Source organism: Cervus elaphus, chromosome 17, assembly GCF_910594005.1.
Source record: "Cervus elaphus chromosome 17, mCerEla1.1, whole genome shotgun sequence".
Classification (NCBI taxonomy): Eukaryota; Metazoa; Chordata; class Mammalia; order Artiodactyla; family Cervidae; genus Cervus; species Cervus elaphus.
The window spans coordinates 56,898,588-57,127,005 of NC_057831.1; the positions used below are offsets into that span (position 1 = coordinate 56,898,588).

The following is a 228,418-nucleotide window of genomic DNA, read 5'->3' on the forward strand; positions in this document are numbered from 1 at the left end:
CTGGTTTGGGCACCTGGAGAGATGGTGGTTGTCCTTCACTGGATGGATTCATTTTTGTGCAAGTTATGTTTGAGCAGTCTCCCACAGGGCCCTGAACATGGTGTGTTCATTAATGAACCTTTTTTACGACTTTTCTCTTCCGTCCTGCATCTTTCACATCAAAGACACTCCCTACTTATGTGGAATAACGCTTTTTTCAGATAGACCTACTTCACTCTTCAGGTTTTCATCATTCTGAGTCCCTTGAGTGAAGCCTGTGTTTTTTGAGTCTCTACTATGAGCCAGGCATGGAAATGCAAAACAATTTCATTAGTCGTCACTAACGCTTTTTCAGCTAATACAAATCTAAGGCATCCGATCAGACATTTAATGATGTCAATAATCAATAAGCTGCGATTAGTAATTGACACAAATCCAACTTTTTCCCTTGCACTTGTCTTTATTCACCAACATAAGAAAAACCCTCATCCTTTTACATTTCAAAGATTAATTTTATGGGACAGTAGGATGGCACATTAACAGTGTCAGTTCTGGGTGTTTTCCACGTGGTCTGTTATGTATATGCATTTTTTTTTTTTTACAATAAGCAATTTCACTATTTGAGGTTTCCCGGTACTAATTTCATAATATTGTGTAGTTACACGCTGGAGTTCCGAATACATGGTATCTCTATGTTTTAAATAGTACCATGCCTGGATGAAGCATCAGAGTTAAAATGGTGAACTTAAAGGGCCTTTAAAACATCTTGAAGCAATAACAAGCCATAGACGGCAGCAGGGGCGTTTTTAAACAGCGCACAGGACTAAAACAATTGAACCAATTTGTCTTTTGTTCTTTTTATTGCATTCTTTATTACATTAATACTGTTTAAAAAGAAAACTCAAAAAGCATTAAACTTGGGTACCAAGCTCTGCAAAGTCCTCCCGGGGGCCTGGCTCCCGGGAAGGCCCCCGAGGACGCTCGCCCTCGGTCCTGGGGAGGCGACATGTAAGGAAATGTCGCCGCTCCTAGCCCTCGGCTCGCCCCAAGGTCTCCCTCCAAGCGGGAGGATCTGGCCCGAAGTTTGCCAAGTTTTCCGACAAGCCCGGCTGAGCAAACGCCGCTGCGCCCGGTCGCCGTTTCGCTCCAGCGGCAGGCCCGGCCGTGGGAAGTTTGCTCGGGGGTATCCGGGCCTTCAGAGAAAAGTCCCCGGGAGGCGGGGGCGCCAGCGGCCGGGCCGCACCTCCCCCCCGGGGCGGACGACACGGGGCGCCCGGCGCCCCGGGCACAAAGAGAGCGCGCTGGAGGCTGGGGAATGACCTTGGAGACGCGGGGCCGTGCTTGGGCGGCAGTCACCCCAACTGCCCTCCCTTTCCTCGCCTCTCCGTCTCTCCGGAATCTGCCTGGGTCCACCCGCTGCAACGGCAGCGGTGCCTTTTTCTGGTTTTCCTTTAAGAGAGTTGTCCGCGCTGGCCACTGGGCCCAGCCCTTCCCACCGCGCCCGGGGCCGCCCTTCCCGCCGGAGCCGTCTGATTGATGGCCCCGACCGCCCCGGGTCCCCCGCCTCGGCTCGCCCGCGAGCCCGGCTGTGTGTCTTGGAAGCGGCGCAGCGGGCTGCTGCTGCCCTGTGACGCCCGGAGCGGCCAGCGCCGCCCTTCCTTCCCCCCGGGCTCGGGCGGCGGCGCGGCGGCGGGGCCGGGCCGGGCGGGGCCGCGGGCTCCGGGGCCGAGGGCGGAGGGCGCCGGGAGGGGGCGCGGGCGGAGACTCCGGGGGGCGGGGGCGGCGCCCGCCCAGCCCCACGGCCGCGCCGCGCCTCGCGGGACAGGTTGGGCCGGCGGGGCGGCGCCCGGCTCCGGGGAATAATGAGTGTCTGTCAGGCCGTCCCCGGGTGACTGGGCGGGGCGGGGCGGAGGCGGCGCGGGAGGCGGGGGTGGCGGGGGAAGGGCGCAGGGCGGGGTGCGTGTTTGCGCGAGTGACTCGGCCGACCCCTCCGGCGGCTGCCTCCACCCAAGTGGGTGGGGACCCGCCCAGCCCGGGCGGCCGCGGCGGCTCCCTCTCCCCTCCCTGACCCTCCCACCCCGGGTCCCAGCCTCTACTTACCCCGCCAGCCCTGGGAGGCTCGCAGAGCGAGCGGCGCCGGCGTCATGTGACTGCCCGGAGTTGGTGCCAGGAGCTAGAGGGGAGCCAGGAGCGGAGCCGCGCGGAGCCCGGGCCCGAGCCGGAGCGCAGCGCGAGCGCCCGCCGAGCCGAGCCGCGCCCGCCGCACGCGCGCCTGTCCCCGTCCCCGTCCCCAGCGGCCGCCGCCCGTCCTGGAGCGCTGACACCGCTGCATCCGCGGGGTTCCAGGCAGCCCGGATCCGGGCCTTTATTTCTCGCCTGCAGCGCTCAGCACCGCGCCTCGAAAAGTAAGTCCCCTCTCTCTCACCTTTCCTTCTCGCCCCGACTCCCACTGCCCCCCTTTTCGGCTAGTCCAGCTTCCTTTTTTTTTCCCCCGGGGTGGGTGGGGGGGACGTGCGGTGAATGGGCTGGGGGTGCAACGCGGAGGTGGGGGCGCCCCCGGGCTTGGGAAAGTGCAACAGCTCCTCGCAGCCGGGGGCGGGGGTGGGAGAGGAGGCGAGGGGGAGGGGGCCCCCGGGTTCGGCGGTGCAAAGTGTGGGATTGGGGAGAACCGCCGTGCAGATCTGCGGGAGCGACGAGCGAGGCCAGCGGCGCCCGCCGCGGCCCGGGATAGGGCGCGGGCGGGGGCTCACCTGTGTGGTCCCCCGACCGCCTCCCGCCTGCCCGCTCGCGATTCCCTCCAAAGCCCCAGAAATCTCAGTGTTCTCCGCGTGTGGCGACGTTGTTTGGAGAAGGGTAGCGCCGAGGCCGCGCGCTCCTGCTCCTCCCCCTCCCCGGCCCCCACCCCCCGCGCCCGCCCCCAGCCTGCGCCCCCTGCCGCCCCCCTTCTCGGACCGGGCGCGCTGCCGCTCACCCGTCGCCGGAGCAAACTTGGAGCAGCCTGGCGGGCCCTCTGGGAAGAAACTTGGGGCGATCGGGAGTGGAGGGAGCATCCCGTTCTCGGTCCTGGAGTCCAGGAGCTGGCCAGGGCGTCTGGATCCCTGAGGGCAGGGGAGAAAGCTGGCCGGGTTTGGAGAGTCGTCCTCGGGTGCAAGGAGAGAACCTGCCGCAGTGTCTGGAGGAAGGATTGCAGCGTGGCTGGAGGCGGAGAACGCCTCAGGCGACTGCCTGCAGTGTTAGGGACCCGAGCCGGGTGGGGACCGAGGGAGGGAGCTCTGGACCTGGACGCTTGGGACCTTCCTTTGGAGATGGCAGACAATACCTGGAATTGTCATAGCTACTTCTTTGGCAGCTAAAAGCGAGAACAGAATTCTACTTTAAATTTTACTGCAATCTATAAAACTAGATGAAGACCGTGTGAATGGGACTTTTTTCCCTAAGCCAGGTTAAAGGGAAATTGGTAATGGCTCACCTTCTTATATTTCACTAAAATAAACATTGTACACTGAATTTGTTTTTTGCTAACTCAGAATGTATTTTTCGATAGGTCATCCAAGACATTTGAAACATATTGATTATATTCTCATAAGAGTCTGGTCTGTAGAGAAAAGTATGAAGTGGTATTCTGACTTCATTTAGATTTAGTGTCTACTTATTAAACACAATCAAGTAGGGTATAAGGCAGTTGTTCATTATAGGTTATTTCACAGAACAGTTTTGTGCTGTCCTTTTCTGAGTTCTCATATGTATGAATTTGAGGAGCATTTTTAAAAGAGAAATTCATCCGGATGATAATCTGCATAACCCAAGAGAAGATTTGCTTTTAGGAGAAAAACAATTTTATGACATCTTGAAAATTTTGCGAGTTAGTAGTATTTTTTAAAGAGTGGATGTGTTTCTTCCGTGGCTTGAAACATGGGGTATGGAAGTTGACTTTATTCTGTTCACAGAAACCTTAAATGGGATGTTTGATTAATTTCGTTCAGCTCCCTAAAGAAGCTAATATTTCAGTTTCTACAGTCAGTGGGGTTTGCTGCAGAACTGTTAGAAAAAAGCAGCCTAATGTACCATGGGTGAGGTCAATGAAAATAGACTATAAGAAGCATTCCTGCCTGCCTGAAGGAAAATGCAAGTATGAAAATCCTAACGTGAGAATAACAAAACTTAACTGCTTAGACCACAGAACCTTGTCAGATGTAAAAAACGGCAACATAGCTTTGGAGAAAGCTATTGTTTTTTTCACTGCAAAGTTTCTAAATTAAAACCCAACCTTCTGGTTGCTATGGACACAGTGATGCCTTTTTTTTTTTTTTTTCCCTTTTTTTTCTTTTTACCTGTAGTTATATCTACACACAGATTCTTAAATCTCTGCTAATGGGAACCTAAACAGTACTGGCTAACAAAATAAAAAGAAATAATGGGGAAAGGACTAGTGAATGGATTTTGCTACCTTACAAATACCTAAAGGAAACTAGACATTTTAGAACATCTTATAAAAATCGATACTCTTTTCTACAGATTGTATAACAATTTTTCAGTTGGATTAAATGAAATTTCAGGAACAGAATTGCATTATCAAAAGGTGGATTTCTGTAGATGTTTGTACATGTAGAACAGATGTGCAGCGGTGTGCAAATATCTCTGTAACTCTGCAGTTTAAAAAGACTGAAAATTTGGGATGACTCTAGACGTCTCCACACTGTGTCTTGGGATTTAGTTCTGTGGCTCAGGAACACTTAAAATTGGTCCCATTTCGGTTATGTGGGATGACCCCAGTGTCATCTGAATTCTCAGCTGCGGTGCCCTCTCCTCTTCCTCCTGATGCTCTGAGACTGCAGTAGGCATTACCCCAGCCCAGAATTTGACTGTAGCCAGAGACCAGCCACTGGGATGGGGGCGAAAGAGACAAAAGAAATTGGTAGGGAGGCTGGTGTTAATTAGGAAGGTTGCTGCTGCTTGAATATGATAAAATCACATGTTCACTTATGATGTTTACTGTATGTGGAAGCTCCTGTTTGTAAATAGGGCAGGTCTCCTGTATAAAGCTGGTGTTATTATTCACACCCATAGAACAAACACCTCCACCCCCCTGTTGTTGTCTTAAAAAACTCCAGCTGCTCATGAATCTAGGGTCAGGGAGGGCCGGCTAAATGTTTCTCTGTGCTTTCTCTCCAGCGCAGCCTGCAGAGCTGTTTCCTGTTCTTTGTTTCAAGGCTGGGGTTTGCGTCATACATTCCAAGTGGCATGTGTGTGCTCTTTCCTGTTTCAGGCTGTTTTCTGGTAGATCAGTAGCCCAGACCAGGCCACGGTCCCTGCCCTTAAACCCCCAGTCCCCACCCAGGGAGTTATCATGTCTCCACACACTTAGGATTGCCTAAGATGCCGGTGTTATGTCATAATGACAAAAGTCAGCTAACCTTTTTACGTACACCCTTTGCTCCCATATGTTTGTATGGGTGAATAAGTACTTTTATGTTTGTTTTTTTTTTTTTTTAGTTTATCAATTCGATTTCAAGAAGTGTGTGTGTGTGTGTGTTGGCTGGAAATCTAAAGGAGGTTGTTTTGTTTGTTTTTCCTTCTTGTTTTGAGTATTGATACGCATTTTCCCCCGGAGCTGTCAATTTTGGATGGGGTTACACCTCACAGTTCAGAAGATCTAGCAGGATCTGAAGGATGTGGCTCATATTGCCTTTACCACCCAACACTAGGCATCGGAGGCTTCACTGAACGGATAACTCAAGCAGTCTTGGACTGCTTGTACTGACTTTAAAGAAGTCTTGCTTATGTTTTAAGGGAGACATCATGTATTGAAACAAATTGTAAGATGTATTAAGAGCCCTACAGGATTATTTCTTTTTAAGGACAAAGATTTTACTGTATCCTACATCCGATTTCCAAACTGTTTTAAGAATAAAAAGCTCAAAGGAAAGGAAAAATGCAATACGTTCTTTTAATGATAGTTTGGAAATGTTTGACCTAATATTTTGAAAACAAGGAAAATGCTCTTTGGTTTTGTTTTACAACAGCAACTTTCTCATAATCTCCACCCCAGCCCCCCAACCCCCCTTTTTTTTCTTTGGTATATTCTGTCCGTTGTGAGTAAGGAGGTTTCTGGGTTAACTATTTAAAACCTGCTTTAACAAACTATTTTTCTCTTGGTTCTCCAGAAACAAAGTTTGCATAATATGGTTGGAAAAGAAAAGTTTTTTGGCAGATTTCTCCCTTAAACTTCTTATGTGGGGATTTTCTCTAAAATCTAGAGGAATTATCTACAGTGTTCTCTAATGGAATTAATGGAAAGTTTCTGAGGCAGCACATCAGGCCTTATTCTTTCCCCAAATTGGTGATCATAATAATAATAATAATGTTTTGGTTTTAGCATCTCAACCCATCACATTTTTCCTTGATGGATAAAAAGGAAAATACACAGTATGATATTAAGAAAGCTGCTAGGGTCAAATAGTAGGATATTGATAACCTTCCATGAAAAAAAGATGCAGTTTGGAAAATTTCAATAAGATTTTTCCTTTCTTCTTTGGAGGAAGCAGACTCGCGATATTAAGTTGCTTGTAGGACAGGAGATCTTTAAACTGAATTCATAAGTAACCCAAATTGAAGTAAGATTTTTTATTTTGGCTCCAAAGTTGTTAACAATCCAACTAGATTTGGTAGATGGAGTCTTTATTTGGCTTACTCTCAAGTCATTCTTCCCTATTTATGGGGAGAGGGAGGTGGTTAATAGAGATGATTAGAAACTAATATTATTCTATCAGGAAGTATTCTGCAAGCTTTTAAATGTAAGCTAAACAATTAGGGAAAATTGTACCAATCTGATAGTTGTTATAATCACTAAAAAAAAGTGGTGGGGTGGAGGTGGACGGTCTACATAGAAAAGGTAGTCTCTAAGCCATGTAAATCATCTCCCTCCATCCCCTTCTTTAGATATTCGCCTTCTTCATGTGTGCAAATCAACATTTTTGCTATAAAATGAACAGCTATCTTAAAGTGGCATTTCTTACTCTGTTTTCACATCCGGTTGTGTTTAAGAAAAATAAAGCAACCTGACCCTTTAAATACCAGGAATTACATTATTTTGAAAATTGGGTTTCTTTCTGAAGTGTTTCAGTTGGTGCTAACTTTAAAAAAGAAAATCCCTAGAGTTATAAAACAATTGATATCTGGTAGTATTCCAGCCAGAATTCATGTTGGAGTGAGTTGGAAGGGAAGGATTGTGGTAACTTCCAGCATTCTCATTTTCAAGCCTGATCTGTCCCCTTATTAGACCCGGTTTCTCATCTGAAACAGTAATGCCCGCGCTGGAGACAGGAAACCAGACGGCAGTCTGCCCTGATAAGGGAGGGCATTGTCTAAGGGAGGGAGCCTTGCTTCCCCCTCAACTCTCCTTCCTTGAAATTTAGTAGCAATAAAAGAGATACAATACTACAAACACAGTTTCTCAACCAGAACTAAAACTGTTTTCTCCCAAAGCAAAAACTGGCTCTGCTTTCTCTGCATTGTCACCATAGTTCAGTGGCACATTAGAAAAAACTATATTTTGTGTCTGTTGGTCAGAGTATTTAATAAATAGTAAGGTCCTTTCTCAAGCAAAGCAGGTTCCTAGAGCGGTTGGAAACTCATTCCATTGTGTTGGCAAGTCGAATACATTACCATTTCCCCATCTCATTATTAAGGGGAGCCAGAGACCAACTGGAGTCACTTACTTGGGCCTTCAGCTTCTGTGTAACCCTGGGTCTCGCTGCTACCCTCTCCTGGGAAGGGGGTGCTCCCTTGAGACGCAGCCCCCTTTCAGGAGGACCAGCTTAACCTGGGACATGTCCAAGATGGTGGCCAATCTCTGGAAGGCCTGGGGCTTTCCAGGGATGGCCTGGAGCTAGTCTCAGCCCAGATCAGTGGAGTTTGGCCAAATCTAGACAGAAGAGATCCAGCGGATACTGAGGTCAGTGCCTTCTACCCAGGAGAGCCACCAGTGGTCCCGTGTGGGGTTTTTCTCCTTTGGCGCGTATGCTCTAGTTCTCTTAACGACTGTTCTGAGTCTGATGGCTGAAATCCCCTCCTGTATCTGTTCTCGCACTGTACATCCTGGCCCCTTCCAAAGCTTTGAGCCCCAGAACCGCTTTCATTAGTAAGTTCAAGTTCCTATTCCAGTTCTCCAAGCAAGGGTGTTTTGTCTCCCAAGCGACGGTTTTCACATTTACTTTGTGTTTCAGAAGATGATTTTCAGGCTAGTTCCACTGGCCCCTGGGCAGATTCTCCTTGTGTGACACCTGATATACAGTCACTCTTAGGCCCTTGCCCTTCATTTTATCCTAGCATGTGAGAAAGGTAGTTTGACATCTATTCATGTATTCATCCCACAAGTATTTATTGAGCACCTACTCATTAGAGCTAATCTCAGATTGCGTGCAGTCATTATTCTCAGTTATGCCACAAGGATGGAGTAGGTCCCAAGTGATCTAACCTGAAAAGTCATTTTGAAATCATAATTGCCAGCCGGAACCTCCCTATGGCACTGCCTCCCATGGACCAGCGTGGCAGCACAGACATCCCGCTCCCCGGCGACCCTGGGGGAATGCCCAAGTGTATAAGATGGTTTGACTTCAAAGCGGGTCCTGCAGCGCAGAGTGGAGCGGAAGAACAGAGAGAGTCCTGGGTCTGCAGCAGACACGCTTCTGTTCTTGGCTGCAGCTCCCACCAGTTCGGCGAATTTGGGCGAGTCATTTCACCTCTGTTCCTTCATTTCCTCATTTCTAAAATGGGGATGAGGGCCTGACCCTTCCACCTTTGTACAGTTATTATGAGGATTTCCGTATTTACTTGGGTGAAGCTGCCAATTTTTTCTGAGCCGTTTTTATGGACCAATTGCAGGTGCATTGGTCAGGAAGAATAGTTTGCCTAGATCGGGGCCTTCAGACTGTGTCTTTTGATGTTGCATCCAAGCCTGCACTCAGAGGGGGAGGCAGCAGGGGCCAGCGGGCAGGAGTTGAGGTCACCCCTGCCATAAATCCTCTGCCCCTGGTTCCAGATCCACAGTGGACGGACCTGCCTGCAGAACCCTCCATTCCACTCTAGCTGTGCCCTGTTGTGGGAGGCAGTGGAAGTGAGAACCAAGTCACCACCAGCCTTGAAATCAGACTGCTTTGGGTTTGCATCCCAGCTCTCCACCTGTAATAGCTGTGTGACCTCGGGCAGATTACTTTACCTCTCTGTTTCCACGGTAAAATGAGAAGGTAGTACCTCCCCACATCGTGGGCATGAAACGACACAGTCCTTGTAAAGAATGGGACACGGAGAGTGCCAGTTATGAAGCTGGTGATAATCAGTAGGAAACCTGTGACATGACTGAGCTCCTGGTTTTCCTTGGTCAATAGAAGTAGCATTAAAACAAAACGAACCTAATGTTTGTTAGCACACATATGCACGCACGCACGCACGCGCACTTCAAGTTACCACATTCTTTTCTCTCTCACTGTCCTCCACCCCACCCCACCCCGCCCCCGCCCTTAATTTAGGTTTTAAAATAGAGACCCTGACACTGGGCTTGTTTAGAAGAGCTCTCTGGGTGAGTAATACAAAACAAAGGGTTAAGGTTAGGAGCAATAGGTTTTTTGAGGAAGTTTCATGTGATAGGTTTCCTTTAGGTTAGGCCCCCTCGCCCCCTCACTCCTGTTACTGTTTTAAGGGAGATTTTCAAGTGCATTTGAAAAGAAAGGGAAGTGATGGAGACTCCTATTGCTCAGGGCTTTTATATCCACTCTTTATGCCTGGCAGAACCTTGACTTAGCGGGTGTGCCTGATGTCCTTTGGGGAGCAGGAAGGGAACCCCTCTAAGGAGCTGTGAAGTAATGCCTGTGCTCAGGCGCTTCCAGGCCCGGTGGTGGTCTTGGACAGCCTATTTGGGAGGTAGAAAGGCCCACCTATCTAGGTAAGAGGAGGCGGCCTCAGATGGGCCCAGGAGCTGCGCTGAGCGGGGAGGGCCTCGAGCTGGTCTTTGAAGAATTAGGAGGATTTAGATAAGCCGGAAGGGGATGGGCATTCCACTCTGGTTGCCCAGCATCGGGGCCAAAAATGAACAAAGGCTTTGGGGAAGGGGGTGCGGGTGGAGGGGGAAGCAGGGCAGTCAGCATGGAGGGCTCCTGGGGGGCGGGGGGCAGCTGGTAGGAAAGGGGGCGCTGGGCATGATGCTTGAAACTGCTCTGCAAGCCCTAGGGGTGTCCCCGGAGGAAAGTTTGGGAGTTGGGGAAAGACTCCCAGGGAAGAGGGCTTTGTGACACATAGGTGGCAAGTGGCAGGTCGGGGTGGGGGGTGGGAATAGTCAGAATGGCTTGGAGGGTCCAAGGGGCAAGCATAGACCAATGGAGGGGAGTCCCAGTAACTCAGTCTTGAGGTTTGAGAGCCTGGCCACGGCAGTAGTAGAAATAGAAAAGCTGGTGAGGAAAGCTTGAAAGATGACCTGTAGCATTCTGAGGCGAGGGGCCAGAAGATAAGGCAGATGTGGGGCGCAGCCTTCTGGGGACAAGGAGGAGGGTTGGGGTTTGGGACACGTTGAATTCTCTTCCACAGCCGTGGTGCGGGGTGCCTTTCTGTTTGCTAGCTTCTGAAGGGAGAGGTCCGCAACAGCTCACGTTTCCACACCCAGAGGCTCCGTGGCTCTGAGAAGCTGGTGGTGAGCATCCTCAGGAGCTGGGGGAAGCCACCACTTTCTGGCTGTTTGCAAGGTTCCAGCCGCCGCTGCTCAGGCCGGCATTTCCAGGAACTGGCAGCTGGCTGAAGCCAACTGGTCCCTCCCAGCCTCCACTCCGAGGGTGGGGCCCCAAGGGTGGAGGCCCCTCGGGGCGGGGTGGGGTGGGTCTCCAGCGATAGGGCACCCGCCTGGAGAGGCCGTGGCCTCGCACAGCCCTTCTGGATTTGATTATATAACATCGCAGGAGAAAACAGGGCCAAGGCAGGCGGCGTCAGCCGTGTACACGGCAGGATTACGCATTAGGGGTGCTTTTCAACCGAGTTGGGGTCACTGGCCTTTAAAAAATGAAAATTGTCGGCATGGGGAGGAAAACTGAGTACATAACCTTAGTAGGGAAAATGACTAGTGTTCGCTAAAATTGCTTTAAGAAAGATGTGGTAGGCCACTCGCTGGGTGGCATCGAACTTGAGAGTTCACCTAAAGGGTATGGGTTTGCGCCTCCCCGCCTCCACCCTGCTCTGCTGGGCCCTCTGCAAAAGTGGAGGGACTTCGCTTGGTTCTTACCTTTGCACCTGTCCTTATTTACATGCAAAATCAATTGCTTCACTTGGTCTTTCCGAAGTACAGGGTGTGGGCAGAATCTTATCTGAAGCCATGTCCTGTTTGGACAAGTTGGACTGCCTTGGCAACTCTCCACAGGGTGGAGCAGATGGGTGGAGGCAGGAAAGTAAAATTGGGTGGCTTGTTAGCCCAGAGAGGAGAGAGGGCGGATTGTTTGCTCATGGATCATTATATTTAATCTGAAACTAAATAATTAACTTCTTTCCCATTTACAAAACATTTTGATGCAAACTAACTAATTTACAAGGGGCAAAGATTTAGAAGTGTTCCACGGGATTTTTTTTTTCCTTTCACACCAACAGTACAAGACTGAGGTAGGAGAAAAATCATCGAGTGACATGAAAACAAGACGCCTTTCCAGGTAGGTGCCAGCATTCAGCTGTTCTGGAAGGAGGCTCCGACTTAGAAATGTCTACTTCCATCTGTTGCCCGGCCCCTTGGATTTCTGGCCAGAGCAGCTGCCATTAAATACACAACTCCTTGGAGCTCTTGAAAGAGTTTGGGTACAAAAGTAAAGCAAGAAAAGTTTCTTTGGAGAGGAAGTTTAGGGATGTTACCTGTCCGCCCTGGTCCTCCTCCTGACCGAGAATCTCTCTCACGTACATCCACACACACTCACACTCACCCACGCACCTTTTTTTTTTTTTTTTGTCTTTTTTATTTTTTCCCTGAAGTTCCTTAAGGGAGTGAGAGGTGAGAGGAGGCAACAGGCTTCCTCCTTTAAAGCCCAGAGGCTGGGGTGGGTTGAAAGGGGCACTTGGAGATGGCGTGCTGGTTTCACCATCCTCCTTTTCTCCTTACGCCTGGCTGAGGTCGGCTAGGAAACAAAAGATGAGCTTTGAAGGAGGCAGGTAGCTCAGGGTCAGGCTGGGCTGGGGGAGAAGAATTCAGGCTCCCTTTGAGTGCATTAGACAGGAGAGGAAAAGGGAGAATGTCAGAGCAAATCCTGATAGATCGCCAAGAAGTTTCTTTCAGATACATTCTCTCCCCAGAACTCCCTCCATACCCTGCCCCACACCTCCCTCTCTCTCTTTCCCTTTCTTCCCCACCCCCCCCCATTCCTCTAAGGAAGGGGCAGTTATTTAAAAGGTGGTTTCTGTAATAAAATGTGCCATAGCTTCAAGACAAGCTATCTTCAAAGGAGGCTGGCAGCATAACCTCTTACATTAAGCCTGTGTGTGTTTCTAAGCTCTGCGGCTCATTTGTACCCTCATGAAGCAATTGTCGAGTAGGCCTCGTGGAGGGCTGAAAAGACCATGTGAGGGAACTAGATTGCCTGTGAAACTTCATGTAAGTGATTCACCAAAGCTTCTTCAAACATAAACACGCGGTTGTGCATCTTGACAAAAATCTGAGCCTTCTTATGACAGCTGAAAAGTCAGAAGTATACGTAGAGTGTGAAGGAAAATCTGTTTCTTCCTTTTGAAGGAAAATTATTCTCTATTGGCCCTTCCCAGTAAAATAACAGTTGGGGAAGAAGACGTTTGTTCCGTGATGGAAAATTATTTTCGCGATGGCGATGTTCCTATATTTTTGCTTTTAAGCACTTTGATAACTTAGACTTTTTTTTTTTTTTTCTTTAAACCTGTTTCGCCTGTTTTTCCTCTTGTAAATGCAGTGTTGTTATCCTGGGATTACTAGTTTAGAATGTATGTCTCCTAAGCTAGCTTAACTAAGATGTAAACCTGTTAATGTTTGGGAACTAGTTGTAAGAAAAACAGAACCACTTTGGGGGGCCTTCTAATCTCTGTGATAAGAACTCCTGAGCCTGGTTAAAATCCCCTAGATTTAAAGACCCTGACTTTGGCAAACTCAATTTACTGAATACTTGTTTTAGCGCGCCACCTAATGGTCATACTTGGAACTGCTGTCAGGGTTATGTGGTAATAGATTTTCTATAGCAGTTTAAGTTTACTTTCAATAGCCCCAGAGCTCAGAGTTGCCCACGCATAGCAAAAGCCACTAAGTTTAGAGACCCCACTTCTTCCAGTGCTGAATCATATGGAAGGCCCTTCAGTGACACTGCAGTCACTCTTTTCTTATTCTAGATCAGAACTCAAAGATAAGGTCAGTGCTAGTGGCAAAAGTGGTCCACTCAAGAAACAGTGGGTACAGAGTCTAGACTTGTGCAAATAAATAAACAAAAGTCTGATTTGCATTAATGTGTTTGAGTCTCTTCCTAAATTTGATTTCTTCTAGCTTAGCTTCCCTGTTACTTTTATTAGAAGTTTCGATTATAGAATTAATACATTTAAAAATAGGCACACAGGTATGTATAAATCTGCCCCCACCTCTCCCAAGAATTCCTTGTTAAAGGTTAGGGTGTGTCTTTTTCTTATTTTTTTTTTTACATGTCCTGCTTGTTTCATAGCCTTTGACTATCACTGAAAGTATAATCAGTCATTTTAGAAGCTACAAGATTGAGAGCAAAGTACTATTAAATATGTGAGTGGACAGTGAGTGTGGTTCTGTTCACAGTGACGTTTGAATTTTGCACAGACCTTTTATTGCCAAGTGATGCTTTATTTAGTTAGGAGTTTTAAAATGAGGTATTCTAACTTCTGTAATATCATTTCTTGTTTATTAGCTGAAATCCTTGTGTATGAGAAGTATCCCTTCATCAGTGATTGAGTTACTCTTTGAGGTACAGTTCTGAATAAACAACCCTTACAATTATTTTTTACTAAAAATGAGTCCAGTTTTGTTAGGAGGGATGCTTTATGCTAGATGAATTTTTCTCTTAAGATTACAAGTGTTTCAAAGCACTAATTTCCTTAAATTTAGATAAAACAGAAAAACTAACAAATTAACTTCACCAGTGTCTTAAAATGACACAAACTGTAGCAAGTTAATGTGTCATTCATTTCTAAATGGGTTCAGTAGTTACTGCTGTAGACATTTGAAAAAGTCAAATGTACTGTACATTGAAGGGCTTTATGAGCTAAATGATGGGGTTAGGATTTAAACCAAAATGAGCTCCAGACCCCATCATCTTTAATTCCGCTGTGCTGCTCCTACTGGTAGTAAAGGATTCCAGGTAAGGCAAGGCAAGAGATGATAGGAAACTATTGGGATGGTGCGATTTTCAAGTGACAAGGTCCTGTATGAGATCTCAGATAGGATGAAAGCAGCCATTACTTTTTAAACTGAATTTAGTCTGAGTTTTTTAAGGGTGTGTGTGTTGGGGAGGGGGTGGTGTTGACCACTAAGGCTAAATATTCTAGGAAAGAGGCAAGTACTTGACATTGTTCCAGAGATCAGAATCAACAAATTTAGTGCTGTGTGTATAGTATTATAGATTCAAAAACTGTGTGCATATTCAGATAAACAACTTGCAGGGCAAAAAGAGTTTTTCTTTTTTTGGATTTTATTATTTTTAATCTCATTTAATTTCCCCAAAACCTTGAAGGTAAATCTTTTAGGAAGTAGACAAAAGAGGTGCCCTCTGCATTTTGCATGTAAAAAACGGCCTCCCCCCATCTACTTCCCCACGGCGAGGGTCAAGTACTGATCTCTTGCTTGAGTTTCAAGATCAGAACTCTTCCACTACACTCCTGAGAATATGAGTGCTTCTATTTAGAAGGATTTGCAGCAAGATACTCTCTAGTGGAGTGGATGAATCTGTAAGAGTAAATTAAATCTGAAAAGCTTGGGGAAGGATGACCGGCCATGGGTCGAGGCTGCTGAATCATCTGACCTCATTGATACAAGCATGCGATCTCACATCTTTTGTGTATGGTCCGCTCTGGGGCCCTGGGCAGCAATTCTTAGCACCATATCCATCTGTACAGCTGCTAGGCTGGGAACTGGTTAATAATAGATCCCAAGACACAAAAGGGGTTTTCATCCTTCATTATGAAATCATCCATTTTTCACTGGCTATGGGGTTTGTTCTTACTGGGACACAGAAGAGGGTGGTAGCACCATTGATTTGAGCAGCCTGGTTTCAAATTGTGTTCGCAGATTATAATACGTCCTGTGATGTAGGAAAATATAATTTTGAAGTCAGGGCCTTATGTGGAGTTAATGATGATACTCACGTGTTGTCATGAGACCCAGGACAGTCTTTCTTCAGCACAGCAGTGAAGCACAAGAACTACACAGTATTACTTTTATAATTGTGCATGAAGATATCTTAGTTTAACCCATAGAGTGTGGACACCACTAACGACAGGATTGCTGTCAGGGAGGTGGGGATGGGGAGTTTAAATATTGAAATACAGGAAGTAATCTAAACAGGAGTTTCTATACCTTTTTCAGATGGAGCTCAATCTAGAACTTGCTCACCTTCCCACCCAAACAAAAGTGATATATAAAGACCTGGCTTTTAACCAAAGTGCTGAACATTTAAACTAAATTTGGATAAGAGGGGCCTGAGGCAAGTTGTCCATCCTCGTTGGGGAACAGATCCCACCAGTTGTTCAGCACGGTCAAAAAAAAAAAAATCTGATTGGTTCACATGGTGACACGCTGAACTTGATGGTGTGAAACCACACATACTGGAAAGGAAACGTTTTCCCAATAATTGTTACGTGAAATTCTGGGTACTACATAGTATGCATATTACGATCCATTTAAAAAGAGTTTGGAGGGATAAAAACAAAGATAGTCGTGATAACTGTTTCTAGGTTGTCTTTTTGCCTGCCTTATTTTTCCCTGATTTTTCTTTTATGACATAAGGTGGAAAGGAAAGTTTTTTTGTTTGTTTTTTAACATTTGTATATAATGTGAACTTCTGTTGAGCTGCACAGTAATCTTATTAAACAAGCTTGGCCGCTCAGGAGGGCTGTACCTATTGTTCCCAGAAACGTCAGGGTTTATGTTTTTGAGTTAGAAATTCCAGTTGACTCTCCTCTGGTCATGACCATGGAGTCTGGTCTTAATTATATCAAATGGCATTTTCATAGGTAAGAAAAACAAATTCCAGCCATTCTGGGGGCAGGGGAGAGGAAAGACCAGAGAAGCAGGGTGAGGAAATTTTTTTTTTTTTTTCAACAGTTTATATTGAAAGTAACCTCAGGATTTAGACAGGCACCTTGTTTTGTTTTCCAGGCTAAACACCAGAGCACCCTAGAAAGCATAACTAAAAGAATGCTCATGTTTGACCCAGTTCCTGTCAAGCAAGAGGCCATGGACCCTGTCTCGGTGGTAAGTTTTCCAAAACTAAACACCTCTTGTTTATTCCAACTGGTAATAACTTTACTGTGTGTTGTGTTATTCCCCAAAGTACTCCTTACCCGACAGGCATTTGATAGGCAAACTTGTAAACAGGGTCCATGTTTTCTTAAACGCTATGCCCCAGCCCCCCACCACCCCCAGGATGTCATCCGCACAGAGCTTGAGCCACAGGTACATCTGCTCACAACAGAAATAGTTTTTCAGAAACCCCTTAGTTGTCAGTTTTTTAGTCTGAGCTCTCAAGATTATTGATTTTGGCCAAAAGAGAAAAAAAATGGCCAGACTAGTTTTTAAAAATTAATGTGCATGTGGAATGTTGAAAAAAAAATAAAATTGTACACAATGTTTATCATGAGTAGGAAGCAGTTTCCAAATGTACTTACAAGAAATCTTCATCAAGAGTGAGTTTACTTAGAGGTATTTTTCACTCAAGATGACCACCCAGACTATATAGAGAAGTTTCTTAAACATGTTTGTGAATGTCAGTCTTTTTTTTTTTTTGATTGGCAGCAAAAAAAAGACTCCATTTTGCCTCACGTAGTGCTTAGGATGTCCTTCACAAAAATCATTAAAAAGATGAAAATTGGGAGAAGAAAATCCTTGATCATTTTGCATGTAAAAATATATTAAGAATAAAATGATTTGCTTAAACTCCAAGCAGGCAGCCTTGTGGAGCTGTGACTTGGGAGAAGCTAGGGAAAGAACTTGACCCTGAGGATGGAATTTTGTTTCACTCAGTCTGTGGTGGCTGGGAGGCAATTACACTCATCGTCTCTTTCAACACTTCAGTGCTAAGCTAGCCCGGTCTTCATGCCTGTCGACCACCAGGGAAGGAGTACCGAGTCCAGTTGTTTATAGAGGTGCAACACCAGCTCTCTGGAGGTTGGACAGGGCTGACAGCAGAAAGGTGTCCGACTGCAGAGCCGGGAGTGGTTGAGACTTGAGGGGCTCTGGTTTAGTGAATGTGAAATAACACGGCCACACTCCCAGCTCTGTCTCTCTTTTCTTCCTCGGGCTTGGAAAATACTCACAAGGGGGAAAACTTGGCCTGAGTTGTGGCTCTGAAGGTTGGTAATGACACGCTTGCAAAAATTAGATCATCCTTATGCGCTGGCTATGGAGTTCCTGCCAAAACTGTTTATACGAGACACGGGGGTCACTCCAAGGCCCTTGGAACTGAGTTGCCATGGAGATTTCTGCGCCAGTGTTTACCACTCCGTACGGTGAAAAGTTAAGTCGGAGTGGCTTTAAGGAAACAGCATTTACATTCTTGCCTGACAACTGTACAACCACATGATAATAACAGAGCAATAAGAATTTTATTAATCAAAGAGCTAAATTGGCTTCTAATGTTACTCATTTCGTCATCAACCCCTTCCCCCAACTATTGCATGATCATACTGGAGGAATATTAAGGTACAAAATGTCCTCATTAATTGTATCCTTGAAATATGAATAGGGTTTTAGTACCAGAGACTATGATTAATTTGGTAAATGATGTAGGCCCATCAGTGATGCATTTTACTATTCAGTATACTTTCAGAGCTTTTAATCAAGCATGAGAATGTGTCACAAGAGCCTAATTTAAAGCTAAAATGAACTTCACCATACAAGGAAATGCACTTAGCTGAAAAAAACTGGAAATAAAATGAATTTTGTTGTAATAGTTATAATGCTGTAACATATTAATGCATGGAGTTAAAATATGTGGAAGTATTTTTGCAATTAATGGTCTTTTTCTCCTTCATGCTCTAGTTTTCAAGTTCTGCTGATGCTTATAGAATTTAATCATATTGTTTCACCAAAAGAGAGTTCCAGTCCTTACAATGAAGTTTTCTTTGTTTCCACTCTTAAATCTTCAAATTTTATTTTTCCTACCTTCATAGGTGAAGTATATGAAATCTGATTTATCATTCCTTTATTCCTTTTCTCTCTTTCATTCTGCCTTTGACCTAAAGGTTGAGGTCTTTGTTTATTCAGGTCAGTGTTGTAAACATGAAGCGGTAACATGTAAGATTGGTTTTTGCTTCAATTCCACATATGAATAAAAATATTTTACTGTGATTTATTCCCCTCTCTCACCCCTTTTCCCTAAAAGTTAAGAAGAGTAAAAATAATCTGCCTAGTTGGTGTTTTGCTATAATTTAGAGAAAGTGAGGAAATGTCATTTTTCTCTTACTAAAGTATAAACCTTCATAATGCTCACTAAACCTTGTGCCTTCAGGCAGACTAGACTTTGGATTGTCGATCCCATTAAGATTTGCAAGAATGGGGAGCAGAGTACACCCCGCCCCCCATCCTATGCTGTAGATCTCTGCTGCTTACTGTCAATGCGTTGCTGGCAAAGCCATCAGCAGCTCCCTGAGTCTCCAATTTTTTTCTTATTTATAAAATTGGAGATACTTACATGTAAAACATGAAATGGCAGGTGTATATAAAATGCACATGTTTTTACCAATACTGCCAAAGAAGGTTGAAAACTAGAATTTAATTCAGGAAATGAGAAAAGAAAATTTTTAAAAAGTATTCCTTCATATTCTGTTCCTAAAGGAAGATTACTTCTGAAGAAAGTATATTTTTTTCTTTAATGAAAATTATCATCTAACAGACTCCTTACAGATGAAGAAGTACTTAAAATCAGTAGTCCCTCTGCTGTGTTCTAACAGAAACTTTTCATGACTTTTCTGAGCCTGGTAGAAAGAGAGCTTTCTACTTTTGTTTGCACAGAGGGGCATGACATTTGCTGTTTCCAAAGAGTTTGTTTATAAATGCACCGCGCCTTCCTGCACTTGGAACTCCACCCTTGGTATGAAGATTCCTTTGACTTGCCATCGCCCTGTCACGGACAGTCGCATTTTTTTTTCATATTAATGAATAGTGAAACAGACTCACCCACGTTTCATGCAGTCACTCTGTCCACTTAAACCATCTTGTAATGGAAAACTTCACCAAAACTATTTCCAATAAAATGAGAAACTATTCATTCTCACTTTCACAGGAAGTGATAACATTGGAAAATTATCCAAACCCTGTGCTTTTTTCCTCATCACACTTAAAAAAAAATTTTTTTTTTTTTTTTTGAGAATCAAAAAATTGTTATGCTGAGCCTGGTCAGTGGTAAAAACTTGCTCAGAGAGCATGTTGATTCATGTCATCCATTCATCCAGTGTTCTCTGAGCACTTGGGCTGGACCATCATCTCCCACTCCATTGACAAGAAGCCACCAACAAGTAAATAAGCCATGGCACGGAGGTGTGAACACTTGAATGAATGTTACCACAGAGGGAAAGAACCCTTCTTAATACCAGACTTTTGGGGAAAGTAACCCCCTTGCCACCCTTACTGGGGGTCAGGAGTGGAGGAGACCTATCCTTGAGTCAGGAGGGCCATGGATGCCCAGCAGTGGCCAGAGGACCTCTTTCTGCTTCATCACTACTTGGGGCTGATATGGATTTTGCTGGTGCAGTCACACTTATTTGCATTGCTTCATTAGAACACAGGAATGCTCTGAACAGAGAGGAAGCAACTATTACCAGTGTGTATCCACCCAAGGCACACACCCCATGCAAGCCCTGTGTCAGTCCTTACGCTGTGGAGAACCAGATTGTTGCAAGCTGATTGCAGTGGCTTATGTGCTCCACCCAAATGATTAAAGTAAACATGCCTCATAGAAGGTTCTGGTAAACATTGCTGTGAAGTTTGCTAGTGAGACAGTTTGAAGAACCACATTTCTTCACCCTCAGGCAAAGCAGTCAGACCAGAAATAGTTAACACTGGACTCAGTTGTATGCCCAGGTCAACGAAAACAGTCCCCCTGCTTTTAGCCCTGGAGCCTTCCAAAGACCACATGTCCAGTGTGGGGGACAGGGGGCATTCATGAGAGGGAAGACTCTCAGCAAAACTGTGCATAATGTTTATAAAATTCAGCTCTGTGTGGCTGTTTCTTTATGGCTCGAGAAACCTGAGACTGTTATTAAATTTGCAAATCCCCCAGGTTCTAAATTCCTGCTTTCCTTAAACTCACCCCACAGATAGAAAAATCCAGCCATGACAGCAAGAAAAGTTTGTCCTCATCCTGCTTCCTATGTAGTTGCCAATAACTTGGTATTAAAATCTAGGTCATAGGGATGTCTTTGAAGACTAGGGCTGAAAATAAGGGAGAAGCTACATTTCTGTGAGTAGAAACAATGAACACTGCCTCCCATTTCCTGGAGTTTTTATTTCTTGTACCAGAACTTTTGCCCTTTAGAAAATTATATCAAGCTGGCTAAACTTTAGAACTAGGAGAAATCTTTTTTCCTCCTGTAGTTAATTACTTCCTTAAGCCCTCATTGTACATAATGTGTAATTTCTGTTCGCAAACCTTGTGCCTCTTGCTTTTGCCTATTTTAATATTTCAATTTAAATCTATTGCATGTTAATATTACTGTATATTTTGAGCCTCTCACCTTGTGTTGCACCTCTGTGTGTCTCATTCTAAAGAAAGGTAGAAATAGCCTTTTCTTCATTTGATCTTTGATACATAATTCAAAACTATTTTTAAAAAACAATTTGTTTTGCATTTCCTGATTTTATATCCCCATGTCCTTGTTTTTAAGCAGTATTATTAGTGGAAATTCTCCCTCCCCACCTTTAAATTGCATTTAAATAATTTACCAAATGTTAGTAATAAAAATTAGTATTTTTATTCTGTATCTCATCAATTTAGAGCCATGCTAGTCCAAGGCTGATCTATGGCACTTTGAGTCATTCCCCCAGTAACTCAGAATCTGCCTTTTAACAAGATTCCCAGGTGAATCTGTGTGCTTAATGAAGTCTGAAGAATACCTGATAATATCAAAGCCCACTGAAGTCCTAACACCTGTGATATACAGCAGGCGGAAAAGGCTCCTCGACCCGTGTGTGTTAAGTTCATCTCACAGGCGTCTCATTGGGTCCAATTCTAATCTTAATGTCACAGCCTCCTAGAAGATGAGTATCCCGCACCACCTTGACAGGTTTTGACATAACCTCGTGACACTTGCCTGTCTAATATTTATTTAGTAATTTTTCTTGCCTTCTTTTCTAGAACTGCTTTTGAACATAATAAAGTTACTTTGAAAGTGCAGGACTGGGATTTCAAAGCAGCACTGATGAGTTGGGTGCATAGCCAGGTGGAGATTCACCCAGTGAGGCCCAGAGAGGAAAGGGTGTGATCTCAGTAGTAATCCCAGTCAAAACCACTGCTGTCCCACAGTTATTAATAACTCATATTAGTGGCCAGTGAAGGGGCCAGGGAGGTTCAGAAATTAATAGTGCATTTAAGCTGTTTAATTATAAGTTCCCATTAGTGGGTTTTCTCAGTTGCATTGTGAGCTAGTGTTGCTTCAGAATCACAAATGCATTGAATTTTAGGGCTGGAAGAGAGGCACAGTGTGTTATTTTCACCCTTACTATAAAACATTCAAATATAAGTAATCCTCTGCAGTTAGACTTGACATGTTACCACTGAAAATATGTTCCCCTAAAATGCATGCAAATAAAGGGTTTATGTTGAGTTTAATTTTTTTTTTAACATTCTAAAACAGACTTTAAATTTTACTTAAGGAGTAGAAGTAATTCTAATGAATTCCGTGGCCAAGGACAGTACCCATAGTGTGCAATTAGGATTGATTTATATTTCAACCTGGTAAATGAGAGTCACGTTATCTTGATATTATAAGAAAGGAATGTATTTGAAGACAAATTCAGTCAGTTACGAACAGATCTTAGATTTCTCAGGGGGCTGTTTATCTCACCTCCAGTATCTTGTTAGGTTGTCCCCCAGTCTCTTGATGAGGGGGTAGCAAGGTGGAAAGGAGAGAAGGCAAAGCCTCAGCTTGTATGTAGGTCCCTCCCAACATCACATGTCCTTATTTGAGTCCTGTTATATTTGCTCTTTCTTATAGTTTTGTGTCATCCTCAGATTTGGAGATTAAATCATCTTCTACAGTATCTCAAATTGTGGATAAATCTGTTGAACAAGTTGGGGCCAAGGACATAATCGCCTTCGTGTGGGTGGCCTTCTGTATATAAGTGTGTGGGGTGACTAGCCATCCTGAGTTGCATGATACTGAGGCATTTCCTCAGATGTCGGACATTTAGCACTAAAGCCAGGATTCGTGGTCACCTTAGCATGGATTGGTCAGTGGCTGGAGAGCATGCCAAGGCATACCACGCGGCCCGGTTTGTCCATGTTATCCACAAGCATGGGAAATATTCTGTGTCTTTATGCTTGGGTGGAGGACACTAAAGCCAGGGAGGGTATTTCCTGCCAATTAAGAAACCCCATCAGAAAAGCAATAAGGTTCCTTGGCTTGGCTGGTTCTTGGTGAATCCCAACTCCTAACGATAAAGGCCCATAAGCCTTTTGTAACCTGTTTGAGAATTTTTCCAGGCGTCGTCATCAATCTTAACATTGGATATGGCCATCACTGTAGAGTTAAACTTGAGATTTTTTGTGTGTGACATGGTTACCACGTTAACTTTAGTGCCTACATTTATTAGACCAACTCTTTAATGGTGTTTTTGTTTTTTTTTTAGTGGCAAGCATATATCTAAATCCAAACCCATTTATGAAAGTCCATGTAACTGAATGTGCCTTGTGTATTTTCATCTTATTTCGTGTTTCAAGCAAACACACCTGTCTGTTGACACATTTCTGTCTCCTAATAGTCATACCCGTCTAACTACATGGAGTCGATGAAGCCCAACAAGTACGGCGTCATCTACTCCACGCCGTTGTCGGATAAGTTCTTCCAGACGCCGGAAGGCCTGTCTCACGGGATGCAGATGGAGCCGGTGGACCTCACGGTCAACAAGCGGAGCTCGCCGCCCTCCGCCGGGAACTCGCCGTCCTCCCTGAAGTTTCAGCCCTCGCACAGGCGAGCCTCGCCCGGGCTGAGCCTGCCCTCGTCCAGCCCGCCCGGGAAGAAGTACTCGCCGCCGCCGCCCGGCGTGCAGCCCTTCAGCGTGCCGCTGTCCATGCCGCCGGTGATGGCCGCGGCCCTGTCCCGCCACGGCATCCGCAGCCCGGGCATCCTGCCGGTCATCCAGCCCGTCGTCGTGCAGCCCGTCCCCTTCATGTACACCAGCCACCTCCAGCAGCCGCTCATGGTCTCCTTGTCGGAGGAGATGGAAAATTCCAGTAGTAGCATGCAAGGTACCGTTCTGTTCTGCAGCTCACCCGCCCTGCTACCGCCCCCCGCCCTGTCCACCCCCGTTAATCCGGACTCGCAGCGCTTCGCTGCCAGGTAGTCTGGTCTGATTGAGGGAGCAGAGGAAGCAAGGGGCCAAGAGCCGCTCTACTCTGCAAAGGAAGCACTCGACTTAGAGGCTGCCTGAGGCGTTTCGTTTTTCTAACTGTTGATCCTGCAAGAACTCCCAAGAATCAGACTGTCTGTGTAATGCCATGAAACGATTAGTTTCACTATGTGCTTGTCAGCTTTGGGATAACAAGAATCTTGACTTTACATTTTGCTTTATTGAATGCCAGCATGGTTCTAGGTGCAAAAGGCTGGTAAGAACTATTTTTAGACCAGGGCTCCCCAGCCTCCAGGATCTAATGCCTGATGATCTGAGGTGGAGCTGACATAATCATAGAAATAAAGTGCATGATAAATGTAATGGGCTTGATTCACCCCCACCCCACACCCCCACCCCATTCCATGGAAAAACTGTCTTCCACAAAACCAGCCCCTGGTGCCACAAAGATTGGAGATGGCTGCTTTAGACCATGTGATAACTAATGGCTATCAAAAGCCAGCTTGTTTACTGATTGTTCAGAGGCTGCAGGTTGTTGTAAAAGGAGATAACCAAAAGTCATAAGGAAGAAATCCCCTGGGGGCTATGTCTTAAAAGTCCAACTTCCTACATAGTGTTTGCTAACAAAGTAAGAATTCCACCCCCGAGGCTTATTTCTGCTGTCATTTTGCCAAAGGTAGATACTCACACATCAGTGTGGTAGCTAGAAGCTGTGGGATAAGCTTTTAAAGGCTGGACATTGGTAAAGTGTACATAGAGTAACTTTTCTATTTTTATTTTTTAGTACCTGTAATTGAATCATATGAGAAGCCTATATTGCAGAAAAAAATTAAAATAGAACCTGGGATCGAACCACAGAGGACAGATTATTATCCCGAAGAAATGTCACCCCCTTTAATGAACTCAGTGTCCCCCCCGCAAGCCTTGTTGCAAGAGTAAGTATACTGAGGGCTGCCCGGCAGTTGCATAGCAGCGTGCATCTCAGAACTGGAATGGAAGCCCGAGCTTCCGATGAGGGATGTCTTGTGGATTGCTAGGACCACCTGGTGGTTCGGGGCAGCCCCTGGGCCAGATGGACTCTCTCCACAATCACTGTGCTCTGTTACACTCCTTGGGTCACTTTTCAGTGAGTCAGTCACCCTTCATTTTGCCACTTTACCCCTTAAATCATTTTTATCCTGTTTTTTTCTGTCCTTCCAGACTATGTGTATATAGTCCTCCCATCATCTTTATCCCAATGTGGATTGAATTTGGTGTTCTAGATATCCCACTTAAGGTTGGATCCTGAAAACTCTTTATGGGATCACTCATCGTCCTTCCTGTTGTCGGTTCTCATAAAGCACAGTGTTTCTGTGATGGGGTATGGCTTTGATCAGAATTTTCAGGCCAACCACAAAAGCCCAGGAAAGATTCTCCAAAACCAGTCCTATGGCAACAGAAAGTTGACGATACTGCTCAGAGAAGCTTGGCTTTGAAAGAGCTCTTTCTTCTCCGGTCTTTTTTATTGTGTGTGCCCTAGAATGTTCGGTCTGCTTTAGAAATGCCATCCAGTAGAAAGTTTACACTGTACCCATCAGCATCCTGGCACCTGAACAGTGGTTTAACTTGCTGTCATATGAGGGTGTCACACACAGGCTAAATAACATCATTATTGTGGTTTGCACCATCCTTGACTTCTCCCAGGGTTTACCCTGGGGGCTGTGCTTGCAGTAGGTACAGACATCGTCTTTGGCCCAACATCTTTGATCCCACCTCTGCTCTCCACCGTATGTGTGACCTTGGCCTAGCCACTTGCTCTTTTGCCCCTGCTTTCTCTTGATTTGCATTATTGGTTTTAATTATTTTTCTTATATTATGGTCCTTTCAACATTGGGTTTAAGGACCAGCTGTCTAGTACAGAGGAACTATAACAGTTATTGTCTCCTCAGACTCCCTTCTATCACTTTCCTCCCTATATCACTTTCCCTCCAGCTTTTCTGCTCCCCTTTCTACTTTATCTTCTGCATTCCTCTCTCCCTTACATAAAACATTCTGTAACAGAATATGAATTCTCTGGTTTTAGAACAGCTATTTTATGGAACTTCAAATAAATTCTGGTTGTATCTACATTCAGCCCAAGTAGGTGCATTCATAATAGCTCATGGGTTAATTATCATTTGAACCAAATCAGTTTTTTTTTTGGGAGGGAAGGAGGGGGAGTTCATCCATTCCCTGATACATGAGAAGAGAATGAATCTTCTGCCCCAGCCACACCAGTAGGGAGCCTATCTGATGGTCTTTTCATTGTTACCCTTCACAATTGCATAGCACTCCTTTCCCACAAAATTAAAAAAAAAAAAAAAAAAAAAAAGAGGAACTTTTCCAAGTGTTTTCGAAGGAGTTATTTCATTCTCCCAAAACAAGCATGTGGGAGTCAGAGCAAATAGAGAACTGATGAGCCAAGACATAGGTGAGTCTGCTGTAATCACACCATTAACAACAGCAGAGGGGACCTGGGCTGATCTCCTGCTTCCAGATGTGGGCTCTTCCTGCCATTTTTAGATCATGTCTAGCAAATTACATCTGCTCCTGTACTTGACTGAAAGGAAAAACAGGCCAACCAAAATGGGGGGCTTCCCTGATGGCTCAGTGGTAAAGAATCCACCTGCAATGTAGGAGACACGTTGGATCCCTGAGTCAGGAAGATCCCCTGGAGGAGGAAGTAGCAACCCACTTCTCTTGCCTGAACATCCCATGGACAGAGGAGCCTGGTGGGCTACAATTTAAGGGGTTACAAAGAGTCAGACACAACTTAGTGACCAAACAACAAACCAAAATGGACACAGCTGAATCGCCTCTTTTTTTAGAATGACAGATGTCTCCACAAAGTAACTGGTACCCTGGCTTAGCATTTGTAATTGTTCCTGAACAGATGATAAAAAAGATGCTCTAAAGCCAGCTACTCACAAAGGGAGGGATCCATTGACTATAAGGGGTATTCCAAAGTGGAGGTTATTGTGAATTACAATGTGACATATTTCAGAAGAAGAATATTTGAAGGCAATATTCTGTTCCCTGAATGCTGCTGAAAAGAAAACATCTCTTATTTTAAGTAATGTTCTTTTGATGATCTGACATTCAATGGCTTTTAATGATTAATGAGTAATGTGCTTCTTCTAATGCTGATCTAAGAATGCATTTTGCCTCTCAGAAAATTGAACAGAGTAGCCACAACTGGAACATGTACTTTTTAAGTAATTCTCTCACAGATGTGATTAAGTAATGTCTTGGAGTATGCCCAGTAGCAGCCCACATAGGAAACCAGCTAGCCAGGAAAGAATCACTGGAAACCAAATGCCTGGTACCATTTCAGTGAGGCAGCCCCAATGATATTTGCCTTAGGAAGCCATTCCTTTTCAGGGGAGGACTACAGCTTTGAAATCCATTTTGCTTAATCATAAAGTTGTAGCTTTAGAATTATTTATAAAGTCACTCAGATTCCTTTTGTTATTTATCTATATGTATGAAAGTGTATTTAGAACAAAATCTTGTAGATCAGATTTCCCCATTGAGTTGTGTACATGAAATTGTAGCAAACCTAACAGGGATCAGCTTGGACTTCCCTGATGGTCCAGTGGTTAAGAATCTGCCTCCCAATGCAGGGGACACAGGTTCAATCCCTGGTCCAGGAAGATTCCACATGCTTCATGGCAACTAAACCTGTGGGCCATAACTGCTGAGCCCATGAACCCTAGAGCCTGTGCTCCACAATAAGAAAAACCACCTCAATGAGAAGCTCTTGCACAACGAGAGAGCAGCCCCCATTCTGCTGTGACTAGAGAAAGCTTGTGAGCAGAATGAAGACCCAGTGCAGCCATAAGCAAACAGTTGAAAAATAAAAAAGAGGGATCAGCTTAATTCAAAACAATGACCAGGTCTCTGTTATTTACTAGGTATTCTAACTTCTTAGAAAGATCTCAAAACAACCTCCTTAAAAATGAGCCGTGAAGAGAGCAAGAAGGGTGAATGAAATCCCAAGATCCTGAGCCTCAACCTATACCAATGTCTGGCCCCTTTCAAGATGGACTGCTGACCCCTCTCAGAGTATTACTGCCTTCCGATGCTGCCAGCATCTCTTTATCCTGGAGTAGATTCATGATCTGGTGTTAGGACATGCCCCCAGAAATTCCTGAAGACTAGACAACTGTAAGGACGAAGTTTGCAAGTGGATTTCTGAACCTTGAAATATCAACAGCTGCCATTGAGCAGATTTTTCATCGTGTGCATCACTCACAGCAGCCTTCTGAGGTCCTATTCAGTTCAGTGCAGTCGCTCAGTCGTGTCCGACTCTTTGCGACCCCATGAACCGCAGCATGCCAGGCCTCCCTGTCCATCACCAACTCACGGAGTCCACCCAAACCCGTATCTGTTGAGTTGGTGATGCCATCCAACCATCTCATCCTCTGTCGTCTCCTGCTCCTCCTGCCCCCAATCCCTCCCAGCATCAGGGTCTTTTCCAATGAGTCAGCTCTTCGCATGAGGTGGCCACAGTATTGGAGTTTCAGCTTCAGCATCAGTCCTTCCAGTGAACACCCAGGACTGGTCTCCTTTAGGATGGACTGGTTGGATCTCCTTGCAGTCCAAGGGACTCTCAAGTGTCTTCTCCAACGGCGCAGTTCAAAAGCATCAATTCTTCCGCTCTCAGTTTTCTTTATAGTCCAGCTCTCACATCCATACATGACCACTGGAAAAACCATAACCTTGACTAGAAGGACCTTTGTTGCAAACTAATATCTCTGCTTTTTAACATGCTCTCTAGGTTGGTCCTACTTTCCTTCCAAGGAGTAAGCGTCTTTTAATTTCATGGCTGCAGTCACCATCTGCAGTGATTTTAGAGCCCAGAAAAATAAAGTCAGCCACTGTTTCCACTGTTTCCCCATCTATTTCCCATGAAGTGATGGGACCGGATGCCATGATCTTAGTTTTCTGAATGAGATCCTATTAATATACCCATTTTACAGAGAGGAAACTGAGGCATGGAGAATGTAACTACCTTGCCAGGGGTCACGGGGACCATCAGTGGTAGAGCTGGGATTTAGAGCTGAAGCCCACAGCCTTTTAGGGTTCCTTTTTTGAGGCTGACATTTTCACAAAGTGAGTAACTGAAGCAATGATCATCATTACTACCCAGAAACTATTAGATGCCCAACCTTTAAAATCTTAATAACTGGGAGAGACTTCTGAACTCATCTGGGATTCTCTCCGTGTCCCAGAAGCACATAAGATACATTTAACTGTTCATTTTTTTTCCCTTCAGCACTTTGTTTCCTGAAGTTCTTTTAAGATGAAAATTTTCAGTCAGTGACATTAAAGTTGAAATTTTAAAGTAAACTGATAAGCTTTTCTTTTTATTGAAGGATCTTCATAATGGGCTTTTATTAAAAAAAAAAAAAAAAAAACACACTCTGTCCATAAATCTCTTCACTTACCTACTTTCCCTGTTACTTTTACGTTTATATAACTGAAGTCCTTGTTCCCTGCCCCATCCCCACCCCCCACTAGTTCGTTTCCCTTTTCCATGTATCTAAACTGGCTAAACTTCATTCTTCCATATAGTCCCTCTAAGTATCAGGGTAGGAAGGTAACGTGATACTCAAAACTGACAGTTTAAAAAAAAAGAGGGAAATAAACACAGTTTTCTTTGCTCATAATTGAGAAGCAAGGTCACTCAAGGTAAAATGTACCTTTTTATTCTCTTCCTAGTCACTTCAGGTGCCTGAAAAAGTTGTTGATAAGAGATGTATTTATTAATATATTTTTACCAAGATAATAAGTTTTATTTCAGGAACTAAGTATTTATTTTCCTTTCCACCAGTCTTTCCCCCCATCCCACCCCCCACCCTGCGTATGTTCTTGTATAACATTTTAAGAAATTTAGATTCAGATTGAAAAGAAACAGGAGTCTTTTGTCACAGAGACCAACTACATAAACTTGTAATGTATCAAGTAATTAGTCATTAGGGAAGCAAATGGACGGATTAGGACTTGTTAATTACTTACATCAATCAGCAGGAGAAGCCTGAGAAAACTACAGATTTTTCCTGGCTCTTCCTCATCTGCCATTTCTACCAACTTCCTTTCTGAAAAAGAGGAAGTTCATAGTAATGACGTTCAACAGGATTTGATTTCAACCCCTCCCGCACCCCTGAAAGGTATGAAGGCCCAGGAAAAGGCGGGTGTGGGAGAGGAGCCAGGAAGGCAGGGAGGATGGCAGGCAGCTGCTCAGGGCCCCGGAAGGGCGCCCGGGTCCTGGGTGGGGCGCCCCCTCGCCTGACCACTAGCCCTGCTTCGGGTTCTCTCCCAAGGAGGAATAACAGTGACAGTAAAGGTCTGAGTTTGTTAAGACAGCATGCCAACAAACGGTTTGTTTTTTTTTTTTTGAAGATCAAAATCAAATGTAAGCCTCTTTAAGAGACTCAAACTAAATGCCAGTTACATAGGGGATAAAATATAGATTCATCCTACAGTGTGGTTGCCTGAGACTTAGGAATTTGACCTCTTAGGTTTTCCCCGAAAGAACAGTAAATGGAAACCAGAGCGGCCTGTGAGAAAACAGTACAGTGTTTAGCCTCCAACCACAAAATCCTGCAAAGCAAATTCCTGTTGAGGGAAAGACTCTCCCAGCACTTCGCACCTCCCTCTAGCATAGCACCTAAGCCTTCTCACTGTCGTTACTTATCTACATGTCTGTCTCCCCCTAGAGTGTGAGCTCCTCCAGGGCAGGATCCCTGTTTTTATTCATCTTTGTGCCCCGGTGCCAAGCACAGTGCCTGGCTCATGGTAGGTGCTCACTCCATGTTTGTTGAATGAATATAGCAGTGCTTCTTGGGTTGATCAGCTAATTTCTTTCTGTTTATTTTGTTGGGTTTTCTGTTTGTTTGTTTCTGCCCAGTGTTGTTAATGCTTTTGGTAGCCTGAAGGCAAGGATCTTGCAGCTCACCATCTTGCATTTGGCATTGCCTTTCCTAGGAATCACCCGTCCGTCATCGTGCAGCCCGGGAAGAGACCTTTACCTGTGGAATCTCCAGACACACAAAGGAAGCGGAGGATACACAGATGTGATTATGATGGATGCAACAAAGTGTACACTAAGAGCTCTCACTTGAAAGCGCACAGAAGGACACATACAGGTATTAAGAGACTCGCTTCGTTTACTTTCTTAGGAAGTACTAGAAGGGAGTGTTAAATGTTCTGTCCTGGAGAGATTACTACAGTGAAATTTTTTCAGGCGTCTTAAAAGTGGCCCTAGTCAGCTACAGCTGTCTCTCTGCAGTTGTGAAGAATGAAGTTGCTGATGATGATCTGTTTTTCTAATAGGACATAGTCAGGGTTCTCTGCGTAACAAGGTCTCTCACAAACACTTGCAGCTCTGCCTTCTCTGTAGTAAGAGGCAGAGAAGGGCAGGACACCTCCACTGCGAGCAGAGGGGAAAGTGCCCTTAACCACGGGCCTGTGTCATCAAAGATGTGGCCTTCTTGTAGACTGTCATTTAATAAATGTTGTACATTAAAAAACAGTTCTTCATGCAGAGCAAGTAAATGCAGCAGTGTATAGAAATGGAATTCAAATGGAAATGGAAGTCATTGAACGGAAGAAAAGTAAAGAGATATTGGTAATTATCATCTTCTAAAAGTGAGGGCGCTTGTATGCCATCGCCTGCCATATTTGTTCTAGGGTATTTTCCAGCTTGCCAGGTGTTGAATATAGAGCAGGCAGGCAGATCTTATAAAAACTGTTAAATAGGTGAAGAAAACATAAAGTTGTCCCCTGGGCTCCAGAACAAAACATCTTAAGGAATTCGTACAAAAGTATTTTAAACAAACCTGAGTAATTGCAGTTGGTAGTGGTGACTAATGTTTATGGGAGGCCTCATCTGGCGTGGCCTGAAGTCTTCGATGTGAAATTCTAGCGTAATAGTCATTTGCCTCTCTGTACATTTCCTTAACTCAGAATGTAGGGGTTTGGGAGCCTTGTGAGTCATTCTCACTAGGAATATTTACAAAGAGAACAATCTGGGATTCGGAAGAGGAAAGGAACTAAAGTGTCTGGCAGAGTGGAAGTGAAGTTTTTTAGCACATCCTGTAAGGAGGCAGAGGAATCCATCCCGCACACAGCTGTCCTTCGGCTTCCTCGCAGCGTTACCGTGGAGAGAGCTGAGGCCACAGCCTTGCGGTTAGGGGATCACCCAATGGGCAGTGCCAAGCAGATTCAGGAATGCCTCCCCAGGGGCATGAATGGGACCTGAGAGGTGGATGTTATCACATGCCAGCATAAGATTAAAAAGACATTGGGTATTTGGATAACAATTTAGATGTAGGAAAAATTACCTCTTACATGTATATTCTGTGCAATAAAGTAGGTAATATAAATTCTGAGTATGTCATTGAAATAAATGCCAAGGAATGGCAGTCCTTTAAGGTTTCTGGAAAACTGAGGAGATAGTAAATGGAAATGAATCTGTGATGCCCATTATCCATTATTACTAGTTTAAACAGGCAAAATTGCCATTAGCTGCCTGTTTATTAGTAAAAACCGTCATGCTGACTGTCCTTGTGACTTCCCCACAAGTAAGGAAGTAAATGAAAGGCGCTCAGTCATCCAAATCTTTGTGACCCCATGGACTATACTGTCCATGGAATTCTCCAGGCCAGAATACTGGAGTGGGTAGCCGTTCCCTTCTCCAGGGGATCGTCTCGACCCGGGGATCAAACCCAGGTCTCCCACATTGCAGGTGGATTCTTTACCAGCTGAGCCTGTGACTCCCCAGCAGCGGTCTTCTTTTTCTCACCTGTGGATTATCCTTGCCCAGGAGAGAGTTGCAGAAACCTGATGTCCCCTGACAGGGTGGGGAGAAATTACTCTGTTTTCATTAAAGCTTTATACTTAGGCATTGATGGTGTTGACTAACCAAAAAGCAAAATGTTGAAATCCCTGATAAATATTTCAGTTCATAGGGACTAAGGGACTTTACATTTTTAGAAAACTACTGAATAAGAAAATCCCCACAAGACTTTTGATTTGGGCTTCTCATTGGATAATGCCTCAGGTAGCTAAGTTCCTAAGTAGGTTTACAACTTGAAGGTTAGCAAATACGGATCACTGTGTATTAAGAACAGGTTCGTCACTACTATTGAGGGCAAACCCAAAATTATTTGGTAGCCCCTTGGAGTGGATTTCAGTGCCATAAATATGCTTTAAGAACTCTTAAAACCCACCCTTCCCCCCTTTTGGGGAGCAGAAAGCCAATTACACATTAACACAGTTTCTTTTTCTTGTCTGTCCCCCAGTGGTTCATATGGCAGTATTATTGAGGAACAAATGTATGATCATATATTGGAAATAATGTTTGTCAAGAGCTATTTTTCTTAACTTTTTACTTTATATTGGAGTATAGCCTGTTAAAATGGGCTTCCCTGGTGGCTCAGATGGTAAAGAATCTGTCTGCAATGCAGGAGACCCGAGTTCAATCCCCGGGTTGAGAAGATCCCCAGGAGAAGGGAATGATTACCCACTGCAGTATTCTTACCTGGAGAATCCCAAGAACAGAGGAGCTTAGTGGGCTGTGGTCCATGGGGTCAGGAAGAGTCAGACACAACTGAATGACTAAGCTCATAGCCTGTAAACAGTGTTGTAATAGTTTCAGATAGACAGCAAAGGGACTGAGCCTTACATATACACATATGCATTCTCCCCCAAACTCCCTTCCCATTGTCAAGAGCTTTAGCTCAAAAATATTTGCTGTCTTTAATTGTTAATATCGTTTTGCTATTAGAAAAAAAAAATAAGCTCCTTTCCCCCACCTCTCTGCAGGAGAAAAACCCTACAAATGTACGTGGGAAGGATGCACATGGAAATTTGCTCGGTCTGATGAACTCACAAGACATTTCCGAAAACACACTGGCATCAAACCTTTCCAGTGTCCAGACTGTGACCGCAGCTTCTCCCGCTCCGACCACCTTGCTCTTCACAGGAAACGCCACATGCTCGTGTGAACACCTCCACCGCCCGCCTCAGCGTGGCCCCCCACCCTCCAGCTCGCTCGCTATCCTCCTCCCCATCAGCTAACTCATTTTTTACATGTACATTTTAATTTCGATTCAGCTGGTCTGAATCTGAATTTATATCATTCAAACTTCCATATGGTCAGTAGTAAATATCCTCTAATCCTCCCTCTCCTTACCACGGGTCAGACCTAAAGAATGTGAACACTTTTTTTTTTTTCCGGGGATGCTAAGCAAACCCTTCTTAGAGATACGTTTAATGTAATGAAAACAAGGGAACATGTAAACGAACATAACCAATTGTCGGTTTCTCCATGTATTCCTCAAGAGAACATCAAAGTAAATGTATTACAAGTACAGTATCCAGCCTGCTAGTCCTTGCCAGAGACATCCAGACCTATGTGCCCTGTGATCATGTTTGGTGCTTCACAGCGAAAAGAAGGGCGTAAGCTCTCACAGATTAGCTAGACTTGCAGCCTGCTGTCGGGCTAGTACAGTCAGCTCTTCCTTTGTCCTTCACATATCTGGCTTGTCAACTTGGATTTGTCACTTCATCTAAATGTACATCCTTTAACCCCCTTTGTGCCTGTGGCTCCTTGGGAGGGCTTTGCCACCACTGGGAGGGGAGCCAGAGCTGCTGATTTAGGTGGGTGATGTCTGTCAGTTGAGGGGATGGATGCTCTATTTGCCTAGCATGGAGTTGGAGCAAAGGGGCATGGAACAGAAGCAGAGCGGGGTGGGCAGAGGAGGAAGCCATCCATCCTGCTGGGCAAGGGCTTTCTGGTGAGACGCCATCATTTTGTAGCTGGGCAGAGCATTCGCAGAGTTTCAGCCTCTATGCACGTTCAGCTGTGCAGAATCCTATTGCAAAGCCAGATAGAGTGGGCGTCTCCACACACCTGTCTCCATTTCTGCAGTGTCCTTCGTGTGCATCACCAAGCATTGATCATAGGAATGCCACAAAAATATCTGCCCAGACATGGTAAAAAAAAAAAAAAAAATCTCTTGGGTAAGGGTATGAATGGCCTTCTTTTACCCCACCTATTTAATAGCTTTTTTGCAAACAGGAAAACTTTGAGTGGTAATTGTATTCCCCTATCCAATTAATCATGGAAACTTCATACGGAAACTTTTCTGTTTGAGCTGCAGAGTGCCTAATTGGCTGTCATCTGTGTTCAAAACAAATATCTGCTAATGCTTTAGTAGATCCCTTCAATCTAAGACCTGAGTGACACTATTTGTAAATATAAATAGTTGTGAAGCACACATACCTTTCTTTGGGGGACAGATTTCTGAAAAATCTGGAAAACCACAGTTCAGGGATTCATAAATGTAGCTCAAATTCCCAAATGTTTACTGTGGGAGCTGGCAATCTCCTGTCATTATCACATATCCTACCAGAAAAGAACAAACTGAAAATGACTCGTGTTTATGTTGACGATTAATAGCACCATTATTTTAGGGGAAGTTTTTTCAAAAGCAGGCTTTTGAGCACCATAGTGTAAATGCCAATAAAAATAATCTACGCATAGAAATGCCATTGGTCCTAAATTTGAAGAAAGTGGGCGACGGTGGTCTAGTGTGGGTGCATGTAAGTAAATGCGCATTCATCCCTCGATAAAGGAAGGAGGAGCAGAGAGAAGAACGGAATCCTGAAGATTCATCCCAGCCACAACTCAGGATCCAACACAACCGTAACTGGGAGGAATGTACTGTTCAGTTGTTTTTAAAACATCAGTGCATGAGTGATTCTGGAGGCCTGCGATCGTGTGGGGAGCTTACTTTGATGGCGCCATGTTAATAAACGTGAGTTGTAGGGACTGTGCACCTAAGAGATCCCGCTTATCAGCCCTCGGGTCCAACTGAAAGGCGATGTAGTTGAGAAATGCAGAGTAATTTGTATGTGGCACTTGGTTTTTATTTTCTTTATTTTTTTCTTAAGCACTGCAAAAATTTGTTTAGAATATTAAACCATCCTTATGAGGCTTTTTTTTTTTTTTTTTTTGCAACTATGACATGAATTGAGGGATTTTTTTAAAAAATGGCTCTTGGAAAAGTAGGTATTGTCTATATTGTAGATGCTTAGTCACATTCATGCCAAAGTGTTTATAGCTTGAAATGGTTCTTCCACAACACACCGAAGAATGGAGTGCAAATAACTATTTTTTTTTATGAGCTAACCAATTTGTGCATGTTCTAACCCATCTTGAAGGTGGGAAAAGAGGCAAGAAAGGGTAGAAAATTGATCTTTGGATAATTAGCTTTGAGTCGAAGTCCAGCTGATAGAAAGCTTCATGGGTTCTCATGAAATTTAATTCGTATTTGCTATAGCATATTTAAATTTTTTTCAAAAAAGCAAGCAGGACCCTGCAAAGACTTACTACATTACTATTCAGCCTGCTTAGATATGGTAACATTAACAAGAATACACTTCAACTCTGAAAATAAAGCAACCCAGAAAGCTTTTTTCTGTTCCCATGCTGGCCTATATACTTCAGTTACCAATTGGCTGTTAACCAAATTTTCCTTCTTTATATATATTTGTATTTTAATATGATAGTTGAAAAATTTAGTATCTTAGTAATTTTTAGCTGTTATTGTGGAAGACCTCCAATACAAGATAAGGTACCCTTGAACGTGTGGTTTTAATGATATGCCATGTTACTATCAATGGTGATTTTAATTTTGAATATTTTAAATTGATGAGAATGATTTGTAAACATGAAGTTGGTGTTGTATAAATTCTGTTGGTTATAGAATTTCTTTGGTGATTATCCAAGTGTCATCCTGGGGCAGAAGTCAGAAAAATCACATCTGCAACCATCATTATTTTAGAGTTCTAAAATGTGAACCTACATCATAAATGGGCATTAACATTCTAAATCACCTGGTTTGGAGAATGTGTTAGCAGCATAGCTATGTTCAACTAAGGAAATGGCTAAATACCAGAAGTTTCAAGAGCCTTGGAACAGATTTACAGGGGAACTCTATATGTATGTGTATATTTTATTAAACACCCATCTGCACTATCAGTGTTGCACTAATGTGGAATTTGAAAAACTATATTGCTGATACTGTATATCTGCACATCATTCCTGATTAGATTGTTTAAAAGACAATCTCAAAGGTCTGAGGTTTTAAAATAATTTGGTTGGTTTGAAAATATACAGTCATCTTGAAGGAGTCACTGTCATGCATGAAGTTGCTCAGAGTGGTCTTTATTCTCTTCTTGGTCAAGGTTAACAATTTCTAAATGATTGCAAATTCACTTAAATAATACATTTACAAAGCCATTTTACATGCATTAAACGAGGGCTACAACAATATTATGTTTTACAAATACTAGCACTTTTTTTTTTTGCTGTTATGTACTTAGTGTTAGAGGGTCAAAATAATCTTTCTGCTTAGCATCTCTTAAACCATACCTGCAAATATAGCAGGATTATTACATTTACAGTACTTTAATACTTGTATAAACTATGCAGAAATTTTTAATAAAGTGTAATATATTTTATAAGCTAATAAGACTGAATGGGTAAAGGTTTTTAGCATGCATTAGTATACTTGCAAATACTGAAACATTTTGGTAATCTTTCTTACTAAAGATGTGAATGTTTAATGTTCCTTCTCTGTTTCTACTCTGTAGTCCAATGGGAATTCAGTAATGACATTTTGTCATGTCAAACTGTGAACATAAATTTGTACTGTACAGTCCTCATATACTATATACAGTATGCAATATATGTATTATATACTTGTTAATAAAACCATCAGAATATTAAATGTGATCATGTGATTACTATATATACAGTGATCACTAGGAACAGAACTTACTAGCAAAGTCACATGAAAGAGACCCTTACTTACAAATTTCAAAGTAAATCATCTTTTAATAGGCAATCATTAATGGAGGGAAAGAAAAGCAGATCTAACTGGGGGATGCACTATATGAGTTAACCTTAAAGCTGCGTCCCTGGTCTTCTGATAAGAAATTTTCTAAGTACAAACCATAAACGTAGACAAGCCAGCATGAACCTACAAACTCCCCTAGTGCATTCTTGGAATATTTTATTATGACCCTGCTGCTGCTGAGTCGCTTTAGTCGTGTCTGTCTCTGTCCGACCCCATAGACGGCAGCCCACCAGGCTCCTTTGTCCCAGGGATTCCCCAGGCAAGAATACTGGAGTGGGTTGCCATTTCCTTCTCCCTATTATGATCCTAACTACCTCCAAAAAGAATTTTCCGTTTCATGTGTGTAATAACTTTAAACTTTTTAATAAAAGATCAAAATTCATAACTTGGACAGTGGGGAGTCAGGAATTATATCTGGATGAACATGATTTCTTTAAACCTTCAATAAGCCATGTCCGTGGACACTGCTGTGTCTTTGTCATTTAGAGTTTCTAAGACAAAATGTCTTGCCCTCTCAGAATCCCTAAATTTAACTGAAGCTGGCTTTTTAGCTCTCTCAACAGCTTCCTCCAGCAAACTTCATCTTAGCATAACACAAAATAATGTCTGACTGGTGCTGGTCACAAGACAACTTCACCGGTTGGATGGGTGAAGGAAGATGGGGAGAGGCTGAATTCAGTCTTGGAGTACTCTCCATCAGCCTACTCCAGGGAACTTCTCTGCTTTTATATTGTGATAGTTGGCTGCAAGCTCTAAACGTATTGTATGTGTCTATTGCATTCTAATGGAATGTCACCTTGAATTAGTCCAAATGATTGGTTGCAGTCCTCCACTACGTATGGGTGACATGATGCTACCTGCTGAGTTGAAAATGCGACCTAGTCATCTAAGAAAATGCTTTGTTAAAGCTGGATTCTGCCTGAGTGAGTGATCAGAATGATGACAAATACAGGTTTTATGAGAAACCAAATTCCTTGAGGAATGGTTGAACAAATTAAGATGTTCAGCACACACACACCAAATACATAACCATTGCCCAATATTTTATATGCTGTAAGGTTGAAGACCAGGAGCTGACTGTGGCTCAGATCATGAACTCCTTATTTGCCAAATTCAGACTTAAACTGAAGAAAGTGGGGAAAACCACTAGGCCATTCGGGTATGACCTAAATCAAATCCCTTATGACTATACAGTGGAAGTGAGAAATAGATTTAAGGGACTAGATCTGATAGACAGCCTGATTAACTATGGACGGAGGTTCGTGACATTGTACAGGAGACAGGGATCAAGACCATCCCCAAGGAAAAGAAATGCGAAAAGGCAAAATGGCTGTCTGAGGAGGCCTTACAAATAGCTGTGAAAAGAAGAGAAGCAAAAAGCAAAGGAGAAAAGGAAAGATATTCCCATTTGAATGCACAGTTCCAAAGAATAGCCAGGAGAGATAAGAAAGCCTTCCTCAGCGATCAATGCAAAGAAATAGAGGAAAACAGCAGAATGGGAAAGACTAGAGATCTCTTCAAGAAAATTAGAGATATCAAGGGAACATTTCAGGCAAAGATGGGTTCGATAAAGGACCGAAATGGTATGGACCTAACAGAAGCAAAAGATATTAAGAAGAGGTGGCAAAAATACACAGAAGAACTGTACAAAGAGATCTTCATGACCCAAATAATCACAATGGTGTGATCACTGACCTAGAGCCAGACATCCTGGAATGTGAAGTCAAGTGGGACTTAGGAAGCATCACTATGAACAAAGCTAGTGGAGGTGATGGAATTCCAGTTGAGCTATTTAAAATCCTGAAAGATGATGCTGTGAAAGTGCTGCACTCAACATGCCGGCACATTTGGAAAACTCAGCAGTGGCCACAGGACTGGAAAAGGTCAGTTTTCATTCCAGTCCCAAAGGAAGGCAATGCCAAAGAATGCTCAAACTACCACACAATTGCACTCATCTCACACACTAGTAAAGTAATGCTCAAAATTCTCCAAGCCAGGCTTCAGCAATACGTGAACTGTGAACTTCCAGATGTTCAAGCTGGTTTTAGAAAAGGCCGAGGAACCAGAGATCAAATTGCTAATATCTGCTGGATCATCAAAAAAGCAAGAGAGTTCCAGAAAAACATCTATTTCTGCTTTATTGACTATGCCAAAGCCTTTGACTGCGTGGATCACCACAAACTGGAAAATTCTGAAAGAGATGGGGATATCAGACCACCTGACCTGCCTCTTGAGAAACCTGTATGCAGGTCAGGAAGCAACAGTTAGAACTGGACATGGAACAACAGACTAGTTCCAAATAGCAAAAGGAGTACATCAAGGCTGTATATTGTCACCCTGCTTATTTAACTTATATGCAGAGTACATCATGAGAAACGCCGGGCTGGAGGAAGCACAAGCTGGAATCAAGATTGCCGAGAGAAATATCAACAACCTCAGATATGCAGATGACACCACCCTTATGGCAGAGAGTGAAGAGGAACTAAAAAACCTCTTGATGAAAGTGAAAGAGGAGAGTGAAAAAGTTGGCTTAAAGCTTAACATTCAGAAAACGAAGATCATGGCATCTGGTCCCATCACCTCATGGGAAATAGATGGGGAGACAGTGGAAACAGACTTTATTTTTTTGGGCTCCAAAATCACTGCAGATGGTGACTGCAGCCATGAAATTAAAAGACGCTTACTCCTTGGAAGGAAAGTTATGACCAACCTGGATAGCATATTAAAAAGCAGAGACATTTCTTTGCCAACAAAGGTCCGTCTGGTCAAGGCTATGGTTTTTTCAGTGGTCATGTATGGATGTGAGAGTTGGACTGTGAAGAAAGCTGAGCACCGAAAAATTGATGCTTTTGAACTGTGGTGTTGGAGAAGACTCTTGAGAGTCCCTTGGACTGCAAGGAGATCCAACCAGTCCATCCTAAAGGAGATCAGTCCTGGGTGTTCATTGGAAGGACTGATGCTGAAGCTGAAACTCCAGTACTTTGGGCACCTCATGCGAAGAGTTGACTCATTGGAAAAGGCCCTGATGCTGGGAGGGATTGGGGGCAGGAGGAGAAGGGGACGACAGAGGATGAGATGGCTGGATGGCATCACCAACTCGATGGGCATGAGTTTGAGTAAACTGCGGGAGTTGGTGATGGACAGGGGGGCCTGGTGTGCTGCGATTCATGGGGTCGCAAAGAGTCCGACACAACTGAGCGACTGAACTGAACTGTAAGGTTGAAGAAGAGATTAGAAGGCTTGCTGGGGGCAAGTTATCAAGTCTAGTATGCCTTCAAGGAAAGAAGTGGCTCTGTTAAGGGAAGGATGGGTTCAGGAAAATAGACTAGGTGGCTCAGTGGGTAAAGAATCCGCCTGCAATGCAAGAGATGCAGGAGACGTGGGTTTGATCCCTGGGTTGGGAAGATCCCCTGGACAAGTAAATGACAAGCCATTCCAGTATTCTTACCTTGAACAGTATCCTCCCACAGAGGAGCTTGGCGGGCTACAGTCAAAGGATTGCAAAGAGTCGGACAAATCTGAAGCTGCTGAGCAGGCCCACATGCATAGGTGTCTGAGTTGAACGAACAGACCAAAGTACACACAAAACAATAAACTGCCTTTCAAGGGTACATTTATTTTCTTGTTATTCAGTGGCTCAGTCGTGTCCGACTCTTTACAACCCATGGACCGCGGCAACGAGGCTTCCCTGTCATTAATTGTCTCCCGGAGTTTGCTCAAACTCGTGTCCATTGACTCAGTGATGCCATCCAACCATCTAATCCTCTGTCGCCCTCTTCTGCCCTCCATCTTTCCCAGAATCAGCATCTTTTCCAGTGAGTTGGCTCTTTGCATCAAGTGGCCAAAGGTATTGAAGCTTCAACTTCAGCATCAGTCCTCCTAATGAATATTCAGGGTTGATTTCCTTTAGGTTTGACATTTGTTTTAAGATATATAAACTGTACCTGCTACCACTTCCTATTCTCTGAGCCGATAACAGACCTGGTGGCTGGGATGAGACTGCATGTGCAGAGTGTGATCCCCAAATTAAAATGATGCATGCGGTCATTAGAATTCTTTTTAAGCTTATTCCTTTCCTGTGGGGAATAAGTCCTCACCAAATAGTTCTCACCCAATCTAGACATACTTACTGCTTTGAGTTCTGTTTGCTCTGACCTGGTTTTGCATTCCCTGTGGGTGTCCTGAGTGATATGGGTTATGGATAGAAGACAGAAACTGGATCTGCAGGTTCCTAAACCGATATCTCTCTTTCACACTGAGCATATCCAGTGTTTCTTCCTTCTCAAGACTCAGTCATGGTTCTCTGGAGAAACAGAAACAATAAGACATATAGAAATGTAAGTGTAGATATAAAGAGATTGTCAGTGTTGAATTGGAGGCTGAGGAGTCCCATGATCTGTTATACACAAGCTGGAGACCCAGGGAAACCAATGATTAATTCTAGTCCAAAAGCCCCATAACCAGTTTAGCCAAAGGTGTAAATCCTAGTCCGGGGGCAGGAGAAGACCAGTGTCACAGCTCATAAAGCAAAAGAAGCAAATTCCTCCTTCATATACCTCTTTCTTTGCTGCAAGCCCTCAATTGGATGAAAGTGAAAGTGGAGTTACTCAGTCGTGTCCGCCTCTTTGCGACCCCACAGACTGACTATAGCCTACCAGGCTCCTCTGTCCATGGGATTTTCCAGGTCAGAATACTGGAGTGGGTTGCCATTTCCTTCTCCAGGAGATCTTCCCAACCCAGGGATTGAACCCAGGTCTCCCGCATTGTAGGCAGATGCCCACCCAAATTAGGGAGAAAATCTGATTTACTGAGTGCACCGATTCAAATGCTAATCTCATCAAAAAAACTCCCTCACAGACACACCCAGAAACACTGTCTAATCTAATCTCTCTACAGCCCAGTCGGGAAAAGACCCTGATGCTGGGAAAGATTGAGGGCAGGAGGAAAAGCGGGCAACAGAGGATGGGATGGTTGGATGGCATCACCGACTCAGTGCACATGAGTTTGAGCAAACTTCCAGAGATAGTGAAGGACAGGGAAGCCTGGCGTGCTGCAGTCCATGGGGTTGCAAAGAGACATGAGCGACTGAATGACAACTACAATCCCGTCAAGGTGACATAAAATTCACTGTCACACTCAGGAACTTCATCAGCCCAAGGACTGGGCTTCTAAAGAGCTCTGTGTGGTAGAGGAGGCCTTTGAAGACCTTTTGCTAATATTTTCTCCCAGCTTGTGGCTTGTCTTTCCATTCTCTCAACAGTATCTTTTGAATAGTGATGTGTTTAAAACTGATGAAGCTTAGTTGATCTGTTTTTTTCTTTTATGGGTTATATTTTTTATGTCCTAAAAAGTCTTTGCCTAAGCCAAGATTACAAAGTTTTTTTTTTTCTTATTTTTTCTTATAGAGGTTTTATAGTTTCAGGTTTTACATTTAGGTCTATGATCCATTTGGGGTTAATTTATGTATATAATGTATGATTCAAGATCAAAATTTTAATATACATGTCCAATTGTTCCAGCATTATTTTTTTAAAGACCATTTTTTCTTCATTAGATTGCCATTGCATCTTTGTCAAAAAGTCAATTAACTATATATATGCATGGGTCAATCTCTGGATTTTGTATTTCATTAATCTATGTGTCCATCCTTTCACCAATATCACACAATTTTGATTACAGTAGCTGAAACCAAGATCTATATAAATCCATGAACATGAGTAAATGCAAAATGCAAAACACTTTTTTAGAAGAACATACCCTTAACCCATGACACAGAGAAAGCCCTACTTATTTAAGTCCCTAAGTCAATCTAGCAAACACTACAAGCAAGAGTCAGCAGTCACTGCAAACAATACCACAGAAGAAAGTCATGTGGTGGAATTGTCAGAAAGAATATAAAAATAAGTACATTTACAGACTTAATAGGATTAATCAAAGCCCTGAGAAAAGAGTGTCTGGTTCAGGTCAATGTGAATAAATGCATCCCACTCTATTCCTCCTGCTAATTACAACCAAGAACTATAGAGTAAAACATAAAAGCGACTATAAGTAGACGCTAAAAGGTGATGAGAAGATGGTAAACCAGCTGGAGAACTTAGGACTTAAGGGACCACCCAGCAGTAAGTTTCTTGAGTAGTTTTTTGTTTATTTGTTTAATATCCTGTCATATATCCTGGGACCTAGAGCAACCCAGGACCTGGAACCACTCTCAGGTACCAACCAGAAAACAAAACAGAAAACAACTCTTTCTTAACCCAAGACCAAGAGGATGACTACAGGATGGAACATTTTTTACTCTAACAGACCTAATCCAGGCAAATACCGTACGTGGTGTAACCCCGCCCCGCCCCCCAACCCCGTTACCCACCATCACCATCCCTACTCTGCACAAAATGAAGGTCAAGCAAGATGTGGCTCCCCTTCGCTTTCTGAGAGACAGTGGGGAGCTGTCGAGGCTCCCTGCCCTGCATTAAATAAACACACACAGAAGCAGCACTTCTACCACCAAGCGCGCTGCTGAGAGGCTGTGGGGTATTGCCCTGTTGACAGTATTCACCCTGCACTAGGCCAGGAGGCAACATCCCCTCCCCCTCCCCGCCAGAGAGTCAGGAAAGGATTATGGAAAGGAGGGAGCAGAAGAAAGAGACCTTCTAATCTAAGCCCCAGGCTCATCGCTGAGTGGCTCAAGCATTAAACTGACCAGAATCAACACCTCAAAAGCTTTGCGAACTGAACCTCAGTGTGGAATACCACCCAGGTTTCAGGCTGGCCTCTCAGTAGTACAGAGTGGGGCAGACCAGAATAGTGCTGCAAAAGTTTAAAAGTTAAATTAACATTCAAACCACAGCCCACAAAAGTGGGCCAGGATGTGTGTTCTAAATCTAAATGGGTTGACTGCTTGCTAAAATAGAAAATTTAAAGAGGAACAAGAGTCTCATAACATAATACACAGAATTTCTAAAATACAGTCCAAAATTACTTGGTATAGTAAAAGCCAGGACACTCTCATCTTGTGTGAGAAAAGAAATCAACAGATACTAAGGCCCAAAGATGGAAGTGTTGGAATTGTCTGATGAAGATTTTTAAGGAAGTTTCATCAAAATTCTCAAAAAAGCAATTATGAACATTCTGGAAACAAGCAGAACACTAGAAAATCTCAGGAAAGAAAAAGAAGATATAAAAAAAAAATCAAATGGAAATTTAGAACCAAGAAATAAAATATCCAAAATAAAAATATTCACTGAATAAGCTCAATTACAAAGATCACAGAGCAAAGAGAAAATTTAACACGTGCATGTCAGTCACTCAGTCCTGTCTTTGCAACCCCATGGACTGTAGCCCGCCAGGTTCCTCTGTCCATGGAATTCTCCAGGCAAGAATACAGAATGGGTTGCCATTCCCTTCTTCAAGCGATCTTCCCAATCCAGGAATCAAACACAGGTTTCCTTTTAGTGTAAAAGCTCCCCCAATTTGTTGCAAGACAAAAAGAAATGAAAAAAAAAAAGCAAACTCCAGATTCAAGTAGCTGATTAAATTTGAAAAACAATAAACCCAAAGAAATCCCCACCTAGACACATCATAATCAGACTGCTGAGATAAAAGGGGGAAAACCAACAAAACAAAACAAAAAACCCAGGATTAGACATAACATGGATGAGACATGATACAGAATTTTTACATTGACAACTAGATAGATAATAAATACTAGAATTGTAAATGGTTTTCCTGATGAAAACATTTAATAATAGTTCGTGTAATTTCTAAAAATTAAATGAAACTTCTCCACCTGCCCGTCTGCCCAATCCTGTTTCCCACATTCTCATGCAGGGCCCATTCTCTATTACTATTGCAGGTTCTGTTCCCCTACTAAACCACCTACGTGCAGATCTCTATCTTGGAGTGTATTTCCCAGGAGCCTAACCTAGCTATGTGCAGCTATGGCCTGATGGCAGAAAGAAACATTGGTCTTCTGTCTTCACTTTCAGATGGTGATGTAGTGAGACAAGCAAATGGTGAGCTTGCTGGTAGATATCGTTAAATGTACTCCTGTCTTAAATGTAACTTAATTTAAATAGCTTTGTTTTTTTAGTATTTATTCATTTGTCTGCATCGGGGCTTGGTTATGGCACACCAGGTCTTCACATGGAATGTGTTGTTGTGGTGCGGAGACTCTAATTGTGGAACACTCGCTCAGTAGTTGTGGCCCCAAAGCTGTCTAGTTGTAACACATGCACTCTGGCGTGCGTGGGCTTCAGGAGTTGTGGTCTGCAGGCTTAGTTGCTTACTCCTCAGCATGGGATCTTTGCTCCCTCACCAGGAATTGAATCTGCACCCTCCTGAATTGCGGGGAGGATTCTTAACCACTGGACCACCAGGGATGTTCTAGCTTTGATTTTTAATTTTAGATATTTAAGTATTTGATGTCTCTTCATTTTGTATTCTTATCCCAGGTGCCACAAATATTTGGAGTAGGCCTTCTCATCCCTCTTTATTTCTGTTATATTTTTTAGTTTCTGTCCTAGAGGAACACCATTGGTTTTATTAAAAAATGATCTTGTATCTGGAAAACAAGGTGAATTTTCTTATTTTTCTATTCCTTTTCTGATGATACTACTGTTTTTTGTTTTTTTTTTAGTAAAGATAAGTATAATAACTGCAGTAATAACTATTAGTTTTCTCCTTCAATCCTCATAGCTCATATGCTTTTCTCCTTTTACAGTGTTGGCTAAATTTTGCGATATCATGGTAGGTAGTAGTGGCACCCTGTGGCATCCCATTTATTGTTCTCTTCAAGGAAATACATCAAAATTTGTTCAATAAGCATGATTTCTGTTGTAAGATTTTTAGTATACTCGCCTTTATCTAGGCACAGAGGGTCCTTTCTTCTTCTGGTTTTCTGAGCATTTTTTATGTAAATAGGTGTTAAACTTCAACAAATGTTCTTCCTTCATCTGTTTAGATACGCTTATGGATTTTCTCCTTTAGACGATTAACATGGTAACTTACAGTGAAGGATTTCTTTGATGTGAAACCATTTCTCATGTAAAGCTTGCTTGTGCACAGGATATACAAATATGCATATTTTAATAAAATGTAAAATGTGTTTACATCTGTGACAATAAGTGAAATGATCCTATAATTGCTTAAGGTTTCATTTGCTCCCTAAACTGTGTAGAAATAAACAAAGACCAATCAGATGAGAATAGACAGGGCTATTATTCAGAGCTTGCTGAAGCAAGAGAGTCAGTCACCATCACTTGCATTTGGGGAAAGACTCAAAGGCAGGCAGAAGAGGGGGAAAGCCTTAGTGAAAAAGATGAAAGGCTGAAGGTTTGCCCTGCTTGGAGGTCGTTGACATGGGGAGGCTGTAGGAGGGCTAACGAGTGGGCCCTTCTGTGTGATGGGTTAGGGGTACACATTTGGCTTTCTCCTATTGGTCCTAAATTGGAAATAGGGACAAAAATTAGAGAAGCTGTTAGTTATTAATCAAGTCCTGACTTATTCAGGGCTGATGACTGCAAAAGTTATTGTTGGTTTCCTGGACTGTTTGCTAGAGACAGTGGTCTAATTTTCTACAAGTCTGACTTGGAGATAGTTAGCTTCCTAGGCTGGTTACCGTAGATTGTGGACTAGCTTCCTGGGCCAATTATTGCCTATTTTGGGTCCGAGTTCTATTTTTATATATGATCTGGTCATCATCTGTTTGTATATTTAGACCCTTCACTGACTTTGGCAGCTTTCCCTCTTTTAAAATTTTCTGGAACAACTTATAGAAGACAGAGATTCTTGAAAGTTTGGGAAAATTCCTCTGAGAAACTACCCAGGCCAAATCCTGGACAGTGGAGGTCTTCGTTTTCAATAGTCATTAAATAACCAAATAACCATTACACTATTTAAATTATCTGTTCTTCCACCAATTTTTGCCTTTCTTACTTTCCCGAAAACATATCTGCTTCATCTAAGTTATCATATTTACATGAAACAGTTCATCATGGTAGCATTTCACAATCATTTTCATCTCCATAATCCTACTTTTTATGTATTTCTGTCTTTTTTTTTCTTTCCTTGATCAACCTTGCCAGAAGTCTATCATTCCAATTTTTCAAACAGCCAAATATGTTTAGCTAATTAATCTTCTGGGAGGCTTGTGTTAGTTTGGTTAGTATCTGATTCCATTAGTTTCTTTGTTACTTCCTTCCTTCTTGTTGGGTTTGCATTGTTGCTATTTTTTAACTTCTTGAGAAAATTGCCTAACATTTGTTTTCAACTTCCCTTGTTTATTTTTTCAATGTATTGTTAAAGTTACGAATTTCTTTCTGTTTGCTTTAAATGGGTTCCCTAAGTTTTGGCACAAAGACAGGGTAAGCCACAAAATGTAATGCATGCATCATCAGGCCCATCTGAGGGGTGGGTGGAGGCTCTGGGATGAAGATTGTTATCTTCCTTTTAAATATCTAGAAGACATGGACATGCCCTTGGGTACTAGTAGGTGTAAACACACAAAAAGTCAAGAGATCTGTGCCCCCAACTCTTTTGTGTGTGTTGGGGCAGGGTGGGGAGGTGGTTTATTGAATTTGTTACAATGTTGCTTCTATTTTATGTTTTGGTTTTTTGGCGGCAAGGGATACGGGTTTAGCTCCCCCACCAGGGATTGAATCCCCACCCCGTGCATTGGAAGGCAAAGTCTTAACCATTGGACCACCAGGGAAGTCCCTGTGTTTTAAGATTCTTGATATTGGTTTGTATTTTTCATGGTGGAAAATCTCCTTTAAAGAGCAGGACAAGCCTAATGTTACTGAAGGATTCTGGAGCCATTTTATATACATATGTGTGTGTGTGTGTGCTATTAATATACAATCTTCTACACACACACAAGTTCAATTCCAAGAGCACATTTGTAAGTCCAATTTGTTCATAAATCCAACAAAGTTAGCATAGTTACCCAACAGACATAACTGACTGCATAGTGACTTCGCACACATGTAGTATTATACTGTAATCAGTTTGTAATGCTTTTCACACAAATAATAGGTTAAAAACAAATATGAAAATAAAGAAAACATGCTTAATCACACAGTACAGTACCTTGAAAAGTACAGAGGTACAGTACAACCGCTGGCATACAGGGGCTAGCGTTGACTGAACAGCAAGAGGACTTACTCACTGGAGGAGGGAGAAGAGGTGGCCGGTGGCGGAGCTGAAGGATCGTCAGTAATAAGAGATGGAGGGGGCAAACTACAATTTCACTCACGCCTGACACTGATAACGCAGGTTCTCGTTCCTTGCTGGATTCAATTCTATCTACCCTTTGAAAAAACGATCCAGTGATGTCTGCCTAGTAGCTCTTTCTTTCTCATCATAGATGACACAGTAGCCCTGGGTTGCATTCTAAATGACTGCTGCAACCCTCATGTACCATTCTAGGTTTGGGTCTTGTGCCTCAAAAACTAGTAAGAGAAAGTGAAGTTGCTCAGTCGTGTCCAACTCTTTGCAACCCCATGGGCTATATAACCTGCCAGGCTCCTCTGTCCATGAGATTTTCCAGGCAAGAATACTGGAATGGGTTGCCATTTCCTTTTCCACAAAAACTAATAATGCCTCCTCAAGTAAAGAAAATCCCCTTGCCATTTCCTGCATCCCGAATCTCTTTGGTTCTCCAGTTACTCTTCTTCCTCTTGTTGCTCTTCATCCTTCCTCTGGACCTCCAATTCCATCAGGTCCTCATCAGTAAGCTCCACACAAGCACTTGTAGAGAACGCACACGCATGACGATGTACGCCAGTCACAGGAACTGACTTGCGTGATTGGACATGCAAACACCCATGCTCATCTTTGAAAGCTGGCAACTTGAAGGTTTATATGTAGGAGACTTACCTATAAACATTAGGAACATATGTATATATGAAGGCTGCTTTTGGTTCCCATTAGAATTCACCACTGGACCCATGCACCTGATACATAAGAAAGATAATAACCCACATAAGAAAGATAATAACACACATTAAGAGGTTTGTTTTTTGTTTGTTTGTTTCTGTTTATTTGTTTTGGCCATTTCACATGTCTTACGGGATCTCAGTTCCCTGACCACGGATTGGACCTAGGCCACAGCTGTGAAAACCTGGAATACCAACCACTAGGCCACCATGGACCTCTCGAGAGGTGAAAAGCTATTTAGAAAATGATTAGAAAAAACTGGAACACTAGTCAGAGAAAAATAAGCTAGATTTTCTACTTACATAAAAAAAAACAAATGTCTGATGTAAAAGAAAAAAGCTAAATGCTAACAGGAAAATGTAGGAGACCATCACTGTGAGCTCCAGGTAGGGAGAGAGTTTATGAACGAGACTGGAAATATATAAACCATATGGCAAAATTGTAGTGGATTTCACTGTACCAAAATTCATTTCTTTCAACAAAGTTAGCAATAGTTAACAGAACAGAAACAGATACTTCTAGTGTCTATATAAAAACTGTACAAAAAACATATAAACCATTATTGATAGACCTCAAAATCAGTGTTGAGTGAGAAAAGTAGGAAGCAATATTAATGTTGCATGCCATCCGTATGGGGCTTCCCAGTTGGCACTAGTGGTAAAGAAGTTGCCTGCTAATGCAGGAAACATAAAAGATTCAGGGTCAATCACTGGGGTCAGGAAGATCCCCTGGAGGAGGGCATGGCAGCCCACTCCAGTAGTCTTGTCTGGAGAATCCCATGGACAGAGGAGCCTGGCAGGCTACAATCCACAGGGCCGCAGAGTCAGACGCGACTGAAGCATATCAGCGTTCATGCATGCCATCCATAGAAACAGCTGCACATATGCACACAAAACAAAATGACATGTTTTATAAGAATATAGACATATTTAAAGTCAGGACTTAAAGTATGTATATTGGATGGAGATGAATGACAGTAGAAAGTAAGGGAGAAAAGGGAGGGAAGAAAGAAAGACAACCTACACTTCAGCTCAGAGCACTAGTCTAAACATGAGTACTCAATTCTATGCAAGAAAATATTAGACTAAAAAATGTTCGTCAAACGCTTAGTCTAGCAACTCATGGACCAGTCATTAGCTCCCTCCCCAGCACCACCTCAAAGACTCACATAAGTTTATGCCACCAAGACTAGGTTTACTGTACATATTTTTTTCAATGAGCAGAATCATTCAACCTTCCTAATCAGAACTTTCTTTTTATTACAAATAACAGTAAGGAAATAGTTGAACTGAGTGTTCGAAATGAGAGGAATCCTCTGGCTCATTTCTTTTAAAGGCTTCCCTTCCCTAATAAAATATGGAGTGAAACAATTGGTTGCATTTGAGCTTTTAATTAGACCAAACTTAATATGCCTACAAGTATTTTGCCTGCCAGGCATTGCAAAGATCTTTGCTGCTGATTTTACAAGAATTTAAGACATGGGAAGACACGTTGGCTGGGATTAAATAAGAGATTATCTTGGCAAGTGAGAATGACAAAAAAGTCAGGGAGAAATACAACCTTATTGGAAGGGGTGGGGAGAGAGGGATGGGCTGGCAGCCATATGGAAAATGAGTCTCAGAAATGCAGTGTAATTGACTCAAGAGTAGATATAGTTTTGTAGATGTATATATATATATCTTAAATATATATATTTGAGAGGGGAGAGGCTTAAAAAAATAAAACTATGAACACAAATACAAAATTTAAAAATATGATATCAGTTATGATTGTGAACATTTATTTCAAATGAGAAAAGAAATCTGAGTAAACTTTAAAGGCTCATAGATATGTTAAACATTACAAAATCTCTAACAATATCATACTGTGTCTTCACAAACCATCTTGGCCATTTCAGCAATGCTTGCTTTTCTACATTTTTTTGGCTGCATAGCTTTTTTCTATGATAATAATTTCATAGCTTTTTATATAGAGAGTGAGAACAGAAAGGCAAGTCAGTCTTTCCTCTAGTATGGTTGACTAAAATTAGATTTTTATTATTAATCATTGGATGTATGTATGACTTCACACACAAATATGTACGCTTTTGTAAGAATGTTACAGGTTTGTGCCTTATAAATACAGAAATTCTGAAAAACATCTATTTCACATGACGCCAGCAAAAAGAAAAGGTGTGTGATGCTTCACTTAGAACGATACTCATTGCATTACTGAGTAGATTCTTGACAGCAAAGAACTTTTGTTTGGCTCACGTATTGAGGAGAACTGAGTCCCGTGCCTGGGATTCTGCACGCCTGATGCTTGGGAGCATTTCCCCTGGGTTAGCGTCTGACCCTGTACATTTCAAACCTCACTTCTCTTCCACTGGCACATCTGGGCCAGACGCTGCAAGATCTTCTTATTGCTCCACAACCTCTGGCCCTGCAGCTGCATGCAGCCAACAGGTTGAGCCAGCCCTGTGGGCGATAAAAATATTCCTGGATGTTATTCCCACATTGGCAACAATGCAGCACAGAAGTAACAACAACAAAAAAACAGGAGTACATCCTTCTAAGCCCCAAAAATGAAATTCCTCAGTTAGTAGTCCTTTCAGCAAATCCCCAAAGTATCCAAAGCTGCTCTTATCCCACAACCCAAGTCGAAGTCATGAAGGAAGCAGACAGCTGTCTTCACCAACCTTAGTTGAAATATTATACTTCTGCAAATATCACAAGAGCAAATGTTGAGGGAGCAGGACACTGGTGCCCACTTTCCCCCATCACAACCCACCTCAGACTTGCAAAAGCCCATGCTAGTAAAGCCCTGGAAACTTCCTTGGCTTCTCAGCAAACCCACCTGGGACTCTATAGGGCTACAAACCTGGCTGACAGTCCCGCTCAGCTGCAGACCTGGTTAGAAAATACCAACTCGAAGGCCTCTCATGAGTGGAAAGGGAAGTGGTGTTTTTGTAAGCCAGGTGGGGCGGGGTGAAGTCAGCAAGGAGATGGGAGTGGGGAGAGGACAGAAGCCCTCCCTGCGCCCTCATTATCTCATCTTAAATAAATGAGAAAAAAAAAAAAATCACCTTGGGGCTGGTCCCAGCAACCAATGAGCCACTTATCATCTTTTAAAGTCTCCTGGTTTTTCAAGAAATGGTGACCAGGACCAGCGTCTTCAAACTGCTGTCACTGACTTTCTGCCACAAACCGACTTCTCCTTTTACTCTCTTTTTGACCCTTTTCATTTATTCATTTTCAAAAACGTATTTTATTGAAGTATAGTTGATTTACAATGGGTTAATTTCTATTGTACAGCAAAGTGATTCAGTTACACATATATATTCTTTTTCACATTCTTTTCCAGTATGATTTCTCACAGGGTACTGAATACAGTTCCCCGTGCTGTTCAGTAGAACCTTGCTGTTTACCTGTCCTATACATAACGGTTTGCATCTGCTAATCCCAGACTCCCAATCCATCCCTCTCTCACACTGGCAGCCACAAGTCCATCCTCCACATATTTAGACCATTTTTAAATAAGCCACTTACTCCTTGGAAGGAAAGTTATGACCAACCTGGATAGCATATTACAAAGCAGAGACATTACTTTGCCAACAAAGGTCCGTCTCGTCAAGGCTATGGTTTTTCCAGTAGTCATGTATGGATGTGAGAGTTGGACTGTGAAGAAAGCTGAGCGCCGAAAAACTGATGCTTTTGAACTGTGGTGTTGGAGAAGACTCTTGAGAGTCCCTTGGACTGCAAGGAGATCCACCCAGTCCATCCTAAAGGAGATCAGTCCTGGGTGTTCATTGGAAGGACTGATGCTGAAGATAAAACTCCAGTACTTTGGCCACCTCATGCGAAGAGCTGACTTATTGGAAAAGACCCTGATGCTGGGAGGGATTGGGGGCAGGAGGAGAAGGGGCCGACAGAGGATGAGATGACTGGATGGCATCACCAACTCGATGGGCATAAGTTTGAGTAAACTGTGGGAGTTGGTGATGGACAGGGAGGCTTGGTTGCTGCCATTCATGGGGTCGCAAAGAGTCGGACACGACTGAGCGACTGAACTGAACTGAACTGAACTGAACTGAAATAAGCCACAACACACACGTACACGCTTTGCATTTTCCTCTAAGTTCCTGCCACGCAGGCAAAGCATCAAGTCAGGAACTGAATCTATCGATTGGAATCTCGGACTGGCCACTTGGAAACTGGAAACCTTTTTCTCCTTCCTGTTATAAAACCTCCACACATCCCCCAGACAGTTGAGGAAGGAGAGCACGTCAATGCCAGCCACCTGCAGTGTATAGGAAGGAAGCTCCTTAAAACCTAAGGATGGTTTCCCTTCTTTAAAAAAAAAAGATGCCTTTATTTCTGCACTGCTGGAGGGTAAGAGACTTGATATGCATAACTATGACCTTGGATTCCCATTTAAATCATCAAAAAACAACTGAGAAAGGACATGACAGTTAAAGTCACTTCCATTTAGGACAGAGTAGCCTACAGGAGACCAAAGCTTCTGCCAGGAGAAACTGGAAAATCTAGCTATGATTTTTTTTTTTAAAAATCATTCAACAGTGTCAGAGGGCTGAATGAAGTAATAAGTCTTGGGCAGTGCTGATTCTGGAGACAGAATTGCAGGCTAATTGGCAGCCACTCGCCCCAGGGGCCCCTCATCCCATGAGCTTCAGAGAAAGAGTCACTTCCTCGGAGGAGGAGGACTCTGTCTTAAAAGCAGCTCTTCTCCACTTTATTCTCTGCCAAGGGGTCTCCCAGTGTTCACTGCAACTTGTAAGCAAATGTGGATTTAGTTGTGCTTTTATCTGTTTCTCCATTTAGACTATGAATTTCTTGCAGGCAGTTTTGCCTATCTTGAAAAAGTGAAGTCACTCAGTCATGTCCAACTCTTTGAGACCCCATGGACTATAGCCTACCAGGTTCCTCCGTCTGTGGGATTTTTCCAGGCAAGGGTACTGGAGTGGGTTGCCATTTCCTTCTCCAGAGGATCTTCCCGAACCAGGGATCGAACCCGGGTCTCCCGCATTGTAGGCAGACGCTTTACTGTCTGAGGCACCAGGGAAGCCTTGCCTATCTTGTTCCCTGAGGTATTCCTAGCTCCCAACACAGCGCCTGGTTGGTGGTGGTTTAGTTGCTAAGTCATGTCTGACTCTTGTGATCCCATGGACTGTCGCCCACCAGGCTCCTCTGTCCATGGGATTCTCCAGGTGAGAATCCTGGAGTGGGTTGCCATTTCCTTCTCTAGAGGATCTTCCCAACCAGGAAACAGACCCCAGTCTCCTGCATTGCAGGCAGATTCTTTACCAACTGAGCTATCAGGGAAGCCCCGGTACATGGTAAATGTTGAGTTGAATGTGTTGAATTCAACTGAGTAGAGCTGAGTTGAACTGAGTTGAACTGAAACAGTGAATACTTTCTGGCTCTTTCAGATCTTCTGGATTCCAGAGGGACTTTTCCCCAAAACCTGGAGGCCCTATTCTTATACGACTTCATCAATAGGGTCAAATCTAAGATCCTTTCTGACTAGACCTGCATCTTCTGGGTCCTGCTGTAATATCTCGAGGGCTTGGAAATGGGCAGGGTTGGGAGCCTTGCCATCATTTTTCTGTTAGTAAAATCCCAAGCCGGGTCCATGACAACACTGCTAAGACCCCAGGCCTTCTCTCCCTGACCACACTCAGTCCTCGAACCCTAACAAGAGACGTCTAACAGGAGACTTCTCTGGTGGCCCGGCAGGCATTTTCTGTTTAGCTCAACCCATTTCCAAATCGCTACAAAAGGCTGTAGGTTCCTCAAGTCCGCCTTCCGGGCTCAGCACTCACCTGGAGATTCTACACCAGGCTCCATCCTCACTGGGCTCTGGGCTTCCCCTCACTCTACAGGGGCCCCGAAGTCCCCACCCTGAGGGAGCAAGGATGCCGACAGGAAACACACTCTGTGACACATACTCAAGTCCCCAGCTGAGGGATACTTTAAGTTGGCTTAGACAGTCTCAGAACTTAATTTTGGTGCATTTTATGTCCTTTTTTAAATTCCTTTCCAAGAATAAAGAACTGTGACTGAAGCCAAGGCAACTGAGTTCTACCCCTGGTTCTGCTGCTGTGTGTCCTTGTATTGTTATCGAAAGAGTGTGTAGGATCTGGCTGCTCACTGATCAAAAGCCAATAAACAGCCAGGCTTGTGGAAAGGCAAGTTTGCTTTATTTCAGATGCCAACAACTCAGGGAGAAGGGCAGACATCTGTCCAAAAGCCAACTCCCCCCAACCGGCAACTAGGGGGGCAAAAGGCTTCATAGACAGAAGGAGGGGGCCATATCTCAGCTCTGACAGTCATCTTCAAATTGGTCATCAGTGGTCTGACTAGCATCATCTTGATTGTTTTAGGTACAGTTAATCTTCAGTTCCGGGGTCCACTTGTTCCCATTTCTCTGAGTCCAGTTCTCAGAACTGTAGCCGCTTATGTTGTGGGTACAGTGTGGTCATAATGTAGTTAACTTCTTCCACCTGGTGTTAGCCTCCATAAGACAGCTCCCAGGCTATGGCTCAGAGTATTATCTATAGCCCTTGAGAAAGAACCAAAGGTCCTTGACTAAGCTTAATGACTACGTTATTATTATGTGGTCTCCTTTGACTGTTTTCCTTTGTCTCCAAGTGTTCTCGTTTCTCTGATTAAACTTATTCTTTGACTAAAGTTTTCCCCAGACAAGAGGCGGGCAGAGGACACGGTGGGGACAGACCACAGGGTCCTGACCTGTTTCCTTATCATCAGTTCTTTGAGGGGACCCTGACCCATTCACTTTGGAGAGAATTTTATTTTCTTGGAGCACCTCGAGGCTTTCAGGCTCCAGGAAACGTGGGATGTACATTTACATGAGACTAGGCTATAAACCCAATGCCACATAATTAAATCCCAATGAGAGGCTTGCAGGCACTGTGTGCTACCCACCCAGGATCCAGTGACCGAGGAATCCAAACCACTCATGAGAGGACTATTTTGGTGCCTACAGAAGGACTAGTAGTGCTGTGGGTAAGAGCAGGGGCCCCGATGCCACGTGGCCCTTCTCTGCTACCTGACTGGCTGTATAGGATGGTCGCCTTCAGTAAGTTACTTAAACCTCTCAAGGCATCAAATTTTGAAATTGTTGGAGGGACAGTATACCTATTCCATAAGTTTATTGCGAGGATTAAATGGACCATCAGATGTCAAGGGCTAAAAACAGCCCAGGGTACAGAGAAAGCCTCTGTAAGTACTAATGTGACAGATTTACCCAAGTGTGGAGGGTCTTAAAAAGCTTTCGCTGACCCAGACAGCTCACACCTTTCCTGATGGGATCTTGCACCCTCCTGGGGGCTGGATAATGACTAAAAGAATGGGCTTGAATGCTTCCTTTCTAGGACACCATGCTGGCTCTGTATTTTTATTGTCACATCAAGGCTTTAACCACTCAGATTAATTCAGTTGATTAGGTTATACCTTTGTTGACATCTAGTTCCAGGTAGCACTCTGAGGCACCTGGGGGGCAGGGGTGGTGGTTTGCTTCATCTTTAAATCCCCACTGTCTTTGTTTGCAGATTGGCCGGTGAAGCTCCTTGTGGGCAAGTCCAAGGTTCTGCTCACAGAGACAGATCCAGGACCAAGCTCAGGCCCCAGCTGGATGAGTTCTGTATGCGCTTATGAACTGAGTTATTGGAACTTTCAGTGGATTAAAAAAGGTCACAGTAGCTTGGCTCATAGTAAGGCACTCAACCAGCGTCTCTTCACATGGAGTTGGTAAACAAAAAGCACTGAGGCACAGCTATTTGGACCCAGAGTTTGGGATTCAGAGTCAGATAATCCCAGAATCAAATCCCAGTTTTGCTTGCTTCTTTTTGCATGCCCTGGGCCTCTCCTCAGTAAAGGCCCTACCTCACAGGATTGCCGTGAGATGGCATGAAATCACACATGTGAAATCTACATTAGCAATTACTGATGCTTGCTCAAAATTACCTGGGGCCAGAGGCTGTTCTAGGGCTTTCCACTTGATCCTTATACAACCTGAAAAGGAAGGTGCCTTTTCCCCCCCCCATACTTTATTTACTTAGTTGAAAGCCTTCTATGGTCCATAAAATGTTTTATATAGTTGATCTCAAATTTGTTCACACTGATTTCAGTGAGTCAGATATTGGTTTTCTATGCTCGGGACTCTACTCAGGGTCTGCCGTTGCCAATTGATTTATTTCAAGATCAAGGTTGGCACTTTCATATCAAATCCTATTTTAAATCCCTCTCTGTCAATTCTTTCCTGGATTCTAACTTTGCATTCCTACATGGAACCAGCATCATAAAGTCACCAAGATAAATCCCTTTCCTCCGATATCATGTGATCTAATTCGACATGCCCCTTCCCGGGGCCACCAGGCTCCAGAGCCTTGGCTGTGATGCCAGCTGGGCACCTCCTGCTCTACCCTCAAGGAAAGGGCCTTTAACCACCCCCACCCCCCACCATACAGGTGAGGACGCGGTGGAAGAAAAAGGTAAGTCAAGTCTCCAGGGTCATTCAGCTAGTGGTAGTGATTCTGTGAGCCATACACAGCCCATAATCTTAATTAAGGGAGAGCTGCAGGTTGCCACATGTGGCTAGAAGTACCCATAAAAGGGATGCCATTATTATTGCTTCCCCGGTGGCTCACACGGTAAAAAAAAATCTACCTTTAATGCAAGAGACCCAGGTTCGATCCGTGAGTCAGGAAGATCCCCCTGTGAAGGGAATGGCTACCCACTCCGGTATTCTTGCCTGGAGAATCCCACAGACCGAGGAGCCTGGCAGGCTACAGTCCATGGGGTCACAAAGAGTAGGACGCGATTGAGCAACCCACGCAGGTATTATTAATGCAGCCGTCGTGTCTGAGGAGCAGAGAACCCGAGTCCCCACGGCTCCCCTGCAGAGCAGTCACCCCGGGCCTGCGCGCTCAGAGCTGGGCTGCCCTGGCTGGCGTCCCCGGCCGCCTTCCCCAAGGCCGGTCCCGGGCAGCCACACCCCGCACCCTCGCCACACCCTGCGCTGGGCTCTCACCACCCCAGAGGTTCTGGCCACACCCTGTCTGCTCCCGGAAGGTAAACAGGGCCACCGGAGAAGGGTGGCATTGTTGTGCCTGCGGTCTTGGCCCCGGAGGCCCAGGGCTCAGGCTTGCAAATGCCACAAATCAATAAGCAGTAAAAGTCAGCACGGAGGCCCTCTTGAACTTCAGCTGACCTCCGTTCCCGGCCAGTTAGTCACGAGAGCAAATGCTCGGAACCGATTCCAGGAGAGAAAACTTCCGCGTGGCCTCTAGTTCACTACCTTGAAGGAAGGGGTTTGCAGCCTGGAGGAGGTGAGGGGGCGTTAAGTTCTGGAGGAAAGGCAGGCAGTCTTCCAGTGTCACTGAGAGCAGGAAAAAACTGCCCCGGTCCCAGTGAAATTTGCGGTTGTGAAAGAGTGCAAGACCCTTTCTTTTCCGCAGCTGCTTGCATGACTAGGTTTCATTACAGCAGCTCAGATTGATTGATGGAGGGCTTCCTGGACGCCAAGCCCTGTGTTTAATCTTTACCTGCCTTAACTCACTGGAGGTGCTCAACGACCCTAGGAGGCGGATTTTATTATCTTCATTTCACAAATGAGAAAACCATGGTGCAGATAAAGGGTAAATAAACTGCCCCAGGGTTGCTCAGCCTCTATGAGGCAGATGCTAGAATCTGAACCCAGGCAATCTCCTGGGTTAGACAGTCACCTCCCTGGAGGCTGTCCTCGGGGATTTCTCTGTTTTCCCTCCTCATTCAATTTTGAATCGGAATTCTAATACCAAGATATACACAGAAAAGGATGACTTGGAGGGGCTGTTGAGGGTCCCCCTGAAACCTGCGAGGGCTCCTCAGGGGCAGCTGGGGAATGTGTTGGATGTTGGAGAAACATGCATCCCAGGGCCATCAACTTTGTTGCTGTCCCTAGATGAGAAGCTGCCAGTTAAGGTGAGGCCCCTCACCTGATCTTGCCTGCAGATTATTGCAAGGGTGGAGGGAGCATCTGGTTTGGGGACAGACCTCTCAGAGTTATTTCCCCAACACTGTGAAACATTACAAATTCTGCCAAATCTGGTCTCCTGGCATTTCTGTTTATGGTGCAGGTTGAAGTTTGGTTTTCTGTCGTTGCTCCTTGGAGCTAATTTCTTGCAGAGGAGGCAACAAAGGTCACTAGAGAGAAAGCACCCTGGTGCAGGTTTCACGAGGGCGAGGCAGCCTGCACCGCACGGCCCCTCAGCTCCGCCAACAGCCTGAGGCAGTGGGGGAGGATTCCCGTGGCCAAGGCCACCCTGAGAGCCGGGGCTCGTTTTCTGAGTGTGATCAGAAAAACCCCTGCCTCAAGTGTCTTTGTGGCTTATCTGCTTGGGGTTTCTGCAGATTTACTGGGTTTGTGGTTATCCATGTCCGTGGAGGAGAAAATGGCAACCCACTCCAGTATTCTTACCTGGAGGAGCCTGGTGGGCTACAGTCCATGGGGTCACAAAGAGTCAGACAGGACTGAGTACTAAACACACACACATGGCCATTGGTGGCTCAGTGGTAAAGACTCTGCCTGCCAGATGAATGGATAAGGAAGTTGCGATACGTATACACAATGGAATATTACTCAGCTGTAAAAAAGAACGCATTTGAGTCAGTTCTAATGAAGTGGATGAAACTGGAGCCTACCTGCCTTAGGCAGATTGAAGTAAGTCAGAGAGAGAAACACCAATATAGTATATTAAAGCACATATATGGAATTTAGAAAGACAGTAATGACAACCCTATATGCAAGACAACAGTAGAGACACAGATGTAAAAGAACAGACTTTTGGATTATGTGGGAGAAGGCGAGGGTGGGATGATTTGAGAGAATAGCATTGAAACATGTATATTACCATATGTAAAATAGGTGATCAGTGCAAATTCAATATATGAAGCAGGGTACTCAAAGCCGGGACTCTGGGACAACCCAGATGGATGGGGTGGGGAGAGAGGTGGGAGGGGGGTTCAGGATGGGGGGATACATGTACACCATGGGTGATTCATGTCGATGTGTGGCAAAAACCACCACAATATTGTAAAGAAATTACCCTCCAGTGAAAGTAATTTAAAAAAAGAATCTGCCTGCCAATGCAGAAGACATGGGTTTGTTTGATCGCTGGGTAGGGAAGGTCCACTACTTAGGCAGTGGTATTAGACAGTCACCTCCCTGGAGGGTGGCCTGGGGGATTTCTCTCTGTGTTTTCTCTCTCATTCAATTTGGAATCAGATTTCTAATCTCAAAGTATACACAGAAAAAGGATGACTTGCAGGAGCTGAGGAGGGTCCCCCTGAAACCTGCAAGGGCTCCTCCGGGCAGCTGGAGAATATGCAGGATGTTGGAGAAACTTGCATCCTCAGGGCCATCAACCCCGCTGTCCCTAGACTGAGAAACTTCCAGTATTCTTGCCTGGGAAATCCCCATGGATGGAGGAGCCTGGCAGGCTACAGTCCCTGGGGTCGCAAAGAGTCAGACTCGACTCAAGGACTAAGGAATAACAGTAATGCCCATAGCAGGTCCTCCAAGAAATACACTGGATCATTCCCTTGATTACTCCCACATATTGGGTCATTGCTTTGATTAATGCACTACAAATACTTCAAGAATGATACATAAAATTGAAGATCCGGGCTTCTACTGAAGGGTCTGGAGTTGTGGTTCTCAGTAGGGGAGGCATCAGGCTTTAAGAGGGAACCCAGAATATGTGGACTATGGGCGCCCCCTGCTGGAAAGGGGAAGCTAGACATCTGGGACCTTGCGTTCAGAGCCTGCGGTCTTCTGAGGGCTTTTGGAGCACCTCTTCTCCCCTCGGCTAGACGGCTCTTTTTCTTGTTTGACCGAGACTCAATTAATTGCAAGAGAGTAAAGAAAGGCAACATGGCTTAGTGGTAAAGAGTGTGGATTCTAGAGCCAGACCGTCTAGGTTCAAACCCTGTTCCACCATTGCTGTGTGACTTCGGCGAGATCATTAAACCTCTTTGTGCCTTACCTTCCTCATCTGTAAAGTCAGGATGATAATACTAGAACGCACCTCACAGAGCAGTTACAAGACATGAATGAAGTAATATCTCAAACACTGAGATAATAAGAAGTAAAATATGTGAATGAGCATTTGCTGTTGTCAGTCACTCAGTCATGTCCGACTCTTGCGACCCCGGGGACTGCAGCACACCGGCTTCCCTGTCCTTTACCGTCTCCCAGAGCTTTCTCAAACTCGTGTCTTTTGAGTCAGTGATGCCATCCAATCATCTCGTCCTCTGACGTCCCCTTCTCCTTCTGCCTTCAATCTTCCCCAGCATAGGTGTCTTTTCTAATGAGTCGGCTCTTTGCATCAGGTGCCCAAAGTACTGGAGCAAAGTATTGATCCAAAGTATTGGAGCTTCAGCTTCAGCATCAGTCCTTCCAAAGAATATTCAGGACTGATTTCCTTTAGGATTGACTGGTTGGATCTCCTTGCAGTCCAAGGGACTCTCAAAAGCCTTCTCCAACACCACAGTTCAAAGGTATCAGTTCTTCGGTGTTCAGCCTTTTTATTGTCCACTTCTCACATTAGTACATGACTACTGGAAAAACCATAGCTTTGACTAAACGGACCTTTGCTGGCAAAGTAATGTCTCTGCTTTTTAATACGTTGTGCAGGTTTGTCATAGTTTTCTTCCAAAGAGTAAGTGCCTTTTAATTTCATGGCTGCAGTCACCATCTGCAGTGATTTTGGAGCCCAAGAAAATAAAGTCTGTCACTGTTTCCATTGTTTCCCCAGCTATTTGCCATGAAATGATGGGACCAGATGCCAAGATTTTAGTTTTTTGAATGTTGAGTTTTAAGCCAACTTTTCCACTCTCCTTTTTCACCTTCATTGAGAGGTTCTTTAGTTCCTCTTCGCTTTCTGCCATAAGGGTGGTGCTGAAAATGAGTATTATAATAGTTAATTATACAAATATGAGGGCTTCCCTGTGGTTCAAACAGTAAAAAGTGTGCCTGCATTCTAGGAGACCAGGGTTCCGTCCCTGGGTCAGGAAGATTCCTTGGAGAAGGGAATGGCTACATACTCCAGTATTCTTGCCTAGAGAATTCCATGGACAGAGGAGCCTGGAAGAGTCAACTCTTTGGAAAAGGCTCTGATGCTGAGAAGGATTGAAAGCAAGAGGAAAAGGGGGCAGAAGAGGATGAGATGGTTGGATAGCATCACCTATTCAATGAACATGAGTTTAGCAAACTCTGGGAGATGGAACAGGGGAGTCTGGCATGCTGCAGTCCATGGAATTCCAAAGAGTCAGACAAGACTTAGCAACTAACGACAACAACAAAAACAATATATGTTGATTATTGCTCATAAATGCTGTCACCACTGTTTCGCCGTTATTATTGATAAAGTATAAAAGAAAGCTTCCACCCTCTCTCTCTCAGTCTTCGGGGTCATTCTCACGGTCATCAATAATTCTAACAATTTTGGGGGGGTGTTGCTATGCCACTCAATATGAGGAATCTTAGTTCCCCAACCAGGGATCAAACTCATGCTCTCCGCAGTGAAAATACAGATCCTTAATGACTGGACTACCAGAGAATTCCCAAGTTCTAACAGTTTAGGAGTTGTTAGCAGGGAGATAGCACAGACAGAGATATGATAATGATAAACCATATCTCCCATCCCACCCTTCAGTAAACATTCAACTACTGTCAGCGTCTAGTCATTCAAACCATGGCATGTGTCACGGGACACATCATTCTAGACACCAACAGAAGGGAAGACGTAATTAACACTCTACCAACAGGAAAGCTTTCTCAGAGGAAAAGGTGGGATAACTTTTTATCAGCCAGACACATTCAACATTCGCTGGGTTAGGGTTAGCAGTAACCTCCCTTTTATTTCTGCTTTTGGGGAAATTTAATAAAGTTTTCGTGTCTGAGGTAGCAACAGGTAAGCACAACAAAACAATTAGTTTTCTTAGAAATTTGGAGATTATACATATGTATATTCACATACATACATATACGTATTGTGTATGTATGTGAACAAGTGTACCTATATCTTATATTTAAGGCATTTGCATATATACACATTTACTGTGAAGATTTTTAAGACTGCATGCACTACATACGTTTCATCCAGAATGTCTTAAAAATGTTGATGCCCCAGGGACTTCCGTGGTGGTCCAGTGATTAAGAATCTGGCTTGCAGTGCAGGGGACATGGGTTTGATCCCTGGTCCCGGAAGATTCCACAGGCCGTAAGGAATCTGTGCACCACAACTACAGAACGTAAGTTCTAGAGCCCGAGAACTGAAACTAGAGAGGAGCCCCCCTCTCTGCAACTCAGCAAAGCCCTGGAACGGTCAAAAAATAAATACAATTAAAAAAAAAATACAAACGGTGTATTTAAAAAAAAAAAATACGTTTATGCCCCTTTGAGTGCAATATCAGTGGTCATGGGGAGGGAGAGGGGCGTGAAAGAATATTTGATAGTTATAGGTCTACACAAAACACTGTATTCCTAAGGAATTTAAAAATTGGGGAGGGTTTAGAAAGTGGTGATGGCGGTGATGACGGTGTAGCTAAAGGATGGGACTTCCACTTGCCACTTCCAGGAGCTTGATTTTAGGGGTAGCTGGTAGTTATGGTAGAAGGAGCTCAGCCATCCCTTTGCCTGGAAAAGCTTGCGCTTGGCATCGTGCTTGTGAAACACCCCTCCTGACCTCAGCACCTGGACTGAGTACCTTCCCTGAGCCAAGGCAGCACCCAGTACTTATCACCCTTGTGGGAGGGAGGCCACGCCTTTTTTCTCCCCTCTGTATCTCTTGGTCAGAGTTGGCATGCAATGAATATTTGTTTCGTCGATGAATGGATAAACACTCGATGGAACATGCATGAATGCACAAGCAAATGAATGAGAAAATGAATAAGAGAAGCAGAGAGACCTGTGAGTCTGGAACTGAGGATGATTCCTACGTGAGAGGTTCAGAGAGGCAGAGTCAGAACCTGGGATTTAACATCTGCTAGGGTTTGTCTCCCAACAGAAAGAATTATCAGCAGCAGCAGCATTTTAGTATAGCCCAAGGATATAACTTAGTGTTCTGAGTCAGCAAGCCTTTCTTCTGAGACTGGGGAATCTCCTAGCTGACAAGATAAGCTCCAATGAAGCCAGAGGCGATGGAAAGTCACTTTTGGACAAAGTCACTCTGCAGTGACTACCAACACAATACTACCAACACCTAGAATCCACAATCAGTATTTTCACATTCTCTCTGTAGCTCAGACTTCTAACACCTTGCGAAGCAGCGTATGGGCAGCCACTCAGGATGGCGGTGCTCTTGCTCTCTGCGTGTCCCCTGCTGGACCAGCCCTGCTTCAGCTCCGCTCACACTCGACTCACATGGCTATCCCATCCTCCTCATCACAGGGCTCCATCAGTGACTGCCCACGTGCTTGTCCCCTGCCCCAGCTGCTGGTTTCCCTGGTAACTGATGAGCCAACCTGACTTCAACGCCCCTGTAATGATAAACTCCCATAATGATAATGATAACTCCCAAACTTCCTCCCAGTAATGAAGCATGCTGCCACATCCTGCCTGCCGTCTGCTGTTCAGAGTCGAGTGTCACTCCGGGACTTTTGCTTTGGACACGTAGGAAAATATCCCTATCCAATAAATCATTGATGTCGCTGGGCTCCTTGGTCTTCCTGCTGGGCAATTACAAAGCTTGCAGGATGCAGCTCAATGAGTGGATATGATTACAGATCAGAAACCTGCACCTCGAAGAGGGTGGCTGACCTCCCTAAAGTCACACAACTGGAAAGTAGCAGAGTCAGGATTCAGTTCTGTTGGTTCCAGGATCCCCTGCAGCTATTTGGGACAACAGGGGCGATGAACCACTGGTGATGAAAGGGAAGGAAATCTACCTGTTGGTTAGGGAAACACTCACTGCTATAAAAGACTCTGAGATGTGTAATCGCTCCAGCAATCAAAGTTTATTTCTTCCTCGTGTACAATCTAAAGTTGCACAAAAGTCTGCTGAGCAGCTGGCTTTCCTCCAAGCAGGGATTCAGGAACCTACCCTCCTTCCATCATGTGGTTTCACCAGCTTTAATATGTGACTTCAAGCCGCCACATACGATCTGCATCAGGCCAGCAGTTGGGGAGAGAGCGCAGAGGTCTTCGGTCAGACTTGGAAGTGCACACATCACACCCAAGCACATTTCTTCAGCTAGAATTCAGTTACTTCACCGCCAATACTTAGCAACCAAGAAACTGCAAGGGAGGCTGGAAAATGTAGAACAGCTCTGCGCCCTGGAAGAAAGGGAAATGAATTTGGTCAAGTTGGGCAGTCCCCGCCACCACCCCTATCCTACAACAAGGAACATGAGATTCCAGGACAGAGCAAAAGCCCCGATGTGACCTTTGCTGGGGACATGAGTCCCCAGATGAGTTTGTAGGAAATCAAACCTTCAGCTGCACCTCAAGCTGCAAGCATGCCCAAAGCCCTTCTGTAATAAGCCTTGAATGTTTTATCCTCTTGTGTGGGAGAACACTCCCCTCCACCTTCAACCTTGCCAGTCTGAGCACCCCTAGACCCATGGCTAGAGGTGGGCACATGTCCTGAGTAGACCCAAGCATATTTTTTCATCCCCTAGGAATCAGGGGTCGGTTTAGGGAAGGTCATGTGATCCAAGGAGAGCCTGTTGGCCTCCTTCCCTAACCAGTTAAGAAGGCTCTCCTGTCCCTGGTTACAAGACCATAAGAAGAGAAGGTGGGGCAGTCTGGTGTCATGCCTGCAGCCTCGTGGAGACAGCTGGAACCATGAGGGAGCACGCGCAGAATGAAACTGGACAGCTTCAGTTTTTGGATCCTTAAGGCTATTCCTTCCCCACCATTTCTGTAGTTTAATTATATAACCCAATAGTTTCTCTCTTTGCTTCACTTAATTCAAGTTGCGTCTGTCAGTTGCAACTCAAAGAGTGACAACTTCATACATCCAACGTGCCAGAAGACATTCTAGAAGGTAGATAGGATGAACAGCAAGTCTTCTTGTGTCTAGTGCTAGCCATATTCATGTTCTCTTGCACACACACATACACACACACACGCTATGGGCTTGTGTCCCCCATACAAGATAAGCTGAAGACCAGCACTTCAGAACGTGAATTTATTTGTAAATAGGGCCTTTAATGGTCTTCCCTTGTGGCTTAGCTAGTAAAGAATCTGCCTGCAGTGCAAGAGACCTGGGTTTGATCCCTGAGTTGGGGAGATCCCCTGGAGAAGGGAAAGGCTACCCACTCCAGTATTATGGCCTGTAGAATTCCATGGACTCTATAGTCCATGGGGTTGCAGAGTCGGACACGACTGAGCAACTTTCACTTTCACTTTTCAGGGCCTTTAACAGAGGAGATCAAGTTAAAATGAGGTCACTAGATTCAGCCCTCATCTAACATGACTGGTGTCCGTATAAAAAGGGGAAACTTGAACATACACAGCGCAAGACAATGTGAAGAGACAGAGACACAGGGAACACACCACGTGATGAAGAAGGCAGAGGCTGGGTGATGCTCCTGCAAGCCGAGGAATGCCCAAGACTGATGGCGAAGCACCAGCAGCTGAGAGAGGCACGGAACAGTTTCCCTCACAGCCCACAGATGGGACCCTGCAGACACCTTGATCTCAGACATCCGGACCTCCAGAACCGTGAAGCAAGGAGCACCTGTTTTTTTTTTTTTTTTTTTTAATTTTTTATTAGTTGGAGGCTAATTACTTCACAACATTTCAGTGGGTTTTGTCATACATTGATATGAATCAGCCATAGATTTACACGTATTCCCCATCCCGATTCCCCCTCCCACCTCCCTCTCCACCCGATTCCTCTGGGTCTTCCCAGTGCACCAGGCCCGAGCACTTGTCTCATGCATCCCACCTGGGCTGGTGATCTGTTTCACCATAGATAGTATACATGCTGTTCTTTTGAAATATCCCACCCTCACATTCTCCCACAGAGTTCAATAGTCTGTTCTGTATTTCTGTGTCTCTTTTTCTGTTTTGCATATAGGGTTATCGTTACCATCTTTCTAAATTCCATATATATGCGTTAGTATGCTGTAATGTTCTTTATCTTTCTGGCTTACTTCACTCTGTATAAGGGGCTCCAGTTTCATCCATCTCATTAGGACTGGTTCAAATGAATTCTTTTTAACGGCTGAGTAATATTCCATGGTGTATATGTACCACAGCTTCCTTATCCATTCATCTGCTGATGGGCATCTAGGTTGCTTCCATGTCCTGGCTATTATAAACAGGGAGCACCTGTTTTTGAAGTCAGCCAGGGCATGGCTCTCTGCTATGGCATTCGTAGGAAACTAATGAACGTAGTTTTTTGGCAGGTAACTTGGTGACTCTGCCAGAGTTCTCTCTTCCAGGAAGAAAAGCATTATGTGTTATTCTTCGTCTCTGTAACCTCTCTGGAAAGGCCTTAAGGACTTCCATTTCTCCTTCTGTATTATATATTTCTATAGGAGAGAGGGAAAGAGAATAAGGAAAGTTAAAGCAATGTAAGATACAGATTCTTTGTTATTAATATTTCACACACGTGTGCATGCACCTGTGTGTGTGTGTGTGTGTTAGACCTAGAGGAGGAGGTTACCATAATGATAACAGCAATTGCCATTTATTGTCTACTTTATGTCGGATACGGTTCTTGGTCATTTTAAACATATTATCTCATTTACTTCTAGAAGAAAGTGAAATGTCTCTTGATGTCAGGTCAATTCAGACCTGAGTTTGAATCCTAGTTCTGCTGCTTATCAGGTATTAGGCCTTGGTCATGTAATTTAACCTCCATGAACCTTTTTTTTCAATGGAATAATAATTTCTACTTTGTGGAATTTCTGTAAGATTATGCAATAATATATATGTATAAATTGATTATCACCTTAATAAGTGGTAAATATTACTATTCATCTTCAGAATCACCCTATATGACAGGCATTTATAATTCCAATTTTATAGGTGAAGAAACTAAGTCCTATGTGCAAATAAGTGACAAAAACTAAATTAGACCAAGATCTGTCTGGTGGCTTCAAAGCCAACATCTTTCTACTATACCAGCCTTGAAAAGAAAATGATCCAAAAAGCAATAATTTGTCAATCCGGCACAGTTACATTGTAAGTGAATTTGAATTACACGTATCTGAAACTGTGATACAAGACACTTACAAGGTCTCATTTTGTGCTCAAAATGAGAAATCATACAAATCCTCAGAATTAAAAATCAACAGTTGCTCAATTTCAAAGCCTGTTCAGCCAAGTGAATTACAAACTGCCACTTTCATTCTAAAACAGAAATTCTGTCTTCATTTTGTCAGTATCTTGCAAACTACGCTGTTATGTCACAAGGCTCAAAACTTCATCAACTGATTTTGGTGACAGTTGTGTAGTTATTATGCATTTTTAAATAACCTATCACCATGTCATCAGAGTATTCATAATTGGTAATGCAGAAAGGCACCAAAAGCAACGCATTTATTCCCTTCTTAAGACATCATAAAAAGTGCTCACTTCGGCAACACATATGCTAGATGTCATAAAAAGGCTCTAAAGAAGACCCAACAGTCGTTATGATATGCTATGCTTTCAATTTACCAAATTCATTTCTGCAGAATATCAGAGATCATCTAAAGAAATGAAAAGCACCGTTAAAAGGAAGTTACAGGCCAATGGGTGTTGATTTATGTGCTCTGGGAACATACTCTTCCATACTTTAGTTAGTGGAAAAATTTGCTTTGAATCACATAGGTTTTGAATAACACAAAGTCTTCAGGAATGCATCCATTGTATAAAATGAACCCACAGTGAAGATATCATCACCTTCTCCCAGGAGCTTGGATATCCCAATGCACTTGGTAGCTATATTTCTCATTTTGATTTACACTTTGAAAGTTGACTTCTACATCAGTCTCCAATGACTTTGATTATTATGAGTCACCTCTGGTGATACTGAGGAAAATCAATTTCCTGGTTTATAAGAGGTTGTTGCTATTTAATGCAACAGCTGAGTCCCTGGCATGCAACGGCATCCAGCTCACCTACCTGAACCCCAGTCTCATCTATTTCTATGCCAACTTGGGGCATAGAAATAGAGAGCCAGGGCCTTCTGTGAGGAGTGAATCTTGCACGTGGTGTGTAGCTTATAATAGCAGCTTTCATTTATTATTGTCTCTTGTGTGTCAGATACAACCCTAGGTACTTCACATGTGCTATCTCATTTTATTGACCTAACAATCCATGTGTATAGACAAGGGAGAAAACTAAGGCATAGAAATGTTGAATAACGGGTCCAGGTTATTAGGAAGTGGCAGACATGGTTGTTTCAGTGTTTTCATTTTAGTTTTAAATACGTCCATGTATACACTGTGATGTGTGTGATATCTGGTTAAGCAACAACCCCAGTGTCTAGTCTGATGAATAATCAGCAGTTCATGGGGTAGTGGCAGCATCCTCACGAGGAAGCCTGAGCTCCCGGTTACCATACCCCCTTCAGGTATGTGTATCTTGATCAATATCTGATGCATTGCGAGTCAGCATAGCAGCAGTCAGAAATGGGTTTCCATCTGTGATCACAGTGGCTTCTTCACCAGCATGATGGATTTTAGACACAGGATCTGATTGGAGCAATTAAAGGTATTTAAAACATGTGACTCAGCTAAAATATTTTAGAGAAATTCTCCACAATTGCACAAATGAAATCTATGGACCCTTGACATCTGTAGCTTTCATCCTTAAGGATTCACTCTAACTGGCTCCATTGTACAGCCCTGAATTCAGAGGAAGCTGGCTCACTTTCCAGTCACTACCTGTTCTCTAGGGAAGAACCCCCTGAGTCTGGATGTTTGCTGAGTCTGCTCTGGATGACTCATGTGCCATTCAATGTATCATGTGAGGTGATGGGTAAAGCACCTATGATGGGACAGACAGCTGGGGCTTCCCTCCAGCTAAAGAACAATTTACAGAAACAGTTCTGTACTGGACAATAAATGTTCGCTTAATAAGCAGTCAGCCTATGGGGCGGAATTATAATCCGGTAAGCGATATTGTGAGGAACAGAGTTATTTACCCTCACTTCAAACCTGCTGTGACTATAGCAGGAACCAAATAGACTCACGTTAGTTTCATCACTGGTATTGAACCCAGAGGGCTTCCCTGGTGCCTCAGCAGTAAAGAATTCGCCTGTAGTGAAGGATAGGCGGGTTTGATCCCTGGGTCAGAAAGGCCCCCTGGAGGCGGAATGGCAACCCACTCCAGTGTTCTTGCCTGGGAAATCCCATGGACAGAGGAGCCTGGTGGGCTACAGTCCACGGGATCGAGAGTCGGACACAACTAAGCAACTAAACCACCACCACTGAACCCAGAACTGGCTTCAGGGGCAGAACTCTCAACCACTAGGCTAGAGTCAAACAAAAACTCCATGGCATCAACCTTTGAAACCATGAGTAGATAAAACAAGAGAGTCACCCAAGATTCTGAGAAATAATCATGTACAGCTGACTTCCAACAGGGCCATACGCCAAGATGCCGGTCTCTGCCAGGAAGGACTGGAATGATTGAGGGGAAAAGAGACCAGTCGGCTCTCCGGTTCTCCTACAGTCCCCACTGCACCGGCCTCTTTGGGCCAGTATATCAGAGATCGCCATCAACGTTGACTTTGGAACCAACGGACCTGGGCTAACCCCAGCTGAGATGTTATCAAAAGGAAGTTGGACTGGATGCTTGCTATTAAACCTTGGGTACTTCTTGGGAAGTACTGATATATTTTGAAAATCAGAACACTGCTCGCTTCAGGAAGCCTTTGCATTTATGGGAAGGGAGGGGAATTTGTTCCCTAATGAGGGTCTTGTTTACCAGCTGCCCTGCCTTGATCCCTGCCCTCATCTTCCTCATCGTCCAGGTCTGGGTTCAGTCTCTTGTACTTCCTGCCTTGCCTGGTTCTCCCCCGCAGCCCCAATGTACCGGGTCTTGACTAGATTTTGAACAGAATTGCTTTACTTCTGGTTTGGTTAGCGGTTTATAGAGAAAACTACCAAGTCATCCAAAACTCTGCTTCACCGCAGAGCATCTATAATAGTCACCTCGACACAACTGTTGTGAAAAACCCACAGGACGCAGCGCTCAGACTGCAGTCCTGGCAGCCTAGGTTTCTGGTGATCAATTTCCCTGTCTTGCAGGTCCCCGGCCCCAGGAAACTGGCATCAATTCCCCCTCGTGGATTTGGGGAAGTTCTGTGGCATAGAGTGACAACTGCTTTTCTTCTAAGGTGTTTAGCAAGCATGTCATATACCCACATACATATAAATCAGATTAAAGATTTACCAGCTTAAATCAGTGTAAACCAAAATCACTAATAATCATCATTATAGATGTTTTTAAAACTATGAAAGCCCTATACAATCACCTTCCATCTAAATAATCACTCTGGGAACTACATGGTCACCTGCTGTATTTTCTGAGGAGAAATCTATTAAACAAATAGATATAAGGATAAAACCCAATTATAACATCATTTTAATTAAAACACAAAATTAAATGCTACATTTATTTTGATCAGTTGTAAGGATGATCGCACTGATTATTTTTATGGAAAACAGTTGCTAATTAATAAATGCCAGAGAGAGAGAGAAAAGAATAATGAATAGTGAATTCATTATTCAAACTGCCCTAGAGTCCTGGATTTAATCTGGTCCTAAAACCATTCATTTTGGGCTGTGCCTTTTAAGGCTGAAGTTTTTTCACTGTCACTCAAGGCAAAAACAGAAGCCTCCTTAAATTATGTTAGAAACAGATCAGCTCCCCGATAACATACACTCCACCAGAGACAGAAAGGAAGGAAAGAATAAGTCCAGAGGTAAATTAACCCCTGATGTACGGCGTCAGGCTTTACCCCCAAGCTCCAACGCACTGATGCCCTAAAAATTCCACCAAAGACTGCACGGTCTGTTGATTCTCGGGGAGGCTGGGGATGGGGAAGGAGAAATCCCTAGGCTCTTAAACAAATACAACCACATTTAAATGACCCCCTTTAAAAACACAGCCTTTCTTTTTCAAAGCAGTTTTAGGTTCACAGCAAAATCAAGTGAGAAGAAAAAGAAACTGAATGGAAAGTAGAGAGATTTCCCCTGAACCCTCTGTCCCCAGGTAAGCACAGGCTCCCCCACATCCGCACCAGGGTGGTACATTTGTTGCGATCAATGAACCAACATTTTTTTTTTTACTTGTTTTATTTTTAATATGCTGGTTGCAATACTAGACTTTTGAGATTTCTAAAATTTATTTCTAAAATTATTTCCTTTTTTTTTTCATTTATTTTTATTAGTTGGAGGCTAATTACTTCACAACATTGCAGTGGGTTTTGTCATACATTGACATGAATCAGCCATAGATTTACACGTATTCCCCATCCCGATCCCCCCTCCCACCTCCCTCTCCACCCGATTCCTCTGGGTCTTCCCAGTGCACCAGGCCCGAGCACTTGTCTCATGCATCCCACCTGGGCTGGTGATCTGTTTCACCATAGATAGTATACATGCTGTTCTCTCGAAACATCCCACCCTCGCCTTCTCCCACAGAGTCCAAAAGTCTGTTCTGTATTTCTGTGTCTCTTTTTCTGTTTTGCATATAGGTGAACCAACATTGATACATCATTATCACCCAAAGTCCACAGTCTACATCAGCGTTCACTTGTAGTGTGATACATTCTGTGGGTCTGGACAAATGTAAAACAACATGTATCCATCATTAGAGTATCATATAGAATAATTTCCGTGCCTCAAAAACCCCCATCCTCTGTCTATTCATGCCCTCCTCCCTAACCCCTGGCCAACACTGATATTTTGTACTGTCTCCATAGTTTCACCTTTTTCAGAATGTCATATTAGTTGGAATATTACAACCTATAGACTTCTAAGGTGGGCTTGTTTGACTTTGTAATATGTATTTAAGTTTCCTCCATGGCTTGATAGGATCCTGATCTTTAAAATAATCTTTTCTACTACACTATAGTAGGTACTTATAGATCTTTATGCCTTAAAACTTTAGAGGAACACTATACAGTTCTGCTCTTTTCCTGGGATAGCCCTTCTCTTTTCTACCATCTAGGCAGGTCCAGGGATCTAAAAGAACTCATGGCCAAGCACTTATTAATGTACTTAGTGTCTATCACTGACCACTGTTCCAATCACATGGCTGTTGAACAAGTGTACCCAACACTTAGTGATGCGGTAAAAACATTTATTATGCTCAAAGAATCTGTGGGTCAAGAATTTGGATAGAGTACCCCAAAGACACCTTGTCTCTGCCCCTCAATGTTGTAAGCCTCAGCTAGAGGACTTGAAGGCTGGAGGCTGGAATCATCTGAAGGCTCGTCTGTCTAGCACTTGAAGTTGGCTGTCAGCTGGTGGCATCACTGGCAAAAACATGAATCACCTTTGAGTGGCAGGGACTTTACCAGATCCTAGGAATTTATAGTGAAAAACCATGGTTTCTGACTGCAGGACATGAGGAATGATACCAGTGACCAGGTGAACTGACAATACCACTAATGTTTTAGGTTCTAGGGGAGAACTTAAACCGAGGTGCTTCAGAAAAGCATCAAACTGGGAGCTCACAAAAGGTGTCTCAGGGAAACTGCTGCAGAAGCTTATGCAAAATCTCACCTGAGTCTGTGAAAATACAGATGTAGCTCCGTGGGATCTGACTTCAACCCAGGCCTCAGGGCTACTTCCTAGAGCCACTAGCACAGAACCTGTGGTCACACACCACCCTCCTGGGTCATCACAAGTCTTTCCTAGTCTCCTTGAGAAAGATACGATGCTGGCAGAAAACTCCCACACCTTCTTCAAGGTGGCAGCGTGGACCAAACCAGGGCAGAGGCGGCAGCTCTGATCTCTGGGGTTACCTGGAATAGTTGACAGAGTCAGTAGGTCATAGAAATGGTCCTGTCAGAATTAATTGCTCCACCAGCTTATTCTGAAAATGGTCTGAGGTCAAAGATGGCGGAATCAGACACGGGCTAATGGCTTGATTCATCACTCTCTTCCCCCTCCTCCTCCAGGCCAGGTTTCCAAGAGGACTCAGGAGACCCCTGTTTGAAAATGATCAAGTTTGTCATCTTCATTTTACAGAAAGGAAACTGAGAACCAGAGAGATACAAGGGACTCGTGGTAGATGACTCACACCCAAGGCTAGTTTGGGTTTTTATTTTTTTACAGTAGGCAAAGCACTAGAAAATATTCCTTTGAAATGTGTGAGCAAGTGTCCAATGTGCAGTGGGGTCTGAAGGGGATTATCAGTCAGTCACTTCCCTAATTGACCTCACATTTGGAGAAGGGAAAGGCTACCCACTCCAGTATTCTGGCCTGGAGAATTCTATGGACTGTATAGTCCGTGGGGTCGCAAAGAGTAGGACATGACTGAGCAACTTTCACTCACTCACTTGGGTGAGATACTGCAGATGGCTACAGAGGTGGCTGTCCCTCCTCTCCTTAAATGCTACCACCCCACATGGCTGAGGAAGCCAGTCCTTCCCCCCGTCAACCCCCTCCAACCCCCCACTTCCCCCTCTCTCTGCCCTGAAGTACACTCGGTTCCCTCAGGGCTGAGAGAGGCGACTGGGGCTGAATGAATGATATAGCCTTTTAATTTGCTTTTAATTATCATGGCCTGGTAACCCTTCCAAAGACCCTTCACGGAGAGTAGTTTTATTTTTCTACTTATTAACCTCATTCACTAGACTGGAAAAAAGAATTCCCATCCCTCAAAGCCTCTCACTTTCATTCTTCTAATTCTTTTTTTTTTTCAGCACCAGGAAAGTAATGTGTATAAAGCCGGAGCCAAGTAGATTGTGGCTTCAAACACAAGCCTGTTCGGAGCAGAAGCCCGTGGGATTGCTGCGTTTCAGCCTCAGGGGACAGCCGCAGTGGCCTCAGTCTGTGAAAGGGAGGGGCCTGAATGGCCCTTTGATTCAGCCCAGATCTGGGGGTGGAGGGTGGGGAAGGAGCAGGCCTGTCATTTGACACACTCTGTTGGGCTTGGCCCTGGGCCTTTCCCTTTTCAGGCCTCCCTGGAGCCTGCAGGCCTCTCTGAGGATGCCCCTACGCAGCTAGTTGCTGCCATGCCAGAAATTCCTGGGCCCTCGGAAAGTATACCGGCCACCCCAAGGCCTCGGCGAATTCCACTAGCTTTGAGAATGCTGCTCTTCATAGCGTTCCTCCTCCTAGCGTTTCCAGATACACACACACACACACAGAAACACACGCACAGAGAGATATACACACAGCCGCACACAGCCCCACACCTTGTCCTGCTTTAATAGGGCGTTAACCATATGTTTGCTAGTTGATGTTTGAAGTATGTGTTGTTCTTGCTTGCACGGGAAACCGAAGAGTTTCCCACGAGTTAACTAGAAAATTATTAGAGCTGATGAAAGAGCTTAACAACGATAAGAGACAAATATAGTTACATAGTTATATATATATAGCTATAAATATAGTTATAACCACAACAAATATAGGTTTGGTTATAGCTTTGGATATTGGATGAGTTTGAACTCTGGCTTCACCACTTAGGATCTTAGACCGTTTACTTAACCTCTCTGCTCTTCAGTTCCCTCATCTATAAAAGGTTATAATAATAAAACTTGCTTCACAGAGTCATCGGGAGACTGAGTGCATTCCATACATACAAAATGCCTTGAGCAGTGTCTGGCTCATAGTGAGGACTATGTGAACGTTAGCTATTATGGTGAAAGTCACTGGCTTTGAGATCAGTATACAAAAATTGTTTATATGCAACACATGGCAGCAAATTTTGATGATATCAAGATATTATTTTTAAAAGATTGCATTTATATCATTTTAACAAGCATAAAATAAGGTGTATGGTTTTGTGAGTGCTGAGTCCCTTCAGTCGTGTCCAACTCTCTGGGACTCCATGGACCACACCCTGCCAGGCTCCTCTGTCCATTGGATTCTCCAGGCAAGAGTACTGGAGTGGGTTGCCCTTTCCTACTCCAGGGGATCTTCCCAGTCCAAGGATCGAACCCAGGCCTCTTCTGTGTCCTGCCTTAGCAGGCGTGTTCTTTATCACTGGCACCACCCGAGACACCATGTATAGTTATAAATCTAACTAACAATGGCATGCTTTAAGAAGAAACTTATATAATCTTATAGAATGTAATGAAAGATGACCCACATACGTGAAGAGGAAGATTTCTTATCTGAGACCTTTTTTTCTTCCCCATATTAATCTTTAATTCAAAGAAATTCCAAACAAAATGTTGACGGGTTACTTTTAGAGTGTATATATATGGAATTGTACAAGCTGATTCTATTAATAAATGAAGATTAAAGACCAAATAATTGAGAAGTAGAGTATTAGCAGAGGCTGACAATAGAATATAGAAAGGGAAAAGAGTCCAGAAAGACTCCTGCATTTATGGAAACTTGATACATGGAAAAAGTGGTTTTACAGATCAGTTGGGATAGGATGAATTATTCAAAAAACAATGCTAGGGCAATTGGTTAGCCATTAACAAAAACTCAGTTGGATCCCTGCCTTACCCAGAGTCTGGACTAAAGACTTAAGCGTGAAAAACAAAATAAAGAAGACTATGGAGTTCTCGGGTCAAAGAAAAATTTCTTTTCTGTTTTCTCTTTCAGTTTTATTGAAACATAATTGATACACAGCAAGGAAGAATTTCTTAAACAAGACTTGGAAAGCACAAATCATAAAGGAAAATGAATATATCTGGGTTAAAATTAATTTCTGTTGATATTGTATTATTTTCTGGTTAACCAAGGTAGGTTAATGGTCCTGCCTTTACACTCTTTCCTAGTAATAGAATAATACAAACACATTGGTGCCCTTTCTGTGGTGGCTTTTCATTGCCTGCCTTCAAGTAGGTAGAATGCACATGTCCACACGACTGGGTTTGAGCTTGACCACGTGATTTGCTTTGGCCAAGAGAATCACATAGATGATGCTCAACCAGAGATGTTAAATGCACTGGTGTGATTTACCTTGCCCACTATCATTTATCAGAAGAAGAATATGCCATGAATAGCTTCTGGTGTCTTCAAGCGATAGGTACATGGAACAGACCTAACCAGACCTGAAGTCTAAAACAGAGCCATCCTGGCCTACCAACAGAACTGTGGGTTAGGAAAATAAAATCCTGTTGCTACAAACCATTGAGATTTTTAGGGTGATATTTTTATACAGCATTATTTTAGCAATAGCTGAGTAGCACATTAACTTAAAAAAGAAAAAAAATTATTTTGGAAGGATATTGGGGGTTCACAGAATCAATAGCAGAATGGAGGCTTGGAAATAGGCAGGAATTAGGATACTTCTGGAGGACAGGATTCAAAGGCCAGCAGGAAGTCTAAAAGCAGGTTCTAGAAAGCTGGGGTGAAATAGAATTCTTTCCTGTTTCTTTGATCCTCCCGTCAAGATTCAAATACCAGGTAGAGAGCATGTACCTGTCCTAGCCTGGGCCATCTCTCTGCCCATTAATGAAGGAGTGCTGGAATCTTGGTCACTGTCTCCCAGACACATCCAGTGGGAAGAAAGAATGCCCAAAAGGAAATCATGTGCTTTTTTTTTTTTTTTTTTTTTCGCCGCAGTGCCTGACTTGTGGGATCTTAGTTCCTTGACCAAGGATGGAACCCATTCCCCCTGCATTGGAAGCACAGAGTCACAACCACAGGACCACTAGGCAAGTCTGTAAATGATGTCCTTTTGAAAAGAGGGGTTTGAAACTGGGCAGCCAGAAACAAGAAATGGCCATGACTCATACTGACCAAGCAACCTTCTGGTTATGCTATTTCTTCCACTGAGGCAGGGCCTGCAGCAGAGAATACTCACCGCTTATACTTACTTTGTCCCTCGGACTGCAAGGAGACCAAACCATTCATCCTAAAGGAAATCAAACCTGAATATTCATGGGAAGGACGGATGCCGAAGCTGAAGCTCCAATACTTTGGTCACCCGATGCCAAGAGCCAACTCACTGGAAAAGACTCTGATGCTGGGAAAGATTGAAAGCAGGAGGAGAAGGGGGCAACAGAGGATGAGATGGTTGGATGGCATCACTGACTCAATGGACATAAATCAGTGTTGAGCAAACTCTGGGAGATAATGAAGGACGGGGAAGCCATGCTATGGTCCACGGGGTCACAAACAGTCAGACATGACTTAGTGACTGAAGGACAACAATACTCACCTGTCGATAATGAGATTTTTCACAGTGAACTCATGCCTGGTCTTGAGAAAAGGCTGTCCATTCCTTGCCAGAACTGTGTTCCTGTGTCTGTGTAGGACCTCTGCATTCCAAGTGACTTAATCAAGGTAATGCTTCCTGGGGGGAGGGTCACTTAGCCACTAGCTGGCCTCCTGGATGTCTCCACTGAGGCCACAATTTTCCAACAGAAGAGACTGGAGAAATAGACTAGACAGGAAGGGTGGAGCAGGAAGCAGGTTGGTTGGTTTTAGATTTTACTTTGAAAACCTAGATATCAGAACAGGCTTTAGCTCACATAACCAGCTGGGCATAATTGGACTAATTTTGTGTTGGGGAAGAACTCAAACAGAATTTTGTTTCAGGAGAGTTATTCTTTCCAGGCTGTATGGGTGGGAGAAGAGAAGGGAGCAAAGGACATGGGGTCTCTGTCTCCTTAGTGCAGCTTTTCAAGCTAGAAGTGTAACCATGCGGAACTTCTTGGAAATCAGTTTCCAGCTCCCCAGAAGTCTCCTCTCCGACACCAGGTCAAGCCCTATTCTGCCAATCATCAGAGACCAGATGAAATCAGCTGTGTTCATGACTGCCTGGGATGGCATCAGTGAAGGACTGGTGGTGTTTCTACATTAGGAGCTCTCAGGCTGTGAGCCATGAATCCTCTGGAAAGCCTTGGAGCTGTTGCAAGAGGCTCCAAATATATAAACATCCCAACCACAGTCTGAGGCTCGGTAGATAACATATCATCTGTGTCTGCACTACTCTTCCCTAAATGTATGAAGAAGTGCTTGGATTTAATTCAATGCAAATTCACTTTCAAGAGTTACTAGAGTCATAAGTTTCTTGTTAGTATAGACTTTCCTCAACCAATAAGTATCACTGCCAGGTAGGTCTTCAAACTAAATATAGCTCCTGTCTCATGGATGGTGACTGCAGCCATAAAATTGACAGACACTTGCTCCTTGGAAGAAAAGCTATGACCAACCTGCTGATGTGCTCAGTCATGGCCAACTCTTTGTGACCCCATACTGTAGCCTGCTAGGTTCCTCTGTCCATGAAGTTTCCCAGGCAAGAATACTGAAGTGGGTTGCCATTTCCTTCTCCAGGATGACCAACCTAGGTAGTATATTAAAAAGCAGAGACATTACTTTGCCAACAAAGGTCCGTCTAGTCAAAGCTATGGTTTTTCCAGTAATCATGTATGGATGTGAGAGTTGGACTATTGAGAAAGCTGAGCACTGAAGAATTGATGCTTTTGAACTGTGCTGTTGGAGAAGACTCTTGAGAGTCCCTTGGACTGCAAGGAGATCCAACCAGTCAATCCTAAAGGAAATCATTCTGAATATTCACTGTAAGGACTGAGGCTAAAGCTGAAGCTCCAATACTTTGACCACCTGATGCCAAGAACTGACTCATTGGAAAAGACACTGATGCTGCGAAAGATTGAAGGCAGGAGGAGAATGGGACGACAGAGAATGAGATGGTTAGAAGGGATCCCCGACTAGATGGACATGAGTTTGAGCAAACTCCAGGAGTTGGTGATGGACAGGGAAGCCTGGAGTGCTGCAGTCTATGGGGTTGCAAAGAGTCAGACGTGGCTGAGCGACTAAACCTAACGGTCTCACTGAATTGATGTGAGGTTTAATTGATTAGCACATGCAGGCTCTTAGTTCTTGAAACAGACTAAAAGTTCAGCAAATACAAACAATTATTTAAAGCAAGCTTCATGCTTAAAAGGGGGAAACTACTCATTTTTTATGATATCTAGAATCATTTTTGTGCCACTGAGTTGTAAAGCTTTATGAATTGTATCATAAATCTTGTGAAGAGGAAAGAAATACTCAGAGATCTGTTGATCCTGCTGCTTCTAATGCAGAAAATCCCTGTGCCTATAAACCGTTCTCAACTCTGGTAGAAGGCATCCTTGGAAAAGAGCCCGTGTCTCTTTGATTGACAGCCTGGCGGAGACAGGCCGAACCCAGAGCCCTCTGGACTCTAGTACAGCGTTCATCTGTTTCCTCCAGGGATGAACAATTAACTGCTGGCGTGGAAAATTCCATGGACAGAGGAGCCTGGCGGCCTACAGCCCAAGGGGTCGCAAAGAGTCAGACACTGAACGACTGAGCACGCTTGCTCATTCAGTGAACAGCAGCTGGCTCAGCGGAAAACACAACCGCTACTACTACGGTAACCACAAGATGTCGCTGTGACCCAAAATTTCACACCAGGTCTACCCCCGCACCCCCCGCCCCTCCACCCCTCCACCCCTCCACCCCCAGGGGCGGAGGGCAAGACCTCCCTTCATTTTCAAAGCTTTCTTTCCCAGTGCTTCCCAAACCCTACCGAGCAAACTGAATCAGCCGAGGTCTTGTTAAAATGCATGTTCTAATTCAATAGGCCTGGGATGGAGCCTGAAATCCTGCACTGCTAACAAGCTCTCAGGTGATGCCGAGGCTGGAGTTTCAGCATTTCTGCACTGTGGTTTTGATGTGGCCTGGGAGTAGGAATTAAGTAGACCCGAAAAGCGGGCCCCATTCTACTCCTTGCCTTTCAGAGGTAGTGGAGAGGAAGAAGAAATCAAAATGAGAAACAGCAAAAGAAAAAGAGGGCAGCTTTCTTTTAACGTGCCAGTCTCCCGAGCCTCCTGCAGTTCGTGCTCAGAAGAGTGAGGACGTGGCAGGTGCCCCCGCCAAGGTGAGCGGTAAAGAAGGTCAGAGGGTTTTCCCAAAACGTCCTTTCTCTGACACGAGGGCTCATTAAAGAACTTACCGCAGAACTTCGTGTTTCCCTTGGTGTTTTACACATTCAGTGGCCAGATGCTTCAGCACACACTCCATAGCTCCCCGCAAAAGCCGAGTTTCCAATAGAGTTCATATAAATGGGTTGGGGGAAGCCAGCCTGAGCAATGAAGCGGGGGACTAGCCGGAAGAGACGCCCGGCCGATGGTGTTGCTCTAGCATGCACAATGGGATCTATTTTAATAACATGAACTTCTGCTTTCTGCCTCCGGAAAGGCCCCGCGGGGAGCAATCGGCGAAGTGAAACTGCTTCTAACCCGACTTCTCTGGGGCCCTGGCTTCAAGGTTAGATGCATGCTGCAAAATGAGAAGTTACTGTGCCTCTGAGTTGCTGTTTTACTTGACCTCTTTTTTTTTTTTTTTTAATCTGGCTTGGTTTTTCATTTTTAGTGATCTTCGCTTATCATTTGTGTCCTTTTCTGGCCTGAAGCCCCCAAAGTCCTTTGGTTTTAAGACGGAGATTTCAAAATGGAAAACAGAGGGCTGTCTATTGAGTTTTGATCTGTTGTATCAGTTCAGTGTAAAGCTTGGCCAGCTTTTTGCTTGTGAAGTCCCAAGAAGATGTTGGCTCTAAGTTCTTTTTTAAGATTCTGGAGTTAATTTACCCCCTCCATCCTCTCCTGAGCCTCCTTAGGGGGCAAACCTGCCCATCCAGTGGGCATAAAATATGCAGCAGGCTGGGCTTCCCTGGTAGCTCAGATGGTTTAGAATCTGCCTGCAATGCAGGAGACCCCGGTTTGATTTCTGAGTGGAAAAGATCCCCTGGAGAAGGGATAGGCTACCTACTCCTGTGTTCTTGGGTTTCCCGGATGGCTCAGCCGGTAAAGCATCCTCCCGCAAAGCAGGAGGCTCGATTCCTGGGTGGGGAAGACCCCCTGGAGGAGGGCATGGCAGCCCACTCCCGTATTCTTGCCTGGAGAATCCCATGGACAGAGGAGCCTGGCAGTCCATGGGGTTGCAAAGAGTCAGGCACGGCTGAGCGGCTAAGCACAGCAGATGCTGAAGGGTGTCCTGCTGCTGCTGCTGCTAAGTCACTCAGTCGTGTCCGACTCTGTGCGACCCCATAGACGGCAGCCCACCAGGCTCCCCCGTCCCTGGGATTCTCCAGGCAAGAACCCTGGAGTGGGTTGCCATTGCCTTCTCCAATGCATGAAAGGAAAAGTGAAAGTGAAGTTGTTCAGTTGTGGCCAACTCTTAGCGACCCCATGAACTGCAGCCTACCAGGCTCCTCCGTCCATGGGATTTTTCCCAAACCCAAACTGGGAAGAGAAGTTGGGCTGTTTGGGTGATGTTCACTCTTCTGTTTGTAGGCATAAGTTGATATGCATAAGTAGGGGGTTGTGTTTTGGGGGATCCCCAAGGAGGGGTGGGAAGGAGTACAGATAGTGGAAAGGATAGGGTGCCGTTTCATACTCCTTGCCCCCCAGACTGGTTTGGAGCTCCCAGGAAGGATAGGAGTGAGTGCTGAACAAAGGGATTTCCTTAGAGACTGGGTGAAACTCTGGATCCCAGCACAGAAGCTTTGAAATGCTGAGACGTTAACACCCAGTTTTGAGGAAAGAGGTTTCGTTGTTGTTTTTAATCTTATCTAGCAGATGTAGTTCAACTATTTGTTTTGATTATATAAACCACATACTTGCCTTGGGGGAGCTGATTTCTGGAACTTTTTTTGAAGGATACAATGTTTTAAAATTCTAATTCGAACTTGCTATAGAAATTGTAAAGGCTAAGAAAAAAAGGCACAAGTTTATGGTATTTGCCCAGTTAAGAATCCTGAAACAATCATGTACAAAAACTGGGAAAGGAAACAGCAAAGGAGCAAAGTTTATTTTTGCCCAATAGGCTAATGAGTCACAATTTCACCTTCATAATTTATTATTTTAAGCATCAGAAGATTTTTTTTCTTCACTTTCACTTTGCAGGAAAATATTATAGAAAAGAAGCCAAAAGAATATTTGACATTTTTAAGTGGGGCAGAAATTTAAATTTTTTGTTATCATTATTTTGATTACACATACTTCTGGTACTATTTTTATTGGAATGAATACGTGATGTTTTCCTCTTTCCTTGTTGCTCAGTAGCCCAGTCGTGTCTGACTCTTTGCGGCCCCATGGACTGCAGCACACCAGGCCTCCCTGTCCCTCGCCGTCTCTCAGAGTTTGCCCAAGTTCATGTTCATTGCATTGATGCTGTCCAGCCGTCTCATCCTCTGACTCCCTCTTCTCCTTCTGCCCTTGATCTTTCCCAGCATCAGGGACTTTTCCATGAGTCTTCCGTGTGCATCAGATGACCAAAGGAGCTTCAGCATCAGTCCTTCCAGTGAATATTCAGGGTTGATCTCCCTGAAGATTGACTGGTTTGATCTCCTTGCTGTCCAAGCGACTTTCAAGAGTCTTCTCCAGCACTACACTTCGAAGGCATCAATTCTTTGGCATTCTGCCTTCTTTACAGTCCAGCTTTCACAACCTTACGTGACCTCTGAGAAGACCATAGTCTTGACTATATGGACCTTTGTCGGCAAAGTAGGATCTCTGTCTAGGTTTGTCATGCCTTTCCTGCCAAGAAGCTGTCGTCTTCTGATTTCATGGCTGCAGTCACGGCCCGCTGTGATTTTGGGGCCCAAGAGGAGGAAGCCTGTCACTCCTTCCACCTTTTCCCCTTCTATTTGCCGCGCAGTGATGGGGCCAGATGCCCTGCTCTTAGTTTTTTTAATATTTAGGCTTAAGCCAGCTCTTTCACACTCCTCCTTCACCCTCATCAAGAAGCTCTTTAGTTCCTCTTTGCTTTCTGCCATTAGAGTGGTATCATCTGCATGTCTGAGGTTGTTGATGTTTCTCCCACCCATCTTGATTCCAGCTTGCAACTCATCCAGCCCGGCATTTCTCATGACGTGCTCAGCGTATAGGTTAAACAAATAAGGTGACGGTAGACAGCCCTGTCATACTCCTTTCTAGATCTTGAACCAATCAGTTGTTCCATACAGGGATCTCACTGTTTCTTCTTGACCCGCATACAGGTTTTTCAGGAGACAGGTAAGAGCTTTCCACAGTTTGTCATGATCCACACAGTCAAAGGCTTTAACATAGTCAAGGAAACAGAGATAGATGTTTTTCTGAAATTCCCTTGCTTTCTCTATTATCCAGCGAATGTTGGCAATTTGTCTCTAGTTCTTCTTCCTTTTCTAAACCCTGTTTGGACATCTGGAAGTTCTTTGTTCACATGATGCTGAAGCCTAGCACACAAGATTTTAAGCATGACCTTACTAGCGTGGGAGATGAGAGCAATTGTCCAATGGTTAGCACATTCTTTGGTACTACCCTTCTTGGGAATTGGGATGAGGATTGACCTTTTTCAATCCTGTGGCCGCTGCTGAGTCTTCCAGATTTGTTGACATAATGAATACAAAACCTAGATAGCATCCTCCTTCAGGGATTTGAATAGTTCTGCTGGAATTTCATTGCATCCACTAGCTTTATTAATAGCAGTGCTTCCTAAGAACCACTTGACTTCCCACTCCAGAATGTCTGGCTCTAGGTGACTAACCACACTATCGTAGTAATCTGGTTCTTTAAGATCTTTTTTATATAGTTCTTCCGTGTATTCTTTCCATCTCTTTTTGATCTCTTCAGCATCTACTAGATCTCTACCATTTTTATCCTTTATTATGCCTATAAAAGGCCTCTTCCCTTAGTGTATTTAATTAGCAAGGTTTCTGAGATTGTGTATGTAGCCAAAATCACTTTTTATTTTAAAAAGTTGATTGGGTGCTTTAGAGAATTAGTAGTTTTATGGTATATATTTATGTGCACTCAAATCAATAATAAGTTTTGTTTTTGAAGGTTTATTTATCTATTTCTCTAACAGAGTCATTTAATATGACATCAGATTTTAAATTATTTGTCACTTTCAGATAAAACTCTAAGCACTGATAGGATTGTCTTATGTTTCCCAATTTTTTTATTGAGACATAATTTACATATAATTTTACAGTAGTTTCAGATGTACAATATAATGGTTCACTATTTGTATATATTGCAAAATGATCCCTACAATGTCTAATTAACATGTCACCATACAGAGTTACAAATTTTTCTTTCTTGTGATGAGAATGTTCAAGATCTACACTTTTAGCAACTTTCAAATATGCCATATGGCATATGAACTATAGTCACCATACTGTACATTATATCCCCTCGGCTTACTTTATAACTGGAAATTTGTACCTTTTCATCCCCTTCACTCATTTCACTCACACCCCTTCCCCTGCTTCTATCGCCCACCAGTCTGTTTTCTCTACCTATGAGCTAAAAGGCGTTTTTTGTTTTTGTTTTTATTTTGTTTTGGAGTCCATGTACAAGTGAGATCATGTAGTATTTGTCTGTCTCAGCCTGCCTTATTTCACTTAGTATAATGTCTTCAAGGTCTATTCATGTTGTCACAAATGGCAAGATTTTTTATTGACTAAATAGTAGTCCATTGTTTATATACCACATTTTATTCATTGACTATCCTTGGGCATGTAGATTATTTCCATATTTTGGCTATTGTAAATAGTGCTGAAATGAACATGAGGGTGTATATTCTTTTCAAATTAGTGGTTTGTTCCCCACCCCCCCCCCCCCCCGCCCGAAACCCAGGTGTGGAATTGCTGGATCATATGGTAGTTCTCTTTTTAATTTTTTGAGAAAACTCCCTATTGTTTTTCATAATGGCCATACCAATATACATTTCTATCAACAGTGCACTAAGGTTCCTTTTTCTCCACATCTTCACCAACAATTGTTATTTCTTGTCTTTTGGATGATGGCCATTCTAACAGGTGTGAATTGATCCTGTTGACTAGGTACGACTCTGGATCCTAGCATTGCAGCTTTGAGATGCTGAGATGTTGACACCCAGTTCTGAGGAGAAAGACTGAATCCACCACTACGTGGAACTCAGCATGGCTCCTCACCACAAGATAAATGGATTTGGGATTATTAGCAGAAGCACTGTTAACATGAAGATTAACACGGTCTGGAAGGCACTTCATTTGGCAATATCAATAGTGCAAGGTTCCTTCCTGGGCTTTGACAGGCCCCAGGCTAGCCCCCTGAGATAGCTGAAGTGGAGTAGACTACAGTAGCACCAGACCATGAGTGTGGCTGACAGTGTGGAGGGTGAGCGTATGCAAGGCCCTTGGGGTCTCACAGAAGTGCTCACGGGGACCGAGAATGAGGCTGCTTGCTGTTGATGAGCCTTGTCTGTAGCCACAGGCAGTGAGGACTGACAGCATTCGGGTTATGCACCAAATCATGCCAGCTGCTCTTGTGCAATAATATCCTTCCATCCAAGAACAAGGTCCAGCAGGACAGTAGTTAGTTTCCAAGCCCATGGGAGGCTGAATAGCAGAAAAGATATGAAAGCCAGCTCTGTAATCAGACTGCCTGGGTTTCTCACTATAATCAGACTAACCATGAAACCTTAACCTTTTGGTGCCTTGGGTACCTTATGATATGAGAATAATAATAAAATTTAATTCACAGGTCTACGAGAATTAACAAGTAAAACTCACAACAGCCTTAGAACAGTGACAGACATGTGTAAACCCCGAGAAAGGTCAGCAATTTGTATTATTACACAATGTGCCAGGATGCTTAAAACAGCATCATGGGGACTGATTCAGCTCTTTCCTAGAAACAAAAGAACCAGGAGGAGGGCTGATTGGTCTCTGGATCTCCACGGGGCTAGTGAGTCTGGGAGTTAAAAGAAGACAATGAGATCGCAGCACTGTTTGTAACAGCCAGGATGTGGAAGCAACCTAGATGTCCATCAGCAGATGAATGGGTAAAGAAGTCATGGTACATATATACAATGGAATAAACTCAGCCATAAACAAAGAATGAATTTGAGCCCTAATGAGGTAGATGATCCTAGAGCCTGTTATACAGAGTGAAGTAAGTCAGAAAGAAAAAAACAAATATCCTATGTTATTGCATACATATGGAGTCTAGAAAGATGGACCTCTTTGCAGGGGAGGAATAGAGAGAGATGCAGACAGAGAAGAGACTTGTGAGCACAGCAGCAGAAGGAACAGTGGGACAGATTGAGACAGTAGCCCTGAAACATATGCGTCACCGTGTGTCAAATAGACAGCTAGTAGAAAGTTGCCGTATAACACAGGAAGCTCAGCCTGGCTCTCTGTGACCACCTGGAGGGATGGGAGGGTAGTTCAAGAATGTGGGGACATATGTACACGTATGGCCAATTCATGTTATTGTATGGCAGAAAGCAATGCAACATTGTAAAGAAATTATCCTCCAACTAAAAATAAAAAGTAAAGAAGACAATGAGAGCTAGTAGCTGGTAGAGGTTCCTCCGGCATCTTTCTGTGGCCCATTTTCCACCCCCCACCAAGATCACAGGTACTATGCTTCCAGGATGACAAACACTTCAGTGCCTCGGGATTAGAGAGTTTGTGGGCACAGTTAAGGCTCTAACTTCCTCTTTGGGGGAGAACGGAAGTTAATAATGTGGTATTCTCACTCATCATGAGATAAAATGAGATTCTTCTTTCAGGTTTTATAAAAACCCTAAGAGGAACTTCCTATAACCTTAACACGGTGGAATTTGCCTTTTCCGATATGTCAGACCCATCCGTCTCAGCACGGACTTTCACCACATCCCCATTAGCACTCAACACACAGACTGTTCTGCTGCTAATAACTTACTTTAAAACTGAAAAAAAGACATCGTGCCTCCAAGAAATAAGAAGCAATGTATGTTCTGGCTGCACGCGCCAGGATATTCTTCTCAAAGCTGCCTCTAGGGTGTAGAGGGCTGTAGGTATAGGTCCCTGCAGGGCTGTAGGAAGAAAATTTTGCAGAGCTCCTGTCTATATAAATAATCTGATTTTAAAATGTTTCTAAAAGTACAGACCTGTGTGAAGTATAGTGACTTATTCCTGGAGATGGGTAGAGAAGAGTTACCTGTCACTGTCTATTTGGTAAATCAAAAAATTCCTTATAGGGTTCAAGCACTGTCTCTTCCTGTTCAAATCCAAGAACCATCTCTTCAGGCACTTTATTGTCCAGTGTAATGTTCCTGGAGAGTTTCCACCAGGAATCAATAGTAGCAATGCTGTAATTAATCACAGGACCAGGGCTCTTCAGGACCCGTTTCCATTAAACAGCATGGATCTGTTTGTGTCTTCAGTTCTCTGCTAGCGTGTCTCTAATAATGGTTTCATTATTACTCATTACTCATTACAATGCATCTCCTGTCCACACTGCCTTCCAATTACTCTCTCTCAAAGGTCGGTGGTACTGCTCCTTGTTGATGCAAGTCTTCCAAGAAGTATGCAGGGAAATGTAAACTGATATTTGTTTTCTGGTCTCATTAAGTTTACCATTCAGAATTTTATGGTGGAAACAGAGGATAAGGCATATCCCAGCCTGGACTCTTGAGGCGGGAATCACGGCATCTCTAGAACGGGAGCCCTTTCAGTGTTGACTGAACACACACCACTGCCAGTGGGGAGGGTCGTGAGGGGTCCATGCGTGAAGAGAGAGGCTCACCTCCACCGCTACAAAATAGGAACTTCCCTCTTCCACATGACGTAGGGCTGGAGAGCATGATTTTGCCGTGTCAACGGGAGGCAAGAGAAGACAGTGGCCAGAAGACCCGTTGGTGTTCAGTCTTGAAAGCCACCCTCCAAGGACTGCTTCGTACCTGGCCTGCAGCACGGAGGTTCTCGCCCTGGATGCCGGAGGCTCAGGGGGGATGGGGGTAGCACCCACGGTCACCCCTGCCACAGGTACCGAAGCCAGGAGGTGGTACCACGCTGAAGTCACAGAGGGACTCAGGCTCACATGGCAGCGCAAGCCCAAGGGTTAGTGGTAAACGGCTGGTATCCCAGACCCCAAAGTCAGCCTGAAGTCAAGAGCGTTACCCCAAACCAGCATGTGTGTACCATTCTGGCCCAATCTTGAGGGATTCCACAGTTTCAACCAGCAGAAGTGAGCTGCTTGCCAGACCGTCCACCTCAGATGGGGACCCAACAGCAGTCGCTGAGAGCCCCCACAGGCATGAAATCCAGAGCCCTGTAAGATGCCTGGTTGGCCTCTGTGCAAGGCAGAGGGTCAGAGAGTACCTCAAAGGGTCAAGTGAAGACCAGGGTCCATGCAGGTCTGGATCTGGGCCAGGGACATCCTGCTTGGAGGACGTCATCAGGCCTGGCAGTATTAGACCCTCAGAATGTAACCACCGTTACAGACATGCTATCAGGGAACCACAGCAACAAGGAGAAGATGCAAGGAAGTCTCTCCAGAGAGCTGGGTGTGGGGGAGAGCAGACAGGGCCTGAGGTGTGGGCCACAGCAGAGACCTCATTGGCCCAGAACTTCCATTTCTCCTCTTGAAGAGCTGATACAGCAATAAGAACAGAGGCGGTGATGGGGGGTTGACCCATAAAACCCATTTGTGGCGATCCATATAATATGCAGACTCTGAAATCATTCACGGGCAATCCACAGCAAGCCCCTCAGATGAAGCAGAATCTAGCAGGAGGAAGTCAAGGGCAGAGCCAAAAGTGGGGACAGGGGAGACAATCCAGTGACAGATGGGCCAGGAAAAGGAAAGAAAGTGAAAGTCGCTCAGTCATGTCCCACTCTTTGCAACCCCATGAACTATACAGTTATGGGAATTCTCCAGGCCAGAATACTGAAGTGGGTATAGCCTTTTCCGTCTCCAGGGCATCCTCCCAACCCAGGGACTGAACCCAGGTCTTCCACATTGCAGGAGGATTCTTTACCAGTTGAGCCACAGGGAAGCCCAAGAATACTGGAGTGGGTAGCCTATCCCTTCTCCAGAGGATCTTCCCCACCCAGGAATCGAACTAGGATCTCCTGCATTGCAGTTAGATTCTTTACCAGCTCAGCCATCAGGGAAGCCCGGTCCCGGAAAATGTAAGGAAAAATATACTTGCTGAATGTGAGGTATGCTGCCTGACTAGTAAACCTATGTGCCTGATTTACAACAAGGCCCAGCACTGAAGTGGGTGAACTTGGCTGCCCTGCTGGACCTCAGAAGAGCAGAGGAGGTCAGTCAATGAAGTGTCTACAGACAAACTGTGTTTCCTTCAGAATACCCTTGGAGGGAAGCTATGCGCCAGGCACTGTCCTGGGCAAAGGTAGGAACAACATCTGTGAGCAAAACAGACAAGATCTCTGCTCTAAAGGAGTTTGCATTCTCGTGGGGGAAGACAGAATAAGCAAAATAAGTAGAAAAATGATAACAGAGGGCTGAGATCGGTACCAGCAGCAGAGGAGTGGAAAATGGAGCTAGGGTACCGTGGGAAGCTTCCCCAGCAAAGCATCAGTGATAAAATTGTCCTTGCGACCTCCTGGGGAAACCAGGATCCCAATTATTCTTCATCCTTTGTATAGAGAACATGTTCTGGCTTGCGGGTAAACGGCGGTTAATCTGAGGAGCAGCCTCAAGTCATGAGTTACTGATAAAACAAGCACATTGTTTTAGGAATATTGGGTTGCCAATGCAGGATGCCTTGGCAAGTAGGGAGAGACTGCAGACAAGAGTCCAGATCTCAAATAATTGTGAGGAAGACTTAGGGGTTCTCCAGCTGCTGAAATTAGAAGTTGCTGAGAGCTAAGCCTAATGTGCTATTTTTAAAATTATAATAAAATGTCTGTTAAAAAAAAAAACTGTATCTACTAAATTGAGAACTGGAATAACTGCCATGAATAACCCAATCCTGAAAACTTTAGTGCTGGTGTTATCCTCTTTCTTTGTTCCAAATTAACTAATCTGTAAAAGTCTTACACTGAGTAATTTATGCAAGATGTACAGAATCTTCACACAGTATGTCTGACTCCTCCAGAAGCCCTGAAACATACTGACGTCAGCAGCCCAGCTGCAGGGTGCTGGGAAGAAAGGCATTCTCTCCGTCCTCTGCCAGGGCTCCACTGTGGTTTCCTAGGGTTTCCCCTTTTACCAGACAGACCAGCAAGGAGGAGGAGGGGCATTCAGCCTCAGGGCTGCTGAACTCCCACTCCGCAGAGTAGACAGCCGTCGGCCAAAGGGAAACACACCCTGGCCTCTAGATCCACGCCAGACTTCTCCCTACACTCTCAGGGACCTTCCTGAGAACTCTTTTTTAAATGATCACTGGTGTGAGGAATTCATACAACCACAAATCATAAGGAAATAAAGTTAGATGCAGAACCCAGTTTTAGCCTGCTTAGGAGATTGGCTTTACTAGATTGAACAAGCTGAGATGGATGTTTTCCTATGTCGAGTACATCTGTGCTCAGTTGCTTGGTTGTGTCCAGCTCTTTGCGACCTCATGGACTGTAGCCCGCCAGGCTCCTCTGTCCATGGGATTCTCCAGGTAAGAATACTGGAGTGGGTTGCCATGCCCTCCTCCAGAGGATCTTCCTAACCCAGGAGTCAAACCCAAGTCTCTTGCATCTCCTGCATTAGCAGGCAGATTTTTTTTTTTTTACCACTGCACCATCTGGGAAGCCTTTCGTAAGTTAAGAACAACCAAATATTGGCAAATTCACTGATTCAAGCTATACTCAGGAATCCTTCAATTATGGGTTCTCTATCTTCTCTCCCAAACTTTAACCTATGCCTCATCTTACTCTTCGGCTTCTCAGAATTCACCTTCAAATTCCACTCTGTCTTGAAGCCGGGCTTCCCAGGTGGTTCAGTTTATTAAGAAGCCACTTGCAATGCAGGAGACACAAGCAGATGCAAGTTTCCCAGGTCAGAAAGATCCCCTGGAGGAGGGAATGGCAACCCACTCCAGTATTCTGGCCTGGAGAATGCCATGGACAGAGGAGCCTGGCGGGCTACAGGCCACGGGGTCACAGAGTTAAACATAACTGTGTCGCTGAGCATGCATGCACATCCTGAAGCCAGCTGAGTTTCTCTCGTTAACCCAACGTCCATTCCATGAAAGGTCATTGAGCATCTTTTCTGAGCCATGCACTGAACAAACTGCTGCTGATACAAGGGCAGGGGGAAGTCTGTCCTTACCTTTGTGGAGCTCATAGAAGAGGGAGAATGGGTTTTAGAAACATATGTAATCAATTTGGTGATATAAATATGTTCAAAGTGTTATAGAGAATAGAGGAGCATCATGCTTGGGGAAGAAATGAGGAAGGTTTCAAAGAAGAGTCAATATTTGGATTTTGGCTGAAGGATGTATACGATTTCCTGAATAAGCTAGGGCAGAAAAGTATCACAGGCAGGCATGATGCAAGTCCTAGAGTCTGGGCACATAAAAAGAGACGCATGTTCTGGGAAAGGGCCAATAGTTCAAAAGGGCTCGGTGATAGGAAGCAAGGACATAAGTGGTGATGGTGTCAGATCTTATAGGCATTTCCTTCCTTTATCATGCAGGTGAGCCACAGACATTTTCCTAATTGGGGAAAGAACATGTTTGTTCTTGATGCTCATTTTGAAATATAATTTTGCAAACTTCAAGACAGCTTGTTCTCTTTCAATGATTGGTGAGGCTAGAAGGGAAGATCAAAGAAAATGAGTAGGACATGTAGGCTTTAAAAATTATCTTTAGGGCTTCCCTGCTGGTCCAGAGGTAAAGAATCCACCTGCCAATGCAGGGGACACGAGTTTGATCGCTGGTCTGGGAAGATTCCACATGTTGTGGGGTAACCAAGATCATGTGCCACAGCTACGGAAGCCCATGTATCTAGAGCCTGTGCTTCTCAACAACAGAAGCCTCCACAATGAGAAGCCTGCACACCACAGTGAAGAGCAGCCCCCACTCACCACAACTAGAGAAAGCCTGTGAGGAGCGACAAAAACCTCGCACGTGCATGCTTGCCAAGGTGCTCCAGTCACGTCCAACCCTTTGTGATCTGTAGACTGTAGCCCACCAGGCTCGTCTGTCCCGTGGGATTGTCCAGGCAAGAATACTGGAGTGGGTTTCCATGCCCTCCTCCAGAGGATCTTCCCGACCCAGGGATCGAACCCGTGTCTCCTGTGGCTTCTGCATTGAAGGCGGATTCTTTGCAGCTGAGATACTGGTGAAGCCCCAAAGACTCAGCGCAGCCAACAATAAATGAATAAATAAATAATAAAAAATACTTTATATATAAAATAATATCTTTATTGTTTTCTCTGCTTGCAAAAGAAATATAGATTCATTCTAAGCAACTCCAACATTATAGAAATATACAACATAGAAACAAAATGCTCCCTTTAATCCAAACTCCCAGACCCAAACCACTATTACTACACCAATGTGCTGGTCTAGGTTCCTTTAGACTCTTATTTCAATGTATAAACCAAAATATAATTTTCTCCATGCAAGTTAATAAATACACAGCAACCTCAGTTTTAATGGCTATGTAATATTCTGTTGTGTTAATGTACTGTAATTTATTAGACAAATCCTTACTTTGTGGGCATTTGAGCTGTTTTCAATTTTTCAGGATTATAAACAATGCCAGGATGAACACCATTTTTACCTAAATCTTTGCAAAATGTGTTTCTATAGGATACATTCTTAGAACTCTTTCAAGGAACTGACATGAAGAAATGATAGTTTTTCATTTTAATAGATATTGCCAAATTGCCATCATAAAGGTGATATCAATTTATATCCTAACAGTGTATGCCGGTCCCAATCTCCCTAGGAGTGGGTGGGGCTCTACAGGCAGTCTGTTCTGATCAGAGAAATTGCAGAACCTCGAAACACTTCGTTCAGTTCTGTGACTGTCTGTGGTTCACATGTCCCTCTGGTGTCTAATAAACTAACATGAAGAGCGGCTTGAAGGTTTGCCCAAAAAAGGCCACATTTACGCCTATCCTGGGGCCACTCCAAGTATGCTTTCTTTTCCATGAGAGCTTTCAGCTTAGGATATCTGGTAGGGATGCAGTAGAGTGGAATGGGTTCCAGTAAGATAAGAATTATGTAATCAGGACTCTCATGGGAGAGATTGTGGTGGGCAAAGTAGGGTTCATAATGGCACCACTCGCTCTGGACAAAGTTGGGAGACAAAACAAAGATGGACTTGTGACTTTTCTCAGTGCAGTTGATGGCATCTTCCGTCATACTCTGGTCAGGGTCAGAGTTTCCCTCATGAAGGCAAGTCAGAACAGAACCATCTTCTTTCTCTAGCCTGGGAATCAACTCATACTTCACCCAGGCAGAATCGTGTTCACTGTATGAAATACACACGTGGAATTGGACACTTCTTCTGAGTTGTTCCTGAGTTGTCTTCCTAACCCTGAGCCATGTCTGAGTCCACTGACGTAGCATCCTGAGATACCAGGGCAAATCAAAGTGGAAGCAGCAGAAGGCCACAGCCGTCCCCAGAACGAGCATGATAACCACAATGGTGACAATCAGCAAACCTGTGTTGCAAGATATTTCTGGAAGATGAACATCCTTTAACTGAGTCCCCTTTAGATTCAAAGGGTATTCACAGATGTATGAATCTGACCATCCAACCATCATGCCCTCTGAGTATTTTCCAAGCTGAATGAAATCTCTTAATTCACAAGTACACCGGAATGGATTTCTTCCTGCATTTAGAGTTTTAACTTCCTGGCAGCTCTGGAAAAAATCCAGAGATGAGCTGAGAATTAAGTTCATTTCAACATTCAGAACTGAGAGTCTTCTGAAATGACTGCAACCAGGAAGATCAGTTAAAAAATTAAATGCAAGATTTAACTCTCTCAAAGATGTCAGGTGAATAATCTCTTGAGGGACAGTTTGAATTTTGTTACTATTCAGGTCCAGTATTTGAATGTTTCTAGGCAAGCACCTGAAAACAGAATCAGCAAGTTTGTTGAATGACAAGTTCATGGTGACCAAGGTTTCTGGCCACAAACAATTTTCATCATTTTCATGTTGTAACAGATTTTCACTCAGATCTAAGTGCCTCAAGGATGTGTTGCTGGCAAAGCAACTCACTAAGGAAAGGGTCTCCAGTTTATTGTCCTTCAAGATGAGAGTTTTCAAATGAGGCAATTGGATAGATTTTTTAAACACGTCATCTGTTAAGATATTATTAGCGAAATTTAAATATTGGAATCTTGTAGGATACATAGGGAACAGCATGTGAGGCATTTGTGCATCTGATATTGTCAGGTTTTCTATATCCATTTTGGTAAAAAGCAAGTAGACGCTCTCCTGGGGGATATTAAAAATTCTAAAATGTACATGTTCCAGTTTTACAGTTCTCATTACAGTATTTGAGTAGTCAAATGAATTGTGGTCAAGATAAACCTTACCTCCAAAGGTCACGTGTTGAATCTGGAAGTACTCTACTGATGTATGCCAAATTAATTGGAAGATGAGGAAAAGATCATCCCAGGATAAGTCAACTTTATTAAGTAACAGAATGGATGTCTTGGCATTCTCTAAAATAGGGTTTTGTTGAGATCCATAACTTGTAAACTGGCTCTTGTGCAAATCTATATTCGTGACTTCTAATATTTTTGAAGTTTTTATTCCATCCTGCAAAAGAACCCAGAAATTTGTGTCCACTGGTAACACAATGTGAAGTTTTCTTGTGTTTAAGATGGGCAGGCTACCTTCTTCATAATGAGAAAGAGTTCTCAATCCTAAGAAGACGGTATTTAGATGCAAATGAGCAATTTTCTGAAAATCTGATTTTTGTATTTTTGCCCCACTCAAACCTAGGGTTTCCAGCTGTGACATGTTGCCAGTCTCCACGCAGATAGGCACAGCGTCAAAGTCATTGAAGGACAGATCTACATGTCTGAGATCTGCCAGTGGGAACCAGGTTACCCTCTTCAGTCTGTTGTTAGACACATCTAAGTATCTTAACTCCTTGTTGAATTCAAAGGTCTTGATATCCAGCTCTTGGATTCTGTTATGGCATAGAATCAAAGCTTTCAGTTTAGAGAGAGAATGAAAATCTGAATGCTGGAGTTGAAAAAGGAGGTTATAGGACAAATCCAATGTGGTTGTGATTGGGGACAAGTCTTCAGGAACCTTTCTTAAAGACATGCTGGAGAAGTTGGTAGTCAATTCCCTTTCTTCTGGCAGCTCTGAAGCCCCAATATGCACGGACCTAACAATACTACAAAATATGTAAATGCTTCTGATGTGTCTCATTGTAATTCCAAGGATTTTATCACTGGTTCACCTCAGATGAATTTTATCACACATAACCTCACATGAATGAGGAAGATGAATTCAAATCCTGGAAAGACAACATACCGTTAGGTGGTTATGTGATTTGTTAAACCTTGTAGGACTTTTCTTTAATGCCAACATCTGATTATATTCACCAAGAATTTGGAATAGGGTCCCAACCCACTTACTGAATCTTTGACTTCATCTCAGAGCTTGGCTCATAGATTTCCAAGCCAGTTGCTGAGTTACACCTCCATCACTGAGACAAGTCAACATTCCCCAAACGGAGATAGATACATCATAATTGGCAGAAGTGCCTCTCACCCAGTTCAAATAAGGAACGGCATTTCCAGGTCATATTCAACGGTCCCCACCACCACCACCACTACATCCCCTTTTGATAGCATGAAAGCTTTAGGAAGATTAAGAGAAATTTTTAAAAATCAAGACATTTTTTAAGAGCAGTTGAAGATTCACTGCAAAATTAAAGGGAAGGTACAGAGATTTTTCCGTATCTCTCCTGCCCCAACATATGCAAGCCTGCCCCATTATCAACCACTCCCCCACCCCCCGCCATCAGAGTGATGCATTTGTTATAACTGACGGACCTACAATGTCTCACCATAGTCACCCAAAGTCCATAGTTTATGCTATGGTTAATTCTTGGTGTTGTACATTCTAAGGTTTTGGACAAATGAGTGATGACATATATCCATCATGCCTGGAAGCATCTTCACACCATATTGACTCTCCTGCAAATGAGGCAGTGGCCATTTGATGTCTTCTGGACAGCAGCTACCATTCACTGATATTCCATAGACTGACCCTTAAAACCACCGCCTTGTAAGGTAAGTATCATTATTCAGCCTTTATAGGTATAGAACGTGGTTCTTAAAGAGGTCCTGAAACTGCACCACAGTCACAAACTTAATTCACGGCAAGGGCAGAACCTGGGCTTAACCACTCTGCTATCTTGTCTTTCTAGGATGAGTCAAGATAAATCTGCTTTCAAAATATGCTGTAACACATGAATCATGATAAAATTGTATCTCTCTTGGTCATATTGATTCTTCAGTGTTTCCTTAAACACAGTTCAAGAAATCCAGTAAATAAATCTGCAAATGCTACCCAACTTAGGTTTTAGATCAATTACTTACAAGGACTGACTTGGATTAAGCCATTTCGTTAAGCACTGTCTTGTTGAAGCTACTGTATTTAGGAGTCACTTGTTGTAGCTCCCTACCTATGTCCTATCTAACGTATTGATACTGTTGCACTTAGAATGAAATCCAGACTCCAAATGCTGAACCATAGCATCCTCCACGTGCTGCTATTGCTTCCTCCTGGGATCTCATTTCACGCCACTCTTCTTCTGGCCCTCTGCACTCCCATCACACTGCCCCTCTCCTTGTTCCTTGGCTACATCATCTTGCCCTGACCTCAGCCTGGGATGCTCTTCTCTCATCCTTCCTTGGCCAGATCTTTCTTATCATTTAGGTCTTGGCTTAAAGTATATTTCCTCTAAGAAACCGGATTTGACCACTTAATCTAAAGAGGCCATTTAGATTAACTTGCTGTTCATCCCCTTCGTCCTATTTTATTTCTCTACAAAATAGAGCGCTGACCACTATCTGAAACTTCTGTTCATTTATTTATTTGTTGACTACCACTCCCACCTCTCACACCCGTGAGAGAAGGGGTCTGACAATCTCGCCCACCTCTGCATTCCAAGCAGAGAGATAGTGCCTAGTACATGGCATGTGCTCAGAAAATATACATTATGTATTTACAAGTAGATTAATGATCTCAATATTGTATTTCTTTTTTTTTTTTTTTTTTTTTTCAATATTGTATTTCTTAGCACAGCGTGGTACATAATATGCTCTCAAAAATATATGTCAAATGAATTAATTGGAGTTATGAATTCCTGCTATAATGTAGTACATGATGATTAGAGAATGAGTTTAGTGATAGAAATTAATATGTCTGGGTTTCAGTCCAATCTTAACGTCTCACTGGCCATGATAACATAGATTATTCATTTAACTGCTGAAAGGTTCTGTTTTCTCATTTGTAACATGGGTTTTGTGCAAAGGCGTTAAAGAGATAATATATATATAAACCACCTGGGCTTCCTTGGTGGCTCAGACGGTATCACGCCTGGCATGTCACAAACGGTAGCAGTTATCAGGGCCAAGACTAGGGTGATTTCAGCACAGATTTTGAGAGGCACCAAGAAACTTGTTAATCAAGATAAATAGTATTTTAATAAAATTTTTAAAGTAAAATTAATGTCAAACCCACAATGAACAAAATATCAAAAATTTTTTTCATAAAGACAGGATTAGTACTACTTTTTTCCTTGACTTTTCTTCTTCTCAGGCTCCAGTGTGGCTTGTAGGACACTGGCAGTTTATAGACATTTAGATGATGAGGTGTTTTTAACATTATTACCTCAAAGAGTACTTCAACATAACAACTCATCTTAAGTTGCTCCTATGTCTAGGAGCTAGAACCCTTGAAAAATGCAGCAAAATCTAACCTACTTCCTTCATCTGGAATTCTGTAAGTTGAGATGTCATAGCTTTCATGTTTTACTCGTCTTTTCTCTTTTTTACCCAATAACACAATCTCATTTGAAACTTATTCTAAAGAAGTAAGCAGAACTGACTCTGAACTTCTCTTAATATAATAGAAAGGTCCTCTGTCTCAGGCAATGCATATAAATTATGCCATTTCATTTAAACATTTTAAAAAGTAGGATGTAAATTTTTGATGAAAGATGCAATCAATAAATATATTTTTATTATGGTCATGCTACTCTTGCTGGGTGCTGAAAGCAGGTGAAAAACAGAATGATTTTTTTTAATAGCTTATGATTTAAAGTCCAAGTCAAAAGACACCATAAAATTAAATGACAATCAGTGGCTTGCCAAATACTTAATCTAATCTCTCTTTTCCAAATGATGCAAAAAAATGGAGAAGGGGTTTAAACTCATCAAATGTTGGAAGATTTTTACAAAATAAGAGTAAGAATGACTGACATTTTATGAGTGTTTCCTGTTTCACTGGCACTGAGATAAATGCTTTCCATACATTATTTTGTTCAATCTTCTCAACAACCCAACAAAATGATGGATGTTTTTATCCCCATTTTGCAAATGGAGGAGCTAAAACCAGAGGTTAAGTAACTTGCCCAAAGTGAGCCAGTGAATAATTGCTAGAGCATGAATTTGAACCCAGACCTATCTCGTCCCTTCAAAGTACAAACCAAAGGCATTTCAAACTCCGAAATGAAATAGCATAGGGTGTGATTACCGAGACTAATTCCGTTGGCAGGGTTAGGGCCTCTGTGGTCTCTTCCTCACTTCTACATACGTGCCTCTCTCGAAGCTATCTATGCTCTGCCAGGGCTCATGAATTTCAAGAAACCAGAAACAGGAAACCCAAAATCTCAAGCAACTGCAGGACAATTCCTCAGATCAGCAGTGGTCAATACTAAGCCCAAGGTCACTCACTCGTCATTAACCTTCAGATTAGTATAGGCCAAATAATAAATACTAAAAATCTGAACAAGGCAACTTTCTTCCCATCTATGGAATAAGCATGAAAAATCTGAAAATCTGAATAAATCCTTTCCTCCCATTTTCTTCAGAAAAGACCCACACAGCCCTTCTCTCTTTTTCTTGAGTGTTACAGGAGTCAAAGCCAGAGTTCTTACCCTCCAGGCTTGCAGCGGCTCCACAGAGGTTGCAGGTATGGATGATTCATGCACAGGACCAGAACTGGCTGCAGAAGTGGCTGCATCAAGCTTTTCTGTGAAGCGTACCCTCCTTTGCCCTCTACTGCATGCTGGTGGCATTACATGTTGCATGAATTCATACAATCTTAGGTTATTTTTTAAAGAATTGCAGTGAAATACTGGTGGCTCAGATGGTAAAGAATCTGACTGCTACCCACTCCAGTATTCTTGCCTGGAGAATCCCATGGACAAAGGAGCCTGGTGGGCTACTGTCCATGGAGTCAACTCGGACATGACTGATCGACTAACACACACATAAAGTAAAATTTGCCTGTTTAGCCATTTTAAGTGTACAGTTCAGTGGCATTAAGTATGATACATTCACATAGCTGTTCAATCATTAGTACCATCCATCTCCAGTACACATATTCTTTTTTTTTTTTTTTGCAGTGTAGACTGCAATTTTATTTTATAATTGAAATTTAATCAATAAGTTTTATTTTAGATCATTTCTTATAAGTAATATGTAAACACATTATCACTTCATTAAATATTTGAAATGAAAAATATCTCTCCCTTCCAATTATCTCATTTCTTTTTTTTTTTTCAATTTCTCCTTTATTTATTTATTTTTTTTTTCAGTGGGTTTTGTCATATATTGATATGAATCAGCCATAGATTTACACGTATTCCCCATCCCGATCCCCCCTCCCACCTCCATCTCCACCCGATTCCTCTGGGTCTTCCCAGTGCAGCAGGCCCGAGCACTTGTCTCATGCATCCCACCTGGGCTGGTGATCTGTTTCACCATAGATAGTATACATGCTGTTCTTTTGAAATAGCCCACCCTCACCTTCTCCCACACAGTACACATATTCTATAGAGCCCTCTCATAAAATAAAATAAACATTTCCATTTTTTGTGTCCAAAGACATATTCTTCCCTTTCCCAGAACCCAGCATTTTTAAACATATTACACTCCCAGTGAATGGGGAATTTTTCTTTACTTAGGTTTGCATTTAATTTTCAGAAACAAGTCAAGCCAAGTTAGAAAATGGTGGATCTGGTCCAGACAGAATGAGAAACTTCCCCAAGGCCATTCTCCAGTAAGAGATGGAGTCAAGATTTAAAACTGAGTCTATCTGGCTCCAAAGCCCCAAATTTTCATTACTTCAGGTGCCCAAGGGTTTATATACTATTCCTTCTGCCGTCACCTGGAATTTCTAGAATCTTTAAATCTTTATTTGCAATTAGCAGTAAGAAGAGGAGGCTCAGATCCATATGTTCTGATATCTTTGTCTAGTGATTATTTTTTATTCCCTTCAAAAATATTTCCCTTTTTTTCCTTCCTTTTTTCTCCCTCTCCTCTTACTTTGGGCTTCAGCGATATCTGATATTCAGTGATATTCCTCTACCTTTGTCCGTCTGTCTCACACACACACACTCAGTCAGTTACGTGTATACATTTCTTCCCTCACACCTTCCCCTGATCTCAAGCTTCTTCATGCCGTATTTCTGCCTTCGTACATAACTTGCAACCGACAGAGAGCTTTGGATTACCTCAGGTGGTGGAGGTTTATTTTAAAGACACTACAGAAAAAGAGAAAGACCCCACAGGGAATGAGGAGGCGCGGCAGCACGCGGCCAGGCTTCACAAAGGCTGGAGCGCTGACTCTCCAGGACTCCCCGAGGCAGCCCCGATGCCCACGCTGTCCTGCTGTACCCTCCTACGTGGGCAAGGGCTGTTCTCTACTCTCGTTAAGACTCAGCTCCTCTTTGACGCTTCCTGCTTCACTTTTGACTCCTAGCTTCTCTTTACCGCTGCCTTTGCTTCTGTCTCTTCCTACTTCTTTCTGCCTTTCTCGGTATCTTGACTTCAGGGCAGAGCTGAGCCTCACTGTGTGGGTACTTCCCTCAAGACAGGAAATCTGACTTGGCCCTTTGTCTCATCATCCAAAATGGAACATCTTGGTCAGAGGACCTCCAGACCACCTAATAGTCTGCAGGCCTATTTTGTGTCTTGACTTTGGTAGGGCCTAAGTCCCCAGTGCAGACCAGCAGGAAAGTCACATGACCCAAGTCAGCCCACCTGCAGGAGCCGCTTTCCCCCTAAAGCTCTTGTAGTACAGCACATGGTCTGGTGTGGAAAATATGTTGTTTTGATAGAAAATATGTTGTTTTGTTCCTCTAGTTTAATCATAAGTATCAGTAAGAGAAAATAGTCACAAGTTTTTCCTGAATTTCTGAAAGAAAAAAACAATCCTCATGTGGTTAGGGAATCCAAATTGTTCATCATTCATTTAATACACTCGATGAGTATAAGGAAGGGAGAAAATTTTAATTTAAACAAATAAGTTGTTGCTGGCCAGGCTCCTCTGTTTGTGGGATTTCCCAGGCAAGAATACTGGAGTGGATTGTCATTTCCTTCTCCAGGATATCTTCCCAACCCAGGGATCAAACCCAGGTCTCCTGCAAAAGCTGGGGTGTTCTTTACCACTGAGCCACCAGGGGAAGTGAAAGTCGCTCAGTCATGTCTGACTCTTTGCAACCCCAAGGACAGTCCATGGAATTCTCCAGGCCAGAATACTGGAATGGATAGCCTTTCCCTTCTCCAGGGGCTCTTCCCAACCCAGGGACTGAACCCAGGTCTCCCACATTGCAGGCGGACTCTTTACCAGCTGAGCCACAAGGGAAGCCCAAGAATACTGGAGTGGGTAGCCTATCCCTTCTCCAGTGGATCTTCTCAACCCAGGAATGGAACTGGGGTCTCCTGCATTACAGGTGGATTCTTTACCAACTGAGCTATCAGGGAAGCCGGAGCCACCGGAGAAGCCCCAAACAAATAAGTAGTGGAAGCCTAATGATTTTGCAGAGATTTGGTTCTTTATTACTAAGGACTAGAGAAGCATTGTCCAACAGGCTACAGGAAGAAGGCAAGTCACATAAGTAACTTTAAATTATCTAGTAAACAAGTTTAAAAAGACAAAAAGAAATAGGTGAAATTAATTTTGATTATATATTTTGTTTACTCCGCTACATCAAAATGTTCACATGTAACATAAAAAACTACTAACATGATATTTTACATTCTTTGTTTCATAGAATAATGTGTATTTTACACTTATAGCTCATTTCAATTCAGATTCGCCGCATTTTAATAACTCAGTAGTGACACATGGTTCGTGGCTGCCATAGTGAACAAATACGGTTACAGTTTTAAGTTAATAAATGGCCATGCTACAATTAACCAACAAACTGGAACTCTAATTCACCACAAAATATTTCCCAATAATGCCAGATATTGCTATTTCTCATTTCCTCACCTCCCTGTTCCCAACTTTGGCTCCCTTTCTCAGCTAACCCTGTTCACTCTACAAATGGTCCTGTTGTAGAAACATCTATCAGAACCTGTGTCCTCAGAAATTTATCCTTAAGGCTTTAGGGGCAAGAAAGGGAAAAAAAAAATCTATACCTCTATCTATCTATATGTAGACAGAAATATACGTCTATATATATATATATAGACAGCCCAGGACAACCTAGACTGAACATGATGAGCAACTCATCTCCAGTTCCACGTGGGGTAACGTTAGATAATGAAGAGAACAATAACTGCAATGATAATGACACCATCCTAAGAGCCAACATTTATTGACCTTTTGCTTTGGGCCAGGCACTGTTCTTTGACATTACACATATTAACTCATTTAATGCTCCTAACAACAGTATGAGACAGGTAATATTATTACTATTTTACATGCAGGGCAACAAAGCAGAGAAGAATTACGTAACCACTCAGGATGGCTGGAACTCAGGTGGTGCAAGAGAAAGAACCCAGGCTCGCGTAGCCCATCCCGGGAGTGTCCTCCGGCTCACTCTGCACCTCCAGCCCTCGAGTGACTAGCCAGACCCTGGCTTTCCACACATTATACCTCTTGTTTCTTGATAATCTTATAAGCGAGGCATGGTTTCTATGCCATTTTCCAGATGATGAAAAGGAGGTTGGAAGAGGTTGAAGAATTCATCCAAGGACACAGTTCATAGAGAATTGGAGCCAGGCTTTAATTCCAGAATGCATATGCACAGAACCCAGCTTTATAACATTTATTCTCTAACTGCTTCCACCTCTAACAGAGACCTAGTTTTGTTCTCCTAAACCCCATTTCTTTTTTTTGTTGTTGTTGGTCATGAAATTTTTAAGTACAAAAAAATGTAAAAGCAAAAGCAAGCATCAACCACAGGCAAGTGCCAATAATGTTTTTGTATGTTTTCATCTAGACTTTTTTTCTCTGCATATTTTAAACATATTGAAACCATCCTGTAATACTAATTGGCATCCGATGGTTTTCATTTATGTTGTTGTAAGATAAGCATTCCCTTATGTTAATGAATAAACGTCCTCTACAATTTTTTTAGGTTCTGGTAAAAAAAAACACATAACACAAAATTTACCATCTTAACTGTATATAGTACTTTTAATAATTGTAAAATATGTCACTAAATGAACCCAGCACATCCTTCCAGCATTGGAAATTTGAAGTGTTTCAAATTTTTCACTGTTAACAATAACTCTGCAATTAACATGAAAGTGAAAGTGAAAGTTGCTCAGTCTTGTCCGACTCTTTGTGACCCCATGGACTACACAGTCCATGGAATTCTCCAGGCCAGAAAACTGGAGTGAGTAGCCTTTCCCTTCTCCAGGGGATCTTCCCAACCCAGGGGTCGAACCCAGGTCTCCAGCATTGCAGGCAGATTCTTTACCGGCTGAGCCATAAGAGAAGCCCAAGCATACTGGAGTGGGTAGCCTATCCCTTCTCCAGTGGATCTTCCCAACCCAGGAATCGACCAGGGTCTCCAGCATTGCAGGCAGATTCTTTACCAACTGAGCTTTGAGGGAAGCCTTGTGAAGAAATATTTGTTCACATTTCAACTTACTTCTTCAGGATAGATTTCCAGAAGTGGAATTACAGGTCAAAAGCTGTGATATTATACACACACACACACACACACACACACACATATATATAAAATCCAAATTACTTGGCCCTCCTGTTATCATTGGCTGTAATCCGTCAGGCTTCTCCGTCCATGAGATTCTCCAGGCAAAAATACCGGAGTGGGTCGCCATGCCCTCCTTCAGGGTATCTTCCTGGCCCAGAGATCAAACCTGCATCTTTTATGTCTCCTGCATTAGCAGATAAGTTCTTTACCACTAGTGCCACCTAGGAAGCTCCACATTATCACTGTATAAACATGTCCATTTCCCTGCAGTCTTATTAATATAAGAAACTGATAAAAATGGAACTATTTTAATCTCAATTTGGTCAAGAACCCTGGAGTGAGGTGTGAGACTAGATAATCACAACCCTTTGCTGACTTCTAGTCAATAGAAGAGATTGGAGAATCCGAAAGGAGTTGAGGATTGGAAGAGGGTTTTGGAGAGAGTTTTTAGTATATTATGAATTCCCTCTTACCTCAATCCCAGGAAAGAGGGCTTCAACAGACGCACCTGGAAAGGTGGCCATGTGAACTCTGCCCTCAGGGGGACATACTGTAACCAATCTTTAATTCATAACTGGAAATCTAAAGGTCCTGGCTAGCAACTCTAAGGGAGCTGTTGTCGTTCAGTCGCCCAGTCGTGTCCAACTCTTTGCGACCCCATGGACTGCAGCATGTCAAGCCTCCCTGTCCCTCACCATCTCCCGGAGTTTGCCCAAGTTCATGTTCATTACACTGGTGATGCCATCCAGCCATCTCATCCTCTGACACCCTCTTCTCCTTTTGCCCTCCATCTTTCCCAGAACTGGGGACTTTTCCAATGAGTCTGTGTGCATCAGATGACCAAAATACTGGAGCTCCAGCTTCAGCATCAGTCCGTCCAGTGAATATTCAGGGTTGATCTCCTTTAAGATTGACTGGTTTGATCTCCTTGCTGTCTAAGAGACTTTCAGGAGTCTTCTCCAGTACCATAATTTGAAGGCATCAATTCTTTGGCGTTCTGCCTTCTTTACGGTCCAGTTCTCACAACCGTACATGACCATGGGGAAGATCATAGCCTTGACAATACAGATTTTGCAAATAATGAATTTAGGCTTGGAAAGATCAAGTAAATTATCCAGCGCCATTCACATGTAAGTAATAGAGTTAGCATTACAACCCAGACATTGAGAAGCCGAGCTTACATTCACCCAATTTGCAATGTTTCTTCTCCTTTACATGTGACATCTTCCTTATTTTCCTTACTATTCATACATATTTGTTCACATTTTGAACTGACTCTTCCTCTCCCAACTTAGAATTCTTCAGCAGGAGTTTCCACAAATACAATTTCAAGCTCCTAGTAAACTCCTTAAGACCACTGACAACATCAGTTATTTGCATAAAGTATTGATCTAACTTCTCCAAGTCTTGAGTTTGTTAAATAAACTTCAACTGACTTTATGACTCCCTTTAAGGATTTTTTTTAGACTCGCAAGAAGTAACCAGTTGAATCGTGTTCTCCAAATTCCTTCTGCTGACATCCTAAACCCCAGTACCTCATAACGTCACTTTATTTGGAAATGTAGTCAGGTAGTATGATATTAGTTCAGACTGGGTTGTCAGGATGGGCCATAATCCAATGTGATTGGTGTCCTTATGAAAAAGGGAAATTTGGACACAAACAGGCATAGAGGGAAGACCATGTGAAGAAACACAGAGAGAAACAGTCATCTATAAGCCAAGGGGAAGAGGCCTGGAGCAGGTCCTTCCCTCCCACCGCTCAAGGGAACCAACCCTGCTGGAAACTTGATACTGGACTTCTAGCCTCCAGGACTGAGAGACAATAAATTTCTGTTGTTTAGGCCACCCAGGTTTAGAGCCCTAGCAAACTGATGCACGACTAGTTCTGAGCAATTGAAACTTGGTTGTGAAATCTTAAAGTTCAATACAGGAAGGGCAATCATCTTAGAAAAAACAGGAAAATCCAGCTGTAATGACTGTTGCAACATCCCTTACAGAATGAGAGCTTTCATACATTTTTAGCATGTATTTCATGGTTTTAATTTGCTTTCTACTATTCTCATAGAAGTATAAATGATAACTTTCACATATCCCTATATCTAGTCAAGACTAGACTACTCTAGTCAATTCCTAGTCAAGTCCCCATAGCTTGACTTTCAAATCCCTGACAACATGATCTGTTTTTAATCATTAAATTTATTTATTTGTATTTGAAGGATAATTGCTTTTCAGTATTGTTGGTTTCTGCCAAACACCAGCATCATGCATCAGCCATAGGTATACCAATGACAACATGGTCTTAGTCTAACTTTGCGTACTTGAATTTCACTGTTGCTTTTCATAAACTTCATGGTTCAGTCAAATTAAGACAACAGTCCCAGAATGGCCTGCATATTCCTGTTTCTTCTTTATACATCATTCTATTTAGAATGGCCTTTCCATTCTTCATCTACACATTGAAAAATCCAAAGTTTAAGTCTTCTTTCAAGGCCCAGAGGGAAAACCATCACTTCTAAGATTTTTTTCACTCAATCTAAATGGTCTCTGAACTTCCATTTATATTTTTGTCTCATTGATTTTTATTTTAATTTGCTGCTGCTGCTGCTGCTAAGTCGTTTCAGTCGTGTCCGACTCTGTGTGACCCCACAGATGGCAGCCCACCAGGCTCCTCCATCCCTGGGATTCTCCAGGCAAAAATACTGGAGTGGGTTGCCATTTCCTTCTCCATTTAATTATCTGGATACAGGTAATGTCCTATGATTGATCTGGATACAGGTAATGTCCTATGATTGATTGCAAGTTTTTTAGGGCAAGAAACAACAAGTAAATATAAGTGTTACTTGGATTTTTCCTCCCAAAAGTGAAGACTCAGACAAGAGCTTTGTGTGTAGGTCATTCATTTTGAAGAAGTAATCTCAGGGCTCCAGAATTAGGGGCCTGAGAAGAATGAAACAAGAAGAATAGAAAACCAATCCAAGAATAAATTATTGACATGGTTACTCCTGGGGGTGAATAAATTTCAATTCCACTCGGGATCCTGAGGAATGGTCTAGACTATGACTCATTTAATGGCTCCCATCCCTTTAGAGATCAAGGATCTCTTCACAGGATACACATCCAGTACTTCCAGTTTTGTACATATACCAGAAGAGCCAAGCAGGCATCCATAACCTTCCTGTAACAGTGCTACTAATGACATTATAGGGCATAAACTGAGAAGTAGATGGTGCAGCCAAGACAGGGTGCAGATGTGACAAGTCAGTCCACACCTGCCTAGAACTGGCTGACAGACAGTGTGACTAATGAATACAGAAAATAGCTGATACAATAAAACTGAGCAAAAATTCTGATAAAGTCCATTCCTTGCACTGCTCCAAACTGTTCTTGCCCTATTTAAATGGTTTCCCAAAAGACAAGGGTGGCTGCGTGTAGAAGCAGTACACCTTGGCTACATTTCTTCTTATGATCAAAAGGGTAAAGGGCAAACGCACTTCCGCATGCCAGTTCAGACAACTAGAATCTCAGTAAGATCTCTAGCCACAGAAAACCAGACTCAACTTCCATTTGGCTTGAAATGTAACACATCCATGGTTTGGGACCCTGAGACAAGTATGCAATTGCAAGTAGTTTATTTCAGAGGGGATCTTGGAAACACCCTTGGAGGAATGAGACTATGAAATAAAAAGAGAAAGAAAGCCAATAAAGTCATTTCTACCATAGAAAATCAGAATTTTTCCATTCTACTGGGAGATTCAGGGAGAAGGTAAAGTAGACCCCAGGTTTGTCCCCCCAAAATGGGAGAGAAAGCTGAGTTATTTATCTGTCAATTCTCTTTCCAACATTGACTGAGGGCTGCTTCCAAGGACAACCTCCAGCATATCTGAATCGCCCCTCATGTGGACCAAGTGGATCCTCATGGCCAAGAAGAAATTCCTTCAGGTGAAGAATCGCCAGCATTAACAATAAACAGCCTTCAACATGCAGAGACAAATGCTGAATGGAAATGAGGAGGACACAGTATCTTCAGAAATCTGCTACAGAAACCCAAGCGCAAGCTGGAAACGAGATTGCCAGGAGAAACGTCAATAACCTGAGATATGCAGATGACGCCACCTGCATGGCAGAAAGTGACTCTTGATGAAGAGTGATAAAGAGCCTCTTGATGAAGGTGAAAGAGGAGAGTAAAAAAGCTGGCTTAAAACTCAACATTCAAAAAACAAAGATCATGGCATCTGGTCCCATCACTTCATGGCTAATAGATAGGGAGACAATGGAAACAGTAACAGACTTTATTTCCTTGGGCTCCAAAATCACTGCAGATGGTGACTGCAGCCATGAAATTAAAAGACAATTGCTCCTTGGAAGAAAAGCTATGACAAACACAGGGAGCATGTTAAAAAGCAGAGACATTACTTTGCTGACAAAGGTCTGTCTAATCAAAGATAATCATTTCTCCACTAGTCATGTATGGACCATAAAGAAAGCTGAGTGCTGAAGAACTGATGCTTTTGAACGGTGTTGTTGGAGAAGGCTCTTGAGAGTCCCTTAGACTGCAAGATCAAACCAGTCAATCCTATAGGAAAGCAGTCCTGAATATTCATTGGAAGCCTGATGCTGAAGCCGAAACTCCAATACTTTGGCCACCTGATGCCAAGAACTGACATTGGAAACGACCCTGATGCTGGGAAAGATTGAAAGCAGGAGGAGAAGGGGATGACAGAAGAGATGGTTGGATGGCATTACTAACTTGATGGACATGAGTTTGAGCAAGGTCCAGGAGTTGGTAATGGATAGGGAAGACTGGCATGCTGCAGTCCATGGGGTCGCAAAGAGTTGGACACGACTGAGCGACTGAACTGAACTGAACTGATAGAAACCCAGCTACAGTTACAAAAGGCATGAAGTCTTCTAACATTGACCCTGATTGGCACACAGGAACGTATATCAACTGAAGTTGTTTGAACAGGTGCTTCTCTTGATTACATGATAAACTCAATAAATTCAGTCCTATAAAAGAAAGAGATGAATCCCTTTTGTGTTAGAAATTAACTGTTTCAATTGAAATTATATCATTTCATCAATTTTTATTGCCACATATACATGAGGAACTGGGGCCTGAAAAGACATAAACACTTTTTACATTGCTTATGTAATTATTTTATTTTTGGCGGTGCTGGGTCTTGGTCGCCGTGTGGACTTTTCTCTAGTTGTGTGAGCAGGGGCTATTCTCTAGTTGCAGTGCAAGGGCTTCTCACTGCAATGGCTTCCCTTTGTTACGCTGCACGCGCTCTAGGGTTCACGGGCTTCAGTAGTTGTGGCACTTGGGCTCAGTACTGGGGGCTCCTGGGCTCTAGAGTGAGGCTCAATAGTTGTGGTACACAGGTTTAGTTGCTCTGCAGCATGTGGGATCCTCCCAGACCAGGGGTCAAATCTGTCTCTCCTGCACTGGCAGGCAGACACTTTACTACTGAGCCACGAGGGAAGCTCCATATTTTTATCTACATCCTAAATTCAAAATCATGTTTATATCCATGTCAATACAAAATAAGGTCATTGTTAGAGCTTCCAAAATCAGCAACAATTTCCCAAACTCAGCAGAGGAAAATTTTTAAATCTCTGTGTAACTTATTTCTGCTGCTTTTCCCGTCAATTTAATATTAATGGATGCTCTTAGGTTAGCCCAAAAAAGTCCACGTTTACTCTTCTCCTTGGGCCATTCCAAATAAGTTCTCTGTGCCATGAGAGCTCTTAGCTTGCGATAGCTGTTAGGAATGGAATACTGTGGAATGGGATCCAGCAAGATCAGGATTAAGTTATTAGATCCTTCATGGAAGAGATTGTGGTGGGCAAAGTAGAGTTCATAATGGCACCACTCGCTCTGGACAAAGTTGGGAGATAAAATGAAGATGGACTTGTAGCTTTTCTCAATGCAGTTGATGATATTTTCCACGATGCTCTTGCCAGCAACAAAGTTTCTCTCATGGAGACAAATTCTTATATCTTCTTTTTCTAGGTTTGGTATTAATTCATTCTTCACCCAGGCAGAATCCTGCCCACTGTATGAAATAAAAGCATGGAACTGAAGAGTTCTTTGGAGTTCTTCCAAGGGCACATTCCTGGCCCTGCGCCGAGTCTGGGTCCACTGACACACCATTCTGAGGTACCAGGGCAGATCCAGGTAGATGCAGAGGACAGTCACGGTAACGGCCAACACCAGCCCAGGGACCACGATGGTGACAATCAGCAGAGCCGTGTTGCATGACAGCTCAGATACATGGAAGTCCTTTAGACGGGCTCCCTTATAGCTCTCTGGATAGTCACACTTATAAGAATCAGGCCAATCCTCTACCACTTCACTGGATACTTGGCCTACACTTTGGATAAACTCTCTCAGCTCACAGGAACATTGGAATGGATTGTTCCCTGCTTTGAGGGACCTAATCTTCTGGCAGCTCTGGAAGAAATCGGCTGATGGATTGGAAATTGAATTATAATCAATGATCAGTATAGAAAGGCCGCTAAAGATACCACATCCAGGAAGGTGGGCTAAAGAATTGGAAGCAAGGTTGAGTTCTTGCAAAGTTCCTAGACCAGTGACATCTTTAGGGATGCTCCTTATTCTGTTATTGTGAAGATCAAGAACCTTGATCCGAGGAGGTAAACATCTGAAAACAGAGTCAGTAAGTATATTTGAAGACATATTTAAACTTAATAAACTTCTGGCCCAAGGGCAATTTCCTTCACTTTCATCATATATCAGGGAATTCTGGCTAACATCCAGTTGTTGTAGAGACTTCATTTCCTGGGTCATATGAACTATATTTGCAAGTTCTTTTCACTGATTCTTTTGTAAGATAAGTGTCTTCAAATTAGCCAAGTTTGTACAGTTTTTGAAAACCATGTCTGTTAAGAGATTACTGGAAAAGTTCAAATACAAAAATGGGCTGACTTGGGATGGGCAGACCATGTGGACCATATGCGCAGCAGATACTGTGAGATGTTGGATGTTCATATTTGACAAGATTTTATAGATAGAACCTTGTGGAAGACTGAACACATCATGGACAACTTTGTGTATCGACAAGGCCTTCAGTGACGTGTCAGAATAATCAAAATCTGTAAAGCCAAGGTAACCTTGTAGTTTTACATTTGAAATGGAGAAATACTCGATGTTTGTACGCCAAACCAACTGGAGGATCATAAGGAAGGAATTCCAAGTTATTTCAATATTGTTTAAAGTGAGATTTGATAACCTTGAGTTCCTTTGAAGTTTTGACAGAACATTTTCGAAATAAGAACACCCATTATCATCAAGCACACATTTGACATTAGACAGTTCCAGACTCACTGTGGTGCTGACTGACACGTCCAAAATAAAATGGAATTCCTTTCCTGTGGGGAAAACGATGTGCAGGCTCTGTGTGTTAAGGTCTTGAAGGCTCTCAGCGTCTTCTCTTTCCCCATAAGTGTCCCCTAAGACCAATAAAACCTTGCTGATGTGCAAATGAGCGATCGACCGCACACTGGATTTTTGTAACTGTGTGGCACTCAACCCCAGAAATTCTAGTTGAGACATGTTGCCAAACTCTTGGCATATGGGCAGGGCATCAAATGTGTTAAATGAGAGGTCTAAGTGCTTGAGGTTCAGAGTAGGGTGGCAAGAAATCATCTCCAAATTGTTGTGGGACAAATCCAAGTATTCCAGTTTCTGGTTGAACTGAAAAACACTCAAGTCAAGATACTGGATTCTATTATGAGAAATTATCAAAATCTTCAGCTTTGATAGTGAGAGGATATCAGGCATCTGAAGCTCAGAAATATAGTTGTGTGATATATCTAAGATTGTTGTTTCCAGGGATAAGTCTTTGGGAACATAGGTGAGACCTGTTTTTGACCTGTCAATTAAAAATTCACTTTCATCAGATAATTGGGTTCTGATCTCAAGTATTAATATAAAGATGATGGCAAAATGGAAGATGCTAGAATTTTTTTTAGTCATTTTGTAACAGTAGACATTCCTAATGGTAGTTGCTATTCTTCAGAGCATCTTGATACAGTACAGATCCTAGGGGTAAAAAAGTCAGCATTAAATGACTATATTAAATTAAGCATGACTGACATTAAACATTTTTTTACTAGAGACTCATTAAATGAAGGCTACATTCTTGGGAGTCACACAATCTGAAACCAGGAAAATACACATATTTATAAACAATTATACTACCTCTAATCAAATAACTTTTAATATGGATATGTCATGGACTGAATGGTGACCCTCCTCCCAAAAAAAGACATGTCCACCTCCTAACCATGTCCTGATCTCTTAATTGAATATTATTTAATTTAGAAAAAGGGTATTTGTAGAGATAATTACATTAAGAGTCTTGAGAAGATCTTCTTGGATTATCTAGGACTCGCCAGTCCCCAAATTTGGGGCACCAAGGATCAGTTTTGTGGAAGATAAGTTTTCCTCAGATGGAGGTGGGGGATGGTTTTGATTTCGATCTCTGCTCACCTCCTGCTGTGCCTCCCACTTCGTAGTAGGTCATGGACCAGCACCAGTCCATGGCCCTGGGGTTGGGGACCCCTAATCTAGGTAGTCTCTAAATCCAATGACGATTATCCCTATAAGAGAAAAACGGAGCATTATTTACAACAGCCAAGATATGGGAACAAAACTAGGATCAATAGATGAATGATAAAGATGTTCTGTGTGTGTCTTTGTGTGTATATATATATATATATGTATATATATATATACTTACATAATGGAATATTACTCAGTCATTAAAAATGAATTCTTTCCATTTGCAACATGAGTAGGTCTAGAAAGTATCATGCTAAGTGAAATAAGTCAGACAAAGACAAAAACCACATAATCTCACTTATATGTGGAATCTAAAAAACAAAACAAACAAAATGGAAACAGATTCATAGATACAGAAAATAAGTGTGTGCCAGCAGAAAGAGGGATGGAAGGTGGGAGAAACAGGTGAGGAGATTAAGAAGTACAAATCACCAGTATATAACTAATAAGTTATGGGGTTGTAATATACAGCATAAGGAACATGGTCAGTAACACTGCAATAACTTTGATAAAAGATCTTTCAGAAAATGATAAAAGATCTCTCAGAAAATCCATTCATTCATTCATTGATTTATTCAATCAGTATTTATGGATAACCTTCTGGCCATGTTTTAGCAACTAACGATAAAGCAATGATCAGGATAAGGTTCTAATTTTCAAGAGCTTATTATCTAGAGGGAAGACAGAACATAAACATATGATAATTTCATATAGTGATATCTGCTATACAGAAAAATAAAGGAGGATAAATGAATCAAGAATAATGGTAGGTATGTAACAGTGGTTGGTGGTGGCTTTTTCAGATTGATTAGTCAGAGAGGGCCTTTCTGAGAATATGATGTTGGAGTAGAAGTCAGAATGAAGTGAATGAGTCATCTATGGGAAGATCTGGTGGGGGGAAAGCATTTCCTTCTGGCAAAGGAAAAGGCAAGTGCAAAGGTCCTGAGGTAGGATTGAGGTTGGCTTGTCTGAGGCAGAGTAAGGAGGCCAATGTTAGCATGGAGTCAGGTGAGTGAGGGGAGTTCAGGCCAAGAACACAGAGGGCAGATCATCGCGAGGAGTTGGGATTCTATCCCGAGAGTGATGAGGGGGTCAGTAACCACGGAAAGGTTTTAGATAGGAGTAGTTTCCTTCTCTCTCTTATTCAGAAAACTTTTCTTCATTCATTTGTTCGGGGAAACACTTACTGAAACCACTTGCCTTAGCCAGGCACCATGGTAACCACCTACAGGAGTTATCTTAAACAGGAAGTCCTCGGTAAGGAAGGTGAAACCAACCGGAAGATTTCAGGAAAGGTCAAAAGGAGAGAGAAGACACCAGTCCATGTGTCCTACTCACCTCCCAGAATCCTTCTCACTGGAATCCATGATGGCCAAGTGATGCTCACACCACCAGGAGGGACCCTGAGTCAGAATGATTGGCCAGAGACAACCGGAAATTAATTCCATCACTAATCCCATAAAACTAATCCCATAAAACCTGAGATTTTTGAGTCATGTGGCGGAGCAGTCCTCCTGGGTTCCCTTACCTTGATGCTGTCCACCCAGCTGCCCCTCCCCAATAAAGTCTCTTGCTTTGTCAGCACTGGTGTCTCCTTGGACAATTCAATCCTGAGTGTTAGACAAGAGCCCACTCTTGGGCCCTAGACAGGGGTCCTCCTTTCTGCAACACATTCATTCATCAAACATGTATGTATTCCCTATGATACAGTAGGTATTGTCCTGGGTTGTGTCATTACACCGGCCCACCATGATTCAGACACTATTTTGTTATCAGCATTCCTATAGCATAAGAGACCAGAGGGTCAAGTTGGTATGAACCCTAGACAGTGAACCCTCTCACCACCAGAGACCCCCTCAGTGAGGGGGCTACATGGCTATGCAGATATTTTAAGGAACTTATTCAAAACCTCCTAGAACCACATTATATAAGCAGGCCATCAGTATCAGCAAAGAGTTCAATTCCTCTTCACATGTCCCCTCAGCTCTCCTTGAGAGAACTGAAGGACCCAAATAATTCATGTCCCAGACACAACCGTGGGTTGTAAAAGTTCCCCAAGTGAGACATGCAAATTTATCTAGTTGGGGGAATTTCGTGGACTTACCCTTTCACAGAGATGCCCAGTGATGCCTTGGTGATCCTGACCTCTTCAAACATCAAAGAGGGCCATGTTTGCCCCCTTCATCACTGCTCATGAAGACCTTGCAGAGGGGAGGGGACAGAGACATTACAATGTATGTGAAAGTACAGGTGGCATTTCTATGTCACTGATTGTATTTGGCTGAAAGACCCAGAAATGTTCCAAGTCTCTCTCTCCAGCTCCCTGACAGAGCTACCCACACAAGGAGAAATTTTTCAATGAGAATAAAAGTAATACTCAATTACTGCCTGGGCCAGTGCCTAATATCTCAAAACAGAACTATCCTGTATAAGTTAAGTTGAAGCAACAGCAGCTTGGGCTTAAGGCTCAAATGGGGTTCTTTACTTATTCCTAAACCTGAACCCACATCTAGGGATCTTTTAACCATCCAGCCAAACACCAGAGTTCAAGGAAGCAGTGGTCAGCACCATCGAGTGTGATGCCCAGAGTGGCCAGAGAGACAAGGGGCAGAGACAGGACTCCATGCACAGACATGAGTGCTTAGCACACAGCGAACCCACCACAAGCAGGAGGAAAGCGGTTAGGACAGCTTGTCGTTTCCTAAACAGCAGCAGCAACCACAAAAACGCTGCATTATAAAACGGAGAGAGGCGGGGACCAGGGACCTTTGGCTGCAGTGCTGTGGTGCTCGCATTTCGGCAAACATCTCCTCAAGCAACAAAAAACGAAGAAACTACAAGGGACTAAAAATAACTGCATGCATGTGCAGTTGAGACAAATTCTGGACAGAAGACACTAAAAGACCAAAAAAGCCCAACTGCTACCTCCAAAGAGCCTAGAGCAAAGTCAGGGGGTCTGGGGCAAAAGCAGACTGTGTGTGCCCTTGCACACAACGCCAAAGGGGTCGGCAAACCACCTAAGCCACCCCTCCAGCCACACCCCTGGACATACCTCTAACCTCACCCCATAGAAGGAACCAGCGCAGCTCCCCCTCAGGCCAGTGAACAAAGGAAGCTGTTACTGTTCTGGCTTCCTCTGCTGCAGCAGGGGCCCCAGTGAAGTCCTGCCTGAATTTCTTGTCTGGCCTCTAGTCAGCTGCCAATGATTGGGGAAGGCAGAGAACCCTGGTCGGTATCAAACTCCCTGTCTTCAAGCATTGAATGGCTTCAGTTTTCTGCCTGGCTGACTTAGTTGACTCAACTATCTTCTATTTGCTCAACTTCCATTTTGCCTTTTCACTTGCAGTCACTATTTGAAGCACTGAGTTTATTAAATCATTTATATTTTTATAATTAAGAAGTCAAAGTGTTGCATACATGTGTTTAGTCACTTCAGTCATGTCTGACTCCTTGCGACCCCATGGACTGTAGCCCACCAGTTTCCTCTGTCCATGGAGATTCTCCAGGCAAGAATACTGGAGTGGGTTGCCATGCCCTTCTCCAGGGGATCTTCCCAACCCAGGGATCAAACCCAGGTCTCCTGTGTTGCAGACGGATTCTTCACCACCTGAGACACCAGGTTTAGGCACTTAAAGGAGATACAAATTGTATATACCAAACTTGCTATATCAGTGAAAATCAATACTTTTGTCAAGGTCCTAATGAACAGCACAGAATCTCATCTATAGTAGCAGCTCAAAATTATTTTACTGCCAGATAAAATTATTATTTGCAAAGTTAACTAGTAATAGATTGCTGTAATTTGATAGTATACAAATATCTCCAGGTGTGTTTCTGTCTATTTTCATGATTATGATAGGTTTAGCCTCACCTTTTATGATTCAGTGTATCAATAAATGTGAATTGCCTTTGCCTGAAGACTTTGGAGGCATGGAGTCGAGACTTTGACTTGTCTTAATAGCTAATACTCATACAATCAATCTGGCCCATTAAGTTCAGTCCCACAAATATTTATTGAGAGTTTTCTTTGCACGAGGGCAACCAGCTATAAATATTAACCATAGGCTGAAAGGATCAAAACCAGTTCAAGAGCTTTTCTGCTTTGTTTTCTATGAGGTTTTGTGAACTTTTGCTTTCTGTTGTAAAGAAAAACTCACAACTCTTTGGATCCAATTGGGTGTAGCCTGGGAAACATTTTCAAAACCTGCAATTCCACTTCAATAGCTGCACCCTAGGACAGTTTCAGTAGTCTGAGAAAACAGGAAAAAAAATATAAATCGTGGGACTTGCCCAGAGAAAAAACTCAAATGCACCTGCCCTTAAAAACAGGAGTCCCTGGGCAGCACTGAACCCAGGACTGGTTTACCTACAGCTCATTGTCCTCAGCATTTTCATTACAGAGAAATACACGGAGGGACTAGGGTAAAAAGAGCAGTGCCTCTGAATCAGCTGCTAGCTGCTCTGTCAGAAACCCGTGAGATGTTTGTGACCCAAATAGTCATCTACCAACTCAAATCTCTTGAAAGTAAATCGTGCATGAGATGAGGTTCATTCAAAAAAAAAAAAAAAACACACCCAAACACAAAAACCCTTTCTCTGACTCAGAGCAAGCAACTGATAAATAAATGCTAGTTCAAGTCACAGTAAATACATATCAGAAATAACTCACTTAGAAAATCACCCAGGACTTAATCATAGAGATGTCTGAGATTTGGGGGTCTAATAACTAATTACACCATTTATTTTACTTTACAGAATTTAAAAAGATGTTGCTTACCAAGTTGGCCTGTTCCTCTGTCCTTGTTGGCAGTCTGTAGAAAAATCAAATACTTCCTCAAACATTTTATTTCGCTGGTTTAATGTTTGTGGGTGGACTGGGTAAGCTCTTTTACGCCACCTACTGAATCCCACTGAAATTACATGACACAGTCAGCGTAAACCTATTTTCTCCTATTCATGTATAGAAATGGTCTGTGGATTCACAGACCAGCAATAAGATAGAATCACCTCTCTGTGGCCCCCCTTCCCTACAATCAGTTCACTAGTGTCTACATTAACGAAGTGAAGGAGGCAGTATTAATAATCCACAGATGATTTATTCGGTTCAGTTCAGTCGCTCAGTCATGTCCGACTCTTTGCGACCCCATGGACTGCGGCATGCCAGGCCTCCCTGTCCATCATCAACTCCCGGAGTTTACTCAAACTCATGTCCATTGAGACAGTGATGCCTTATTCGCTGAATTCAAAATGCTTATCGTCACCATGCTGATGGACGTGGGGATAGAGGTGTTTCACTTCTAACACTTCAATCAGGCCACTATTAAAAGTGACTGAAGGTGGAAAGACGCAGAGGTCAAGGTCAAAGTTTTGTTAAAATTCATAAGGAGAAAAAAATCTCTCATGGGCTTTTACAGAATGGATGCTAATCACATCTTTTCTGACAAATTGGCTTGCAGAGAAAATCTGGTGCTCAAATTTTTCAAGCTTTCTTCAAAAATTGATTTTTTAAATCTCTATGTGGAAAATAGGCTAGCTAACGATCTCTTTTCCCTGATAAAGCTTTATGTGGTTCCCTGCTGTTGGCATGCTCAAGGAATCCAACCTGATAGCGTTGCTCTGGTCTTTAAAAACAACAACAGTAACAAGATAACAAGTGGGCAAATAGAGCTGAGAAATGCTAGCTTTCTTCCTCTGAACTTGTGCTCAGCTTGGTTCTACAAGATGTCCTCAACATCTTGAGGTTGCAAGCTGGTTGCAATTCTTGCTGGAATCAGCTTTTCTACCACAGGGAACAAGGCCAGCTTCCCTAAACTAAGAACCTTGCAGTGCTTTTTGACTTGTCCTATTCTCTCTCTCTCTCTCTCGGTTTCCTCCTATCCCCTCACAATTTGTTCAAGAAGGGAGGTGTACCTATATTTCTGTGACTGAAGGAATGAACCTCCTTCTCCCTCCACTCTTATCATGACTTCCCCCAGACCTATAACTGGAGATAAGCATGCTCTTTGATTAACAATTCAGTTTCTGGCTCCCTAAAGACATTTGACGTTGTGAACTAGATCTAGAAAGTGATACCCAGGAGAGAGGTCAGCGGGGCAGAAAGAAAGCACTTTAGCACTCACAAAGTCCTGTGTTTCCCTTCAAGCTCATCCCCACTCTGAGTTGCTCACTCGCCTCTTTTTATCCTCCCTATTATCCAGTAGGTTTAATGCATGCTTGTCCTCAGTCACTAGGTGGATTTATCATAACTGTGCAAATAAGTACAAGCCTAAGTCGAGCCAACAGCAACTCAAAGAGCTAACTCAACACAGAGGTTTCGTATCTGAGACCCTAGGCACCTCTTTGCTTCTCTCAACAGCAGTTTTTGCCCACTCTTAATTCCATACCCAGGTGTTTCTTTTTGGATCCATGGCAATGTACACATTCTGCCAATTAGATGCGACCTGTACCAGTGTTCGCTTTTTTTAAACAAAAACTTTATTAAGATAGAATCCATATACCATAAAAATTTCACCCATTTGAAGTGAACAATTCAATGACTTAAGGTAAAGTCACAGAATTGTGCGACCATTACCACAACCAAACTTTTTCAACACCCTGCAAAGAGCCACACCCCTTAGCTGTCACTTTCCAATGCCCCATTTGCCTCAGACCTAGACAACCACTATAGATTGTCCTAATAATCTCTATAGACTTGCCTGAGTATTTCATATAAATGGAATCATGTAAAATGTGGTTATTTGTGCTTTTTCCCACTTAGCTTAATGTTTTCAAGATTCGTCCATGTTGCAGCATGTATCGAGTTTCATTTTTTTGTTGCTAAATAACTTTTCATTGTATGGGTATACCACATTTTATTTATCCATTCATCAGTGAATGGATATTTGTGTTGTTTACACTTATGGCTGTTATGAATATATAAAAATTCATGTGCAAGTTTTGGGTAGACATTCTCTCTTGGGTATATATTTAGATATTTAAGCATGAAATTTCTACTTCGTATGTAAATAGGTTTAGCCTTTTGAGGAGTTCCAGGCTAGCTGCATCATTTATCTTTCCACCAACTGTGTCTAAGACCTCCAATTTCTCCACATTCTTGCTAACACTTATTACCATCTGACTTTTACTATAGTCTTCTTATGAATGAATTGGTATCTCATTACGGTTTTAATTTGCATTTCCTTGATAACTAATGATGTTGAACATCTTTTCATGTATAAATTAGCTGTTTGTATATCTTCTTTGCAACCTTGCTGAACTTGTTTATTAGTTCTATTAGTTTTCCAGTGGATTCCTAAGTAGCATTTTCTACAAATAAGATCATGTCATTTGCAGAATGTCATCTTCTTCCTTTCCAAGATGGACACTTTTATAACACATTCTTGTCTAATGGGATTCCCTGGTGGGTCAGACGGTAAAGAATCCCCCTGCAATGTGGGGGACCTGCATTTGATCCCTGGGTTAGGAAGATTCCTCTGGAGAAGGGCATAGCTACCCACTCCAGTATTCTTGCTTGGAGAATCCCATGGACTGGGGAGTCTGGTGGGCTACAGCCCATGGAGCACAAAGAATCGGACACGACTGAGTGACTTTCACTTTCACTTTCACTTTTGTCTAACTGCCTTGGCTAGCACTCCCAGTACAATGTGGAACAGACATGATAAGAGAGGTCTGATGCCGAGGTTCTTAACCCATTGAGAACAGGTTCCAAACATTAGGGAAGAGCTTTGAGAACCATTAAGTATGAGGTTAGCTATGAGTTTTCCATCTATGCTTTTATTTTTTTAAACACCAAAACCATTTTGTATTGGGGTATAGCCCATAAACAGTATCGTAATAGTTTCCAGTGAACAGTGAAGGGACTCAGCCATGCATATACATGTATCCACTCTCCCCCAAAACCCCCCTTGCATTCAGGCTGGCACATAACATTGAGCAGAGTTCCATGTGCTATACAATAAGTTTTTGTTGGTTATCCAATTTAAATATAGCAGTGTGCACATGACCTTCCCAAATTCCTTAACTATTCCTTCCCCCCCGCCCTCCACCACTGCCCCAACCCTCGAACCCAGCCCTGGCTACCATGAGTTAATTTTCTAAGTCTGTGAGTCTCTTTCTGTTTTGTAAGTTCATTTGTATCATTCCTTTTCAGATTGTGGAATTTCCCATCCATTTCTAGTTTGTGGGTACTTTTTCCAGGAAGAGGTAGAAAGTATGGTTTCTTTTTCTGTAGTATTTTTTTTTAATTTTTATTTATTTATTTTATTTTTGGCGGCTCTTGGTCTTCATTGCTGCAAGCCGGCTTTCTCGAGTTGCAGCCAGCAGAGGCCACTCTTTGCGTGGCGCACGGGATCCAGAGCACAGGCTCAGCAGTTGTGGGGTGCGAGTCAGCTGCTGCGTGGCACGTGGAACCCTCCCACACCGGGGATCAAACCCATGTCTCCTGCATTGGCGGGTGGATCCCCACCAGCGAAATCCCCAGAGTATGGTCTTTCACTCAGCAAGGAAGAAGACTAGTTTCAGGGATGCCTCTCCCAGCAGAGTCAACACAGTTGACCCTTGAACAAAACAGGTCTTAGAGTGCCTAATCTGGTTATAACTTTACAGTTGGCCCTTTGCAACTGCAGTTCCTCATCCTTGGATTCAACCAACTGCAAATAGTGTGGTGCTGTAGTACATTGTTTTTGCTGTTGTTTTTTTTGAAAAAAATCTGTAAGTGGACCAGTGCAGTTCAAACTTATCTTGTTCAAGGGTCATCTGTACTCACAGCTGTGTTCCTTTCCTTCCATCCCTCCCTCCATATTTTCCCAACAGAAAGCAAAATTCCTCTCTCCCACCTGACCCTAGAGTTCACATTGTGCCCCATGAAGCTGGCTGGGAATGAAAAATGGCATCAATCAGACATCTGGCATTGAATTAATTCCCCCTTAACTAGTTAAAATTTTCCAGCAATTTTTTTTTTCAAGTTGCCACCTGAGTAAATCTTAGACCAAGGCCAATCTGTCTCCAGCTACCGACCTGAGTGTTTGGATTCATGAAACGTTGATAAGCACCTTTGTATACCGTCTTCGTCCAAGTGTTTTATTGTCACCTTAGGATAAATTCCTGGAAAGAGTGAATAAATGCCTTGGGTGGTTTTTTACGTTTACTGACAGTTTCTATCACTTTTGTGAATTACTTGTTCACATCACTACCTATTTCTATATCAGGTTTATGCTTTCTCTACTTAATCATACGTTCTCTTCTATGTTACTGACACTCACCCTCTGTCAAACTTTTTGTCAACATCTCCCCTCATTTTTTATCTTTTTATAGCATGAGCTTTCAAACCAACAAAGAAGTACCTTTTTATATAAACAAGGAAGCTGACTTTCTCTTTGCTATTACTGTCAGCTGTGTGCTGGTGAATCAGGTTGACTTCCCAGGAGGATCAGTGGTAACGAATCCGTCTGCCAAGCAGGAGACGTGAATTCAGTCCCTGGGTTGGGCAGATTCCCTGGAAAAGGAAATGGCAACCCACCCCAGTCTTCTTGCCTGAGAAATCCCATGGACAGAGGAGCCTGGCAGGCTACAGCCCACAAGGTTGCAAGAGTCAGGCGTGACTTGGTAACTAAGCAACAACCACCTAGGGTAAACCAGGCTACAAAAAACAAAAAGCCTCATTTTTTTTTTAGCACTTGCCATTATCTATGGTTTAAGTAGTTCCACTATAGCTGATTTCTAGCTACCAACTGACCTGCTTGCAAAATTCCTTAATATTTAACCACTGGTTCTCACAAGTCTTTATAAATCAGCTCCATCAGACTACTGCTACATTTTGCTTTTAGGCTAAAAGAGTTCTTCATAACAAGGTCAGATAAATATATGTGTATGTGTTCTTCTCAAGGGCTTCCCAGGTGGCTCAGTGGTAAAGAATATGCCTGTCAATGCAGGAGACACGGATTTGATCCCTGGATCAGGAAGATCCCCTGAAGGAGAAAATGGCAACCCACTCCAGTATTCTTGCCTGGGAAATGCCATGGACAGAGAAGCATGGCAGGCTGCAGTCCACGGGGTCGCATGAGTCGAACACGTCTGAGCAACTAAGCATGCACGTGCGTTCTTCTCAAAGGTCATATTTTTAGTTAATTTAATTTTCTATTATCCAAGAAACGTGTTTACTGAAGAAAACTCAGGAAATACAAATAAATAAAGATAAAAATTCAAATCAATAATAAGGAAATACAAATAAAGATAAAAATTCAAATCAATAATAATCTTACCAGATAGAGACATAATACACCAGTATAATTTTTGTGGCAAACATGCAGACTTTTTAATATTTATATAAACATGCTTTAGACTCTTGATGCCGGTCACTAAATTGCCAGGCAGTAAATTTGTACAGTTTATACACACACACACACACACACACACACATACACACACACACATTCCTCAGATGGCACTGGACCAAGTATTCTGTTTAGTAATCTCTTAATGTGGGAGACCGGGGTTCGATCCCTGTGTTGGGAAGATCCCCTGGAGAAGGGAAAGGCTACCCACTCCAGCCTGGGGAATTCCAGTACTCTGGCCTGGGTCGCAATGAGTCAGACATGACTGAGTGACTTTCGCTTTCTTTTTTCTTAATTAAACTAGCTGGTTCTACAGAGAACGGCGTAGGGTGTAGACTAGAACTTTTCCTATGACTTGGGTCCAAAACCAACGACTAGGAAGTGTAATTTACCCCCTATTCTAAGGAGAGCTGCCAACAATTGAGGCCAGCACTTCCTGAAGCAGTTGGATCAGAGAGTGCACAGCCCACCTCCTCGCCATCCTCACATCTTCCCCAGGCACACAGGCATACAGGGGAGGCGGTGAGGGTCAGCAGCGCTGAGGTATCTGCTTGTGATGAGAAGCTGCACCCTGTGAAATGGGGAAAGGAGATGAGCTTAAATGGAATTGGAGATTGAAAATGCTAAGCTACATTGCATTGTTAATACCTCAAAAGGACTGCAGAGGTCAGAAATCTGCTCACAAAAACTACTTCAGACTTAGACTTGACAGTTGAGACTCCTTATAAACTAACTGTAACTAGAAATCCCCAGAAAGTCCCTGTGGCTTTAGAAATCCCTTGAAGTCCCTTTCACTGCCTATAATTTATTCTCATTCTCTTCTAATCAAACCACTCTCCGGAAATCTGGAAGAAATTGACTTCCTCTTTTCCCAGTGTGTGGGTTTTTCTTTTTTCTTTTCTATATTCTCATTCTCATTAGGCTTCCCTGCTGGCTCAGATGGTAAACAATCCGTCTGCAATGTGGGAGACCTGGGTTCAATCCCAGGGTTGGGAAGATCCCCTCGAAGAGGGCATGGCAACCCACTCCAGTATTCTTGCCTGGAGAATCCCCATGGACAGAGGAGCCTGGCAGGTTGCAGTTCATGGGGTTGCAAAGAGTTGGACATGACTGCACGTCAAAGCATCCTCCTCCATTTACATTGCAGTCATCCTAGTCATGTTCTCACACCCCTCCACCCCATTCTCTCTGCCAATCTCGCCCTTTCCTGGACTTCAGAACTGTGAGAAATACACTACTGTTGTCTAAGCCACCCAGACTGTGGTGTGTGGCACAGCAGTCCTAGCAGACCCATACGCCATTCCTCTCGATGATGGTCACCAGTCAGGCAGCCCCCTCCCCTCCTTCATCCCCATCCTCACAGCAGGTCCCGACAAGGGGCTCAACTTTTATTATAACTGCAAGGGGAGGTCATTAGAACCTTTTAAGCAGGGGGATGGCTTAAAATAATTTCTATTTTAAGAACAATTCCTCTGATTGCTGTTTGGAGAATGTATGAAGCAAGAGTGAAAGCAGGGAGGCCAGTTAGGTTACTGTAGTCATACAGGTGAGAGATATTGGTGGCTTAGTCAAGCAGACATCGGGAAGTCAAGAAGAAATCCAAAGCCATCTCCCTACAGGTCTAGAACCGCTACTTAATTACTCTTTAATCACCCTTTTCAATCCAAGCCTCTGAAGATGGGTAACATGAGTTGATAGTTACTGGCCTCTTTCTGCTATTTTTTAGTAAGTCCAACCTGGCTTTGTCTAATATCTGTTTAAAATGTGGTGATATTTACCGCCTTTTTGCAGTTTTGAGGCATTCACCAAAATTCTAACACAACCAGAAACTCCTATTCAATAATCAGTTATAAATAACTTTGGCTCTGAATTTCCTTGGCAAGCAGGTAAATCATGTCTTTGGCCTCAACAGCTTATAACATATATATATATATGTTTATAAATAGTTGTTGTTTATTCACTCAGTCACGTCTGACTCTGCAATCCCATGGACTGTAGCCCAGCAGGCTCCTCTGTCCATAGCATTTTCCAGGTAAGAAGACTGGAGTGGGTTGCCATTTCCTTCTCCAGGGGATCTTCCCGACCCAGGGATCAAACTTGCTTCTCCTGCTTGGCAGGCGGAATGTTAACCACTGAGCCACCTGGGAAGCCCCATATATATATATGTGTGTGTAAAATGCCATTAAGTTGCCACTGATTAATTCCATATTTGTATAGCAAGGTCAAACATTTTATAAAGTATTACTCAGATGTGAAGAAAAAAGGGTCTTTAATTTCCGTATCAGGTCTATTTTCTCCCAAAGTAGAACAGGAGGACAGAGCCGACCCCAAGGCTGATGAAGATCCATAGGACTCTCCAAGCACCACTGCATACAGTTCTGCAGCTGACTGTTTCCTTGTGGCCAGCAAGTCTCATGGACTCCTCCTCACACAACATCCACTCGGGAAAGGAGAGGGGAAAGGTCCCTGAATGACTGAGCATTCATTCGACAGAGACGGTTTCAATTTGAAACAGAATGGTTAAACCAGAGAGACTGAGTTACCTGTAATCAGCAAGTCTGAGCGCCAGCTCAGGCCCAGCCTCGTTTCCAGTTCAGCTAAAACATGGTTTTCCATAAGTCTTCCCTGCATTCATGGAAATAATGGAGGCAGCATCCAGAAATAACTTGAAACCAGTGTCCATCAGAATCCAAGTGAATGATGGTCTCTTTAATTGGATTTCAGATATTTTATTTTTTTTAACCTTTCACATCACTGTTTTCAGTGACTAGTCTTAATTTAATATTAAAAGCAGCTCTAATATTAGCCCAAAAGAGTCCATGTTTGCTCTTCTCCTTAGGCCATTCCAAATAAGTTCTCTGTGCCATGAGAGCTCTTAGCTTGTGATATCTATCAGGAATGGTGTTCTGTGGAATGGGTTCCAGCAAGATCAGGATTAAGTTATTAGATCCTTCATGGAAGAGATTGTGGTGGGCAAAGTAGAGTTCATAATGGCACCACTCGCTCTGGACAAAGTTGGGAGACAAAACGAAGATGGACTTGTAGCTTTTCTCAATGCAGTTGATGATATTTTCCACGATGCTCTTGCCAGCAACAAAGTTTCTCTCATGGAGACAAATCCTTATATTTTCTTTTTCTAGACAAGGTACCAGTTCATTCTTCACCCAGGCAGAGTCATGTTCACTGTATGAAATAAAAGCATGGAACTGAAGAGTTCTTTGGAGTTCTTCCAAGGGCACATTCCTGGCCCTGCGCCGGGTCTGGGTCCACTGACACACCATTCTGAGGTACCAGGGCAGATCCAGGTAGATGCAGAGGACAGTCACGGTAACAGCCAACACCAGCCCAGGGACCACGATGGTGACAATCAGCAGAGCCGTGTTGCATGACAGCTCAGATACATGGAAGTCCTTTAGAGGGGCTCCCTTATAGCTCTCTGGATAGTCACATTTATAAGAATCAGGCCAGTCCTCTACCACTTCACTGGATACTTGGCCTACACTTTGGATAAACTCTCTCAGCTCACAGGAACATTGGAATGGATTGTTCCCTGCTTTGAGGGACCTAATCTTCTGGCAGCTCTGGAAGAAATCAGCTGATGGATTGGAAATTGAATTATAATCAATGATCAGTATAGAAAGGCCACTAAAGATACCACATCCAGGAAGGTGGGCTAAAGAATTGGAAGCAAGGTTGAGTTCTTGCAAAGTTCCTAGACCAGTGACATCTTTAGGGATGCTCCTTATTCTGTTATTGTGAAGATCAAGAACCTTGATCCGAGGAGGTAAACATCTGAACACAGAGTCAGTGAGTGCATTTGAAGATAAATTTAACACCACTATACTCCCAGCCCAAGTGCAATTTCCGTTATATCTGTCATATTCCAAAGAATTCCAGCTAACATCCAGTGTTTCCAAAGAAAGCATATCCTTAGTCATGAGACTTGTTTTGAAAAGGTCTTTTAATTCGTTCTTTTGTAAGATAAGCGTCTCCAATCTAGTTAAAGTGCCACAATTTTGAAAGACACTATCTGTGAAAGCATTCTGGGTAAAGTTCAGAAACTTAAATGTGCTTGGCCCCTGAGGGCAAAGCATGTGTATAAAGCGTGTGTCCGATATGGTTAACATCAGAATATTCATCTCAGAAAACAGTGTGTATACTGCTGCCTGTGAAAAAATAAAAACTTCGTTTGTAATATCTTCTATTTTTAGTGACTTCAGTGTCGTTTTATAATAAGTAAAAACTTCTTCTTCAATTTTTTCAACTATTGTTAAATTGTAAATATTGAGATATTCTACAGGTTTGGGCCAAAGGAATTGAAAAACTTTAACCAAACATTTCCAAGTTGTTTCCATATGGTTGAGGGTAAAATTTAGTAAGGTTGGTCCTCCAGTGAGTCCTGATAAAAATTTAAGTAAAACTTGACAATTGTCATCATTCAATTTAATATTAGTCAGTTGTAAGCACCCTAAACTATTCACTGATATGTTCACTTGGACAGAGAAAAAGCTATTTGGGTGAAAAACAAGGTGAAGTTTCTTTGTATTCAGAATTTGAAGACTTTCTTTCTTATTTTCTTTCATATAATAATCTTCCAAATCCAGAAGGATACAACTTAGGTGCAAGTGAGCAACTGGTAGTAGATCTAATTGTTGTAACTTTGCAGCACTCAATCCTAAGAAATTCAGTTGGGTCAAGTTGCCAAATTCCTTACAGATGGGCAGGGCATCAAAGTCATTGAATGAGAGGTCTAAGTGCTTGAGACTCGTGGTGATTGGATGGCAAGATATCTTCTGCAGCTGATTGTGAGATAAATCCAAATATTCCAAATCATGGTTGAACTTGAAAATACTAATATCAAGGCCCTGGATTCTATTATGGGAAAGTCTCAGAACTTTCAGCCCTGAGAGAAAGCTGACATCAGACAGGTAAAGCTCAGATATGTTGTTTTGAGACAAGTCCAAGACTTTGGTTTTTGGTGGCAGGTCTTTGGGAACATGAAGAAGGCTTGTTTTTGACATGTCTACCACAAATTCGCTTTCAACAGAGAACTGGATTATGGTTCCAAATACTAAGGCCACGATGTAAACAAAACGACAGCTTCTGATGGGAGATTCCTTGTCTTTGGTCATGGCGTTGAAGTGACCATCTCCCGGAGGGTTGGTGCTGTTCTTCAGAACATCCTGATACGCATCCAATTCTAGAAATATAATATATGTTAAGATGTATAAACACTGGCTGATTACTCTCAATCCTCAGCTTACTCAGCATGAAATCTCAACAAGTTCTTCATTTACTATCAGGATCATTTCTGGTCCCATAATTTAATATGCCATTTTTTCCCAGTTACGCAAGTTGCTGGTGCCAGGAAAGGCAATGAAGACCTTGTTATCAAAGAACTGTGGCTATTGTTCCACCCAGGAGCCTGTCTTTGTTTACTCCAACTCAGAACTTTCTCAGGGCTGAAGCAGCTTCCTGGACAGTGTTTGGAAACCCTTAAAGGCATGTACACTACCCACAGCCACCTGGAGCCAGGGATAAGGGATGGGGCAGGCAGCACATATACCAAAACCAGAAAGAAAGAAGCTGGGAAAGAAGATACAGGGGAGAAAAAAGCCTTTGGACAGCTCCATGTACGCCAAGCAATTGAGAAGGCCACATACATGCCCAGGTCTGGATGCACGCTCAGAGAAGACCTGAAAAAAATCCTAAACTTCCACCACTGGTTGACTTTTAGGCTCTGTGCAAGGGGAAAGTAAAGGCTAAGTCAGAGTTGTAAACAGCCTGACAAGCCCTGAAGAAGTATTTCCAAAAAAGCCAATATGCAAAGATCAGGTGTTTTTTGTTTTATTCTGTTTTCCCCAGATGTTTAAGAAAACCTCTGCCAAATCACTAGCTGACCACTAAGCCAATGGAACAGAGAATTCGATGGGCACACACAAGAAGGAAAACAGTCTTTACAAAAATAGTTTAGAAACATCACTAAACATGGTGCTTCCCTGGTGGTCCACTGGTTAGGAATCCACCTGCCAATGCAGGGGACTGGAGTTTGATCCCTGGTCTGGGGAGATCCCACGTGCCTCGAGGCAAGCAAGCCGGTGAGCCACAACTACTGATTCCAAGTTCCACTGCCACTGAAGCCAGAGCAGCCTAGAGCCTGGGCCCCTCACCGAGAGGAACTTCCATGATGAGACGCCCACTTGCCGCAACCAGAGATGGCCCATGTGCAGCAATAAGATCCAGCAGAGCCAAAAATAAATAAATAAAAATGTAAAAAAAAAAATCCAAAGAAGAAGGGGCATATAAATACCTATAGCTGATTCACCTTTCTGTACAGAAGAAACCAATACAATATTGTGAAGCAAGTATACTCCAAGAAAAAAAAAAATTATTAAACAAACAAATACACCCCACAGCGAGCAGCAACAACCAACCCTGGGAAAGAGGAAAAGCTGACTTGCCACATTCTAATATCTCCAGAGTTACCGCATTATAAAATTCAAACTGTCTGGTTGAAGAAAACAAGCTTGAGGCATGTGGACAAAAAAAAAAACACTGTCCTTTCATAGGGAAAAACATTAAAAGAACAAACTTAGAGAACTGACACGACCCACCTTCAAGTCTTAGATAAAGCTATCGCAATCAAGACAGTGTGGTAGTGATAAAAGAATGGACAGACAGATCAATGGCTCAGAAGAGACAGCTCAAAAATAGACCCACACAAATATAGTCAGCTGATCTTTGACAAAGAAGTAAAGAAAACTCAGTGAAAAAAGGCTAGTCTCTTTAACAAACAGTACTGGAACCACTAGACATTCTACATGTAAAAAAGGGGGAAAAAAAAGATGGTCTAGCTCAAGATAGATGTAAAATACAAAACTATAAAATTTCTAGGAGATAATATAGGGTAAAATCTAGCTGACCATGAATTTGGCAATGACTTTTAGACACAACATCAAACGCACAATCCATGAAAGAAAAAAAATGTTAAATGGGACTTCATTAAAATTAAATTCTTCTGCTTTGCAAAAGACACTATTACGAATGTGAAAAGACAAGCCACAGACTGGGAGAAAATATTTGCAAAACACACATCTGATAAAGAACTTGTGTCCAAAATAAATGAAGAGAAACTCAACAAAATATAAACAATGCAATTTAAAAATGGGCAAAAGATATTTCACCTAAGAAGACATACAAATGACAAATAAGGACATGAAAAGGCACTCAATGCCATGTATCATCAGGGAACTGGAAATTAAAATAGCAGTGAGGAACTACTACATATCTATTAGAATGGCCAAACAATCCTGAAACAGCACTAAATGTTGGTCATGATATGGAGCAACAGGAACTTTCATTAACTGTTCAAATTGAAAAAGGCACAGATACTTTGGGAGACAGTCTGACAGTGTTTTTACTTAAAGCTAAACATGGCCTCACCATATGATCCAGCAATCACACTCCTAGGTATTAACCCGAACGAACTGGAGATCTGTGTCCACACAAAAACCTGCAGCTGGATGTTGACAGCTTTATTCATAACTGCCCCCAAACCGCAAGCAACAAGATGCCCTTCAACAAGTGAAAAAGGTAAACAAGCTGTGGTACATCCATCCAATGGATTGTTATTCAGCAACAAAAAGAAATAACCTGTTGAGCCATGGAGGAACCAAAATTCAGATTGCTAAGTGAAGAAGTCAATCAGAAAAGGCTACCAATTGTATCATTCCAACGCTCTGACGTTCTGGAAAAGGCAAAACTAAAGAGGCATTAAGGATCAGTGGTTGACAAGAGTTAGGAGGAGGGATGAATAGGCAGAGCACATAGGATTTTCAGGGCACTGAAACTACCTCCAGGCGATATTATAACGGTGGATATATGATCTTATGCATTTGTCAAAACCTATAGGACAATGCAAGCCAAAGACTGAATCCTAATGTAAAGTATAGATGTTAGTTAATAATATGTCAATATCAGTTCATCAATTATAATAAACAGACCACTAACGAAAAATGTTATAATAGGGGAAATTGTGTCGAGTGAAAAAAGGGATATGTGGGAATTCTCTAACCTATTTACTCAAATTTTCTATAAACCAAAAACTGCTCTAAAAAATAAAGTCCATTAATTAAAAAAAAAAAAAAAAGGAGAAGAAAAGAAGTCAATAGAAACTGTCCCCGAAGAAGCACATGCACTGATTTGTTTGCCAAAGACTTTAAATCAATTGTCTTAAAAGTTAAACTACATAAAAAAAATAAAAATAAAAAGTTAACTACATGACCATGGTCTCTTTTCACTGGACTCAGAATACTTTATTTCTCTTTCAAAGGACAGTCCTCTTATCCCCTCAAAGTGTTTTACTGGTCAGTTTAATCATCTAAAATTATTCAAAAGGGTAAACAAGGAGCTACCGCCAGAAACTACAGACATTCTCGAGTCTACATCAGTATTCACTTTGGTACTACTTCAGCCATCTGCTGCAGCCAGTGATAACACCCCGCTTGGGTGAAGCGTTAACAAATCCATTTCTCTCCTTATTCATGGACTAATCTGATCTCTTTTCTGAAAACCTGAAACAAGGGGAATGTCAGCTGTGTTCTCAGAAAAAAAGCACTTCTGGTAAAGATGACTGTCGAGGGGACTCCCCTGGTGGTCCAGGGTGTAAAACCCTCCCAATGCGGGGGGCACAGGTTCACTCCCCGGTCATGGAACTAAGAGCCCACATACCACAACTAGCGCACCACAGCAAAGACCCAGCACGGCCAATACAAATAATTTTTAAAATATGACCACTGAACAGTAAATAGCATCCAGGCTGAAAGAACTGTGTATGAACTATAAATACCATGTAGGGAACCTGAGCTCTATTTCCTCTCCCGTATCTTTCTTAGTAAAGTGGGACCAAGTGTGGCCTGGGCTTCCCATGTGGCACTAGTCGGTAAGAATCCATCTGCCAATGCAGGATATATAAGAGATACAGTTTCCATCCCTGGTGCGGAAGATGCCCTGGAGAAGGAAATGGCAACCCATTCCAGTATTCTTGCCTAGAAAATCCCACGGACAGAGAAGCCTGAAGGGTTATAGTCCATAAGGTCACAAAGAGTTGGACATGACTTAATCGATGGAGCACGCAAGTGTGGCCTATTGGAGTTTGTGCATCTGAATTTTGAGATGAGCCTGAGAGGGCCTCGGGGTGAGTGTTGCAGATCCATGCCAATAGTGGGCTCGATCTTCAGATCCTCAACTCAATTTGGCTAAAGCAATATGAAATGAAAAGGATGGGGAGGAAGGTGGTTGACGAGTCCCTGAGGCCTGATTGGAAGGCCCATCCACCAGCAGCTTGACCCCTAAATGTCTATGGCATATGACAGGGTGTGAATCCTTTTGTGAGGGTAGATAAAAATGAGAAATGAGAGTTGGACCATAAAGAAGACTGAGCGCTGAAGAATTGATGCTTTCTAATTGTGGTGGTGGAGAAGACTCTTGAAAGTCCCTTGGACTTTAAGGAGATCAAACCAGTCAATCCCAAAGGAAATCAACCCCGAATAGTCATTGGAACGATTTATGCTGAAGCTGAAGCTCCAATACTTTGGCCACCTGATGCGAAGAGCTGACTCATTGGAAAAGACCCTAATGTGGGGAAAGATTGAAGGCAGGAAGAGAAGGGGTGACAAAGGATGAGATGGTTGGATGGCATCACCAACTCAAGGGATGTGAATCTGAACAAACTCCAAGAGATAGTGGGGCACAGAAGAGCCTGGTATACTGAAGTCTATGAGGTCCCCAAGAGTCAGACATGACCTAGTGACTGAATAACCACACATGAAGATAGGAATGAGGCCACATTTATGTTACAAGAAAGAACTCTCTGACTCCATGAACTGGACTTCACCAAAGCCAGCTGCAGCTGGCCTGGCAGAGATAACGCTACTCTTTGTGAAGCCATTTGAGAAGATACAGTTAATACAGGCCAAACCTGGCATTGATGACTAGCTGAGGGGTGAAGGCGGATGCACCAGCCCACAGACCCCCTGACTGTGACTGAGACAGAGAGGTAACTAAAATTATGCCAAAGCTCAAGCAAGAAGCCAGTCCCAGCAATTCAGACACATACTCATGAGTCTATGCCACTCCAGGTCTGATCCGCACAGAAAAATACCTATGAGCACCCACAGGGGACAAGAGTTGGCCAGGAAAGACCAGGACCCCCAGCCCCCTAACTCGCATAGCAGCATCCTGAGAGCAGCAAAGGAGCTGTGATGGCCACAGAGCAGCCTCCTACACCTACACTAGAATGCCCACACCACACCTGCCTGGAACTACCTACAGGAAGAGGTTAGCAGTGCCTTCACAGACCCACAAGGGGCAGTTGATATAACACACATACTCTGCTCTTTCCATTCACAGGAAAATGTTTTTAGTTATAGGATCTTATTTTCAGACATACTTCCCATACAAATGGGTATGGGTTTTTCCAATTCACATTAGACCAGAAGCACCAAATTCAGAGAGGCAGGATTTGGCACTTGATAATCTGGAATCATCAAATTCCTATAGTTGACATGCTGCTAAAACAGGAGATGATACAGAAATATTTAAAAGTATATTGAAGGAATCAGAAGACATGTCAGAAAAAAGTGGGCGCGTATAGGAGAACAGTCTTCCCAGAACCCAGAAAGTCTTACCCTACTACAGTGGATGACAGACATTGCCTCTCATGACAGCGATGCAGAGTGAATGAGAAAAGATGACCTGGTTGAGAAGAGGCAGGTGTATGACCCCATGGACTCAATATTTGCCACCAGGACAAAGGGCTAGAACTTCACAGCTTCCTCAATCCCATTTAGGGTCTGATCGCCGCATAAAAAGCATCTAGGAGGCCCCAGGGGACCAGAGCAGGCAACCACATTTCTCACTTAGTAGCTAGTATAACTGAGAACAGATTTTGACTACTTGTTGTTCAGTTTTATTAACAAAAAGATCTACTGTTCGTTACTTGAGGGTATACTGGACATTGCAAAATAGTTAAGAGATGAGTAGTTTCAATAAGTCATACTTTGGAAGAGTAAAAACTCTTCCTGGTTGGGGAAATTTCATTACAAACTGGCACACAGTAGTGAAAAGCCCCTCGCTGCTCCTCCAATACGGCATTTCCCAACGGCCCATCAGTACAATCATATTTCTGTCTACAAAATAAACTTTTAAAATCACTTTTTAGAATGTTCTAAATATTCTCTGGATCAAGAAAACCACATTTTCAATTAGAAACATTAAAAGTGGCGAGAGTCAACAGGGTGATGGGCGCTTGCTCTAGCCACCATCTCTTGCCCTAAATCCCCCAAACAATGAAATACACACACATATACAACCAGAAAGGGAAGTGTTTAGGGGAACTGAAACCAAGAGAAGTCTCTGAAATCCACAAGCAGATCGAACTATGACAGACAAAACTAGCCTTCCAGAGATGTCTACTTCCTAATCCTAGGATTTGTAAATATGCTGTTACATGGAAAGGGGGATTTAAAGCTGCAGGTAGCATTAAGGTTGCTAATCAGCAGATCTTAAAATTTACACGAGTGGGCCCAAGGCAATCACAAGTACCTTAAGAAGTGGAAGACAAAGGAAGAAGAGGTCAGAGTGATATGATATGAGAAAGACATGACCTTCCTTGAGGAAGGGGGCCATGAGCCAAAGTATGCAGTCAGCCTCTAGAAGCTCAAAAAGGTAAATAAGTGGATTCTCCCCCCAGAGCCTCCAGAAGCAATGCAGACTTGCCAACACCTTAACTTAAACCCAACAAGACCAACATTGGACTGCCAGCCTACAGCACTGTAAAATGATAAAGTGTGCTTTTTAAGCGACTAAGTTTGTGCTAATTTGTTACAGCAGCAAAATAAAATTAATACAGACTAGTTTGGTCCACCCTTCCAACAAGCAGGCTGTGAAAACAGATCAACAAGCAGTTATACGTAAGCGTCCCGGGTGGCTCAGCTGGTAAAGAATCTGCCTGCGATGCAGGAGACCCAGGTTCAACCCCTGGTTCAGGAAGATCCCTTGGAGAAAGGAATGGCTACCTTTCCTTGCCGGGAGAATCCCATGGACAGAGGAGCCTGGAAGGCTACAGCCCATGGGGTCACAGAGTCGGACTGAGGGACTGTTACCTAACTATCAATCACAATTTGGGTTGCACAAACAAGAAGCATGACCCTCTTACAAAGTGACCACTGTGACAGAAAGGAACCAAACACAAAATATGAGAGACATTGACACCCAGGGAGACAGAGATAAAAGAGAAAAACGGGCCTTTATCATAGACAGATATCCTCAGAGAGAGAAAACTCTAAAAAAGAGTGGAGTAGGAATCGTGAACATTAAAAACTTAATAACTAAAATGGAAGACTTACTGGATGAGTTGAACTGGAGAGTGGCACTGCTAATGTAAGAATGAGTGAGACAGAAGACCAAGGAGAGGCATTTTCCCAAAATACAGTCCAAGAAGCCAAAGAGATTAAATATACGAAAGAAATGCTAGAAAATGTGGAAGACAGACCCACTATATCACTAAAGGATAGATTCTATGCTCTGAAAAAGAAACTGACTCAAAAAAGTTGGGAATCAAAAAGGAGTACTCTGAAAAGAAAGTACAAAGTGTATTGCTAAGTCCTAATACGGATTGATGGAAATTTCACTAACAATCTGGAATTTAAATTGCCAGTGTTAACAAGGGGTTTAGTAGATAGTGGAGGGAGAGGGAGAGAGTGGACCAAAAGCATGTTACAACCCTTGCCTGACTGAGAAGAAGCTATATATACCATGTAACTCAATATTCTGTTAGAAAAATATATGTTTAAGTATGTATAAGAGTTATTATAAAATTAATAGTTATTAAGAGTTATTATTATAAGTTAAGAGTTATTATTATAAAATACAAATAAAAGAGATACACTCCAACTATTTGGTAGCAGGAAAAAGATCAGATATGAGAAACCCTATTCAATTGCGCTCTGTGCTGAAGAAATAACATACGATGATTAATTCAGATGTTTTGGGATTGTAACCATGAATTATTATTAGCAAATCCATGACAATAACACAGCAATGGATTAAAGGAAAAAAACAGATGAGCATCTCCATAGAGGTTAAAAATTCACTTATACATTTCAGCATTCATCTTTGACTAAAAACATGTTAATTAAAGTATACAAGCAAAAGATACTTCTAAAAATTGATAAAGAATATATCAAATATCTGACTTAAACCAACATCCTACTCCCAAAGCATTTCCATGAAGGTCAATAATCAAGAATGCCCACTACTTTTTTAAAATGTTTGTTTACTGATTTGTCTGCACCGGGTCTTGGTTGCTGTACGCAGGATCTTTAGTTGTGGTAGGTGAACTCTTCAGTTGCCATATGAAGAGGCTGAAGTCTCAGTCACTGGACCACCAGGGAAGTCCCTCAAGGATCCCCCCTGTTATTTAACACTGTTCTAGAAGTTCTAGCCATTGTAATGAAGGGGGTGGGGGACGAGAGACAGGAATATTGGAATGGAGGAAATAAAATTATTGTTATTTTTAATTATGTGATTGTCACTGTGGAAAATCCAGGACAAGTAGTTGAAAACCTGTTAGAACCAGTAAAAGAGTACAATACAGGGGTCAGTACAAAATAATTTTTTTTAAATCTGTCCAAAAGTAGCAGATAGTCAAATAAATTATGGAATCTCCATACAATTAAATACTACTGTGTGGCCTTTAAAAATAATGAAAATCTAACTCCATGGAAAACTGCTCACTATATATATGTGACAAAAGCAGTTTACTTATAAAGTGTACACCAGTGGTATACTGTGTACACCAGTATGTACACATACATAGGGAAAAATATAAGATATATATCAAGATATTAACAGTGGTTATTTCTGCATGGTAAAATTTTAAGAGGGGTTTATTTTCCTTTTAGTTGTTCCCTGTATCTTTCAAATTTTGGATGTTTAAAATTAAGGAGAGCACATTATTTGCTCAGAAAATTTACCCCTTCAAAATCAGCAGTGAATAATATGACTAATGTCCAATTTCACAAAAATTAAAAATCATATTAAAGAAAAAAATATATAATATCTAAATGAAACTTGTGATATTAGACTGAATCTTATTTTAGACAGACCTGCAGTAAAAATTATCTGAGTAACAAGTGGAGACAGGATTTTAAGAGGGACCAGGCATTATAGTCTGTTAAGATATAAATCTTAACTTTTACAATGTTATATGAATGCATTAGGAAAATGTACTTCTTTTAGAGAAACAGAATGAAGCATTTAAAGATGAAACATTAGCATGCCTATAATTTATGATATTTAAGTATAAAAAGATAAAGTGAATCAAATGGGATTTTTTTTCTTAAATATTTTTTAAAAGGTATGATTATTTTCACCTACCAAATTGGTAAAATTCAAAAATATAATACCCAATGTTGGCAGGTGGGACTAAAAGGAGAACTCTCATTTAATGCTGGCAGGAATGAAAATTTAGTACAACTTTTCTGAAAAGCAACTGGGTCACATAGATAAATTCCTTAAAAATATGCTTACCTTTATTTTAGCAATTCTACTTCTCAAAATTTCTTCTAAAGAAATACACATAAAAATATTAGTATGAGGATGCTCATCAGGATGAATAACTGAAAAAAAAATCATAATGACTAAGTATAGAAAATTGTTTAATCAGTTATGGTACACCCATACTATGGAACGGTATATGCAGCCATAAATATTGCACTTTCGGGGGGAAAGTCTACAAAGTAATGTTAAATGAATAAAAGAATACAAAATTGTGTGCATAGTAGGACTCTAGTTTTATTAAATATAATTAAAATCTAACATATACACAACGCCTAGGGGGAAGAAAGAATGGAAAGAAAACGCTAATAGCGATTATCTCTAGATCTCTAAATCATAGATGATTTTAATTTTTTCTCATAACTTTTGTATATTTCCAAAATTTCTAATTTTGAACATCTTTTATAAGTTTAAAGACTTGTCTGAAAATACAGCTAATATTAAAGAAACACACCTGTATTATTTGTGTGGGAAGAGAGAGAGAGGGAGGGAGAGAGAACTTCTTCCTCAGGATAGATAATTGACATCTCTGGATGAGACTCAAAGGTCTCTGGATGGTGTCTGTGTTCAGGGGACTCTGTGGGAAGTTCATCAGTTTCCCTTATATTACCCTGCCTCCAAAACACAAAGATTCCTCCCGGATCATTTATACCCTAGTGTGGTTCCTAGTGTTTACATTTAAGCCAAGAGTTTCTCTAGTTTAGAGAAAAAAAGTAAGAGATGAAAGAACGGAAGATTAGAGAGCTCACAGCTTTTTTTTTTTTCTTAAGGAAGTGAAAGAGACAAAAGGTAAAAAAAAAATTTTTTTTTTCTTTAATGCATCAAATGAAAGATGGGGAGAGAGATCTAAGACGCTCTGTATTAAGAAAAAAATAGTGGATAAGATCTATGAAAATCAAAACTATGAAAAATGAAAGACCAGAAAAACATGAGATTCCATAATCAAATCAACAAATATGCAAGAGAAATACTGTTTTATTTGTCAAAGTTTGGGTGAGAAAGTTGAATAAGGCAAGTTCTGGGCCAGTCTCTGCCACTTCCTTCATTTAGTAACTGTTTATTCTGAGTGTAGTAAGTGCCAGCCCTGCCCCAGACCTTCAATGCTGGGGCGTATAAATATGAATAGCACAAGTTTAATCCCTGCTTTCAAATGCTTATAAATAACTGACAGACACAAATAAACAATTCCAGAACCGTGTTACAGCAAGAATCAAACACTCATGTCTACCAAAAAATATATAACATGCGATAGGATAGGTGTCATGAAACCGGGAAAAAGCAAAAAGACAGAATGTAGTAGACAAAAACAGAAGAAAGCAATAACATCAGTTAGCTTTTTTCCTCTTGAATATGACAAGGGCTAGCTATTTCTGTATCTTTCAAGATAGCCATATCTTCCTCTTTCTTGTATTACAGAAAGAACGTTTGCAACATTAAAAAAAAATCACCTTAAAATCATTTTGCAAAAACGTTACCTACTTCCTATACAACCATTAGCATTTTCTTGCTTATTTGAAGTAATTATTCCGTAATTTGAAAAAGCCACAAAAGCCTTCTTACTTACCAAGATTTCTTTCTCAGAAGGAGAGAAAATAACTTCTAAAGGTACGGAAAAAGAAGACCTTGACAAAATGCGAGTCCTTAGTCGAAGTAAAGCAGTACCGTAGCGACGGTTCTGCGCCACCTGTCGGACTTTACTGTAATTACTCCTGCACACGAATTTCCCTTCTAAGGTCCTGAGCAAAGCGCATGGATCAGTAGGTTTTTCCGAGCCTAAAACAGTGATCAAAATTTTAAATTCATATGATCACCCAGCTTATGACAATGTCAATGTGAAGAAAAATGTTCTTCTAAGAGAATATTTATCTGTAAGAGTTTGCAACCTGAGTGTTAAATTGTCACCACAGTGGAAAGTTACTCAACATAGCCTGTTTTATCGCCATATTTAATATTTCCAAAATAATTGCAACTACCATGATCAAGCAATTTTGGAGCATTACTTTAGAGACATGGGAGACTAAGATAAAATAAGCTTAGGTTCCAGAACCGGTTTTTAAAAAATCAGCTTTTAAGGAAGTTTAATAGCGCACCTGGGGGAAACTGCATTGTTTCTCCATGTTCTGACCAACATTTGGTATGGCTAGATGTTTTCATTTTTAATTCTGCTGCTGCTGCTGCTAAGTCGCTTCAGTCGTGTCTGACTCTGTGCGACCCCATAGAGGGCAGCCCACCAGGCTCCCCCGCCCCTGGGATTCTCCAGGCAAGAACACTGGAGTGGGTTGCCATTTCCTTCTTCAATGCATGAAAGTGAAAAGTGAAAGTGAAGTCACTCATTCATGTCCGACTCCCAGCGACCACATGGACTGTAGCCTACCAGGCTCCTCCGTCCATGGGATTTTCCAGGCAAGAGTACTGCAGTGGGTTGCCATTGCCTTCTCCGTTTTTAATTCTAGAATAATAAATAATAGTGAGATCCTGTGAGACTAATTAAAAACTAATTTTCTAGAGGCCATTTAGAATAATTTAGAGCAACATAAAAAAAGGTTGATGATACAAAAAGAGGATGTCTGGTTACCAAGATACTTCAGGCATCCAGGATACCTTATTTCCAAGACGCTCCCTTTAACGAGGTTCTGTAAGGAACTGAACACATGAGTTAAAGAGTCATTGTATAATTAATCCCAGTCTTTGGCATTATTTCCCATCATTAAAAAAATAAGTTAAGATCCTACTGTCTGATCCACAACAAAGTTGGACATCAGGGTAAGAATCACTTCTGCTTACAGGAGGAAAGGAAGGCCAAATTCTTGCAATTCATTCTTACTCATCAAACATAATGGGAAGCCTTTGCAGGCCGGAGGAGGATCAGCAAGGAGTGGCTGGATCTTTGCTAAATGAGCAGAAGAGATGGCTAGAGAGGAGTGGGTCTCTGACCCTTGGAAACCAGCTTTGTGAAACAGAGGAGAAAGGAACCAGCTATGGGTTTGAGGAAATTTCAAACATGGACCTAAGTCTTTAAGAAATATGCACACACACATCACTGCTGATGTGGTGGCATCACATGGCGACAAAATGTTTGTGAGGTCTGGTCACAAACGCTCATTAGGGCATTGCATAATAACACCGGTTTCCGGGAACAAGGAGACTATTCTTTTGAGGCTGTTATGATTCTGAGAAATGTCTCTAAAGAGATGACAAAACCCACAAAAATCAGGTGATATGGAAGATGGCATGACAGTGGAACAGACAGTGCTGGGCAGAAGTCCTCCCAAGGCTGTGCCCTGGCTGTGTGGCCCTGGGCAAGTGACTTAACCCCAAAGACTCCATTCATTCATTCATAAGATGGGAGTGCTTATGAGTCTTTCAGACTTCCCTGGTGGTTCAGCCATTAAAGAATTGGCCTGCAATGTGGGAGAACTGAGTTCGATGCCTGGGTTGGGAAGATCCCCTGGAGGAGGGAATGGCAACCCACTCCAGTATTCTTGCCTAAGAATCCCATGGACAGAGAAGCCTGGCGGCTCTGGTCCATGGGGAAAACTGAACAGCTATATGTAAGAAATAGGAAATTAGAACATTCTTTAACACCATACACAAAAATAAACTCAAAATGGATTAAAAACCTATATGCAAGACCAGATACTATAAAACTCTTAGAAGAAAACATAAGCAGAACACTCTTTACATAAATAGCGGCAATATCTTTTTCAAGCTGTCTCCTAGAGTGATGGAAATAAAAACAAAAATAAACAGATGGGACCTAATTAAACTCAAAAGTGTTTACACAGCAAAGGAAACCATAAACAAAATGAAATGACAACCCACAGAATGGGAGAAAATATTTGCAACCAACAAGGGATTTGTCTCTAAAATTTACAAACTACTAATGAGGCTCAATTAAAATAAATAAATAAGAAGACCTAAACAGACATTTTTCCAAAGAAGACATATAGCTGACCAAGAGGTACATGAAAAGACATTCAACATTGCTAATTATTACAGAAATGCAAATCAAAACTATAACTAGATGTCATCTCACATCAGTCAGTATGGCCATCATCAAAGAGTCTACAAAGAATAAATGCTGTAGGAGGTGTGGAGAAAAGGGAACCCTCCTACACTGTTGGTAGGAATGTAAATTGGTACAGTCACTATGGAGAACAGTAGGGAAGTTCCTTAAAAAACTAAAAATAGAACTATCATAGATCCAACAATCCCACTCCTGGACATATATCCAGGAGAAAAACATGGTTTGAAAGGCTACATACACCCCAATGTTCATTGCAACCTCGTTTACAACAGCCAAGACATGGAAGCAACCTAAATGTCTACAGATGACTGGACAAAGAAAATGTGGTACATATATAATGGAATATTACTCAGCCATTAAAAAGAATGAAATAATGCTATTTGCAGCAACATAGATGGACCTAGACATCATCATACTAAGTGAAGTCAGACAAAGACAAATACAATGGTGTTTATACGTAAAATCTTTAAAAAATTGTACAAATGAACTGCTTTTTTTTTTTTTACAAAACAGCAACAGATTCACAGACTTTGAGAACAAACTTATTGTTGGGGAGAGGGAGAAGGGGAAGAGGGGGATAGATTAGGAGTTTGAGATTGACCTATTTAAAATAGATAACCTGTGGCAAAAACCACTACAATATTGTAAAGTAATTAGCCTCCAACTAATAAAAATAAATGAAAAAATAAAATAAAATAGATCACCAACAAGGAACTACTGTATAGCACAGGGAACTGTGCTCAATATTCTGTAATAACCTGAATGGGAAAGAATTTGAAAAAGAATAGATACATGAATGTGTATAACTGAATCACTTTGCTATACACCTGAAACTAACACGACATTGTTAACTGACTATACTGCAATATAACATAAAAATAAAAATTGAAATTGAAGAAACAGGTGAGGGGTGGAAGGCCTGATTGGGCTGTTTGCCTTTCCTCAGGGTAGAGAGGGGCAGGTTTGGCAGAGGAATTTGCTGTGCCCTGCGCTAAGTCACTTCAGTGTCCGACTCTTTGCGACCCTGTGGACTGTAGCCTGCCAGGCTCCTCTGTCCATGGAACTTTCCAAGAATACTGGAGTGGGTCCGGTTGCCATGCCCTCCTCCAGGGCATCTTCCAGACCCAAGGATCCAACCGGTATCTCTAATGTCTCCTGCATTGGCAGGTGGGTTGTTTAACACAAGGCACAGGCACGCCGTCTGCGGTACACCAAAACACACCTGGAATGCTTTGCTAACACCACTGAAGAACTCAGAAAAAAATAACTGCTTTCAAAATTAAAACCTCCTTTTTGCATAAAAATACATATACTACATAGTCACTGAAGGAAAGTTACATGGCTCAAAATAGCCTGGAGTTAAAACTCCCCTTCAGGTCCTCCCCACCATTCTATGCAAAACAAAGAACTCTCTCACCCAGAGAAAAAAAAGGACATTAAGGTTGATTACACCCAGCTCCCAGCCGGTCCAGCCTCTGGTCGATCTCCAAAATTCCTTGCCCCAGCCGTTTAAGAGATAACTACTCCGAACAACTTGGAGAACAGGCCCCCTTAAGACAGTAACTTTCCACATACATCCTACATATACTTACTCTTTTCTTGGATAAGTGCAGCAGCTCGCTAATCTGACTACTGCCCCTTCTCGTCTCATTAAAGGCGCGCTGTTCCTGACAAGTGCAGGTCTCCTTCTGAACCTCGCCTTCTCTAACTACCCTACCTTCCATTCACAAGAACAGGTTTATACTGTACTTGCCCTGTGCTCTTGCCCCTGCCCTCACTCAATATTCGGCTATGGCCCGCCTTCCTTCCATATCAACAAACTGAACACAGGGTTATAATTTCTAACGACTACAGCATACCTTGGAGGAGGAAATGGGAACCCACTCCAGTCCTCTTGCCTGGAGAATCCCATGGACGGAGGAGCCTGGTGGGCTACAGTCCACGGGGTCGCAAAGAGTCGGACACGACTGAGCCACTTCACTCCCAGCATACCTCTTCGTTTGAAGTTACTAAAAACTACTTCACCAATCTTTTGTTGGGAGGACAGCTTATTTCCGGGTTGTTTTCTCTGGCATAAACAATCACAGTCAACATCCTCGGACATACACGTGTGCACATTTGACTGTTTATTTAGTACAAGTTCGCAGATGTGGGCCAAAACTAACACATTTGAATTTTGATCCACGTTTCCAAACTGGCATTCTAGAAAGTGTTTTTATTCGGTTGACTGGTTTTAAATCAGATGACACTCTCACAAACTGGGTAAGGGAAAGCTATTTAAAGCACCATGGGGGGCGGCGGGAGGCGGAGGAGTGGGATCGAAAACTCCTACTGAACTTGAGCAAACTCTTCCTGGTTTAACTGCGCAGTTTCCTGGGCGCTTTTAAAGGAAGAAGACGCAGCCGGAGAGCCCCAAGATCCGCCCCGGGCGGGGGTGGGCGCCCCTCCAGCACACCAGGCGGCACAAAGTTCGGAAAAACCAAGTTTCCGATGGTTGGTCGGAAGTGCGGCGGGGACACTGCTCCTGGACCCGGGCAGCCTGGGTGAGGCGGCGCCCGGACCTCCGCGGCGCTCGGGGCCGAGCTGGGGCCGCGGGGGCGGGGCCCTGGTGGGGGCGGGGGCGGGGCCCTGGTGGGGCCGCGGGGGCGGGGCCCTGGTGGGGGGCGGGCCCGCCCGGCCAGCCCGCCCTCCGGCCGCGTCCCCGCCGGCCCTGCCGACGTGGCGGGGCGGGACCCGGCGGCGCTCCCGCGCGCACTCGGCCGCCTGAGCGGTAAGAGCCCCGGGCAACCCTCGCCTTCCTCCCCTTCCCCGGGCGGGCGGGGGGATGCGGGGACAGCCGCCGCGGGGTGATGGGGATTCCCTGCCGTCTCTGTTGATCCCGTTCGGTTCGTTCCCAGAGTCGGCAGGGGCTGGGCACCGGGCGCAGGATCGGAGGGAACGGCGCTGGGGGTGAAGGTCTGGGGAGGCGCGGGCGGCGCGGCCGAGGGCCCCGCGTGGGTGCGGGCGTGTGAGTGTGTGTGTGTGAGTGTGTGTCGCTCCGGGTCCACGCTCATGCACACACCCACACGCCCGCACTCCGGCTCTGCCCCCTCGGCCGGCGTGAACCTCTGCGGAGCCTGTCTTGTGCTCCCGAAGTATTCGGTCCCAGCACAAAGCAAGTCTGAAAAAGTTTTCCCCAGGTCCCAGGTCCCAGTGAGAAGCAGGCTGCGGGGTCTCCGCAGCGGCGGGCACAGGCGAAGCAAGCCCCATCCCGGGGTTCGCCAGCCCTTGGCCTGGCGAAAAGCCAAGCTCCGGCCTTGCCCTCCCACCCAAACTCATCATTCCTCGCGCTGCAGACGCCGGCAGTGCCGGCGCTTCCACCCCAGCTGGCACCGTGAGCCGGCAGCACCTCTGTTCACAGCCCGCAGGTTGAGCACCACTCCCCACCCCAAACCCCCGCCCGTCCGCCCAGGCGCTCGTCTTCTTCCCTGGAACCAGCTATTTCCGACCATCTCAGATCAGGCGCCTGAACCTCACTGCCCTTTCCTGGAGCAGGAAGCACTCTCTGCATGAACTGTCAGGGTTATCTCTCTGTCCTACGATGCCATCAGTTCTCATCCTAAACATCTTGAGAGGGTCAAGCGTGTGGCTTTTAAAATCAATGTCTTGAACTCCAGAAGACCTCGTCCGCCCTGAGAAAACTAAGTAGGCAGGCTTTCTCCTCAGAGCCTTCTCTGCCCTCTTTTCCTCCCGTTGCCCCTTCTGCACCACACCTGTGTCCATTCCCTGCCTTTCCTTCCTTTCCTGAGCTCAGGGAAAGATCTAATAAACTCTTTAGGGCATAAGCTCTAAGCAAAAGGAGGGAACTTTGAGGGTGGGATCTGAGGCTCCTTGGAGCCAGTGCAGAAGGAATTTGAGGGTGGGAAGGAGCCTTGCTGATTCTCACAGATTCAGACATTATTAGACCAGGCTTACATCACACATTGTTTCTCTTTAATCAATATCAAACAATATATTTCAGTTCAGTAAATAGCAGAGTGTCAGAAAACAAGCTAGGTGCTTGTTGGTCACAGTTCTGGAGGGGAGACAAATAAATGTCTCCTTTTAAAAAATGACACAGAAATAAATACTCCTTAAAAATGCCATGGAAGTCTATGCAATGTATCTCCTAAAACATTGGAAGGAGTGGGGCAAATTTGGGAAAATTTCAAAGTAGAAAATAACATTGTTGTTCAGCAGCTGAGTCATGTCAGACTCTGCCATCCCATGAACTACAGAGCACCAGGCTTCCCTGTCCTTTACTATCTCCTGGATTTTGCTCAAACTCATGTCCATTGAGTTGATGAAAGTGATACTAGACACTGATAAAAAAAAAAAAACAGGACTTTACCAGGCAGTTGGAGGCAGGGCATCCTGGTCAGAAAAACCAGCCTAACCAAAGGTGGAGATGTTTTTGAGCTGCCTGGGCAGTGAAGGAAAATGTGCAGTCTGGTGAGTTGAGAGTTCCAGGAGGCTGATAGAGAAAGTGGAGCTGGGCTATGAGGGGCCCCAGATGCCATGCTAAGGTGTTTAAACCTCATGTTTTTTAAACAGGGGAGCAAATAGGTCCTTATTCATGTTTCATAAAATTACCTGGCAGACGTGTGGAAGCCAGACTGGAGGAAAAGGAGTCTGGGTTCTGAGTACACATACTTGTCAAGTACCATAGGAACTCTTGCAACCTGGTTAAGATCCTGTCATCCACAGTTTTTGTTCCTGGTCTTTCACTGACACGCTTTTTAAATTTGGAGGCAGTGACCTCACACAGGGTATTGTATTACCAACTTCTTATTTTGCCAAGTGAGACCATTTAACAAATCCATGCACTCCAATACTATTTCATAAAATGAAAGATGTTTTAATACCAAGAAAAGCTTGAGAGCTAAACTTGCAAGATGAAGGCAGTCCTTTACATTGAATAAATTTAGACTGATGAAACACTGGCTATCTTGTCCTGCTTTTTCTGTCCTCACAGGCAGGTCCCAGTCCTGCAGTCTGGTGTTGGGAAACAAAGTATGCAGATCATTGTGTCCACCCTTACTCTCCAGAGGAGGAAGTGAGGAAGCCCAGTGAGAATGAGTGGGCTGTGCCCCCGCAGAGGGGTAGAGAGATCAGAGCACAATTCTTTCCACCTCAGCACCCATCCCTCCTATCCCTTGATATTCCTCCATGGGGCTCTTGGCCCAGCCACATAGCATCCATTCTGCATGTCTAGATTCATTCCTAGCACTTGCACATACTCTTTTCCCATCATGCCTTAGTAACTGTCAAAGCCTCTTTTTAGGTTCTCCCTGGTATGAGATCAGTCTAGTTCAGGCACTTCTTTACCTGCTGTGATGTGCTCTTTTACGTCATCATTTAACCATTTCATGTTAGACGCAGTAGTTTCCTGGACCTTCACTAACCAGGTATCAGATGGAAACATTATTCATTTTCTGAAGGATGGTAACCATGTCTTCCGTTTTAAACTTATTTTTGGAGCTATGAAATTGCTGCTCCAATACCCAGCATAGTTCTGGGAGCGTTTTAGGTGACGAATGAATTGACTCATGAAAAACTAACTTATATTCCCAGCCCACAAAGTCTTCTTTATATGCCACTCTTCCTCTTCTTGGAGTTTACTGAAGAAACTTCCTTGTTTCTGTGGGTTGAGGCTCACTAGCATCAAAGCCACAGGACACGGCTGTAATGGTCAACATTCCAAACCATAAATCAGGGCAAGTTTAAATCTGACTGCTTCTGGGGCACCCAGGCAGAGATGGGGGCCAACCCAGGACACTCAGTGTGCATTCCGGCTGTAGTCCTTGTGGCCGCCAACAGTCCCTACATAGGAAGGGCTGTGTCTGAGAACACACAGTCTGTAATGACTTCAGATGGAAGGGCACTGCTTTAAAAACGACTACCTCTCTCCTGTCATAACATCGAGTAGACCAAGGTCTACCAGAATAAAAAAGATTTGGAGGAAGCTTTCTTTTTTTGGTTTAGATTCAGGGAAAATATGGACTTATAACAGGTAGAAAAGTTCACATACAATTAGACGTTGAAGTAGGGCTGACCATTTTGATTATTTGAAAAGATGTAAAAATATAGCCTTCCTGAAAAATAAATTGTCCATAAATGTGCCCTAACAGATTTGGTTCAACTCCTTACAGCTGAATGTCAGGTGCATTTCTGAAGGAATGGTGTCATGTTGATAATTGGATACAGAGTAGCCCCAGGGAAAAGAGGTTTTGTTGTGGTCATTTTTGCACGGTTGAGGTGACCTGACCTAAGGCAGTTTGGCCATCAGAGACTGGTGAGAGTGGTCGGCTCCTCTGTGCAACTGATAGAACCAGAATCCACTCTTGGGAGTTCTGCCACTCACTCCCACGTACGTTAGCAACCAGGCTCAGATATCCAGCTTGTTCTTGTCAGTTGATGAAGTCCTAGCTCTCTGTCTTTTTAGGCCTTGGGTGAGGACCGCTGTGGAGGCAGGACTCAGTTAACCTTGTAATCAGTCTTTGATGTACTCCTGCAATAAATAGAAGAACTAGAACAACTCTATGGCAAAGCTCGGTAGCTCCTGGATTCAGTATAATCTTTTGCCCTGGAAATGGAAGAGCAGAAAGTACCCATACAGAATTTCTTGCCAATCTACTTTAAGTACCATTTCCATTTTATTAGTGAAAAATACTTTTAATAGTGTATTGTGTTAGTTGCTCAGTCATGTCCACCTCTTTGTGACCTCATGGACTGTAGCCCGCCACGGTCCTCTGTCCATGGATTCTCTAGGCAAGAAACCTGGAGTGGGTAGTCATTCCCTTCTCCAGAGAATCTTCCCAACCCAGGGTTTGAACCTGGGTCTCCTGCATTGCAGGCAGATTCTTTGAAATCTGAGTCACTGGGGAAGCTTTCAATAGTTCCCCCTGATAAATAGTGTTCGGAGAGAGGGATGGTTGAACCCTCTCACGAGGTGAACAGTCCATTACAGAATCTGAAATGGTAACTAAAGACCTTGAAAACTATATTCCTTAATAAGACATTTAAAATGTTAACCAGCCACCCCCAGGGCATAAAATAGAACCAATCCGTGTAGATGTTCCATGGTATGTGCTGAAATATTTTAGCACTAGGAACAGTATCACAACAATTTAAGGTGAAGCAGATACAAATGTTTATAATGCTTTTTATACACCCATAAATGTTTATTATAACCAGGTTTATTCTTGTGTTCCTGCTGATAGAGAAGTGAAATAGTTTGGAACTTCTTAATAATACAGATTAATAATAAGGTTTTCAAATTATCTTACAAAGAAGTTAAAATATCAGACAGTGCCTTTGACTAAATGTTGATGAACACAAAAGGGGGAATATAAGTGATGTCCAAGTATGTGCTCAATCTCCTTATGGTCACACCCCTAGGACCCAGGTGAGGATAAGGGTAAATTAGGAGAACTCTAGGCCATGGCAGTGAAGGAATATCCTAGACCATGGGTCAGCAAACATTTTCTATACGGGGCCAGATAGTAACTATTTTAGGCTTTGCAATTTTGGGGGCCATGTGGTCTCTCTTGCCACTCTTCAACTCAGCTGTTGTACTAGAGAACCCATAGATGATATATAAACAAATGAGCATCTGTGTTCCAATAAAATTTTATTTACCAAAACAGAGGGAAGGCAAATTTAGGCACCTGGTTGTAGTTTGCCAACCTCTGTCCAGGCCAGTCCTGACTGGTTTTCACAAAAATTTTATAAGCTTCCACGTGACAATAGCTTTTCAATTACCCTCCCTCAATCTCATCCGTCTCCCATAAACACAGTGACAATCCCTTTTCTTTAGGGTAGCCAGAATCACTCTTTACTATTTTAACTAGGCAGTGACCATACTTACTGACAGACCATCTCCAACCTTGAATACCCGAAACTTGATGTATCATCCAAAAGGGAGGATGCATTCTTTGCCTTTCCCATCTGCAGACTTGTTTATAGTTGTGTTATCAGAGAATTCAAGTATTTTTGTTTAAAAAGAGACATTCTAACCCAGTTATCTTGTAGGTGAAGGAACAGAGGAAAGACAATATGGGTCATTTGAAACCACTTGCTGTAAGATAGCTCCTGAGTAGTGAACGAAGTAAAGGCATTTGCTGCTGCTTACTTTCATTTCAAATTACACTTTAATTTTAAATCTTCACAAAAATATTAGTATAACTCAATACACATGTTTGTTGAGTTTCCTACAGTGTTCAAGAAACCAGGTTAAGTGCTATATAAAATATGAAGACAAAATAAGGAAGATTCTTGTCTTCATAGTATTTACAACCTATTAGGATAACACTCAAACCACTCTAATCAACGATGATCGTAACCGTCCACACTGAGATAGATGTAAAGCTCTCTGAGAGTTCAGAAGAAGAAAAATTATATCCAGTTAGGAGGAAAAAAATATAGAGGAGATGGTTACTCTAAATGGGCCTTAAATATGTTAAAACAACGTACTGAACCAACAGCCACCTGACAGTCTTTTGTGAATGTCAGGGTTGTTCACATGCTTACGTTGTCTCATTTAAGGATTGGAAGGGCATTGTGGGAGAGAAGTGTAGCGTGAATAGAGCACAGGGGTCCTTGGATGCCAGCTAAAGGATGTGGCTTCATCTCAGTAGTAAGTGGGAAGCCCCTGAGAATATCTGAGCAGGAGGTGATGTAATTAGAGCAGTGAGGTAAAGGATGAGGAAGTGAAAGGGAGAATAACTGTGGAGGGGTGAACCCAGTATTGAAATCATTAGTGTAGATCACATGGAGGACCTGACTGAAGGTGCTGACAGGGAAAATAGAAGTGAAATAAAGGATGTGTGTGTGTGCTCAGTCATGTCCGACTCTCTGCAGACCCATGGCTCCTCTGTCCATGGAATCGTCCAGGCGAGAAGACTGGCGTGGCTTGCCATTTTCTCCTCCAGGGGATCTTCCCAACCCAGGGATCAAACCTGCATCTTTTGCACCTCCTGCATTGGCAAATGGATTCTTCACTACTAGTGCCACCTGGGAAGTCCCTGGATTCTGAGTAAAGAGCCTCTAGGATTTGAGCACTGGTTGAATGTAAGGGAAGAGATAGGTGGCATAGGGCTGTGATGTTGGAAGTCAGACGTGGGTTCAGAGCTCAAATCTGCCACTATTCCTTAAAGTGTGACTTCTGAGCACTAGTTGCATCATCTGTTAAAGGGAGCTCATCATATCTAACTCACAGGAGATAACGCATTTTAAAGAGCCTAAATTTAACAGGCACTCAATAAATGATATAATAGCTTTCAATATCATATATTCTTGAGAGAGTGAAGATTTGGTCATTGACAGTTCCGAGATTTTAAGCCTGTATTGGCGAAATCTAGGTGCCATTAAAAGAAACCCAAAGGTCAAGGTGAAAATCTAGAATTAATGGCAAGACAACATGTTTTCTTTGGGACAGGATGAGATGTCCAGCTTGCCATTGGAAGTGCTTATCTGGAGCTAGATTTTTCCTGTAAAAGTGTGTTGAGATATTATTCACACATCACAAAGTTCACACACTAAAAATTCATGCTTCTTGAATGTGCAGTTCAGTGGCTTGTAATATATTCACAGAATTGCACAGCCATTACCACTAGTTAGTTTTAGGACATTTTCATCACCCACAAAAGAAATCCGCATCCGTTAGCAGTCATTACTCACCCCCTCCCTTCAGCCACTAGAAGCCACTAATTTACTTTCTGTCTTTGCGGAATGGAGGTAGGTATTTGAGAGTCACAACATAGAAGTGTGTAAAACTGGGAGAGAGGAACGAGATTCACCAAGGGAGAGAGAAAAGAAAATAGCTAGACAACTGTAAGGAACGACTGTTTGAAGGGTCAAGATGGTTGGCATGTGTACGTGAATTGTAAGAGGCCACTGTCAACTTACATGTGGCTAAGTGCCACATCACATGGCCAGTTTGTGAAATGGCTTCCCACATACTGTGGTTTTAACAATGACCAAAGATTTGACCAGTTGGTAAACACTGAGGTCAACAAAAATACCCACTGATTAGCCTGCAACTTGGTTTCCTATCTAGTGAGGTCATGATCTCTTTTTTAGACTAATGAAATTATCGGGCTTCCCAGGTGGCTCAATGATAAAGAATCTGCCTGCAATGCAGGAGACGTGGGTTCAATTCCTGGTTAGGAAGATTCCCCAGGAGGAAGGCATGGCAACCCACTCCAATATTCTTGCCTGGAGAATCCCATGGACAGAGGAGCATGGTAGGCTGTAGTCCATAGGGTTGCAAAGAGTTGACATGACTGATTCAATTGAACATACACACACACACACACACACACACACACACACACACAAGGAAATTATCATCTTGAACTATCCTTCTGAATATATGTTATCCAATAAGGTAGCCACTAGCCATACATGTCTATACAAATTTAAGTTAAAATTATTGAAAATTAAATTTAAAAATTAGTTCCTCCGTTGCACCAGCCACATTTCAAGTATTTGATAGCCATATGTGACTATTAGCTACCATATTGGCCATCATAAATTCAGAACATTTCATCATCACTGAAAGTTCTATTGAACTGCACTGTTGTACATGGTAGCAATAATTCACAAGCTTCTTAAAGAGGTTGCTGTTTTGTATGTTATTTTGTAATGGCTCCATTCCTCATTTGGCTTAATATGTCATTTTTTATTCCATTTCATCCTTGTGTTTCCCCATCTAAACTGTTGACCAAGGAAAACGCAGACCTTCATGGGCTGGTACCCAACAAGGCACACTTCTATGTATGTATGTTTTTTTCAATTTGAATTTTTGACCAAATTGCAAACTAAATGTCAAGCATTTTTAAATAAGCTCTCAGGTATTTTCCATGCTTATTCTTATTATGGCTACAAATATAATTAAGTCATATGAAGTAAATACTTTCACAGATACAGATAATATTCTTAGTTCCAAATGCATATTTCCTCATGCCAGGTGAAAGATCCATGAAAGTTTAAAGGTAGCACTGTGGGTCTGTATTAGTTCCTGTTGCTACTGCAAGAAAGTACAACCACCATAGTGATTTACAGCAATACAGATGTATTCTCTTACAGTTCTAGAGTCTGAGGGGAGAATGGTTTCCTTGACTTTTTCAACATCTAGTGGCCACCCGTGTTCCTTGGCTTGTGGTCTGTTCCTTCATCTTCAGAGTGCATCACCCCAGTCTTTGCTTCTGTCATCGCATTACCGTTTCCTCTTTGCAGTCAGGGCTCCCTCTGCCTTGCTCTGATAAGGACACTTGTGAATTGAATTAAGACCCATGCAGGTAATCCGAGATTCTTAATTTTATCATATCTTCAGAGTCCTTTTGGCCATATAAAGTGACATTCACAACGTGAATATGGATGGAACTTGTGTCTCCTGCATCTCCTGCAATGCAGGCAGATTCTTGACCACTGAGCCACCTGGGAAGCCTGATAATTTCATTAGTCTAAAATAAAGATATAAGGACCTCACTGCATAGGAGGCCAAGTCACATTCCAAGGATTAAGACATGGATATTTTGGGGAGCCATTATTAGCCCTACACAGAGGTTATATAAAGTTTCTTCTTGGTAGAAAAAAAGCTTACCCCCACCAGATTTAATTATTCAGGGCTTTGAATTAAAATTGAATAATTCAGATAAAGTGTTAAGTTGTTTGTTTTGTAATCATGTTGACAGATTATTAAAATGTCTGACAATGGCGATGACACGTTAGCCTCTGGAGACAAAGAAGAAATTACCAACAAGCCCAACAGTGATACTTTACCCAAAGATGCAGAAGTGCACTGTGATTCAGCTACAATTTCAAATGAGCTCACGCCAGCGAATCCCAGAAGAGATGTGCATGAAAATGAGGCTGTTCCGGGTGCAGAGACTGTGGACACTGGACTCGCCGAGCAGCCCAAAGACCTTGGCGCCCTGGAGCCGCCCCTCAATGGGGAAGTGACTGAGGATGCCCTCGCTGGGTGTGTTGATGCCGTGAGCCTCGAGGCAGAAGCTGGATCCGAAATACCCCTGAAAGAACAGAGTGATCCGGTAGGAGGGGTTCATTTGACTGAGTTCTTACTGATACCTACCATGGGCATAGATTTGTGCCAAGCTGTGTGGTTAGGAATTGGGAATTCAGTATACACTATGATATTACCTGTCATCAGAGATGTATTGTTTGGTGAGAAAAGGCGTGTATGAGAATAATTGGTCATTCTAATATTTTCATTTTGTTGGTTGTATTTTTATTAACAATAACCACCACCAAATTATTGGACACAACAGACACTCTCCTAACTACTCTATACGTTAAGTAATTCACTCCATACAACAGTTCCTTGAGGTTCTAAGCTGGATATTATTAACCCCAAGTTACAGATGAAGCAATCAGGCTCAGAGATCTTAAGCAACCCAGTAAGATATTAAGCCACTCAGTAGTAAGTGAGTGGTATTGTAATATTGAATATAAAGAGTCTGAATTATTAACGAACCTAATTCCACCCTAAACAAGTTAATGCTTCTTTAACATCACTTAGATTTTACTGCATATTTACAAATCCACTCTGAAGATCTGAAACCTTCAGATTCCTCTCTTATCATCACATACCACCTTCTGGAGACCAGCAGCAGAACACCTTTGTGCTTCACTTCAGCGCCTGCTCCTGACTCTCTGGGGGATGAGTCAGGTCAGAATCTCCATGTCAGTACCTCATTCCACATCAATATGGCCAAGCTGGGTTTTCCTGACACCTTTCTCTCCATCCACATAGGGACCGGAAGGGGTGGGGAAGCTCTCTGCAGGACATGAGGAGATGGGCCACTCTCCAAACCTGCCTTCTAGAAGGATGCTACAGTGTAGGGGAACAGCCCTGCTCTCCTGAAGTGTGCCCCACACGTCCCCTCCTTGAGGTGACTCTGCTGCATGCAGTGTGGGAGGCAGGCTAAGTGAAGAGTTGGGGGGCTGGGCTTTCATCCCCCATCTATCGTTAACTCTCTTAGTTTGGTCAGGACACCAAATTTCTCTGTGCTTCAGTTTTTCCTCTGTAAAATGAAGAATTTGCCCATGAAGACCACGAGGTCTCCTTCTGACTAATGTTTTGTGATTCTTTTACTTAAAACCAGGCTTCTTGGGCCTCAGTTTCCTCAAATCGACTCTCAGAATTGTTCTAAGATGAGACGAAAGGAAAGGTTTTCCCATCACTGGAGATGTTTAAACAAAAACAAATGATCATTCTGCTGAATGTCATGGAAGGGATCTGAGGACCAGCTGGGAGTTTGGATCAGTTATGTAAATATACATGCAAAATTTTGTTTATGAGTTCCATGATATCACAGACACTTTAAAGCCATCCATGGACCCCCTGAGGGATTAAAAATTCCTAGATCAAAGGGTCTCAACTCTAGCTGAACGTTTCAACCACTGAGAGAGCTTTGAGAAATAATTGGGAGTGGGGAAGAAAGAAAGAATGATGACAGGGTGGATATTAATCTGAACTCTCCAGAGAAACATAACCAATAGGATATGCCCTATACCTGTATTTACCTGTGTTTCTGATTTTGGAACCTATGTTCCCTCCATGCTATCTTTCTACTGGGGCGCATTGGTTCCCAATTGTTATTGTAAGTGGTGCTATTAATATATACTTTTGTAAATTAAAAAATATATGTCTTAACCATGACATTCTGACCAAAGATGATTCAAAGAAGCTATAAAGGCTTCGTTGAGTCAAGATATGTGTGCTCATGAAGGCTAGATTATACATTCTAGCTTCAGACTTCTAAAAGTTATAACAAGTTTGCTAATAAATATAGCAAAATAAAAAGTCAAGATGCCCCTACATATCCATCTTCTTACATCTTGAGCAAATCGAATGAATTCTGCTTTTGAGAGCACTTTGTAAACCTCCTTAATGCTACAAAGAGAGACAGAGCCAGCTGGCAGACAGATAGTCCCCTCCCGGCACCTCCCCTCCCCTACCGACAGCTCTGAAAAGGGGAGCATTTCCTTATCATGAAGCTTCACAAAGTGTCTGAATGGAAGTTCAGAGACTGGCCACAGAGTTAGGGCTGTGGCTCTGCGCGCATGTGCGTGTGTGTGTGTGTGTGTGTGTGTGTGTGTGTGTGTGTGTGTGTGTGTGTGTGTGTGTGTGTGTGTGTGTGTGTGTGTGTGTGTGTGTGTGTGTGTGTGTGGCATTGCGTCAGCAGTTCAGATAGAAGCAGGATGTGGAGGAATTCCTGTGAGCATGTTGGTTCTAAGAAGACAGAAAGCTAATACAGGTGGCTGGAAGGGCCTTGAGAGGAAAGCATATCTCTTTCATCCAGGTTACATTTAAACCTTCTAACTAGTTACAGATATAGTCTCTTCTTAATAATTACTAGAAAAGGGGATTCTACTCTCTCTCTTGTCAACTTATCCTTTTATCTTAAGTTAATATTAGAAGAATTCAGTTGGGTGCTTCATCTTCAAGCATTGTTCATTTGCTCTATTTTATTTGTTCTTTATTGCACACTTACAGGAAGTTCTTTTGTGGTGATGAAAATAACCATTTTTCTGGTGATCCAGAAGAGAATGAATTCTGCAAAAAATCTTGAATCAAAAGTTCATTTGTACGTTGGTTGGTTGGATCTTGAACACAGGTCTGCTAAGGAATGACAGGTCCTTCAGGAAAAGTTCAAAAGCCTGTATGGTCCTAGATGTATTTGAGTTTAAGAGAGTTTCATCACCTCTAACATTCAGAAAACTAAGATCATGGCATCCGGTCCCATCACTTCATGGCAAATAGATGGGGAAACAGTGGAAACAGTGAGAGACTTTATTTTTCGGGGCTCCAAAATCACTGCAGATGGTGATTGCAGCCATGAAATTAAAAGACGCTTACTCCTTGGAAGGAAAGTTATGACCAACCTGGACAGCATATTAAAAAGCAGAGACATTACTTTGTCCACAGAGGTCCGTCTAGTCAAGGCTATGGTTTTTCCATAGTCATGTATGGATGTGAGAGTTGGACTATAAAGAAAGCTGAGAGCTGAAGAATTGATGCTTTTGAACTGTGGTGTTGGAGAAGACTCTTGAGAGTCCCTTGGAGTGCAAGGAGATCCAACCAGTCCATCCTAAAGGAAATCAGTCCTGAATATTCATTGGAAGGACTGATGCTGAAGCTGAAACTCCCAATACTTTGGCCACCTCATGTGAAGAGCTGACTCATTTGAAAAGACCCTGATGCTGGGAGGGATTGGGGGCAGGAGGAGAAGGGGACGACAGGATGAATGGTTAGATGGCATCACCGACTCAATGGACATGAGTTTGGGTAGGCTCCAGGAGTTGGTGATGGACAGGGAGGCCTGGCGTACTGCGGTTCATGGGGTCGCAAAGAGTCGGACACAACTGAGCGACTGAACTGAACTGAAGGGAAAATGCCTGTTTTTTTAAAAAACCTGGCAGAACAGTCGTTGAGGAAATTGTTTCTTCTAGGACACACTAGAGTTTGTGATAATGGGTTTAAATGTGTGTATTTTTTCCATGTGGTATCTCGTTGCTTTGGGTCTTGGTCCCCTTAAAATTCACCTTATTAGCTTCCCGTTTTCCTGAGTCAGCATGGCAGCCGTCACTTGGCAGGCAGGGTGGTGTGACCAGGAGGCACTCTGGGGCCAGTGGTTCTGCCAGCTACTTAGCTGGCAAGTCTTCTTTGAAGGGTCACACCATCACAGTTGATGCACTCAGAGAAGCTATCTCTATCTTTAGGGCCCCTTCTCTTTGTCATCAATTCTGATGTACAGACTCAGAAGCCATTGAGCTAAGACTTCTGTCAGGAATCCACGCCACAACATCCATAAGAGATGGTCCCCAGCCCCCCCTTGAATTTTGGAGGTTGGACTAGAGTCTTTAAATCTTTACTAGCCCCATGACACCATGTATTATGCTCCAGAAGCTGGGTAGTGTAACTGTCTTCAGGATGCATCCCATCTAGTTGGGGAAGGAAGTGTTATATAAAAGCAGTTATAGTATGTCTTGGACTTCCCTGTGGCTCAAACAGTAAAGAATCTGCCTGCAATGCAGGAGACGCAGGTTCTATCCCTGGGTCGGGAAGATCCTCTGGAGAAGAGAATGGCAATCCACTCCAGTATTCTTGCCTGGAGCATCGCATGGACAGAGAAGCCTGGTGGGCTACAGTTCGTGGGGTCACAAAGATTTGGACACAACTGAGTGACTAACACTTCACTTCATAGTATGTCTTAGCGTACGAGATATAAACTAGATAGGCCAGGCACAAGGAAGCCTGGGATGGAGCACCCAAATCAATCTTAAGGAGCTGGTGAAGTCTTCATTCTCGGTTCAGAGATCTTTGTCGTGGGTGCTAGGCTGGAATGACATTTATTCCCAGAAATCTTGTGGGATTTTATTATATGGGACCTTATTATGCACTAGTCTCTCCCTCTCTCTCAAAGTCACTAAGTCATGTCTGACCCTTTGCAACCCCATGGACTGTAGCCTGCCAGGCTCCTCTGTCCATGGAGTCTCCTGGCAAGAATACTGGAGTGGGTAGCCATTCCCTTCTCCAGGGAATCTTCCTGACTCAGGAATCAAACCAGGTCTCCCGCATTGCAGACAGATTCTTTACCATCTGAGCTACAAGGGAAGCCCATGTGCTAGTCTATCATACCCCTAAAAGATCTAATCTAGTTCAGATTTCCCTAAATTCTTAGCACCAAGAAATATTACCCAGAGTAAAAAAAAAAATTTCATCCCTACTGTCCTATACCAATGCATTAAAAAGCCAATCATAGAGAAGGTAAAGAATGCAATGTTACTACTCAAAGTACTCAAAGGAAAACACAGACTATCATTCACTAGTTCTCTCCCTAGAAAAGGAAAAGCAGGGTGCTTAAGAACAGTGAAATTGTTATCAACAGAGACAAAAATGAGAGAACATAGGCCAAGACCTGCTGATGACAGGTTTTTGCCTCTTAAATGAGTGAGTAGGGTTTGCTCCAGTTCTATTGGAGTGTTTCTCTTTTTATGACTCTCCACGTGAAGACACCTGATTTTTCACTTGAGCAACCAGATGGTGGCTGTTACCTTTTGGTTGTATTGGACGTGCATATGCATGCTTAGTCTCCCAGTCGTGTCCGACTCTTTGCAACCCCGTGGACTGTATCAGGCTCCTTTATCCATGGGATTTCCCAGGCAAAAATACCGGAGTGGGGTGCCATTTCCTCCTCCAGGAGATCTTCCTGACCCAGGGATCAAACCTGTAGTTCCTGCATTGGCAGACAGGTTCTTTACCACTGTGCCACCTCGGAAGCTCTGTTGTATTGGACAGTGCCTCATAAATCTGGTGGTGTGTTACAATCACCTGGGAAGTTTGTTAGAAGTTTAGATTCCTGGGATCTATCCTGAAAGGTTCTTATTGTTTAAAAGATCACAGTGGAAGCTAAGACAGTGTATTTTTAGTAAGTTCCCCAGGTAATACTCTCAGAGTCAGTCTGTGGACCAGTGTTTGGGAATCACTAATATTAGTACACAGAAGTAGTTGAGATGAGATTGAGAACATGGTGAGCTCAGTATTGGACATACCATGAGACAGCCATGTGAATATATTTTGTGGATAGTTGATTATAGTGGTCTGGAGCCCAGGGGAAGTGGTGGGGAGAGATTTGGAGGCCATTAGCCATTGGGTGTTGATGGGAGTGGGTCAGGTTGCCCAGATGTCATATATAAATAAAAAAAATCAGAGGCCAAGGACCTGGCCCTGAGGTCTATGTTTCTAAGTCAGTTTGGTCATGCACAGCTCTTAGAGTCTCTTTGATAGATTGTGGTTTCCAGTAAAGTTCATTCTATAAATTAAATGTCAAATCATGTTATACCACACTGACATTTTTTAATTAAACATTAATTAACAAAAATGTTTAAAATAGTTCATGAAACCTCATGTAGACTTGAGAATGTTCCATTGATCTGACCTTTTACATGCCTTTACCACTGCTCCGAGTGAAAGGTTCATTCAAGGCAAATGCCTAGAATTCTAGGGGCAGAGATTTCTTCCTTTATACTTGGCATTGAAAAACCAGAATTCTCCAGAGTTCAGAGATGAATAGAAGACCACTTAGAACAGAGTCAAATCCTTTCTTATACCCTCTTCATGTAAAGGTAGGAAACGGCTCTAAAATATACTTAACCACCAGCTAGTGTTGAATACCTTTAATTTCACAATCTAGAGCCCCTTTCAGATATTCAAAATGCTAGTTACCAGTCTACTATGTTTACCAGTTAAAGCCCATTTCTGTAATTCATTATGCAAATTTGCAAAGCCTCAGATGTTAATAGAGATGTGAATAATAGAAGTGCTCATTATAGCTGCCTCTGGAGTATGGCTTTCCTGATTAGGATACCAGCTGACCACCTGGACTATGTATACTTTATTGGAATGCTTGAAGCAGTTGGGATGCAACTTAAGGAGCTCCCACAATATGCATGTGGAAACTTTCTAAAGTAAACTGAAATCATCATGATAAGGGATGGACAAAAAAAGCAAGAGTAAGAAGATAGGGCATGGAAGCCAGGTCATGAGAACAGAGTCTTTTTAAGGACTGAAAAGTGGTTAAGCTTCTGGTGCTACTGAGAGGTCAAGAAATAAAGTGACGATAATGAATCCATAGCTCTGACCATGAGGGAGCCCTTGTGACCTTGATAAGGATGGTTTCATGAAATAGTGACCGTGGAAGAGTCACTGTGGGGGGTAGAGGGGAGTGGATTCAGAAGGTAGGCACCTTTTTTAAGAGGTAAAGAAGAAAGAAAGACATGGAACAGAAACCAGACGAGTTGGAAGAAAAAAACATTTTGTCATCGTGATTTTCATTTGCTGGTTTTAAGATGGAGGATGGTGCACATAATTAAATGTGAGAAGCAGCCAGTAAAGAAAGTCTGAAAAGCCAGAAGAAAAAGGAAAACCAGCCTTCCCAGGCCCAGAGGAGATTGGATGGAGGTGATAATTATAACCAAGAGGAAGATACCACTTCCATTATGATAGAAGGGAAAGAAGTAATTGTGAGTGGGGGGTACAGTAAAGTCAGACTTGTGTTGAAATGGGGTTTTGATGTAGGCCAGTGTGTATTTTGTCCATAAAAAAACACTACTCAGACTTTAAACTTGGTTTGAACAATTAGTATTCAATTTATTAAGGTTACAGAATCAAAATGTCAATTCTCCATAGTATTTACATTCATCTCACAAATCTTACTCTATTTAGAAGTCTAGCATAATTGAACACTCACTTTCAAGGGGCTTTTGATTAATGCTTGGTCCTTTTTGCCAATTTAAACATGGTCAAATATTTTTTAACTACATCTATAAATTTAATATACTCTATCTACTTTTTAAGTACCTCATTTACCTACTTAAAATCTTGCTGACTACTTAAGTATTATTGTAAATCCTAAATTAAACTTATAGAGTGGTCCGAATGACCCCTTACTTTCCATCAGTTCAGTTTAGTCACTCAGTCGTGTCCAACTCTGCAACTCCATGGATTGCAGCATGCCAGGCTTTCCTGTCCATCACCAGCTCCCAGAGCTTACACAAACTCATGTCCATCAAGTCTGTGATGCCATCCAACCATCTCATCCCCTGTCGTCCCCTTCTCCCCCTGCCTTCAATCTTTCCCAGCATCAGGGACTTTTCCAAAGAGTCAGTTCTTTGCAAAAGGTGGCCAAAGTATTGGAGTTTCAGCTTCAGCATCATTCCTTCCAGTGAATATTCAGGACTGATTTCTTTTAGGATGGACTGGTTAGATCTCCTTGCAGTCCAAGGGACTCTCAAGAGTCTTCTCCAACACCACAGTTCAAAAGCATCAATTCTTCTGCACTCACCTTTCTTTATGATCCAACTCTCACATCCATACATGACTACTGGAACATCCATAGCTTTGACTAGATGGACCTTTGTTGGCAAATTAATATCTCTGCTTTTTAATATGCTGTCTAGGTTGGTCATAGTTTTTCTTCCAAGGAGCAAGCATCTTTTAATTTCATGGCTGCAGTCACCATCCTCTGTGATTTTGGAGCCCCAAAAACAAAGTTTCTCACTGTTTCCATTATTTCCCCACCTATTTGCCATGAAGTGATGGGACTGCATGCCATTATCTTAGTTTTCTGAATGCTGAGTTTTAAGTCAACTTTTTCACTCTCCTCTTTCACTTTCATCAAGAGGCTCTTTAGTTCTTCTTCACTTTCTGCCATAAGGGTGGTGTCATCTTCATCTCTGAGGTTATTGATTTTTCTCCCAGCAATCTTGTGCTTCATCCAGCCCCGCACTTCTAATACTCTGCACATAAGTTACATAAGCAGGGTGACAATACGCAGCCTTGACGTACTCCTTTCCTGGTTTGGAACCAGTTCCATGTCCAGTTTTAACTGTTGCTTCCTGACCTGCATACGGATTTCTTAGGAGGCAAGTAGGGTGGTCTGGTATTCCCATCTCTTTAAGAATTTTCCACAGTTTGTTGTGATTCACACAGGCAAAGGCTTTGGTATAGTCAATAAAGCCGAAGTAGATGTTTTTCTGGAACTCTCTTGCTTTTTTGATGATCAGCGGATGTTGGCAATTTGATCTCTGCTTCCTCTGCTTTTTCTAAAACCAACTTGAACATCTGGAAGTTCATGGCTCACATACTATTGAAGCCTGGCTTGGAGAATTTTGAGCATTGCTTCGCTAGCGTGTGAGATGAGTGTAGTTGTGCAGTAGTTTGAACATTCTTTGGCATTGCCTCTCTTTGGGATTGGAATGAAAACTGACCTTTTCCAGTCCTGTGGCCACTGCTGAGTTTTCCAAATGTGCTGGCATATTGAGTGCAGCACTTTCACAGCATCATCTTTCAGGATTTGAAATAGCTCAACTGGAATTGCATCACCTTCACTAGCTTTGTTCGTAGTGATGCTTCCTAAGGCCCACTTGACTTCAAACATTATGCATAAATTTAGGTAGATTTCAACTTAAAAATCAGAAGTCTGAAAATTCAATTATTCATCTTTAATTGATTTTCAAAACATTGTCACTCTAATCACTCAAATTCCTTTAAGCATCAGTAGTACAGAAAAGACGAAATATGCACAAAATGATTAACTGTATGACTTTCATGCTTTAAAACCTTGTATACTTAATTTTAAATCTCCCTGGAGTTGAATGGTGCATACTGACCAAGAAAGAAACTTCCTTGGGAACAACGGAGGCCATTTTTCAGCAAATATTCTTACAGAGGTGCAAGCATCCAGAGCAATTTACATCCTCCCAAATGTCACACTGAGCCCCGCCTTAGAACAGCTGTGTCATGACTTACAAAACTTAAAGAGGGTTTGGTCTCACAACTTCTACTGTCCATATCCCAAGACCAGAGCTATATACGTAGTCTCTAAATCTTGATCTACTCAAGGAAATACGACCATCAGGTTGATATTTATCTTTTAAAAGAGGTACATGTATTTTCTATCATAAGTGCTGAAGACCTTTGAATTTAATGGAATTCCAAGATGCGTACATATTTTTCTACTTGATAACTTAAAAATAAATAAATGTATTTTCTATTTAATGATAAAGACCTTTAAATGGAATACTCGATATGTAAATGTCTTTTCTATTTAAAGAACTTTGAATTGATAGAATCTTGCACTCTCTCATCTTCTTAGGCGCACACAACGGTTATAGATGTATCAATAATTTCCAGTTGAGTTTTGGAGATCCCTCCTGATTGAGCCAAGTCTGATTTGCTGTTACAATATGACTTTCATTCTTCTGGGAGTTTAGGGGGAGGGGGCAGGAAGTTGAGAGAGTTCTTATCAGATGGCTTCTATTTTCTCTGTGGGTTAGGATGTGAAGTTGTCTGTTAAAGGAGGTGGGAGTTACGTGGATGAAGATGAGAAAAAAGCTTTAAAATTTTCATATACGAAAATGGGATACCTGAATAGATTCATGCTGCCTACTTTTTAGTCTCATAAGCATGTGACATTAAAGCCACTTAAAGTGGAGACAAGTACTCAGGATGAGATATATTTACAATCCATGTCAAACAGTTTATATGGTTTTTATGTTAAATGTACACATTTAGTTATTTGAGTATTTGCCATTCTTTGTAGCTGATCAAGAAGTCACAGCTCAATGTCAAAGAAGCTTTATTAATAAAGCAATTGAAGTAGTCACTTATATTGCAAAAAGTTCTAGACTCATTTAACATTTATTTCCATTTGCTAGTCAATTACCAGCTGTCAGAGCATATTAAGTATTGTAAATTTGAATCAGAAGCTGTCACCCCTAAGTGTATTAACTTTCCATAATCACATAGGTAGTGATTTATCCCGTGAAAGAATTATATTAATCACCAACTTACATCTGTCTTCATCATGGTATAAAATTGCCACTGGCTTCATTGCTCAAGTAAAGTAAATCAATGTAGACACCAAAAATGAAAGCAGACTGTCATGAATCTTGAGTGTTTCTATTCACGTTAACAAGCTTCTCATTGTTTCCAAACAGAAAAAAAATGTCAGCCAACTTTCATAGCTTTTTGCTTCTTGTTGTTAAAACTGTAGTTAATTATTCTTTTTATTAACAGTTAACATTTCTAGAGTATTTATTATGTGTTAGCACTATGCTCACAGCTTTATGTGAATTATTTCTTTTAATTTTCACAATAAACCTGTGAGGTTATTGGTTCTTATACTCATGGCTGCATTTTGTAATGTCGATGATGACTTTAAAAGACTTGAGTAATTAACTTGTCCAAAATGGTAGAGCCTAGAGTCAAACCCCGGAGAAGGCAATGGCACCCCACTCCAGTACTCTTGCTTGGAAAATCCCATGGATGGAGGAGCCTGGTAGGCTGCAGTCCATGGGGTCGCTAAGAGTCAGACACGACTGAGCGACTTCACTTTCACTTTTCACTTTCAGGCATTGGAGAAGGAAATGGTAACCCACTCCAGTGTTCTTGCCTGGAGAATCCCAGGGATGGCGGAGCCTGGTGGGCTGACGTCTATGGGGTCAGCACAGAGTTGGACACGACTGAAGTGACTTAGCAGCAGCAGAGTCAAACCCCGGCAATTTAATTCCATAATGTTTATGCTTAACCACTAGTCTACACTGATGGATGGTGTTTGATATTAACTAAGTGAATAAGTTAAGAATAGCATTTGGGATCGAATCTGGATTGCAGGCAGATTCTTTACATCTGAGCCATCAGGAAAGCCCAACTAAAATTTAACATATAATGGCTTACAAAATAGTGATTTTTTTTTTAATTTCTCAATTAACAGACAGAATGGAGATAGGCAATAACTCATGTTCATTTAGTAGCCCGCCAGGGCCAGTGTGATTCCCCAGCCTGTCCCTTAAGGCAGCAAAGATGGCTGCTTCAGTTTCAAGCACCAGGTTCACATTCAAGGCAGGATAAAAGGCGAGGGGAGAGTTGTCACCAGCTGTAAGTGTATAATTTATCCTGAAAGTGAACCCTTTCTCATTTATATCTCATTGGTCAAAGCTGTTTTACAGGGCTGATCTTATCTGCAAGGGTGGAAGACTGCAGGGGGAAGGTAGTTGGGGAGGATGATGGACCAGCCTTGGGTCAAAATTTATATAGAATCTACAAACTCTGTAGGAATTTCTCACTTCCTCCTTAACTTCTTCCTTTCTTTTCTTGGAATGAAATCGCTGTAATTCTCTACCACCTAATGTATTTTTGCCTCATTTTGTAAAATGTTTTCCTGGATATTAAGGGAGAGGGGTGGTTCTTTTTTTTTTTTTTTTTTTGATTCAAGATCATTGGTCACAAGTTACGGAAACTATTGCACACCTAAAAAAAATTGATGAATTTCAGTCATTTAACAGCTAAATAGAATAAATTTAGCTGTTGAATAAATAAATAAGCACGCATTATATGCCATGAGCTCTTCTATGCTCTGTGGATGTATCAGTGAACAAAAATATTGAGAGAAAGAGAGAAACACTGCGCTGGAATCACATAGAACCCAAAGGTAGGAATGCTGCTGGGCTTTGAAGAGGGACAGGAGCCAAGGATAGAGAAACTACCTGGAGTCCAGACAGCTTGCCTGAGCTTATCTCCTTCATTCTGCTCACTCTGCTTCCTCTTAATTCTTAGTCTGCATGGTGGATCTTCTGTTCAAGCTGAACAAGAATCTGTGTCCCAATCCAAATACATAGGAAAAAGAATTTTTTTTTTAATAATTTTATTTATTTATTTATTTTTGACTGTGCTGGGTCTTCACTGCTGCATGAGTCTTCACTGCTGCATGACGGCTTTCTCTAGCTGCAGTTGGGGGCTACTCTCTAGTTGCAGTGCACCAGCTTCTTGTTGTGGTGACTTCTTTTGTTGTGGAGCATGAACTCTAGGGTGCGGGCACTTTGGTAGTTGCGGTTCCCAGGCTCTCTGAGCACAAGCTCACTAGTTGTAATGCTCCTGCTTAGTTGCTCCGAGGCATGTGGGATCTTCCTGGACCAGGAATTGAACCCATGTCTCCTGCAGTGGCAGGCAGATTCTTTACCACTGAGCCACCAGGGAAGCCCCAGGAAAAAGAGTTTGAATCAACTGTGCCCACCAACAGTGAGAGATACAGTCCCAGGGGTCATTGTGAGTGGAGTGGACACCTGGAAAGTTGTCCACCTCAAAAGGCTTCCTGTTGCTGCTTCCCATCTTCAAGTTTACCGATGCTTTTGTAGACAGCTTGCCTGCTCCCATCCATGCCAAAGCTCCTCCTGCCACCCTAGAGATTTGAAAGTTAACTCTATCTACCTTGAAGAGCACATTTTTTTCTAATTCTAGGGAAAAAATGGCACGCGTCAAGGTTGTTTTGAAGTTTTTCAAATCACTCTGGGCCCTAAGGTATTAAATCTGCCCCTGCCCTCCACAGCCCTGTCACTGTCTTCCAGATAATGGGAGATGGGGTCTTGGTTGACGTCAGATTCCCTTCTCACTTTAAGCTAAGCCCTCAGATGCCAACACCACTACACATCAGTTTGATTCCAAAGTACACACTGCAGTGTGGATTGGTATATTCTTTTATGGTCCTTGTAAACTATAATCCAGTGAGATATGGTTGTTGGTGATTTGTTTAACTGTCTCTGTGTTTCAGACGAATGGGTATTTTTCCATGCAGGGATAAACGAATTGCTGACCTTGTGGCTAATCTGGTTTTTTACAGGCTGTGGATTCCTCTCCACGTGGAGGGGGCTGGGCAGGCTGGGGCTCCTGGGGCAAATCTCTGCTCTCGTCAGCATCTGCCACAGTAGGTAAGCATTATACATTGCATTTGAATGGATAAAGTTCAGGGGTCAAATAGGATATGACATTTTGATCATAGCATGTACTGATAGAGTTTAACATTACCTCATGAGCTATTTGGGATTCCCAGGGAGTGCAGTGATAAAGAATCCACCTGCCAATTCAGGAGACACAGGAGACATGGGTTCAATCCCTGGGTCGGGAAGATGCCCTCAGGAGGAAATGGCAACCCACTCCTGTATTCTTGCCTGGAAAATTCCATGGACAGAGGAGCCTGGCAGGCTGCAGTTTGTGGGGCTGCAGAGAGATGGACACAACTGACGGACTGAGCACACACACACACACACACACAAGATAATAAGAGAAAATTGTTTTTAGTGCTTACTAAGTGCTTCCTGTATATTAATACATCTATTCTTCAAAATAACCCTATAAGGAGGTACTCTTATTTCCTCCAGTTTAGAGATAAGAAAGCTGAATCACAGAGAGGTTAAACTTTATCCAAAATCAAGAGTAGCTGAATTGGGCTTTGAACAGCACAGTATAGCTTTTAACCATTTTATTATATTGCATCTTAGAATATAAGATTTGGGCTTTTATAATATATTCTTAAAGCTTTGTTTATCATCCACTTGAACATTTTAAAATATACAAATAGGCTACTCTAAAAAGGCATTCATCACAGCATATTGAAATACAAATAGAAAAATATGCAGGTAGGAAGAAGATATATATCTAGGCTAGTAGAGTTACTATAATTGAACATTGACCTTAACTCTGAGATTCTTGCCTGCCAGTAGATGATCTTTCTCATTGAATGATAAAACAAGACTTACCTTATTTAGGGGCTTCCCGAGTGACTCAGCTGGTAAAGAATCTGCCTGCAATGCAGGAGATCCCAGTGCAACTCCTGGATCAGGAAATTCCCCCGGTAGAAGAGACAGGCTACCCACTCCAGTATTCTTGGGCTTCCCTGGTGTCTCAGATGGTGAAGAATCCACCTGCAATGCAGGAGACCTGGGTTCAATCCCTGGGTCGGGAAGATTCCCTGGAAGAGGGCATGGCAACCCACCCTAGTATTCTTGCCTGGAGAATCCCCATGGACAGAGGAGCCTGGCAGGCTACAGTCCATGGGGTTGCAAAGAGTTGGATATGATGAGCAATTCAGCACAGCACAGCACAGCTTATTTGGATAACTTTATTTTGGCTGCCAGTAGATTATCTTTCTCATTGAATGATAAAACAAGACAGCATATTTACATAACTTTATTTTCCTTGTATTAAATTTTTGAAGAAATGTCCTGTGTTGGCTCTTATACAAAGAGAAAATTTAATGACTGTGTCCTCATCAGTGAAGATTTGTCACACTATTCTTCATGTGACCATTTCTTGTGTATACTCTTCATGAACACTGAAGATATAACATAAACATGTCTAAGATGACCTAGCCTTGACATTTCATCTTGAGGGTGGAGAGTAACAGGCAGAACATCGGAAGCCACAGGGAACACCGCTTTCAGATCATCTAACTCAGGTGTTCTCGTATAGTCTGTGGCATGAGGATCTTGTGATGGGCCATGAATTGGTCCAATTCACTGTTACTCCTAAAATCAGTAGTCTCTGGCCCCAGTGAACCGTGGTCACAGACAGTTGAAGGGGCTGGTATCTAGTTTGATAGAGTTTAGATGCCTAGAAGAATGGATTCATTGCATTCTCCTAATTCCTTGCCTGTCAAGTACCAGTAGAGCTATGGCAAGGAGTAGATGGTGATCAAATAAACATTGCTCTCTGCTGAGAGCCTGAAAAGCAGATTTTTTTTTCTTTTGCTAGTTGAAGGGCCAGGTATACCATGGATACTTTGGGTTAGCCAAAAACACAAACAAACTTTTTGACCAACCCAATACATATGCAGATGGAAAAATTAGTCAGATTAAAGTGGAAGAGCCTGTTTTGTTTTCTGAACAGGACAGAGTCTCTTATTAGAGTGAGGACAGGCACTGCAAGCATCTTGCTTTCTTGGGAAAATGTTTGAGCTTTTAGTGACTCCCAAATGGATCTTGCCACTGACAGTACTCAGGACCAGCATGCTTTCTAAACCAAAACTAAAAATGTGGAGTCTAAAAGTTTTTGAAATTGTGATGTCATGGAACAGTATATTACTTGATCACCAAGTTATACCACTCTCTTCGTGCTTTATGTCATAAAACAGTATAATGTTTTGGGTGCTTCCAGTTATAATGGTGTCCAGAACTTCCTGACCCAGGCATTGAACTGACATCTCCTGCAGCTACCGCATTGGCAGTCCGTGGGGGTCACAAAGAGTCGGACATGGCTGAGCGACTGAATTGAATTGAATTATTGAGTGAATCCCATCGTATTCACAATCTTGTTCACTCTCAAATTAAAAGACTGTTGCTCCCTAGAAGGAAAACTATGACAAACCTAGACAGCATATTAAAAAGTAGAGATATCACTTTGCCAACAAAGGCAGTATACTCAAAGCTATATTTTTTCCAGTGCTAATGCTAAGTCACTTCAGTTGTGTCCAGCTTTTTGCGACCCTATGGACTGTAGCCCACCAGGCTCCTCTGTCCATGGGATTCTCCAGGCAAGAATACTGGAGTGGGTTGCAATTTCCTTTTCGAATGTGAGAGTTGGATCATAAAGAAGACTGAGCACTGAAGAACTAATGCTTTCAAATTGTGCTGGAGAAGACTCTTGAGAGTCCCTTGGACAGCAAGATCAAACCAGTCAATCATAAAGGAAATCAACCCTGAGTATTAATTGAAAGGACCGGTGCTGAAGCTGAAGCTCTAATATTTTGGCCTCCTGATGCAAGGAGCCGATTCCTTGGAAAAGACCCTGATGCTGGGAGAGATTGAAGGCAAAAGGAGAAGGGGGTGGCAGAGGATGAGATGGTTGGATGGCATCACTGACTCAGTAGACATGAATTTGAGAAAACTCTGGGAGACAGTGGAGGACAGAGGAGCCTGGAGTTCATGGGGTTGCAAAGAGTCAGGTATGACTTAGTGACTGAACAAAAACCACCCTCCAATTGGTGGTGGTGGGGAGTCATGGGTGTATATACCAGGGGTGAGAATCTCGGGAGTGATCTCTCAGTTCTACCTACCACACCTCCCTTTTCTGTTTGAAATCCTTAACAGTTACACCACCAATTCCAGAATCTTAATATTTTTTAATGGCTCTAGCTACATGCTAGAATTTTGAAAGCATTTTAATCTTGGCATTTTCCTCTTGTTTGTACCCACAACAACCAAAGGGCATATGAGGGTGAGCAAAGAAATTTTGAAATATCGATACTCACTCCAAGAGTCCCATCGGACAAACTGGAGCCATCTTTAGAGAAGTAGAGACTGTGTTCGTCATCACTGGTCATCACAACCCGAATGAATGAAGCAGCGAGATAGTTGAATACCATCCCTAACTCATTCACAAGGTGTATCTTGGGGATTTCTGATTAAGACCAACTGTGACTTTACAAAGTAATGGTGGCTAAAATGATAGCAATGTATACTTTAAGGTGAGATAAGTATTTTTGTGTACCTGGTAGAGAGCTAAAACTTGTAGCCTGAGGGAAGGCCGAAGTCATAGGTTCCAAGGCTGGAAACAGGCAGTGGAGGTGACTGGTGATTTGACTCCCCAAAGGTAACAGGGATCATGTGTCCCCCAAGTGGAGAAGTGTCCGTCAGGCTCACAGCCTGAAACAGAGGGTTGGTTAGAATAGGATTCGACCACCTTCTTACAGAAGCTTGAGGAGTTTATAGACCACTAAATCGTGGTCTATCTTGAGCCGTTACCTTTGGATTCAGAGAGGCAAGCGAGGCAGGCCTTCTGTTATGCACATGCAAATAATATCCTCAGGGCTTTGCAGCGTGAAGGTTATTATCACAGGGCAAAGAAACTTATTTGAAAAAAGAGCACTCACAGCAGCCGACAAGCTCTTGAAGGTTTATAAATTGCCTGTGGAAAATAACGGAAGAAAATAACCACACCTCCTATTGCAATTGATTGCTACTCAGAAACCTCGTGTTACCCTCAGGGTAATTCCAGCAGCAGATAAAACTGTAGGAGACACGAAGTCCCTAATGAAACTCAGAGCTGTCGATTGAGCATTACACATAGAAACCAGTACTGTTACAGTTGTTGAAAAACCGCAGTCACAATTGCTAGAACTGTTTAAGAGTCAGCAAGAGAGTAATTAGAGAATGGAAAGATTTAGAGGTGGTTCTCTCTTGGAAAGCACGTTGTATCAGGAGTCATAAAACCTGAGCACCCTGGTCCCGACTGCCCCTAACTTGTGATCACAAGAAGTGTCTCTAACTAGCTAGCTACACTATGCAAAGAGCCTCTCTAGGCTCAGCTTCCTTACTTAGAAAAGTATGTGTGGGACGACTTGAGAAATCCTAAGATTCCCTCCAACTTCTGAAATATAATGATTCCATAGACTGTGGTTCTATGTAGCAAAAGAAAGATATTTGTAACCACTGTGCTAAGTAGAAAAATATAGAAAATTGACTTTTTCTACGCTGTATTTTTATATTTTATCTTTTGCCTCACTACTTTGACCCCCAAGATTATGAAGAAATGAAAAAGCAACCTTCCCAATGCTTATATAAAATCAGACATCTCTCAGCCAACAATTGTTTTTGGAGAGGCCATAACCCCTGTGCTGGTTTCATTTACAGCCACACTATTAATCACATTCTAAGAAGACTTGATCAGCTGCCACCCATGCCTTTGGATGAGTTCATAAAATGCAATAAAAATGGTTATTATTTAAGATCCAGGCAGAAGGAAAATGTAAAAAAAAAAAAAAGAATAAAAAGATTTTAATGATAATTTCAAAGTACTGTTGTGAGAAACAGATGTAATTTCCCACAAGCACCATAGAGACTTGACTTATGTGTAGAATATATTGCTAAGTGATAGACTAGTAACCAAAATGAAAGTCGACAATGCTGAGACATATACATTTATGCCAAGGTAAAAATTCTATAGTAGAATAGAGCAACTTATTTCCAGATACTACAAAAGGCCCACCTGTTTATTTAAAATTCTAGTTTTGGCAGTTTTATGAGCCTCAACACCTTTATGCTAGGGTACCTGAGAAGGGCAAGCGAGAGCTGATCTGTATATTTACCTTTTCAAAATTATCATTGTTCTCCTTCCCTATCCACTCATGAGGTACATGGTGTTTTCCTTCTGCACGTTTTAATGAACATCTTCTACCAGCACTGTCAGAAATAATGACAGTGTTCATCACAGAGAACGGCAAACTTGTCAGAATGACGCTGCAGTAAGAACTCTACTAGGGATTTCACTCTCAATATCACGTGGATTCGTTTTTAAAGGTGATATTGCTGATGATGTGAAAATTCTCAAATATCAGTACAAAAGATAACAGGATTAATGCTTGGAGTTTGTTCAGAATCCTTTCAAACTGTGAATAGGGCCCAGGGATTAATGAATTCCTGTGTGGTGGCGAGGCAAACACTGTGAGTTCAGAAACTCTTTTTGTCGATTTTGAGCCCAGAGAGACGTGAGTACCTGATTACAGACTGGAGCTCAACCAGATTGATGGAGAGAGGAGACTTCCCCAAAAGGAAGGGGGACTGGCTCCACGTTTTGCTGCCATGAAGTTCGCTTTGGTTGAGTGCAGCAACACCATCCATGTGTTTTTCTAAACAGCTACTTCTCACAACTTTTTATAGTATCTTGAATTCATTGATAGTAGAGTCTGAAAGGCAATCAATACTTTTAAATTGTTCTATTTCCAAAATTCACCTGAAGAAGAGTAGAAATTGGTGTAACCCTCAGAAGAGCAATTAGCACTACTGATGAAATCCTAAATCTATGAGCCTTTCTATCCAGCAGTCCCACTGTTGACTCTTTACAAAAGTTCATTAAGATAAATGTGTGAATATGGAATATACTCATCAAATGGTTACCATGCCAGGCACTAGTCTAGACACTTGAGATAAAGTAGTGAGCAAGTAAGAGAAGACCCTGTAGTAGAGCTTACAGACTAGTGGAAGGATGTGGACAATAAGCAATACACATACTGAGTAGGAAAATTATATAGAGGGTTATAAAGTGGGAAGTCTTTGAAAAATACAAAGTCAGGAGTACAGGTTAAAGAGTGGTATGGGGTAGGTCTTAATGAGGTGATGTTTGAGCAAAGACCTGGAAGAGGTGGGGGAGTTCACCAGGAATATAAGAAAAACCAGAAGCTACTCGTGTATCCATCCATAGAGAATGTGAAGCATGATAGAGTCATCCTGTGGAATGTTCTACATGACCATCAAAGAGAATGAGATAGGTCAGTGTCCCAGGTTGGATGCTCAGGGGAGAGACTGAGGCAGCAGTGAATGTGCTGGAGTTTTACTGGGAAGGGCTCTCAGGAGCAAGCCTTGCAAAGATAGTGAAGGACCGGGAAAGCAGAACTGGGCTTTGGGGGCTTCCCCGGTGGATCCTGCCAATGCAGGAGACAAGAGTTCGATCCCTGATCTGGGAAGATCCTGCATGCCGTGGAGCAGCTAAACCCCTAGGCGCAACCGTTGAGCTTGCGCTCTGGAGCCCGCGAGCCACAGCTACTGAGCCTGTGAGCCCCGGAGCCCATGCTCTGCAACGAGAGAGGCCACCGCAATGGAAGCCTGAGCACTGCGACTAGAGGGTAGGTCCCACTTGCCGCAACTCGAGAAAAGCGCTTGCAGCAACGAAGACCCAGCACGACCAAAAATAAAAAATAAATAAAAATAAATTATTCTTTAAAAAAAAATGAAAAGAATAGGGCTTCAGGAGAAAATGAACAATGATGCAGTTGCAGCCCATCCCATAGGAAGCTTGGGGGTTGGGGTGACTCTTCAGAGATGTCCCCTATTAATGCACAGGGCCAGGCTTTTATATCACCAGCTCCCTCACTGACCAGTCTCTACAGTAGGGTCTTGAGGGAGCCAGTTCCCTTTGGCGAAGGGCATTGCAAAGCAGGTGTTGAGCCAAGGGCCCTCAGCAGGGGAGAGCGAACTCCCGAATCCCAGCAGCACACACAGCCTCCACCACCATCTGCTGAGCTGAGACCCCACTGTCTATGGTGAAGCCAGGTCTGGGACACTTATATGTAAGAATGTGCTTTTAAAAACTTTTTGCTGAAAGGAATCAACAAAAAACAAACTGGACTTGTTATCTTTAAAAGGGAACAGGGTCTGGGTTAGGTTAAGGAAGGCAAGGCCACTTACTTTAAGTCTTTTAAGCGCCCCTAGCACTCCTCCTTAGAAGTCCCTCTCATATCACAGTAAGTATAATAAAACACATCCACATCCCTCATTAAATATATACTGTATATATAGCTATGGAAGAGTTAAATTTACTTGAACTGTAGTTGACCAGTTGACTGATATTCCATTTTTTAATACATGTAAGTAAACATTATTTAATTTTTAATTTATAAATTTTCTTCATTGTCTTTTAGAACCGATTCTTTTTTCAGGTCTTATATTGTTTCATGTGTGCTGAGTCGCTTCAGTCACATCTGACTCTTTGCAACGCTGTGGTCTATGGCCCACCAGGCTCCTCTGCTGTGGGATTCTCCAGGCAAGAATCCTGGAATGGGTTGCCAGGCCCTCCTCCAAAATCATTTCATGGGCAATTGTAAGTTTATAGACTACTACCTGTTAGGTCAGTGGATGTTGTCTAGGGAAAAAGAGGCTAGCCCACCTTCTGTTGTCTATGTTTTTATAATCTGATTTTGTTAGCATTATAAATGTTTATTTTTTAAAAAGCAACCAGAAATCTTAAAGAAATGAGATTATGGGATTTTTTTAATAGTTTTTTTTTACACATTCACCTTGTAAAAGAGAAAGAAAGAAATGAAATGAAAAAGAAGGAAATATTATGTAAAAATTAAAGCAATCTAAAAGACGAGAGCCTTCTGAACACGTTAGCTGCTGCCCTCGCGGGGATCCCTTATCGTGTGGGGCCAGGGGAAGCACTCTGTGGGCTGCCCAGGCATCCAGGGTGCTGGCATGAAACCGCTGTTGCTTCTCTAACTTACCACTTGGTCAGAGAGACCCTCCCACCAACAACAGATTATTTTGATCCTGCAGAAAGAAGGGAGACTTCCCTTCAAAGGGGGTTTGATCTTGGTGGAAATCATAAGAAGCGAGACTGGTAAACATTTTTGAGAAAAAAACTAGACGGAAGGTGGAAGACAGCGCCCCACAGTGTCTTGGGACCCTTGCCTGAACAGCACAGAGATGATCCTGAGAGCAGCAAGCTGTATCACCCCCAGGCACGGCTGGACAGGGCAGGGTGAGAGGAAGGTTTCTCTGCAGAGTGACCTTCACCTTGCTGTTTGGTCAAGGTAAAGTCACTCAAGCTCATTTTAGTGTAAACCAGTGTTTTCATGGGCTTCCCTGGTGGCTCAGATGCTAAAGAATCTGCCCAAAATGCAGGAGACCTAGGTTTGATCCCTGGGTCAGGAAGACACCCTGGAGAAGGGAATGGCCTTTCACTCCAGTATTCCTGCCTGGAAAATCCCATGGACAGAGGAGCCTGGCGGGCCACAGTCCACTGGGTCACAAAGAGTCGGACACAACTGAGTGACTAACACACGCAATGTTTTAGGAATGACAAAGCTCCTGATAAAGTGTCTGATTTGCAAGGAGTTATAGAAATAGGACTAAAATGATGTTTAGTCAACTACAAATAGCATGTAAGACTTTCTTAATATAACATTGTGATGGAGCATGTGAGTGTTAGAAAGATTGGGTTCAGATCCTGCCTCTGCCACTTATTGGCTTTGGGATCTTAGGCAAGTGTTTTCACGTCGCCAGGTATCCGTTTTCTCAATCATGAAATGAGTAGAATAATATCCCTTACTTTATAATGAAAAGATTTTGTGAGACAATTTACTATACTGAAAGCAGGTTCCAGTGCCTGGGACATTGTGCTCAATAATGTTGCCCCAGGACCAAGGCTTTCACGTATTTCTGCTCAGTAACCTAACAAAACCCTGGGAGGCAGATGTTCTCATCCTCCTTTCGGAAAAGATGCAGCAACAGAGACTCAGAAAAGTCACCGAGTCCACATGGCTGATAATTGATGGAACCAAAATTCCTCCACAAGAGGAATTCCTCCTATGTTTAGGGCATTTTCCACTAGAGTATAGATGATACCTTAAATACCAGACAATCATTTAGCATTTGTTGCTAATGATGCAGTATCGCAGCATTATTATCTTACCATCTCTGCTCTGTGCACCTTCTTTTTACCACAGTAAGTCAAAGGGTAGAGGATATTCATCTTTAGAATCATGGAATTTGGACGGGTTCACTTCTTGGGGGGATGCTTAGGGTTCATGATGTCCTGTGAAGAATTCATGAGCTATATTATACCCTAGGCTATTACTCATGCTGGTTGTTTTTCTCTGTTATTGATAGACCCAAATCAGTATCTTTGAGAATGAATTACTCTGTTAAAAGGCAACAATGACTCCATCTTATTCCTTGTTCTGGGCACTAGATGTCACACTAAGTAAAGTTTTAGAAGTTATTCTTCAAAGTAGGGTGTGGCATAGAGCCTAAACCTTCGCTATAAAAAACCATAGATTTATATTTCTAGTAGCATGTTGTAAAGACGTACTTTCACTAACAAAAGAATTCAGGAAAAAAGAATTGTCAATTAGAAAATATAATTGGGGGAACTTTTAAATATGTGCAGATCTGTATATCGATTATACCAAAATAGAGCTCTGTGTGTGTGCATGCGTGCGTGCGTGCGTGCGTGTGTGTGTGTGTGTGTGTGTGGTTGAAGTAGCAGTCTATTGTCATGTCCGTTCAACAAACACATTCTACTTATTATGCACATAAAATGGTATTTCCTTGCTGAAACAAAGAGGCAGGTGGTGTATATATATCCATGATTGTTTGTGTTCTGAGATGGTGAGAAGCAGTTCTTCCCCAGGAAAAGATTCAGACATGGTCCTAACCTGCAAGAGGTGGAGAAGGTGAAAGAGGAGGGAATCACAGTGAGGTTCGTAAACCTGAATGATCTCGGGGAAGGATGTGAAGTCATCCCTCTTGAATGATTTCCACAAAGAAGATGTAGCAGTTGCCTCCTAGCCTTCTGAAATTTATTTATTCCTTGATTTTAGCTCCCAGAAATCTAAATAAGAATCATGGATTGAGATTTGAATGTATGTTATTTCCTTTGGAATATATATGTGTTTATATATATTATATATGTATATATACACACACACATATATATATGTTTTTAAAGGATGTCAAGGAATATGGTCTCAGTATATAAATGTTAGATAATTATATCCTGTGGGCTTCCCAAGTGGCTCAGTGGTAAAAAAAAATCCACCCGCCAATGCAGGAGATGTGGGTTTGATCCCTGGGTCAGGAACATCTCCTGGAGGAGGGCATGGCCGATCACTCCAGTATTCTTGCCTGGAGAATCCCATGGACAGAGGAACCTAACGGGCTACACTCCATAGGATTGCAGAGTCAGACACGACTTAATGACTATACAACAACAACAAAATTATATCCCATAACTTAAATGTGTTACTGAAAGTTTCCAGTAAGTTTCCATTGAAATGCTTTAAACTAATTGAAATCAATTCAAGCCTTAGTTTTGGCAGTTATAGTGCATCTTTTTAAAAAGTAACAATAATGAATTCAAACTATGTCTAATGATATACACATGAATATAGTTACATATTTCTGTATGTAATTAATGTTGTAAACATTGTAAATAGTGTTTCCTAAGTTTCAGTGGTTTCTAGATAGTGTATAATAACAGGTGATTCCCACTGGATATAATTAATCCTATATCAGTTTGGTAAATTTTAGTGCTGTAATTAAGATTCCTCCAATAAATAAGGTTAAAATTGATAAAATATGATTCTTTGGGTTTGAGGTTCATCCATATCTTTCTCTCACTCAGGAGATGACAGTCGGTCATTTTAACAGTGTCCTCTATGACTAGACAGTTCTCTTTGGTTCTCAAATCATGTTGTGACTTGGGACTTTTCCCCCTATGTATTATTATTGCTGCTTCCTTGGGTTTCAACAACCTGAGGTTGCCCAGGTCCCAAGGAACATTTTCCATTTTCTCCCCCTGCTCTGGGGGGAGGTGAGTGCTGTGATGATGGCAGCCCAGGCTGCTGCTTCTTTAAGAACTCAAATAGCCGCTTAAGACATCACTAGACTATCAGTTTTTTTGTTGTTGTTTGGTTTGAGAATCAAGGGATCCTCTAAAGAGAAAAAATATTGTGCCAAGATAAAATGTAGATAAAACTATTTTTCTATCAAGCCAAGCATTGTGTGTGTGTGTGTGTGTGTGTGTGTGCGTGTGCGCATTAGTGGGAGGGTAGATGGGAAGGTCAGCTCCGTATTCACTAAACAGTTATTGATTACCCACTGTGCTGAGCTCCAGGAAATACAGGCATTGTCCCCCCAAAGATGGAGGAAGATCAGTGCCCCTCATCCTGACTGTTCTTGTGTCTGGCCTGTTCCTGCTAAAGACAAATGTCAGGGCAGCTGTTGTGTGCCCTGCTGGTTTCCCACTGGCTTGCCTTTGGATCTTGACACATCTCCAGACCGGACTGTCACACACAGAGACTGTGCTAAACAGATAACCAGCACTTTGAAAGAGCTTGTTAAGGCGCAACTGATTTCAGTTCAACAAATAGTAATTGAGCACCTGCAATGGGTTAGGCATGCCAAAAATCAAAACATAAATGATGCATACCCACCCTGAGAGACTTAGAAAAGAAGAAGGAGGGTAAGACAGGAATACTGTTCACAGATAATATCTTGGGCTGGGAACCCCAGGTTGCTCATTGGATAGTGTGATAAATAAAGGGGAAAAATAAACCCTTTACATGTGTTTACTTTATTTGCTCCTCACAACAGCATAGTGGAGAAACTGAGTCACAGAGAGATTGAGAACTTCTCAAAGGTCACCCAGCTAGGCAGACAAGCTCGGCTCAGACTGGAGCCCATGCCCGAGGGCTCCCAATGTCCACGCTATTACCTACCACCTTCTCCCACAACTAGGATGTTCAGCTTCCGCTTACAGGGGCTCTGGGACATGAGTTATGGAATCTGCAGACCGTGGGCTTCTATTGTATCTGTGAGTCGTATTTTCTTTCCTGACAGGTCACGGATTGACAGCAGTCAAGGAAAAGGCAGGGGCCACCCTCCGGATTCACAGTGCAAACTCTGGCCCTTCCGAAGGGGCCCAACCTGATGATGAAAATGAAGTCTCTCAAAGTGAGTGGTGCGTTTATTTGGGTGTTTCTTGGACTTGGGCTATATTACACCATGTGCGCAAATATAGATTTCTAAGTTCAGATCAGCAAAACAAACTCTAAAAGGGTGTTTTTCTCGTTCGTAGCTGATGCAGCCGCAGATCAGAGCCCCGCAGAAAGCCCACCCACTCCTCCTTCCTCGGGGTCTCGGGGCATGCTGTCAGCCATCACCAGCGCGGTTCAGAACACAGTGAGTCATTAGCTGCTTCCTCTGTTTTCCCTGAGGCCTGCCTGTGCCTTCTTTTGATATTTCTATTTACCAGTGACCTAGATACATCAGAGAAAGGATGGCCTTGCTCAAAACTTTTGATTATGGTTTTGTTATGCTTTCTCCGACAGAGTAGGCATAACCTTGGAACCAAGATGATAAGAACAAAATGAAATATACTTTATGTTTAAAAGGAAGGAGCTGCTTAGAAGGAATATTTTTCAGTCTGATGTAACAGTGTCCTTGCCAGCAGCTGCAAGGACAATCTCTGTTTACCGGGGAGGGAGGGCTCTTTCTTAGAGCTGGGACAGTTGTTTTTCTGAAATATTCTGTGTCTCTTAACCTTCAATCTGAAAAATTATGAAGTGATTCTAAGTATGAATATACACATACCAGTAAAGAATCAGGAGCATCCCCAAGATGTTTCTAACGTATTTCCAGATAACAAGACCATCATTCTTCCTCCATCCCTACCTCCCAGTTCCCACTCCTCTCTTTCCTTGAATAGCAGGCTCCTTCTCTGGCCCCTTCCTCTTATAGAAACTTAAGAAGCTTGTTATTGACAAGGCACTGATGAATAATGAAAACAAGAAGGACACACCCCAGCTGAGATGAAGCAGCTAGCTGGTCTTCAGGATCAGAAGAAAAGGTTTACTTTCTGCTTTGTAAAATCAAACAGCTAGTTTTTCATAAAATATGGCTCATTTCCAATTTATTCATTCATTCACTTTTTTTTAAAAGGTAGTTAGCATAAAAAAAAGAAAAAAAAAAAGTAGTTAGCTCGCATTATATACCAAGAGCTATGCTAGATGCTGGGCATACGCTGACAGACAAGAAGACATAATAACATCCTGGAAGATGAAGGCAACTCAACAGTTATCAGATGCAAAGGCATATGAGATGAGGGGGCCAAGGACACATATATGGAGGCGTCTTACTCAGACTTCATGTCAGAGCTTGCCAGAAATAGGAAATGGCTGTTCCTCTCCTTGCTACTTGAAGTAGTCTAGACTAAGCAGGGAGAAGCGGGCAGCTAATATGTTTTAGGAGTCAACTAATATGTTTTAGGGGCTTCCCTGGTGGCTCAGAGGTTAAGGCATTACCTTGGCCTCCAATGTGGAAGACCCGGGTTCGATCCCTGGGTCAGGAAGATCCCCTGGAGAAGGAAATGGTAACCCACTCCAGTACTCTTGCCTGGAGAATCCCATGGATGGAGGAGCCTGGTAGGCTACAGTCCACGGGGTCGCGAAGAGTCGGACATGACTGAGTGACTTCACAGCAGACGTGCAGAGAGGGTTGTGGAGCTGGGAGTTGAGTGGAACGCTTTCCTTATCTCTGGTACAAGGAGTGAATTCATGGTCTCCCTGAGCTCTGATCCAGGGCCCTCTGAGTCTGTCCTCAGCTTCCTCACATTCCTTTCCGTGTGCCCTCCAACCTCCCACGCCTCCCTTTTCCCAAGCTCAGGCACCCCACCCCCCACCAAACCTGCCAGAGTCCCTCCATCCTCCAGTTTTATTCTCCACTGAAGTAAGCCTCAGAATGTCAGGAGAAAATAAATTTAAATTATGCTAAAGTGTAATTGCTATTATCTCCTAGTCTTCCCAAAATATGTGCATTTAAAAAACTGTTTTCTAGTGTGATTATTGATTGGCTCCCAAATCTGAAAACAAAGTCTAAGTGTCCAAAACGGAGATGACTAGTAAAGTATACTAATCAGTGAAATAGAATATTGCTATTGAAGTGATAATTTTGAAAAATGGATGATGCATATAAACAATAAAATATTATAGTAATATTAAAATATAACTTATGAAAACTCATGTAAGGTGAGAAAACACAGATATATGCAGATTGTAATTGTAGTTGTGTAGTTGGGGTATAGACAAGGTGTTGCAAAGAAATGTACGCAGTTCTATTTGTTATGTACAGTTTATCTAAGTTAATCTTCGTTGTTTTACTCTTTTTTAAGAAGGGAAACAGTGGCTGGCAAAGGAATTTGCAGAGGATAACTGCATAATAGAATAATTTCTAGAGCCAGAAGTATGTAGAAATCAACCTGTCTTATTCCATGAATATACTAATTATAGGCAGTTATCGCTAGTTTCTGAAAGTATGCAAGAGCCACGGAAGGAGCCTGAGGGTCCTACACTCTAGGGCCCTAGATTAAAGAATTCCCTAAATTGGCAAGACTATTTGACATTTTTATAGACTGCGCCAAATAATTCTGTTACTTGGGTTAAAATTGTTTCAAGCAAAATCAGGAATTGGGTCATCTGTTAATTTTTTGTCTTAGAAGCATACCTATTCACACACACCAATAAAATTAATCCTTAAAATGTTTTGCTTTTCTTAAGCACCTTTTTAAAATAACATTGTATGTCCTACAAATTATATGATATATGCTCTTCCAAGGAAAAGAAAATAGAATTAAATGGATGATAAATCTCCTGATGAGAAAAAATTGTGACTTCATATTGCTTTTAATATTTGAAGTTAGTGCATTCTAGGAGGTGCTGACTGCCTCGAAACAGCAAAACATAAAAACCTAATCTCATGCAATTACCTCACTGGCAGGGTAAAAGCGTCTTAACTGGTGGTCTTGATGCTTTGGAATTCATCGGCAAGAAAACCATGAATGTCCTTGCGGAAAGTGACCCAGGTTTTAAGCGGACCAAGACACTCATGGAGAGAACTGTTTCTTTATCTCAGGTGGGATTATGTACTTTTGTGATTTGTTCTTTCAGTCAATAAAGTAAATAAAATTGTATTTATCTTCTTTAATAGATATTTTAAAGCACATGTCCAATTCAAAGACATGAAATAGCAGGAGGTGAAAATTGAAATTTTAATATGCCGCTTTCCCCAGCCACTCTTCATGGGAGACAATCATTGTTACCCATTGTTCACAGCTTCTTACAGATTCTATCAGAGACATTATATAGACAGATTTAGATATAGATATGGCCGTATAGGTACATATAGCTAAATATATATATATATGTATATGGACATGTATACATACAGACTTTTTCAACCAAATGCCAGCATACTAACCAACTCTTTGGTATCTTGCTTTATTAAATATAAATTATACATACTTAATAATTTCTTAAAGATAATTCCATTGATACCATTTGTCTTAGTCCATTCAGCTGCTATAGGAGAATACCATAGGCTGAGGGGCTTATAAACAACGAACATTTATTTTCTCAAAATTCTGGAGTCTGGCAAGTTGAAGGTCAGAGCAACAGCAGATTCAGTGTCTGGTTAAGAGCCTGCTTTATGATTCAGAGGCTGATGTTCTCCCAGCTTCTTCACATGGTGGAAGAAGGTGGAGGAGCTCTCTGGGTTTCTTTTATAAGGACCTGAATCCTGTTCATGAGGGGTCCACCCTTGTGATCTAATCACCTCCCGAAGGCCTCACCTCTTAATACCATCACACCAGGGATTATGTTTCAACAAAAGAATTTTGGGGAAACACAAACATTCAGTCTGCAGTACCATCATATTCTAGCTCTACCAGGTTCTAGCTCCATGACCTTGAGCTTAACCCTTGACTTAACCCTTCTGTGCTTCAGATTACTCTTCTATACACTGGGACCATCAATACCTACTAATAGCTTTGTTGTGAGGATTACATGAGTTAGAAGTGAACCTGACTCATAGTTCGCACCCAAGAATGTTAGTTCTTATCACTATTATTTTTGTGTGTCAAGATGATAGGTAAAAATGCTATCTCAATGGAATCTTAGTTTATATTTCTCTTACTATATGCAAGGTTGGACTTCTCCTGTCACACTTCCAGCTGTAAAATTTTCCTCCTTGAAAAGTATGATATGAAGAATTTAATTTATGTTTTGCTTTACTTACAGTAATCAATTAAATTAAAAGTAATATTTATCTTATTTTCTAAATACAAAACTCTAATATTGAACTTGCTCCTTCATACAGCACATGCCCAGCTCAGACCCCATAGTCTCAGACATGCCCCTATAGCTCTTCCCCCTTAAGAGTCTGACATACCAGGTCTTACCAGTGACATACCAGTGTCTTACCAAAATCAGGAGCAGCAGATACAGGATTTTATAAATTTCACCGATAGGACAGACACGTCTTCCCATGACTCAGTGCTAGAAAGCCACAAAGGAGATATCACTGAAAACAGGTGATATCAGCTGTGGCAGCTCCTAAAAAATTTGATTTCTAGGTGACTTCTTAGTTCTTCCACTGTAGGGGCTTCCCTGGTGGCTCAGGTGATAGGAAATCTGCCTGCAGTGCAGGAGACCCAGGTTCAATCCCTGGATCAGGACAATCTCCTGGAGAAAGAAATGGCTACCCACTCCAGTTTTCTTGCCTGGAGAATCCCACGGACAGAGGAGCCTGGTGGGCTACAGTCCATGGGGTCACAACGAGTCAGACATGACTGAGTAACTAACACACACCTCCATAATAACCAACATGTAACCACTCTGATATTATAGTCCTGGTAGAGACTTGGCAGAGTCAGCTAGACCATTAACCTCTTGATCCTTAAAGAAGAAAATAGATTTTGTATTAATCAGGCAATTAACGTTAGATGCTGTAAAAATGCAAAATAAAACAAAACCAATAATAGTAATAATAACCCAAGTATCAATGTGGCTTAGAATGAAAAGGGTTTATCTTTCATTCCTATAGTGTGAGCATTCCGGGGCAGCCCAGGGTCAAGAAGATCCCCTGGAGAAGGAAATGGCTACCCACTCCAGTATTCTTGCCTGGAAAATTCCATGGACAGAGAGGAGCCTAGTAGACTACAGTCCATGGGGTTGCAAAGAGTCAGACGCGACTGAGTGACTTTCACTTTCCCTATATGTATAAATTGTTACCCTTGTATATTCTATATATATATATATAGAATGTATCTATATATTAATGTATATAATGTATATTATATATACACACTTGTACTTACATATAAATATGTTATATATGTATACATAAATTTATACATATATATAAATTTGATTCTAGTCAAGAAGGGGACAGTGTGGGAGGAACTGTGACCAAGTTCAGAAACTAAGTCTGTGAATCTTTGGCCTGAGTTTACACTCCTGCAAAGTGAAGAACTGGACCTGGGCAAGTTCCCAGATTGCCATAGTTTCTGTGCCACATCACAATTTTTTGTCACCTCTGCATTCAGTCTCTTGCTAAAAAAGTAAGTAGCAATGCTCATAGAAATGTGTCACCCAAGAATACACACTTGCCATCTGCATTTGTTTGTAATTACACATCTAAAAGTGAAAGTCACTCAGTCGTGTCCAACCCTTTACGACCCATGGACTATACAGTCCATGGAATTCTCCTGGCCAGAATACCGGAGAAGGTAGCCATTCTCTTCTCTAGGGGATCGTCCCAGCCCAGGGATCAAGCCCAGGTCTCCCACGTTGCAGGCAGATTCTTTACCAGCTGAGCCACCAGGGAACAGTCTGGGACACATCCCAGCATCGCACCTGTGACTCACATGGCCAGTTTACACTGGACGGCCACAACATTACCCCCTTCAGCCTCCTTCCAAACAGTAAGTATTCATTCATTCAATCGTTCCACAACGCATTCCACAAATGCATTTTGAATGTCCACCATGTGCTACACACTGTTCTAAGCATTTGAGACCATCACTGGTTAAAACTGGAGATTTTGTTCTAGTGAGGAGGGACAAACAAACAATATATATTGTCTCATATTTTAGAAAATGATCAGTGCTGTTAAAAAAAGAAATAGACCAGAAAGAGGGTAAAGAACAATACCAGCTCAGTCATGTCTGACACTTTGTGACCCCATGGACTGTAGCCCACCAGACTCCTCTCTCTGTCCATGGGATTTCCCAGGCAAGAATACCAGAGTGGGTTGCCATTTTCTTCTCCAGGGGATCTTCCTGACCCAGGGATTGAACCCACGTCTCTTGCATCTCCTGCACTGGCAGGTGGGTTCTTTGCCACTAGCACCACCTGCAAAGCCCAGAAAGAAGGCAATCAGGAAGCAATTTCAGTGTCACTTTATTTCACCACAACCAAGCCAGTGAGATCAGTGAGGTTAGTTGGCTTTTATTGAGTAAGTGTTAAAAATTCCCAGAGGTGGTTTTGAAAATTTTAAAATTCAAACCTTGTACTCATTCAGTCTTGAAAACAGACAGGAGGGTGACTTCTTTCCGTAGCCTCCTGGATTTTGGGCTAACGACCTCAGGAACTGAAAAGGAGAATGAGGCTGATTGTTTTATTGACACCTAATAAAAACCAAAATCTATTCTTTTACAATCTTCCCCTTGTGACCTTGTAGTGGCCAGTGCATTTATGGTGCTCTTCACAGATATTAAAGAACCCTATAAACAATGTCACAGTAACCTTGATGAGGAATCAAATAAAAAGTGCTTAGAATCAAAGAAAGCAAGTTCAGGAAATTATTAGTAACAGGTCAACTTGTGTTTACTGTCTTATTATTTAATCAATAGGAACATAACTGGAGAAAAATGATCAGCCTGAAGAGGAAGTCAGTCCACAGTCATTTTTCTCAAAACCAATCTAAGAAATTGATAAGCTAACACTTTATTTATATTCATATGTACATTTATATTAGGTATCTGGTGAAGAATACACTACGAGCTTATATTTTATTATTTTTTTAATTGAGGATATTTAATAACCACGCACACAAGATTTTTAAATAATTCAAATAAAATCAGATCAACTTATTTTTTCTTTGAAGTCTGCCTAGGTGTACAAGTTGCAATTAATCCTGTCACAATAGATTCAGCTTTCCCAGTGTACATTAAATTTGCTCATGTAGAAAATCTGGACATTAAAAAAAATAAGATTAATCACACACACAGAAAACACTTCAATGGAAACCACTGTTCAGTTTTTGCTTTCCTTCTTTCCAATCCTATTCCTGGGATTAGAATTTTTGCTTTGTTTTGTTGTGTACGTATGAACATGAAGAATCCAAAGTGGAATATTATGTGAAAAATTGTGGGTAAAATTAATCCAAAAAGTCATTCTGGGGGAATGTGACAGTACAGTGGTTAGGGCTCCATGCTTCCATCGCAGGGAGCATGAGTTCAGTCCCTGGTTAGGGAACTAAGATTCTGCAAGCTGTGTGAAGTGGTCAAAAAATTAAAAAATAAATAAAAACTCACCTACTTTTTTTTTTTAAAAAGTCATTTTTGCAGAAATTCCAAAATGACTGAAACCTACTCTTCACTAGTACCAAGTCAGTGTTCATCCCCCCCCCACATCTTGCGGTACATGGGGCTTTTAAGCACACATCTAGTGTACAAATGTGTGTTTGTGCAGATGTTACGAGAGGCCAAAGAGAAGGAGAAGCAGAGGTTGGCACAGCAGCTCCCAGCCGAGAGGACCGCACACTACGGGATGCTATTCGATGAGTATCAAGGTTTGTCACACCTGGAAGCCCTGGAAATTCTGTCCAATGAAAGTGAAAGCAAGGTATGTCTGTCCTGTCGTGGAAGTAGCATGTTCATGAGTGTGTTTTCTTAAACGTGCAAGAAAATGTGTTATTAAAATAGCTCATTTTTAGAGCCTCAGTTCTGAGCTGAGGTCACCATCACTTACGGCCCGATGAACTGCTCAGGCTCTGTATCATTCCCTCTCTGATCCTTGCCAAGCTGTTCCCCGTCACCAGTCCCAAGAGGGCCATCATGATACGAATCATCACTGCCCGCACCTCTCTGCGCAAAAAACTGTGCGAAAACCTGACTGTCCGCACCCGGCCTGTGGCTCTCTTTGGTGACGTGGTACCCAGATCCGAGGGACTGGCTACGTCCTCATTTCTGCCCAGAAAACAAAGCAGCTGATGTTTCTACCAGACTGCAGGGTCTAATGCACCCAGTTTCACGGGTGATACGGTTATTTATTCACTCGTCTGTTAGAATGCCTGGGCCCTGAAGGGCAGGACTGTCTTACTGGGCATCAAGGCTCTGTTTGGGGATGCTCCTGAACAGAACTCTGGGAAGTTACCTACAGCCCCGCACGTTCACACCCTCGCACGCTGATCCCAGAGAAACAAAACGTGAAGAGTGGAAGTCAGCAGAGCTTGTGATTTCTTTTTTATTTTTAAAAAAGGATTTATGTGGTATGCGTGTCCATATCCAAATGTGTTTTTGCTTAATACTTATATGGCATTTATATAATGACTAATCTAAGCGCTTCAGAACCATTGACTCATTTAATTGTGTATATTACTCTCTTTTGTGCACCTCTGGGGTGTTTTTCCGTGGAGGCCACAGGGCAATATCCTCTGGACCTCCTGTGAGAAGCCCAGTAACATTCCCTGGGGAGAGGCAGGGCCTCAGACAGGAAATGGAACTTGGAAGGAAGTTCAAGTTCCTTCCAAGGAAAGGAAGAAGGAAAAAGTGATATTTGACTCTCTCTAGGCCTCGTCTTCTTACATGTGGAATTGGGGGGTTGAGACATTCATCAAACTCACCTTATCAGGGAAAGATGACCTCTTCCGTATAACAGGCAACCAAGAACCAAATAGGAGGGACACCACCCCATCCTCCATACACACCCAGGATTATAAAGTTACAAGTGACTATGTGTTTATTTCCTTTTGAGTTATCCATCAACCATCACTGACAGTCTTGTGGTTAAACTGTTAACGGATAATTTTTTTTAAAGCAAAATCATGACTCATGAAGATACCTACCAAATGAACACAAATTTAAGAATTTATTTAACTCATTAATTAAATGAAAGAACCAGTCAGATGTTATAACTGGCTCAAAGGAAAAGCTGAATAAATACAAATTCATATAAAATAAAGCAATTTTTAAATGAATATGCAAATGGACACAAATCTGGTTTTCCGTAAGAGGGGAGGTTGTCCCTCCACTGGACAAAATTTATTCACGTGTCTACAAATTATTTTGCACTGCTATCAGGTATCTATAATTTACAGAGTTATAAAACTGCTCCCATGGAACCAGAATCTGGTAATCTAGTAAACTGATCTAGAAAATGCCATTTTCCACCGAAACACCAACTTTTCCCAACAAAAGCAGGGTTTGGGGTCAGACATTATGTGATCAAATGCCACTTAGTAGCTGTAGTATGATTTTGGACCTATCTTACCTCAATCTCCTTATCTATGAAATGGGAATGATAATAATCTACTTCATAAAAATATTTAAAAAATTAAATGAGATGATCCATGTGAAGCTAGCTGCAACTTGCCTAGTACATAATAAGCAGTCAATGAATGCTAGCTGCCATTTTATGCATATATATGTATGTGCATATATGATGTCAATGACATTTTATTTTTTACCCATTCTTACATATATATTTGTTATTATTATTGAAAACATTACAGGGAAGCCCATCCCCTCAAAGCTCTCTTGGTAGGAGAAACACGTAAGCTGCCCCCACTGTAGGTCAGGCTATGAAAGAGCCCTGGGGTCCAAACAGCCCCAAAGGACTGATGTTGCCACGAGTGAGGACGGGGGCATTGCCCTCTGTTTGCAGACTGCACCCACGTGCTTATCTCTCTTTCCCCAGCCTGGAGATTTTCATAGTTTTTCATTGTGAGAAATGCAGAGCTTTTCTTGGCTTAGTAATAATACCTGTTGTTGTTGTTTAGTTGCTGAGTCTTGCCCGCCAGGCTCCTCTGTCCGTGGGACTTCCCAGGCAAGGATACTGGAGTGGGTTGCCAAATCCTTCTCCAGGGGATCTTCCCGACCCAGGGATCAAACCTGAATCTCCTCCATTGCAGGCAGATTCTTTCTGGCTGAGCCACCAGGGAATCCCGTAATAGTACTTACTGGATGTTATAATTAATCGTTCTAAAAAATATGGGTCAAAAACTATAGAGTTCCCCACCCTCTTGAACCTATATTGCAAAACAATTATCCTCCAATTAAATTTTTTTTTTAAAGCTATAGGGTTTCTCCAAGGTATGAGTGTCTGGTCAGCAGGCAGCTTTCCAGCATTTAAGGATCCAGAACCCAGGCTCTGTCCATCTTATGGATCCACTAGTTCCATCCTAATGTTCGCAGACTTCTGACAAGAATACAAATGGAGACCCTCCTGGGGTTGTCAGATTTAGCAAATAAAAATACAAGATGACTAATTAAATTTTAACTTTAGTTAAACAATGAATACTTTTTTAGCACAAACATGTCCTGTGTGATATATAAGATAGACACTCATACCAAGAAAACATTCATTGTTTATCTGGAATTCAATTAGACATCTTACACTTCATCAGGTTACCCAACACATACCACATATTTAAAAGTTAAAGAGCTTTTGGAAACAAACTGTTAAAGAAAATATTTTCTGGGACTTCCCTGGGGGAAAGACTCCATGGTTAAGTGGTTAAGACTCCATGCTTCCACTGCGGGAGGCATGGTTCAATCCCTGATTGGGGAACTAAGATCCCGCATGCCACATGGCATGGCCAGAAAAAAAAGACATTGTCATCCTTCTTTGACAAATGTAATTTCATAATGGCCCAGAAGGCCAGGTTCCCATTTAGACTCTTTAGACTCCTCAAGTTTCCACATCACCCTCCCATCTGCTCTCTTCCTTTTGTCTCCGCTGTCCCTGAGCTGCCTCTCACCTCAGGGAACCTCATGGGCACGTGTGACGATGCCCCAGTTCAAGCACCACACACAACCCCTGCAAACAGCCACCTTTGTCCACTCCTTGGGCTTAGGGGTACATCGCCTGGTAGATGGTCCCTCTGTAGGGAGCACAGCCTGGGGAAGAGGTCCATACAGACTTCAGAAGGAAACCTGCAGTCACCTGGAGAGTGATCTAGACGAGAGAGCGTAGGCTCTGGGCAGGCACATCCTTTTGCCTCTGTGGCTTCCCCTATATCCAAGTCTAATGTGTCGGATTTCATTCTTCCCTAGGAACTCACTGTCTTCTTCATCCCATCAGCATGAGGAAAGAGAATATAGAGGGGAGTCCCCAGTTTTTCAAAGTTTTAACCTGGAAATGATACACATTTTCTCTGCTAACATGCCATTGGCTAAAACTTAGACAGGGTGTACAGAATGATAAGGAATCTTTACTACCTACAAGATGGATACTAGGATGTCAACAGGCATGGCAGTGTGGTGTACTGTGAATCTTAAGGAAAAACTAATATTTTTATAGTATTTTATATACCCAATAGTTAACCAAAACAGTAAATAAGAATCCTCAAAATGACTCCCTCACACCAGACTTTCTACCCTTGTGTCCCCGACAGCCCTTAGGCATAGTGCCAAGCATATAGTCAGCATTCCATGAATATTTATTGAGGAGTGCATTGTTATTTATTATTTATTACTGGATTGAAGTAAAGATTTAATGCACATCAACTTGGCATAATGGAATGAAGTAGAAGGACGCAAAAGAGATGCTGTGATAGAAAGATGCTGACCAAAGAGTCCTTCACTAAAAAGAACCCTTCCTGGGAGATACCCAAAGCAGAAACCCCAGTGCATTCACTCCCGGGGGATGGCTATCCTCAGAATACATGGAGAAACCAAGAGGTCCCACATGTGCATATGCATTTCCACTAAGCCTTGGACTTTACTACCCATTTTTATTTACTCTGAGAAAAAAATGCTGTTCAGAAAATATACCCAAAGCATAGGAATATGGTGTGGTCATGTCAAGGGCTGTGAGCCCTAAACAGGAGTGTGTGAGCGGAAATGGAGACCTCTGGAGAGGTCAGGGTGGAAGGGAGTGCTGGCCAGCATGCATGGCGCGTCGCTGTCACCTGCTGCAGCCGGTGCCGGATGGCTTTTGTGCTGATGGCTTCCCGCAGGGCGTCTGCTCAGGGCCTTGGCACCAGTTACTGTGACTCCTAATGATGTCCATCAACAGCTTGTAGAAAACCGGCATCCTAACCTCTCCAAGGACGCCCTCTCTAACTCTCTCGCGTATCTGGGCTACAGATCTACCACCATAATCGGTGTTAAGACACAACCCAGGGCTTCGTTGCTGGTCCAGTGGTTAAGAATCCACCTTGCCTGTGATGACCTAGAGTGGTGGGATGGGGTGGGAGACGGAAGGGAGGTTCGAGAGGGCCATAGGTACACCTGTGGCTGATTCATGGTGATGTGTGGCAGAAACCAATACAACAGTGTAAAGCAATTAAAAAAAAATCCACCAGTTAAAAATAAATTTTTTAAAAAATTTAAAAAAAAAATCCACCTTGCCACATAAGAGACGCTGGTTCCAGCCCCGGCTGGGAAGACCCCACATGCCGCGGGGCAGCTGAGCTCACGTGCCACAATCAATGAGCCCATGCCCCGGAACCCTCAAGCCACAACTGCTGAGCCCTTCTGCAGCAGCTGCTGAAGCTGGCATACTTCAGGGCCTGTGCTCTGCAACAAGAGAAGCCAACACAGTGAGAAGCCCAGGTACCTCAACTAGAGAGTCGCCCCCGCCTGCTGCAACTGGAGAAAGCCCTCCCGCAGCACCAGCTTCCCTGGTGGCTCAGACCGTGCTGCGATGCAGGAGAGCCCGGGTTGATCCCTGGGTGGGGAAGATCCCCTGGAGGAGGGCATGGCAACCCACTCCAGTATTCTTGCCTGGAGAGTCCCCATGGACAGAGGAGCCTGGCAGGCTGCAGTCCACGGGGTCACAAAGAGTCGGACACGACTGAGCGACTAAACACAGCATAGCACTCACGCAGCACAACCAAAAATAAAGTAAATTTTTAAAATCCGCAACCCGAAGACTATGGCAGCTTCGCTGCCGGCTCTCCTTCCAGAGCAAGTGTTAACCTACAGAATGAGAAATTTAAAACCTTCCTACTTTACAGTCAGACTTTACTTTTTGTATGGTTCTCCATTCACTGTGACCGTTTTGGAATTTCACATTGGTCTTTGGATTCACAGAGGTTGCCTGGCCATCTATCCAGGTGATTTCTAAGAGTTTCTGAAGGACGGTTGCAAAAGAGGAGTTCTGAAGAGCAGGGAGTGTGCCAGTCCAGGCAAGACCCTCTGGGCAGCGTCCCTGCCCACCCTCGCGCTTCCCCAGAGGGCACTGCAGGCCCTCCTTGGGGGCACCCCCCGCCCCCCTTACTGCATTCACACGTGGTGTGGCTCTGGTCGGTTCCGTTCGTATGGGCCGCCCTCCTTCAGGCTGCAAGATCTCTGAGACGAAAAATATGTCCTCTTACATTTTTGTAACTCCTACACAATAAAACATCTAGCAAGTATATTTGTATGTATATCTGTGATATACATATACCTATTTGTTTATGTATTTGTTTACATACCCATTTTTATTGAATTATAGTTGCTTTACAATCTTCTGTTAGTTTCAGGAGTACAGCAGAGTTATTCAGTTATTTTTTCGGGTTATATTCCGTTATAGGTTATAACAGGATATTGACTACACTCCCCGTGCTACACAGTAAATCTCTGTTCTGCATCTATTTTATGTGTAGTTGTTTGTATCTATTAATGCCACATTCCTAATTTGTTCCTCCCTCTCTCCTTCTTCCCTTCGGTAACCATAACTTTGTTTTCTGTTTTACATGTATCTTTATTTTCATTATATATATAATTTATTGACCACCACAATAAGTACTCTTGAGTACATCATTTCATTTAACCTTCAGAACAGTCTTATAAGGTTGATGCTATTAGTTCTCACTTAGAGATAAGAGGACTGAGTCATAGAAAGGTTAAGTAAATTACCCAAAGTCACATGGTTAGTAAGTATAAGAATTAGTAAGATATTAGAATCCAGGGTTGACAGTGAGGTGTGTTTTTAGCCTCTTTGATGGCGCTACCAGCAGCATTTACTTAGCATCTGCTGTGTGTGTTTGTGCAACGTTCTTCACATTCATTATTTCCTTATCCTGCAAAGGATCACAGTGAAGTGTGGATCTCACTTTAAAACAGAAAACTTCCTTTGGGTGTATACCCAGAGGTGGAATTGCTGGATCATATTATAGATCTATTTTTAATTTTTTGAAGTGAAGTTGCTCAGTGGTGTCCAACTCTTTGCGACCCCATGGACTGTAGCCTACCAGGCTCCTCAGTCCATGGAGTTTTTCAGGCAAGAGTGCTGGAGTGGGGTGCCATTTTTTTCAGGAAGCCAGAAACAATACTTCCAAGAGATATCTTCACTCCCGTGTTCATTGCAGCTCTGTTCACTCTAGCCAAGACATGGAAACATCCTAAATGCCCATAAACAAATAAATGGATAAAAAAGGGTGTGATATATACACACAATGGGATATTATTCAGCCATGAGAAAGAAGAACACCCTCCCAATTATGACAATATGAATGGACCTTGAGCTCCTTATGCTAAATGAGATAACTCAGAAAGAGGAAGACAAATGTTGTATATTATTACTTGTATGTGGAATCTAAAAAGGTCAAACTCGTAAAAAACAGTAAAATGGTGGTTAGCCCAGGATAGGCGGGAGGATAAGACTGATATTGTTTAAGGGTACAAACTTGCACAAGTAGTAACTTAGCCATAGTGCAGTATTAGGAATTCAGACAGCAATTTGGTACTATAATCACCAAGCTTGGTAAGAGACTAAAATTTTAATTGTCTCAATGACAAAAAACAAAAGATAACTATGTAATGCAATAGAGGCACGAAATACAGCTACAATGGTAATCATATTACAATATACACATCTATCAAATTAACATGTTGTACATCTTAAATTTATCTTTGACATTTGACAATGTTATCTGTCAAATACATTCAATTAAAAAATGAGAAAACTGAGGCCCAAGGAGTTTATGTAACTTACCTGAAGTTGCACAATTAGTAGGCAGTAAATCCAACATTCAACCCAGTGTTAACTTCCACACCACAAATCACCTGGGAGAAGTAGGCACAGCTATATGTAAACATCATTAATGAGAAGAAAAGATGACAGGTATGCTGACCTATTTCTTTTTTTCAGGTTCAGTCATTTTTAGCATCACTTGATGGAGAGAAGCTGGAGGTCTTAAAAAATGACCTAATTTCCATTAAAGACATCTTTGCAGCCAAAGTATTCGAGAATGAAGAGAATCAAGAAGTGCAAGGTAAAGAAAAATAACCAGATAAAATAGCAAGACAAACTGTTGGTGTCATCCTTGTGAAGCTGCTGTTAATAGGCACAGCCCTTTAAGCAGGGGAGAGGCACTAATTCAGCCCTCCTGCTAATTGAGCTCTCCTGCTCCCTTCCCGACTCTGTGCCCCTGCTCTTGTCCCAGGAGCTGGTCACGCTGACCTACAATCATCCCTTCCTCTGGGTGGGAACTCCTGAGTCAGGCATCTTTACTTCTCTGATGTCCAGCATGTCACACGCACACAACAAATGCATCTGGTCGAATGATCGAAGAGCGCAGTGCACTCAACAGGGCCCTGATGGCTAGAGTTTACGCTCCAATGTCTAATTTTTTTTTTTTGTTTGTTTTTTGTTTTTTTTTTTCCAATGTCTAATTTTTTATCTGCACGTGGAAGTCATTGAATGTGGTTGGTGTTGGTGGTGGGCAGGTCTTTGAGTGGATTTCTTTTCATATTTTTCTTCTTCCTTTTAACTTCTGTGTGTAGGAGTTAGGGTGTATTTGTAAGTGGCCTGCCCTTCCCCCCGAAAGTACAGTTCTGACAAAAGCACACGGCACACCAGGGCTTGGAGTGTCAGTCACTGCGGTGAGCCGGATGCACCCTCCACGACACACTTCCAGCCAGATGATGACAGGACCCAAGGAGAACAGACTCTATCTTGTGAGAGGCAAGGCTTCCTTGAGAGGGGCCAAGATGTTCCCCAGGTTGGATGTGCTTAATGATTAGGTTGTCCATTTGGGAGCAGAATCTAGCAAAGCATTTGCTATGTACATGGAGAGTGATTGATGTCATCACCATGCCCTGCAACTGCCATTATTTTGTGTAGGTTATGCTGAAAATTTAAGCAACCGTGGACACAGGAGGCTGGCTTCTCCTAGGATCCTCTGAAGGGTCTTACATGCAACATTTTTACTACTTACTTGCTACTTGGCCTTGAACAAGGTATATAACTTTTCTGAAACTCAGTATTTTACCTATACAGTGGAGACAGTGATACCTATTCCCAAGGGCTATTATTGTAAGGATCAAATTAGATAATATATGTAAAAATGTATATTACCGTGCCTGGCACATGGAACTGCTCAAAGTGTTAGCTGTTCTAATTGTCAGACGTGCTAACACAATTCCAGGAAAATAGCAAAGATGCAATAAGTTATAGCTTTCATTTACAATTGTACTTGTGATAATGTACATTCATATCATCCAGTCTCTGGAAGCATTTTATGCCCAGACGTGATACATACCTTTAAAAAGAAAGTCACTCAGTCTTGTCTGACTCTTTGTGACCCCATGAACTTTACAGTCCATGGAATTCTCCAGGTCAGAATACTGGAGTGGGTAGCCTTTCCCTTCTGCAGGGGATCTTCCCAACCCAGGGATTGAACCCAGGTCTCCCACATTGCAGGCGGATTCTTTACCAGCTGAGCCACAAGGGAAGCCCAAGAATACTGGAATGGAGCCTGTCCCTTCTCCAGGGGATCTTCCCAACCCAGGAATCATACCGGGGTCTCCTGCATTACAGGCGGATTCTTTACCAACTGAGCCATGGGGGAAGCCCGATACATACCTTTAATCAAAGCTCAAACACAGGAGCTCAAGTGCTTCAGCCTAGATATTCAGGGCAGTATTATTCTAAGCATTTGCAAACTGTCGTTTAAAAAATATTTCCCCCCTTATTCCCACATACTGACCTTATATACCTTCAGTTTAATGAGATTTATGCTCATTGAATCAAAATAGAAGAATCAATTACACTGCAGCATAGAAAAAGGTCAGTATCAAAGAGACAGTTGGAGAACAACGTTTCTGAGCATTTGCGTCTTGCTATAAAGTCACAAAGGATGACAGCCTTGTCTTTGCTTTAATAATGAAGAAACTAAGACACTAGCTGTCAAAGGTCCTATGGTTTGTATTATGGACCCAAGACGAACTAATGTAGATGCCTCTTTTCCAGAGTAACAATCACCAAAAAATGCAGGCTGTTTTTCTTCAGCTTCATGATACCTGAGGTAAACCTCTGTCCTATTGGGGGTGTCATTCAGAACAGATAAAAAGAGGATCCCTAACATCAAAGAAATATTATTGCCAGTGTAAGTTAAGGCAGCATTGCGTCCCCAACAAGTACTATTTCCTGGAGAGGAAACTTGATTCACACTGTTAAATAGAAAAAGTTACTCCATGTGTTATGTTCCAGTCTTAGTACAGAGCTTCAATAAATGGAGATTTTTTAATACGACCAAAAAGCAAATTGTAATCTTGAACAGCTTGCTTAGGAAATGGTAGATTCGTCTCTCTTTAAGTGATGGAACCCTGTTACCTCCCATAATATAATACGTTCATTTTCCTAAAGGACATCTCCAGATTATCAAAACACTACTAATTTTAATTAATTTAATAAATAGGTGTCATTTAAATGCCTAAAGAAGAACAGGAGAGAAGAATAGCAGGGTTGTCATTAAATTAATCCAGTTGTGATGGAGTGTTACAAACTGGAAGGTGAGGGATTAACTAAAAGCTGTCGAGAGCAATCCAGGGGCCAAGTTCCAGGAGAAACCAGAGCATTTTCATCATATTTTTTCTTGTAAGCACTTATATTTCTAGAATACCTCTAACACCTAAATAATTTATTTGATCATCTCAGAAAATGTAATAAACTATCGTTTTTAGATAAATTTAATATTGGGCTCCTCTGTTTCTAATAACATTAGCTAATGATTTGCATGTTTGTCTTTCCAGCCACATGTAATTTTATTACACTGCCATGGGTCTCTAATTTGGTTTCCCACTGTTGTAAGGAGATTTCTAAAAGCTTTTTCCTCTTTTCACTGCCTTGGTGAAAATCTTCTCAGTCACATATACAGACCAAGAATTGTAGTAATAGGTCTTCTTTGTTACAACATTCTTTATCATCTGTGTTTTTATCTACTTTCACTTTTCCCTGTTATGATTTCCCTAAAATGTTTGCTCTGAGTTATTGGTACATTTCTCTGTTTTATGAAACAAACGCACATTTAAAAACTGGAGATACACAGAGTCCATATATCCTAATTTAGTGCGGATTGCTTTCAAATACTTTTAATCTCCCTATGTTTATATCTTTGTAGCATATAACAATATAGTTATATAAAACTTTAGTGTTTACAAATACTTACACATTTGTTTTATTTGGTCCTTACAATGACACTAAAAAGGAGATGGGTGGGTTTTCTTATCCTAAATTTACAGAAGAGGAAGTGGAAGCGAAGAAGCCTTGTGACTGGCCCCAGTCACAGAGCCAGTAACTGCAGGAGCTCGGGAAGACCCCCAGCCTCAAGTCAGGCTCTTTCTGCCCTGCTGTGCTGCCCCATGCAGATGAGAAGGACGAGGCAGGTGGGGAGTGAGAACCCGTGGGGCTGCCCTTCTCACTTTGCCCACTTAGAGAGGGTGAGGCCAAGACCTCTGACCAGCAGAGAATCTCAGTGTTTGATGGAATCGCATTCGCTTTCTCTCTGATTCTGTCTTTGCAGGCCTCCAATTCGCCCTTTTTCTGCTTGTGACTAATGCCTTTCTCATCCTGGAAGGCTAGGCTCAAGCATCACCTCCTTCTGGAAGCTTTCTTAATACCCATGATCAAGCTTTGCAACAGCCTGCTCTGTCTGAGCACTCGCCTTATGGATTTTTATGATTTGCTTGTATCACTTCACCATGAACAAAGACAGCCATCTCTCTACCCCAGGGCACATGCCTCCCTCCGCCGGCCACAGCTACCCTGGCCCCCATCCATGTGACTCACTCCCCTCCTGCTCTGGGCTCTTACTCAAAAGTCATCTTCTCAGCTTGAGATTCTTAACCCCCAGCTGTCCCTATCCCTCTTCCTTGGTTTCTTCTCCATAAAGCTTCTTACCTGACATATATGCTTTCCATCTCTAGTAACTTTATTGACCTGCTCCCCGGTGAGAATAAGTACATAAATTCTAGGGGATGATAAACGGATTAGGCCAAATGTTTTGAACAAACACCTATAAGTTACCCTGGCTATCATGACAAGCTGCTGATTAACCATTTGTCTCTCAAACAGAAACAAAGACAGGCGGACAAGTGTTAGCTACAGAATTTCTCACACAGCTTAGTCCTCTCTGAAGCTGCCATCTTCACCCACTAACATAAGCCAGGTATTTCCTTCTCAGGGGGTTTTGAGGTCCTGTAGTCAGGCCGGACGAATGATGCTTTTATACGGTACCCCCTCCTCACCCCAGACTAGTGATACAACCCACAGCGGAATCAATTCTTTTATTTATTTTTTATTAAAGTATAGTTGAATTACAGTGTTGTGTCAATTACTGCTATACATCACAGTGACTCAGTTATACATATATATACATTCTTTTTCGTATTATTTTGTGTTATGGTTTATCACAGGATACTGAATGTCGTTCCCTGGGCTGTACAGTGGGACCTTGTTTATCCATTCTAGTAATATGTATACCAGTTTGCATCTGCTAATCCCACACTCCTACGCCTACCCTCTCCCACCCACGTCCGCCTTGGCGACCGATCTGTTCTCTATGTCCTTGATTTTGTTTCTGTTTCACGGATAGGTTCATTTACATCATATTTTAGATTCCGCATGTAAGTGGTATGATATGGTGTTTGTCTTTCTGACTTACTTCACTTAGTATGATAATCTCTCATTGCATGACATCAATTATTTAGCACTTATCAGAAACTTAAAAAATGGCCTCAACTTGTAGATTCAAATGAGAGATAGAAGATGGTAACTTTAAAGATCTCTCCTTTTTATTGCCCATCAATGAGATTAATTTTATTTCATGTGTATGACATGTTATATTATCAATATATTAGTAAATATGGTACAACTGATTAGTAAATTATTTACTCAATAAATATTCATTGTATCACCTGTTATGTTCCAGGCACTGTGTTAGAGTCCCTGGATTCAAGAATGAGCAAAACAAATACCATCTGTACCCTTAGGTAGCTTCCAGTCTGGAGGGAAGACATACTATTATGAAATATTGTATGACCAGGCAGGTGTCCTAGGAAACCATGAGAAGTTTCTCCAGAGATATGTTGTTAAAGGTATTAGGATAAAAGTAGATAATCCACGGAGACTAAGTCTGCTTGCTCAGCGCTGTGGCTCTGTGGACACCAAAGGGCGCCCTGGGGTATCATTAAGGCTTGCAATGCTAAGCATAACAAGACTAGAAGCCTTAAATACAGTGTTGTCCCAGGGCTCTCAGGCCTGAGAAGCGTCATTAATTTGTTCATGCAGTCATTCAGCAAATAGCTGCTGAGGGTCTATACCTGTTACGGTATACATGGTCCCTCCTGCCCTCACATGCCCTTCAGTCCAGCCCAGGGCCACCCCAGCTAGAGCTGCGAGCAGCAAGGCTTCACCAGCCCCTCACCCGGCTGCAGCCGGCCACCTCGCCACTGTGCTTGAATATCCGGGCATGGCTCGTCTTTGCCCGGCAGCCGGGGGGCGGGCTGCTGCCACCCCCACTTACACTCTGACTGCAGGCTGTAAGGTTGGGGGAGCTGCTACATTCTGCAGGATGAGAAATAAATCATGCTTCTTACTTCTGTCGTTTTCTATTTCCAGGCATAGAAGCAAAGGAAGAAGAGTTTGCTAGCATGCTTACAGAGCTTCTCTTTGAATTACATGTTGCAGCCACACCTGACAAACTCAATAAGGTCAGCCCCATCTGAGTCTGTCTGGGTGTTTGTTTGTTTTTTAAAAAAGGTCTTGGTTGTAAAATTCCAGAGATTCACCTGAAATAGAAAAACCCCCAAGCCCCAAATGGCACGTGGGGGGAGAGGCATCCCAGGCCAGTAATTAAGATCTGATAAGGCAACATCATGAAATGTAACTGTTGAGAACGTGCTAGGCTGTGTGATGAGACCTGCATTTTAGTTGCAGCTTCACTGGTGTGATCTTGAACAAGTCACTTCTCCACAAAATAGGATTTCATTCAAAGCAGGGTTATCTTCAGCCTACAGGAGGAAAGAGGCTGAATTATCAAAGGGCTTTTGCAAATTCCATCTCCCGTCGCCTCGAAAGTGACATGCCAGAATCAGGCAGAGAAAACTCAGCAGCCAGAGCCAGGTCACCCGCACGACCCTTCCCACGGGAGATCTAAGGCCATCCGGGCTTTCACGGCCTGGGTTCCTCTGATAGTAACACCGGATGTTTTGCAAGTTCGTACAAGGTCTTGCTATAGCATTTCTTAATGAGGTCACTGAGCATTAATTACCTAAAACAGTGTCATTTTCCCTCCTCTCTTTCTTTTTCTTCTTTTTAACTATCAGTGATTGACACAGGTCCTCACTCATCAAGGTGAGTGAGCAAAGGGCAGACTGAGGCGGTGAGGTGCAGAGATGAGTGATTCCTTAGCTCTGATAGAGGTCACCACTCCTGGCAGGTCAGTGGCTTGAACACAGTGGGGAAATTGCCCCATTCATCTTTGCAGCGGCTGCCGCTGCTCAGGCAGTGTGTGTGGCGCCTCCAAGGTCTCACTGGTCTACTTACATAGTCAGGCAAACCTTTGTCCCTGAAAGAGGACTCACCGGGGATAGTTTTGTTGGATTTTGTCTCCCCTACCCTTCTCCCTGTTAACTTTTCATCACCACTCTGTGTTAAACTTTGACGTGCAAGCTTTCAAATGAGAAGTCAGTTTCACACAAGCTCAGATGAAACTTAAGCAAACAGCTTAAACTGCAGTGCAAAAGCTAGTGAGTCTGCCCTTTCAAAATCCAGGGAATAATACATAGGGAAGGTGGTTTCTGCTTGGTCAATAACTTTAAAGGCCACGTGTTGCTCAAGTTGCACTCATGTGAAATGAAATTAATCATAGTTCTCTCCTCCCCCACCACCACCCTGAGGTCAGAAGACCTGGCGTGGCTGGAGAGGAGCAGAGCCATCCTTCATCTTCCCAGTGTGAGACATTATTAGGTTCATGAAACACTGAGGGCTTCATGAAACATGGCAGAAGAAGAAATTTGCTTTAGCAATGACCCTGGCTAAATTTCATATATGTATATTTATTTGTATGTATATATTCTATCATGCTTTTATAGTTGGTCAGGAAAAGTGAAAAATATACTATGGCTTTTCCAGGGTGACTGTCACTTTTATTCCTATCTGAATATCATTTTAGAATGCTTTCCAAAAATTTCTCTGGCCCTACAGGTATTCTCTCCATACATTCTTTCTATTATGTCCCTTTTCTTACTGTATTTTACCAGAAAGCAACAACAAGGTGTTTTTAAGGAGGTTGAGTAATTGCCCCACCACTCTTTAAACATACAGAAAACCACCCTTAATGGATTAGGATTTGATCCAAGTCATGGGATTGGCTTTTGTGTCTCTGTATTTGTACAATAGACATATTGCTTTGGTTGTGCGGGGGATCCTTTGCAGGCCATGAAAAAAGCTCATGACTGGGTGGAAGACGATCAAACTGTGGTATCAGTAGATGTGGCTGAAGAGTCAGAAGACAAAGCTGGGAAGGAAGAAAAGGAAGAGAAACCTGAAAATCCTGAAGAAGACAAGAAGAAAGAAAAGACAAATAAGACAGTCGAGGTAAACATGTTACAGATCATCCACCTAAAGAGCAGTAATACATAAATTTTATTAGCAGCTTAATTTTAAGTGAGGCAAAGCCATTTCATTTTCATTTGTACCGTATTCCACACTAATATGAGTATTAATGTTATAAACACTAAAATCCCTCTATGCCAAGACATTTCATGACTTAGCACAGATATTGTAGCCTTCCTCCATAGCTTTACAATTATAACTTAAAGGAAAAAAGATCTTTAAGAACATAGGTGATTTATCTTTAGGGTAAAATTCCATCCTATATGCAAATATGTAACCATAAAATGTCTTTATGCCCTTTAACTAATGAGGTAATTGAAGCTTTTTTGAAAAAATTTCATTACCATAGTTTTTATGCTGTAGTTTAATAAATTTATATGTGCATAATTTAGAATCGGCCTGTGTTAAAAAAATGCGTTTGCAATAACTTCATTTTACATTGAATTTTAGATAAAGAAATTTACAATTTAGATCACTCTAAAGAAAAATATCTCCTGAGGTCTATTCATTCAGCTATCCTTCTATACGCTTTCTTGAGTATCTGCCTGTTATGTGCCCGGCATCATGCTGAGAACTGGGGCGTGTACATGTGTGTGCTCAGTTGTGTCTGACTCTTTGTGACTCCATGAGCCTAGCCTGCCAGGCTCCTCTGTCCATGGAGTTCTCCAGGCAAGAATACTGGAATGGGTTGCCATTTCCTTCTCCAGGAGATCTTCCCTACCCAGGGATCGAACCCGTGTCTTTTGCATCTCCTGCATTGGCAGGCAGATTCTTTACCAGCTGGGCCACTGGGGAAGCCCGAGAACTGGGGACCCAACTATAAAGAAGGATTGTCATGTCCCTGGGACCTGGTGACACGTCTATTTTATGGTAGCATTTCCATTTAGAATAGTCTTAGGTATACCCATTAAACTTTGGGTAATTTTTTTTTCAGGTCATATTTGTTTGGTTTTCTTCCCAAGAATTATTTAATTTTTTTAATGTCACAACATTTTTTAGAAAGTATCTGCTCAGTGAATAATTTTCTGACTTATACTTTTTGCTTTCAGGAAGTTTACATGCTGTCCATTGAAAGCCTGGCAGAAGTAACAGCTCGCTGTATTGAGCAGCTTCATAAAGTAGCAGAATTAATTCTTCATGGACAAGAAGAAGAAAAATCAGCTCAGGACCAAGCAAAAGTTCTGATAAAGTAAATGTTACTTTTAATTCTTATTTCTCAAATTTTATGTATTTGTGTCATTCAAACGCACACACAGACCCATGTACACCCTTGGCCACTAAAGGTTCCGATTTCATATCAACTAGTTCCATTGTTCTGTGGTCATCTTGAGAAATAAGGACTCTCTTAAGAAATGAACATGCTAGGGAGAATAGTAATAGTTAGCTAGACATTCCAAGAATTATTTTTGGAGAGATTTAAGGGAAGACACCCTAAATCATTCAGAGCTAAGTGTTTGTTTTAGTAGGTCAGGGTCTTGGAAGTACAAACCTTTGAAGATAATTACATCTTCAACATGCCGCACAAATAGAGAAAACACACCCTAATGGACTTATCAGCTAATTTCATAGAAATATACAAACCACCCCCACTGTTCCTAGGGACTTATACCAGCTCTGCATATTCTGAATCTGGCAATGATGGTCACTATTGTAAGCCAGTTCACCATGGATTGCTTGTGTGTGCATATTTGCTGTAATATGTTTGTTCTTCAATAAGCTACTATTATTTATCTAGTGAAATAAAAATGTATATATGTAATGTTATATACATGAAAATAGCTGGTATCAATTAAAATAGTTGATTATGGAAGTGAAGAATAAGCCATTAACTTTTAGGCACATGACTATATGCAGTGGTACAGAGAACTAGCAGAGATCCAAATGCCCTCTCATTATTATAAATATATAGACACAGGAGCCAAAGTAAGAGCCTCCTAAAATATATGGGTGCACACACACATGCCCACACGTCTGAACACTTTCACTCAACTAGTCTTCTCTTATTACTACATTCAGCAATGTAGGTTGGGGAGCAATTTTTTAGTGGAAAGACCTTCCCAAAGCTCATTCTTAGTGACTTTGGTGGCATTTTTCCTCACTTGTCCAGATTTGGCATCTAGTTTAGATGTTCATATCTAAACATGTGGAAATCAAAGATATTATAAGCCCTGCACAATCCTGCTATTAAAATGTGTACAAAGAATATGTACTTGTCTCAGTGGAGAGGGAAAAGGAAACAGTAAAATAGGAAAAGTTTAAAGTATTGAGGACAAATCTGAGTACTATTTATGGTGCTGATTTGAAAGAGGAGGGCTGAAGTCAGAGGTTTCTGAGTATGGAAAATAGAGCCGTATCCTTAGCTCCTTTCCTATTCCCAGCCCCTGACTGTCCCAACCTTACCAAACTGCTCCAAGAAAAAGGTAATAAGGCCTCATATGTGTCTGTATAATAAGTGCCTTACAACCCACATGCCCAAGAACATAGGCAGAACTACTCTTTGCCATCTCCAGCCTTACTCCTGACCCTTTTTGCAGAGAAGTCTTGGATGGGTGGATGGGTAGAAGGGGGGATAGATGGATATAAGGCAACATACCCGAATACATAGTCTAGACACAACCCCTATTTATCAGAATGAAACTTACTTCCACTGACATCACTAAATCTTTTAATGTGTAAGATTCCTAACTTGGAGTTATTGTTTTGCTAACAGCATTTTAATCACTGTTCATGTAAGTATATATACTTGTTAAAAAATTGGGCAATATGCACATTGTTAGGTAATTAGGTTTTCAGCTTTTGTCATCATCTTCTATATTATGACAAATATTGCTTTGTTAAATATTTGTACCTACCTTGTGTTATTTTCTTGGGGTGAAGTCCTACACATATAAAGGCTGTAATAAACATAGAGTTTTGATGCAAGTCTTAAAAACCATATTCTACAGTATCTTTGATTTGAGGCATATCTCACTAAAACATAATCAAGATATAAAAAGACATCTGAGTTTGAATTCCAGCTCTATCATATTCTTGTCCTAAGCAAGTTACTTAACCTTCTTAAATGTCAATCTCTTCATTTATAAAATGGGAATAATCACAGACCCTAATGAAGCCATTATGAGGATTAAATGTGATTATGCATACAAACGTACTTAACATGGTACCTCAGTGACTGTTCATTATTATTTTCAAATGACCAAATGCTGGTCCCTTGGCAATAGTCTTAAACCCCTTTACATGTGGAACTCAAGCCTGGTAATTTCCTGCATATGTTTTTGCTTCTAAAAAGAGGTAGGGTGAGAATTAGATTAAACTGTGATTGTGAGTCATGAAAGAATACGAAGGGAAATTTCTACAGATCATCTTCAAACTTGTGTGCCCTTCTTTTAAAGGGAATGCTGTATTAGTATCAATAATTGTATTAACAATCCGATTATTTTCCTTTACTAAAAATCCCCAAATCTCTTTTTTCTTCTTCTTTCAGATTAACTACTGCAATGTGCAAAGAAGTGGCCTCCTTATCAGAGAAGTTTACATCTTCTTTAACCACTGTTGGGGTAAGACTGTAATACGGCTCTTTTTTTCACCTTTTTCAAGGGAAGGTCTGTTAGGAGCTGTGAGATGAAGTAGAGGATGGAATGCCTTCTTTGCTCCTCAAGCCGAAGTGTAGCCAAGACACTTACTAAAATGACGCTTGAGCATCTTCTTTGGCAACAGGTGGCTCAAGGCTCTCATCCGATTGAGTTCTAGATGCGACCGTATCAGTTATAGAAGATATTGGGTGGATTTTCAAACCTCTCTGGGTCTCATTTCCTTTATTTGTTAAAGAAAAAAATATCAAATGAAGATTCCTTATGTTACTTAATATCTGTGATATGTAATACCAAAATCTCTATTAAAATAATTCATTCTTAATGTTCACATTCACTTGTCCTCAAAGCCTATTTTATAAACCACACAAGCTTTATTGTTACACTTCAACTTTAACCAAAAGAAAAAAAATATTATCAACCAATCTGTAGAAGTGTTTCTGTTCTCCAAGTAACAAATTTGAGAGGGTTGGCATTCCTTGGAGATGTGGTTTCTGGTTATTTTCTTGAAAAATCAGTCATGTTATATAACTCAACCTGGTGGGACTGGAGGAGACAGTAGAAGTTATTCCTTTTCAAGCTTTCCACTTTTCCTTTAAGGCCCTGGATGTAGGGGCAGATGGTTCTTTACATGAGAAACAACAAGTTTTGCTTCCTGGCTTAGCTGGGGTGTTTGGGTAATTATGTATTATTGTATTATGTATTGGGTAAAAATGTATTAGTGTCCTAGGGCTGTCTTGATAAGTACCACACACTGGGTGACCAGCACAACCTCAACTAATGAAATCTATAAAGCCCTATCTCCAAGTAAGGTCACATTCCGATATACTGGAGGTAAGGGCTTCAGCATATCTCTTTGGGGGCCACAATTCAACCCATGACAGGCAGTAACGGAACTTTATTAAAGGTGGTGGAGATGTATGAGAAGCTGTGGGGACTCCTCACCAGAGCTCATGTACCTTCTCTCTGAAGTGCTGCTATTAAAATTAATGTGACTCAACTATAGCAGTTCCCAGTTCTCTCCCTTCAAATTCCAGGATCCTGGGTGAGAAGGTTTGAAAGGCTCAATAGCATGCCTCAGATATCCATCTGGTATCACTAGTAGTGACTGAGGACAGGGTCATTGCATGTAGACCTACCTGGCTGCTGCCACGCACCTCCCCGCACCCCAGGAAAAGGGCAGTTCTCTAAAAAAAAAAAGCAGAAATGATTGTGGACTGACTGTCAGGAGATGTACGCCTCCCACACTTCTTTAAGTGGCTTAGTTAATAAAGGATGAGCTACATACCAGTGATTCATTCTGCTGTCAGAGAATATGGCCTGCATCTCCTATTTTGCAAAACACCAGCTTTTAATATTTGTCTAATTTTAGGCCTTCAGCAGTGGAGCTTCACTGTAAGCAGGCAGAGTGAAGGGTGCTGCAGGTAGAAGCATATTCATAGGACAGGCTTGATAAAGTGCATTTATGTGCTCAGCATCGCCTAGGTTAACTGATGCTTGTGGACCTTGGTGTAACTGCTAGATTTACAGAGAGGTGTGAAGTCTTAATCAGAATGGAATGACCTTGGCGACTTGGCTTCCCAAGGCTCTACCGTATCCTCTTCTCACTCTTTCCACTTTTTTCTGGTTTACTGCCTGAGATGCTGAGTCCCGGAGAGGTGAACTGATTCACCCAGGCTTCTCAGTCAGTCTCTCAACTCCCAGTTGGCTGCCCATCAGACACAGGAGGCAGACAGCTAACTGGCTTTTATGGTTTCCTAGTGATGAGGATATATATGTCTTTGTGTATATGTGCTATGTGTTTTTTATGATTCATGTTAAACATGAATTTACTTTTTAAATTTATTTATTTTTAATTGAAGGATAATTGCTTTACAGTATTGCATTGGTTTCTACCAAACGTCAACATGAAACAGCCAAGGGTTTACCCATGTTAAACATTAATTTATTTACATTGATGGGTAATATTCATGGTATTGCTTTCCATTCTCTTTAATGTAGTGTATTCTAACACAATGCTTCTCAAACCTTAATATGCAAGCAAATAACCTAGAGATCTTATTAAATGCAGATTTTGATTCAGTGGGTCTTGGATGAGCACTGAGATTCTGCATTTCTAACACGCTTCTAGGTGGTAGCTGTGCTCCTGATTCATATCCTACTTTTTGAGTAGCAAAGTTCTAGACAATAAGTATGTACTTGAATGAATATACACACAAAAATGAGTGAATATACACATAAAATGCACACACACGTGTATCCAAATGTTTTTATATACAAAATCAGGAACACACAAATTATCATTTTGAAGAAGGAAAAAACCAGATCTAAAGATAGTTTATGAAATGCCATCTCACCACAACAGTACCTCTCCTCTTGTGCTGTAATAAATCATTCACATCAAGTCATTGTTTCTGTTCCCTAAAAGAGCCATTATTCATAACTTGAAGTTAATGAGTGTATATTGCTCTCCAGACTCTATTTAAATTGCTTGCACATCTCATTGATTCTGAAAGCCAATGTCATTTTATTGCCCTCATTTTGATTATATTTTAGAGGTTTATTGATAAATAAACATGAAAGCAAACCATAATGGATTTTCTGGTTACTTACTAAAATGACTGCGTTTTTAAAGAGTTTTTTTCCCAAGACTCCATTATGCTTTCCCCAGTAAGACATTACTTAGCCCTCAGTAGAGTAACGTCAATGAAAGTGGGCTGCTCTGGGAAGATAGACTTCATTTATATCCTTTTGTTCACCATAACATTTTTCGAGTACCGTGAGAGAAAACAGCCTATTAAGAGTGCCATCTCTCTTTCTAGTCCCTTTAATTATTTATTGTCTAAGAGTAGATTGAACATTTTAGATAAGAGAAGACTGTTGATTAATGGACCCATAGCAGACATAATAATAATGGCTACATGGACACTAGCTCACTTTTTGAACACCTGCTTGACACCAGACTCTGTATTCTGCACTTTACGTATATTCGTGGTTTGCAAACTGGAAAACGCCAACCTGTTTGCAAGTTGTATTCAAGGGTATTTTAACTTTGCTGCCAACCTAGAAGACATACCCTATAACCAAGTACCTGCGCTTGCATTTAAAAGAAAAGCAGACAGACCAGGGCTGGGACAAGGGAGGCAAGTAAAGGTACTTAACCTGTCTACCAAATTTAAGGGGACCATCTCTCAAAAAGAGACAAAGAGACAACCTCAGTCATCTAGATAGATGCACTATTTAAAAAATCAACATGAACATGAAAAGTCATGATGAACAAAATATCAAAATTTTAAGTAAAGATTGAAGCCGACTCTGTCCAACCCAGTCTCACTCACCTCCCCCTAATCCCAGACCTGATACAAGCTTTGAATGGTTTAAAAGGTCTGAGTTTAAATTTCTAGCTACATGACCTTAAATAACTTGCTCAACCTTCCTGATTCATATTTTTTTCATCTGTGAGTCAAGGTTACCGTGGTCCCTGCCTACCCCCTAAGATTTCTGTGGAAATTAAATGAGATCGTGTAGGGGAAGCACCAGGTATGAAGTCTTATGTATAGTAAGCATCCCTCTTCTTCTCTAAGAGATCCCTCATAAAGCCAGCGTCTTACACTTTCTGTGACAAGCCTTGGAATATAAGCACCTAATCTGTCAATTTCATGCTTCTGATTCCACAGAGCAACCAGAAGGCCGAGGTCCTTAACCCCATGATCAATAGTGTATTGTTAGAGGTAAGTGGCCCCCCCAGAGAGAAAATGCTTCTGAATTAAACCAAATGTTAGAGCTACATGTTTTGTCTTTCTCCCAGGCAGTAAGTATTACTGCAATTCTAAATTTTATCATCTACAGTCTTTTTCTGAGTACATTTGTATAGTTCAACCAGCTGTAAACCCTTGGGTGAAACAACAATGCCTAATTTTCAAGAATTCCTGATTATAAAGAGAAATGCTAAGCTTGCATGTTATTTCTGTCGCTGTTTCCTCTGGCAAAAGCACATTTCTGCTGCCAAGTTTGACACCAGATTTAACACCGTGATTATTGGCTGCAACGAGGGATTCTTGCTCAACGGTGATTTTTTGTAAAAGTGGGCACTTCCCTCCATTCAAAATAACCTTGGGTTTAGCCGGGTCTAAGCTCCAGACTGGCAAAAAAGGACAGGTAAATATTTAGCATCTGCCCATTCACTAACCAGAGGCAAGATCCTCTGTGACCACTCACTCCGTGGCCTGCCCACCCAGCAGGATGTTATAACATGGACTTGCAGCTGCCCCACTCAGCTGTGACTTGGCCAGAAGCAGCGATGAAAAAGAGAAGAAAAGAAAAGGGACCCAGGACACCTCATTCTTGACCCGTAGGCACTGTGTTCCATCTGTGGCTAGTGGGGGAAATTCTTCTGTTACAGATCAGCCATAAGAAACCGGCGCCTCTGTAGCCCCACAGCACCCAACTGAATGAAGCCTCACGGTATTGACAAGTTTGAATATAAGCAGTGTATATACAGGGGTTTCTTGCTCTCTGAAGTACCCATCAAATGCAAAATTTGGAAATGACAAAAGTGAGGGAGGGCTACATATAAATATATAGCAATGCACTTAGGAATTGGGTCTTACCTTTAAGGAAAACTACCAAGGTACAGGAGTAACAGTGGTGATGTTAAGTGTTATTGTTTAAGACACAGCCTCCCAGAGGGATGGAGTTGACATGCAGGGACAAGGAACCTCAGAGGAAGATTCTGGAGCTAAAAGGAAATCCAGGCAGAACATGGAACCTGAAAACCTTTTCCTTGGCCCACCGAAAAGGCATTAGCAGATGAATTACTGTCGGTCATGAAGAGTATGAAGTCAAATCATTTATTCATTCCTTTGGTGGAAGTTTTCTCCTGTTTTAATTACCTGAAACTTTAAGTGGTCTCTTGGAGAATATTGTCTGTTAGAGCACCCGTGAACATGAATAGCAATGTCAAATATCCGAACCAAGTGGAGGGTACCAACATGAATGGGAAGAAGACAGCATTCAAGGATTTGCCTTGAATAATTGCACAGTATCTCCAGTAACCCATTATTGTTTATTCATCTATATGTGTTAGTCACTCAGTCGTGTCTGACTCTTTGCCACCCCATGGACTGTAGCCCACCAAGCTACTCTGTCCATGGGATTTTCCTGGCAAGAATATTGGAGTGGGTTGCCATTTTCTTCTCCAAGGGATCATCCCAACCCAGAGATCGAATCCAGGTCTCCTGCTTTGCAGGCAAATCCTTTGCCATCTGAGCCGCGAGGGAACCCCTTCTTCATCTATAGGTTAGGACAAACTACAGCCTCCTTCATGCTGTGCTTTTGTGTTATTTCAGGGCAGTGGGATTGATCTGGAAAAAGGATAAGTCAGATCGGACATAATGGGTATTGACTATACACACATAATATACCCTAAAGTGTAAGTGTTAGTTGCTCAACACTTTGTATCCCCATGGACTCTGTTCATGGGATTCTCCAGGCAAGAATACTGGAGTGGGTTTCCATTTCCTTCTCCAGGGATCTTCCTGACACCAGGGATCAAACCCAGGTCTGCTGCATTGTAGGCAGATTCTTTACCATCTGAGTCACCTGGAAAGCCCTAATATACCCTAAAAGTCTATGGAAATGGCTCGCCTCATTATAAGTGATTTCTTCTCTCTGTTAGTCTAGATAATTCAGAGCTGGTTGCAAGCCATCCAACAAAATGTGTTTATATCTACTTTAAGCAATAGCATTAAAAGAAAAATATTCTAAAATAGTGTGGGGTTTGAGGAGAAGAACGTTATCAAATGGGAAGAACTGTCAAGCTGGAACTCTGACAGTAACCCTGCAGTGACAGCTCTCTCCATTCACAGGGCTGCAATAGCACCGCGTACATACAGGACGCCTTCCAGCTGCTGCTGCCTGTCCTGCAGGCTTCTCACATCCAGACCAGCCGTTCCAAAGCACAGCCGTGACCTGGCCAGACTTCATCTTGGTAAAGGAAACACTGGGCCCTGTTGCTCCGATGTGCGTTTCCTGGGAAGTTTTCCATGCATCCAGCCGCAGACGCCCGTTTGGAGACACTACAAGCAATTTTGCACAGATAGTATTGAAAATGCAAGTTTAAAGAGAGTATCATTTCTCTCAATGTATATGGTTGTTTTTACAAATAATTATGTTTCTTTTATGTTAATTTAAACTTTCACAGCTTTGTATTGATAATTTCCTTTAATCTGGAGTTCACTGACAAATATTCACTTCCATTTTCCTGGTTAAGCATGTTATCTTTGGCAAGTCATGAGCGGACCCTAGACTTTAAATTTCTACTTTAAATTTTCCCATTCTTGTAGTATGACTTTAAATCAGTTCTTATAGTGGACTTAGTTTTATTATATAAATGCCATGGGCAGAGATAACACTACTTATAGATTTTTACCTATTATAGTGGAAGGGGAATATAGGTGTCTCTTTATACTCATTCATTCTTCAAACAAGCATATATTGAGCTCCTACTGTGTGTGTGCTCACAGTAGAAGAACATGATCTCACCCCGGTAGAAACAGATATTCTGAAAGAGGACTTACAATCATTCTGAAAAAGCTTTAAAATACTAATAACTTTTCTAAACCTTAAAAAAGTTGACGAACAAGGTAAATAAGTATTTTTTAAAATGTTCTACCCCTCAGCAGATTGGATTTTTCACACTCCTTGAATTTTTTTATCCAAAACTTTACATATGGGATGAAAATACATATGATAAGGGATACTAAAGAATATTTTGTTTAACACTGACTTCTTATGACCATAAGTACATAATGGCATAATCACAGAGCTTGCAAGTATTTAGATAGAATATTAGAGGGATTACAACACAGTAGACCCCCAGGACTGCACTTTAAAATCAACTACAGTTGAGTCAAGCTATTCCATGAATACACAGATCACACTCCCTGGTGGCAAATGCCATCATTGCTTCTAAAGACAGAACATGTTGATGTGTGGGTAACTAAATGGTATTACAATCCAAGAGGCTGCAGCGAAGACCCTGCAGCCGGGAGAGGCATTGTCAATGGGCAGGCCTCCCCTCCAGGCCCAGAGTTCACTCTGGGCAGGGGTTTCATACGACATCCTTGTCTGGGAGCCCCAGTGACATCCCTCCCTCCCAGGTTCCATCACAAGGTGTCTTACCAGTGGCTCTCTTCTGGTGAGACAAAGCCTGTACGTTAGCCTTGTTCACGTTTGCTTTTATTCCCCTGGTAGGATAGACCAACTTTTGTTCCATATAGGTAAAGTAGGGATCTTTTCATAGCATCCTACTTCTTCAGTTCAGTTCAGTCGCTCAGTCGTGTCCAACTCTTTGCGACCCCATGAATCGCAGCACGCCAGGCCTCCCTGTCCATCACCAACTCCCAGAATTTACTCAGACTCATGCCCATCGAGTCGGTGATGCCAGCCAGCCATCTCATCCTCTGTCGTCCCCTTCTCCTCCTGCCCCCAATCCCTCCCAGCATCAGGGTCTTTTCCAATGAGTCAGCTCTTCGCATGAGGTGGCCAAAGTATTGGAGTTTCAGCTTCAGCATCTGTCCTTCCAATGAACACCCTGGACTGATCTCCTTCAGGATGGACTGGTTGGATCTCCTTGCAATCCAAGGGACTCTCTAGAGTCTTCTCCACACCATAGTTCAAAAGCATCAATTTTTCGTTAGGAAATTTATTTTCCAATATCCTGCATTTCATTTATGTATCTCCTGAAACAGCCAAATGGAAAATATAAGAAGTTATTTATAATCTGGAAAAAAAATTCTCTGTGGAATCAATTAAAGGTGGCTTTTCCTACTTGCTATTTGATTGCCTGAAATGTTTCTGCTGTTAAGTCTAGAGACCAGTTAACTGATGAAAATGTTGCATTTGCCTCTTCATAGATTTTAGACTTTTTATGTATAGACCAGAGGACAGGGTTGAGATTTACAATTTCCTTATATCAGTTTTTGAGCATCAGATGGACTTATAGATGTTAACAGGAAATGTAAAAGAAATGGATAGTTGCAAAGGGGCTAGAAATTAGACTTTAAGCCTTCACTCATTGTGTGCATAGCAAAATTTTTAATCATGAAATGAAATATAAATCTACAAAAGAATAAGAGAATTATTTTTTAAGTGGTGACTTTATTTGCATTGCACTTATATATCTTTTAATGATAGGATGTGAGGATTGCCAAGTGAAAACACAGGCTGAGAGATGATTCCTGGGGCCTAGCTCCATGGTCTGAGAATTACATTATTTAAGAGAGAATCATCATTTAAAATATATCCACTCTCCAGGATTGCTCTCTTTCAATACTGTTTTTCACCATCACTTTTAAGTAATTTCTTCTTTGCTTTGCTTTAAAAGCTAGCAAAGCACATGATCCAGATCTGAGCAAATATCAATCAGTTACTGAATGAATGATTTAACAGACTTACTCTGGAAGTTTTGTATTCCTTCAATAATCCTTTACAGAAATTGGGTTCATTTCAATCTATGCAATTACCCTGAACACGCATGCCAGCTTTTTTTTTTTTTTTTCCTTACATCAAGTGCAAAAGAAGTTCTAGTCTAAATAATGAATGTAGTCTTGTGCCTATGCTTGTGCCTTATTAAATAAAAAGCTTCAAAAGCATATTTCAAATTCAAAGCAAAATGCGTCCAAGAAAATTGCTTTGGGGTATTGATACATGCAGCTCTAAAGGGCAAAATCCCAACTCTTAAAGGAAAGTATTTAATCCTGAACTTCAGACAGAAGCCTCCCTTTCCTCCGGGTCTCACACTGGACTGTACCTCAAGCCCATGGTTAAATGAGCCATGTGGCTGGCTGGGCAATGCCAGGGATGAGCCACTTCAGCTGCACCCACCAAGGGGTGGACCGTGGACCTCAGCTGCAGAACTCCAAGGAAGAAGCACCTTGAACAAGTGAAGAAAAGTGCAGATTACGTGAGAGAAGTCTGAACCCAGAAATAAGTGTCTCCTGTGCTTTGTATTAATAGAAGTCAGCTGCCCCAAGGTGATCCCATATCTGGAAAGTTAAATTCTGCACAAGCCGCCAGGCTGTGCTTAAGTTAGAAACAAAAGCAGGCAAATTCCAGTCATAGCCATCCCAGAGCTCTAGGATATAACATCTTAGGAAGTAATTTAGCAAAAATGTGAAATAAGCACATTTCCCTTCTTTCCTAAAAAAATGTATACATTTGCAATATGCATGTATGCTGAACAGATGGGGTGGCTCATACACATGACTTCAATTCATATTTAATTTTATAAAAGCAGTTATTCTTCAGGGTCGAGCTAGTTTTTTGTAATGTCAAAATTGCCTTTTGATCTTCCTCTTAAGCGTGCCCCACATTCTGATATTCAGATCCACGCTTCAACTTGGTTTCTTAAACTGTTGGTTTGTAAAGTCACATCAGAAGAAATCATAATGAAAATTCATTTCAGAACTGCAATTTTGCCTTGATTTTGTAGTTGATTAAGATTCAAAAAGCCATCAAAGTGGATTCAGACCAGCCAAAAACTTCACACTGAAAAAAAAATCATGTGGTTAACCATTTGTTGTATTTTTCTAGCTATCTCATAACTTATTCAGGTTTATGTTCATTTTCTGTATATTTAAAAAACTCCCCTGGTGGCTCAGACAGTAAAGCATCTGCCTACAATGCGGGAGACCTGGGTTCCATCCCTGGGTTGGGAAGATCCCCTGGAGAAGGAAATGGTAACCCGCTCCAGTACTCTTGCCTGGAAAATCCCATGGACGGAGGAGCCTGGTAGGCTGTAGTCCATGGGGTCACAAAGAGTCGGACACGACTGAGTGACTTCACATCTGTATATGTGCCTATAGTAGATGCTCCACTGCAATGTCTGCTGTTAAACAAATCTGAGTTCTTTGTGTGTATACGCACTTAGCTCCTGAAAATATCTGAGTTGGTCTACCCTTTGGGCATTTTACTTTTAGCAATGATTAGCTTATTACAACCCAATAGTAAGAAATCGATTGTGTTTCTGATATTTCTGGTGTCTAGAGCCATCATAGACTGGGAATAGAACCTGATTTTGTAGGATAAGAATTTTGTGTTGGAGTTGAAGCTGTTACCTTCGTCCGGATCAGAGAGTTTTTTCTCTGCATGATCTGTCAGCCAAAAAGCGATAGGATTATGTCTGCCTGTGGTCACTGCTGACTTACTTGAAGGCCTGTCTCTTCTATTAGTCTCAAAGAAATTCCATACTGCAAAAGAATAGTATATACATTTCGTATATGACTCCCCTGGGAACAAAAGTTTAGGGTGATCCCGAAATGGTCTGTCTCCCTGCCCTGGGTTTCACCACTAGATTTCTAGAGCTGCCATTTGGCGGGAAAAGTCAGCACAGAAGCCAAGAGCAGATGGATGAAACCTTGGCAAAAAAGCAAAACTAATTCTCTGCCTTTGAGTCCCTGCCATCTTTATCCTTTTTCTCTCTCAGGACTTTCTTGACAGTCATTAAATGCCTCTCTTCCAAGATAAGCTTTTCACATCCTGACTCTCTTTTTCATGTCTCCTCTTCTTCCCTTTCTCCTTCACTACATTTATATTCTCCTTCCCCGTTTACCTTACCAGAAAACAATCCAGCCAAAAATCTTCGATGATAATCAGTAATGTGTATTTACTGTGTGCTGAGCACCACGCTGAGTGTTTTGTATGTATCATCCCATTTACTCTCCATAAGTACCCTAATGGGTAGATACTACGATTTCCACTGCCCAAATGAGAACATTTAGATGCAAGGAATCTCAGAACTCATCTAATCTCACACACGTGGTAAAACAGAGCCAGGATTCAAACCCATGTCATTTTGGCCTGACCGGTTATTGTTGTAAACTCTTACGTAGAGCCTCTCAACAAAAGAGAAAACTAACATGTTATTTTTAGAGATAGCTGAATACTTATGTGTTTAGCTCTCTTTATACTGTGAGGTGGATTTGTAGCTGAAAGATTTAGTCGCCAACTGTGGTTGTTTCCATGCAACTAAGAACACAGTGGGGCCAAAGAGACACAGAAGGAAGCCATGCGAGGTTATTGGGCCCCTGGGTGCTTCTCACAGCAGGCGTCTGCACCTCTTCACAGATATTTCCACTGAGCAGCTCCCTGGTCAGCATCGGCACCACAGCCTGTTCCGCAGGTGCCTTTGATTGTCCTCAAATGGCTCCATTTCCTCCTCCTCCCCCGTCACTGGTGCCAAGGAATCCCATTTGTAAATCACCACCCTTCCTGGAAATCCTTAACCCTCTACTACCTACTTGGAGCTTGCAGTGGTTTTATGCTTCCCTTGCCTTGAAGATTACCAATTTTAGGCAGCCTCTCTGTTGAATCTTCAGTACTGTGGGCTGTGAGATACTGAGAAGTATTTTAAAGATGCACTCAGTAATGCTTGCTTGTCCTTGAACTTGGTGCCGTTCCCTGTTAAGCCCAAGAAATGGTGGTGGTGGTGATAGAGATGACGATGGTGGTGGTCCTGGCAGTGATGATGATGATGATGGTGGTGGGTGATAGAGATGACGATGGTGGTGTTGACACTGATGATGAAGGTGGTCGTGGTAATGGTGGTTGTCATGATGATGATGAGTTTGGTGGTGGTGATAAAGATGATGATAGTAGCTATGGTGATGATAATGATGCTGGTGGTGACAATGTCTTTATTCACTAACTACTTAACTATGTTACAGACACTTTACCTCCATGGTCTCAATTTAATTCCCAATATCATCCTTATGAGGCAGTGACTATTATCATACTTATTTTCCAGATGAAAAGCAAACCTCAGAGAGATTAAATAATCTGCCTTAGGTTATCCAACTGATAATCAGAAGAGATAAGATTTATGTTGAGGGAGTATATAAAATGCTAGTCAGATTCCCCAGACAAGCAGGTACCTGGTCATTAAAAAAAGTTGCTCATTTTCTCTTGGGTTGAGTTCTTCTCTTCCGGCTAATACCTGGGCTCTTTCTCTAGCCAGTGGCCTCAGGCAGAGACAGATTGCTCCACAAATCTCCCCGTCAGAAGGCTAACCACATTTTTCCTACCGATGCCTCCCAAGAGAAAGTGGGTAGCCTATGTGTCCCATTCTCCCTCATGTTATAAATCTCAAGCTGAGTGATCCATTTATCACTTAAAACTGTGATCACCTCGTAACACTTCTGCAAGAAAGCTCTAGTCTGCTATCTTTGGGGGGAAAAAAAATCTGCTAAGAAATGTGATATAGGACAAGAAACCAATGATGAACTGCAGGACAAAAAGACTGGCCATTTCTGCCAGGAAGAATTATTTGGTCCTAGAGGGCATCTTAGTCAGAGAATATAGGGCATCTTATATATAGAGGATTATTTTCTTCCAAACAGCTTCACACATCCCTCCCTCACTTCTTTGGGCTTTTTAATCAAAAGCCTCCTTCTTGGTGAGGTATCTCCAGGTCAGATTTCAATCCTCCCAATATTCCCTTTACCTGCTTGTTTTTTTTCTCCTTAGGATGCATCACTGTCTACCATCATTTATATCTTACTACTACTGAACCACGGTCCAACTGCTCACCACTCAAAAGCTATTAAAGCAGCTGGATTGGTGGAAAGGGAAGCTCGCTTTACTCTGGATGCTAGTAACAGGGAGGGGGAGGGTGGATGCCAACTTCTCCCCAGCAATCAGGGAGTAAGAGCTTTTACAGACAGAGAGAGAGGGCTACGTGCAGAAATGGCACAGTCTGCTCTGACAGTCATCTTGAGATTGGTCATCTGTGGTTTGACCAGTGTCAGCGTGATTGTTTTAAGTACAACTAATCTTCATTTCTGGGGTGAGTTTGTTCCCATTTCCTTGAGGCCAGTTCTCGAAATGGTGGCTGCTATGTCATGGCTATAGTCTGGTCATCACGTGGCTAACTTCTCCACTTGGCGGGGCTCTCAGCATCTATGACACAGCTGACAGGATATAGCTCAGAATATTATCTGCAGCCCTTGAGGAGGAGCGAAAGGTCTTTGATTATGCTTAGTGACTACATTATTGTTATTATTTGGTCTCCTCTGACTGCTTTCCTTCATTTCTGCATTTTCTCACTTCTCTGGTTAAACTTATTCTTTGGCTAAAGTTTTTCCACAGACAGAAGGCAGGCTGAGAACATGGCCGGGGGGAAAGACCATAAGGTCTTGCTCTATTTCATTACTTATCTATTACTTGTCTATTGTGTTAGGATTTAATTTCCATGAGACAGGAACTTTTTGTCTGTTAATATATTCCCATCATGCAAAGCAGTGTTTGACTCATAATAGGTGCTCGGTAGTGATTTGTTCAATGAACAAATACACCAAAGTCTTAAGTGTTCAATCTGTAAACACTGAAAGAATGGAAACAGGGGTATGATAGGGTAATTAATGATGTAGAATATCTGGCCAAGTTAATATTAACTATAGAAGTCCTTGTGTCCATGTTAATGTTATATGGCATTGTAGCATAAATAGGCATGATTTAGGGGCTTAGAAGTACATAAACATTTTTTTCATTAAAGTAAATGGAATTTACACTTTTCTACTTAGAAGAATTCACTCTGTAATGGATTTTTCAAGACTCTTCATCAGGCAGGGGTAGCCTATAGTGAGAAATTAGAACCACCTATTTAGTAACCACCCTTATTTGCTAACTATGGTCTACCAATACTGTGAGATACTATGCAGTGGTTAAAAAAGACTAGAAAAAATGTGTCTTAGTCTGTTTGGGCTGCTGTCATAAATATACCATAGACTAGATGGCTTAAACAATAAACATTTATTTCTCTGGATAAGATCAAAGTACTGGCAGATCTGGTGCCTGGTGAGAGCCCACTTCTGGCTTTGCAGATGGCTGTCTTCTCATTGCATCTTTACATGGCAGAAAATGAAGAGGCAGAGGAAGCAAGCTCTCTTATGTCTCTTCCTATAAGAGCACTAATCTCATTCATGAGGTCTCCACCCTTACTTGAAACCTAATTACTTCCCCAAAGCCATCCTCCAAATATAACCACATTGGCCTCAACATATAACTTTGGGAGGATATAAACTTTCAATCCATAGGAAGATGGAACAGTTCTCTGTACTAACAGACTTCCAGAATCACTGTGTGAAAAAAGAAACCTGTCGTATGGTACTTATAGTATATTTATCTCAAATAACATGTGCATACACAAAAATATACTATACACACACACACACACACACTCCTGGAAGAAGGTCTGGAGAGATACACACAAAACTATTAATGATGCTTGTGACCAAAGATGGATAGGGTTGTAGTAGGATTGGGAGAACTTCAGAATTTGACATAATAATCAAAGGGAACTCCAGTGTTATTTGTAATATTTTTATAATGAAAATGTATTAATGGATGACTTATGTGGTGAAATTTTTAAAGGTCAAAACAAGAAGCAAAAGAAAATAGCTTCTGTTGAAGGAGATAAGAGGATAGGGTCCTGTCAGGGACTTAAAGTGTAAAATACAAAGGTTATTTTTCAACAGAAGGGCCATAACTGTGAATGAGAGCATCTAAATGATTTGGATTTCTTTGTCATCAATGTGCCTATAAAGCTCTAAGACAATTTAAAGGATTATACATATCTCTCCTTGTTTCCTCAGAAAAGCCCAAATCAAGTATTCCAAGTGCATACTTTGTAAAGATTGTGATGCTATAAGCAGAAAAAAATTGTCATTTCAATCTCACTGGAAAAAGCCAACTTCCTTAGCCAAATAGTGTAGTGTCTCTAATCTTCCTGCTAAACCTGATCAATTCTAGGTCTATATAATGACTACAGAAGCCATTTAGAAACTTCTGGAGGGAAACACCACACAAATGAATGAGTCTGTTGTTCCCGGTTCTTAGCTTGATGCCCAAATGCTTATCATATTTGCAAGAGGCAGTTTACAATCTGCTCATCTTGACAAATGTAGCCCAAGGGGATTTAAATCCCTGCATTTGCAATTTCTGTCTCTTCCTCTCCAAATTTATGGAGAAATGGTAGACACAAATAATGTGTCAGGGATGAATGAACTGAGGTCTCTGTTCCGCTCCTGCAGCTCTATTTCACTCAAAGGAGAGTAATAAATGGAAAACAAAGCAAAGTCTCAGCAGATAATGAATCTGAGTTCTAACGACCTTCCCAAACTACAGAAATGGATTGTAACTTACTTGGCATTGCCCAAACTATTTGGTGCCTGTAGAGACGTATGAAAATATTTTTGACTGTTTAGGGCCACAGCTGGGCATTTTAAGTATGTCCTCTATGATTCATGAAGAGTCAGAACTACTCTTCCACAGAAAGGTGAAAGTCATCCATCAGTGGTAATGGAAGACATGCTCCCAACCTGCCCTGTCTATTGCCTTGATGGCGGTGTGATTGATTATGAAGGAGTCTGGGACTATTCTTCAGCCCCCAAGGTCCATAGTATGGCCATTTATATAAGATATGAGTATCACAATCCAATGCCTGATATCCCACGTCTCTCTTGTAAAACCACTTGATTTCTGGCCAGGTATGTAGAGTGAAAACTCACATTTACTCAAAGGAAGTCATGTGTGAAATAACAGGCTTGCTTGCTGAAAGTAACAAGTCTGTCACTTGACCGGTCATCTCCATCTGGATTGCTGCGAAGCCAGCAGTTGGTCAGTCACTGCTAGGGCATCGATGCCTAGTGGGAATAATATACATCAATGGTCTGAAATCACTTGGCTTAAAAGTAAAAGGCTCATTGATTTTTAAGTGCAGGAATAAAGTCCTCCATGTGTTGCATCCAAACAACCCACCCACTGTTGCCTTTTTGCCTCTTTGAGATAGTCATATTTTTTTCTTGTTTCTGGAGCTAAAACTAAAACAAATCATGAAATAAAGTAAAAGAGGAAAACATCTACTGATTTTAATGAACCTCTACCCTTTATTCATTCAATCATCCGTTCATCCAACTAGTTCACAACGTTATGGTAACTGTTGTGCACTCTACCGAATGAGAGAGGGTTCACCTTGAAATTCACTTTTCAGTTCTCTCATCCAAAACCATATAAATCAGTCTGGGACTTGCCTGGTGGTCCAGTGGCTAAGACTCTGTGCTCCCAGTGCAGGGGACCCGGGGTTCAATCCCTGGGCAAGGAACTAGATCCCGCATGCCACAGTCAAGATCCAAGATTCCACGTGCCATAGCTAAGGCCTGGCACAGCCAAATAAACCAAAACCATATAAATCAGTTTGAAAAACTAATCCACTAGGTATAGTCATGGTTTCTGCTTGTTGTTGTTATTGTTTAGTCAGTGAGTTGTGTCTGACTCTTTGTGACCCCATGGACTGTGGCCCGCCAGACTCCTCTGTCCATAGGATTTCCCAGGCAAAAATACTGGAGGAGGTTGCCACTCCCTTTTCCAGGGGATCTTCCCAAGCCAGGGATCCAGGACACAGCTCCTGCATTGGAAAGTGGATTCTTTACTTCTGGGCCACCAGGGAAGCATCCACCTATATGCTGACAACACACAAATTCCTACCTGGAGCCCTGATATCACTCCTGGATTCCAACCGTAGAGTCAGCTTCCTATCAGACACCTGTATATCAGTGTTTGGGTGTTCCACTGAACTTAATCTGAGCATGTCTGAATTGAATTCATCACCTTTCCCCCCTCCTCCTATTAATATATTTTCTTAATTGGATGCCTAGTGTTGCTTCTGCCAGAAGCCTAGCTGTCACCCTAGGCTCCTACTTTTTCTTCACCCTCGGCGCCCAGTCAGTTTCCAAGTGCTATCAGTTATTTCTTGTATATCTTCCTGGATCCCATTGCCTCAGTCGTGTTTCCCTTTCTTCTCATCATTCCTGTGAACTGGCACGAGAGATACTGAAGGACAGCAGCCGATGCCGCCCCAATATATGACTGTAGGGGTTTAGGACATGCCATCCCCAAATATGCTGCTTTGGTATGTTGGTTACTTCTGAGCTGTAGGCTCTTGAAAAACAGCAAATACAGGGAGAGGCTTTGAACTTCCCTTACCTACCTGAAGACAGATACTCCATAAGGGACTCAGTTATCATAGATTCCTAAACTGGGAGTTTTAACAACCAGGGAAGATTGCCTCAATACAGAAGATTGCCTCAATACAGAAGAGGAGACTAACAGTCAACACCACTTTCAGACAGACTTTATCACAAACCATCATATTTCCCACCTATTCTTCTAAGGGTCTACTCATCTTTCCAAAAAAAACGATTTACTCTACCCTAAGAGGCTGACATCTCCCGCCCCCTTCCCTATTTAGAATTCGGGATTTAAGTCCAAATTCTAAGCTACCTCTTTTTTACTCATTTTTCCCTGGGTATCACCCTTGTATACATGAGGTTACATGTGAGCAAATTTCTGATTGTTTTTCTCTTGTCAACCTGCCTTTTATTCCAGGGGTCTCAGTTAAGAACTCAGAAGGGTAGGGGGTAATTATTTTTCCTCCCCTCTGATACCAACCTGGTGTCAGGGCAGGTATTAGTTCCTCTCTAATCGCCCATCATGGTAGTGTCCTCATAGATTCCCTAAGAGTGCAAGTCTGGTTATTCCTTTAATTGAAACCTTCATTGGCTGAACCCCAGCATCTGGGAGAATACCCAAAGTCCTTTATAGTCTGGCCCCTCCTACCTTTTAGGGCACCTTCATCAGTTCCTCACCAACTCAAGGGCAAAACCCACAGAGATCCTTGAGGACGGCCCCTTGCACCACGCTCCCTCTCAGCTCTGAGTGGTGGCAATTTAACTTATGCAACTGCTACCATGCATTAATTAGAGCCCATCAGGGGCCCATATGAACTGAGGAATTCAATGTATTGATAATGTCACAGAACAGTGCATTCCTAAAATCATCATAGCATCATTAGCACAAATTGTGCTTTAATGGAATTTTCTTAGACTGGATTTTTAAAAATCTGGCTATAGTGTAACCCCCAAAGAGGGATGAGATTTCCCCCAGTGTCTCAGTCTTCTCTTACTGCAGTGATTCAAAAATGTACTCAGAGATAATCGGGAAGGAAAAAAAATTTTTTTCCTGAGAAGTGGGTTAACCATTAATAAACCTTTTTTTTTTCACCCTAAGGATTTCCTAAACCTTTTAGTTTACTGTTGTGCATTGGAACTCCCCAAAAGAGGGCTTGAAGGTGCAGCTTCTCTCTAAGTTGAACAGGGAAGCCTGTATCTGGAGCAAAAATTAACAGCCACCTTCAGTGGTGTTCCTCTGAATACAATCTGGCTTCCCTCTCTTCCAATAACTCTGTATGTAATAAATCATTCTTTCAGTTGTGCAGTAGTATTTAAGGGCTGCCTGCTTAAACTTTAATTGGTTAAGCAGTTACAAGCTCAAATTATAGAGTGTGAAAAATACCACAATAGATCACAGTATTGTCAGTTTTCCCCTGCAGAACCCTGACATTCTCAAGTTTAACAAAGCCCGACTCGCTCCCACGTTAATTACCACAGTGTCCTTGAAACAGAACAGCATGGTTATTACTGTGTCAAAGAGAGCATGCTTCCATCTCCTGCATGTCAGGAGCCCGTGTGTGTGTGTGTGTGTGTGTGTTGTGTGTGTGTGTGTGTGTGTGTGTGTGTGTGTGTGTGTGTTGGCGGACACATAGATCTTAAAGCAAACCCCTCTTTTCTGTACACAACTGCCCAAGTGCCTTCATATATGTTCTGTCCACTCTGTCCAACTTCTCCTTTAAGTCTCAGATTGCGTCCCTTCCTCCAGAAAACCTTTCATTTCTTCCTCCTTGATTTCAGTGCCCTTGTCTGGGCTCCAAAAGCATTCCATTCATTATGTCCACAAACACTTACTGGGCAATTTCTACATCAGATACCAGTACTTGTTAATGGTGCTCAGATACCAGCTTGTTTGGGGCACAGATAGGCCAACCTGGTCCTCAGGGAGGAGGCGCTATCCACCCAGGTCTCTTACCACCGGTTCCCAAGAGAGGCAAGAAGCCTCCTCCCACCTCCTTCTCCCTACTGCTCCTCCAGCACCGCCCATCCATGCAAACCAGCAAACTCTCAGGAATACAGCCTGTGTGAGTTACGCCACTAAAACATGCCATTTAAAGAGACAATTTTTTGCTCACATTGAATTGAATTATTCTATTAAAAAAGCAGTAACTACTACTGAATAATGAACTTTTCTTCTAGCATTAGTCTGTAATTAAGAAAGCTTGAATAAAATAAACAATTTTTAAAACACCCTTTTTTTCTACTGAATTTTTCACTCTGAATAAAGAATAATGTCAAAAAAAATCTCAATGTGATGTAAGCATTAAGAACTGTCAATTTGTTTTGACGTAGTGGAACTTTGTTTTGATAAATTGCTTAAAAATAAAACTTACTTTGTCTGTTTGCCAAAATAAGATGGGGAATGGAGATGATTTCCTGTTTCTCTGTAACAAATTTCAAGTAGAAAAATGTGTTTTAAATCCAGTAAGCAGAAAAGGACTTTCTGGACACTTAGTTCATAGCATTTTCTAATCAATATTTAGCTGTTTTTGCATTGTAATTAGTACCTTTCACCACAGGGATCTCGAGATGAGTTCAAAGAATTTAACTCTTAAATAATCTATTAAATGATTCACTTTTGATCCTATTTGATGAGCATCCAGAGCAAAAAGCTTCCCTCTGTGCAGTTCATCTCACAACTACCAAATAATCAAATTCTTTAGATGTATTTGGTTGCGTGGGTATAGACAAGAAAAACATTTGTTGTGAAGGCGTACTTGCAGTTCAATGGTGTTCATATGCGTATGCTCCAAGCATCACCGGGACACAGGAGAGTCATGCTGCAGAAGCCCCCTTGCTGGAAGTGTGTGCAAAAAGGTATTGGACAATCTTCTTTTCCTAAGAAAATGAATCTACTTTTATCTCCATAGCGAGAGTTAATAATTAAGATGTAGCAGAGTGTTAGGGCATGGACTTTAAACTGAGCCCACCTGGTCCAAATCTCAACTCTGCCACTTAAGTCTGTGTGTCCTTCAGCAAGTTACTAACCTCTCTGTGCCTTAATTTCTTCATCTGTAAATTGGGATCCTGATAAGAGTACTTACTTTCCGATATTGTGAGGTAAACGAATTAACCAGTACATTTTTAGTGCCTAAGGTGGTGGCGGTGATAGTTTAGTTGCTAAGGTCGTGTCCGACTCTTTGCAACCCCGTGGGCTGTATAGCCCACCAGGCTCCTCTGTCCATGGGATTTCCCAGGCAAGAATACCGGAGTGGGTTGCCATTTCCTTTTCCAGGGGATCTTCCCCTCCCAAGGATTGAACCTGGGTCTCCTGCATTGCAGATGGATTCTTTACCAACTGAGCCACGAGGGAAAACCTCTTCCCAATTCCTACCCTAACACTGGGCTGTTTTGGCAGCAGTTGTCTAAGCTATGATTCCCTTAAGGTGACTGGAAAAATAGAGTAGATATATATCTTTCAGTGGGAATCGAGGAAAACTTTCTCCAAATGCACACAGCTAGAAGCTAAAGTTAAAAATGGGAGATAATCACTTTCAGAACCCTCACCCATATGTTCCCCTAGAGCAAACCACTTCCTTTCCAAACATGAATTTCTTTATAGATAGTTGAAAATAGTTAAGGCTCTATATAAGGATATAAACTGATGCCTGTCTTTACCAGATGCCAAATCTCTGAAAGGACTATCTCTGAAACAAAATTTTTAACTCCTCAAAGCAAATTATGAATTTAGGGAAGAAATGAAAATTTTAAGGTCACCATTCTGTATTAAGTATGGGAGAAAGAGAAGAAAGGCAGGCTGTGATTTATAATAAAAAGGAATGAAAATAAAAAGCAGGCTGCACTACTCTGGGCAAAGGAGACCCTGTCTTATTCCCAGTTCTGTCACTGACAAGCTCTGTGATGTGACCTTGAGAGAAACCCCGTCAACCTCTGGGAGATTCAATTTCCTCAGCTGTAAAATGAGGGCACTGACCAGATGATTTCTAAGATTTCTTACAGCTCAGACATCCTATGATTTTATGAAATAAAATAGATGTTAGATGTTGTATATAGCAG

General features: G+C 42.4%; 6 protein-coding genes, 1 long non-coding RNA gene and 1 other non-coding gene across 17 annotated transcripts; 4 read left to right on the top strand and 4 right to left on the bottom strand.

Annotated features, from left to right (window-relative positions):
* The first annotated feature begins 1,878 nt into the window (after positions 1-1,878).
* On the top strand, positions 1,879-37,581 carry KLF3 (Kruppel like factor 3). Of its 2 annotated transcripts, XM_043870900.1 has the most exons (7): positions 1,879-2,384; positions 11,602-11,660; positions 16,352-16,447; positions 23,171-23,657; positions 24,543-24,693; positions 30,767-30,927; positions 33,608-37,581. In XM_043870900.1, exons 3-7 carry the CDS (start codon positions 16,391-16,393, stop codon positions 33,787-33,789), a joined length of 1,038 nt encoding a protein of 345 aa, XP_043726835.1. In that variant the 5' UTR covers positions 1,879-2,384; positions 11,602-11,660; positions 16,352-16,390; the 3' UTR covers positions 33,790-37,581. The 2 variants fall into 2 exon arrangements, with proteins under 2 accessions (XP_043726835.1, XP_043726834.1); XM_043870899.1 differs by lacking the exon at positions 11,602-11,660.
* A 28,077-nt stretch (positions 37,582-65,658) lies between these two features.
* On the bottom strand, positions 65,659-82,012 carry LOC122673575. 3 transcript variants are annotated; one of them, XR_006334725.1, is made up of 4 exons: positions 74,385-76,682; positions 67,987-68,189; positions 67,344-67,390; positions 65,659-65,982 (listed from the first exon to the last, which is right to left on the bottom strand). It is a non-coding gene; the product is annotated as an uncharacterized LOC122673575 (long non-coding RNA). The 3 variants fall into 3 exon arrangements; XR_006334724.1 differs by having other exon boundaries at positions 67,207-67,390; XR_006334726.1 differs by lacking the exons at positions 65,659-65,982; positions 67,344-67,390 and adding an exon at positions 81,733-82,012 and having other exon boundaries at positions 67,862-68,189; positions 74,385-74,812.
* An 11,868-nt stretch (positions 82,013-93,880) lies between these two features.
* Positions 93,881-100,690, bottom strand: TLR10 (toll like receptor 10). 2 transcript variants are annotated; one of them, XM_043871479.1, is made up of 3 exons: positions 100,621-100,690; positions 96,029-96,966; positions 95,390-95,559 (listed from the first exon to the last, which is right to left on the bottom strand). In XM_043871479.1, exons 2-3 carry the CDS (start codon positions 96,876-96,878, stop codon positions 95,525-95,527), a joined length of 885 nt encoding a protein of 294 aa, XP_043727414.1. In that variant the 5' UTR covers positions 96,879-96,966; positions 100,621-100,690; the 3' UTR covers positions 95,390-95,524. The 2 variants fall into 2 exon arrangements, with proteins under 2 accessions (XP_043727413.1, XP_043727414.1); XM_043871478.1 differs by having other exon boundaries at positions 93,881-96,966.
* Positions 100,691-110,693: 10,003 nt separating this feature from the next.
* Positions 110,694-118,897, bottom strand: TLR1 (toll like receptor 1). Its single transcript, XM_043870699.1, is given in 4 exon segments — positions 110,694-113,707; positions 114,017-114,267; positions 116,334-116,430; positions 118,387-118,897. A coding segment is annotated over 1 exon segment (2,391 nt). The 5' UTR covers positions 113,642-113,707; positions 114,017-114,267; positions 116,334-116,430; positions 118,387-118,897; the 3' UTR covers positions 110,694-111,250.
* Positions 118,898-126,812: 7,915 nt separating this feature from the next.
* Positions 126,813-145,549, bottom strand: TLR6 (toll like receptor 6). Of its 4 annotated transcripts, none has more exons than XR_006334634.1 (3): positions 140,744-140,940; positions 127,104-129,760; positions 126,813-127,000 (listed from the first exon to the last, which is right to left on the bottom strand). XR_006334634.1 is itself a non-coding variant. In XM_043870698.1 (3 exons), the coding sequence occupies exon 3, from the start codon at positions 129,690-129,692 to the stop codon at positions 127,299-127,301; it is 2,394 nt and encodes a 797-aa protein (XP_043726633.1). In that variant the 5' UTR covers positions 129,693-129,760; positions 139,153-139,241; positions 140,744-140,940; the 3' UTR covers positions 126,813-127,298. The 4 variants fall into 4 exon arrangements, 3 of the variants coding, with proteins under 3 accessions (XP_043726633.1, XP_043726632.1, XP_043726631.1); XM_043870698.1 differs by adding an exon at positions 139,153-139,241 and having other exon boundaries at positions 126,813-129,760; XM_043870697.1 differs by lacking the exon at positions 140,744-140,940 and adding an exon at positions 145,066-145,549 and having other exon boundaries at positions 126,813-129,760.
* TRNAR-GCG lies at positions 136,540-136,611 on the top strand. The gene has a single exon. It is a non-coding gene; the product is annotated as a tRNA-Arg (tRNA).
* Positions 145,550-145,616: 67 nt separating the features above from the next.
* Positions 145,617-214,574, top strand: FAM114A1 (family with sequence similarity 114 member A1). 3 transcript variants are annotated; one of them, XM_043870701.1, is made up of 14 exons: positions 145,617-145,749; positions 154,924-155,280; positions 168,433-168,520; positions 180,704-180,817; positions 180,942-181,045; positions 183,638-183,772; positions 188,392-188,544; positions 196,000-196,123; positions 201,751-201,842; positions 203,569-203,730; positions 204,798-204,937; positions 207,233-207,305; positions 211,016-211,069; positions 213,206-214,574. In XM_043870701.1, exons 2-14 carry the CDS (start codon positions 154,933-154,935, stop codon positions 213,305-213,307), a joined length of 1,689 nt encoding a protein of 562 aa, XP_043726636.1. In that variant the 5' UTR covers positions 145,617-145,749; positions 154,924-154,932; the 3' UTR covers positions 213,308-214,574. The 3 variants fall into 3 exon arrangements, with proteins under 3 accessions (XP_043726636.1, XP_043726635.1, XP_043726637.1); XM_043870700.1 differs by lacking the exon at positions 145,617-145,749 and adding an exon at positions 145,850-145,976; XM_043870702.1 differs by lacking the exons at positions 145,617-145,749; positions 154,924-155,280; positions 168,433-168,520; positions 180,704-180,817 and having other exon boundaries at positions 180,945-181,007.
* On the top strand, positions 145,987-147,550 carry LOC122673188. The gene has a single exon (XM_043870704.1). It carries the CDS (start codon positions 146,258-146,260, stop codon positions 146,756-146,758), a length of 501 nt encoding a protein of 166 aa, XP_043726639.1. The 5' UTR covers positions 145,987-146,257; the 3' UTR covers positions 146,759-147,550.
* Positions 214,575-228,418: the final 13,844 nt, after the last annotated feature.

Bases quoted from the DNA above. Each gene is read 5' to 3' on its own strand.
- FAM114A1 (XM_043870701.1), top strand. From the start codon at position 154,933: ATGTCTGACAATGGCGATGACACGTTAGCCTCTGGAGACAAAGAAGAA. The intron at 203,731-204,797 runs GTAAACATGTTA...TTTTGCTTTCAG, and splicing joins AGACAAATAAGACAGTCGAG to GAAGTTTACATGCTGTCCAT. The intron at 211,070-213,205 runs GTAAGTGGCCCC...CTCCATTCACAG, and splicing joins TCAATAGTGTATTGTTAGAG to GGCTGCAATAGCACCGCGTA.
- KLF3 (XM_043870900.1), top strand. From the start codon at position 16,391: ATGCTCATGTTTGACCCAGTTCCTGTCAAGCAAGAGGCCATGGACCCT. The intron at 16,448-23,170 runs GTAAGTTTTCCA...GTCTCCTAATAG, and splicing joins CCATGGACCCTGTCTCGGTG to TCATACCCGTCTAACTACAT. The intron at 23,658-24,542 runs GTACCGTTCTGT...TTTATTTTTTAG, and splicing joins TTCCAGTAGTAGCATGCAAG to TACCTGTAATTGAATCATAT.
- LOC122673188 (XM_043870704.1), top strand. From the start codon at position 146,258: ATGCACACACCCACACGCCCGCACTCCGGCTCTGCCCCCTCGGCCGGC.
- TLR6 (XM_043870697.1), bottom strand. From the start codon at position 129,692: ATGACCAAAGACAAGGAATCTCCCATCAGAAGCTGTCGTTTTGTTTAC.
- TLR10 (XM_043871478.1), bottom strand. From the start codon at position 96,878: ATGAGACACATCAGAAGCATTTACATATTTTGTAGTATTGTTAGGTCC.